Raw genomic sequence first — 288,358 nt, 5'->3', positions numbered from 1 at the left:
ATGGAATACAAAGATTTCATATGTGCCAGAGCTGTGTGGTGAAGTACTATTTGGTTTTGTTTGTCTTGCCAGTAAATTAGTAGATGGTAACATTTCAATCTACCCTTATTCTAATGAGAACTTCCTCTGGGAAGAAGACCATTGTCAATTTTTATGTTTTTATTATGAGTTCCAGGAAAGTTGAAGCATTTTTTCCTTAAGCAGGGAAATTTACCTATGTTGAACTTCATACTGTTTTAACTATTCTGCTCTTTGTAACTGAGCTTGTTATTTTACAGTGAACTTTGATTCCATGTATGCTATGCTGGATACAACAGTGTCTGAAATAGGCTTTATTTTTATCTGATTGTATGATGAGATTCAGAAACAATTAGACAAATAGAGACTCCAACATTTTATAACTTAGTAAAATCTCTGAATTTTAAAACTTGCTCTGTGATTGTATAGGAAGTCTTATTTCTCAGTCTTGCAGGATAGTGAGATTAACCATGCCTTTTAAAGTACTCAGGGTTATGTTTTCTTCTTGCAAAGTACCTTTGAAAGATGCTCTAAAAGCAGTAAAATCTCATGTGTACTATCTGGGACACCAGCCTTAGCCTGCTGTACAGGGCAAGAGCATTCTGTAGCGTGTCTCCAGTCAAAGTGTACCACACCCTGGTCATGTCACTGTTCTGGTCTTTAGTGGTTTTTTTTATTTATTTATTTTTCCATTTATTTTTGTCTGTCTGTAACATACTGTTGGTTCTAAGTGATGTCGCAACAGTCGTTTCTAAGGTCAGTAACAGGGACAGCTGACCGTCAGATCTCCACTGCCCCCTCTACAGTAGCTACTTGTTTATGGGATTTTGCTTCTCTAAGATCTCAAGATCATCCTGTTGCCTTGTTGTCTAGAATCTTTCTGTCCTGCTGCCTCATCTGTCTGTGCCCTTAACTATGCTCTTGTTGCTGTGTAGAGCACAAAGCAGCTAGACTAAGCTTCCAAAATCTTCAGCTGCCTGTCTGGCATCCTTCCCTGAGGCACGTAACTGAGTGGAGGAGATAGGGAGCAGAAACAAGAGAAATTAAATCTAATTGAAATTCTGTAAGCGATCTCATCCTCATTTGTAGGTATTCAGCTCCTCATTCATTTTAGACAACAGATATTTTTCTGAATAAGCTTTAGAAAGATGAAAGCACCTTTTAGAGAGCAGGTCATCAAAAAGGTTTTGTGCTTAAGCATTATGAGCAACCTGATTCTTCTGAATGTGAGTCATTGGGCTGTAGGGCCTTGCCAGTTGTAATTTACGTGTGAGCCAACTAAATGAAGTTCAGAAATTGTTTTCAGTGGTGGAGTAGAATTTGTGTTCTGTGGGTCAAAACAATCTACAATTGTAGAAATGTACACGTAGCTCAGAGAAGTGGAATTTTAATCTTGTTTGAATCCATTAGTGACAACTTCTGCTACATGGTCCAAAATCTCCTTCCCCTTTGCATGTTTGTCAGTGTTGTTATGAACTGTTATGTGTCAGCTGTACTGGAATAGAAATATGTGTCAGAAAACACAGCACTATCCACAACTTACTCTGAAAATCATTAGCTGAATAGAGCAGGTCTATTTTTAGGGAGCTGCAATTGCACAAATTTTCTTTTTTATCTTCTGGGAGTAGAAGTATTGCAACAGGTAGAGCTTGGAGGGCACATCTGTGGGTCTGTGTTTTGCCACCCATACAGCACTGAAACTCCTGTGTCACACAGTAGTGTTACACCCATCCTGTGGCATCATGCTGCAAATGAAATGGTGTGATGTGCACAGGGTTTTCATGGGACTACCCCATCAATATGGCTAGAAAGCCAATTAGTAATTGCTATTAAATATTAATTTTCTCTGAAACAGTTTCAGGGAATTGTTCATAATTTGTCTTTTAGATCTAGAGGAAAATCTGAAATATCCAAAGGCGAAAATGCAGAAACTTAATCTACTGATTGTGTTTCTTTCCAGAGGACAAAGTGGAAGTCATTGATAAGCGTGGAAAAGTTTTTTGTTTCGAATGGTTTATAAAGGTTGGAGAAAGGTGTTGCTTGTGTTACAGAGACCTTGTTGAGATCACATAGTTGTACACCTCTGCTTTTCAGCCTCTTCTTCACGAGTAGCCTTGAACACATGGAAATTCTGTATTGTCCTTACACTTTATTTATCAAATAATAGCTAAAATATTTAAAACTGGAGATTTCTAACTTTTGAAAAAATAGATCTAAAAGAAGAAGTAAGAAAAGCTATGAAATTCAGTGGTTCATTCTTGCAATGATGAAGTTCTATAACCTTAAGGTACCTTTTAAATTTATTCATTTGCTTCTTAAAAGAGCTTTGCATCTCCACCCTAAACCATTTACATTAAATTTCCATATTCTTCATTGCTTTAGGTGTTCAGAAGGCAGCTGATAGATATTTTTTTTCTTCTCCTTCAGAACTACTAGATATCAGTGAACAATCCACTATAGAAAGAGACCTGTAGAAGTTAAAAATAGTTTTGAAGGCCTGATAATGACTTCCATACTTTAGACCCTTTGGATTTACTTGAATGTAATCTAATATTAAAATTTATTATTATTCAAACCATTTGGACCTTTCTTTGTTGTAGCTGCAATTTTCTGATGAGTTTTTTAGCAGAGGTAAGAGTTAAGTCTTTGAAATATAACTGCTGTTGCAGGCTTCACATGGGTCCCTGCTGTGGTTGTGCATGGCTTCAGACGAAGGAAAAGGTAGAGTCAGTGGCAAGGACAGAGCTTGCCTTTTCATCAGCTGTTTTATGTGACAGCATTAGGACTTCACCTTTACTGAGCCACAATGATGAAGGGCTTAACTCTGCAAGATGCTAAGCAGCCTGACTTTGATTTAAGAATGAACCTAAATCTTTTGTTAATTCTATGTGTTTAAATATTCCCACTGAAGTCACTGGCTTGGATCAGAAATACCATGACAGTCGTGACAGTCTTAAATCTCAAGTAGATTTCTTGTTTGTATGTTTGGCACTGGGTGACTGAAAATGATGGTAAACTATGGTCAAAGAGAGTCCCCTTTGAGGAAAGATTGGAGAGCAAGGTGAGTTAAGAGTGAAGAAGAGAGGACACTGGAGTTGGAGATTTGAGTAGGGAGAACTGGTAAGAAGAACCAAAAGAGAGGCCTGCAATCAGGTGCTTCAAGAGAAGACATTTAAATGAGAGGTTAGCAGGAAGAGGAAGTTCTAGCAGGAAGAAAAGAAGAGTTTTGAAGAGATTATATGAAATGCTAAAATAGAATAGAAAGTAAAGTTTGCCAACAAGGTTTTAAAAAAAGGACACTGGTTAATAAAGAAGATATGACAAAGGTGAAAGACTGACAAAAAAGAGAATTTCCCCTTTCAGTGGAAAGGGGAAAAATATTGTTACTGAGAAAGAAAATTTTTGAAGAAGTGAGGATAATGTGGGGGAGCACAAAAGTGTTTTGTAACCAAGTGGGTGATTATTTGTGCTCCTATAATTGATATTTCTTTGGCTGATTTCTGCCTCTACACCAAATGAAGAAATGAGAATAGATAGATATTTGAGCACTAGTTTATATGAATGACTTTGATAACCTGGTCTGGAATCTGTAATTGGAGAATTCAGATTATCTTGGTTACTGTTTTACTTAGGCTGTTTCTTCCCAGGGTATCCTGACATGTCTGTGGAATGGACACAGTGTGACTGGGTCTCAGTGTAAGGCTGTCCTCTTCCTTCTCCAGAGATGCTGTCCTTGCAGGGCCAGGAGTTGGACTTCAGTGATCCTTGTGGGTCCCTACCAACTCAGGTTGTTCTATCATTCTATATTCTGTGCTCTTTCCATATGTAGAATGAACCTGGGGGAGAACCCACCTTCCTGTTTGAGAAGCAGTCTTATGCTGCAAATAAACACAGAAATAGTTGGAAGATAACAGGACTTTCTTTATAAACAGCAGTTTATCTAGTGTTTTTAAAAGTGATTCAGCATTCTGGATGTCTTAAAATATTCCTGTAAGGGAAGATTTTCCATCCTTTCACACGGATGCCCTTGCAAAAAATCAAGTTCTTTTCCCTCCCCCTTGCAAACTACAGAATAGGTTATAATAAGAAAAAAATGCTGGGGGTGAACAGTTGCCTCATCCTTTTAACCTCAGAAATTAATCAGATTAAGCTTCAATACTTAAATATTTTAGTAGTATAATACTAAGTGATGAACCTTATTTCTGTCAACTCATCAAGTCATCAGCCCTAATCTACACAGAAAAAGGAAACTGGTTGAAATGCATAAGTTAAAATGCAAAAAATCCACTCATACCTCTGTAGAGATGCATTAGTATGCTCATTCTGTAATATATAGCAAATCTGGTGCAATTTTCACATAGAAGCTCTCACATAGAAGCTGTACCTTCTTCCAGCTGGAGTGAGGTCACGTTATGTCTTGTTCAAGTGGAGAAGGAAGAAAGTATCCTCCTAAATCACTGTGCTCTACAATGGAGACTGAACAGCCATGAAGGTTTCTTATGCTTGTATCAATTGACTGTGATATTCTAAGAAAAAAAAATTCTATCCTTTCTAATTAATAAGGAATATGGTGTATATCTGGAATCTAACCAAAATGACTAACCAGTAGTTTCATTTAAGGGCAAGACTGTGAGTTACCAGGACCTTTTTTCCAAAAAGCTGGCATGTATGAATTCAGAAGCATCTTCTACCACTGTTTGCATTGCTTTATAAAACAATGATACACAGAATTAGCTGCATGGGTATCAAAATAAGCAGGGAAAGCTAAATAATTCTTACCTTTTAGGCATCTGTAATTTCATCTTAGTGTAGAGCCAGTGAGCATGACCAGGTCAGACTGAAGTTGTACAGTGCAGCTGATGAAAGTGAATTAATAAAACCAGTGCACCATGAGCCTGTGGGAATGCAAGTTTCTTCTGCTGTGATATAGGCATAAAGGAAAGACTTTTGTAAATATAATTTCAATTTTTGTTTAAGCTTTTTGTGAGGGAAACAGCATGCTGTAGTTCACATGGTATTAATTTTATGGTTTTATTTGTATAAGGAATGAAATAGTTATCCTTTAACTTAGCAATTAAGCTCAATTGTATATACCACTGTAGATGCTTGTTTGGTGTTTGAAAGCAAATAGACAATCCTTTCCTTGTGGTTTTGTTTTTTGGTTTTTTACATCATTATAATTTTCCCCTTGTACACAATTTCTTTGTGACACAGTGAGCATTTCTAAAAGCACTAATACTGTGTGAACCAAAGGAGGAAATAATCATGGGACATGTGAATCGAGATATTTTGCTTTCTGAAGACTCGTTCAACCTTTTGTCTTCGGAAATAAGCACATATTTTTATGAAGTTATAAAAGACAATAAAGAGATACTGTTCTTTTTCTGAGAGTGTGTATGTTGACTCAGGAGGAAGTCCTGGCTGAGTTATGGAACCCTGAAAATGATGACCCATTAGGAGACAGAGCTCAAATTTTATTCAATAGAGAGGTTACTGCAAGTATCAACTGTAATTGTACACAAATAGTGACTGTGTATGTGAATATTTATCATTTGCATTTTAAATTTGTCTAGCAGCATCTTGGGGGCATCTTGTTTTCTTCCATTTTAAAAATCTGAATATCACCTGTAATTAAGGAAGAAAACTGAGGCCTGGAAGCTAGGTAGGACTTCCATCTATTGATCTGTGTAAACCCGGCTTACGCTGTCAGGGGAGAAGCAGTCAACTGCTGAGCTGCTTTGTCACTGACATAAGCCGAGAGAGGATTTTTTTTTTTTTGTCTATACTGTTTATACACCAGTCTATAGACCTGCTGGCTGGTTGAATTTTAAAGAGTGCGGAGGTTTAAAGACTTGTCCCCCGAGGGATGCTCCTGCCAGTTGGGAAGCGAGCTGAGGCTGCTCTGCAGAAGTTGAGTGCACGTGTGCTGGCTGGGGAGGGACGGGCGGCGCTGGGGGAGCGCCGGCCTGGGGAACGCTGCAAAACATACCCATAATTTTCAGGTTGTTTAGTCAAAATATTGAGCTAATACCTTTGGTTTTTTTGTTTTTGTTTTCTTCTTCTTGTGTGATAATTTATTCTGAGAGAGTACAATGGGGAACATAAATGAATACATTTCCATACCCAATTCTGAGTCAGTGCTAAGCTTACCAGGCAGCAATTAAAATCCTTGGTAGTGAGGAGAAAGTAATTTCCTATAGTGTGAGAATAGGTGCAGATTTAGAAAGAGAATGACATACTATTTCTTCAGAACAGGAAAAAACAAACCTTATGAGCCTGAACAGAAAGACTATTAGGAAATGTTTAGGAAATTCCTGAGTTAAAAGTTTTGATTAGCCTGTTCTGTTTGTTTTCTTTCTTTAGAGTTTATTATTGCTACGACTGGAATCTTGTGTGCTTGTTCCTGACTGCAGAAATTCAAATGTTTACCTGCCCTGTTTGTATTTTGTTCCTTACCCTTCTGCAGTGGGCACTTACAGCAGGCAGGATGGTGCTTGAGCAGTTCCTTTTGGAGAGTATTATATGTACTGCTGTTGTTCATAATGGAGTTAATAACCTTTCCCGAACACAATTGTGGCTTTCATACCCTTTATCTTTGCTGACAAAGTAAAAGTTCTAAAGATTTCTTGAAGTCTCTTGTATGACTTAGAAATTATAAAAATGTTGACTTTTTCATTTTGTACCACATGATGATTTACTGGGGCACATCATATACCTTTGAAATGTTGTAACTAGCACATGCACGTTGTAGTCAGTCATCTTTTTCCTGAACTATTCATCCCTTACTGATAAACTTGGATGGGTTCTTTGTTTTACGCTATCCACTGAGCCAGGCAAATGTTTAAATAGTCATTGTAGTGTGTAGGAATTTTAAATACATAATTTCCCCTAATAGTAGTTCAACATGCAGTAAACAGAGTGTTCAGGCTGGAGAGTGCTAACATCTTAGATCAGCTTCTTAAATGCTCACATGCAGCTCTGGAAATTTGTAATCAATATGCATTTTTCTGTATCCAGAAATACATGTCTGTTGGTCTGCTGCAAAAAGGGAATTCTGTAGCTTTGACCAGCTGCGTTGATGTCTACTGTTCTGCCTCTTCTTAGCTGAAGCGATTCACAGGGGGTTTGTTTTCCCAGTTGGGAGCAAGGAAATAAAACCTGTTTTTCTAGGATCTTATAAAAGAATTTTGGGATATTTGCTGCTAACTGATCTGGTAATTCACTTTCAAAAAAAAAAGGGGGTAGAAAAATGTTGACTGGTTTGAGAGCATTTTTATATTTTAATTAACACATTTTATTTGCCACTAAACAGCTTCTGAAATAAAATTGTGCAAGAGAGAGTGACATCATCCTTTTAGGCTATGGTACGAATGTAGATCTGGTGGATTTTGCTCCCCCCCCCGCTCCCACTCTTATTAATAGGAAGGCTTGCTTGTGAAACCCAAAGGGTTAATCATATAAATTTCTGCTTTGGACCAGCAGACGATTTCCATCATTTTCAGCGTTTGACTATGGAACATGTATAGAGTTGTTATACCTCTCTGTAATTCATTCTGCTGCCAACTTCATTCCCTTTTCTCTGCCTGCATTTTAATTGAAACAACATTTGTATTTTTGAGCCAGGATCTGTCAGAAGTCCCTGTGGCTAGTCTGTGGTACAAGTAGCAGCAGACGTGGCTTACCCATATGGTGTGGTGCTTCTTGTAAAATCCATATGGCCTTGTTGAAGGGAATCCCAGCGGGGATGTGAAGGGTGTTAATACCCTTCAGGCCAGGCCTTTCCCTCCTGGGGCTTCTGTGGCATTGTCTTTGCAATCTGCCAAAGCACAAACTTAATTCCTTTTTAATAATCAATTATTTCAGTCCAGGAACGTGTGCTGTATTTTTGCAATCGTATATTCCTTGAATTTATTATTTGTTATGAATATTTTTGGTCATTTTTTAAAAGCAAACCTTTGAAAAGCCTTTTCAAAAACCCATAACTTTATTTCTTTTACTTACATTTTCAGGAAGTGCTGAACAGCGTTCCAAAGTTCTGCTTTCCTTTTGACGTTGAAAGGTATGTGCTACAGTTATCATTTATTTAAAAATTTTTAATAGAAAATTATATTTAACATAATTGCAAGCAAGGATTTAAAGAAAAGGAAAATGTAATGTCCTCCCTAAGCTTGCACCTGCAGATGAGAAAACATGCCCTTTGTTGTTCAAATAAGTATGAAGTCACTAGTAGGAAGCTATCACAGCAAAATGCAACCTTTACAGAATTTTGGGGATATCTCTGTCAAGGTGGAGCTACATTCTGACTCCCAGTTTTGTCCATTTTAATTGTAAACACCATCTGTGTTAGTATAAGGATATAACATAGTTTCCTTCAAGCGGCAAGCTTCATAAAAATGTTACAGTGCACCAGGATATAAAAACTCACTGAGCAGTACTGCAAACATGTTGCTTTGAGTTCAAAGAAATTGAGACTTTAATTGCATGGAAGTAGCTGAATATGCAATTGATTTTTCTCAGAGAAGAATCAAGACCATTATTTATAATTAATTAGTCCTTACCTTTCTGGTATCAGTTATAGTCTGTCTTCCATGTAATGCTGCCAGTCATTTAAATTGTTCATATTAAATGTTTTTATTATTGAAAATATTTATTCGGGCTTGTGAAAATGATTAATGGTAATTAATTTAGTAGATTGAACTCACTTGGTTTGGAAAACTCGTACTGTCCAAATTGGCAAAGATTAAATTAGAAATTTGATTTGCATGATTAATGAAAGATATATTCAGGTAGTGTGCAGGCTGAACCAGTTTCAGAACATGGGCATCAGTTGTAGATGGAGATTCAGAGACGAGAAACATTTTTCAGATGCAAGAAGATTGCTCTCTGTGGAGTAAAAGATGGTGTGTGTAGAGAGGAAAGAATGATCCTTTCAGGAAGACAAACTGGCAAAATAAAGATCTTTATAAACACAACTTCCTTGAAGTAAACTAGGTTCAGTCTTTTATAGATGAATTTAATTAAGTTGTTTGGGGTTTGAACTGGTTAAGCTCACTGTCCTTTAAGCTGTTTTAATGACTTAACTAATATGCTTGTCACTGTTGGCTTTAAAGCATTAAAGTCTTTAATGTGCTTAAGATATGTACAGAATTGTTTAAAATTGGTAATGAAGATGAATAATGGAAATAAAATTTGAGGATAACAGAAAAAGGTGAGGTTCTGTTGCTGCCATCCAGTGGCAAGAAGATAATCAGTGGCAGCAAATAATTATTTTCAAATAACCGGCTTTAACTATTCCTGTTGAACCATTCAGAAGGCACTTGGCTGCGTGTATGAGATGGATGAACTTAATCACTAAACTGTGGGAATACAGGAATTTATAGTATAGCTAAGAATGTATTGTAGCTGAGTGTTGGAAGGGGTAAAAACAAAAGGAAATGGAAAAAAAGGAAATAAAAACTTCTGGGATGCTTGTTGCCTGTCCATTTAATACCCTCTGTGCCGCCCTCCCCAGACATGCTTTTTGCCTGTTGGCCCCACGCTTGACAGTAAAGCAGTGCTCTCAAAGGTGCCAAATTTCTACAAATTTTGTGAAAACCGGCGGTTGGGCAGAAGGAGAGGTTCTTGGAAGATGAGATATACTGATGAGGAGAAGAAAGCCGACGTGTTCAGCCTGGCCCGCTGAGGGCTCAGGCGGCACCGCGGTGTCTTTAAAACAAGGTGCCGCACTCGCTGCTTCCTGTGTAGCTGGGAGCTGAGTTGTAGGGATTTGTGGGAAAACCAAAGGCAATGCGGGATCACGAGAGTATAAAAGAGCACTGAGAAGGAGGAGGGGCAGAGCTGCTGTGGAGAAAAGGACAGAAATGCTGGAAGCTCATTCAGGAAAGCAGGAACTGTTTACTGGCAAGCTGTTTGTGTGAACAGGTTACTGGCTGCTTGGTGTATTTGCCATTTGCTTCTCAGTTCAAGCATTTTCTATAATGTGGCCTTTTTTTTTTTTTTTAAGAAAACCAGTTGCATTCTGCTTTCTCAGTTTAATTTTTTTTATTTTGAATTTTGAATGATAAAGAAAAGGATTGGGAAAAACACTGCTGTAGTTCCTTTTCATATGACTTTTTCCACTGAACATTTAAGATGTGACTAGTTTTTGTCTAGTAATATATGTGTTTTTCACTTGCCTGATGAAAATACATATTTTTTTTTTTGTCTTGTGTAGAGGATCATGGTAGATAATAGACCTAATACCCCCAAGTATTTTACAGACAGGTTTCAATGACAATTTCTGTACAGAAAGCTTTGATTGAACTGAAATAGAAAATATGTTTCATTGATTGAACATATTGAACTCCAGAGAGCACAGTTTGTCAGCCTGTATTATGTGTACTATACATGTATAAACTACGTCAAGCAATATCTGAGCCTATTAAGAGCTAGAAATTACCAGTGCTAAAGTGATAACTTCCACTGATTCTGCCAATCAAGATACTTAAAACAAAAAAATGTAACTCTGTTCCATAGATTGCCTCTGGATTTCTACTATACAGCAGAGTTGTAGGGAATGGAGTATTATTTCTGTTATCTAGCTAAATAAAACTCATTAAAGTAGGCAATCAACATTCTTCAAATTATGGAAATAGGAAAGTTAAAGCACCATTAAAGCAAAGTGGTAAAATCATCATCACCTGTTTTCTTTCAGCTCACCTATATTAATTACCAGATGAACTGAAAAATGAATAAAATGAGAATGTATATTTGATTTTCTTTTATTCACTGTACTACAGTGATCATAGACAGAGATCCAGATTTAGTTCTCACTATTTGATGCTGCTTGCATCCTCTCACCAGACGTACTTTATCTTTTATGCATATGTTATAAATAAATGTACACTACTTGTTCTAATTATTAAAAATACATACTGTGAATGGTGATTAAAAATCTAGAGGTAACTCCCACTAAATTTAAACTTAAAGTCAAGCCAATAGACGCACAATGGTGTTAAAAAATCCTTTGGCAATGACTTAAACTTTGAGTTTTATGTATAATTTTTTATTGAAAGCAAGCACATATTGTCATTACTGCTGGTTATGGCTTACATTTTATTTTGAAGAGGTTAAGAAATGAATTGCATGATAGAAGTTCTTGAGCATTTGCTGCAAGAACCTATTTCTTTTTTTTGAGAATAAATTATTTTATGTTTAATAAATGATGCAGTTGTATAACATTCTAACAGTTTCCTTATATATATTTATGAATAAGTTCCCTTTGGTACACAATTCCTTTGGTTTTTTTATATGGACTATGAAGATTTAACATTTGAGGATATAGAGATTTTAATTTCCTTTTAGTGTTTGCTAAAGCAGTATTAATGCATCGGAGAAAAACACTTTGTCCTCTCTCTTGTTCTTTGAGTCCTTTATGTGAATTCTGCATGGTTTTCTTCCCTTTTATTTCTCCAATAGTCTTCTTTATTGTCACTCTCAACCCAAAATTCAGGTGTAACTTTGCAGAGTCATACAGCTTGATCTCTGCATCCATCTGTCAGTTATTTAGCTGGATGATGACTAATGAACAAGCTAACTTCTCCTCTTGTTCCTTTTAGAACCGTTTCAGATTCAGTCCAAGCAGTGCCACGTCACTGCTTGACCCCTCGTTTTTATCTGTGCTTTGAATCTCTCCCATTTCTCTCCGCCATAAGTACCTCCCCTCACTTCTTTCATTTCTCAGTCTTTTCCCTTTCAGGATGTATTTCTCCTGCTGAATGTGTAGCCCATATACCTCTTTAGATAAGACACTTTGGGAACTGCCTGTAGGATCAGCATGGAGACAGTGATATGTATTTCATTAATTCTTCCTACGATACTCACCCAATCGCAGGGAAGTGTTAGATTTTGGAGCATAAGCAGTGATGCTGCTGCTGCAGTAGAGGATTTCTCTTTAGCAGCAGAATATCACTTAAGTATGGGAATTAATGTGAATATTATTTAACTCCTAATCTCTTAGGGTCAATGAGTAATAATAGCAGGAGTGACATCACTGTCACTCTCCTGTTCTTGGCTAATGCTGTTTCTGTTATTTCTGGGGAAAGTCTGTGCAGAAACAAGACAAGTGCAAAACAATGGCTGTAGAGATCATTGGATTTGCAGATCTTGTGAAAGGCCGTTATATCTTACATGAAAATTTTGCCTTCAGAGTAAATACTTGAGAATGAAAAGTAAATGAGAAAGTATTTCAAGCTGTACAGGTGAAGGTAAATAAACTAGCATTCCTTGTACACTTCAGTCATTGCAGTCAGTTTGCAAGATGGGTTACAAACTCAAAAATGCAGCAGCCATGTACAATTGATTTCTTTGTATCTTTTTGTCTCAGTGTATTATGGTCTGTGTGTGCACACTACTGAACGTATGTGTGAGAGAGAAGTGTTGGTAAGGACAGGCTGCAGTGTGCGCTGTGGAGTTTCCATGTGTGTGCAGAAGTGGACCTGTCTGAGAGGAAACCTGGGAATGCCAAGGGAGCCGCAGTGTGCTCCCATAGACCCTTGGCCAGGTGTGATGGTCAGGGCCCCTAGACAGAAAAGGCTTCTGTTGCAACTAAAATACTCCCAGTGAGACTCTTTGCTAAGTAGTTGTGGTTTCTTTTAAAGCTTCCAGCATTTGTTGTTCTGAAAACATAACCCCATTTATAAGTATGCTTTTTATTCATGGGAAATGTCTTAGTTGTGGTTTTGTCCATTTTTTTATCTTCTGCAGTTTTCTTCCTCTTCCTTTTTTTTCCCCTGAATTGTAAGGGGTTGGGGCTTCTGGGAAGCAGAGCTCAAATGAGATAACTCAGTTGGAACACAGCGGCACTCCACACAGGGAGCCTGAGCTTTGGAGTTGTTGGAGGGGGCCTGGAAATGGAGAAAATAATCCCTGAAGCTTAGATTGGGGATAGCGATTAGTTTAAGAAGACTGCCCAACCCTGAGTTGCTGTCTGTCTCTCTAGTCTCTCCATCATCTTGTACCACTACCTTAACATCTGTTTTTCAAATTCCTGCTTGAAACGGTTTCTAATTTGTTCTTCGATTTGGGGAAAATTAGGGTGAATTTGCTTTTCAGCATTTAGCTTGGGAGTTGAAATACGTGTGAAATTTTCAGGTTTAGGTAGCAGCTGCCAAAGCTTCAATCAGAACCATGTACTTCAGTTACACTGGTCAAATACATGTACGTGACATTTTATAATTAATGATACAAGTAACTTTATGACTTATTTTTGAAAACAAAAATCTGTATTCCCATGCATAAGGTCTTTAAATTTTTTTGGAACTCTTTAAAAATTCCTAAAATTTGAAGAAAAAATAATTTCAAACATCTGCTGTATCCTAAACTAATTAATTTGGAAGAAGAACAATTTTTATTGAGAATAAGGGATACATTTAATGATTAGATATGCTGTTTTTTGTTTGAAGGAAAGTTTCAATTCCTACCTTAATCAGCTCTCTTAAGGCTCTCTTAAAATGAGGCCTGAGTGATGGCTGTAATGTAAACAAAAACCTTTAAAATGACTCTTTACCTATTCCATGGGTACCAAGGAGCCTTTTCTGCATTGTGTAGGTAAATACTTGAAAAATTTTAAAACCTAGTTTTATTTCTATAGTGAACTGTAGTAACCTTGAAAGAGCCCGTTGTAGTCTGCAGGGTTAATAAGTATTTACACACATTCTTCTAGTGATTTATTATTCCTGAACTAAGATTAAAAGTAAGCATGCAGGGCAAGAGTTGCAAGTAAGGCAAAAGCAAGGCAGAGGAATGAGTGAGGAGAAGGTCGGTGATGCTTGGGAACAGTTTGTGCCTGCTCTCCCCTTGCAAGTGAGCAATTCATGCTCTCTTCAAATCTCCAACTAGACCAGTGTTCTGCAGGAAGGTTTTGAAGCTCGGCCAGTTGATCCTGTGATCCAGTAAAAAGTCTAGATAACATTTTGTTTAGGGAATTCTGGTATGTAATAATTGCATTTTATCTGTGTTGATTTTCACGTTAAGAAAAACTTGAGAGGCATCAATGTTGTGGTTCATTAGCAGTGCCAGGAGCTGCTGCCTGCCTCTGGAGGTGAGACTTGATTTCTGAACAGCTGAATATGCCATGGTGCAACAGAGAGGCACAGTCCCCAAGTCACTTGGCCCAACATTTGTCTGCATGATGGAACATGCTATATATATGTTAAAACTGTAGTGCTAGCGCTTCTGGAATGTTTTGTGTGTCTGGTTTATGCATTGTGGTTGTCTATTGATAGACAGAAATCCCCAATCAACATTTGTTTTTCTCTATAAGGCTTGCATATAGTTAGTTTTAATTCTGCTGAAGAGGAGTAAAAAAACAGACCTCCTTGCTGCCCCCACATCTTAAGTGGAGCTCTCAAATTAGAAACCTAGAATTAATTCAGTATTTTAAACTCTGATCAGAGAATGTCATCCAGATGGATGGTCACTGGCTTCTGTTAGCTGTTCTTTTGAAGCAAATGGGATAAAATGCAAACTTTTGGGTTCTTGTGGATATTCAGTTTTAGTCTTGGAGTTTTTATCATATTAAAAATCTGGAACTTGCTGCTTACATCTCTTTCTAAACTGTGTGGGAAGCAGTTTTCAAGCCGCGCAACTTTTACACTGACTGTCAAAACATGGGGCTGCCTCTCTTAAAAAAGCAAAGATATTGATTTGGAGGTGGTGAGATGGCATTGGAATTGCTTCCCACTGAACCCATAACTTGACTGGGCTATTTTTAATAGAAAATATCAGAATTTAAATCTCATTTTTAAGGTGGCTGTGTGTAGTGACATTTTGTTACACTTTAATTGCAATACTGGTTATTTTCCCATATCATCTTCAGGTTTTGGGAAGGGAGGCTGCAAATAGCTGGAAGCAGGAGATCCTAACTGATGTCAGTTTTTGGGGCTAAGGAATTGAGTTCAAGAAGTAATGGTGTAGTCATTTGCCTGACATACATGTACACAGTACATCAAAAGCAATGCCGGCATAGATGGGCATGTATTACAGTTGCTGGTTATGAGTGATCTCTTTAGGTTAAGATGATGGTGCAGAGAGACCCCAGCCTAACCATGCCAGGTGTTCTGTGGTGTAAGGAGAAGGCAGTCAGGGCTGCTGGGAGCTTCAAGCCTAACAGTAGGATACAGCAGAACAAAAGAGAGTGGGAGCAGGAGACAGCCGAGGTCACTGCACTGCATTGCCAGTGCTACTGACTGAGCAGCTACTGCTGAGTTAATGTGTGAGCCCCCGGCCACAGCGTGCGCAGGGGCACTGAAACCACACTGCAGGTTTCATGGCAGTCTGCTCTCAGGAATAAAGAGGAAAATGCAGAGATGTGAAATAGAAAATTGCTCGGTTGGCAAGGGAGTAATAACGCCCTATTACTGATGGCTCTCCGTGGTACCAGGCGCAGTGTACAGGCAGCATGACACAGAACCTGAGCAAGGAAGGCCTGAGCGAAAGCCACTGCGCATTTACCATTTAAAGAGCCACACTAGGGTTGTTCCAGTCTGTTGAAGAGAGCTGGGGAAAGTGTTTGTTCTAATTATTTGAGTTTAATTACCTAACTGAAAAAAGTTCATTCATTGTCACAGGTTTCCAGTGGTTATATTGGACTTAATGTATCTTGTAATGTTGTATGCACAGGCTTTTGTTTCAGCCCTGTCACTGTATGTTCATGAGGGACTAAACTAAACTGAAAAGAATAGGAGACTGCAATCTGGGTAGTGGTACCACTTAACTAATCTTTAAGCTTTTTTCATACATATGTTAAGCAATATAATGTGCCTGTGTCCTGTGTAACTTCTCTTGCCCTTTGATCATCTACTTTCTTTTTCCCAAGGGGAAAATTTTCTATATTTTATTTTGGTGGAGATTTAAAAAAAACAAAGCGAGCAAACCAGCAAAAAAAACAACCAAAACCACAACAAAAAACCCCCAACCCATATTACAAGGGATAAATTAAAAAAATATTTTGTGGTCTTGGATTGATAGACTGAGGTCTGTGATGGTTTTCAGCTTCTCTGGGAATTCACTTTCAGCTTGGTCATCTATGATTGACCCACAAATGACACATGTTAATCATAGCACTTAACTAGCAGGTGCTTAGGTATTTTGCTGTAGAAGATCATGTAAGAATAGGAAAAGAACAGCAGACAATAGAATTACAGGCTGAACTCTTGCATTTTATGCTTTCAAATCTCCATGCACTCCCCATCTTAACTTTATTTTCATTTGGTTTTAATGAAATCTTTAGTAATCTCTTCTGAACAAAACCATTGTATGCCACACATCACCTCTTCTGGCTGAAAATGCCAAGCCTGCCTAGAACTAATTTTCTTTGGGAGATTTTGGTAAACTTCAGATACAGTTTGTTTTTCTTCTAAAATGCTTACATCAAATGCATTTTGCAATTTGATCACTGAAGTGATCACTGAAGTTTGGTCACACTGAGAGCGGGTCCATCCCATGGTCTCAGTGATATTCTGTCTGAAGCTGACAAACTGCACAAGAGAAAAACGTCATGCTTGAGAGCCTAAAGGAGAATTAGAAACATCATGACAGTGAAGATGCCATTTGTTAAAAGGAAATTGGGAAAAGGCTCATACTGTCAAGCAGAAAGTGGGAGATCAGGACTGGAAGTTGGAACTAAGATCTGGAGATGAGTATGTGGAGTCAGAGGTGACATGGGAGGGGTGGTAGAAACTCAGAACAAGTGCATGTTAGCCTGCACTGCTGAGAGAGTGCTGACTGCACAGAGCTTGGGGATAAGAGGAGGGAAATTTGGTGTAAATACTCTGTCTCAAGTGGGTATGTATTTTGATACAGTCTTGAAGATATTGTTACTTTATTTTTTTTTAGCTCTTGTGCTGTTAGTTCTTGATTATGTGCTAGCTTTTGCATTTCCAGAACCAAAAAAATTTGCACTGGAAGATAAACTTGGCACCAATTCTTTGCTGGACAATGTGTAGAGCAAAAAAAGAAAAGGGAGGAAAATCTGTGGAAGATGCATAGGGAGGCTACGGGCTTAACCAGTGAAGATAGTCAGAAGGGATTAAAAAAAAACAAGCTAGCTTTATAATGGCTGCTGTAAGCCAGGCCCATGTTATGACATGTAATAAATTATTTGTAGAATTTTAAAACTTTGTTTGAGTTGCCGTTCTCCACAGCTGAGGTGTGCTCAAAGTCAACAAGCTGTGGCAGGCTTGTACTAGCTCTGGCTTAAGTTTATTCCGTGCTTAAGAACAAACCTTATGAAATGCCCTGTACTTTCAGAGTAGGGGCCAGATGCAGTGGAGCATATCAGCAGGAGCACAGAGCTGGGGCAGCAACTGGGGGCATGAGTGATGGAAGGACTGGGCTCTTCTGTGCCAAAGGGAAGGAGTGGGGTGCAAGAAACAGCCTGGATGGTGGGGAGAGAAGAATAGCAAGGTTTGAGCATGGAAATACTTGACACCGATGACTTAAATGCTTGTGTTTTGTGTGATTTAGTGGTTTTATGCTCTGTGTCTGGTTTTCCAGGGTGTCCCAAAACCAAGTAGGACAGCATTTCACCTTTGTGCTCACCGACATTGAAAGTAAGCAAAGGTTTGGATTTTGCCGTCTGACGTCAGGAGGCAAGGTCTGCCTCTGTATTTTAAGGTAAGTTGGTATAAGAAAAATTAAGTCAAGGAGTCAATATAAAAAAATACAAGAACAAAATTATCTTTTTCAAATTCTCTGCTAATGTGTTTTACTTCTCTATCAGGGCATCATTTTTCTACAACAGTGATACCCTGAGTTAATCTTTTCTTCCTTCATCAAGCTAGAAATAAATTTTTTTTGCTGTACTCCTAACATTGTCAGTCTGACTTCTAATGCTGTAGTAACAATGTTTAATCAGTTACATGCACTCAAGTATGCACATTTAAATACAGTATGGGCTGCTGCAGAGCAAAGGATGTAAATTCTCAGCTGGTGTAAACCTGGGTATTTCTTTTAACATTTCCCTGTAGACATACATTAGCTAAAGATTAGTCAATGGTCTGTTACTTGGTAGAAATAACTAGGAAAATGAAAAATGGCAAGCTGTAATTTTTCTCTGAACCATAACCAAAGCATTGCCTTTATTGCTTTTATTGTGACAATTTCAAATTTACAATGCACAGCTGAATGCGTAACAGCACTGGCTTCAGACCATTGTACTTCTGGCTGGGTAGTCTGTCTTCTGTGTGTGTGTGTATGAGTGTGTGTGTGTGAGTGTGTGTGTGCTGTGTTTAGCTCAGACAGAAAGAATGCATCAGTTTCCATCTGATATGTTCTGGTATCCAGTCTGGTTTTCACTCTGAATCCAAGATCCACTAGAAGTGACCAAATGAAAGAGGACTCACTAAGCAGATTTCTTTTGGCATTTTATCTGTTTCCGCCTTGCACGTGATTGTTGATCTTAAATTAACCAAAGCAAAAAAAAATAAATTAACAAATGAATGCTGTCTTTATATATAAAGAGTGTGTGTGCATGTTCACTGTGGCTTTTGTCTATATATCAAAATAACATAAAATGATATTTGCTGTGTTTATATACGCATGATGACTATATGAGCAATTCAAACTACTTTTTCATCACAAGTATTTGCACAATAGTCATAGACTTAAACACACAAGGGCAGGTGTACATAAATGCCATGTCGAACTACCATCTCCATATGCACATCTATGTATATTGCCTCAAACAAGAGGAATATATTAAGATTACTGACTGAGGCTTTTACAAAAACATCTAGAGATAGTCCAATACAAAAAAGTTAACTAAATGAAGTCATCATAAATAACTGAAATATAAGTAAGAGTCTCTGAAAAGAAGAGCAGAAACAAGCCAGTCAAAGTGATGAGAAGGAGATACCGTAGAGATTTAGATAGGCTGGTGGTTGGTAACAGGACACAACTTTTCCCTTTTACATGTCTTTTGTCTGTGGTACCAAACCATGTATTAAGCTGTGCCAGGGCTGCTAAAGACAGAGGATTTGAACTGCTGAATGGCATTCTTAAATGAAAGCTGAAGAAAAGGCTGCTTGTCCATCAGCAATTTAAAGCGGTGTCTAAGATTAAAGTCATGTGGCTTATGGGACTTCTCTCTGTAATTCATTCTTTATCTGAAGCACTAGCTAAAGGAAATTATCTCTGAATTTGCAGCCACATGGTCCTGCTTTAAACTGGATAGTTTGAAACAGAAAATATACTTGTACATAGAAAATTCTTCTATAGGTTTTACGGGATTTTTTTTGTGTTCTCTATACACATGTATATGAATTGTGTAAACAGAATCTTCTCCCAAATCAGAATGTATTGTTCAAGTTCTCTGTGTGTTTATCAAGTGAAGTAAAAATCCTCCCATGTAGCTTTCTCGGGCATTGTCGAAAATGAACATGCAGAGCTTTCCTGCAGTTGCCAAATTCAAAGTGCCAGTAAGTGCTAAACCACAGTAAGGTGAGAAAATAAACCTTGAATTATTATCCAGAAAAGTTGTGTGATTCCTTTGCAAGTCTTATTTTAATTTTTTTTTTTAAACTGCATGACTGCTTTGTGAAGGTCTCAGTGTGGATCCTGCTGTATCACCTCCTCCCTCTCCACAAATTGTTGAACTAATGCAGCCCTGTAAGACAGCAATAGGCATATGCCACAATAGCCATATTGTAAAATACCTTGTTGTGCTCGTATCCTGTACTGGATCTTTTCTCCTAGTTTTATTTTTTCTATTTTTAGGAAATGGTCTTCTTAGTTGAGGTTTGAAGTGGCACAATAGAAACTTCAGTGTTCACTTTTGAATAATAGGAGACTCAGTTCTTCTGGCTGTTGTTTCTAAGTACCACTGCTGCTTGCAGTAGGAATAATACTTTCAGGGTTTACATGAAATTGTTTTTGTATTACTTGAATGGTTTTAGTACAAAGTACATATATTTTGTTAAAAATCCTGAAACTGTTGATGGACTCTGAGATTGACCTTAGGTATGCTGAGGAACACAAAATGCATCATTAAAATGCTTAGTCCTAGATTTCATTAATTTTATGACTATAAAATTGTCACCTACGTTTTCAAATGAAATGCTCTAATAAGGAAGACAGGTTTATGTGGTCAGGCTTTGTAGTTCTTCAGTTCAGACCACGCTTGAAGCTTTTTCACTCTTCCTTTAGGCAAATCCCTTAGAAGCAGAATGTTTCAATTTTACACATTTTGTGTCAATTTTCCAGACAGAAAAGCAGCCCCTAGACATTAGACATTTAGCTACGGAAAGGCAGTTTCCTTAGTTTTATTTGATTACTAGAAGTTAGATTCCTGCTGATAGTTCAGGACTGTTAGTGGTTACCTGACTATTTGACAGAAAACATTTCCTCTCCTTTGTTTAACCTTTGACTCATGAATGTAAAACTTTTATCAGAGCTGTAGCAGAAGCACCAGTGAGGTGGAAGTCTACTTATGGCAACAAGGGTTATGTGTGACTTTGAATAAAAGTCTGAGCTCCTGCCTTGTGGCTCATTTGGATTGAAAGAAAATGTTAAGTACGTTTTTAATTAACCATGAAATATCTTGGTCTCTTGCTTTTGTGGCAGACAGTGGCTGTACTTTTAAATAAAGACCCCTGCATTCTCAATCAGGGAATATATATCTATTAAAACAATATTGTGTATGTTTTGATGTTTCTCTTTATTATGGAAGAAATATTTAGAGAAACTTTTGTATGTTGTTGGAGGTTGCCCTATGTTTGTCTTGTATGTTTGTTTCTCAAACAGGTGTTGATTATAACATGAGGAATGCAAAGACAATGTGTACAATTAAAGAAAAATAAATAGGAAACTAGTAATGGTTTCATAGCTTAAAAAATAAAATTATTTTTATTTGAAGTTTAGGTTTCTACATACATTAAAATTGAACATTAAAGCCCTGTTTTTCCTCTGCTTTATCTATTGTGATGGGGTTTCATTGATAACCTTTTGACGTTTTCATAAAACAGCTAATTAATTATAAAATGCACTCCTCATAAATAATTTTATGAATACAAATGTGATGGTAAGGTCTTTCTAGTAATGGACTTTAATTTTGATTTTATCTGTTGTTAAGGTACATATTAGTGTGACAGTTTTGAGTTAGGAATAATATATTACAGGTCTCTGTTAAATTCAGCCACTTCAAAACTATGTTTTTCACACAATGCATTTCTGTACTGACTTGAGAAAAAGTTGTTACCCAACATAATAAATGGTGATGGACACTTGAGTGCTGGATGACTTTTCTGTACATAGACTAGTTCTTCTGTGCAAAGCAAAGATTAAATGATTTTGCAAGATTTGCTAACAGGACAAGCTAAGAAGATTCTTTTACCCGTAATGCTTCTTGTTTTTAGTTATCACACACAAAAGTGCCATAAAAGGCAACAAGGCCAAGTGCCAGCTTTCTGCACATGGGTCACAACAGCCCCAAGCAGTGCTACAGGCTGCAGGAAGAGTGTCTGGAAAGCTGCAGAAAAGGACCTGGGAGTGCTGGTGCAGCTGAACATGAGCCAGCGTGTGCCCGGGTGGTCACAAAGGCCAATGGCATCCTGACCTGGATCAGAAATAGTGTGACCAGCAGCACCAGGGCAGTGATTGTCCCTCCGTACTGGGCAGTGGTGAGGGACATCTCGAATCCTGTGTCCAGTTCTCAATTCAAGAAAGACATCGAGGTGCTGGAGCGAGTCCAGAGAAGGGCAACGGAGCTTGTGAAGGGTCTGGAGCACAAGTCATATAAGTAGTGGCTGAGGGAGCTGGGGGTGTTTAGCCTGGAGAAGAGGAGGCTCAGGGGAGACCTTGTCAACTCTCTATAACTCCCTGAGAGGGGACTGTAGCCAGGTGGGGGTCAGTCTCTTCTCCTGGGCAACCAGTGACAGGACAAGAGGAAATGACCTCAGGTTGTACCAGCAGAGGTTTAGATTGGATATCAGGGAAAAATTTCTTCAAGGAAAGGATTGCCAAGTACTGGAACAGGCTGTGCAGGGAGGTGGTGGAATCACCATTCCTGGAGGTATTTGAAAGATGTGTAGGTGTGGTGCTTAGGGACATGGTTTAGTGGTAGATTTGGCAGTGCTGAGTTAAGGGTTGGACTCAATGATCTTGAAGGTCTTTTCAAACTTACAAGATTCTCTGATTTGATGTACAGTGCTTTATCCAATATGATGTACGGGATAAAGATGTAAAACGTTGACTTTAATAGTCATGGCAATGTTTGTCTATGAATAAATCTGTTTACTAGAGTAGTCCAAATAGATTAATAGGATTATTAACAAATCTGCCTTCCAAAATGGGCCTATGATATAAGAGGACAAAAATGTTGGCTGGCAGCCTTGAGGATGCTACAAAAGGTGAAGAGCTTATACTTGGTCTTTGAATTGAGAATCTAAAAGACCACCTGAGAGTTGTCTTTATTATGAACAGACACAGATGTGTTTACTTTTGAATGCAGAGATGCATTCTTTATGAAAATGACAAATATAATAATTCTTTATTATATTGAATTAATTACAATTAGCAAATATATAAAAGAAATATATAAAGTGAACTTTTTTTGCTTTCCAATAGGTCTTTGTAATATTTTGTTTCAGTAAGAACATTATAATTAAAAATATTGACAAAAACTTTTGCAATTAAACCGTTCTATTGAAGAACTGAAGATTATGTGGAAAAGAAGCAGAGGACAGGTTCTGGTGGCCTTTGGTTTCATGCCATATAATGTAATGGAGTACTTGTTTTGATTTCCTTAAGTTTTCAGGTTTAAGAGGCACATAGAATTTATATTAACCTCATGTCTGTGATTATAAGGCTTAAAGCAATTCTTTTTCCAGCCTTTTGGCTCAAAGGAAACTGACTTTTTATAAACTATGTTGAAGTAGTGTGTTTTTACAATGTTTTTCTTTCCATTTTTGTTACATGAAGACATGGAAGTGTATCATCAGCCTGATTTTTGCTAAGGGAATAAATTCTTTGCAAGTACTCTGGTCAGCATGCCTCACTGTACTAAAGAAAAATTCTCCCATGGCTTTTTGCTAGGGTTCATTAATTTCAAATAATGAATTTGACCTTTTTATGCATAGACTTAAAAATTGTGTTTAATTTTTCTTTTCTCAGTAAGAAAGGAGTTGAGCTCATACATACAGGAAAGAAGTATGGTAATATTTTATTGAAGTAGGAGCATTTATTTTTATAGAATGCTGTTCATAAGTGTTCATTATGAAAAATAGATGATCAGATGAGATTTTGGAGTATTCGACAGCCAAATATACTGGGGTCATGTATACTGCTAACACAGAAGTGATAGCAACAGACTGGAAAGCCTTTAGGTGGTCTCACCTATTTGTGTGTCCAGTGTTATAAAAATACTTTGCAGTTTATACCTACCTTGTGCCTTGACTTGGACAAAACATTAGGACAGTGTTCTGTCCCTGCTGTAATTTGAGGCTGTAAAGCTGTTCAGTAGCTCTGACATTTGCAGGTACTCTGAACGCTGTGGTGAACAATTCTGTTTGCCCATCTAGGCTGTGTTTCAATGATGTGTAAAACCAGGTTAACATGATTTCAGAAGATAATAGAACAGGAGTCCTAGGTGAAAGAAAGCTCAAAGATCAGATGTTTTAGGTGCTATTATGATGGGTGTTTTACAAGGGCGTGTAGTGTTCATGCCTGTAAGCAGTGAGTGACCCTACACAGGTGCACTGAAATAAATTTTTATGATTATATAAGAATATATTGAATAGCAAATGCAATAAGGTCACACCTTAACCACTGTCAACAATACCAAGCATTAAAAGTGTCTGTGAGCATTAAGAGGTTGATGTAGTTTTGATTAAAAACCAGCACAGTGTATGGTAAAGTGTGATAAAGACATTAATATAGTGGCTTTAAAGGAAATCATTAAATCATTGCCACTGTGTCTCTTTGGCTTGCCAAGAATAAATTCCTGACGGGTTTTTGTGGTTTGGTGGTTTGTTGGTTTTTTTTGGTTTGGGATTGTTTGGTTGGGGTATTTTTGGTGTGTTTTGGTTTTTTTGAGAACCAACAGTCAAGCATTTATAAGGATAGCAAAAAGTAAGATTGCTAAACAATGCATAGCTGTGTTCAGATTTCTGCTGTTCTTTTTTTTTTTCCCTGAGAACTGGGATCTGTTTCTACAGCTTTGCCAGCTATGTACTGAGAACAGAGGTGTTAAAAAGAAAACATAACCCTTCACTGGACTCACTGCACAAAACCCTGGCTTCTCTACCAGCCAGGGTTTCCCCTAACAGCTTTCCTTTTCCTATCAGGGAAAACATTTAGGTTCTGCATGCTGGCTTTTTCAGTGGCAGTTAGCATGTTTCCTGAAATATATAAATTTGAAATTTTAAGGTCTGTCCACAATGTGCCCTAAAGCCTTTAAGAAATTCACGTCTGTAGATTTACACTGCACTGAGTGACAAAGTCTGTAGTATTGCATATAAATAAATAAAACATTTCAGGCTTTATTTCCTTTTCAGCTCCCCCTTCTAATCTCAAACAGAGATGTCTAACAGACATGAGAAGATGTGTAATTTGTAAATGAGGTGTAATTTATACTGGTACTATTTAGTTTATCAGACTTAATAGCTTAAATAAGGGTGATGGAAAATTCTGTAGCATGTGGTCACTGATGATGTCACTGTTAAAGGTAACTCTTCTGTAAATAGGTGACAAAAAATGGAATGTTTGAATTTCTTTCCTTGTGCTCTTCAGTTTTGTCTTATTTATCTTGCATTCTGTTTAACTCAAAGAGTATTGCACTCATAGGGGCTGCAGATTAGTGTTAAAATTCTCTTAGGTATTCATGTATCAATGTACTGCGTGTTTACAATATTGGTGAATGTTTTTATTTTTGAAAGTTAATTCTATCTATAAAAATGGCTTTATAGGGAGACCAATATTCTTACCTATAATACAACATCTGTACTACTGTGTAGCATTGCACCACTTGTCAAATATGGGGTACCTGGTCTGCCCAGGTAAAGTCGTTTTTTATTCTCCTGGGAAGCAGCAGTTCTGGCAGGACGCTGGGTATAGGAGGATGTAGAATTTCAAAATTACAAATAACTACTGATAGCTGTAACAGTTAAAGATAGCGGGAAGGAGATTGGACAATGTTTCAAATGGGTTTTTTGGTGCCTTTAAAATAGTAAGTCTGAGTATTATGAGCTAATCTGTGCCTAATGGAACTTCATAGAGGTGCCCAGCATAAAGAATCTATCTATCTATCTATCTATCTATCTATCTATTTGTCTGTCTATCAGGGACATACCATTAAATTTGTGGGGAAAGTTTTATATGCTTTTCATTTATATGTAAAAATATTATAAAAATGTGCAAGTCAGATCAATCATTATAGTATTTTATAAGCACTGGAAAAATACATTGATATTTTATTAAACCACTTTTTTCCTCCTCTTTTAGTTACTTACCATGGTTTGAGGTATACTACAAGCTCCTAAATACCCTGGCAGATTATTTGGCTAAAGAACAGGTAATTTTAGATATTCTAGTTCTTTGTGAAAATTATTTTCCTTGAAATAGTAGTCACCATTTGAAATGCTAAAAAGGGATTCTATACTTTTTAAAAGTGTAAAATTTTAGTAGGATTTAGTAGCAAGTGTATTCATCTTACCAAAATTCAAAGAATCTGAACATAGAGCTGCCACATTAGTCTTAAAAAGCTGCTGAAAATATACCTTTATAAAGTGTCAGTCTCCGCGTAGACAAGTTCTGGGTGAAGTGTGAGCAAAGTGTCACATCGCTGGAGAGCTGTGACGTATCAATTGTAAACTGTAGATCTCTGGAACTATCTGATTATCAGCTGCAAACGCTTTTTGTTCAGAACTGTATAAAATATGATGTACTGTTTCACCCTTCATATTAACTAAAAACTACCTCTCGTAATTCTGTCATCTCAGCTAGCAGGACAAAATTACTTGCAGCATTTGGTGAAGAATCATGATAGTTTAGTTTGCATATTCATGAGCAATTAGATGTATTCCAGCATTACACAGCAAAGGAACTACTGGCATCTGTCTTTATTGGGAACATTAAAGCTATACCTTTCTGCTTTAACTGTATTCATGTACTAGATTACAATTAAAAAAAAAAAGGCATCAGTATGCAGCCATGTGCTCTTGACTGGAGAAGCTGACATTTCAAAAATACATGAAGTATAGAATAGCAATAATTCTGCATTATAGTAAACGGACTATAGAGAATGATGATATTTTATGTAAAAAGGAAATGCAGTAGGAAAGTTTGGTGTTAGCTATGTGTTTCAATAAAGTGTGAAATATATATGTCTTACAAACACGGTAATGAGAACTTGGTTTGGGCCCCAATTTCTCTGTAATAGAAAAAAATTGTTATTAAGGTTCTATTTGCTGAAGGGGATGGGTGTTGTCTTGTGCTGGCATTGCAGCTATTACTTGAAGCAATTTAAGTAGTAGGGTTGTATGTTTGTTGTTTTATATGCTAAGAAAACTGCTTTGATGGGTCAGAAAGTTTTAGCAGTACTGAAGTATTTTGTTACACTGCCTGGTGCCACACCTGTTGCTGAGGAGGCTGTTGGAGGACTTTACTGCCTCCTGGCCCCAGGCACTGTTCATCTGACCAAGAGCTAGACCCAAAGTCTTGTCGATTATCTTGTTTTATATGTTCTGATGAAACATTTTCATAGTGTACAATATAGATATGTAGCTGCATATTTAGTAAAACTTTGAATAGACATATATCCTGGCTAACAGTTTTAGGAAGATGATGTCCAGGATGCATGGACCAACTAGACATTTTTTCACAGTTTTCAGTTGCAAATGATGTGATTCATTTAAGGAGTATATGGGGAAACGTAAGAGATTGGCTTAACTTGCAGATACCATCATTTTATGAGATGCAAAGCTGACCTGAATTTTATACTTAATATTTAAATACTTCACTATAAATTACAATTGGTTTTGTCCTATTTATACTCCTTGGTAACATATAGTTTGATGTGTAGTAAATAGTAATTATTTTTTATATGATAATTAACTACCTTTTAAAAATATTCCCTACAGGAAAATGACTCAAATGATTTGTTAAAATCATTGTATAGCCATCCTGTGCCAAAGGCAAATGCTTTAGTCAGTTTAAGTGTGGTAAGTATTTTTTCTTTTTTATTCCTACTCCGATTACTGATTATGAAATAGTAGGTAAAGTTGAAACAAAAAGAAGCCCCAGCGCTTTGAAAGAGTAAATTTATGTTACTTCCCATCATTAGCTGGATTGGACAACATTTTCTTTTTTTTTTCTCTGTGCAGAGTAGAGTTTGTCTCATATTGTTTTCTGAAAGTCATAGTCATAAAGAAGCAGAAATTTGAATTTTGCTCTATGGATGAGAAAGTAAACTGCAGTGGGATCTGACAATGCTAGAACTACTTCTTTGTGCTTTCAGCTGTTTCATGTAGACAATTTTGGTTTCTCCTGCTGTGCATCAGGAGACACTAACTCAGTTTTATTGCCTCTTATGTCTAAGTAGGTAGACTTGTAGGATTGGACAAAAGTCTCTGTAAGCTGGCTGCTTTCCCATCCTCCTTCCCCTTCTAGTTTTGCTTAATCATGCAAAAATGCTGTAGGAAGAACAGTAGAAGTGCACTCTGTTATAGGAAGCTTGCAGCACATCTAGGTGAAAGAATGTGCCCAGGCCTACCTTGATTTTGTGCTCTGACTTTCTGGGATGTCAGACAGGGTACTGAATCTGTGGCAAGATGATGTTATTGCAGAAGCATCAAAAAGTGAACCTGTCATTGTTACAGTTCCTAAAGTTTTAAACAGAAATAGCATATGTTTAAATACAGTTGTAGAGCTTGTGTGAAATATAAAACTCATACAGAGCCTCTGCTGTCTGCAAGGCATTGTGCATGTTCAGAGCATCTGTACGGTTACTGCACTTGTCAGTGTGTAAATAGGTGTTTCTCGATTGAACCAGCACAGTTTGCAGGATGGAGAAAGAAGGGATTTTTGTAAAGGCTTCCCTTACACACACACTGAAAGATAATCAGATTATTTATCTTGACCTTATTTGTGTCATTTCTTGTTAATTTCAAATAATTTATTTAAGAACTGAAGCCAATACTTCAGTTAAAGTAAGCACAGACTCTAGAAAAACCCTCTTATGAAGGCATAGACAAATGAAGAGTCTACCACTTCTGTTCCAGCAGTTTCTGACCCTTGCTGCTTAACATAATGCTACCTTTATTTTAATTTCTCATGTTTCAAATCCCTTGTTTTTCACTAGGCTACAGGGACCTAATATTTTCCCACCTTGAACAGTGCTAATCGACTGTATTTGGAAGTCCTTCCAGTCTTATTGTTTTTCACCAGAACAATACTGGGTTTTGAGGCTGCAGTTTGATTTTTTTCCGTTGATAAGTTTTTTGTTCTTCTGTTGTCAGTGTAATGTTTCAGTTCCTAGTACCTTTGCCAAAAATACTTCTATATATCAAATAATATTTTTCTACCATTAATTGCAGTATTAAAACCACTTATAATTTGGCAACTCCAAAATGCTTTATAGAATATCCTTCTGAAGTCCTGTGGTTCAGAGGGACATGTAGAAGTTTTAAGATTTCTTCCTTGCATTTCTTGCCAAGTGTTGCTCTCAGTGTTGCAGTTCATCTTGCATAGAACTTGCCCACCTCAAAATGAACGTGGTGGTGAATACAGCTGGCTACACTGGAATGACAAATTGCTTGCAATGAAGTTGATACTTGTTGGTTTTATTTCAATGTTGTATGGCTTTGGAATTGTTTTTGTTCTCAATTACGCCTTGTTCCCAGTAGCTTGTTACATCAAAGAGTATTGTAATCTTTCTAGCTGAACAACTATTATCTAAATTCAAGCCTCTTGACAGGGACAGTTGAGCAAATATTGTGGGTTCAGATGGGGCAGAGCAGGAAGGAATAGATTATCTGGACTCCTGGTGCTTGTTGGATCTACAGGCATCTTTGTTTTTGTAATCCTTAGTGCTGCAGGGAGCAGGGAAATGGTTATGGCCACTTTCAGTTCTAACTCTGTGTGCCTGGTCTTTTGTATTGATGTTTCTTTCTTGGTCCTCATACATTGTAAATAAGCTGGACTGGAACCTTCAGTAATGATAGACTTAAAAAGAAATCATAGTCTGGAAAATAATTGTAGAAATGACATAATGAGGTGGCTTTTCTTTGTGCCAGGATCAGTGTAGTTCAAATTTCATGGTGCAGAATTAGGAAGATCCCTCCCTCATTCACTCAGGTGTGCAGCAGGGTAGATTGCAGCAGGGTTTGGATGGCAGCCCCCAGTGATACTTAGGACTGTGTGTGTATTACTATGCATAAATTACACCCATTATCTGGATACATGGTCTTTTCTAGTAATCCTTGGCTAAGAGGACACCAAAATGCCTTGGTCCAGTTAGGGACCAAGTTCTCCTCTCACCTGTTGGTTGTCTGCAGCTGAATAACGAATAGTCTGCATTTGTTCTTATGAAATCTGAGCTTAAATTTAATTAGGTCACTTTTACCTATGGAAGGCTAGCAAAAGTGATTTTTTTGTTAGTTTGGTTTGGTTTTTTTAGTTTTGTTTTGTTTTATCAGAAAAGCTAGCTAAGTCTGAATTCAAATATGGGAGAAATAAAAAGAAGAAAACCTATTTTCAGCCAGTATTTTAAACATGGAATTTTACAAACATTAGAGCCAGCTTTGGCCTTTTTTGCCGAAAAACTAAAAAGTCAATTGTTCAATCTTTCTCTCGTCTTGCATAAGAACCAAGAGATGATTTTTACAAGTGAGCAAGTTTTGAAAAAACAGCCTTGTCTTGTATCGGTGAGTTTAAAAGGCACTGACTGTCTAAAGCCTATTGTAATTAAAGAAATAATTACTTGCTATCGAATATCTCTTGATTTCAGGCTTATTTGTACCTGTCCTTTGGGAGATTCTGCTGCTGTCTTTAGCCTAAAAGAGCAGTCTGATATTAATGTCCCTTTTCTCTTTAAATCAAACTTCAGAGCTATGTGTGCATGCATCGTAATCCTTGAATTGATGAACAAAACTTGCATTTTCTAGTGTCCTTTTTAGAAAAAACTTTATGCAGCAACTATTAATTTAGTATCTCTTCCAAGGTCATATGTCTTCCTAAGGGAGTTCACAAAGATGTGCAAGGACTCCATACACATTATTTTTGCTGCTTTATGACTCTTAATGACTGCAGTAATGGCCTTTGCTTCTCATAGTTCTGGCTTCCTTTTCTGTTTAATGAGTGAAATATTATTACTTTGTTAATTATAAATAATTACTTCTCCAAGTTATTAACTTCATTACTCAGAAATCTTGATAAATATTCTGTGACCTTATTACATATAGGAAATAATTCTCTGTTTTCACTATACTTCTAAAGAATATAGGTATTCTATCTGAATGTTTCCCTGTTCTTGACTGGAGAAAAAAATCTCAGCTTTTTTTTTCTGTTGATGCAAAACAATAAGCAGTGATATTTATTGTGCAAATGGTATGATGTTTATGGGATGCTGTTTTAAAGCCAATTTTTTTCCTTAAATTTTAACTGTTGCCAAATGACCTAATTTGTGGGAAAAATTTCTATTAAATGTATCAAGCTGGTTTAATAAGTCTCCTACACAGGCTTAATAGTATTATTAAATTTTTTTTTCTCGAATGCAAGATACATTTAGTATCTTAATATCTTTGTTTCGGTCTATCTTTTTCAAGTTTGACTTGAAAACAAGCTATGTCTTTGTGTTGTTAATTATAATTTAAAAAGTATACTGTGAAAACAAAGTCTATTAATAATGTCAAAATTCTGTTAAAAACAAATAAAAGCCCAAAAGTCAATAATTATCATCTTTACTTAGTATGCACTAAATTTTTTTTCTCCTTCAAGATTTAGAATAACATTCAAAATGCCTTAAAATTACTGAGCGAAATCCATGTCTGATAACTATTAAGAGCATTCAATTAATAAGAGTAATTTACATTACATCTGTTTTTAGTTTAATCCATTTTATATTTACATCCTAGATGGCCTCAAACTAAGATGCATAAAATTGCTAATATATTTCATAAATGGTTGCAGAATCTCAAACATTTCTGTTAGCACATTTTTGATTCAAAGATGTTTGGAAAGAGGAGAGAATGTGTATATCTAGTAATAATATTTCTGTTCTATTGTAATTAATTTTCTCATGTGAATGATTTTTCTTTTCCATTCTAAATTTACATTCTGTCCTTTAACTTTTTTTTTTTCCAATTTTTAATTCAATGCTTAAGTTAATCAATGCTACTCTCAGGATCATGACAACACTTAAAGCTGGCTTAATTTTAGTGTTATTTCAAAACTGCAGCCCAGCATTTTGTTCCCTTAGTTTGTGTGCTGTGTTGAACTAGAGCTTGTCATTTCATGTTGTGGTCTGCTTAAGTCTTTGTCTAGTAGTGGTAAGAATGTTGTTGGAAAAATGGCTATTTGCTTAAATAAAGATGGGGTTGGAAATCCTAAATGCTGGGTTTTTAAGAAGAGAATTTTTTTTCCTGTGTGCATAAATTATCAATTTTTTTTTTCCATTGATTAGCACTCGTATTTCATTACTCCTGATTTAACTGGATTGCCAACAATACCTGAAAGCGTAAGTATTCTGTTTTTATTTAACCTCATTCTGGGTTGCGCTGAACTTTTGCTTTTATCAAGAAGAGATTTTTTTTTTTCCCCCAACTGTTTTTAGAAGATGATTGATGTCTATTATTACAACCTTTAGCTAGTAGTTACTGTTGCATTCATTAACCCATTTTAAAGTATTAACAGGGCATTTTTGACCACTGCTGTATCCACCCTTTGTTCATAATTACTTGGCTTCTTTGCATTTATTGGGATTATTTATATAAAATATATTCTACTTCTGCACTTTGTGTTATTTGAATACTTGCCCTTTAAACACTGCATTGCTAAGCTGCAAATTCAGCTATCAAGATATGCAGTCATCTTTTTGTGCAGGAAGGCATTGTTTCAGGCTTTCTGAAAGCATGCTGTACCTGCTTACAACTTTGATTCTAACCAAGAACCAGGAATGGAGGTTTTTGGAAGGTTTTTTTTTTATTTTGTTTTTCTTTTCTTTTCTTTACAAAGATTTGCATTCTGTAGATGCTAAATTCTTGGTGGTGCTGGGGGTAGATTGCAAATGTGACATCTCAGAGCACATTCTCTATGACCTGTTCAACTGGATAGCATCCAATAAAAGAGCTTCGAAGCTTTCTGGTTTCCACTCTTGCCTTTAAATCTGAAATGGAAATATGGATGTATAGATGTGTATTTTTACACTTTGAAATAACGACCCTGGCTGGAGAGGAGCGGGAGGGTGCTGGCAGCAGAGAGGAGATCTGAGGGTACAGTGGTGGGAAAGTGTCTGAGGAGACGCCATGGTCCACGTTGCAGCCCAGAAAACTTGGGAAAGTTGCTGTATAGAGAGATGAAAGAGAGAACCCTTATTGTGTGGGCTCACTGGGCAGGACAGGGCTTAGTTTTTAAATGTATGTTTTCATCTGTTTCACCTTTTGTGTTGAATTCCTCTAAGAGATCTCTTGTTTTAGCTCATTATTTGGGGTTCTGATGGAACATAATTTTGGAGGTTAGAGGGTGTGTTATGGGTTCAACTTGAAGAAAATGTTCAATTTTCTTTCTGGGCCTCTGACTGATGGAGGATCTTGGAGTGGTGCCACTGTGGCACCACTGGTTCTGTGAAAGAAAGGTAAAATAATTTCAAGGTGCTTCTCTGTAATTATTTTTTACTCCATTAGTAAAAGTCTCATCCTTTCAGTATGAATCAAAATAGTATGGTACTAATGGAGAGTTAGAACGCGCAGGGAGTGAAGAGATGAGGTAATTGGAGTAAATTAGCAAGAAAATGAATTTTTATTTCTTGTTGTAAGGTTCACATATTTCAGGGACAGTAACTTTTCAGATGTTAACAAAAAAATAACTGTGACTGTCTCCCGAAGATATATTGGTCTGTACAAGATTGCAAACTGTTTTTTTACTGCAGCTTTTGCAACAGAGAATCAGCGCACCGTTATCAACTGCAGTGTGAGAGGGTGTCCAAGGTAAATTGGACTCAAATTCTCATGGTACATCTGCCTCTGACAACCACTTAAAAGTAGCACTTGAAAGACCAGAGTTTTTTTCTAAATGAAGTGTTAGTAGCCTTAAAGCACTAGTTTTTCTCTCTTCCAAAATTCTGTGCATCATGGACCGATAATAACTCAAATACTCCATGTGTTCAGATTAATAATGCATTTCTGAATTTACATGAAACTGGATTGTCCATTGGATCTTTCTTTATCTTTTCAGTATCTTTTTTTAATTTAAGATTGCAATATGTCCAAAAAGGAAGTCACCCCACTCTGAAGCTTTTACTATTTGTCTTGCCCTGGCTGTTTTTTCAGGTCTACCTGACCTTGCTGCTGTGTGCTGACCACATCCAGAATAGACTGTTAGTCTACAGTTCCACTGTTGATGTCTGTCCTTGGGCTGGGGCCTATCCTTGATAGACCTCCTACATGAATGTTCAGTAATGTTGTTGCCCCTGAGAAGAGATAAATAATTGTTCTGGTAGCAGATATGATAACGAATATGTGAAATTCAATATTTTGCATATTGAGGGGTGTATTAGTGTATTTTCATACATGTTCTCTAGTGTTTACAAAAATATGCTGCTTTCCCAGGCATTTTTGCTGGTAGCTGTTTTAGCTTTAGCTTACTCAGAGCTTGTATGTCTCTGGCACTGCGCCCTGCAGAAATCCTGTTAAGTTCAGCTGGAACAGAGAGATCCCCCTCCAACTTTTTCTCTTTTTCTCCCCCTTTTCTGTTGTCTGAACACTAAATGGGAGGTGCTGGTGACTTTGCTTTTTATTAAACCCCACAGTGAGGTTCTTATCAGGGGTGAAAAGGGTGGCTCCAGTACCTGCCACCAGTTCTGGATGTTTGATGTCCTGGCATATATAGCTCAAGCAAAAGCTTGGTGTTTTTCAACAATCTGTTTTAGGGTGCTTGAAATGGAATAAAATGTGTTGGCTTTGGGAGAGGCTGGCAAAAGTAGCAATTTTATTACTGTAGCTATGACAGAACACTTAGCACAATGGTAGAGGGTGTGTTCCTGGGTCAGAAGTAATGGTCACCTTAAAGCATATGGTGCTATTGATACAATCCCAATTTAATATTTTTTCAAAGTTGAAAAAACAAAAGGGCAAATCTAAGTCACAAGCATAACGAAGTGAACAAAATGTTAATAACTTACACCACACTTAGTTTTTCATTGGCTTTAAAACCCAATTAATTATTATTAAAGCATAAAAATTTTAATGCAAGCGGATTTGTCTTAGCTTGTTTTTTTCCCCCCACCTACTAATTGGACAGAAATTTTCACAAGTAATATATAAAATGTTCCACTTAGCTACTACTGTTGCTATATTGTAAACATTTTATTTATTTAAACAGAGAAACCTCACTGAATATTTTGTTGCTGTGGATGTGAACAACATGCTGCAACTTTATGCCAGTATGTTGCATGAGAGAAGAATCATTATTACCTCAAGCAAACTAAGCACTGTAAGTACTTCACACATCTCCTTTCAAGTAGGATATATTGAACATTTCAAAAAATGACCTGCAGACCTTTGTGGTTTTAGATATGTTCCACTTATAAGACAATATCTACATACTCTTCTAATATATGGTTTTAGTCTGGCTCTTGAAGTACAAAAGTCTGATTTATATAAGACCTACTCAGATACATTAAGTCAGGTTAATTATTTTTCTTTTTAGGAGATGAGAGTTCTTTAACTCTCCTGAGTTCATTTCTGTGCCTTCTAACCTAAAAAGAATTCTTAAGGGCTATTATAAGATCTTTATTATTCACTTGTGGCTTATTCCATTGGAGCTACTTGAAAGAAATCAAGGGTCCATAATAATAGCTGCTATCCTAACCTGGTAATAGGTAGATTCATCTTTGTTACAGTGGTTTGGGAGTGCACATTGTAATATCTCTGATTTGAAGCAGCTCTTCGGACTGTCAATAACGTACAACTCAAAATAGCAGTTTTTTAATTAAAGGTTTTAGTCTACTGCCCACATTAAATTTTTTTTCTCTTATGCCTGCTTAAACTGCTTAATAAAAGAATGTTGTGGGTTTTTTTGTAAGTATACCTAAATATTCAGATGTAATTTTGTTTTACTCTTCACAGAATCTTATAGGCTTTTAAAACACCCTATTTTACATCAGTACAGGACTGTTACTTTATAACCAATGTTAATCACAGAGTGTAATTCTTATGCAGAATCTTTAGCCTGTTAAGCACAGTTACCTTAATTTTTTTTCAACAGTACTGCCTAAAACATTTTGTTTAATATGCTTTCTGTGGTGGAAAATACACTTTATTTTTCTGAACACTGCTTTTGGTACTCCCAAATAAATGAACACGTGGTTACAAGGTTGGATACAGCACTAAAAGTTACTATTTTCAAAGACTTGCAGGTGCTAATTTCCAATACATATGTATGCATGTAAGGAGTGAGAATTTTTGGGTTCTAAATAGAGGATACAACTCCTTTAAATTTTTTTGAGTCTAAAGTAAATTGAAGATAAAGAAGATTCATAAAAGTCTGACAGGTTTTACAATCCTAGTAGGTAGTAGCAATTAATCTAAATGCAAATGTTGGATCATACAAGTAGAGGCCACGTGAACAACTGAAAACCAGAAAAATAGATAGTAAATGAATTTAGGCAATCTTCAAATTAGTAGTCTGTGATAACCACCAAAGAGTTTACTTTGTCTTAGGAAATGTCTACATTCTATTACAGGGTTTTTATCTTCTCCCTTCCTGAAATGGTTAGGGGAAGAGTTGAGCATTACAACACAGTAATAAGACTGCCTGAATAGGCAGACAGAATTTGAAGAGAAAGCCCTTTTAAAGAACCTGTCTTAGTAGAAGCTCACATGATGTAGCAAAAGTGTGGAGTCAGATTTTTTTTTTTTCCCCAGTGTGCCAGTCTGGAACGCAGCTTGCCATATTTAAGAAAGAAAAGAAGGTAGAAAAAGTAAAGAAATACACCATTGAAAAAGCTCATCTCCAATGATGCCCCAGTCAGACCTCTTTTACTGCTCCAGTAGAGAGGAGATAGGAATCATGATGGCAGCTCTGTGCCTGTGGAAGATTCATTTTGCAGGTGGGCCCGTGTCCGTCTGCTTAATACAGTTTAGAATCGTACTCTCAGCCTACACTTGGATCGATTTGAGACTTGTATTTTTTTAGGCTGAACATCTCAGCTGGTCTCTATTGCTGTGATATGACAACAGAAGATGAGGTATCAGAGTTAGTCTGCGCTGATCTGTACCACCTTATTTATATGTTCAGATTCCAGGCTCTTTGGAAGTCACTACAGAACAACAGATATAATATCCTGGTTGTGAGAAACCTTCACTTTGTGAACAATTCAGCTGTTTATTCCAAAGCTTTTAATGAATTAATAGTCATCTTGCTGGTGTCCTTACTTGAAAATAATTTATATCACTTTCCAGACATTTGTAGTGGCATTTGGATGTCCTGGAGAGTGTCCCCAAGCTGTAAATGGAAATAGATTGCAGATCAAATCCAAAAAAATTGCAGATCAAATTCAAAAAGCCACTTTCTTCTGGTTATTTTTTCAGTCTACTAGCATTACTTAAGTCATAGCTAAACAAAATTACTGCCACATCATGTTGTATCCACTTCTGATACAGGATAGGGTTAATTTTCACTTGCACTAGTGAGTTATGGTAAAACAAACAAAAAAACCCTGGCTTACCAAGAGCTTTGGTTCAGAGAACTGCTACCTGCTCATCTCTTTCATAAGCAGAACAGGACTGATGTGTGACTTGCTTCCTTACAGAGCAGTGTAGTTTAAAAGTTAGTTAAATGCTTTTCAGTTTCACCTGTAGGAATTTAATTGAGTTGCCAAGAATGATTAAATGTGGTTTGGCGTAAGTTATTTCTACTTTAAAATATGGATTACTTAATGTAATACAATAAGCAAATGGAATGAACCTTTATGAGCTTTGTGCTGTTTTACTATTCCATACAAAACACAGCAGACTGGTACTTTGTGTTGCAAAGGTCAAGTTTTAATATTCTGAAATTACAGCTTGATACTTGAAAAGATTGTTTGTTCAAGAATAGTGCTACCAAGTACAACTTTCTGTTAAGGGAGTTGTGTCTTATCTTTGGGGTTAAGTGAATATCAAGTGTTTATGTCAGTTCATGAAGACTGGGTTGTGATGTCACCTTCGAGTTATCAGCTCTGTTTCGGTTCACTATCTCAGGGCAGTGACTGATAACAAAAGGCATAATTCAAGGCCCTGCTCACTTTCTCCTTGCCCTTCTTGTGGGGGCCAGGAATGGAAAACTGCACTTACTTATGTACAGGAATTCTTTGTCTAGCATTTCTGCCCTATATACTTACATTATGCTCGAGTGAAGGCTTATGGAAAAAAAGGGGGGGAAATGATGCTATGCTTAAAAGTATTTACTTTGGAGGAAAAAAAAGGAAAGAGAAAAGACTATTGCCTATTTCAAGCGGCTGACTAGTGTTTTTTAATTAAAAAAAAAAGTACTGTCTTATCTTGAGAGTGTGTTTCAGCTTATATTTTATTTCAGCCAAGCAGGCTTTGTTTTTTGGGCATCATCAGATTTTTGCAGTTGCTGTGTATTCTTTGCATCTTCCTTTAAATTGATTTTCTGTGGTTTTATCCCCTTTAAAACTCCTTTGGTGGAGATATTTGTCTGCTAGCCCTTCCAGTTACTACCAAGATATAAGTGGAAACTTCCCACTACTCCTTTCTGTTATAGCTTCTGGGTCATTATTTGCCCTAACTGTTGATTCTTTTATTAGCTTGACTTTCCAACCACCTTAATAATGTGATTATCACCAACCTCACAGCTTGCTTCAGGCTTAGCGTTTAGAGTGAGATGGATTCAGCTAGCCTGAGGATTATGCTCTGTAAGATCTGTTTGTAGCAAAAATTACCATTTCTGTCTTTTGAACAGTAAACTATGAAAGAGAAACAAATTATATGGTTTTGGATTAAGTGAAAGGATGAATGAAACAAAGGGATTGATCTATTCACAGAGGTGGCTGTTTTATTTCACTTTAGCAGTGAAAAAGGAACTCCTTACCTAAATGTCATGCTGTATGTTCTTGCACAGAACTGTTTTCTCACACATTACTGCATCTGCATGTATTCTTATTAGTTGCATGGAGCTGTATGAGTTTCAGTATAAATAATTTTTTAATTCAGTCTTTCTATAAATTATTAAAGTGCTGGGGTTGGCTTTTTACAGGAAGGCTGAACTACAGCATTGATTTTATGCATGCTGGAGGCAGGCTCTAGATGTTTCGGCCCCCAGTGCACCTGCTGTGGTAGTCTACCAGAACATCATACCACAATCTCATGTATTCAAAGCAAAGGAATAAATCATGATTTTACAACAGTGCATCAGTTGACTTATTGCTGTTTTGTGACCGGAGGTAGGAAGGATTGCTGTTTAAAGCCATGTCATCGGTTCTCAAGTCACTCAAGCATGAAAGCTTGTCATATGCCTCTGTAATTGTACCTTACCAGTCTCTCCCTAACTAGTCAGCTGGGGCTGTGTGTTTCGTCTCAAACACCCGGCTGGCCAGTGTCTGACAGGAGCTTTCTCATCATCCTGTCAGTAATATGCTAACTAGATTGTATCTTGTGCGGCCTACACTGGCAGGTGGAAAGGATGCTACACTTTAAAGCAAATGCCTGAATGTTATCTCCACTTTGACTGGTATTTGTTTCAGGTAATACAAGCCTGACGTGTCTGAGAGCATGGTGGTTACAAGTTCTGCATTGCACTGGCTGTAGGTTTCTTTAGTGAACCCTACAAAAACAGTCGAATATGTCAATAAAAGATACAGGGTTTGTTTTGGTTTGGTTTGTTTATTTTTTTTTTTTTTTTGTGGTGAAGGAGCACTGAATGTAAATTGACCCACAAACATACATTTGTGGAATCACTTTTACTGTTGCTTACATGCAAAGAGAGCTTTCTGCAGTTGCCCTCAGTTGCCACAGTGAGTTGGACTGAGCAGTGGTTTTGTTTTCCTTGCCTCATTAGTCTTGTTCAGGTCACACTGTCCATGGTTTCTCAGGCACTGGGTGGACACAGAGGCTCCCTGGAGAATGTAATACCAGCTGCTAGAGAATGGAAAACACCTCTTACTCCAAACACATTGACTTTGTGAATCGCCTCTCTCCTTCTGCATCTCACATCACTGGGGTGTGGTGTTGGAGCACAGTGTGTGTTAGTGTACAGCCTGGAAAGACAGAAAAGCTCCTCTTTTGTGTTTCTGAAATCAAAGATAGCTATTTATGGAGTTAGTTCTCTGGTGCAAACTAAGGATCCAAGACAGTGGAACAACTGGCTTCATACAGGACTTCCATGTTGGAGAAAATAGTGGCATTGGGAGCTGTCATACAACTTAGTGATGTCCTCACATTGCCTTATGCTAGGATGATGCTCTCAGTTCTGATTAAATGGACTATAGCATCTCATTTATTTTAATTGTGCACTGTAGTGCAGTCACCCTCTAGAAAAGCATTTGTGAAGCGTATGGCAGATCCACTGTAAATAGTACTGTTCCATTGTAAATAATACTGTTCCAATAAATAAAAAAATATAGATTTAAAATTTAATTTATATCTCAAATTCATGTGACTTGGAAATGTTCGAGAACTAAATTTAGTTCTTAGAAATCAAGAAATGGATGGGAATTTATCATTAACTTGCAAGGCGGAATGGATATTCTGATGAAACTGTGCTCCCAGAAGCATAATTAGAATTAATTTTGTAATGTAACCTCAATTAGACCATTTAGTCTGGAAGTAAATGAGGAGTGGCATTTAATAATTTTGTGTAGTTCAGGTGTAAGCATGCTAAGATGAACTGTGCAGAGGTGTGTGTCGTAGATGCAGTTAAGATCCCATTGGGACACCCATAGGGAGCATATTTCCAACAATGAAGCTGCAGGATGTCAATATGGAGCAAAATGTCGTTAGGATATACATCCAGATCTGGAAAGCTTTCTGTCTTGAAGTTTAAAGTAATTTTCCCATTACCCCAGCATATCACAATAAATAACTGTTGCAAGAATTTGTGAAAAGAAGTTGAAATGTGTGGTTTAAAATTCTTTTTGCTTTAATGGGGGGGGGGAACCCAATAAAAAGTTGCAGATTGCTATTACCTGCTGTCTATGTAAAACACGAAGAACTTTACCATGGGGTTTTATAAAAAAAAAAAATCCCAAACTCCAAACAGAACCCCAAAAATCCACACTAGAAGAAAAGCACATAGACAGAAAGACAGATATACAAATGTATTTCAGAATTTAACTTTTCACTTATTAGCACTTTCAGGAAAAAGAAAAATCCAAGATTGTGTCTTTTTCCGGTTCATAGGACCTTTGGCAATTCAGTAGAAACTGAATAAAATGCTGTGTAGAGGCAGGCATGTGCTGCTGTGGGCACGTGCAATCTAAGAGAAGACTTTAAGTACTGAGTCCTTTGTGGCTGGGCTGTTTGAGAACTGAAGGGGAAAGAGTCCGTATTTTCTTGAGCAGAACTGTCTCACCCCCTTCAAGAAATACCACTGAAGTAATTTGGTGGTCATCTGAAGCAAAAAAAGTGAAGAGTTGCTGAAGGGTGTATGAGTGTAATATCAACTCTTCTTCTGGTGTTGCTGGTATGGCAAAATTTCCCCTTTTTACAGTTGCTACTTCTTTATCACTCTTTTTTTCCAAAATTCACCCATGACAAGATGAACTATAATATAGTCAGTAGTTGTCTGTACTGCTGCTTTCACAGTAAGTTGTCTGTCACCTATTCACAAGGAAGTTGTTCCATACTGCTTCCTAATTAGTGTATGGCAGAAGAACATGCAGTGGAGTTACTCTGGGGGAAGAAATGTTAATAAAAATTATTTTCCTGGGAAGTCTCGTTTCAGAGGCAAGAAATGTTTGCAGAACTCTGGTAGCTCTTCCTCAGTGGAGGTAGGTCATAAAATAAAGGACAAAGGAAAGGAGGCATGAGGAGGCGGTCAGGAAAAGGGACACAAAGATGCATGTTTATGGTGCTATGTGTTTTTGTGAGAGAGGAAGAGATAATGGAGTTAGGGAATAAATGAGTGTCAAAATGAGAATAAACAAATTACCAAGAATGTACAGAGATGAAATGAGGAAATATGAGGAAACTCCAATTATTGAACAGATGATACAAAGAAACATAGGATACATGAATATCAGAAGAGACATATTAGTGAACCTAATCTGTAATGTGTTGTGGATAAAAACTGATGATTAACTTCCAGAAGTTTTATTTTAAACCTATGAAAAACAGGTTTTCATACCGTTGTGGTATGAAAATGTTGAGTAATTGAATGGGGTTACATGGCTTTTCTGTGCACCCACACCTACTTTGTTATATGCATAACTGATTATCTGTAAAAGTGCCTGTAAGTCCCTGGTGTAGGCACAGTATGCCAGTGGTATTCCTTGTTGAATGCTCACCTGTCTACTACCACTTCAGTTTTATTTTCTGCTCAGCTTCTGTTATTGGGAAACATGTCACTCCTGGAGCCATAGGCAAGGAACAAGCTGTGTCTGCAGTCCTTTCTTTTCCCTTCCAAACTAATGCACAAGAATGATGCCATAATGCTGCTTTGTGAATCAAGAATAGCAAAAAAAGAATGAAATTGATTGTACATGAAGTGCTGTCAAATTCATGAGCAACACTCTTGTCTTCCCTTTCCTTCCCCCCGAAAGAACGATAAAAGAAAGTGAATAATACAAAAAAATCCCACAAACCCAAAAAACAGCAATTCCAGGAGAAAATAAGTTTTTATATGTGTTTTCTTTTACATCTTTAATTTTCATAATGGAAAAAGTTTAAGTTTTCATCTGTGAACTGGAAATACGTTTCCCTTCCTCTCTCTCCCTTCTGTGAGAGAGGAGAGATGGAGGTCTCATTTTGCCAACAGGAGGAAAATGCATTATGGCTCATTTAAGGCTCTCCTTTATGTTCTTCAAGATTATGGGGATGGCAGATGGAAAATGATTAGCTAGGAGCAAAATTAAAGAAATGCATAGAAGTAGCTTTGCATATCACGGCTTGGACAGTATATACTGTTCTCTTTCGTTGCTAAATTTGTTTTCCTCAGTGATTTCTCACCAATGCCAGCAGAATGGACAAAGTTTATTATTTAGTCCAACTGTTTAATCTTTAGAGCTGGGAAGAGATTTATGCTTTGTTGTAAACTGGCAAAAGCAAGGGCTCCCTTCCCACTTTTACTCCCCAGCAGTCTTCTCCCTGCTCTTCTTCCCATTCAAGAAATGGATGGGAAGGTAGGTCTCCACAAATGTTAAATATCTGTTATGGGTGTGGGGCCTGATCTCATTCCCAATCAAACAGGATTTAGATCCAGTTGCCTCTAAAAAAGTTGATTGTCTTATGAGTTATAATGAGGTAGTGGAGAGGCTTCCTTTCGCCTGTATAACTGTTCCCCTTTTAGGAAGCAGAAAGTGGTTTCTCAGTAATTCCCATGAACTGGGAGTATTAGGATAACAGGAATAAGTTGGTCCAAGCTGATGGTAAATACTGGAATTGTGGTAAAATGGTGACCCATCCTCTATGATATATTGCTATATGTATTAATAAGTAGATGAAAGAACTAAACAGAATCTTGGGCATCTTTCAACATATGTGTGGTCAAGGCAGTGGGAGGGAAGCAGTTCTTTGGCCCATTGGGACTGTGAGGGGGGAGGGAGAGAGCACACCAGTACCCATTTCTGGACATGGTGTTGACAGAGATTGACAGTGTTTGATGATTTTTCAGGAAATGGTTTTATCACAGTAGTTCTTTAGTTGCTTACAGTAGATTTTGAAAGGTTGTATGGAATCACAGGTTAATTTTACTTTAGCATTTGCTTAACTTCTGTTGCTGTTTTTGGCTTGCTGACAAGATGCTGCTAATCAGTTTCTCTTTCTAGTTTGTGCATTGCAATGTGTGCAAATCTTACTACCTATGTTCTTCCTCTCTCTTTACCTTTGGTTATAGAAAAGGCTTTGAGGAAAATAATTTATATAGATAGAAAATAACTTCCAGGTAAGTTTTGTGCAGCATGTTTTCATGTAACTTATTGAAATGATGTGAATAATAGGTATCAAATAAGCATCATCTATAAGTCTGCAGAAAATCTTCCAGCTGAAGTAGTGTGGCTCTAGACATGTCGCAGTGTTTTAACAAAAACTAAAATTAGAAAAAGAAAAAAAGAACAGAAAAAGGGACCAGTCCCTTTGAAATACAGAGTAGAAAGATTCATTGGTAGAAGTGAGCTTTGGGGTAGCAGATACACACATTAGAATTACTGCATCCATGTGAAGGATGGGGAGGAGCTGCACTCTTTATGTACCCAGGAGCAGGTAAAACTGCTTTGATCAAGTCTTGAACTAAAACTTCTCCTGACTGTTCCTGTTCAGCATTGCATAGATTTTGAACAACAGTCTTCCCAAGTGGCTGCTTATTGCCATAAGATGGAAAGTAACTCATCATTGTCTAGAATTTGTGCATTATTTGTGCATATTTACTGTCACCCAATAATGAATTTTGCTAACAAACTTTGTAATGAGGTCTCACACTATTTGGAGAGACTGTATAATCACCAGGCACACAGTTCTAGATTTTTTTCCAGAGACAAAGATAAAATTATGGTACCAGAATCACTGTAATACTCTGGAGAAGACACCAGATACTTTCCTTGCAGGATGAGTATTGATTCTGCCTGCAATGTCTTATCAGAAGAGATCAGAAACAGACTGAAACTTTCAGTTGTACTCAGTAATGTTAGTAAATTCAGTACTGATACAATGGGACAGAAAGCTTCTTTTCATGTCCAGTGCAAATGCTAGCAATTTCAAAATAGATTTCTTTATTAATTAGAGGGTTGAATGTTCAAATTTTTTGTTAAAAGTTGCTCTTAACTTAACAAATTCAAGTCAGTTGACTCATGCTGTTTATGTAGTTTAAAGCTACATTATTTAAACCAAGTTAAAAACCATAGTTAGATTTATTTTTGAAAATGAGAGTTGTTTAAACTAGGAGACATTATTTGAAATGGAGAAAAACAGTCTAAAATATCAAAATTGATGGAAGCAAAAATATTAAAAGTTCTGTTCAATGTTGGCAAGTGGGTTTCAGCTGACAAAAACTTTACTTAAAAACTGCCTGCCCATTTTATTATGAATAGAAACACAATTCTAGTAGGTCTTTTCCAGTGCAGTGAACTACAGGAGGATCAACATCATTTGTTTCCTTAAAACAGGTAATAAATTATGAGATTTGCAGAAACGAGGTTCTGCAGCACTCTTCAGCTATAGTTTAAGATTTTTTAGCAAACTGCAGAGTTGAGCAATGACATAGTTGTGTGCATACATAAACATATAGCAAATTTTGTTGGACAGAAGCTTTTACCTTTACATAAAACTTACCTGTAAAAGGAATCACAGTTCACAGTTGATGTTATCTCCAGTTGTTACTGGCAAAATAGGTGGGGTTGTATGCATTCCTGAAGGCAACTTCAAGATACTTTAGGATAATGTCTACCTCTCTATGAAAAGAGATTTTTCTGATTTGTGACGTATTTTTACCTATAATTTTTTTTTAAAAAAGGTGAAACTTAAGTCCTTTTGGAATAGATAACAAGCAATTTACAGACTCCATACAGATGCCTTTGTCCCTAAGTAGTGTAAGGATTTGTCTTCTGCAAAAGATATCCTCACTTGGTCAAGACTCTCATCAGACTCTCATTTCTTCACCTGGGAGCTTGTGCTGTGCACTCTGCCTTACCACCTCCTCCTGTGGCCTTTGGCAGGGTGTCTGCCGGGCTCTGCCTGGCTCTGATAGCAAGCACAGGTGCCATTGGACACCCCCAAATCCAGTGTTGCATTTACAGACCTCTGAGTTTTGGTTGAAGTGATCGGGCTCTACCTGGTCTCTGAATGTTCCTTAAAACATGCAGTATTATTCCAAGATTTACAGCAGCCAGCATTGTATTCAGAGGAGTGGATGTGTCAATTAAAGAAATAGGTTATTTGAATAGGCTGATGCATTTGAGAAATGCAGTCACACTCGACGCAGTAAAAAAAAAGGTAAAAAAGGGATTTTTCCAGGAAGTGTGCAAATTTTAATATGAAATCCATAATTATCTTATCAGTATTTGCTTAAAGGCAGAGTTGGCAGAATATTAAAATGTCACACAGTTTGAAGAGCATCAGAATCCCATAGCTGCTTGTATTACAGGCTGTATACAACAGGAAACTATAAAACATATTCATGGCATACTAAAATGTTTGGAAACCTACTGCAGCAGCATAGATGGAAATGTTGAAATAAGATGTTACATGACGATGTTATTAAATAGAGCAGCAGGGAACAGTACAACAAAAGCTTGAGGTGCAAGTAATCAAATCTTTACCTTTCCTGCTAGAAATAAAAAACTGTAGTAGATTGTAAAAATTGCAAATTTTAAATAGATGCTAATGTGAGAGCCACACTAAAATACAGATTATAAAACAAGTTAATAAAACTTCAAATATTTTTAAGGAATTAAGCTCTTCCTCTGTTAAGTGAGAATTAAAATATAACACTGACATATGCATAAGATAAGGAAATTTCCTCATGCAAATAATATATCCATCTTAATTCATAATTTAAGAATGCCTATTAAGAGGAGGAGGAGACAACTGTATACATTGGGGATATCCTCTATAACTGTATGCTCAGCTGTGTTTCAGTCTTTGATTGAAATACATGAAATCCTAATTTTTATATAGGTAGTTGTGGTTTTAAATTTCTATACTATGTACAATAGTATGTGAACATACTAATTAGTAATTCCATATCCGTTTTGAGTAAACGAGCAAAAAACATGATGCTGAGCTTGACTGTGCTATCAATAGTGTTAGATAAACTACAGAGAGAGAATATGGAAATAAACCTTGTAAATCCCACTGTGTTGAAGAGGGATAAGATACTAATTTATTTCTTCACCCAAATCAATCTTAGTAGCCACACAGTAATTATTAAAATAGCCATTATTAGAAATATAAAATGAGACTAATTGTGGAGGTTTAGTTTAAAGCTAAGAAAGGAGATGTTAATCTGAGACGAAGAGTTTAAATACAGAATTATGATATACTTGGCTTTCTGTAGTGTAGCTGTCAGGCTCGGGCAGTTCGCTGGTCAATAGTGACATTCTGTGTGTCAGTGAACAGAGTCTCCTGATACCTTAACCTGCAGTTCACACATTACTGAAGCTCCAACTGTCGAACATTCAAGTCCCTTGGTACTACTGCAGCTTCCAGACTCTCCTGACTGGCTCATGTTTCATTCTTTGGCAATTTGCCCTAATGATATCCCTCAGGAGCTTTCAGACCCTCTTCTTTTCCATATTTAATCGTGTTATATTAATCTGAGTGCTGAGCAAGCTATGCTGCACAAATTGTAATTGTCTCTGATTTCTGCTGCAATGGTCTTATAATTACTTTTTTCATTTTTACTGTAAAAATACATGTACAAAATTGCAGTATCATTTTTATTTACAAGTCTAAATGTCCAAGACAACCAGAGTGTGAAAGCTTTAACTGCTGATCTGTTCCACAAAGAGGTGGGGGTTTTTTTCCCCCTCTAAAATCCATAATGTTTTAGCACTTGCTGTATGGACAGGATTTACATTTTATTTTTAGCTCTTTGTTTTGTTACTGTGAAAGTACGTGTCTAATAAACAGCGCTATTATCAAGTTAAACTCAGATAGTGATTTTGTCGTGATACAAAACATTAGGACAACCTTGTCTTTTTCCATAAGCTTGGTGTCTTCTGTATGGGACATTCTCTTTTAATTTTTTTTTTTCCATGTCTTTATGAGGTTTGGAGTGTTTTATGTACTGGATATAGGCTTCCTTTTTTTTGAACAGTCATGACATTTTCTCACTCTGTTGTAACTCTGTGCCTGAGATATATATAATAAAATATTAAAGTATTAATATTCAGTTATAATAAAATAACTGAATTTCAAAGACTCCTCCCTCATAGCAAGGTGGGTTTTGGTAGATGAAATTTGAATTCTTTATGTATTGCAGATTATTTTGTTCACTTGAAGAATGAACTTGGCTGTGTTTCTAATGAATTCCATAGTTGGTTGTTGGTTTGTTTTGAGGGGAGGGTGGTGGTTGTGGTGGTTTTTTGTTTGTTTTAGAAAACCAAGGGATGTCCATTTTGAATGGGAAGCAGATTGTTGCACCTCCTTTCTTGGTCAAGGAGTCCTTCATTTTCCAGTGATGCTCATACCAGGCTTGGCATTCTCTGCTTTGGGAAGGGAGTTTTGGGAAATTGTAATAAAAAGTTGCTTTTCTGTCACAGGGAATATTAATTCCAGATTTTTTTTTAAGGTAGTTTTTTAAGTTTGGAAATCAAGATAGTGACACAAATAGCATTTAATCCTGCTTTTGAGTTTAGTGCTATTCTGTAGTTTCATGCAGGTTCAGATCAATTCCAGTTGTTAAAAATAGCAGAAATGGGGACCAAAAACTCTCCTGAGTCTTTCCCACTCATGGGAGGTGAGTGCAGCTAGGAGGCACTCCAGTCCTCTGTGTCCATGGCAGTACTCACGTTTGACCATGACTGCATCAAGTAATTCATGATTATTTCCCTTTTTTCAAGGAAATAGCTTAGGAGGGAGGACTAACTCGACTTGTTAGCCTGACTTCTTGCAGGTGTTGTACTTGTATGTATACATCAGAGTTCTTCGTAGATGCGTTTCAGCAATAAAAAATAGTATTAAAAATTAAATAATAGGTGGTTTGGGGAAGTTAAGACTCTTGCATGTGTAAAAGTTAATTTAAGATTTTGTATTTTCTTTTTATTCATGTTTTTTGTTGCCAATTCTCTGTGTGTATTTTTATTTTTAGTTAACTGCTTGTGTTCATGCGTCAGCTGCATTGTTATATCCCATGTATTGGCAACATATTTACATCCCAGTGCTTCCTCCACATCTTCTGGACTACTGCTGGTAAGACAGCTAACCTGTTATCCCCATTTCTGAGATTCTGACCTGTCTTGTATAACTGATGAAAATACTAACGAATTATCTGACTGAATACACAGGACCCAGGTTATGAAAGCACTTAAGCCAATGCTTAAATGATGACTTGAACAGAGATTTTCCAGCGTGCCTTGATGTGGTGTTTGAATTGGTACCGTGAATTACAGTGCTGATTACTATTAATGCAGCATTTAGAATCACGTTTGTAAAACTGTTCCCATTTTGTTGTTAGAGAATTCATTCAATAATTAAATGTGTTAAAGTTTTCTTTATTTATTTATTTTGAGATAAATGATACTTACAGAAGCATTCAGAAAAAAACCTGATCAGCTTTTCCAGAATCAAATGTTAGTAGGCATCAGTGTTCCCTTTTGGTCTATACAGTGATTTAGTATTTGTATTTTAGACTCAGCCAGGCTCAGGATTCTAGCCACCTTCCCAAAAGAGCTTAAAACTCCTTCTGGTACTTCCAAAATTTTCAGTATAAGAATTCTGTTCTCTTGATTTCTGTTCACAAGACAGACTTTGTGGTTTTGGCAAGTTTTTAAGTTGAACAAATCACTTTTTGAGTTGCTTCTGGCCCTTCAAGAGGGTGATGTTTCCACATTTGCAGGCTAAAAGATCTACTTTCTTTTATTCACAGTAGTGGCAGAGATACCAAATGAGAGTTTCCATTAAAGAATCTGCAACAGGAACCTCTGGAGATGTTCACTTTAACTAAACCCTATGGATTTGTTACAGAAAAAATGAACCATTTGAAGCTATTTTAGAGATTGGGAATTATTATTATATATAAAAACTGAGACCAAGTCAGATGCTTACCAACATAAGTCTGTTTTCTTCACAGAAATAAATTGTACGTTTGTTGGGCTTTATGTTGTTGATTTTGGTTTGGTTTTGTCCCCCCTTGGATCTATAAATATGTTGCTGTTCCAGCTCCACCCTCTCTGTTGAACTTTTGTTTTCAAACAAATTCTCGCTATGTTTCCTTAAGTCTCTTTGATAGGTTTCCCTCAAGTTTACAATATTTTCCCACTGTATATATTTTTCTGTGGTAGTTATTTCACTTCATGTGTATATTATTTATTGTTTTAGAAATCTATTCTTCTTCCACTCCTCCCGTTACTTCCAACTATAGCTAAGCCTTTCATCTTTAATGATAGTTTTCTTTTGAAGAAACTCTGTCCTAATTGTTTTTTCTTCCTAGCTTTGATAAAATGCACCAAGATGGGGTAGAGCTTGGATGTATTTGTTTAGTTTTTGTATTATTTCAGCTTACTGACAGAAGCTTTGTAATTTTTCAGTATCATCCATAAATGCTGTTCTCAGAAGGTAGATCAACACCTTTATTCAAGCTGTACCCTGTAGAGTGCATCCTGAATACTAAAAGATTTTTTTATTTCCCCTTCTAAGCACAGATAATGTTTCCAGAAATAAAAACGTTAGATGCTGTACACAGCTCCTTGTGATGATGATAATAGTTGAGATTCTAGGTCATTGTGGCGTGACCTGAGAATTTTTTTTACTCATTAAAAAGAAGCATGGAGTTTCTTAAACTTGTAAAATTCATTTATATCCCTTTTTATTTTTCACAGTAGTACAATAGAGCAGAGGAAAAAAGTTTCCCTTTTTTAGAGTTGTTCAAATGGAAACATAAAGTTCACGAAAAGAAATGCACAATTGATGAATTTACCACAGTAACTATAACTCAGACCTTTTAACTCAGATTTTCGTGCATTTACATTTCTCTTTCTGTTCGTGTCTGGTTTGAATGGTTCTTTTGTGAGATGGGTTGGAAAAGTGTAATAAAAACACATCAGTTACTTAGCTTTCCTCATGTTCTGGTGTATTAACAGTAAATAAATGTTCTCCTCATAGGTATATAATATATCAAGATAAAAAACCTTGATGAATTCTTAAGGTCAAAGTTTATGATAGGCCAGACCTAATTTGCAGTCCAACAGGATCATGTCAATTTAAAATTAATAAAGGATTTTTGAAATTATTTTTATTTGCCATTTTTAAAGTAATTTTGATAAACAAAGTTCTTTTTGTAAAGGTGCCTTCTTTCCTTTTAGCTCAACATGCATTTTCATACCTAGTAACTACATTGTCAGTGCTTCATTTGGACATTGTTGGGGTGTCTCCCATGAACTCATTTTCTTAGTGTTTTTCTGACATGGTGTTCAAATATATGAAGTAGGTGAATATCAATTTGATAATTTTGCTCATTCCAAGGTAGTAAGGCTTTTTTTAAACACCAAAAAATACATTTAAATCTACTAATTTAAATAACTATTAAATAACTACTCTGTAACTTTTTTTGCATGTTAATCATCCAGCATATTTGGAAAAAATCCACTTTTTTTAATATGAGTTGGACTATATATTTTCAAAATTTCATAAAGATAAGGGATATAATTCTGTATTGTTTAGAATCTGATAAATTACATGAACTCCCTAGCTGGTACATTTTGTGAGCATGAAAAAAGAAGAACGTATCTGGGAGTGAAACAGCTCTATATTAAAAATTATTCAAATTTTTCCACTTGCCTTTTTAATCAAAAAATCTGTTAGGTTCCATCGTGCTGCCTGATTTACAGGCTGGATTTAGACCTAACACGTTCCTGAAGTAGCCCAAACCCACAGAGCTGAGCATCAGTATGGATTGCAACACCCTCACGGTTGGCCAGGTTAGGAGTGCCTGCAGGGTCCAGTGTGTGAACATACTATCTATTTATTTACTTCAGAATGGTTTTTTGCCTCTATATAACTTATCTCAGCCTGGAACTCCATTATGAGAACTCCAAAGTGAGAATTGGAACAACCATCCAAAAAAGGAGAGATAATACATTTCTTTTTCTAAAAGATAGCAAAATATTAGGCTGTCAAAGTAATATTCATTGTAACTGTAGAGAAAAACACAGCAGAGTTAATAAAAAAATTGATTTTTCTTATTTTTTATAAAGAATTGATTTCTAAGTTTAAGTAAAAAGAGACTGTTGCACTCAGAAGAGTGGGTGGCTGGCTTTCAAGAAAACTCTTACAAAAATTAAGTTTGAACATTGATATAGCAATTATATTTGAATAAAATTAATTTTTGTAAAGGAGAAAGCTAATTTCATCAAATTTTTGTGTAATTTCTTGGCAAGCTAAATCACTGATATTAGAATGTATGACAGTTTTGTCTGTGGATGATAAAGCATCTGTTGTACTGATGCTCTGTTAAGAATATAATGCGATTAGAAAATTCAAGTTACAATTGCAATATGTTTTTATGAGATTTGGTCTCTTCTGAATTGGGATATACGCACGCCTGTTTTCCTGAGAATGGGACAATTATTTTCCAATTAACTTGCATGTTTTGCATAACATTGTAATTATTTTAGGCAATGATACTGGTAAATTAATGACATTTTTGGTAATAACATGCATAAGCAAGAGAAAAACCATATAGCAGCTCCCAGTAGTATCATAGAAAGCGCTTTCATGTACATATTAAAGTCCTCTGCTGTTAAGACTTCAAAATCCAGTAGTAATAAAATTTATTTTTTGCTGAAAATGATCAAATTGACTTTCCATACCTGCAGTTTTTATTTCATGCATTTTCAAGATGTGCTTTGTACCTTTATTCTGTTAACTTCAAAATTGAAATGATGTAGCTGTTACTCTGTTCTATAGAAAGGAGCTACGTGCTACCCTTTTTAATGACAGATTTATTAATGGAGCAAATCATCAGCAATTTTAAGTCAGTACAGGCCTGGTGAAGCTGCTAGAGCAGTATTGGTGTACAAGAAAACAAGTGTTTACAAAATCCATACATGATGTAGCACTTGTTTGCACTGTATTTTCTCTAGTTCACATTATTTGTAACACTGAGATATTCTGATATGAGCAACCTGAGGATCTATTTTGCTCATATTCAGCAGCAGAATCCTCAGTTACATGTCAGGCATAGTCATTCTTATAATTATAGAGTGTTTTAAAGCTGTTTAAATGCTCTCTGAATATAAATATGTGTCTGCTCTGGAGTGACACTCATTTACAACTCCATGTAATTTGGATGTAGTTCACAAAGGCATAAGGATTAGCCTGGATGAAGTCATCAGGAGGTGCTAATATTTGTCAGTATTAGGCTAAGAAAAAGATGTGTAGGAGAACAGAGGTCTCTATTTTCCGTTTTGGAAGTCCCATTGCAAAGAAACCTTTAGCAGTTTCAGCAAACCTATATTTTGATAGCATAAACATGATGAAATCTTGTTTGAGCCTCAGTCAGCCAGGGTTTTTGTTTGTTGGTTTTGTTCTGGGTTTTTGTTTTTTTTTTTTTTTTGTTGCATTGATCCTCTCCGATGGGACATTGTTAATGAGAGCAATTGGCTAATCCATAGGGTGTACAGATTTTTCTAAAAAGGGCTGCAGTTGCAGACAGGTGAGAATTGCTTCTTGACTCCCAGAAGTGGGACCAAATGGATGAGACCACGTGAACTGATGCAGTGAAGCCTCTCCCCCATCCTCAGGAAGTCAATTGCCAATGAGTCAGTGCCAGTGGCTCAGATCTGGGATCAAATTAGTGCAATGAGAGAAATTACTATATGTGAGCTATTTGTGTAACTTTGTATAAGTCATCTTACAACCCATTTCTTTTTCAGAGATTCTTTTTATTTAGGTTTTTTTCTCTGTGGTCTGTTAATGATTCGTTTCCCACTTGAGTTCTTAAGTCATCCTGTTTATTGCTCGTTTGTCTGGAGTGAATATTGTTAGTAATCTCGCAGTGCCCAAAAGTATGATGATGATTGTTGGATGATTTTTTCCTTCAGCACTGGATATATTCTTGGTCAGATGTTGACAGAACATATGCACTAGAGGAAGAAGCAGAAGATTATAGGAAACAATGATAAATGAGCCTGACTAATTTAGTTTCTTGCTTGCATACTGCAGGAGGTCTTAATTCAGAGGCTTTGTATGGATATTTGTTTTGTTTGGATAATACAGTTCCTTGTCTTACACAAATTGGAAAGGAGAAGTTCATTATCTTCAGTTAAATAGGATATTAATACAGCTTCCCAACACCTGCCAGGAAGGGTTTCAGAACCACATTCAGAACCAAAACTGGTGTTAACAATGTTTGTGTTGCAGTGTGGTAGTGTTAACTGGTACCATATTCTCCAGAGTGGTGTTTTAAAACCCATGTAGTTCTGGAGACAGGCCACTTTGGGATCATCTGCTGGGTTACCTCTGCCATACAGTATGGCAGTTATTGAAACTAGGTCTGGCAAGGCAGATGGCAAGCTGTAGAGTCTCCTTGCTCATGCATCATAGTTTGGAGCAGTGTCCTTTATTTTGTGCGGAGTAAAGTAAATTTTCCTTGTCTGGTAAATGTTTCAGTAGTAACTGTGTTAATCTAATACTGGCTTAAACAGTGGATGTTTACTAGTGACTTAAATGCCAAGATTTAAAATATCTTTTTTGCTCCACAAATATTGGTACTTAAAAGTTGATCTTTTCCACTTTTTTTCTTCAGTGCTCCAATGCCTTATCTAATTGGCGTCCACTTAAGCTTAATAGAGGTAAGTTCACTGTATGCTTCAGTCTACTGGTAAGCATGAGGTGTGTGTATCATAAATGATAATTTTGATGGAAAAGCTTCAGAAAAAGTCCCTCTATTTTAGCATACAGAATTACAAAATTCAAGCTTCAGATGTTTTACTAAGTAAAATATGTCTCTCTTTGAAATCTTACTTTTGAAGTGTTTTATGGAGACGTGTAAACTCTGCATCATGATTTGTCTCTCTGTCTATTAAAGCTCAACGATAGCTGTTTTCCTGCCTTTTTAGTGGTTCAACAACAGATTTGCCCAATAATGAAAAAACTTAAAATTTATTTTGGGGTCACCATCAGTCAGATTTCAGCATTAGTGTTATTTCCCAGATAATTTATGTTCCTGACCCTCTGAACATTTGAGTCAAACCTCCATCCCATAACATTCATAACTATTAATTTAGAAATGAGTATTTTTGCCAAAAAACAAGTGGTAGCCATTTCAGATTTGAACGTAGAGCTCGCCTGACTGGTAAGTAATAGCTGGATGATAAATACTTTTGGCTTTTTCCATAATCATTTGATGACACCATTAAACCTGCATGCGTCATCTGAATATCGTGCAGAGTAGATAATTGATTGGGGAACATTATTTGATTTACACTTCTGCTAAAGCAGTTTCTAAGCATCAATTCACATTTACTAATCTGATGAGGTGGGTTCTCCCCAGGTCTGAACCACCAGCACTTTTGTGTTCCCAAAAAAGGGCCTTCTATCATCTACACTTCTTAACTCCAGTCACAGCCTTCCATACTCTCACATCAGATTCATATGACCTGCATGCATTGATTGTAATATCTTGACTAGGATGTTTTTTTCTTATTCAATCAGAAAATAAAGGAACACAAAGACTAGCTCTGAAAAAGAAGTCACTCAATTCCTTCTGGAATTATTTCCTGGACTGCATTATTATGTATTATTGTAGGACCATATAGAGAAAAGAGTTCTATCCCTTTTTCCTGAAGGGAACAAATTGTTTAGTTCTTAGGTGGTAGCCAAGTACGCTGATGAAAGAGGGTTTCATTCATTTGTCTATAACTAGTAGACATCACATGCCCGAGACTTAGATAAATCTGCAAAAAATTACTTTGGTTTTTTCTAGTTTTCATCTGATTATACAATTAACATCCTATCTGATTTTCACAAAGATGAGAGAATGAAATGTTATCATAAGATATGTATAGTTCCAATATACTTAACTGTGTTCTGTGTAAATCTTGGTTTTCAAGAATTCATTTCTTGAATATGTTTGTATTTCAGAGATTATTAATGTAACCTTAGTGTTTGAAGAATAGGAAATGTTTTTAAAAACTACTCTGAATGCTGCATCTAATTCACAAATCCTACTTCCAAAGTTCCAGCTGTTGTTTTTGCTATTATTGCCCTTTGTAAAATCATCATTTGTAATCTAGCACATTGTAATAAAATGTATTTCAGGAGGATGCCACAGTAAATTGCTTTTCCACTATTTTTTTCTTCTTAACAGAGAGTAAAAAGTAGATCACTGGAGGATGTGGTTTTGCTAAATGTTGACACAAACACTCTAGAAACCCCTTTTAATGACCTGAACAACCTACCTGGTGAAGTGGTGAGTCTTAGATATTTCATTCTTTCTTTCTTATATGGGTGCTTGAATTACTAGTAGTTATTTTTGCCTCATTTTGCTAACTGCTATAAAAAGAATAAGGGGGTGAAAAGCACCAAGCGTAGACCCCTACATTTGAGATTTTTACCTTTTTGACAGTTGCAGAGATGTTGAATGGAACATCATATTCCTTATTGTAGAAGTAGGATCATAATTATAAAGCCGGCTGCATTCATTAGGCATGGCTGCTTTAAACGCAAGAGCCTCTTCATCTCATCTTAATCATTATATTACAAAGTAGGCATTTCTGTCTGCCTAGTGGCATGTCTTGCAAAAGAACGAGAGAGTTTTTGAAGGCAAAAAGAAGAAGGGGGCCAATTATCGGCTTCTGCTTCTCTGCCACCTGCCAGCGCTTTCCTTTTAATTAATGATCTGATGGCACTGGTCAATATAATAAGAAATGCTTGTACAGTTGGGGTCAGAAAATTCAGGCTTTGATCTTCTTCAACTTTCTGAAACATTTATTTGTTTTCTCTAAATTATTTCAGTTTTATTTTAATCTCTTCTATCCTGCTGAGGGCTGCGTGAATGAAAACCTATACTGTTTGTCATTTGCTTTGGCAGAGCAAAGACTGCTTACTTAGAATTCTATTTGTAAATTAAACTGCAAACCCAGTTTGTCATAAAAGACATCTGATCCTTTTGAAATGACGAAAGCTGTCTTTTGTCTGTAAAGGATGATAAATTAAGTGCCAGTTCTTTCTGGACTTTGATCTTGCAGAGGGTGCCCCCCCTGCTTTTTTTTTTTTTTTATTGCCTATAGGGGAACATACTCTGTATATCACTTTAAATAGCCACAAAATTCACTTATCTTGCTTTTCCCAGCAGAGCTCTAAAAGAATATAATTGTGAAACCACCGTTTTCATTATTTAGTCATAGATGCTCCAGCTATCACAAATAGTTGCCAAGATAAAGAATTTTATATCAAAATGTGAAATCAGAGAGTTAAATTTTCTGAAATTTTAAATCATAAACCCCCCCCCATGTTCTAATCAGAATAAGGTGCTATAGTGACACACTGTGTCTTTTGTTATTGTTGGTAATTTATATATATTTGCTACAGTAGAAATCAAACTCTTGATGATTATATTCATGACAGTTCCCTTTGATTTTAATGATGTTAAAATCTAGACTTTTTACAGATCATCGCAACAGTCTTTCTTTGGACTCAGTAAGAGACTATAAAAACTGTTGTGATTTACATTAGTGTATGGAAAAGTATATAAGTGCACACACCCATATACAATAATTTCGACTCTATCGTTCAAGAGTATTACAAGTTAAGAAAAAAATGAGTCATTTTCTGGTGTGTCAGTAATTGTAACTGACCTTGCATTCAGTGAATAAGGTTGAGGCTATAATGCCATAAAGGTCCATACCTCTTCCCAAATAATAGCTCGATATGGAATTGAGAATTTGGCATCATATTCCATGAAATACTGGAGTTGTAGCTGGAGGTCCTTCAAAAAGTCAAAATGTATATTTGTGCAATGAGAGGCACTGCTCATGTATTTTACAGGTGCATATCAAAATGATCTCTAAATAAGTAGACCAGCATGAAGACAATAGGGATACAGGTGTTCATACTTTTAGAAGTATATTCTCTCCCAGAATATATGCATATTATTATTATAAATATTAATGTAGATTATACAAGTCTACAGACTATAGAGTAAACTTAAAATACTTTGTTCCATATCTAATATAAAACAGAACAACTATGTTCTTTGAAAAATATACTTGCAGAATTTGAGGATTTTATATTGAAGCTTTTAATTTGGATAATCCCATCTCTTACTCCACTTCAGTCTGTAAAGCACTTTAATTAAAACAATTTAATGGAATCCATATACAATTATAGTTGGAAAACCTGGAAACAAAAAGCATAGACAAAAGGCACAAGTCTGTGTTTGACTCTTAGGATTACAAAATGCTTGTCTTTGTTTTGCATTCATGAGGGGCAGTGCAGCTGCTAACATCTTGAGTAAAAAGTGTAAGACACAGGAGTGTAGAGTCAAATTGGTAATTAGACTTAAAACATTAAAGCTAATGTCAAAGATATATATGTGAAGCATTTTAACTTATATAGACAAACCTCATAAGCGTACATACAAAAGTAGTGAAACTTTTGATGAAAAAAATATAATGAATACCTCTGAAGAACATTAAATAGAACGAAGAACTGAAAATGTATTAGAAACTGTAGTCTTACTATCCCTTTCAAAAATTGATTCCAGGTTGCTTAACAGCCTAACAAAAGAAATGCAGTATTTTCAGAGTTTTCTAGAACTGTTTCTTGTGTTCAAATGAAACAGGGTAATTATTTTCTGATCAATAAGCCTGATGATGTCCTCACAGCATAGCTATTTAATAGTTTAGCCACCTATAAGTAATATGTCTACTAAAATGCTCTGGTTGTGAATTTTTTCATGATAAATTTAAGATTGAAAGAAACATTATTATGTGGCATTGTCTAATAAACTATATAATAAATTAACTGAGATTTAAAGGCATTTTTAAATCATTCACTTAAGCATTTAAATTATAGTTACAGGCTAGATGACTTTCTATGCATGTGAACTCTATTATTCTGTCAGACTGACCAGTGGTCTTGACTGTGCAAAGGTCAGTGGTCACAGTTGTCCTGAATTACCAGTCCTTTTTTCATGAGGACCCTCTGCTGCGTTGCATGCTGTAATCTTCTTAATGGCTTCATTCCAATATTCACACATAATATTTTAGATTTATTGACTGTTAGAAATACTACCATGCCAGTAGCAGTTCCGCTACTCCTAAGGTATTTAAAATTGGAAGAATAAATCAGGGCAAGACTTTCAGGAATCCTTTGTTTTCCTAGAGGGGGGAAAACCCCTCTTTTTCCTCTCGTCTGACAAGAACGCTTGTTTTTAAATTTCATCATTTCACTGTGAATTTGTCTATTATTTTTTAATTTAAAAAAAATGAAAATAAGTAGCTACTTCTGCGGGAGTAGATTTCCTAATACAAGAATGCTGAGATCACCACTTCAGTAATTTGTTGGCAAAAGAACATTTGTTGCCATAGACTGAAATTTATAAACTTTGGGCTTGATCCTGCAATACCTGCTTGCAGTTAACTCTGACAAAAAGACTATTCCTTTGCTCAAATTCGAACACTTTCCAAAACAGCTTGGAGGATTGACAGCATTAGTTTTAGCAGCCAAGTCTTACTGTCTTAGAATCATAGACTGAGAAGAACTTTTTTAAATATCATCTTCAGAAAACAATTGACTTTATAGGTTTTTAGCTTCTTCTGTGGTGGTTAAATGTTGTCAACTGTAAAAGCTACAGAGCTGTTGAAAGATGTACAGTCTTTGTAGTGCGTGGTGCCTACACACTGAGATGCAATACAGAATCTAAACTAGGGTTTAGAGTTTTAAGTTTGAGATTCCTAAAGTCAGAGGATTTTAACACCATAAATTGGGCATATGAACATTACTGTTCTAAGAGTAGCATTTGAGAAATAGACTGTATTTCATGTAGCAAACTGGTTACTTTATAAAGCAATTACTGGGAGTGCAAATTATTTCTGAAAATATGATGATTAATGGAATTATAAAGAAATTGAGGTCACTGTATAATAGTGCAACTAAAAAGATTTTTGGAAAAATGTAAATAGCATAATTTATGGTGTTACTTCCATCAGAAAATAGCCAAAAATATTACTAATATATTTTAGAATCTCAGAGCAGTCAACAGTGTTTGCAGTGTTATGAGGCAACTGTTTATTGTGAACAAATTCTTAGAGCTGCAGTTCTGTTCAGCCTTGATATAGCCTTAGAAGCTAGAATGTGAGATTGAAAAGTACAACTAGTATTGAAAACATTTGCATTTAAGTGGTTGTTTTCATCTAAATGAATGTGTGATTAAATGCTGGAGGGCTCTCTGAGATGCCTAAATCCTGTGTGTGTAGATAGTATCAAGTGTGTAGAAGCCCTTTCATTAGCAATACTGATTTAGATAATATCAGATTCTAGTTTGTTTTAAGATTTCTGTTTTGTTCTTCTTCTCTGCCATCTTCTCTCACTTTCTTGCTGTTGAGAGTGGGCTGACTTTTATAGTAGTGTCATCTCATGGGGAACATCAAAAAATAGTTTAAAACATAACAACTGTTGCTGACACCAGAGAAGTACCTGGATGTGGTTTTTTTTCAGAGACCTGGTGGTCTTTGGGAACCCCAGTGCATGGTTCTGTATTTCTCAGACAACTAACATTTTTAATACTTCTGTATGTGCTTAAATTTACATGTGTGCTTAAGTTTTTGCAGGAACAAAGATTTTGATTAATAGTTATGTGATATTATTAACTTTTTAATTTTATGTAATTCTTCTACTCATGTGGTTATTGAAGAGGTATTAGTTGTGGTTTCTTTCTTTCTGAGATAGTTCTATTTTAGGAATCTTAGAAAGGACATATGGTGACCATTTAAATAAATGATGCTTTTTGTTTTAATGACCAACACAAGATGTTTCTACATTTTAGATACACTTAATTACATATCAATCTCATTACTTTCTATATCTCTGAAAAGCTATTCTGTTGATTTAAACCTTCCTGAAACTCAGATTGCTCTTCATTGGCAGTCACCTTCTGATGAGAAGCTGTTGCTAGGAGAAGATAAAAACAGTTTGCTTCTATTGTAAATTTATAATACCTTTTCTGAAGCGGATCTCTAGTGTCTTCCAGAAATAAATTTTAACAGCATTCTAACCCCTGTGGTTTGTTTGTTTGCAGTTCCTTTATTTTTAAACTTTGTAAAAGGCTATTTCTGCTTAAGACATGCAAAGAATGGGAGAAAAAAGTTTGGCATTCTTAATCATAGATAGATAAATGGATTAAAATATATATGAGGAAAACATTTTGATACAGATGCTGCTTGCTGTTTTTTTGGCTTGGTGCCAGAATTTTGTAATTTTTTTTTAAATTTTAAGTGCTATTAATGATGTCACCGAAAGGGGTCTCACAGTTCTTTGGTTTGAGGTGCATGGATCTAAGCAATCACAATCCTGCTGTGCACCAAGTCCTCCAAGTAGTTCAGAGCACCCAGTCTCTTATCTATACCGACTCTATTTACTGTAATAACTACTTTAGCATTCTATCTTTGATTAAATGGAACTGGGAGAATTTGACATTAACCTGCCCAAATGCACAGCTTGGCTGATGGGTGGGATGAGCACTGAGGAAGCACTGACTCTCTGCTTGCATATTGCTGACCTCAGCCTGAAGGAAACCAAGGCAGGTCCCAGGGGCACTTCAAGCGTGCTGCAGCCAGGGTTCCAGTCAGAGCAACTGGGAAATCAGGGTTGTGGCTCACATTATCTCTGCAGGCTTTTTCTTAAGAGCACTGTGCTCCTGGTTTTTCTGCAGAGTGATCTGATGGAACTCTTCTTGCCTTTAAGCATTGCCTCCTGAGAGAAGCAGGAATTGGAGGAGCTTTCTTTGAACTCCAGCATAGCCTTTCTGGGGCTTGAACTCCCTCCAGAACAGCAGCACAAAAATGTGCATCTGCCTGGAGAACCCACCTCCAAGCTGCCAGCCTATTGGGATGTTCTTAATATTGCTAAATAATACCATACCAGTACGGCAGAGAAGAGGGAGATTTGTTGCTTTCTGTTGTTCTTTTTAACGTGTTTTTGCCTAAAGCATCCTATTAATCGAACTGAAGGTAGGGTGCATAGGGCTTGCCAGAACTGAGAAAATTAGACAATACCATTTTCCTTCACATTCTCCACTTTCTCATGTAATGCCTCTACTCTTCATCATCTTTACCTGCTTTCTTCTTTTACCCTCTCTTATCATCTGCCATAATTTCCCTAAACTCACAAGGTATGATTTAAAAGAATGTAGATTTAAAAGAATGTAGAGAATTTTCTACCTTTTCCCTCCTTTATATTTAGAAGATGCATTGCTTGTCATAAAAGAGACAAAATTTTAACGTTGACAGTTCTTTTTTTGACCTCTTGTTACTGCTTTTATTTTAGTCAAACTAAGCTAACATCAATGGGCAGATTTTCCTTTACCCAGGATATATGCATGTATTTTCCCCAGAGCGAAAAAAACCTTATTTTTAATAACTGTAGAATAATCATACAGTACAGAACCAAAAAGAAAATACCCACAAAACCAAGACATGCATTTATTTCTTCAACCTTGAACTTCTTAACTGTTTTTGTACTCAGACTTGTACTTTTTTTTTTTTTCCTTTTGAGGTGTAAGGAAAAAACGTAAATGAGCCTTGGTGTATGCTTTCCATGGGCTAAACGAATCGGGCTCTAAACTTTTATATAGATCTGTGGAGCTTGGATATAAATTGAAAAGATCACAGCTATGGGGAAAAGACCTATACTGTAAAGGCCTTTCTGCATAGATTATGAACATCGTAACTCAATAATTTTTTTTTCAAAACTATAGTTATAATTGGACCCAATGGGGGACTCTCTCTTTGATCAGATCACAGTAACTGTGACTTTACGCTGGAAAATGTCACTACTGTGAAGGTTTATCACCTGTAGAGCTGGTCTTTTCTCTGATGCCATGTTCAGTTCTCATTAGCATTATTCAAAGTTTAGTTGTTAATTAGGTTGACACTTCAATTACAATCATCATCTACAAGAGCAGTCAGGACTGCTTGCATAAAGAAACAAAAAGATACTCATTCTTTCGTATATTTCCAAAAGAATGAAAGCTGTTTTGGTGATAAGTTTGTACTTATAATGTTCTGTTTAAAGAGTAACTCTGAATGTTACTTTGTTTAGGGACTTATATAATGCTCTGTTGGGTATATTGTAATACAAACTTAACAGAAAGATGTATTCTACATAATTGGAGTTGACTTATATCTCCAGGTGTCCCTCATGATGGAAATTAGGAGAGTATAGACTACATGTGGGTGTAATTCCACATATCTTTCAGGAATACTGCAACAATTCCAGAATTATGTGATTTTCCTCCAAAGTGTGTCCAAGTAAGGATGATCTAAATTAAAATGTCCCTTCTTTTCTCTAATTCTGTATAATCAGTGGTTGTCATTTGCCAATTAAAAAAAGACAGACCTCCTTAAAAAAAAAGTGAACCACTATAATAAGAATGTTCGGGGTTTTTTTCCTTTTAAAGTAAATGCCCCTTGTAATTATTGTTCTTATTTTTTTTCCTTTTCACATGTTTTATATTTGAGGACAATTCTAAAGGCATTGTAGCACTGAATTTACACAAAATTTTCTCAACTGTTTGAAGGGGTAGCAGGTACTCCCATAGTGCATGAGAAATGATGTAAGATAGTAATTTGACTTAAGAGATATTCCCTGAAACTGAGTAATAAGTGAACATTAAGGGTCCTTAAAAATAAACCTTCATAGCATAAATAAAACGTATCCAGCTGTCTTCATTCAAACAAGTAAGTACATGTTATGATGAAAAAAAATCTGCAGAAAAGTGGCTCACATGAATTTTACTGTAAAATAATTAAGCTTATTTATGTCAAGAGGCCTTGGAAAAAAAAAAAGAGAGCATAAACCAATTTACATTAACACTCTACCATCATCCCCTGCTTTCATTTCAATTAGCAGACCAGCAGGTGCTCTTTGCAGTTAAAAAGATAAGCTATCAAGGAGGAGGATGAATTTTTGGCTGACCTGTAGACACCATGGTTTGCCTGCTGATTGGGTTCATACCTCGCTGTACCAATTTCTGAGGTGTTAATTTAACTGTTCCACTCTGTCGTGCAGGTCTCGGCCTTGAAAAATAAACTGAAAAAGCAGTCCACAGCTACGGGCGACGGAGTAGCCAAGGCCTTTCTTCGGGCACAGGCAGCACTGTTTGGATCCTACAGAGATGCACTAAGATACAGACCAGTAAGATGGCTTCATTATTACTTTTTCCCCTTAATTTGTAAGAGCATGGTGTCATTCTTTGCAAGGAAAATATGAAATGTTTTATCCCAGTCTGAAACAGCCTGTTTTAAATCTTACTCTATGCTAAGGATACGTTGACACTACCATCTCCTGACAGTGAGTTGTACTGAAGAATAAATATTCATTCAAAGTCAGCTATTCTCTAATTTGTATCAGTTTTATAACTTATTTAGTATAAAATGAGATTGTATTCATGAAACTGCTTACACACAGCTCACCTGATTTAATGTGGTGAAGAACTGAAGAGGCTGTGCCTTTCAAACTCCACCATTTTTCACTGTACCAGTCCAGAGACTTTGCTGTGTTTGAGGCCAGAATCTTATTTCCTAGTAAACACCAGATACGAGTCAAACATGCATCTCTCATATTATAGATTTGTCTTGATTACTCTTAGAATTTAGGAGAAATGAAAACTCATTTCATCCCCTCAGAACTTTTTTCTGATATTTTGCTGGTACTCAGTCAATTAATGTGTTATGGACTTTCATCATTTCTGGTTTATGAGGGTGGCACATATTGAGCCTTTTGGAGATAAAATAATTTACCAGAAAAAAACTTAGAGATTCATTTTGTCTATCACTCCAGGCTATTTTCCTATGATACTTGCAAACTGCTGGTAGTAGTTCCATTTGATAAAATGCACTGAGATGACATTGGCTAAATTGGATTCCATGGATACAATGTTTGTTTGTCTGATGAATTCAGGTAAATATGGAGATTTGATAGAAGAAAATCATCCTCACTTGAGGAGTCAAGTTTGTAAAGCTGGTGGATGTTTGTTTGGTGGTAAGGAACACGATGCATTCTGTTGTTGGGTAAGGAACTATGTGGTTTTCCTTGATGGAAAAGGTCTCCAGATGAGCCTTTTACTGGGGGGAACATTAAAATACAGCATGGCACAGTCTTCCTTCTACCCAATTGGTTCTCTTACAGGTGGTCTTTTTTGCATTTTGCACACGAGGTGTCTGTGCCACTGATGGATGGCCTTTGTCACTGAGATGGAAAGTAACCCGTTCAGAAATGAAGTCGTGTTCAAGGGTTTAGTTCAGGTGTTTGTGTTTGGCAGTTTTCATATGATATGGAAAGCCAGTCTGCATAGCATATTGAAATGGCTGCACCTGTTTTAAAAAATTGCTGGATTTCAACACTTTCCCTACTTGTTTCAGTAGAATAAATAATTTCAGCAAATCAGATAGTGTGGCATTATGCAGCCTTGCTTTAGGAGGGGTTCTCTGATTTGTTCTCTAGTCTAAAGGTGAGGACACTAGTCTGTGTTGGCTCATGGCAACCTGCAGTAAGAGCTGTTAAGTCAAAAAATGTCTTAATCTACATTCGATACATGTGAACAGAATGTCAGTCTGGTTGATGTCCTTAGCTGTGTTCTGACCAGGAATAAGCTTCAGTCAGTCCTTTGTTTTGGTAACTGTTGAACTGAATGTGCAAGTTCTTTAGCATCCCAGTTTGTATCTCTATTGAAATGAGCTCTCCTTTAACTGATTTCCATTTTATTTCATTTTTGCAGTTGGCATATCTGAGATATCTACATTTGTACTGCATTGGAAGTACTGCACTATGCATCATTTGACTGGCAGACATTTGTCAAAGTGACCTTTGAAGTCTTTCTTTCTGCATTGTTTTCTTTTGCAGATTTATCTTTTCTTGGCTCCACTGATTGCGTGTCAGAGAAGATATTTATGAAACCATTGTGACCTGATTATTTTTTTTTTAAAGACACGTTATTTCAGAGTATCTTAGCAGGCAGAAGTGTGCTGGCAAATACTAGCTTATCCTGGATTGATATCAACTTGTCCAAAGACAAAGCATATTTAAAAATAAATAAGAAAAGTGTAATGTTTATTTTGTGCCGTGTTCACATTATCTTAACTAATTTAGGATTTGACAGAATTTTTATTCTGAAAGAAAATTTGAATTAGCTCTGGATTAGTAGAAACTAAGAGGAGTTTTCTCATGATTGTTCAGCTCATTCCACATTTGCCTTTTGCATTGTGGATTGGGAAGCTCAAAAAATCAGATCACATCTGACTTTATTAGGACTATTTCAAGAGTCTCAAAACTTGAGAACTGTTTTGGCAAAGAAAATACTTCTCTTTGTTTTGGAGTCTGTGGTGCTAGGTGTAATAAGGTAATCTAAACCACAGCTATGGACTTCACTTTCTTTCAAAAGCTCAAGTAGTATTCTTGGAGAAAATTTGCAAGGGCAATACTTAAATGAAAATATTTTCTGTATAGATTTGAAATCCTTTTGCTATAAATAAGCTTGTTGTATTTTCAAAATCAAGAACTGAGAGGTTTTGGGGGGTAGCATTTTGAGGATTGCAAACATCCTGATGAAGAATAAAATAATGTATTTGGATAGTTATCGATTGCTGGAAAGGTGAAAAATATGTTCAAGTGGACTGTTTTCCTTGCAACTGTGTCCTGTATGATTTTTAACTTGAAACACGAAACAACTGTCATTAATATTCACTTTGAGTAAAGAACAGCTTTAATAGTGTCTGTACTCATCCAACACTTCTCTTCACTCCCAACGCTGTTCATCACACTGAACACTCATTCTGTGCAACTGTTTGTTTTCAGCACAGGACAGATTCTCCTCGGTGTAGCAATATGTCTTGAACAAACGTCTAGCAATTATTGAAAAAAATGATTGGTGAAAGGGAAAATGGGAATCTTCAGAGGTCTTGGAAGGAGTTCATGGGACTCTAAAAGACCATATGGAAAATCTGACTACTCTAATACAGACAGAAAATATGACATGTAATAGATAAAGGTGATAATATTTTTTGTGTGTATTAAATGATAATAAAAAACTTAATCCAGTAAAAGTTTCCAAGAAAAGTAGAAATTGTTGTTTTTTTCTGATTTAATTATGATACTAAATTAATCTATCAAACTGATATAACTGCCAAGAGTGTTTTTTTTAATATGTACACTTTACATTAGCAAATATTGCATAATAGGAGTGGATCTGCAGGGCAAACCAGCCCAGCTGGTGGGCTATAGTGCGCACAGTGTGCATTTCTGGCTCTGTTGTGTTTCTCATTTTAGTCTGGTGTTGAATGCTGAATACCTGTGACTAGCTAGAGCTCTGCTTTAGTTTAATCCAGAAGGAATCCACTTCATGCATGGTAGGTGGGGATGATTGAAAAAATTGCTTCAGTGTCATTATGATCAAAAAGTAATCCAGAAAAAAGTATTATCAGCAGAATGGTGAATTATAATGGTTTTGTTTTATATGGTCTCATTCGTGTAGAGAACTGCAATCATTTTGGAGACCTTGGGTGAAATGCTCTGACAGGGGAATGCACATGACCTGTTTGGGGGGGATTTCCAGCAGTGGCAATGAGGCCATTGGAATTGTTTTGCCATAAGGAGCCCTGGAATACAGAAAGGCAAGCGGTCAGTGTGTTGTTGTTCTCACTCAGCCAGCAGCTGCAGTGGGAGCCACTGTGCAACATCAGTGATCACAAACAGTTTTGATCACTAGAGTCTAACCCTGCTGAGGCATTGCAGTAGCAGTGTTGTGGGATAAATGCTTTTTACATCATGTAAATTCATATACAAATCCAAATTATGTTTGCTTTGGGTGCTTACAACCTGGTCTTGAACCTTTTGTTGCTCCTAATTTCTTTAGGTAGTTCAGCATTTGGGGATTTATCATGGATAATATCGCATATTTCATGTTTCAGAATTGCATGCACAGGTAGGACATAGATACAAATATGGCAATTTGTGCAATTTGTGTAATGTTGTCGTCAGAATATGTGCGACATTGGGGGTTTCCTACCTATTTTACTTTACACGTTCTTCCTTGCATGTACATGGGCAAACCTTGCTGATGAAAGCAAAGACTAGTAAATTTTTTTTCATTAGTCATATGCAGTATTGTCAGTTAATAAAACAATATATGATGTAAAGAATTCTTAAAAAGGCAATATTCAAAATCTGTATCTAGAGAGGGAGAGGCAGACAATAGAATGAAGAAGTAGTTAAAAAATAGTGCACCTAAAAGTGTTCACCATGATAGAAATTAATTTTAACGTCATCAGAAAAAATAAGCATAGCAGAAAAGTTGTATGATTCTAAGCAGCAAACATCTGGAGGAAATTCAGGTGTGGTATTTCATTTTTTATTAAAAAAATGGCAAGAAGAATACACTTCAAATGTACTTCAAATAAACAAAGCCTATTACTTTATGACACTTCTATTAAAAAATGAAAAATAAGGAACAGTAACTTATTTTCTGCCTTTGAAAAGTTGGCTTTTTTCAAGAATTATCTAACAAAAGATGAAGTCATTGAAAAAGATCACCTCTTTTGGGGAAAAAGTCCTCAAAGCTCTAGATGTTAAAACAAAAGAAATAAACCCAGAGTAGCTTTGTGTTAAGTTATGATGGTTGTAACATCACTCATCAGAAATTAAGAAATGAAGAGCAAAGGCTAATGGCTTGCTCTGAAATACTCAGCAGTAGGAGTTCATGGTCTCATCATCACACCAGGGGGCCAGGATAACTTCCATGTTGAAGATAGCACAACCTGTCAGACCTCACTTTAATTGAATGCTAACTGGAGTGCTTTGGGCCAATATTGACACTGTTTTAAGTAGTGACATCAGCTGTCCAACAGATGCCAAGTATTGCATTCAATATGCAATAAATCAAAATAATACAATAAAATGTTATATTGGAAATAAAAATATTTTGAGATTCAGAATGCACCTGAATTACTTGAGAATGCATAAATAATGATTGATTGTAATTGAGTTTCAAAATGAAACCTTTTGAGGACAGGTGTCTCTTGAAATGAGCATTGACTTGTTTATCTTTCTCCCAAGAGTGAAGTATAGAAAGTACAGCAGAGTACAGAAACAAGAGTAATGAAATGCCAGAACATAGTTTGTGTATAAATCCAGGACCACTCAGTGGAATAAAAAACAGAGTTATGACTATTGTGACTTCCATAAGACTTCTATTTTACATGGTGAAAACCTTATTGTTTTATTTGTCTTAAGGACAGTGGTCCTTTCTTGAATATAGGCATTGTATTAATAGAAGTTGTTGTAGGAGATAATTGTGACTATAAGAAATATCAGCATATTTGAATTTTTTTTTTTTTTAGCAGATTACAAAAAATTTACAAATTTGGGAGAAATTGGTTTGTAAATGGTAACTTCCTGAGTAGAATCATCATGCTCATTTATCCCTTGGCCTTTTATCTCTGAATGTCATGACAGCAGATGAAATTTCAACTTTGTACTTCCTTGATTTTAAAAAGAGAAATTTTAATATCTAAACCAAAATGGTACTTAAAATTATGGTGTTTTTAAAAAATAAATTATAAAAAACCCAATGAAGCTATGGCCATACCTACCTGCCCTATATTCCTCATGTAATAAGTGAGAGCTGCCATATGAAATTATATGAATTGTTGCAATAGAACTAATAGTTGACATGAGTCATCTCTTGCTAGAGTGATGCAATGTTTTCTGAAATAAAAAATTAAAATATTTGTACTTCTTGTTCAAGTTAAATATCACTAGATTTAGAAAGCACAAACATACTTTCTAATCCAGGTTATTTTTCCTTTTAAAATGATCACACTGGTTTAGCTCAGTTTTCATGTTCCATTGAGGTCTGTATAAATAGCGTACTTAAAATGTGAATGTAGCTTAGAGCAAGAAATTCCTGCTGTGTGTGGCAAGCTATGAAAGGGAAAGAAAATTCTATAGCAACTGTTGTTAAAAGGACAGATATCATGTTTGGGCATAGATTGTTTGGTCTGAGTATTAGCTGTCTACTTTTCAGTACAGAGTCCCCACTGGGTTTTGATCGAACTTGTTTTGAAAGTACATTGTAGATCAATACGACAGGGGCCAGTTGATGGTCTGGTAGTTAAATAACAGTGAAGCATTCATCCAAACCTCAGTTTCTAAAGGTAGTCAGCTGTATTTACAGAAACAAGAATGTTACAAGCTTTACATATGAAAGCATCTAGGGCTATTTTTGTTTATATTGATCGAGTAATTTACTAGTTAAATACCACTTCAAGAGGCTTTGTGTTTACAGTAATAATCTTGAAGATTTGTAAAAGTTTTATTCAGAAAACGTTTTTGTTGATCAGAGCCTTGAACAAATAAATAACTCAGAGTTAATTGTGTTATTTAATTCAGTTTCATTAAAGTTAGCACAGATAGCCCAAGAAAACTTCTGTGTGGAATTGCTACAGGTTTCAACAGATCTTCTCATTTTCATATGCTGAATAAGTAGGAGCTTTAAACCTACTCAAATTTTTAAAGCAATCTCACAGTCAGCAGGTTCAAATAGCAAGGGTGGTTTTTGAATGTGAACTCTTTAGAGAACAACATACATTTTCAGGAAAGAAATAGCTTTGGTTATTCTGTCTCTGAAGTGTACTGATAAGGGAACAGATGCACCAATGCATGAGCGCTTACCAGGTATCCGAAGCATCCAGTGATTAAAGGAAAGTATTTGGGAAAATATTACACCCATGCACTAGAAATGTGTGTTGAACTACCATATCCTGGTGTTCTCTTAGATGACTTGGGCAGGAGAAATGCCATCAGGAAACTATCTGACTTCTCCCTCTTCCCTGCCTGGTGTGAAAGGGAGAGCAAGCACGCCTGTTTTCTCTCCTGCTGGGAGACAACCTCTCCTTTTTACTTTCATCTTTCCCAGACAATCGGGGAAGTGGCAGTGGGAAGCAGGAGCTTAGTTTTTATTTTCCTAAATAATATATTATGAAAATATTTTTGCTCTTTAGTCCTGAATTTAATGTTTCCTACTACGTCATGAGCCATCATCTGGTCAGAGCTGCACTCCCACAGCCTCTTTATTTCCAGAAATCGCTTCTTTGTGCAACAACACTATATATATATATGTATATATATATAATATATGTATATATAAGGAGTTGTTTTAATTTGCTGCCTTGAAATATTTTGGAAGAGCGACGGAATGGAGGGGGGAGTCTGCCCTCAGGAGCACTGTGTCTTATACCACCATGTCTCACTGGAGACTATTCCATTTGTTTTGATGCACTTTGATTTACTAAGTAGCTTGGAGTCATCTTCTTAAGACAAGAGTCTTTAGGAACTCAAGAATAGCTAATGCAAAGTGGGTCAGGAAGGCAGTGCTATTTAAAGTACCACGAACATTTCCAGCTATTTGGCAGATCCAGCATGTCTTGCATGTGTACAGTGTTCACCAGTTATCTCAGGATTAGTAAGGGGAGTAGCTTGGGTGCTTCTCCTGGAGATTTGACTGACACAGTGCTGCATATTATACTGGGGTGGGTTTGTATCAGAGCACTCCAGCTACCCTGTGACAGGGGAAGGGTTGTGCTGGGTAAATGTAAGGCTTCTAGCTCTTCCAGGGAGAGATCTTTTCTAAAGTCAGAGGTTCCATAAAGAAGTAAGGATGTAAAACTTAAAAACAAGTTAAACATGAACTTAAGTACTTTGCTGAGTAGGACTGGACCTCTTAAAAGAGAGACTCAAAAAGAGGGAAGTTTTTGATAGTATAAGAAGAGGATTTAAAAATGACATCACAGCATTTCTTTAGGTCACACTTGAACCATTTAGAAACCAAGTGTAAGGTGTAAAGAACAGTTGAAAATGATTTAGAGCTCCTCCACCAAACTCACCCAGGTCACATGAAGAAAACGCTTTGTGACATTGTGGAAGCACCAGAATGGTGGGGAAATGTGTGGAGTGACATGTACCATCAGAGTGAAACCGGGTTAGGAGCACAAAGCCTGTGGTGATCATGGGCATGAATAAATTTGTCTTTAAAGTGGCTTGCCAGTTAGAGCTGTTGTAAAGATCAGTATAGTGGCTGTCTTTGATCTTTCTTTTTTTGAATGGCTGAGGTATCTCTTATTCTGCTGTGGAACTGCACTGTAGGTGTATCTTTTGGGCAGTAAAATTTTCTGTGGTAGATTTAGGTGTTGCATTCTTTTGAGTTCCAAGTTTTGTCTTTGAGGTCCTTGGTAGTTGTTTTTAACCTGGTAATTTTGTTTTTGTAAATCTGGGTGAGAGGCTTTTTGGTGAAACCCATAACAAAATGAAGGGAATGCTCCTCAGGAATGTCCAGTGGTCTGTGCATAGTGAAGATAGCAGATTTTAAATGAAATTAGGGAATAACATAAGAGTGAATTTGATTGTTTATAAATACTCTCATTAACATCTCTTATTTTTAAATGAGTGTTGTTTTCAGTAACCATTTTTTTCCAAAAAGCACTGACTTTTCAATGAATACTTGTTTGTCTTCTTTCATCATCCAAGTGGTTTGGTGCAGGATTTTTAGTGACTATAGGCTGTGCACTTTTCCCATGTGGGAAAATACATTTTATTGTATTAAGTGTTAATGTTCAAACTTTTTTTATAACAATGTTTCAGACAGTTTGTAGCTTCTGTTTTAGGCTTTTTTTGTTGTCCTCTAGGTCTGTTTAATTGCATGCACATTATCAAGACTTCTTGAAAGGGAATATTTGTGTGTGTCTATTAAGAAATGGATACATTTGTGGTGGAGAATTTTATATAAATCAACATATATGTATACTCTACTTACCATCTAACTTTTTGTGTTTCAATTTTTTAGGGAGAACCTATAACTTTCTGTGAGAATAGTTTTGTGAAGCATCGTTCCAGTACAACTAAGCAGTTCTTGGAAACTGCTGTTAATCTTCAACTGTTTAAACAGGTATGAGAGGGTAAATGACCCATGTTTAATAATTTTCTCTTAAAACATATCTGTATTTAAATACATTTTCCTTTCTGTCAGGTTATGAAGCTCTGGGGTGAGATATAAGTACAGGTACTTTGTGTACAGTCATCACACTTTTGTTGTATTTTTAAATCTTCACTTATAGCTGGAAAGAGCAGTGATGAAGCTGAACAAAAAAATAACTTCAGGGTGCAGAGCCAGTGCAGCATCTCTTCAGAGCCAGTCAGAAACCCATCTAAACAGGAAAAACCATGGATCTCCCAGCTTGATGGTTGAACTTCATTTTCAGCTCTCTTGGCTCACAACCAAAGAGCTTAAACAACATAGTGCTTACTTAAATTGGACTTCAGTGCCGTTTTATTTAAAAACTGGATTCATACTGCAGTTGCAGTTTTCTTTGTTAGGCTCTTTGAAGTATGCACACAGAGAATGTTACAAGCCTTAGCCATAGGGGTGGCCTGAACATATTCTAGCTGATCTATTACTGCAGATTTTGGATTAATAGGGAACAAGTTGTTGAATGTCTGGCACAGCATAGTTATAGTTTGATTACAGACTTTGAAATAATTTCTGTTCTTTGATTTTATTCTGTAACCCCTTTTTTCTCCCTTTTCATCAGATGACTCCATTGCATCAAAAGGGCGTTAAACTTATTACTAGATTTTTAGGAAAATCAAGGAAAATCTGAATGAAATCAGAAGATTCATAAAAGTATATATTTGCCTGCAAGTGATACACAGGAGTTCATGTTTAAATAATCTGGGGGACGTTTTTGAAGATATACTACCATGATAGATAAGGGAAATTCATTATATATAGAATCTTCTAATTTTCAAAAGATCATTTGGTGTTAATCAGAGGCTCATGTCTAAAGTAAAGATCTGTGCAAGGATGATGCTTTGTAGAAGTCCTGTGAAAATATGATCATAGAATGGGGCTGATTCAGTTTTACTGTGGTGTATGTTATACAATACAAAATGTAAATAAAAATTTAAAATAAGAAATAAGAAATCTGAAACCTTTGAAGTATGATTGATTGGGCTGAAATGGAAAGAAGTCACAGATTGAAGTGTCATTTACATTTTGTGTATCTTGGGGAGATAAGGTAGTATGAAACTTTCTTAATAGAAAGGTGCTTACAAACAGTGTTTCTAAACTGTTGTCATACTACTGGTACCAAAGCAAGATCTCCAGATGTAAGAAATAGGTTTTATTCCACTGAAATGAATGGGCTTGTCAGTGTGGCCCTGTACTTACCTATTACATTTTAAAGTGTTCAATTAAACATAATAAGTTTACAGTTTGTTTATAGCTTGTTTTAATTTTATTTCCACTAAAGGAAATAATATACTTTAGAGGATTAGGAAATAGTAACAATTTTGATGATGTGTGTGGTTTAATAGTGGTAGTAGTAGTAGAAGGTTTTTTTCATTCCTCTAGTTCTTATTGCAAAGGTTACTCCTACTTTTTCAGCTAATCCTCAGCCCAACTGCATCTTCTCCAGTTTTTCCCACTGACAAATGAGCTGTTTTCAAAGTTGTTTGTGTTCAGAGAGACCAGACTGTATTTTATTCGGTTATGGAAGGTCTTTTAAGCAGAAAATAGTTCTTAGAGGCAGCCTTAAACCTAGACCAAGGAGAAAGTTGGTAGTTTAAATATACCCTTTTTGCCATAACTGACAAGTGAGCTCTGTTTGTGCCACTTTAGAAAATCCTTCCTCTGTCCTTTTTTCTTTGTAGATTTTTAATCTTCTCTCTCCTGCATTAAAACATGTTAATTCCTGTAATTTAACCACTCTGTCAAGTTTGAAAGTTGTAATTTTCACCAAAGTACCAGGAAATCTCTGTCAGAATAAATTGTGGGATTAATTCATTGTGTTACTCCCATTCAGATTATTTTCATCTTCAACATCATCTGTTTTTACTTTGTATCGCATTTTGATGTGTTTTCTGTGTAGTGATACCCCCAAATGTATTAGGACATGCCAATCTTTTGTACCAAAATCATTACCTGACCTGTAAATGGGATCAGACCCAGTGCTTACCTTTACCATGGCCACAGCTCATCTTGACACTTCTTCTGTCATTACAAGCTCTTATCTCTTTCTTGGGCCAGTCCTCATCCAACCTAAAGTTCAGGTGTACTGTTCAGGTACTCTGCTTTTATTTCCTCTAACTAGTATTTTGAAATGCAAGAGTCTTTTCTGTAGTATAGATAAATTGCATTTCCTTTATCTAGGAAATTAATTTTCCAAGAGCCTGTGAGAATCAGTGTTTTGATAACTCATATATTTTTCATTTACTCATTTAGCATTTTTCTCCCCCAAAATCTGTTTGTAAGCCTCATTAAATTGTTAGGGGCAAACTGACAGACCAGCACTTATAAAAATTTTTGGTTTTTAAGTAATGGTACTGTTATTCTACACTTCAACTGTGCTTCCTTTACCTTGATAGATTCATAAAATGAGATTAACTTCCAGATGTATGTGCTGGTTTTCTTAGCATAATGTAGCAGATTTGAAACTAGGGGGTTTTTGACTTGAGTTTTATTCCTTGGATATTATAATGTTCATCTCTGTATCTTATTTTCATTACTCAAATTCAGCATCTTAGTCTTTACTAAGAATTGAGACAGTATATTTTTGGCAGGGACAATGTCTATATTATCTTTTAACCTCCAGCCATTCTCTCAGACTTATAAATTAAAGAGTTAACTTTTACATCATGTTGATGACTTCACATGTTTTGGAAGTTGAGAGGGGCTGTTTATATATCTCTGAAAGAGAGTAAACCAAACTGTTTATGGAAAACATACGATTTAAAGGAATTTGTAGAAGTAATTAATGATAAATATGCTGAAATGGATCACAGCTATTAGGGGGTTGTGAGGTTCAATTTGCTGCAATTTGCTGGCTTTAGTTTTGTAAAGCTGCCTTTTGCCCTGAATAGATTTAATGTTAAAACCCTGGTTATCATTATTCTTAAACTATTAGGATATTTAGTTATATATTTTTCTTAAAAAGAAAATAACTATTATTTATGTATTAAATATTCTTATTTCCTGATTAAATATGCTGCATATGACAATTTTTCCTGAAATACCAGGCCTGGATTTTTCAAGAGAGTATGGGTTTGAAAAATGGAAGGAGAAAGATATAAATTTTATGTGTAATTCCACATGCTATTCTTTTCATGTAGCAGTTTAAGGGCAACCATTAACAGTAAATTACTCAAAAGTAATAACTACTACTACCACTACTAATACTTATCATTTCCTTTAAATAATGTCTCCAATATCTTTTTACTAACAGTTCTCTTTGTCAGTATTTACATTAAATACTCAAATTCAGTCAGTGTTTCAGTCTTCTGTTGATAGGATTTTACCAAATGATGAGTATGTCCATAAATCATACACTAGTTTATAGTATGGAATGAATTCATAACTTTCCCCAAAGAGATAATGTGGTACAGTTCAAAGGCTGAGATGGTGAGGGGGTGTCATTGTTGGGGTTTTTTTTTCCACAGCAGTAGCTAAAGGTGCTCTTATCTCTTTTTCTTACTGTGAAATAATCCAGTGATCCCACAGTGGTCTGACCATGAACCAGCCTATTTGGAAAAAAGCCAACTTGGAGTAAAATGAAAAAATAAGAAGGAATTTAGACAAGGAAGAGAGAGAAATTATCTTTGTGTTTGCCTTATTCTTGCTGCTGGAATTTTTGTACTCTGAGAAATTAGTTTTTTCATGTCTCTAGTCCATTCATTGACAAGCGTCAGATTGGCACTGACACTGTTTGGATAATCTGTGGTAAAAACTGATAGAGCCAAATAATTAATGCTGGTTGGTTCCTATGTACTGTTTAGTACCAGCACATAACTCATAATTCTTGCTAGAAGATGAACTGTGTATAATTGGATAAATGCTTTCTCACTTTATCTGTCAGACTTGATTTAGCCTTTTCAAAACAAAAAGGGAGGGGTTGCTTCTTGAAAGAATTTTAAACCTATAACAATGTGCTTGTTGTACTTCCTTGAAGCCTGATAATTCTTGAAAAGAATGTATTCATCCCTTCTGAGAGGTTTAATCATTAATTATCTAATTTTGACTTTTTCTGATGCATTTGGATCATTTCAGTCTTTGTATCTAACTTGTCTGTAGATGCAAATCCACGTGGTCATGCAGCTGTAACCTCTGCATAAGGACAAGTGTTGCAATATGCATCTGTAGATGAACTTAAATAAGGGTTAGTGCTTAAAAAGACCCAAAAGGACAAAGAAGTGTATTAGAACTTAAAAATACAGTGGTGTCAATGCTATACTGTGCTCAGTCAGGTGCAGAGGGTCTTAGGGGTCTGCCTTGGCATTAGGCCTTGCTTTGTTTTGGCACTTTGTGTTGCGTTCCTGTAGAGTTAAGTGAAATTCTCTTCAAGTCAGCTCGAACTCTGCCCATCAAATCCATCCTGCTTCTGCCACCATCTCTGGAGCCAAGCCACAGCTTTGCTCTGCTGTTCACTGGATGGTCCTGCTACAATTTCCCCTCACTTACTGTCTCTATAGGGCCATTTTTCATGTAGAACACATGTGCTTGCAATAGACCTCAAGTTGGACATCATCATCTGTTTTTTCTTTGAACTGAGTGTCGTGAAATATTTCCAGTTTTTCTAAAGGGACTTTTTGTGTACAGCAAGTTCTGCTTCATATCTACTGATGTCTACCCAAAAAGGGATGCCACAGGGAGGTTTGTTTGTGTTTTTCTTACAAATTCACAACAGAACATCAGGGATTGTCTCAGTGACCTTTATATGGGTATGATTACGAATCCAAAGTAAGGAAATAATTAATTTATTTTCATGCCATAGGAAAATACAGAAAATCTAGATAATTTACTTGATCTATATAAAGTACTTTATATACCTCCTGCTCGTAATTACAGCTGCTCTTGCAAAGTCCATCTAACAGCCTTATTATCCTTAAGCCATATATTTTCTTTAACATACATGTTCCATTATAATGAACACATTTAAAACTATAACACTGTAAAGCAGTAGAAGAGAAAACAAAGTGTGACCCTTTTTTTTTTTCCACCTCCAGTTTATTGATGGTCGACTATCAAAATTAAATGCAGGAAGAGGATTCTCTGATGTTTTTGAAGAAGAAATCACAGCAGGAGGCTTTTGTGGAGGTACAGAATTAATTTGTGTGTACTCATTGACACTTCTTCTTTGGGAACCGTTCAACGTGATGTCCTCATGATGTCCTGTAAATTTTAGAAGTCATTAATCTTGTTACAGCTTCATTGTTTCCATTCGTTCTTGGAAAGGTTTTAGGTGTTAACAAATCACTGCTGGGACACATACTATTATGTGTCTGATTCTGTCAGTATATTAAATGAAGATATGTTTGTTTAATCCAGTAAAATAATTCTTACATTTCAGCAGAGGATGGGATATCACTCCTGTGTTCACGTTTATGTAATATGATATATTCCGTGTAAACTATTTTTAACATATTTGATATTCGTGATGCTTAACTTCTAGATAGTTATGTTTTCCATGAGCACTTCTCTTTTTTTCATACCTACTTATTTCTGCAGTGTAGAAATCAGACTGATTTCCTAAATGTTAAGAGAAATTTGCTTTCTCCAGCAAATGTGCTCCTCTAAAAAAGGGAAAGTTTTTATAACTTTTATATATGATATGAGAAGGGACATGGAAGTTTGCCTTCTCCATAAACAACAATATTATTCCTCATGTTGTTTGCCTCAGTTGTGTTCACTGGCAATTGTTACAGTGCTTTTCACATTAGGTAACCCATAAGGAAGAGTGCATGCTGAATCCAGTCCTGATTATTACAGGATTATTGAAAGGTTTCCTGTTAAACATTTAGTACAAGTCTATTGTTATTTGAGGTATTGTCATGTTTTAACCCCAGCTGGCGAATAAGCACCACACAGCTGTTCACTCTACCCCAGCCAAAACCAGCACAGGTATAATAGATGGTATCGAAATATTGGATCAAAATATTCACGACCAGCACAAATACTGTTTTATGGTCAATCTTGAAAGTAGTGTAGAAGCTTCCTCAGTAGATGGAATTTATGTGATATGAGCAAATCCACAGAGTTGCATATGGCAGCTTCCTTTGCAAGACTACTTTTGAATGGGCACCCACAGAGAAACTATCAAGTGGTGCAGAGCCATCTGTACCTCCTGCAAAACACCTTTTTTGTACTCAAAGTACATAATTGCTTTTGTTCAAGATTTCCACTGCCTTCTGCCCTCTGTGTCTTGTGCCAGGATCTAGCACATAATTTGTGAGACTTCTTCTTGATTAAAGTGTGGTTAGTTATACAGAGATTTACTTATTTCCTGCCTTTTTAGGGTAACTTATGCTGCTCTGTAAACAGATTTGAGGCATTGAGCATCCATTATTCAGATAGGTGATGTCAGTACTCAGAGCTCGTTCGCTGGCTGCGGTTAGGGGTCAGGAGGCTGCAATAAAACTGCAATAGAAGTTAGATAAAGCTTGTTTCTTGGCTGGGCTCTGGCAGCCTGTGAACCATGTCTCACCTGGCTCTGCTCAGGAGGGACTGCTCAGCTCTGCTATCAGTTCTCGGGTAGATTGCACTCCGTGTGTACTTTTCACATCAGGCAAGCTGAATATTGCCAGGCTGTGGACAAATTGCTTAGGGCACATATTCAGTATTTACATAACTGCTGTCTCATTATTGTTATGAAGTGCGGGGCTAACAATATGTGTGCAATGGAAGATGACATTTTGTGACGCTAATGGGGTAGAACTATGATCTCTTTGCAGAGTTAGCTCCCATCAACTTGATCAGGAAGCCCAAGGTTTTAAAAAAGCAGGTGAAACCCGGATTTCAGAAAAGTCACAGAAAGTTAGTGTGAGCTACAAGCTGTTAAAGGACAGGTGAACAGTCTTAGCTGTAGAAAGTATAATTTAAAAACTACTGAATCAAATTGAAAGTGATTCTTTAAGTAATCTCTTTTTAAATTGGCATTTTTCCCCATATGCAAGTGTAACTAAACCAGAAAAGAAAATTAAACTGGAAATTGAAGATTAAGGCTTAAATTTCATTTTTTAATTTTTTTTTCAATAAAAGTGGTCAAAACTTATTTCTGTATATCTACATCTGAAAATAAATTTGTCAGCCATCTTCATTACAGTTTGCACTTTGTATTTAAAATTTTATTTTCTCTTACATGTATTATTCAGTGGAAGTATTAGTTCTCAAGAGTTTTATGTAACTTTCAATACAAGAATAAAGTGATGGATTGGCTTAGCACTTGGATTTCTGGTAGAATACATTAATTAAAGTAATTTGTAATCACATGAATTTTACTCCAGTCTTTTTCTTTTCCATTGGTCTAATATCAGTGGTGGTAGAATAAGGAAAACTGAAAAAGTGAAAACATTTGAAATTACAGCTAAGGTGTGGAAAGAGTCACTGTTAAAGACACCAGAACCCAGATGATATATGAATATTGTTGATAAGAATTGAAGTTATGAAATGTCACGTTAAAGAAAGTACTTATGGTTCCTGCAGTTTCTTTAACATACTAGCAATTGTTGAATTTCACCCTGTAACATGTTATTTGCATGCTTCCTTCTGTGACAGGTCTAGGGAGCCAGATCAAATAAGTGAAAAATTAGTTATTTTTGCTTATTTTGACGTTCTTAGAGAGAGTCTGAGAGTCTGGCTTTCTCAACATTGCTTGTAAAAAGTTCAGTGGAATGTGTGAAAGTGCCTGATAGGAGTATAAACAGCTCGTTTTTTCACCTCATTGAGAAACTTTGGAATACCTTTTACAATGATCCAGATAGTTCTCAGACCTGTTCTAGGAGACTGTATTGGCTTTCAATGCAATAATTCTACCCAGATCTTGGTTACTTGATTATTGCAAAGGTTAAGAAGTTTTGAAAACTCCTGTTAAAACTCTGCAACTTCAAGGATGTATTGGTATGGTCCTTTCAAAATGGTCAAACTCTGAAACTTCAGCATTCCTATCAAAGTGAATGTCTTGTATGGGGTCCATAGCAGCACACAGTACTGGAGTATTCAAGTGACTGATGTACTCTAAAACTTTCTCAGGGATCATGGACCTAATCTTTGGCATTCAGCTGAAGCACTTTTAGGAAATAGTATTCATTTCTTCATCAAGTAGAATTTAATGTTGTCCTTCATGGCCAGTTTAGTGGCACAGTAGTCTACGGTGGTCCTACAGAAGCCAGTAGCTCTCACTTGCCTTTAGAGTTTTTTCTTTGTGAAAGAAAGTAGATATAGTTAAGTATTTAAAAGGATGTTTCCTGCACAGGAATACACAGTTGTGCCATAACCCTTAGACTTTTCTCTAGTTCTTTTTCCTTGGGACTGTACCTTCTGCATCCATGTCACTGTGGGGCCTGAAAATTTGCCCAGAGGGATCTTTATGGTTGAATGCAATTAATGATATTGTATTCTTTCCTGTGAGTTAGTGTTTTTCTTTGTAGACTTTCTAGCAGTATGATGCCTTATCATAGTTTTAATTTCTCTTTCTACCTCAGTTGGAATTAAAAACGTTGTGTGTTGAAAAGATAAGCTTTTACGAAGGAAATAGAAAACATGAAATAAGAGATTCCTAGGTTTCTTTTTTAGTGTACGTGTATTCTTATCTTTACATTCCTTGTCTGTCTTGAAAGAATTAAATTAATAAATCACCCTCTAAGGTCATTTCTTTATGCATATAGTGAAGAGGGTTGAAACATTTTAGATGTTGAATGTATGTTTTATTGTGTTATATTTTACATTTCTATTTCAGGAAATTCAAGATCTTACCAACAGTGGATGCATACAGTGAAGGTATAAACTTGGTTAAGTAATTATGCTGGCTACCTTGTCCTTTAAGCCTTTATCCTTTTTCTTACATCTATGTAATGGTAAAAGTTTGTTCATTTGTGAGGAAAATGTGTGTTCTGTAATAAATAACATGTCTATGGTATATGCAATAATTTTGTGAGTTTTCTTCTTGAAGATTTAAAAAACCACAAAAGTCCCATACAAAAAACAAATGGCAAAATGCATGAGGTTTTTCTCTCTGTATAGTTAAAGATTTCACTGCTTTCTGTATCATGTTACATTCCATAACTGTGAATTAGGTGTGACAGTACAATTTGATATGAAGTTTATCACTTCGAGTAAATAGCAATTCTGTTAATTTGGATTCGTGCAGTTTGGCTAGCAAAAGACCCTGGGTATAACCTTGTTATTCTGCAGGATTAGTAAAATATATTATTTTAGATTAAGAGAATTCTTGTGTGATTAAATGAGATAGTTCTTTCCGTGGGGTCAAAGTATTTTTTAGTCGCATAATAAATATGATAGGAACACATGAAAAATAGCCTTAACTTCTGAATTGATTTTGAAATGGTAACAGTGAATGAAGAACAAGAATACATCATTCTGTTAGAATGCATTGATAAATGTGTCAGCCGTGGTAATGACGTACTGTAACCCTTGTGTGGCTGCAGACAGCAGGTTGGAGAGGAAACACAGCTGTGGTTGCTCTTACCCATTTAAAAGGAAGATTGTTATTTCTTCACAGCACGCTGTTTATTTTTCCTTGCTGTTGTCTTAAGGTTTGACTTGTGTTAAAATGTTGCTAAAATACATTTTTTGTGCATTTCAGAAAGGCGGTGCACTGATCAACACAGCGATGACCAAAGCCACTCCGGCTGTGAAAACAGCATATAAATTTGTGAGATCATCTATTTCAAATAAATAATACATAAAAATACTGCAACTTCCTACAACCTCTTGTTCTTCCTGAATGCTTAAAAACCTAAGCATTTTTTAAATGTATTGCAGAAAAGCACTTCAGCCTTTAGAAAGTGTCTAGCTTTGCTTGTTTTCTCATCTAGCGCTAGGATTTAGAGTTGATTCAGTGTCTTCCAGGTAGCTTGTACATAAAAATAGAGTTTTTCAAAGCATTAGTGCACTGGTTTTGTTTCAGTTTTAATACACACTAGAAGCTTATTTGAATATCATTTAGCTATTTGATACACAGCTGCAATTTTGCTTTGGCACTAAGTGCTGCACTGTTGAAAAGATGTGGTAAAGCATCAGTAATGTGTGCAGCAAATCATCTGCTCTTTTAAAGATGGTATTGGAATACTCATGTTTAACTGGATTTAGTGCTTATACTTTTGATGTTAAAAGATCTTGTTTTCGAAGACTGCTGAACCAGTAAAACATGTGAGACTATACGGTATTGTGCAGTCTGGTGAAACAGCAATAGTATAAAATGAAGTGGGAAGTATTTTAGGGTTGCTTTTTTAATATATGGGAAGAGAGTTTTGGCTTCCTTTTTGCTTTTCTAATTGTTTCACTAGTTGGATGCATAATAAGTAGTCCTGAAATAAATCAGAAAACCAGTCTAAGCTGGTGTATTTTCAGTAAAGTTTTCAAACAGAATTTTTAATTTTACATCACTTGACAAACACAGCAGTCATGGAGAGATACAGGTAAATAAATTAAATATACTTCATATTCATGGACTCATTTATAATTTAAAAAGTGGTTCATTAACAGGTTATCTGCAAATTATTCATCTTAATTTGCACTATCTTAGACGGTGGTTACATGATCTTCTCCCAGCCTTCAATTTTGATAATTATGTCCTTGATAGTAAAGGTTCTTCAAAGTGAACTTCAGGAAACACTAGTAAATTTTTGAGGATCCATGTGTGTATGGTATTCATATTTATACCCCATTTGATTTCTTATGTTGTTGCCCTTTATGGAGCCTGCTACTAGAGAAATGAAATATGGATTTCTTAATTGTTAGATAACCGGTTGGTAGTTTTGAGTAATGTGCTTGGTACCATCCCTCAGAGTTAGAACAAAGCACTCCAAAATTCATCTAAATGCTGTGAGCATGATCTGGAAAGTTTAAAGTGGCTTTCAGGTTAGCATTTGCTACATGGCACCCCATTGGACTGTTAATGAGCTTATGGATGTATGATTTAAGGATCAAAAAGACTCTCTGACCTCTTGATTCAAGAAAATTATTTTGTTTTTCTGAATTGCCACGTACAGAAAACCATTGAAAAAATAGGTAGTTTCCAGATATTTATGGCCTTAAATATATTTTTTAAAGTCCTGCTTTCAAGACAACCTTGAAAACTTCTGTAGTTTTTACCTTTTCTTCTATTAGGGTTAGAGTTTTTGATGTTGTGCCCCCCCCTTTTTTTTTCCTACTCCTCCCTTTTCTCTCTCAAATGTTTTTTAGCATAAGAAAATGGTATTCTGTATTGAAGAATATTCTTGGCTGTTTTCTATGCAACTGTGATCCTTGTCTGCCTCTTTTAATGCATACAGAATTCTCCCCTAAATAGCAGCACTATGCTGTTCAGCAACACTGGGCAAAATCTCCATCTGCATATGAAATCACTTCATTTCTCTTAAGATTGATGTTGCCCTGCAAGTTGCCAGACTGGAACACTGTAGCAGTCATCTTAAAATCTTAGCATTTTTTCAACGTGCTTTACTGCTAAAATGCCCTTTCAAATTTAAAGGAGAATTTCAAATAAAGAAGTGATGTATATGACCATACTTAGCCTGTCCCTAGTAATAATGGAAGATTTTTGAGTATGTATGTTTTCACAGCATTGGCATGCATGTACTGAAAAAAATCCTTAAATATACAGACAAAGCATGCATATAAAAAAATATAGTGACAGTGCATGTTTGAAATTTGTCACAAAGGTTATTGCTTTATATCACCAGGTGTTTAAAAAAAAAGGTAAAATAGGTATGGCATCATAAAGCATGTTCTGTGACTACAGCCAGTGTCTTGCAGAGCTACTCAAGTCCTTTTCTTTCTCTAGGCAAAAAACCAGGCAAGGCAAGGAATAAAAGAAGTGAAGAGTAAGTTAAAACACAAGGTATGTGGTGCACTTTTTACTTTCTTACATTGCTTCCTGTATCAGTTTGAAGCTTATATGTTACAAATCACATGAGATTTGTGTTTTTAATGACTTTTGAAATATGCTTAGCCCTTTGTTCAACAATACATTTTTCATAACGAGCCCTCTGGCAACTATCTGTCATTCTATGCATCCACTGAATAATCTCTTTATTGTTTGCATATTTTATCATAGAACAACAGAGGTCTTCAAAGATACATTAAGAGGATGTATGTTTTCATAAAGTTGATTGCTTTGATATCACAATCCCAGCCTTTGCTTCAAACTGAGAATTTGAGATGGGAAAGTCTTGCAGTACAATGTATTTCAGAAAGTGTAGTTGTCCAGTTTTAGTTTTGCAAGATTTTTGAACAATAGCAGTGTTTAGAGACAAATGAATAGTTTCATTAGAAAAGATGTTTTAGGCATTTTATAGCTGCTTTTCCCATTCAAAATTTTGTTTCCACTTAAGATTTTTCTGTATGGAGAAGGAACCATTTTTTGGACAACTTTTATGCTATTTTAAGAAAAATTTCAAAAATATTTGAACAATTCATCTTTTAAATGACAATGTGTGTAATCCAGTGTCTTGAAAAGCTAAATTTGATTTTCTTACTACAGATGGTATTTTCATGACAGTAATAGATTGTGGCAAGATCATTTTGAATGCATTCTGCATGCATAATTTGGAGGGTATGTTTGCAGATAGTGATTATAAATAAAGGAATTTAAATCTGTTTTGTTGCATAGGAGAGTGAGGAAGAGTATGGAACTTGCAGTGCTGGTGCAGTACAGAATGTTCCTATCTACACATCACATTATGAGAAAAGAACAAGCTCAGAAAAACGAAGACTGGCACAGGTAAGACACCTGAAACTTCTGTTCATATTCACATGCATATGGGGAATTTCTTTTGCCACTTATAGTAGTGTTTTGCTGAATTTTTTTTAAGATTATTTTACTGTCTCTGATGAGATAGTGTGATTAAAAGGCTGTGTTTGTGGAAATACTGCTATGCTACTTGTATGAAAAAAATGCTATTTCTCTTTCATCCCTGTTGAGAGGGGAAAGAACATACTTATAAGTATGGATTTGGGATTTAGTTTTTAAATACTGTTTTTGATAGAGGCTTCTCACAAAAAAATCATTCTGGTCTATTCACAGACCTCTATTAAGCTATCTTTTTTAGTTTCTTATGGTGAGACACAATAATTTTGTGTTTCTAATAAATTGTTTTGGCAGCCATATGGCCTTTAACCTTGCTCAGATCATTATTATTTATTATTTTAATAATAAGTCAGCTAGTTAATACAGTGCCAATGTCTTGGCTTTTGTTCTCTAATCCTTTCTATTCTAGATTTGAAGTAACAGGTGTAGTGTCTCAACTTTGGCAAGTGTTTTAATGTTTTTGGATTCAGTTTGACAGTTTTATTTCAAAGATATCAACAAAATAGGTTTTGTAACACTTTTTTCTACAAATTATTACCCGCGTACATACATATTTTTAATATACAGGTGTTTATTTTTACATTACATTGTTATTGCATGTTTTTAATATGTTATATATGGATTTTTAATGCCTGTATCTTCCTCATATGAAAATTAAGTCTAGAAATTCAGTCCGGGTGATCTAACAACATTAATTTTTTTGCTCTAGGTATTGCAGCAATAAAAATCTGGATTGTCTGTTTAATGAATTTGATTTTGAATTAATTTTTATCAGTAATAAAGTTTGTGAAATTTAACATAGAACTTATGCAGATTATTGCTAAATGATGGTGAAATTGTACATTAGTATTAAGTAATTTTTAGTAGGGTTATAAATAAAGCAAAGACTTTCTGCTTCATTGATGTGGTAGTGCTGCCTAGTGTTATGTACAGGAGTCTAGGGATACAAAGGGATATAATTTACCTTGGTACAATTAAACATTTCTTTTGAAGGCACGTGTTCAGACAGAACAATTTAACTTCTGTATATTTTTGTGTTCATACAGCTATATAGTGCTAAATCCTATAATCTTTGCTGTTTCTACAAGTTGTCTTTTAGCCTTGAAAATAAGGCAGGAGTGAATATCTGTCCGTAGCTGTTTGCACATGTACACACACATGTTAACGTGTGTGCATACACACATACAAATCCATGTACTTAAATAGGGTTTATTCATTAGCAAAGCTTGTAATAACAGCCCTGTGGTTTTGCCCTGCTGCAAATGAAGGTCCCTTGTTTTCTCCCCAGCCCCAAATGTCACGTGAACCCAGTGGGCAGGAAGGAGCACATGGGGATTGCTCTCCAAGAACTCCTTCAATCCTCACTCATGCCATTCCCTCTTTTTCCTGCCCCCCCAAAAGCAAACAAACAAAAAGGTTTTTAAAAAATAAGTCTACTGTTGCTACTCTTCTTTTTATTTTTATTCTTTGTGTTTGAATAAGATTACATAAATACAAGTTCTTTATTAATAAGTGGTGATTTTAAACTTTGCGTCCAAAAATATATATTTGTATTCACAATGCGTGTGTATGAGAGAGTGTTTGATCTAGTACTGAAACTACTGTTTAAAAGAAGTGAATTTCAGTGCCATTGTTGTCAGATTTAATCCTTTTTCTCTTTATCCTGCAATAACTCTTTATCCTGCAAATGAACCTCTCCACCCAGATTTCTAAAATGATGTCCACGAGTGTCTATATCAGTATAAGGATAGTGCTAAAATAGGGTTCATGCAATTTGATACATATTTAAAGTAAGGATCAGATATTGATTAAGTTGTTATGTCAGTGTACTGGAATATCACCCCAAAACCTAAATAAACAATGAACAAAAGAGAGAGATTGCTTTTAATAGTCACCTTGCTTCCAAACAAGAGGCATCTCTGCACTTTATTACTATTTCTTCCATACTGAAACATTTAGAAAATTGTAAATATAAAGAATTTGGTGTTACATTTTATGTCATATTAGATGCATGCATTGAGCTTTTTGTTCTCCACTTCTTGGAAACAGTTAAATTTAAATACTAACTAATAGTACCTGAGATGCTGTAAAACATATTTATTTTGAAAAGTTGTGTATGATATGAAAGTTTACTCCACTGAGAAAGATTATTTTAAAAATAACAGGATTTTGGGGTCTGAGAGGATGTTTCCTTTACAATAAAAAGTGAATCTTCTTTTACCCCAACAAATAGTAGTTTGTATATGGGTCTGCTAATTAGTACGGTTATTTCCTGTTTTGTTGATGAGGCTTTAATAAATGTCAAGGGTACAGCCATGAAGATCTCCCAATTAGGCTTTGCGTTTGTAAAACCCAACCCCTTTGCTTTTGTGTGAAGATGACAGTTCCAACTGCAGCCTCAGCCTAACAGGGCTCAAGGGAAAGGATACTTCTCTGGTTTTATTGAAAACAAGGCCAGTTTGGCCCAGGGAGAATACCAGCACTGGTCACAGTGCAGAGCCATTTTTAACAATGAATATTTACTAAGCTTTATCACTGCTGTCATAGTGGCCTTATTGTATTTTTTTTTAACAGATAAGCAATAGACTTAAAAAAAAATTAGCAGTAAATAAAAAAAAAAGTATAGCGTATAAAGTAGCTGTCAAAACCTAATCAGAGGATAAATAATTAAATGTGCTATTGCAAACCGTAGTGATCAGCTTGCCCTCCTATAATTTCCATTTTGCGAGTCTTTCCTAAAAAAAAAAAGGAGCTGAGGGGAGTGCACTCCTACGTGCCCGTGTGCATGCGCGTGTGCGCACACAATTAATCTGTGCCTCAGATGAATCCTTCTATCTCTGTAATATTCATTTGAGCTTCCCCTTGCTTAGGTTCGCTCTTCTAGGCTTTTTATATGTGTGCGAGCTTAACTATATTGCAAGTCAACATTAACAGATGGATTGCCCTAAGCAAGGGAAAACCACAACAACAAAAATCTAGTGAAAGTGGAGGATTGAAGCTTTTTATTGTTAAGCCTTATTAAAACCTTGGCATGTGCACTGCTGTTAACTGTTTCATGCCTAGAGCTAATAATATGTCTCTGGTATTTTTTATCTCTTGCATTAATAAGGGATGTAGAAGGTATAAGAAATCACCAGCTAAAATTTTTGAAACAGAAATTAATGCAAGCATGAGACCGCTTCAACACTGCAGTATCTTCCCAATGATGTTGCTGAATTACTTTAACTATTGATGAGAAGGGCACAGGAGGGCATGTATTAGACTGTAGTGCATTCAGTTTTTGCATAATCTGTTTTAGTTCTGTTTCATTATATACTCCCAGGTAATGCAGGTTTCTGTGTACGCAGGGGCCTAAATGCAGTAGGAGCTCTGTAAAATTGTTCCAAATTAATATGTAATTAAAAAGAAAATGTGTTTATTATGATCCTGGTTAGAATGCCAGGAAGACCAGTTTGATTTCATGAATATGATCTTTGTAATTTTGCTGTTATGTTAGGTGTTAGGGTAGCTTATTGAAAGTGGAGCATTTCAGGATATCAATAGTCCTAATGTATTTTGTGGCTAATAAAACACTCTTGAAGATTTGCAGAATACCGAATAAGAGCTACCAGTTCACTTTGCAATTAGTAAGTTAGCAATGCCCCCTTGTCTCTAAGGAAATGTATGTAATAGTATGTGCCTAAAGGTACTACAGGTATCTTGCATCTGTAATGGAAATCGGCATTTGGATTCTAAGTGTGGATTTACCAGGAATCCCTGTGTGTCAGCAATACTTTAAATGTTCCTATATTGAAGATACCAAGTGAACTATTCGTCATGACTTTGCAGGATCCAAATACAGTGACTAAGAAGGTATTAAAAACACTTTTGCATAAGGTAATAAAAGCCAACTTAGACTAAACTTTTTTCTTGGTATGCTCACATAGAAGAGAACTACCAGTTTTTAGTCTTTTTTTTTTTTTAAAGCATATTGCAAATGGAGCTTTTTCACTTTTATTGAAGTATATCCTAGTAAGTATACAATGTAGAATTCAGCTTGCAGTAGGTATACTTGGCATCTGTTCAACAAAGATAGCAAGTGTCAAGCAGGAAGATGTGTTCAGAATAACCTTACCTTCAGGAGTGCCCCATTTATCAATATCCCTACAATGGCCAGTAAAATAAATGACATAATCATTAGCTACAAAGGGCTTCTAGTAACTGATTACCCTCCTAACCTGAAAAAGACTGTGAGAGTTGGCTGTTCTGAATACTTTTTTTTTTTTTACCAGTAATGTAAGAGAGGAGATGACATACTTGTGATAATGCAGTGCTGAATATACTGAGTATTCTGTATAAGGTGACTTCCTTTTGGAAAAAAAAATCCACAAACAGCCCCAAAATGATTTCAGAAGCATAAAAGCTCTGATTAAGGGCATTTGCCTGTATTTGTATTCAGATAATGTGCTTGAGATCACATCTATGCCTACCATCCACAGATAACACTGATTATGTTACTGGAGGTCTCTTCTGCTCTAATTGTCTAAAATATTATAAATTGACAGATGTCATAAAGTAAGAGCTTTTTTAAAATGTAAATCACATTTTGTAAATAAAAAGTGAAATACAGCGTTGAAGTAAGCTTCGGTTGATCAGTAAATTCTGATTCTTAGCTAATATGTAATTTGAAAATATTGTAGATATCATTAACTTCCTTTAATTTGGAGAAAAATCTTTTGTCTTGGTGTGTCAAGTAAGATCTCTTTATTCTGCAAAACAGTCAGATTTCCTTTTAATTAAAAATGAAAAAGCTATGCAGCCAAAATTCAAATTGTAGATTACGAGAGTGCCCTCTCGTGGCGCCGGTACCTTTTTGAAGAGTTGGAGGCACATGTTTCCTCTGCCTCGTGCAAGCCTTGCTTGTTACAATAGAAAACCTCTCAGAAATTAACCGGTACTTCCATTATTTTTGTTAAGTGAAATAGTACCTGGATTTTGTGCAAAGTAAGCATTTAGATGCTTTCATGTATTGTGCATAATATTATTTTCCAGAATAGGGAGTAATAAGCTACCAAGGAGAGGCAGAATTACAACATTGCTCACTGCTCCCCCCTGCCCTCTCTGCTAAACAGAGACGGTGACATTCTGCAGCAGAGTTCTGCTCTTCCTTCTGCACCCATAAACAAGTGTAAACCTTGTGGCTACTTGTCTCCCAGTTTTGCAGTAAAACATCATTTGAGAAACCTCTGCACAGATTACCATGCTTTCAGTTAAAAAAAAAATAAAAATTAAAGAAATGGGAAGTTAGGATAATGGCCAGGAAATCACTCTGGAATTTTTTGTTACCCTTTGAGCATTTTGTGGAATGCTTGGTTTTTCAAGGCAAAGTCATCACCATATCTACCTCTGATCTTAGTGAAAGAAAAATTTATTCAAGCAAGAACTTCGCAGGTGCTGTTCCTGACTATTATTGTCCCCTGCTTAAGTTTTTTAACAAATAGAAAGACAGCCTTTCTGAGGGTCTTTTCTTCTACAAACAAACACACCATACTGGTATGTTTCCAGTGTTTGCTTTTTCTGAAGTATATGAAAGAAAAATGCTGTCTCACCTTTGAAACTGGATTAACCTTTCTCTCCTTAGTAGTTAATTGAAATAACCGGATTAAATTTTTCATCAGGAGAATTTATTGACGTCTTCATGTAACGGTGGTGTCTTCTGCTTTCATTTACTGTGTGTCTTCTGTCTTCCACGGGTCACATTTTGGCTCCCCCAAAGCAGGGAACCAGAAGAGCTGTCAGACAATGTTTGAGGTCTGCATCCCAACTTCCATGTTTCTTTTGCCTTCTGGCCTGAAGCACCACTTTACATCTAAAACTTCAGCTCTAGTACTGTATGTTCCCTAACCTTTTCTTTCTCTCTATAATCCTGTACCTTAGAATTAAAAAAAAAAAAAAAGGGATAAAGAAGTTCAATTAAAGAAAAAAGTTTGGCTGGGGGCAAAAGGAGAGAGAATTAAAAGATACAGGAAAAGCCTTTGCTACAGGGATCTCAGCATCTCTGGATGTGAGAGCTCAGATTCGACCTGTCTAATTTTAGACACTTCTGAAATGCTGAAGTTATTAGCTGCAGTGCTGCCCTAGGCTCTTTATGTAGTAAGTGGAGAGAGAGGGACATGACCAAAGGGCAACTCAACCCGCCTAGAATCTAGACTGCATCCTGATGACGCCTCTATCCTGCTGTTAATTTTCTAATTTTGGCCCTAAAATATCTAAAATTAGTGAGTAGCATCCAAATTCAAGTGCCAGCCATATTCACAGCACCTTGCAGAGAAAGACCTTCTTTATTGAGCAGAAGACTGGTGTCAAACAGAAGGAGGGACTTCTCTTTTTTAATTCTTCTGGTTGGGAGCCTTAAACAGTCTAGAGACGTACTTGGGGTCAATATTTCTGTTTCTAAGGCGCAGTCTTTTTTTCCCTGCTAATGTGATTAGTTTGTCTGTTTCAGGCTTCATACAGAGCTTCCCTCAAATAGGTTCTTCCACTGTCCATAGGTCTGATGGACAGAGTTCAGTGTTTCTGAAGTCTGGAGGTATAGAACGTTTGTCTTTATGATCACATCCACATTGTACATTTCAACTATAGTATTTTTGTAAGTTTTCCTCTGAGAAAGTCACACACGATCAGCAAACAGTGCTCCCAGCAGTGATTTTACCATGCGATAGTTCTGCTGATGTCAGGGTATGATGCCTATTTTAACCAAAAGATCTATTTAAGTTCCAGCCAGGCAAACTGGCTTTACGGCTCTTATGATTCATTAAAGTCACACATGGTGTACCTGAGTTAATTCCAAGTCTCTCGACTTTCCTGTTACCTCAAACCCGTGTTCCCTTTCCTGCCTTTGTGCATATAAACATTTATGTGACTTTGTGCATATGGACACCTGATTAGTTTTTCCTTTTCTGACACATGTTCTTCCTTATCTCCTTACTCCTGTCCTCAGTGCTCCATTCTGTCATTTTCCTTCCATCACTGAGTGTACCTGGGACATTAATAACCATCAGAAGGGAAAATATGTGATATTTTTCTCAGTTTTTGTAACTGGAAATTCCGCCTGGTTAATCTGATTCTTAGAATCATCCCCCCAAAAAAATGAGCTGCTGGCTTTAGTTGTTGCAAATGGCACTGCAAATCCCCACGTCCTATTTTAAAAGACTAACACTTGTGCTTGTTGCCAATTAAAATGGAGCCAGGCTGCCTTCGGATGGTGCACTCTTTGCAGCTAGAATGATGTGTGGCATGGTGCCACAGTGCATCATCAGCTGAAAACAGGCACTTTAGCTAAGAATAGCCTCTGTGCCATTGAGAAAAACGAGCGGGATGTGGCTGCTTGGAGGTGATGCCTGAATGTGGGCAGTGGGGAGCCTCGGGCTGATTTAGGGAGCTCAAGCTTCCTGAGGGAAAAATGGCCTGCGATTCTTCAGGGAAAGTGGAAGTTTACTTGTTTCTTTGGAGAAAAACAGACTATTTTTGAAAAATGTTTGCAGAAGCATGACTAATTATTAAAAATTAAAAGCAGCATTATGAAATTCTCCAGTGATACCCGTGTTCAGGTGTCCTTGTATAAAATGTATGGAGCTTAGAGTTTGTTCATTTTTTCAATTCAGAACATAAATAATTAGTGTTCTATCCATGACTAAGTATCTCAACAAATTTATCACCCTTACTTATAATAAATCCCACCTCAGCACAGATACTAATGTTTCTTTACCTTTGCCATAGTCAGTGGAGGTCTCTGTGGTGTTACAGCATACTTGTAATTTCAAAGTACTGTGCCTGTACACATATTTCTGGTTGTCTGTATCTCTAAACAGATTTTGGGGGATTTCCTGCTCTTGCAGACTCCTTATTGTCACAGAAAAGGATTTTTATCTGTCATTGGGAAGCTACTTATTTTGTTTATCTCTGTTTCCCTATCATTTTAACAGAATCTCAGAATTGATGATATTTTCATGGCATACAGCTGTGGATGTTTCCAACTGCTTTATGTTCTTTCAAATGCATCATCTATATCTGCATCTGTTAAAGCAGAGGTGGTTTCTTTCCTAGGAAGGATGAAGCTTTTTTTTATATATAACATTAATAGTTTTTAAATTTTACTGAGTCCTGTGCTATAATAATAATGCATATGTGTATATATATATATAAAAAAATATGGTCTCTTAGATAATATATATCAGAGCATTATTGTTTAGAAATTGTACTTCTTTTTTATCTCTCCTTTCCTTTTCCTTTCATTAGTCTCAGCTCTTGTGGAGTGTAATGTGAAGTACCTTCCTGTGATTCATCACTTTAAGTCACAGTGTTTAACCGGAAAGGAAGGCGACAGGTTGTGCTTAACTAGAAAGTTTGATTGAGAGATCTTTTGCTTCCCTACTGGATGGAGCCCTAATTATATCTGTGATTTGGTTGTAGAGGAGGATGGGTAAAATAAAATACTGAATCATAAATAACAGCGGACTTGTATTTATTTTGCTTTCTCATACTGAATTAATAATCTCTAAATTTGTAAGAAAAAGGAAACAGTACTTCATAGATTTAAAACATTGTATGTATTTTAATTTTCTTGAAACTTTATATGTGTTGATGCATTGAGTAGCCAGTAAATGTGAAATTGTATGTGTGCTGCCATTTATCAAAAGATTGTTTTTCACTTTGAGGACAATTAACAGCAGCAACCTTGTTAAACTTCCTGCCTTAGTATCAATCAATAAGCACTCATTCCCAAAAGCTGGACTTCTGAAAGGTCTAGCATTATATAAAAAGCTGACATTTCAAAGACTGACTTTCATGCCCAATCAAGAATGTAACCATCTTACATTTAAATCCTCTTGCATTCATGTATTTTGGCATTTTTATGCCAAAGCAGTACATTTTGTGAGGCTACCAGCAAGCAGAAGAGAACAGTTTAAGGACTTATTCTCACTTTATTTGGTTCTACCTGTATTTATACCATCAGCTGCTTCCTTTCCTTATTTCAGTGATCAGCAATTGCTGAGCTCTGTGAAGGTTGCAGACTGCTTGCACAAGGAGATTTCAAAGTGGGGCAGAAACCAAAGAGGATGTGTAGGGTGTATACAGAAAGGTTATATAACCTCACACCGTCTGGAGTTGTTCCTTTGCTGCACTTTAAAGGCTTGATGGTTCAGCGGTGGCTTGTGGAGAGTGTGAGCTTGTTGTCTTTAAGTGTGTTGAACTGTCTTACATTCTGAACAAGATGAGAGATGGAATCTTGTGGTGCAGTGTACCTGAAGATGAGAAAACTTAAAACCAGCAAAAGTTGAATCCCTGTCCATATTTTGGTATAAAGTAAATACATTAAATAATAGATTTATTATCTGAGCAGAACAAGTTGGAAGAAGCAAAACAATTGAGTAGTTGAAAGAAGTTTTTTCCTTTATTTTATAGAAGAAAACATGACAGCAGTCTATTAAGACTTTATAAAGTTCTGGTGCAGCAAGAAAGGAGTGTTGCCGTATCATTTCTTGTGGTAATAAATTTAAATGGTCTGGTTGTGATTAGAATGCTAATCAGGAAGGAAGCAGAAGTCTGTCCTTTTTTCATAAAGAGGTATAAAAAAGGTTACACACTTCAAAATGTAGAAAAGACAGAAATTAAAAGCTTAAATAACTGCAAACAGCAGGGTACGTCAGTAATGGAAGGACTTCTTAAATGACTCTGACAGCTTTTGCAGGTGCACGTACTCTGTCACTTTGCCTAGTGGAACATTGAAAAAGTTTTATGGCTTTCCTTTTGGAATTTATTAAGGGTTTCTTTCTTTCTTTTTCTTTCTTTGCAAAGTAGTCTGGACATACCCCTCCCTTGCAGTCGTTTTTATTACAGCTCCTAGAGGAAAGTCACCTATTCAAAAACATATGTTGCTTGTTGTCTCCGTGGCTAGCTCACAGAGTTGTAAATGCTGGAGAAGGTTGTTATTTACAGCCAAATATTTTCCTTTCCTTCCCCCCATTTTTTTTCTTTGTATGTAAATCCCATTTAATTTAATTTAGTTTTTGAAAGTCTCCCTGTATAATTTTATAATATAGCCCTGAACATTTAAATTGGTAACAAAAATATTTTTTCAAATACAGATTCTGACCATCAGGAACTAGAAGTTCTTGGTTTTGGGGGAGATTTTAGGTTTATCAACATGCTCTGTTACATTCCTTTATATGATATTCTTGCTTTCATTAACACTCTTGCATAATACTGTCTGTAGGTGCTCTGAGGGGCCACTGCTATGCCTGTGATGTTTGCTGAATCTAATGAATTTTATTCAGTTCCTGTTTCTCAAAGACACAACTTTTTTTCCTTTTTTCTTTTTTTTTCCCCCCTTTTTTCTTTTTTTCTTGAAGCTTGATATCTGTGCTCTTTGAAATATTATTTATTATTTCAACAAATCAGCAAGTGTCATATTGTAGGATTTTATTCCATTGACAGAGTTAATTCATGTACAGATGAAGTGTCGGTTTTCGTTTTGTTTTCTGAAACTTCTCAACGTTTTTATAGAACCTTCTTCCCTGCAAAATCTCTCATTTATGTTAGTAGAAGTAAATGTGATGGCATCATCTAATTTTGCTGCAGATTGGAGGGTTTTGCCCTCCAAGAGCTAGTTCCAGGTTGGAGTTTTAATTACAGTGAACGTCATGTCAGAATTTTCTTGGGAAAGTGGTTAATTTCCAGTGTTATAGAAACAAAGTATTTTAATTGTCCCAGTGAAGATAAATACTTAAAGCAGCAACTTATAAACTGAAAACAGTGAATGTAGTTGTGACAGTGATCAGTAAAATAACTAATTAGGAGTATCAGTTAAGACAGAGTGGTTAACCTCTCTTTAGTTACAAGCTGGAAAATGATAGATTGCAACAGTGATGGGAATGACAAAAAGAATTCACAAAACTGTGAAAGAGTTCGAAACAGTTTTTCTCTGCCTTCCATCCTATACCTTTTGCTCAGTATGAATCTTAGGGTTTTTTCATGGGCTTTAATATGCTAATAATTCTCTCATTTTCTATCAACTATTAGTTGGTTTAACACACTAAGAACCATATGTTTCCTCTTTGAGAGTGAAGACCTATGGAAAGTGTTATCAAAACTTGCTGCTTTAATTAAATCCTCTCTTGTTGAACAGGAACAAATGTCTCAGTCTATAAAGAGTGAACACTGAGACATTCCTAAAAATAATGGGGGGGGGGAAGTTACAGAGAGCATCCTGGTCTATGTAGAACACTGACAACATCTGTAATAGGTAAGGTCCTGAAATCCTCGCAGTACAAGGTTTTCAAGCTCCTTGTAGTCTGAAATTAAGGCCGTATTTCTTCCCCATCAGGGGCTTGTTGCACATTTAGGCATTTGGTGAACTGCGTGATGAGATGTGGGCAGTAGCGCTTCTTGTTACTCGCTTGATTTTCCTCAAAGTCAGCTAGCACTGTTTTCCCTTTGCACAAATTCTATCCATATGTCTTTAAATTATGATGGTTGTCCAAGGTTCAGAATCTCTTCAGTGGATTGATTGCCTATATAGTTAATCTTTGCAGGTTTTTGATACTTAACAGGTAGAACAGATGTATAGCCCTTAAGACAGTCATTTGCGAAGCCCAAGTGACTAAAATTCCTGATTTAAATGTTCTGGTCAAGAGAGAGAATTTTTCCCAATTATCGTAGAATTCTTTAGCCTGGTTTTATTTGCTAAATAATAATGGGATATAACAGGCTAGTGAGTAGTCCATAGGGTAGTGTGTGAATTTGCAACACACTAGCTAGTCCACACAAAGTCTCCATGGGAAGCTCTGAGTGTACACTGAGTTAGCTGTACTCTACAGTAAATTATCCTGCACAAAGGCATGTTTAGTGCAAAGTTTTTGAGCTGGCATATTACTTACTCTGCAGTCCTGTATAACACCTTAACATAAACCTACCTATGTAAAGAGACTCCTGACTTCTCTTGTATTTGCTTCTTCAAAAGTCCATTTTTCTTTGTGCTCAGTAGATCACATCAACCAAAGCTTGGCAAATGTTTCTATCAGAAAGTACTAAACCACAGTGCTTTTTGTGATATACTTTCAAGAAAGGGTAGCTAGTAGACTTGAGTGATGCTTTTCCTCCAGTAGCCAGTTTTCTCCTAATCAATGCTTTGCATAAATAATAAGACATGCCAGGCTTTGCATAAATAATGAGGCCCTCCATAGACCACGAAGAAAAATAGTTCTCTTTAATTGCTGATGCTTGAGGACTTCACATCCTCTTTAACAACCTTTACAAGACTTGATCGATATGTGGTTTTACTCATCAAGTGCTCAGGGAGTCTTAATAGTAAAGTGGCAGCTAGTCTCCAAATAAGTCGTGCTGAAATAGAAAAAAACAAACAAAATTATAATGCTAATTTTTTGTCCTCCAGACTCGTTTCAACCAGCATCTCAGTAACCAGGATTTTGCCTTGGATGAAGATGATGATGATGAAATGGAGAGAACGAGCAAGTAAGAAGCCTGTTTAGATGTGTATGTATGTATAGGAGAGAGTGTAACTAGTGTTATTCAGCAAAGTCAAGTTCAAGTGATACATTTTGCTCCTATCGAGGCTGCTAGTTTTATTCTTGATCTAGATGATGTCAAGTAGTTTAGGATTTAAATCTGCTTTAAAAACAAGGACAGGTTATTAATGTATTTTCATTATTTCTAGTGTCTAGAAGAGCTTGTTGTAATCTACAGTCTTCACAGACTCCAGATAAAAGGACTACATACACAAAAAACTAGTGAAATAATATTCCTAAACATGGTGGGCAGTAACCTCAGCTAATCTGTTCTTTAAGGCTTGTGTTGTGGTTATGACAATGAGAACTTTTTTGAAGGGTCTGAAAGAGAAATAATGCCTTGTGAGTTTTATATCAAGCTCTTCCTATATGAGAACTAGAAAAAAATCATAAGATGAAACTTAGGCTGCATTGAGGCATTTTCTGAGTTCATGAGTTGATTTTGGATAATGAACCAGATAGGTTTTGATATAAACCAGAAAGGATGCTGAAAGCAAAATCAAGCAGCTTGAGCTGTGATGTACTAGGGAAGAGGGAACTACTGAAGTGTTAAAAGGATATAATCAAAACAGGAAGCCATGGGAAATACCCGTTGTAGCAGTATTCTGGATAGACAGAGATAGGAAAAGACTGTGGTAGAATGGGGGTCTGAGGTAAGGGTATTGCAATGAGCAAGAGAGAATTTAAGAGACAAAAGCACCAGTTCTCAGTGCAGATAAGCAGTACTCCAGTAAGTCTGGTCATGTGATGGAAGAAGGGTTTCAGTATGAGAGTCTTTCCACTAGAACAAAGTGTGTGGTTAGGCCAGGAGACAGCTAATGGTGAGTGCATCTCCACTGATACCATGAAGCTATGTTTAGCAAAATCCTTGAGTAGGAAGAAATTCCAGCTTATTGTTCCCTTTCAAAAGTCTTGAAATGCATTCTCCTTTCAGATGTGGCCATAATAAAATTACTTTTAGGTTCCTGTCTGATGAAAAAGTTTTTGTTTTCAGATTATCATCAGAAGACAGCGAAGAAGCTTCTGCTTACTTTTATGATAGTGATGGTTCTGGTGAAACAGGAATAATTCCTCAGCATCAAGGAGAAATGGACTTGCTTGGGGAGATCCTGGACACACTGAGCACACACAGTTCAGATCAAGGAAAACTCTCAGGAGCAAAGAGCCTGGATTTCTTTAGGTCAATGGATGACATTGATTACAAGACTGCGGTTAGTCTTCTGCTTTCATTTGAAAAATAACCCAAGTCCATTTATAGTGGAATGTTGCATTTGTGGAATCAACAACATGCAGATCAGACACAGCAGCATAGTCCTTAGAACTGCTAGTGTGTCTTCTTAGGGCTACGTAACAGTACTCTCGTGGTGGTCACTGCATGATGGTTTTTCACCAGCCAAGTAATTGGTTACACCTTTGTCCAGTTTACTAGGTCATCTTGGAATGATTTACATATGTAACCGTGAATTGTATAATAATTTACTTAATCAAATAGTTTAGTATTACATTTACCTGTTGAACCTGATATGGCTGGAGAAGGATTTAGTCTTCTTTTTATGCAGTTTAGAAGGTATTTCCATTTTCACTTCACAGCCTTTAACTAGGTGTAGTGATATGGTGATGTTTCCATCTTAAGTCATGGGATCCATCTGGCAATTGCACCCAAAACACTGCTAAAATAGCACTGCAGAGCTTTCTAAGAGGGCTCCTTGTTGCTTTTTTAGGTAGGGTTGTGTAGGTCCTTTAGTGTAAACAAACTGCTTGCCTACAATTTTAAAACCCTCACCAAGTCACTGCTGTGATATTAGCCAAAACAATATTAGTGTTTTTGAATTCCAGTGCATATCAACTGTCCAACATTTACTTTTGCTGAAAGGGATCCTGTAGTAGAGGATTTGTTACTGGAGCAGCAAATACTGATGCAAATACTTATAAAGCTTGTAAAATTTTATATTATGAGTGTCACACGGGTTAGATTAATAAAATGCCCATTTTTGTTTGGCCAAAAACTTTAATATTGAAAGTTGGTATAATTAATTACTGAAGCAAAGAGGAAATGCCATCTGGTTTTAGTTTTAGTCCCCCACCTTCTAATATTATGGGTACAAACCAGAAAAGTGTTCACTGTCAAAACTTCTTGTGCAAGACTGAATAGACAGGGAGACAGAAATCCTTCCTCTGTACCAAAGGTGATCATTAGGATAAGAGACAATGTTCTGGTGAGGAAGTGTAAAAACATTTGTTCTCACATGATGTCTGGGATTGTTGTTTTGTAACACTGAACCTCAAAGGGGATCCATGGTTTAGGAACACATAATATCCCTTACAGTACTTTTGTTTCAGAAATGCCAGTGTAGAGACATTTCTTGTCTCTACATTAACTAAAAAAATGTTTTTTCTTTCAGAACAAGTCAAATGCACCTAGTGAGAGCAACCTTACCCTGCTCTGCAGCAGTGCTAATGATCAAGCAGAGTGGAACCTCGGCCAGGATGACAGTGTCCTCCATGGGAAGCAGCTCCCTCCATCACCAAGGAAGCAAGTTTCTTCTGGTGGCCAGAGAGAATCTCTCACAAGGCTGGAAGAAGAAAAGAGTGACAAAACCCTTATTACTGACAGGATGGACACCACTAGTATGACATCCCCATCTCCAGTACGACCAAGTGCTCAGTTTACTTCCCTAGAAAGTTTCAAAGCAGGCTATTCTTCCTGTAAGTATGCAAAGCAGAACGAAACACTAAGCAATACCTCAGAAGATCAGCTCCCAGGAAGTCTTGCTCAACATCCATCCGTTCTGGTCCCTTGGGAGAAAGATGGGAAGGAAGATGAAAGTCCGGAAGAGGGTGGTCTTCTTCAAGAAGTGGTGTCATTATGTAAACTGAGTTCTGCTTTTCACTATGGTTTAAATATTTCAAAGGATAGCTTGTCCAGCAGTAGCAGTGGAAATAAAACGTAAGAAAACTATGAGAAGAGAAACTTGACTCCCATTAGAAGTTAAAGGGAGACTACTCAGGACTCCATATAACTCCATGTAACATGATAACCAAAAGATGAAAAAGGAATAAGAGATCTAAGTTATGAAAATAATTCTCTTCAGTTGAGTATGCATTTTCTGCCATTGGGACATCTGCTTCTACGTTTACTCAGTTCATTTGTTGGCTGTAGTTAGGTCCAAAAAATGAAACTAAATATATGAATGCACTCTTAAATCAGGTACTAGTTAGTCTCTGTGTTAAAAATACAGCAAGTGTATGGTGCTTCCTAGCATTTGCTTCCTCTAAGCAGCAGTAAAAGTGTCGCCTAACAGGTAACCAGGTTTTGAAGGTACTCTGTTAATCCCAGTAAGCGTGAAATGAACCAAGCCATCTGATTTGTCTGAAATGTACAAATGTTAATATTTGTAATGAATAATAATTGCCTTAATCTTTTGAGAAGAGGTTTAACTATCTTAGAAGATGAATGCAAATCTACAAAACAGCAATAATGATTTTCCATGGCAGGAATTTGCTTCAGCAAAGGTGGGGGGGGAAGGAGACTTTTTTTAGAATAAGGAATTTCTTGTGAATATAACTTGGAACTTACTCCAAACTAAAACTGTGGCTCTGTCTTCCAGACTTCAAAAAGGTAGCGCATGGTTTTCTCTCTTCTATAAAGTACATGAAGCGCTGGATTATAATGTGACATTTATCAACTTCTGTTTACAACTAAGACACTTTAAAGACATATTATCTGGTTTCCCTAGGTAGACTATTTCACCTAAAAATTTCAGAAAGGAAAGTGTAAGTGGAACTGATAGATTTCTATTATATTTTATTTTCTGCAGTTTAATAGTTGGAAAACTGATTTGTGCCTAATTTGTAACACTTGAAAACTAAAATTACAGATTCAATTTGATTCTGCATATATCCAACTCTCATTTTAGCCAAGTTGAACAACCAAAAATCTCTTTCTAAATTAAGTGAAGGAGAATAAATGGACTTGATGTATATTGTATTTAGAACAAGAATTTTTGCTTCTTCTGGCAGTGTTCCTGGGGAATATTTGGATATTAAAAGTGAAAATTTTTGATTCTGTACGGAGCAGCTCTTTTATGTTTTTTTTTTAGTTTTATTCCTCTTTTCTTTTTCCACCTCACCATACATACCTTGGCCTCCACGCTGGCTCAGGATAGAGAAACCGTTAGATCAGTTTCAACAGATTGGAATTGTCAGCCTTGAAGGATATTTGTGGTGCAATTGGTAGAAGTAGCATGTGAGTATAAAATGAACTCTGCCGCGGTCCGAAGAGGGGATGGGACACGAGGAAGGGTGCAAGTAGAATGCCGTCTTCACGTGTGCCCCCTGTCTTTTTTCAGCTCGGGCGGGGAAAGGGCCAGAACATAGGGCGGAGCATGAGACAGACAAGCAGGGGAACAAACCAAGATAGGGACATGGACAAAAGGGGGAGGAGTGGAGGAAGCAGGGAGCAGGCAAACTCATGGCAAGCCTGGGCATGACCAGGTTGTGCACTGTGTAGTGTGAATACAATGAAACCACATAATAACAGTAAAGTCCATATGATAACTGTAAGGTCCATATAATAAAGTCCTGCCAATTGCTGTATGCTTTTCTCCACGCCTGGAACTGCTCCCATCCTGAATCTTGCTCCTTCACAGAACTCTACCTGAGAAGAATGTTCTCCTGCTCTTCTAAGTTACGTTAGAAACCTTTTTTCTTTTGTTCCATCTTTGGCACAAGCGACTTGTCTTAATCTCAGCATAGGCTTGAGCGAGTGCATTCATGGGGTCAGTGTTTGGATCAGATTGTGCTTTAGTACCTTAATAGCAATTTGTAGCAAAGTTTAATATCAGTTGCCTCATTGAGATTTATTAATTAATTTTCCTTCAAGCTAGCACAAATGGAAGGGGTTTTTTGGCTGCTTTGTTACAAGGTAGCTGACCTAAGGGAATTGCTGCATATCATTACAGAGTTTGAAACTCCACCAAAGATGCAGTAGAGTGAGACCTGGGAGTTGTTAGTGCATAAGTTTCAGCTTGTTCCAGAAAGAGAAGGTCTGGGCCAGTACTTACACTGAGGATGAGCCTCCAGAATTAATTTTTTTAATCAGTGCAACAAAGCTAAAAGGTTGTAAAAGTGCAAATCTTACAGAAATACCTGTTTCTGATTAGAACATGAACATTCCAGAGAGCATCTGCAATCTGCATTGCTGGAGAATCTCAGGATTCCAGAGTTGTATATTCAGAGGTCTGTACTCCAGAGTATTTCTTTATACTTTGGTTTCCTCTTATGTATCAACAAAGTATGTTATTTGGCAAAATGTTTCGCACTATTAAAAATTGAAAGTATCATAAAAAATAATTAAAATCTTTAAGCTTTCCAGGTGGGTCAGACCAGGTGTCTCCAGTGCTGTTCAGATGACAAAGCTGCAGAGCATCCTTGTTTAGAGCTGTTATTAACGACTTGGTAGAGGGCATTCTTCTCCTTTACTGGTACTAAATGTTGTCCAAACATAGTGCTGCAGTTGTGTCTAAGAGGAGACAGGCAACACAAAGGTTTTTGTTCTTGTAACACTTCTCACTCATTCTTATTCATGTCCTTGGTGTTTTGTAGATGAGAATTTCAAGATTTACCTTTTCTTCTCCTTTGCATCTGATACGATGTTTCTGTCCATGGTTGCATCTAAGTTGTTTTATTTTCTTCATTTATTAAAGATAGTAAACAGTATTAATCTCTTTAGGATGAAAATAGAGAAAAAAATCAGAAATTATGGCCATCATTACTTTCAAAACCATCAAAAACCTAAGTCCAGGAATGCTGCCAGAAAGTGGTTTTAAAAAATGGCACTCTGGTAGAGGCATAAATTTTACTGGCTTTCCATAGGGTTAGGCACTGAACAAATAATCACGTAGGTTGTCCCATTCTCGGCTGCCAATACTCTTACAGTTGTTATAAAGATCATAAAATTGAAAGTTTGGTAGTGGAATCTTTTGAAATTGGGGTGTTGTAGCAGTAATTCACTGTTACATTGAGTGAAAATGTAGGCTGAAAAGAAGTAAACAGATAAAAGATGGAAGGTAAAATTCAACTTAGAATTATTTTTACTTCAGTCAAAATGGTTCTGTGCTTATGCTACATTGTTTCCTTACTATTTACAAAACCCATAGTATGTTTACAATTGTTAAATAGTAAGTCTTTTTTGGTTTTGAACCTTGTATGGGTTCAGAAATAACTTAGTTTTATATGTGTGTTGATTTTAACTGTAGGTACATTTTTTACTTTGTAATATACAGAATCTTTTCCACTTACTATCAGTGATCTTTTAAAAAGGCTAATATTTGTGCCTTATTTAAATAGAATTACCAGTTACCAAATACATAAGAGTCCAAACTGATATTTCTGGTTCAACATTCTTGTTCTCTGTCCTTGTGATAATATAAAATTGTTTATTGGCTACATATACTGTATTTTTATTACCACATTGGGTTCTATATTAAGATAAATTGTCCAGGTCCAGTACTTTTGGCAAGTTTTATACTTGTATGCTTTTTATTTGTGGAAATCCTTCTAGTGTCTTTGAAAATCATCAACATTCATCACCAGCTGCTGGTGAGAACTGAATTCTGCTCGGTCAGAGCTCCTGTGGTCTTCTTCAGAGGCATCTCTTTTCTTCAGGATCTCAAAAATCTTCCCATTTCTCCTGTTTCAGGGAGATACCAGGTCATTTGATAAGCTGTTACACATAGGAACAAATTTCTGATGTAGAAAGTCAAACTAGGACTTGAAATGAATCTTTTTGAGTTTGTTTTGCATAGACGTCTGCCTAAAATGAGCCGTATCACTCATCTGGTTTGGGAGGAAGAAGTAAGGGCAGTAGAAGGAGAAAGGGATTCCTGGGTTGTTCCAGTGTGGTGTGGTGAAGCAAAACCTTGGGAGTCCACAGGAGGGATAGTAACTTTGAAGAAATCCAGATTTCAGTTCTAGCTCAGTTAGTGTGATTCCAGCCCAGACATATAGGCAAAAGTAATATTGCCTATAGAATTAATCCCCTGTGGGATTTGCAGGACGGATAACGTGTTGTCACAGTCAGAGCCTTCCCATTCATGCGAATAGAGATGTAACGTGGAACACAGTGCGGATATTCAGGGAAGGACAGCACTGTGGATGCAGAGGTGATCCCTACCCACCCTCTATGCATGCAGAGGGCAGTCTGTGTAGAATAGGCAGTGGTTTGCTCTTCCATCTCACATATTTGAGCATCATGTAGTTCTGAAAAATAGACTTGTTCTGAAGAAAAAATGTAGTCGTAGGAGTTGTCATAGAACTTGTTGACTGAAGCCTTCACTGTCATTTAGCATTTCAGTGGTGCTGCTGCTGTTGGGGTGGGATCATCAGGAACTCTCGGCACTGGCTGAAGTCCCCTCTCAGGCATTGTAACACAGACTTCAGGCAGAGTTTTAGACAAATGCTGAGTGCTTCTGAAAATCCCACCCAATCTATTAGAAGAGTGTTTTAGACCTCACAAATCTGTTTTAGATGTCTTTTGAGGTTTTAGGATGAGCTAGTTTACAACCTTGTGTTCTTGTAACCAATGTAAAGTCTAGGCAGAAGAACAGTTAAGCCAGGTTTTTAAAAAAGCTTCTGTTTATCCACCTACATTCAATCATATTCAGTCCTACAGAACAATCTTTTGTTGGTGCAGCTTTCTAATGGAATTGCTAGGAGCATCTAAACTTTTCTCTATGCATGTAAAATAATTAAAGAAATATTTCATGCAATAATCCAAGTGCCAGCATGAGGCCCTTTTGCAAATACCCCCCTGTGTAATACTGGCTGTACCCTGTCCTGCAGAAAGGAGCCCCTAACCATGGACTTCCCTGACTCTGCAGGGAGAAGTCAAGGGTGGTCTTTATTTCTCCCTTGGCACCACCTTCACACCAGGTGCTGTGAGACTCCAGCCAGTGTGTTCCCAACAGCCTGAAATTTTGAGCTAAACAAGTGTGGCTAAAAAAAATAATGCCTGAGGCAACCAGCTTCCTTATTGCAAAGCTCAGGGTGGTGAGGGCTGTCTGTTCCCACGGTATTGCAGTAAATCTTTGGAGAATGAATGTAGAAATAAATGCACCAGCAAAACCAGTATGAATGGTGATTTGACTTGTCTTCAGTAACTTCTTTGCTGCTATTAGGTGTGTATGTTGTAGCCAATTGCTGTTTACTTGTTAGCAGAGCCTGAGCTGACTAGAACATGTCCTCATCTTCACCCCAAGAGCGTGGACCACAGCTGGCCTAGAATCCATTTTCTTCGGGGTGTTGAAAATAAAGGAATGGAAAGGGATGATATGGTTTGTTTGTGCAAAACCTTCCTTGATTTGCTTTGTAATACCTGTTTCACAGTTTTAGTGAGTGGCCAGTTGAAAGTACTTGACAGGTCTTTCTGAAAGCTTCTAAGTAGAGTTGCCTGATGAGTCCAAAGCCACCTCAGTCTAGAGGGCCATCCACCATCCATGAGGTTGGCAGGGCTGTTGCCATTTTCTGCTGGGTTGGAGTATGAAGCAGGTAACACAGTTGGAAGTTACTCCAAGGTTTACTGTAGTAAAGGGTACTCAAATAAAATTGTACTATTACTTAGGTCAGTACTAACAACACTTGTATTTAGAATCCAGTAACAGTATTAGCATTTGAAAAATAAGTTGAGTTCAAGTATGTTGACATTTATTATGATTCTGCGTGAATTAACTTTCTGTTTCTGTTAAAAATAAGGGAGCTACTTCGTTGTGCGGGTGGGGAATGTGTTGACTTTCAAATCTTCAGTGAATTTTGTGCAATATTTCTCCTTGTTTCAAAGTGATTTAATAGTGCACATCTGCTTTTAAGCAGATCCTTGAAATGGTATTTTTCAGAAATGTGTAAAATTACATGTAGCTTTGAAAAATGGTTGTATGATAAGAACATGAAGAATTATATTCTAATAAGGCAAATGTATATTTCCAATGACTGGGAGTGATTATGGATGTCACATTCTGTAGAAATAATAAGACCTAAGCCAATGATCGCATACCATCAGTTCCAGGCAATTCTTAAAACTATAACCTGGTTAAATTGAAGTGGGGTTAAATATCAGAATTTATGATGTTTAGTTTATCATTTGATCACTTGTTTATCACGGATAAAAAGTTTAGGAGTTAAGCGTTGCTTTCCAGGACCAGCAGTGAGGTGAGACTTCATGCTGATGACCACAAGAATTTGGTTTGTGACATCCCTAATTATCATAAGTCATTACTTAAAATATTTACTAATGTCGCCAGTATCCTTTTAATTTTTTGTAAATTAATTTCTTTGTATATTGATGTACATTTTCTTTTAGCCTTTGGTTTTCCCTTAAGAACTTCTTTAAATTAATATACTTGAATGAGGCAATAAAGCACTGTGGAAGAGCTTAGTCTTGGTACAGCTTGCACACAAGCACATCACGTCTGTTACTTCATGATTTTTGAGGAGGAAGAGCAATTTAAAATGCTTACATGTTTGGCAAACTGACAGTTTGTGTTAGTTACTTCTAAATCTGTGTCAATTATGATGAGAAATGCCTCAACATGGAACAAAGCAACATTATATATCCTGGTAAGGTTTTCTTTTTCAGAACATTTATTTGGTGACCTTTGAAAACCGTTCCTGACAATGCCCCTGTTGTGAGTCTTTAATACTTGTAGGAGAGGCATAAAGTACAGGACACATTGAAATTTTATTGATAATTTTAACCAACATTGTCCTAACAGTTTTAAAAATTTTGTTAGTTACTGACCTTTTTTTACAAAATTAGAGCCAAATCTAAGAATTTACTCCATGCTTTTGCACCTTCTGGACTACTGTTCAAAGTCATCTTGAGAACTGTATTTCAGACCTTGACTACTGTTAGTAGTGCACTGTCTAGATGTAGTAAATGAGCTGTGATGTGTGGTGTGGTTTGTTTTTTCTTTTTCCTTCCAAAGTTTTGTGATGTCAGTAGAAGTTTTTGGTGAACTCCACATTACCATAAAGTGCCCAACACTGTACTATAAAATAAAATTTAACAATATCAAAATTCCTTGGGTGATGCAGGTTCTTGTTTGATGTGTTTTCATGCTTATCAGACATAAAGGTTAAAATGATACTGTATTATATTGGAAGTTTTTGTCTGTTGAATGATCATTTCAGTTTCTCAAATGTAGAGAAAGCAGAATGTGTTTTCTCAAATGCAATTGATTAATTAATTAGTGCAAAAGTTAAATGTTGATGTCCGCTGAAATTCCAGTGGTATTTAACATCTTTTAAAAACCTTAGCTAATTATTCCTTTTTGTTAAACAACTTTTCTTGGTCTCTAGATCTTTAAGTTATTGCCAAAAATGTAGGTATATTATTTTATTTAATAGATTAATAAATTGACATACTAAGGAGAAATTACATGCAGACCTGCTTTTATCCCCCTCCTTCCTCCTGGCGGGGAGAGGCTGATGGAGAAAGCACCTCTTGGCTTTGTGGAGAACAGGAATACAATGGGGATAGATTTTATTTGTAACTTAGGTGGGCTAAATAACATGTAAGTGGTGGGTTGACCCTGGCTGGTCTCTGCTGCTCCTTCCACCTCAGTGGGAGGACTCCTCACACTCTTCCCCTGCTCCAGCATGGGGTTCTCTGTGGGCTGCAGGTGGATCTCTGTTTCCCCGTGGACCCCCGTGGGCTGTAGGGGCACGGCTGCCTCACCATGGTCTGCACCACGAGCTGCAGAGGAATCTGTGCCCTGGTGCCTGGAGCACCTCCTGCCCCTCCTTCCTTCACCCTTGGTGTCTGCAGGGATGTTCCTCACATAGTCTCACTCCTCTCCCTTGGCTGCAGTTGCACAGGGATTTTTCCCCTCTAAACTAGGTTATCCCAGAGGTGCTGCGGCTGTCGCTGCTGGGCTTGGCCTTGGCCAGCGGCGGATCTGTCTTGGAGCTGAATGGCCTTGGCTCCGTCACATATGGGGGAAGCTTCTGGCAGGTTCTCACAGGAACCACCCCTGTGGCCCCTCTGGGACCAAAACCTTGCCCCGAAAATGCACTGCAGCACAACACAATAACACATCATGAATATGTTATCAGATGTGGCTTAGCTTTTTAATGTGGTTACTTCGCTGATTTATTTTATATGAGTGTATGACTGTAATCCAGCTAGAATTTTCCCTTAAATGTCTATGCAGTATAATCTGATCTGTTATTCACTCTTGTAAATTAAAACCTTTTTGATATCTTATGCAGTCAAACCATAGAGACTGTGGTTTCAATATTTTTATATTCAGTCCACAACTGATGAAAAAATTACAAATTATCTTGATACAAAACAGTGTGGGTGTAATTTTAACACTTGCCATTAGACTTGTGCTAGCTTATTGCAGCCAGTAGAGTGATACCAGCTGAAATGATCTTGCAGTCATTTCTTTGTTTTTCCAGTAGATATGTCCACATTTATTCAACTATTAAAATGATAGCTGTGGAAGTGAACTTTTTTGTCATAGGTCCAGATTGAGTCAGTTATAAAAGCAATTTTTCGGAAGGAGCGACAAAGTATGAAGATGAAGTCTTTCAGGTAAAGTTTACCTACTTTCCTTAGCTTTTTATCTCAGGGCACTGAGAGTGGTTGCAGCTTGCCTTCTGTGGATGTTTCAGTTCAGTAAGTTCTTTGAAATCTGGAATGAGAAAGGATTGAAGAAGAGGAGGTAATAAAAGAAGATAGGCTAGGTTAAGTTGGCAAATTTTACACAGGTGATGCAGCAGCACTCTGTTCCTGCCAATGCAACAATACCAAGTGTTTGTGAAAAACTATTTCAGGGGAGTTTGGTGTACCAGCCACGTGGTAGCGCCCTGTGTATGAAAACTGGCTCATGTATTAAGAGTTCCATTGTTTCCCTCATTTGGGGGAAAAATGCAGCCCAAAGCAGTGTCTTATTAGGGACTTGTTTGGGAGGAGAAATGCTCCTATTCATTAGTAACTTCTTTGTTGGTTGTGCTTCAAAAGTGAGATGAGAGTTGCTTTTGCAATACACTTTCACACAGTGCAGCTGCAGCCAAACCTGAATGATGGACAAAACATTTAATTTTCTTTCCAGAACTCATTGTGTGTTAACCTCATGTTCACAAAACGAAAAGTAACTTTATCAAATTCATGGGTTTAGATTTTTATTTGATGTGACAAGCAATAACAACAACAACAACAAAAACCTGAGCAATGCCTGGAGTGTTGTTGTGTGTTTGCTGGTATTCAGATAAAGCAGAGTAGAGTCAGTCTGCAGATTTTCATCAGTCAGAAAAAAATGCTAACAGCTTCTTGCACTTCAAAAGCCCAGAGGCTGTCAATCCTGTTAGAAATTCTGTGTGAAACATAAACAAGTACTAGTTCTAAAAGCAAAGTTTGGGAAGCACATTTCGAATATACTGTGGGCTGCATATCATTTCCTTCCTTTGGCTACCTGTTTCACACTCCTCCTGAAAGTCAAAGGGCTGGGCTCCTGATGGCGTGCTGCTCTACTAATTTTTTATTTTTGGGTCCACTGAAACTTTGGGGAACAAAACAGCAACAAAACCCAACATATAATACTGAAAAAGAAAGGTGGCCTACAAAGAATCTATTAAACTTGGTTTCAAGCCTTTTCCTTTTAGGTCTGTTACCTGGTTTTAATTGTTAAGTCCTGCAAAATACTCAGTTTCATGAATGAGACACAGTAAAGATGTACTCTGCCATGTAGAGTTTACACAATGCTTATTTGCCTACACAAGTTTGTTTTTCAAGTATATATAATTCTATGAATAACTCTATTAATATACTTTCAAGGTGGGTATTTTTTATCCTAGTGCAAAATTAGTTCATTTGGTTTATCTTAAGATAGTTCCTAAATGATGAGGAGGAGTGTTTCTGTTGTGTTCAAGATGGGCAGAGGGTGCTTCTCGCAACCTGGACTGTTGAAAGGCCAAATATTAAAAACCATCTTGTGACTTTCAGGTTTTATCCTTGACATGCTCATCTGAAGCATGTCAACTTCTGGAGCCCAGGTTTTTTTAGAGTGGTTTAGCATTGGTGACTTAAACTGTGGTAGATGAATTCTGAGGCTCTCCCTTCAAATGTGCTTTAGAAGTCATAGATACAGCAGAAAGTTGGGGCTCCCTGCTCCCCCCATCCTGCCTGCAGACCTCTGCTCAGTTCCACGCTAGCGTTGGCTCCACTTTGTGTAAGACCCCACTTCATAGTATCAGCTGTTTTCTGTTCGCTGTTCCTTTTAAGAAAATAACCTGTTAATATAATACCACCTGTTTAGCAATGAGGAAGATTATGTACTAAAATGTTCAGCTGAATAATACATACAAACATCTGACATTTGGCCTGCTCTGAGAATAGGCGACATGCTTATTTAACGATTTGGAAAATGTTAAAATGGTGAGGTAGAAATTAAAATGTCATTTTAAAATATTTGTATTTAACTTATGTGATTCAGTCCTATTCTACATTTCCCCTTGGCATATTCGTACTGGGGGTCATGGTAGCAGTCTGACACTGCGGATACTTTGAACGATATACTGAACATTGTTGGCATTTCAGCCTAATTAATTGCATCCTATTTTGTGATTTGTCTTTGGTCCTTTGGGTTGCTGGCCTAGGATTTTTTTTTAACTTTTTTTTTTTATACTCGTCATTGTCTCATTTTAAATGTCAACAGACCAGTACTTGTGTAATTGTTTTTTTCCCCTTCTTTTCTCCCCAGTGTCAGAAAAATTGAGAAGTGATTTCTGTGTCTCAGGCATGCTACACAAAAGAAGTATATCCCAGGACTGAGTGACAAACAGGCTAATCCAGTCTGTGCAGATCTTGAGTGCAGGCACATGTTTTTCTGGCCAGCGGTCACTGTTAGCCATGGTTTTGAACTACAATAATCTTCTCTAGGGCTGGTTTAATCACTTGTGCCAACACTGGGCCACCCCAAAAGGCAGATCTGCATCTTCTCCGTTGAACTCATTTCTCATGCAAAAACCTGCTGGAACCGCCTTCTCCCCGGAGTCAGGTTTAACACAGTTGTCTATGATCCTGCCACAGATCCCTCTAAAAGCAAATGCTTGGCACTGGGCTTGTTCAACTGGACATTGCAGTTTTATACACTTCAGAATGAAAGTGTCACCCTGCTGATTTGCTTTAAATAACCCACACTTGACATATTGGCATGCCCAAGGGAATATTTAAATCTCTGGAAGAGCTGCAGCCACTGACACATGAGGAGGCATTGCCAGAGACAGAGGGAGAAGAGCTTGGTCTTCTGGTTTGCTTTTTTTTCCTGCTTTGTCACTGGGATCGAGGTTTCTCCTTTTGTGGATGTTTCTTGATCACTGCAGCCAAAGTGTGAAACAGTGGTGCTGCAGGCAGCTGGAGAGGAAAGCCTTGTGCTTTTTCCTCTGAAATAACGCCTGGGCTTCTGGCTGGTCCTGAAGTGGCTGCAGTACAAGCAGGATGCCCCATCACTCTGGATGCCCACAGCTTGTTATGTGGGTATCCTCTCCCTGCTTGAGGAGACTGAGGAGGTAACTGGAAGCAGCTAAAACTGCATTTACTTCTTTAAACTGTTTTGCCCTCGTAGGAAAAATATGTGAAAACATTCCAACTCATCTTCCCTTCAGACTTACACTTTTCTAGCCTGCCTAAAGATTGTGAAATCACTTCAGGGTAACAACACCTGAAATCCTGTTAGCTTTGTGCTAGCTGCATGGAAGACATTTAGTTGTTTATTTTGTGGGACAGAAAGCAGCCATGTAACCCGAGGCTGCCCCGCACTGTGACTGCTTGGGCGTTGCGAACATGCTGCGGTGCAGGTGGCTGCTCCTGCAGGTGACAAGGGCTGGCGGCCCGAGCGGTCACATCGAGTTAGGGTTGCTGGGCAGAGCCTGCTCTGCTGCTGTCTTCTCCTCCTGAATTTCTGCTGCCAAGCAGGTTTAGCACAGGTGCCAAGTGAAACTAAGTGGGTTTAAATTGGAAACATACATTTTTGTCAGCACTGGTTATTACAATACATGCCAGTGGAAATTGCACTTTTGCTGGAACTACAGGTGAAATCTGAAAGGTCACGCACAATATTGAGCTGAGGAAAATGGCATGCTTCAAACAGTGCCATGAAGCGCATGGAACCAGATGAAGGCCAGTGTAGTTTTACTGTGATCAAAAAAGATGATTTAAAGCCATGGTTTGGACATGTCTGCCTTGCTGGTGTTTGACGATGTTAGGTGAATTGCTGGTGAATGTAATTGCTTTGTCAAATGATTTTGAGGAAAGAAAAATAATGGCCCGATAAAAACAGCAATTAAAAGCAACTTTTGTGAAATAAAGTCAGAATACAATAAAGTTGCTCTGATTGGCTGCAGTATAAAATCTCCAATACATTTTTGTCTAATAAGTATCATTTGAAAGAACATAAACCCAGAAAAATCACCACTGAACTGAGAACTCCGCCTGGCCTTCAGGACTCCACCTGTGCCTTGATTCATAATTTATGCTCTGGTTTTTCACTGTGCAAGAGGTCTTCACACCTCATGACATGCATTATAGATGGAGGAGTTTAGGTTAAAACATGCTTTTACTGTGAGGCACGAGGTATCACCCGCTCTCCGCATTAGATTCATATGTGCAGTTTAAACAAGACCTCACTCTGCTCCCAATAAATGCACACCAGATGTATCTTTTATAAATGTTAGGTTTTGCTGCATCTTGACACATGCCAGTAGTTTGAAGCCTGTGCATGCTTCAGTGGGGCATGAAAGCCCCATCCATTCATTCAACTGTGACATTTTGCAATAGGCAAAATTCTAGTGTTGTCAGCTACTTTATTGAGTTGCAATGCCTAATCTGATGCTCTTTTTTTGAATTATTTTCAGAAGTGTCAGTTTTCTTTAGCTGAGAGGTGATTGAATAGCACTGGAAAAGGAACTTGGCCGAAGTCCTCTGATCCGTGATTCCTGATGTTATGTGACATTACACATGTAAGGTTTGTCCTTCAGTGAGATTTGGGGCTTATGTTAAATAAAACATAGTAGAGAAATTTTGGCCTGGGAAAAAGACTTTGCTGTCTCTTATCTGGACACAAGCTTTCTGCTGCAGGACTGCATGTATTATGGCCATTTTAAAAAGTTGTATTTACTGTGTTCTTTATTTAATACTGTAATTTGGGTGATGTTTATTATTAATTAGCACCTGTTTGAACAATAGTCACTAACCAGACTTAGAGATGTAGACAATGGCAATAAATTTTGGCTTAGCTTGACCTGAAAGCTTGATAGGCCAGATGCTTTCTCGCTTCCTCCAGGGCCAGGAGGCATGAGTTTTGGAGGCTTGAGAAGGGGAGTGTCTTCCCTGGAAGTGTCCTGGGCTGTGGTCACAGCAACCAGGCTGCAGAGGAGCTTGCAATGCAACTGCAACCACCAGGATAACTGAACTGGTCTGAGGGGACCCTTCCAGTGGCAACTACCTGATGCCTTTGGGGCAGTAGGACTCGTGGTGTCTGAGGTTGTTGATCTTTATTGAAAAGTAACAGAGAGACTTTTGAAGTGAGCAGAAAACCCCTTATAAAAATGGGACGTATTAAGTGGAGAAAATTGTTTCAGCTCTGCCATTTTTCTGCCAGCACTTGTCCACAGTGTTGGAAAGACAGCGGTAATTTCAAAAACAGAGCATCTGCTTCTCAGCTTGTATAAATTAGTTCCATGAAGCTCTATTGATTTGTGCCACCTTGGTAGTTGGTCAGTGTGGATGTAGACAGCAGATGGTGCACATTGCAGTGCTGAGGCTGGCAGCCCTGACCACAGCACAAAGAATGTTCATCTCATTTCCAAGCACAGAAAATGTTTCTTGATCACTTGATTCCAAGTGCAAATTTGACTTTTTAAACTGTAAATGCTGTTCTGGCATGGGGATAGTTTCCTTTGTAATTGCATAATGAAATAATCCCACAAAGCAAAAAAAACACAGGCTGCATGTGGCTCGATATAATCTTTATTTGTTGGTCATTTTGATCCTGTACACAGCAAAATAGTAACACGAATACAGCATCTAAATTATAAAAACACTATATACATATAGAGAAGGAACAATTAACTTTACATAAAATGGTGAAGGCACATAATGCAAGGTAATGCTCACTGTTTCACAGGCTGATTGTCACCTTTTTCCAAGGGAAAAGGGAATGGACCATGAAAGGGAGGTAAGTTTCATCCTTCCCCTGCTTCTGAGTATCTTGAGGGGTTTGGTGCAGAGCAGATTGTGTGCTCTAACATAGCACCCTGTCTTTCTTTGTAAGGCTATTGAAGAGAAAGTTTTAATGTGTAAAGTTTGGGAGTATATTGAGCATTTTTTTCTTTAAGGGATAAGTTGCAAGTGATCGTGAATAATTTATTGTACTTGAAGCTTTTGAGTCAAGTGGATTAAACAAATGTAATTTTGAAATATTTTAAGTATTTTATAGAGAGATACCTCTACATTATTGGAGATTATCAGTGCTTTTTGGGGAACCAGAAGCCAATTTCAGTATTTTTTTCCTTATAGCAGCACAAATGCTCTCCACAACTCCTAGATGTTATATTGGTCCTCCCGGAACGTCTGTGCTTCTATACACATTTTATTATACCCCTGGGCTGAGAAGCAGAAAATAGTTTGACATCTGCTATATTGGTTTTAATCTGTGGGTTAAATTTCATCAAAGATGGTATAAGACATTCTCTGCAATGTATTCTCACCTGTTTTAGCTGTTGTTCCCTGGCTGAGATACGGCCCGGAAGGGTCAGTCTTCCTAACCATGCATTTCATGGTTGCTATAGCATGTTCATGTGGCGACAACTTTGGGACTTTTGTGCTTCTCCAGGCTGCCATTGAGCATTTCCAGCTGCAGCATCTACCTCCCTGCTGCCTTTGGATGTTGCTTCATTAATTCAGCTTTTCAGAAAGTGTATTTGGAACTGACATTTGTTGCCTTCTGGGCCTTTTCCTGTTTGTTTCATATAAGATCATAAATAGAGTTTTGAATATTTCACATTTTAATCCCTATTTGAAGTAAAACGTGCTCCCTTTAGGTTATCTTACACAGATCTGCTTCGGTAGGCAATTCTCATTCCTAACTCACCGTCATCCTCCCTCCCTTTCCTGTGGTCTCACTGATGTGAAGGTCCAGCTTCACCTTTGCTGCAATCCAGCGTTTGCCTCCACCTCCCTCAAGTGCCATTCACTTTCATTTCCTTTTCTTCTCTCATTTTTCTGTGAATTTCCACCACTCTTATTTTTATCGCTTCCTCTCCGCTGAGGCTGACAGCAATCACAACTTACTCTAATCTTAGTTTAAAGGTTTTCCCCCGCCTTCTGTCTCCTTGACTTACCTTCTACAAACCACGCTCGTATTTCACTGTGAGATTTTTCCCTTTTTTGTGCTTTTATGGGTGTCTTTTTAATTCTCTAGGATCACATTCCTCCAAAACTCTCTTTGGTCTGTATAAAAAGTCTTCAGGCTTTCATCTTCTCTGCCATTTCCTTGCTCTGTACATGCTCCTGGGTTTCTTGCTCAGCCCTACAGATTCTATCTGCGGCAACACTTCCTGGTGTATTTTACTACCTCTGTGCAAAGTGTTTTTCTACTGTCTCCAAAACTTCATCTAGAAAGTCAAACCATCGAGAAGAGCAGATTTACTCTCCATCTACTCCCTTATTCTTGCTCTATCTTTCCCTGTGAACAATAATGCTTTCCTTCAAGTTCCATTCAGACTGCCTCCATCTTCAGCTACCTTCTCTCTTTTGTCCTTTTCCTTTGAATCACATAATAATTTAACCTGGAAGGGACCTGCTGATGTCATCCAGTTCAAAGAAGGGCAAACTTCAAAGTCAGATCTTTATTATAACCATTTTACTGCTATTTCTGACGTTACTTAATTTCTGGTTTTCTTTCTTCATCTCTGCTATTCCCTGAGATCTCTATCAATTCTTTTTCTCCTTTGAGCTTATTGACCAAAATACCAAGAACATAAAGCAGGTGTGTGGAAGCATCTTCTTTGTATCCAATTTACTAGTTCAATGCTGCTTCTGCTGCTTGTGCCTAATTCTAGATTTGCCCTGGTGTTCAGAGCTTGCTGTCCCCAGGCACTCCCCATCTCCTCTTTACTCACTCACTGCTTGCCCTCAGGTTGTCACAGCTTCCCGTGTCTCTTCCCACTTGGCCACTTTCTAGGCAGAGTTGGCCTTGCCTTTGGGTCTCTCACAGCTTTTTTGTGTGAGGCAAAAGCCATGTGTTTGAGTCCACAGTAATCACTCCTGCTTCGCTTGTGGTCTCTCATCCTTACACATTGTTTTCTACTTCAAACTGTACACTCTTTGAGTTAATTTAATCTTTTTTCCCCAATGTTTGTGAACCTTTCTAGAAATGATCACACCTAACTATGTTATTCTTTATTATGCCTCAGCAGTGTCTCATAGGGCAAAAGCTGGGTTAAATCAAAAGTTTCAATTAAAACCTACTGTGTCCCTAACGACATGAAGCTATGTTTTGAAAAAGATCTACCCTGAATTTCTGCTATCTCTTATCATAATTTTAGTAACTTATTTTTCCATCCTTAGTTGTCATTTGAACTCTCTGAATTTAGACTGCAGCTGTACAACAACGATTGCATTTAATATAATAAGCTTCAGTAGTAAAGCTGTAAATTGGGCTACAATAAAATCTGTTGTGCATTTGCGCTGTGACTACATTTTGTCCTTTTAACTTGGCTTGAATCCAACCATCTACTTACATTTTCTGTAGGCCCTTGTTTTGAAAGATATTGGTGAGGACTGCAAAAAATCCTGAGTGTGCTTACTATCGTAGTTACTGCTATTCATCTAATACAAAAATAAATTTGAGTGGCATTGATCTTCAGTAATCCCTTAAGGGGCTCATTCAAAATGAATTATGAATTGATCATTAATTAAAAAGATGAGTTAAATTCTTGGATACTGAATGTGCATACTCTATTATGCAACTCCTGGAATAATCATCTGGGGTTTGGTGTGTCTGTCTGGGATGTTTCACAACTGCAGGAACATGTAAGCTGAAGTGTAGGGGGAAGGAAATGCCATCATGGACCTTCTGCTCTGTCACCTCTTTATTGTGGGTTCAGTTTGTGTGGGAACAATGTTTATACATTAATTTCTTGACTACATCTGAAAATAACCTGCACGAGTTATGGCTAAAATTTGTCCCTACATTCCAAAAAACCCCTTTAACTTGGGTGTGGTTTTGGCACATATTTTTGGTACAATTGTTAAGGCTGGAAAACGCTTCTAAGACCATTGAGTCCAACCATTAACCTACATTTTCAAATGTCTATTTCATTACATTATATGTCAACGTAATTTATATTACATCTATGTAAATGTCTATCCCATTACAAGCTTACAAGCTTCTCCATTACATTTTATGCGTTTGTTTCTTTTTTGACAAAGAAACCCTTGTGCTGCTGAGGTTTATGAGGTAGTTAAATGGGATTATCTCTTTTAAAAGAGGAAAATTGAGACATAAAAATTTATTTTCCCATGATCATATGAAAAGTCTGAGCGTCAGGAGAAGCACCAACTTTGTTGTAATTATTTTCAAGCCAGTGCTTTACCTGTAGGCTACTTCTGTCTCTTTCCTGCTATTCTCCATGAGCTTTGGGGAATGTTTCTGAGCATGCTTTTTGGCAGCCAGTGTATGTTTGCAATGTGAGAAGCGATAATTTTCTAAAAGGGACCATCAGGTAATATTGTAATGGGAAAAAGGCAGTAGTGTGGATGCACACAATTTGTTTAGGATGTTTAGACTCCATGTCTCCTAAGAAGTTGGGTTGTGCCCACTGGATTTTTTAGGATACAGTCATTTATACTCAGAGAAATATGTGCTTTTGTGGAAACTGAAATTCGTTTCACCTTCATTTCGGTAGAAGGTGGAGGGATGGCAGATAAAGTGAAAGAACTGGAGGAAAGAAAATTAAATTTGAAGCATTTATTTTGGAGAGTTTTCGCACAGCTTCATTTTAATCCCTGATTAACAGATGAAAGTAGATATGCTGAGACACGGCTATAGTACTAAACCCTTTGATAACAGAATTACAATGTCTTTATTGTACAGGCTTGGTTGATTTGTCTGCATCAGCTTCTGCAGCAGTGATTCCTAGGCAGTCAGAGAAGAGCACAAATGAGGAGCTGTTATCCGTGTCGTGTCCAAGACAGGCACTTACATGTATCCCACGAGCCATTACTGTCTGTAATGCCTACTGCTGATTATCAAGGCTGGAGTTGCTAGTGCAAATAAAAATTGTCCTCGGACGGGTTGGTCCAAAGCAATGATAAATGTCATTGGTCACTTAAACGCTAAAAGAATTTTCGTGTTATTGAACTTAAAAGGAAAATACTGAAAGCCCAAAGTCATCGTAATATTTATACCGAGCATTCCTGATATCAGAATGAAAATTAATATATCTAACATATGTACACTGTCCCCTTTCAGCCATCTTCCAGGGTGAAGGAGTGCTTTTGCTGTCTTCTAAATCAGTCTTTCCATTGGCGGTGGCTGCACCATGTTCCACATCTCCACCCGGGATCCCTCCTTTTCCTGCCGACTGGGGCTGTAGGTCCCTTGAGTCGCCCGTTTATTGGCAGCGATGACTGAAACCACAACTGCCAAGAAGAGGATCAATAACAAGGCCAGCGTTACTGAGCCAATGGAGGTGAATATGTTCGAGATCAAGTCAGTTGTCAACTGGAAGGATTGAAATAATTGCAATATAATTTCCGTCAAGAGAATACTGAGACACACTTGAGCTACCATGGAAGAAAAAGAAAAAACACTCTATGGACAGGGCTCTGCACAGACAAGCTACTGCTGGACCAGTAGAGAAGTACATTAGCCCCTCCAGATTTTGTTCTTTGGACTCTAGAAAGTTACACACGTGGTGCTGGATGTTTAGTATTCAAGGCAGAGCTGGATGAATTTCATGCAATGACCCATTTCTTTTGACAGCTTCCTTACCTTGAAAATAACTTGTAAGTTAATATGTCTGCAGACTATAGTAGTAATTCAGCAATTATTTGTTTATTCACTTAAATAATAATACATTATTCCTGGTTTGGTTGTGAACATGTTCTTGCTGGTCTTTGCTACTGCAAGTTAAACATGAGCTAATTTGACTGGATATATATTCAGCCACATTTCTATTTCTCACGCTGGAGGAGTCAATTTTATGTGAAAAAAACCCAAACATATATATATACACTTATATGTATAGATTATATATACTTATATTTATATATATAGATTACATATAGAAAATTTGCTTACTTAAATATTTTTGTAAAATGTACTATTTCTACAGGCATTCCTGCCAGTAAACTTTTCTATAGGGTTGTTTGCATGATATATGTATAAAGGCTGCATGGGAGCACAGTAAAATCTATTGCATGAGAAATTAATCAGTACATTTACACAAATATGTTATAAAATATTCATCCAGCTCTTCTTCCACATACAGGCTTCATAGCTTCATCTACAGAAACACAAGCAGCACAATACAGGATGAATGTAAGGATGCTCTGATTTTTTTAATTTTTTTTGAGTTTTCATGTGGCAGTGGGAAAGGTAATAATGTCAGAAGGCAGAGTGCACATAAACAAATTTATCAATTGAAAAGCTTTAGACCAGAGAAACTTTATAGTTGGTACATGAACGGTTTATGCACATCTATGTATATGCTTTCATGTGTAAAAAATGCTTATGGTGAGGTGAGCCAAAAAAGTGATGTGGTTAGTGTGGAAAAGTGGTCACTATGGACAGAATGACCCCAGCAGGAATTGAACTTCTGGGCAGATTCTGCCATCCGTCATCTTTTGATTTGTATTGTGAGTGACAGCTGAACTGCCCGAGATGAATGTGTGCTTCAGGCTGAACTTTCAAATCCTAAAATATTTAGAAATGGAAAACAGCAGGTCAAAGCCCATTTCCCAGTTAGATGCTCCATATTACAGGGTATTTTAGTGACCTGCTTACTCGTCACTTTTAAGGAAGGGCAGTTACAGTCCAGAGAACAATGACAATCCTGCATTCAGCGATGGGTGCACTGGAAAGTGGGTACTGCTGGTGTGTGTACTTGGACTCCTGCCTTTGCAGGAGATCAACAATGCCAGAGGGAAAACGTTAAAACAATCCTTCATCTTTTTAACTCTCTCCAGCTCCACACTGATGTAAAAGGTCCCACTATAATAGTAAAAGCAAGTTTGACTCAGGGATTCTCTCTAGGGGATATATATGATCAACTAGGATGTTTTCCTCTGTCCTTGATGGCTAAATATATGGTCCCTATTATTTTAAAAACATTTTTCCCTATAGAAATAATCTAATGCAGGTGACAGACCACATGAATCCAACTGTAAAACAAGGTGGCATAAGACATGTTGGTCTATTAAATAGTATTGGATTGGGAAGGTCATTTTGCCTTTGGATGGTGTTACAGATGTATTTGAGATCATAGTACTCTGTTAAACTATGACCCTTGTTCCTCTTCTCTCAGAAATGCTGCAAATTTTTAATGCAATTTTTTGATCTCAGAAGCTGTCTTATATTTTCATTGTCTGGTCTGGGAAACTGAGGACTGAGATAGATGAACTTAAGTCTATCCTAGGGTTGAACAGAATATTTGTGAAAGAAATTCAGTACCATAGGCAACTGGATGGTATTGCCTTGTCTCTGGTATGTGAAATATCTGAACTTATTCTCCTGCTTTCTAGTCTATGCTCTTTCCATTCCTGTTGTCAGCATGTCTGTATCTATGGAGGTATTTTCATTTAAGATATCCTTCAAAATAATTTGATTTCTAAAAGAAAAATTTTATGCAAAGAATGGGGGAGGAAAAAAAGCCTGTAACTTGTTAAAATGCAGTCACATATCTAAACCTCATTCTCAATTTAAAATAATCATAACAGGGCTTTTTTTCATTTTGCAAGAGTTATTTATAACAGAAACCTTACCCATCCTGAACCACTATGTAAAAGAAGTTACTCCACTGATTGATATCTAGACAGCTGGGGTTTTTACCATGAGCAAGGACATAAGCTAACTTTATTTCTGTGTTTATGTTGCTCGTAATTTTTAAATATGAAAAAAAGGGCCCTTTCTTCATCTTTTTAGGTAGATTCTATTGATCAAAACCCCTCCACCATTCAAGTGCTGTCCCCTGGTTTATCAGCCCACAGCTCACTGCTGAAGTTTACAATATAGGTGGCCCCCTTAGCAGTTGCACTGAACTGCTAACAAGAGTTGCCAGAAGGCTCTGCAGTCTGGTCTCATCAAAATCAACTGTTTCTTTAGTAATTAATGGCTGAACAGTTAAATTAATTTGGAAAATCAGCTGGCTGATCTAGAAAAAAAATCTGAAAAGTTCTGTCCCCTGTCATCTCAGAGTCTGTTCGTTGCATATTTGATGATGATGATAGACTAGATTGTAACAGGTGATTCCAAAAAGAAAAGAATTGAGCAGCATTTTTAGGAACATAGTGCTGCTGAGACAGTGGAAAAAGGGGTTTCTGTCACTGCCCCTACCGTGTACTTTGCGTAATGGTAGGGAGCAGGCTTTAAAAATGCAGTTTGAAATTAAAGGTCCCATATCACTCTTTCAGGCTTTTCTGGTAAGTCCTTGCCTGTTGCTTCCCCCCTCGATGGATCACACAGGCTGCTGTTCCCTTCCTGACATTAACTAGTTAAGATCTGGTTATTGAACTGACTGGTTGGTACATGGCAAGATACAATTTTTTGGTGTCTTTATCACAAAGCTGTGGCAGAGACCCACACAAGAGATGTTCTGTGGCCTAGAGATACAAAAGCAGAAGAGGAAAGCCTAGGAAAGGAAAGAACAGAGCAAGACAAACTATTTTGTGTCAGCACAAAAAAAAACCCCAAAAAACCCCCCAAAAGCCACAAGACTGCTGGAAGCTTGTGAAGAGAAACAAGTTACTGGATTTTTTTGCTGAAAACCTTTTCTGTCAAGGAAGCCTATGAGACCCTCAAACACTGTGATAGCCTTTCAGAAAGAATTCTTGCTAATAAATACCACATGGTGATCACAGCTATTTCTGAATGTAACTTCAGCACTGCTTATGAATAATTAAATATATGTAGGGTAAATGAAGGAGGGTTAATTAACTGACTGGGCAATACCTTAGAGATTGTCATTACACTTTGAGCAGGAAGCTGGACTGTGAGAACTCCTGAGGGCTCTTCCAACCTGAATTATCTTATGAGCCTGTTTAAAAGGTAATTGGTGACAGAGCAGTTGTGAAAGTTCCCCTGCCCCTAATATAGAGGAGCTGTCAGTAAAAGCCGTATCCTTAGTGGTAATGGATGCTGATGGCAAGATGATGTCATGTCCCATGGTAATACCAACAAAATGAAGTCTGCTGACACTAGAAGAGCTATCTGCTTCTCACTAAGTTATTTTATGTAGCATGTTCTATTTATATGTCTTTGAATGTCAGCTGGAGCAAGATAAATGTATTTTGGCAAAATTAAAAAAAAAAGAAAGAAAAAATATTACCGAATTTAGTTTTCACGTAGTGAACAGTTTCATCTGCAAAGACAGGAAGAAATGCAGGAAAAAAAAAATCTGTCTTTTTTTGAAGTCAAGTCTTTTGGCTTTTCACTGGCAGTTTCATTTCAAAGTTGATAAATTTTTTTAAATTATTAAATTATTAAATTTAAATTATTTTAAATATTTAGATTAGAGAAAATAAATCATTGGATAGAGTGAAACTCCATTGTAGGACTGAGTTTTGCTTTTCATTTGGTTATTGAAATAGATTTATTGTTCCACTTTGGTTCCTTGATCTGCTTTGTAGATGAACAGTTTGGATAAGGAAGGCCCAGTTCACAAGTCAAAGCTCAGAGGCATTTATCAATCCAGTATATGTATGCTTATCTTTAAACAAGCTGTCCCCGAAATGGTTATTTTATAAGAGAGAACATTAGGGATTTGCTATATATGAACGTTTCCATGTGTGCCAAGTGTCAAAGGCAAGTGGAATTGCACAGAGAGGAAGCCAGCCAAACACACCGGGCCTCTTCCCCCAGTGAGTTTTACCTCAGCATGACTTTGCTGATCTAATCCTGCTTTGTGTCATTACAGGGATGAGAAGCAAGGCCAGGGACACCAAGGCTGAGCCAGATCAGGGAGAGAGAAGAGCAAACTGCGGTGCTGGTGGAGAAATCCCTGCAGGTGTGAGAGAAGCAGGGTGTTCTTCCTCGGGACGCTGCTGCGTGGGCACGAGCTGTGCGTGGGGAAGTGTGGTTTGGATGTGTCTTTGGGATGTGAAAGGCGCGACATGCTCTGAAAGCAGCAGCATTCCTCTGTTGCTGGGCATTAAGAATTAGCCAGCTTTCATTTCAGCACTCGCATAGAACTGTGCTTCATTCTGGATTCCTTGCCAGACAGAGACATCAACACAAGATTTAAAATACACGGATTGTCAAACCCTGGAGAATTCCCTTCTCCACCACGTGCGGGGCTTTCTGGGAATTCTGCAGCTGCTCTTGAGCACCGGAGCTTTCGCTGGCAAAGTCTCAGGATCCTGAGTCCTGACACCACTCACAAGGTTATCACTTCATTCCCGATAAGAACATCTGATCCATGCCATCCAGATTTACTGCCCCCAAATCAAAACCATTTGCTATAGCAATGAGGGCTGATTGGCTTGAGTAGTCCTAATCCATGTCAGAATTTCTTTGAAAGGTTTGGGGGCATATAGGGATAATAGTGAGCAGCCAAAGAAAAGCCATTTACTTGATTAAAAAGCCCATAGATGTGCTGAGTTTATTTCATAGAGGATTTACTGCCATTCTTATCAGAATTTTTTTCTGTTGAAGGCTGAATTCATATATGAATTTGGGTAGTTCAAGAAGAAATCTAGTCAGTCATATACAAATCTGTTATTATGAGATGCACTGATAACCCCTGTGAAACAACAGTTTATTTTCAACAGCAGTAAAGTGGCCATAAATCTATAGATTGACTTTGTTCTAATAAAAATTGGGTGGCACATGAACCCCCATTTTCTGTGATTTTCTTTTTTCATCTTTGCAAGTCATCAACTGTTCCTCTCCCTCACATCATTTATAAGAGGTAGCTGCTCTGCTTGTCCTAAACACCAGCCACTAGGTCGCAAGAGCTGTGTTGACCTGTATGTTGGGCTGTTGAGTTGAACTTATAATACATTTTGGACTAATTTAAGGAGAACAGATTCATGTCCAGCTGATCTAAACACTGCACAGGCCACTGGAAATGGCAAACTGTTTTAAAGATTTTATACGCGTCACCTATTTCCTTTAACTGCTTTATCCTTTAATGGTTTACCCTGTTTTCCTACTTCATGCTGTCACCCATGTGGGCACTGATCTTTGGGTGTGTCTATACACAGTTATTTTTCAGGTACTTGAATAATTTACTGCTTTCTACTTTAGTACCTGTGGCAACAAAGGAAGCAGCACTTAGTGCACCTTAACTGATTTCCTACTGTTTATCACCAGCAAGACCACCACTGCTTTTCCCTTCTACACACCTCACAACTCTCCAGTTCATCTTGTGGGCTTCAAAAGTGGCAGTTGCATTGCACAGACATTCTTCTTGTCCCCATGTGTGAAGAAAGTAATTTCTGAAAGGTGCAGTATTTGCTGTATTGTAAACCTGGTGCTTAACAAGTTTCAGGATTATCTGGTAAGAAAAGTGAATTCTCAGAAATTGATAAGCAGAAAGCAGGAGGAAAAAACAGACCTAGAAAGACTTCAGGTCCAGTTCAGGATGGCCTACAGTTGCCACATATTGGCTGTGGTGCCTTCTGTATGCAAAGTAACACCCCAAGGCAAGCATGACTGCTTTTTTCCTCCTCATCTTAGGAACTTCTCCCTGACACCATGTTGACTAAGAGGAGGCTATCCTGTTGTCCCCCACCTACCTCTGCAGTCCTCTGAAAAATCTCTCTATATGACATAAAGAGTTGTAGATCATCTTGAAACTCCATCATTGCCATTGCTGTTTTTACCATCAACCTCTGAGTTGTTTTCCTGATATCTGCAGGAAAATACAATCCCATTGGTGGAGGGCCTGAATGAGACCCCAAGTCCTGTACATACTCCTGTGGATACTGCTGAAGAAAAAACTTCTGATGTGTGCAGAATATCCACAGTATAATACATATAGGCAGTTCACCTTGAAGAAGAAAGATTGTAAGTAATTTATTTTTTTTTATTTTTCCATTATCTGTTGGATTATTGTCTGAATATTTTCTTAAAATGTCTCTGAAGAAATTACATTCGCAATGACCTCTATATAGTATATATATTTTTTATAAAATGTAGTTTGAATAGTTTGTCTTAGTTGACACATGGCAGTTTTAATTGATTTCTTCCTGGAAAATGTCAACTTTTAGTTTTCTGACAGTTCTTGAAATCAAAGCAAAAGTGGAGAGAGAATTCATGTTAGCTGCTATAATGATAAATTGATCATCTGACTTGACCAGTTATACATCAGAAAAATGCAATCTTTGCTATCAAGGAAGAATTACATCTCTGGTATTCTGTGAGAAAATGAAGAAGTTGGAGATGATTGAAGTATAGGATTTAGCTGGGCTTGCAAGGAACGTACCTCATTAAGAAATTCTGACAGCCTCCCTCCTGGCACATGAAGCTGCACTGTTGTGACACTACGGAAGTTAACGAGGAAGTTTGTTCTAATTATAGTGGAGCAAGAAATTGGAGGTTGGAGACGGAGCTCTCTGAAGTGTTGCAACTAAATTGTAAAGCGGACTTTGGTTAAACATGGGTTTTGTTCACATTAGTCTTGATCTTCCAGTCAGATTGGCATACCCAGACCTCCTCCTCCCCACATTAGATTCCAGGACCATTACTAGATCACTTTAAACAGTGCTGTGTTTAAATCAAAACAATTGGCTCCTTCCTCAATGCAGTAATGTTCAGCTTATGTGGCCTTCTATTGACAATATTAGCCTTTCGGCCAAGTAGCTTTTCCAACTCGGAAGCTAACTTTTAGAAATTAACCTTTAAAGAACAGGCTACATACAGTAACTGTAATTTTTTTTAACTACTTGTGGTATTGATGTCTGACTTTTATTAACTGTTCAATGAAAGTGGTCCAGCTATGAAAAAGTGGTGTTTAATATGTCTGGATGGTCTGTCTTAGGCAGATGGAATAATATTTCTGGTTTTGGCCACTGTACTGTACATGAGCCATGGACCCAAAAGAGACAGAAGTACATAAGTAGGCCCTTAAAATCTCCATCAGATATTTTGCTGGACTAGTATCTCACAGGACAAAGTATTAAATGCCTTTTATCTTAGACAGCAGTGTTGGTTACACAGAGAGAAGCGACCTGGGTGGCAGTTTGGGAGGCCAGCTCTCATTAACCTGTGGGCTTTGAGAAGGCTCCTTGATAGCGCTTCTGCAGCAATTGCCAGTGCTATTTTTGTAAGGGTTCTCCAGCTCTTTTTAAGATCATCTTGGGGGTGCAGCACAGATTAAATGTGCAGCTCCAATGTGTTGTTATGAGATGCCTTTTAAAATTCTATCGACAGCCTCTGGTGTAGGAACTTCACCATCTGCTGCAATCTGAAAGGATAAGAGAGAGAATCTATAGCTGGTGCAAATCCAGGCAAACCATGCTGAGGAGGAGTTTGTCCCATAGTTGCTATATCACTGACTAGACAAATGTTTTAGTAAAGGTGTCAGTCTCTGGGGTGCAACATCCCTTTCCAGTTTGGGAAATGCTTTGGGGCATCATATAGAATTATTTTTGTACATGTCTGACAGCGCAGTGCATCAGGTGGTGTTTCTGCACAGGGAATAACTGCTTTACAGCTTTGAGGCAGCAGATTCTATATGAGTAAATCTTGGTGGTGGATTAAATCCTTCTCAGGCAAGTGTCTTGCGGGAAGGAATGGATGATATTTAAACTCAAGACTATCGCTGAAAACAGTAACATTCTGTCATTGCCCTGCTTGTAGCTGGGTTGAGTTTACTGTATCCCTGTAGTCGCCACTGCAGAAATGACTCCTGAACACGGATTTGGGAGAACACACAGTAGTGGCCTTTTGAGGAAGTCTGATCCTGTTTCATGGAAGCGTGAAGTGGGTGTAAGGGGGTCAGTAGATTAAATCCTAAAGCAGAAGAAGACTATAAAAAGATGCTACAGCCCTCAAGATGAGGGCAGGACAGTTCCTGAGGAAAAGAGGTGAAGAGCAGTTTAGTAGTCAGGGTAGTTAAAATAATGAGATAGAAGAATGGATTTCAAAACTGCTTTCTTCATTGATTCCGTAGGTGCTGATCAGACCAGCATGTGGAGGATGATGTCTTGATACTCCAGATGGAGCTGATGGGAATGACAGCATTTGGATAAGAGGGGCAGGAAATAACAATGTAGGGTATCAACAGCTAAGTCAAGGGGGCAACTAAACCATTCCTACTGCAAACTTCTGCTTTCCTGAATTTTGCATGTATATTTTCTCTCTCACTCTACATTCCATTTTTTTCTGTATAAGGGAGGAAAACTATAGAAATGTTGCTGAGGAATTTGCAATGTGGAAGCCCAAAGTCCATCTGTGTGGACTGTTGTTTCTCCTTACTAATGTATCCATGTGCATTTTTTTCACCATGATTCTCCTGTGTTCTGAATTAGTAATCTCAGTTAACTTTAACTGAGTTGCACAACCTGAATTGTGCACAACCTGGAGCTGCTCAAAACTCCACTTTTCAGCACACAGCAGTTGGGATTAAAGATCTCTTTCTTAATTAGTGATGTTAGAGGTAGATTTTTTAAATTTTATTTCTGTAATCAGATCTTTGAGAACAGCACCACATACAAGTACAGCCACCTTCTGTGGGCTGTGGTTCCTGACTGTGACAATGTGTAGAAGGGTCTGGTCCTCTTGCCCCCAAGTCCTGGTTCTCTTGCATAGGTGCAACCTGTGCTGAAACTCAGACCTGTCTCCTTCCACTTTCTGTGGGAATAAGAAACTGCTCTGTTTGTCCAGTGATGTGTACTAGGTGGGTCAGCAGTGTATGATATAGCAGAGATCATTTTGATTTCTGTCTGATTTTGTAAGTGCCAGGCACTTTCCATCCCTACTTCTCTGCTAATAAGCGAGACCTACAATCTCAAAACTGTTCCATGAAATTCTTCTCTGTATTTGGTGCTAAGCTCCTGCAAAACAGCCATGTGTTGCTACCTAGCATTAATATTATGCTGTCAAGTGGTGATGAAGTAAGTAGCTATTTGACTGTTTCACACTGTCAGACAACAAGGTATCAAGTCAGCATCTAGCCTTTGCTGGGTGCAGCACTTCGATTGCAGCCATCTCGTGCTTCCAACTGTAAATATTAATGGTATAAGATAGACCTTTATTGGCTACATAATACTTGCCTTAGCACACTATGTGACACTGTCACGTTACTTAGCTAATTATATTCCTCGATAAAAACTTTGAGTGTGGTTTTATCCTACTGGCTTTTTTTTTCTACCAGAAAGTGGATTAGAGACGACATCACTATGTTTTAGCTTCAGGAAAGACTTTGCTGGAGATGCATACAGGAAAAGTGTAAATGAAGAAAATTATAAACTTCCATGTTAGTAAGTATTCATAGAAACCTTGTTTAAACTTGATTTAGACTTCTCATTTGTTGGTGGATTATTTTTTCTTATGGCTTTTTTTTATTAATTTTCTTTGGTTAGTGTACTTCCATCTTGTTGATAGAATCATATGAGTTTGTGTCTCTCTACCTGTGAACCTTACCACTGTCCTCAGGGACTCCTGGGTCAAGTACTGCATAACTAATATAGTATCTAGTTATTGTGTTAATAGCACTGACATTCAACAGGTTTGCATCTGACTGTGAACTGGATGAAGCCAACTGTAATAATTACTTTTTGGATATCTGCTGAAGATGCAAGTGTTTTAGAAAGTCTCTTTCTATGGTATGGCTAGCATAGTACATGAGGAAAAGGTCTCTAAAATGCAGTAGAGATTTCTCTCAACTTTCTACTCCATGCTTTTACCTTACTGCCACCTAAAGATAACTAACAGAAAATACATTGTACTTCAGATTAGAAAGTTTTACTCTAATATGCTGGGAAGAAATGGCAGCCTTGTCAATGTCTTTCTTTTAAGAAGAATGCCTACACTTTCAGAAGATTTTCTTGAAGATCATACTGGGGATAGGAAGAAAAATCTGCTGACTCAGCTCACTGAATTTACCTCTTGTCCTCTAATACAAGGCATATTGACCATGAAGCCAAATCACCCTGTTTCTAACTAGAGGATTAATTTTGATCTCCTCAACACAGGCTGAAAGTAGCATTTTCTGCAGTGCATAGAGTCAGGTCAAAATCCATCCTGCAGGTGTAAGGTATTTCTGATGCAAGCCCCCTTTGAGTCCACCTATCTCAGACACTGGAGTTCTGCACTGTTGAACAGGCAGCCTAAGCTGTTCTTCCTTCTCAGCTCCATCCTTGGTGCCTTACTTCTTAAATAGCAGTTTTCAGTTTGGAGAGCCCCTTTAAAGCAGGCCTTCTGTCAGAGAGGGAAACTGAAGCATCAAATAGAGACACAATTAGCTAATGATTAGTCACGCAACCCATGGTAGAAATGGTAATTGAATTTAATCTGTTCATCCTGCCCAAACACTGCCTGCACGATACCCATGGTCTGTCACACCAGGGCAGTGCAGCCCCACCAAGGCTCTAGCATTCCCTTTGCAATGAGAACTAGCAAGGTCTGGCTTAGGGTGTACCTCCAGTCTCTGCCTAGCTGGTGTTTGTACGCTTGAGGCATGAAGCCCTGAGCAAGAAAACTCGAGCCTGACAGGTAGTCTTTCATGGAGCTATTGCAATCAGACATTTTTACTGTATGACATTTCTTTTTTGAAGTGTGGCATTCTCTGTTGTTTAAACCACAGGAATATTGCACTTGCACTGGTAATGAATCACTCCTATGTACCTGCTACAGGCTTATAGTCTAAACTTAGTCTAAACTCACATTTCCACATAAACTGACCTGTTGTTATTTATTGCCTGAGCACCAGGACAGATGCTTTTTCCCAGGCTGGCTGGTCAGTCACTCCTCTTGGGCAAATGCCCTTGAGTGCACTCCTTACTCCTATGTGCCTGAGGGCTCAGCTCCATGCCCTGTGGGACTAGTACAGATTAAAGACTGCTGAAGGGTCTTGCTTTGATTCTGCATATTCTCAGATATTGAAAGGATCTGGCTCCATCAGTCTCGTTACCTGTAACTGCCTCAAGTCAACAGTGACCAACAGTTTGTTAAAGTATCTGGCTGTGCTTGTGTTGCACTGTTTGGAGATAGTTCATCCTCTGTCAAAATTCCACTGGGAAGTCTCACAGACCTGACACTTTGCTTGTTGGCTATCTTTACTTTTTATACCACAAATAAACCATTTAATTCAACTAATAACTTAATCAGGGATTTCCAAGATGCTTCTTTATGGCTCCGAGTAATTCTTCTGATTGATACTTACGTGCTTCCTTAAAATATTCCCAACCTCATATGTATTTCAATATCAGTAAGGTAACCATGAAATAAAGCACGTTATATATCATTCTGGCAGAAGTGTCAAACATTAGTGTTTTCTCCTGGAAGAATACCCCTGCTTCCTCCATCTTCAGTAGTTTTGGGAGAGGGTAGAAAAGCAGTGACCATGAGCTAGGAATTTTCAACTCAAAAGTTTCTTGAGATGAAATAAGTTGTTTCAGAGTTCTGAGTCCAGGCCAGTTGCACTCTGACCAGCCTGAGTGCTTCTCCAAGGTAGTACTGAATGGAAATATAGCTTCCATGCCTACTTCATCTAGAGAACATCACTGTTTTGGAGACTGTTGTTTACCAGCAGGTTATACCAATAATGCTTTAGTATTTTAGAGTGTTATGACTAAAATATCATTGAGTAGATTGTGGTCTCTCTGTCCAGTTCCTAGTGAAGAACAAGATAATAACAATTCTGTACCTTACAGATGTGCCATAAGCATTCACTTAAAATAACGAAGTTATTCTTACTGTGTTAAGATACAGCCCAAGTGTTCAGTACTGCCCCCATCTGTTTGATTTTTACAAATCCATTTTACTTATAATTTTCCTATTTGTGTCATTTCATTTCCCTGAGTATCACTTTATGCTTCCAGGATCTCCTTCAGAATCACCTTTTTTGATGGTTTTCAATAATGATAGGTAACACTGACTGCACTGAGGGTTTTTTGGGGCTCATCTCTGGCTTCCCCGAGATCCTCAGCACCAGTGAGGTTCCCTGACAATATCTCTTACTGGAAGGATGGGGAAAATTTTGGATGGGGATGATAACTTCCAAACCTGTAGAAAGTGACAGAAGACACCACTTTTTACCAGTGGGTTTAGGTCTACTAGAAAGGATGTGTTACATTTTCATACGTATAGAAACCAAACATTTTCTTTTGGCATGAATGACTTTTGTGTTTGATTAAAGGAAACAATAAAATAAGGAAGGACCAAATGGACTTTTCCATGGGACACAGCACAGTCTCTTGTCTGGCTCTGGTGTGCAACATGCTGATCAGTTCACAAAATGGTAAGCTTTGGGAAAAAAAAAGGTAACAGTTACATCACTGTATAAACTCTGTGGAGGAGTTGGATGCCTACGCTGGCATTTCACTGAGAGGTTAGGGTTAGCCAAGGTAAGAGGACTAAATGTTAGGCTTTGTGAATACAAACTGAAAGAAACCACGCAAAAGATGTGATGTTGCCAGGCCCTTCCAGGGCCTGGTCTCTGGTTCCTCATTGATTTTAGCTAGGAGCAGGTTTGGGATTTTTTCTGGGTTTGGGGGGTTGTTTTTGGTTTGTTTTTTGGTTTAGGTTTTTTTGTGTTCCAGGATTAGCTGGTCCTAGGTGTCAGCCAGGCTAACTGTGTTCAGACCATGCATGCCTTTCCTGGATAACTGGCAAAAAGTCAACAGGGGAGAAAAAGTCGTGTTACAGGATGATGAGGGAAGCAACTGCACCTTTAATTTCACTTGGAAATGATTACTGCTTGGAGAAGAGGGAACAGAGGGTCCTGTCCCTTGGGGGATAAGAAGAGCACAGCGTGAGTGTTACCAGTGCTGCACCAGACAGAAAGGGAAATATTCCCATTTATTTCTGTAATGGATAAATTAGACCCCAAACTATTAATGTGCTTAAGAATCAACAGAATCCCTACCCTAGCATTTCACAGGGACCACAAACAACCAAAGCTGCCTGCAGTGGTGCAGAATCTGTTCACTCTAAAAAATTGCAAAGATTTGTAAAGCTGCTGATTTTCTTGACCTTAAATTACAGCATTATCACATTTTTTACTTCAGTGCTCTTATTCTTCTTGAAAAATGAATAGTCTGTTCTACCAAATATTGTTTGAATAAATTTGAGGACTGTTGTATTTGCTGCACAGTTAGATTGGTAAAAAGCTCAGATATTTGTATAACAAGCTCTGCCTTTCATTTAAATGGCTCTCTGTATCAAAACACATAAACGTTCTTGATCTTTTGAAATCAGCATGTTTTTCAGATCCTCTGGAACAGGAATTATTTTATTTCTTTTTAGTGGAAAAAATAGTCTATAAACCTAGCGAAGTGTTTAATTTTTTTCAGACATTATTAGGAATGGAGTCTCATTTCAAGAACTGAAAAACAGTCTGCAGAAGAATATACTTTACAAGCAGAGTTTATCAAGAGATACTTAGGCAGATTAACATGCCAGCTTGTTTTATCTGGAAGCATCATAATTCATGGACATTTGATAGTAATCTTAAGCACATGATTAGTTTCCAAGGCATCAACACTATCCTGTAAGAAATATTTGTAGGAGTTCAAATCAAGGACTGTGGTTCCCATTCAGACACCTGAATAATGGGTAGATTTTCAGAAGTGCTTAATCTGTCATACCTGGGAAATCTCCATAATTACCTTTTATCTGGTCCTAATCCAATGATAAATTCCCTGTAAAACTTCACACCCATGTTTCAGTTCTGTCGATTTTAGAGAAGAGAGCAAACATTGAATCCCAAGATACTGCTGCTACCACACACTCACTGTGAGATAAGTTACCTTTTCCATGTCATACTCCTTAGCTTCTGCCCAGTTTCCTTTTCATGAGTACTCAAGTGAAAGCCCAGACTATATTTTTCAGCTTGAAAGGGAGGTTGAATTTTCTTTTCTTTAGAAATGTTTGGTCAATTTAGCTATTTGGAATTTATGGAATCAAAACAGATTTATGGTCTCGTTTCACTCAGTATCTATATTTTTTATATATCCATTTTTTTTTAAATCCATGTTTTTTTAAAAAACAAGTTTTAAAAATTACTGCTGAACATAGTTTTGTTTCCATTTTCAGTGGAAAACAGACACTAAAAAACAAACAAAAGATTTTTTCAATGCTTGCAGCAAAATAGTTTTCTTATCAATTGTATTTTAAGAGGCAAAGTAAATGGAAACATGTAAGATTTCAGCATTAGATCACAGCAATACCGGAATTACCAAAATGTTCACTCATGTTTAGATAGTCCTTAAGAAGAGATCAGTTACTGTTTATCTACAGAGATAATCTACAGAGACAAAAATATTTGTTCCTGCTTTAAAAAAAAAAAAGGAAAAAAGAGAAAAGTTGAGTATATTTTTTATATTTATAACTTAATTGTTCTAAAGCAATTTTCAGAATATCTTCCCTCAGTGCTGCATTATTTCAAGAGAGGGAAAAAAAGATAAAAGAGAAGAGGACATTGTCTCATCAGTCATATGAGGAAAAAAAAGGACATAAAATTTAGTATCTGAACAACGCTTGCAGTGCATGAATGTGTTATAAAGTGAGCAATGACTGAAGTAAATGCCCATGTGATGTGAATGTGAGTCTACAGGGAAAACATCAGAAGGTGAGAAAAGGGAAGACAATGCCATTACAACAGAAAGGATGGTGTACAGACAAAATGTGTTAGTCTGAATACTAAACATGTTATGTGAGTCCTGTACTTGAGCTGATTCCTCTACTGCAGAGTGTTATGCTGTCATATGTCATCTGGGCTCCCTTTTCTGCTTATATTTACCATGCACATTAAATATTCAACTGCTTCTCACTGATGCATGCAGTAATCCTGGCCTTGTGAAGAGCTTTCTTGTCTTTCCCAGCTAAGACACATCAGATAACCTTATTGTCTTTGCATCCTAATGCTTTTGTACCTTATGTTGTGACACACATTAAATGTGTTCCTTGCAATATCCTTTTAGAAGTTTTAGTTAAATCCTGTGTTTTGAATAGAGACTAATAGAAAATAGCAGAGGGTATTGAGGCGTTGTTCTGCTCTGAAAAACAACTGTAAAAATGGCATTGTGACATTTCCAATGAGTTCCAGAGCAGAGCTGCTCGTTTTACAAATCTAAAGATGTTTCTTCTTACACCACATTTGACCTGGCACAGGAATAAAGCTGAGCTTTCCCTGGCTCCTACTGTCAGTGGTAACAATTCTACCACGATGGGTGATCTACAACCACACGAGTGACATAGAACCAAATAAACTCCAGCTTTTTCCCAGCTCAGTTATGCTGATCCTGCTAGGCTAATAAAAATAACAAAAATTTACTTCAGATGATGGAATAACATTATTTCAATAGCCTATCATCACACTGTATTAAATTTACCTGTGCTGTACAGTTCTTTTCTCCAAATAGTTGCCATGATGAGGGTTTTCTCAAAGTAAGGTGTTACAGAGGATAAATCAGAAGTACCAGGAAATACCTTTTATGCTTCCAGCAGCAACCTCACAGGATGGAAGTTACAGGGCCCAGACCAGGTTTTTCCTTTCCCCAGTCTGCTCCTTGTCTAGGTCTTTGGAGTGTCGGGAAAGCTGATAGCAGAGCTATCAGAGATATCTTCTGCCCATTGATAGTTCTGCTATCCCAAGGCTTGCTTGGGGAGGAATGGCAGCAGGAATGTGTCATGGGCTGGCTATGCTGACCATGGGTGCTGGAAGCTGAGGGCATCAGTTTTGAACTGGAGTTCAGTCCTCTCTAAGCACTGCTGGCTTCAGTCTGATGTTAGAGCACACTCATGAGTGGTTTCAAATACCCCTGATTTCATGAGGTTGTATTCACAAGGCAAGCACCTCAACCACAGTGGAAATAGCTAAGCGGGACAGGGAATTTCAGAAAAATGGATTAATGCTGAAAATATTATACTGTACATGCTGGTCTTTTTCAACAGGCTGCTAGAGCTCTGGAGAAGACAAAAGACAGAAGATACAAACGTGCTCACTTACTAAGACATCAGTCTGATGCTCCCCAACAGCTTGACCTGATCTTGCTGCCTGGAGTCCTGGGTTGTTCGACCGCCCTATATGAGGAGAACCTGGAGCTGACCTCCATGCTCACCTTCTGTGGGTTGTGACAGATGCAATAAGCTTGTCAGTGAGCTGGGGCACCCACAGCTCCTCAGCTGGTGCTGTGGAGGTGCAGTAGGTGAGTGGCTTTTCTGAAAATCAGGGTGGCAGTACAGCTTTACTTCTTCATTTTCTCACATTTCCTAGGCTGGCAGCTGAATATTACTGTCTTAGTGTTGTCAAAATTGAGCATTCAAGCTTAAACTAAGAATAAAAAATATCATATTGCCTTAAGATATATTTTAATATGAATTTTTTTTTAATCTTGTGTCGTATTTTTTGTCCATATATAGCTCTTAAAGTCTTCTTTAAGACTGGAAGGTCTAGCAACTTCTTTGCTTACATGGAGGCTGAAATGTGTATGTGAGCAAAAATCTGGGGCAGAATTGTTCAATTTGAAGGTGTTTCCAATATTGCTACCCTATTTTTCTGTTATTTCTACCCTAATTTCACAACAAACTCTGAAGTGTGAAAGTGTCTTAGCCATCTGCAGTAGGAAAGAGCATAAATTCAGGACAAGAACAAATCTATACTGAGGACAAAGAGAACAGAGTGCTTTCAAATTTTTGCAATCTCAAGACAGAAGCTGATGGGAATACTGGCTCAGAACTGGTGCAGTGTGGAAACTAACTTGCATGACTGTATTTGTCATTAGATTGCTCTATAGGTCTTGAAAATAATGTACTGTTTATATTTCTGTGTATGAGGTACGAGATATATATGTATACGTATGTATACAAGATATATACAAGAGCAAGACATACAGGTAAAGCCATGGTGAGATTGGGCGAAAACAGTGTAGTTGTTACATTCCTGATGTCCACATCTTTTAGTCAAATGATAATTATCCATTAATAGCCTCATAAGTATGAATATGTAAATAGCTATTGAATGCATTATTCATGAATCACCAGGCATTAATTATTGTAATTAAGTATCATTTGCTACGCTCATATTACTAACCCTTCCAGTTAATGAATACATTAGCTAATCACTGTAGAGCAGATTCAATCAAAATTCCGTGTGTCTGTGCTATGGAAGCCTGAGAGAGTTTTATTGAATTTAGATTCAATATTGAACATACCTTACATGCTTATCAGTGTATTTTTAATGACATTAAATGTGAATCGTAACCTTCAGTGCATGATGCTTGTCCTTGTGCCCAGGAGGATGGATTGGTACCAGCTGGAAGTGTATGTGAAAGCAGCAGTGGTGCAGCTCTGTGAACTAAAGAGAACTTCAATTCTGGGACATGAAATCCACCACCCCTTTCAAGTATCACATATATTCACGTGTACAACAGGAGAGGGTGTGCTTTGTGAGGAAGTGCTATCCCAAAGGTGCTGCTGATGACCATGTTCAAGAAACAATTTCAAAGTATGGAGGGAGCTGTTCACCAAGTCTGTGCTTTTTGCCAGCACCAGCAGAACACAGCGCTGCAGGGTGTGCTCCTGAGTCTAATGGGGCCTTGGGGCACGCTTCAAACACAAGGTAAAACGAACAACCAAACCCTGTTTTTTGTTTTTACTCCCTGGAAATCTATTTAAAGTAATAGTAGTCTCAGTAACATAGAAAAAAGATTTGTTGAAGGGGTTTTTTCATTGCCTTTTAAGGTTATAGTTCTTAGGACCAGGCTTTGTGGTTCTTGAAGTAGAAATTTTGAATAATTTATTGCAAATGAAAGTTCCCTTCTTTTTAGGAGAATCACTAACTCAAGATTAAAATATGTAAATTCAAGTGCTGAAGGTTAAAAGATACAAGTAAAGTGCCCTCTTGGCTGAACTTCTGGCTGTCAGACCAGGAAAAATATTTGCAACAAAAGAATGAAACTTTATTTCATCACTGCTAGTTTGAAGCAGATTTCTTCCTATTTTTAGGTTCATATGCACTGAGTAAATGATTGGATCTGGTTTCTTCAGTAATCTGGGAGTAAGGGAATATAAAAAAAGCATACATCATCAAGAGTATTTTCAAATGCACAAACACATGGGCTCTTTATAGTTAAAGTTGTGATAAGATACTGCTGGCAGAGTTCAGGTTGTACCTGCAGAGGAGGGTCAGTCAGAGCCTGTTTTTGTAAGGAAGGGCCAGAAGTAGAAATGGTCAATAAAGCAAATCTACCATTCCCTGTATATACGTCCTCAGTGGAATACCTCTCGTGTATTTGCCAAACACAGTAAAAGATATGCTTTCATTTGTCCCACAGCTGATGCAAATCCCTTTGCTCTCCCTTCCATCACTGCTGTCTTTCCTTTCTTTTTAGAAATCTTAATTCTGCCTCAAGCCCAAACACTGTTACTTATCATTACCCAGCTTTCTGAATGACAGTCACTGGCATCTGAAAAACAGTTTGAATTGTAGTATCATAAAGGGATCCATTACACATAATACCAGTACTGAGCATCACAAACCATACCCCTTGTGTCCCTCATCTAATTCTGAGTATATTAAGATGATGGTTTCCCAAGCTCTTTTTAATGCCCAAAGTGGTAGGAGTGTGTTTTTAATTTTTTCCTTTTTTTTTTTTTTATGAATAGTGAGATTTCCACAAAAGCATGAACTCAACATGGAGTTCATGTTCTAAATAAAAAAAAAATCAACCATCAAAAGATCTGCAGTACAATTGCAACATTGGAGATGTATGAAGATTTCGCTGTTATAACTTAATTTTAAATATGAATAATGGCCTTTTAAACCCCTTGAATTCTAAAAAATCTTAGCAAATGGATGTGTTTACAAAAAGATTAGTGCTTAGAGTTAATATTTCTCCAGCTATTTTTTAATGTTTGCTTCTAGACCTGTTTCCCTTTAGTTGTCTGACACCTGTCAGAACACCTTTTTGAACACCTGTTCAAAAAAATATAGAAGAAAGTTATTTAAATCAATCTGGAATTTGTTTGTTTATTTTTTAACTTTTAAAACTAAAAACATCAAGTCTGTTCTCCACTGGGTGTGTTGGAAGAGCTCTGAGTGTGACAGGTCCAGCCTATGGGCCACGATGGCTCGGTGAGAAGGGATGACCCAGCAAAAATTGGGCAACAAAGACCTTGTGATGCCCATCAGTTTTCTCAGTAGTGACTGTGCCTAAGGAGGAGCCAAGCAATAAGAGTCGCTTTAAGCCACGTGGATAAAATCTGCTCCTCTCTGAATTGTTGCTGTGGGGGCTTGTTAATTTAGTTGTGCTCTGTACGGTACCAAGAGCTACCTGGCAGAGGTAATTGCCCTGAGGGGTAACACAGCACTGCAGCTGGGGTAGTTCAAGTGGCTGGAGAGCTTTTCTTGGGAAGCACCTGCCTGGCCTGGCAGTGCCAGCACTCCTGGAGAATGCACCGGGATGAGTTAGCCTCGGGTTTTGTGTGGTGTTCCTCTGAAGTGCAAGTGTTCAGAAAACATGGCACACTGAAAGCAAATGAACAGAGACAACAGCAGAAAATGAGGAGCAGACGTAAAGAGACAAAGGCAGAAGGTTTATTTTGTGTATAAAGGTAGGAAAGTTATGTACACGTGCACGATGTAGTTGAGGATACAGAAGTACAAAGAGAAAAGGAGCAACATTTCTGAGGTCAGGGGATGTTTCATGATGACAAGGCATTAGAGGAAGGAAAGAATTCATTTACAGGTGAGCGTATTCAGTAAAAGAGTGAAGTCTGCTAATATAATCTAGATTAATAACTTGCATATTGCTGTAAATTCATATAAAACTTGTACTTTATATTGTATGTACACTCATATCAAGTTTCTAGTATTGAAAGAGTTTTGGAATCTCTATGCAAATGTGTTCTTTGTTTTTCACATTATGTTATATAGCTATATAGCTTTAGTGGGACAGATGCACTGTTGTTACATGTATTATTTCTACCTTTCTTCACCATTAGTACTAGGAAGAAATTTCTGCTTAACGTAGTGTGTCCTGTAGTGTATATTCTATAAAGTACATAACAGTTCAATTTAATTATGTGGAAGCTGAATTAAGCCCAGTGAGAAAAAAAACCAAAACAACAAAACAAACTTTATTGTGATTTTCTTAATTTTAATTATTAAAAAAAAAACTTTGGTTTGGTGTAGTGGCAGCAGTCTCTTTCATTTGGATTTTTAAAATTTCTTCTTTCTTTGCCTCTAGTTAGCGTTCTGAAATATGATAACTTTCATTTCAAGTTATTTGTGTTTAAATTTTTCATTTTTTATTTCAATAATACTGCACTGAGTAATGTTTTTAGCTATGATTAAATGAAAGCTACAGCTTGGAATAAAGTTCCCAGCATAATATGTTACTGTTTTAAATTTTTCCATATGAAAGAAAATGGACAGAACTCTAAATAAGGTGAATGTTCTCATTTTGTTTTGTCATTGATATTTTGAACCCAAAGGCAAACATTTCACACATAAATATTGATTTCATTAAAAAAAAAATTAAAAAAAAAAGATGAAAGCAACCCAAAACATAAGTTTGACCTAATTGTTTTATCTGGAGTAAAAAGCAATTTTCCAAAAATATATTTTCATTGGGAAAAAAAAATATCCAAAATGTAGTTTGGTTTGTTTTTTTTTCTCTTTGCCAGTGTTCTACAATTCCCAGTATTACATGTGATTCCCAGTAAGTAAGATAACTAAGCCCTACATCTGATAGAATATACATTTTTGTTTCTGACCCTGCTACATTAATTTCATCTTTGGTGCTGGAACATGCATTCCCATGTAGTGTTTATTGACTGCTTTCAAAGAGAAAAGGATTTTTTTGCTAGATTATTATTTTTATATATATATTAGGTTTTTTTAATTAAGAAATTAACAAGAAAATTGCCCCATTCACTTTTCGGGTATGATAAAGACAGTAAAGAAATTATCCTTGAATACAATTATTATAAGTAAATATATTGTGCTTAATTTTTATACTAAGGCAGATGCTTGAAACAGAAATATGTGACATAGCACAGGGATGAATCACATTTTTTCCCACAAATGCATAGAAAAGTTTGTTCAGTTTTTTTCCTCCCCCTGAAAATAGGAGTAGGCTTTTTAATAGCACAGACGTTGCTGCAATTGTGCAATGAATGGTATTCAGAGAAATAACAGAATTTGGGACATTTATGAAAGTGGAAAAAAAACCTCAGAAGTCAGATCCACTTGCAGGGGCTTCTGCTATATCCTTCACATCTCACTTATATACTATCTTAATAATAAACCACCACCTTATACATGCTTATTCTTTTGAATCCTCATTCAAGGACACTATTCAAATGAGTAAGAGTACAGAATTTATGCAAATATGATAATGAGTGCCCAAAGGGGTGGTTTCATCATTCATTAATAGGAGATTTTTACCTTAAAGAATTGTTAGAAAACCAAAACTAAAAAAAAAATTTACTTTTTACTACTGTTTTGTATTTAAAAATGTATTTGAGTTGTGTCTGCACTCTCAAAGGCAGCTACACAGATATTTTGCTATCTTTTGCTAAACTTCCTGTGTTTATAATTTTCAGGTCCCTTATTTTCATTCTTTTAAGAATCCACGGACAACCGATCAACTGAATTACCTTGCTTGCTTCCTAAGAAGGAAAAGTCCCATAATTTTTGTCTGATGACACTCATCTATTATCAATAACACAGATTTACCTAAAGTTGTAGAAATCTTTAAATAAACAACAAATCAATGATTTTCACATCCGAGGTACTTACTGGGCCTTTCTTGAAAAGGGAACGATGGTAAAGACTGAGATGGTTGTATTTTATCTCAGAATAATATATTGGAGGTGTACAGGCTACTGGAGCAGAGGATCAGGATTAGTGATATCAGTGCAGGATTGCCACTAATTCAAATAGAAGTGGGAGCCTCCTCAGCAGGTTGTCAGTTGCTAATCCAAACCATTATCTAATTATCCAAAAATATCCTACACAATTTCACAGGCGCGAGACCTAACTGTCCAAGAAACAGCAATGAACGTGGTGTGTGACATAAAGATAGTGACCATCTGTAAGATTTGATGTAAAATTAACCTTATTGAAGGCAGTGGATCTTTGTCACTCTATTGTTGCAATAGAGTTTGAATGCCACCATCAGTAAATCTGACAGTTCTTGTTAACGTGAATTGCCTGTTGGTGTGTCCCGGTGTCACCCTGTGGCAGTGCCTATGCAGTGAAATGCTCCAGTGAAGGTGGGATGAAACACTTTTTAACATTTACTAGCATTTATTCTAAAACTAAGTGATTAATAGAAAACCATTCAAAGAAATATAAAACAAGTTTCAAAACTCTGATATTTGTATTGCTTTGCTAAGTTATTTGGTCAAGGCATCTTCTCCTGCAGTAAAAGACAAAACTTTAAAGACTGCTTAGTAGTCTTCCTGGTCACCCCACTCGACTGCTGGTTCATCATCCATTCGTAGAATAAGATAGGAGAGAAGCTGAAAGAGATTCTGCCACAACAATAAAGAGACAAAAAAGGAGAGGTCGCTTACATCTATCTCACAGCGTTCCCCAGCATAGTTCACGTCGCAGAGGCAGTGGAACTTGTTGAGTAGGTTCTGGCAGAGGCCCCCGTTCAGACATGGGTCAGAGCTGCACTCATCTATGTCCTTTTCACACCTAGAGGAAAGACTGCAAATTCTAAGCCTCCGAAATTACGAATCAAATGCGTCAGACAGACATATTTTTAATTCAAAAACTTTTGGGGGAAGGGAGAGGAAGATGCTCTGGGGCATATTTCCACATGTGTTTATGATTTTATTAACTACCTGATTAGCCACACTCAAATCCTGAACTTCCTGTATTATTTTCAAACACAGATAGTTAAGCAGGCAATTTCATATCTGTAAAGCATTTCATGGTTAATGGTGCTTAGCAAGGTGTAATGAAAGCTTGTGTATGATTTTAGAGCTAACTCTGGCACAAGTCCTGCTGACAGCTTGCTTATCCTTTTCATTGTTCCAGGAAGCCGAGGGCACATTTTCCTTCTCAGTAATCTGGATATAAGTCAAACAAATGTGTGTTTTTCCCAGCTGAGTGCTCCTGGAAATATTCACCTGCCTGTTTTTTTTTTTTCCCTTTTATTTTTTTCCCCTCAATTTGGAATATCAGCAGATTCCAGCACAACCTTCTACCCGGTCTCTCTGAGATGGGCCCCAAAAATGGTAAGAATGGTGTAGAGCAGGCTTTTAAAAGCCTTAATATGTATCATCAAATGTTTTTCAGTTAATTCTGATGATAAAGGAGATTTGAGTTCTCATAATTTCTCAAGGTGACCAATGGAAGGATAATAAGGAATGTGTAAAATTGTCTGAAAGCTACTAATGATTTGGTGATTTTGTCCTCTGACAATGCTCCCTTATAATTCCCTGCTCCCTTCCATCAAATAATGCTAACAGTTAATCCTAATTTTTCCAGATAAAAATGCAGGTTTATTCTTAAAGAAGAATGTGAGAAACTTCCTCTCAGTTATAAGGAATTGCTTTGTTCAATCATATTCTTAACCGTGCAGTAGAAGTTTAGTGTTACATCAGAGAAGGGCAGTTTTTTATTAAACACTTTTACTTTATTAATCTCAAAAAATTTTTCAATGGCTTCTTTAAATGGTAAATTATATTCATGTATTTCAAACAGCTAAAGTATTTATCCAATGTATAAAAATTGTATAGCTATGAACTTACTTATGCAAATTAAAAAAAAACCCAACAACCCCTCAAATCTTCCAGGGAACCAGGCACCTGAATCCAACTAATATTCAGGAACATTTAAAGGCCTGACTCCCTTTAGGTAATTTTGAATGTCCCAGACTGAATTAAATGAAAAATTTGTTTTCAAGAGACAGCTCTGTCTCCTTTTATGAAAAGTAATATTTTCATATTTCCCTTTCTACCTGCTATTAAGTTTATTGGGCTTTTGTGTGTGTGTGTGTGTGATCCCAAGTCAATTGATTGGCATAGAAAGATACTGTTTTCTCTATACAGTGCATCAGTGGCTTTTTAGGGGATGAAATATTGTCTTAAAGGAAAATACCTGCTTTATCAATCTAATACATAAATCTACAGAGACATTTGGTTTTAATTTTGTTATTAACTGATACATTTGAATTTGTTCTGGAAAAAAAAAAGAAGGGGTGAAATTTTCTCATTTGATATACTAAGGCCTCCAACTACAGAAGTACCACCGGTTTATGGTTTGGCAGCCTGAAGGAAAATAGGACAAACAGTCAACTTTAGACATTGGAGAAGAATGTCTGGCTGTGATAGTCAGTTAGCGTGTGCCTCGCTTGGTGCATGGCCGTGTTCAATACGAGAATCACGGGAACCATAAAATAGAGATTATTGCCAGCCAGTGGGATGGATGTAAGGAACACTCATTCCCAAAGCTGTAGTTAGCAAATTGCCTGGCAGGGGAAGGAAGAAGGAAAAAAATAATTTCCTTCTACCTTAAACTCCCAAGAAATATACACAGTGAAGAAGTATCTATGAATATGCTTTTACTTCTTAAAATTTCATTTTATTTTATTTTTTTCACCTCTGCTGAATGTTGTGAGGTGGCACAAAGACAACCCTGCTGTTACCAGTGCAGCGCAGATGTGTCTGCCGACAACACTGTGCGTTGAGTGGGTGGGAATTTTCATTTCACCTGTCTTTTATACCTTAATGTACTCTTTTCACAAAATCAGTGGGCTCATAGGTTTTTGAAAGAACAAAAACCTTTTGTTGAAAACTTCTCTGTGTTATAGCTTGCTCCAGTTGCACTCTTGGATATTATACTTGGATGTAATTCTAGTTTCACTAGGAGTACATACGGTATTTCCTTTCTCACTTTCCAAAAGATGCCCTTACCTGTTCAGACCACAACAATGCCTTCCTACATTTTTACAGCCCCTAATGCCCCGAGTCTGTCAGCCCTCCCTCCAGAGCAGGTAATTAAATTGCAAAACATGCTACAAGATGATACAAATTTCACTGTGAGGAAGGTCCCTCTGTTTCAGGCTAAACAATAACATGTAAAAAGTGTTTCTTAACCTCTTCTAAAAATAATAATTCTGTTTTCACACTTCAGCATTCAGTAAGAAAGTAGTGAGCTGCAATACCACCAGGTGTGTCACCTCATCCCATAGATTGTATATTCGCAACACATACATGTGAAAATCAAACAGCTTTGCATATTCAGGTGTCAGTGTATGTAGCTAATTTACACAGATGAGCAGGGTATGTGTGTTTATGTGTCCCCACCTATAGAAAGATAACATTCTAGAGTGCCATACAAAAATTTGGCACAGATTAAAAAAAAGGCACAGAGAAGCAAGCATTAAATGCTGTTTAAGAACTAATACCTTGCTCTGGAGTTACTGGTGCTACATTGGACTGAGTCTTGCTGTATTCATTTGTGATTTTTGTCTAAGTAAAACTGCTTTACTTCGGATCCTCAAAGTCACTCAAGCAAGGAACTGCTACACTTAAACATCTGCCTTGTCTGTATTTCTGCAGGAGGGCAAAACCCCTATGGCTGTTACCCTCAGGACTCTTTTAGAACAGCTTGTGGAAGAATTGCTCCACAAAGATCTGCAGGACAAAGCATCTCACCGTTCTCCAACAAATCCCGGCAGGCACGCACAGGTCAGCTCACCACCCAGGTCAGTGCAGTTGCCGTAGTTGAAACATGTGAGGTTTCTCTCTTCGTTCCCACAAACTGTATATGGTAATCTTCTATATCTAGGTAAAGAAGAAGGCAACAGCAGTTATTTGCACTTTCCTTGTTTCTGGATGTCTCGTGCTCTCTCAGCTGAAGCAGGGGAGCAATGCTCTTACGGACTGGGATATTGTCTGAAAGATTGACAGCAGCAACTGAGATTTGAGACTCACAGAACATGTATTGCTGAACTTTTTTAATTTGATGAATTTAGTATCATTCTAGTTACATTACTAATGTGGCTCTATGAGATACCTGGACAGGATTTTGCCTTCTCTGAGAGCAATGGGACATGCTTAGAAGGGAGAAGTTTATGGTGTGCAGAGAAGGGCAGCAAAAGGCAAGAGAGGCCAGGTAAGAGTCTGCAGCCTTTCCAGAGAAGAATCTGAGATGAATAAGAAACAGTCATGAGAGGAGTGTCGGAAGTGATGGAAAAAGGGACTGCGTGGTGTTTGTAGCCACCAGGAAAACTGGGCTGAGAGCAAGCTGAGAGGAGAAGACCCACTTAGCAAAGATGCTGTGCATGAGGAAAAATCTTCTTTGCCAGCCTTCCTATTGTTATTTTCTCTTACCCACCAACTCCGAATTTCTTTATTTATAGTTCTAGAGCTCTATTTCTCTAATAAAAATATAGTTTTAGAGATTTAAAAACCTTAAAATATTTTTCTAAAAATACATGTATTTTCAAGCTCTGGATGACTTGTAATCCTGTCATCAGAGAGCTTGTAGGACCAATGCTGGCAGCAGAACAACAGAGCTATGCCTTGTTCCCTCTGCCCTTGCCTCATCAGTCTCTGCCTGAGCTGCCAGCACTTCAACCTCAGTCCACATCTAATTGATCCATACAGCTTTCTGTATTGCAGAGTCCTTATACACTGACTCTGCAGCCATAACTAATATATAGTTACATGCCTAACACCTGTGTTTAAAACTGAGATATCAGTGATGTAATAACCCTTCAGAAGAGACTTGACAAAATTGTATGGATCAGCTTTGTTTATAGTACCTGCAAAATCTTCCAGTGAAGTTAGCAGCACACAGGCAGGAGTATCCATTAATCCCATCAACGCAGGTGGCCCCGTTTGCACACTGGTGGCCAAGACAGTTGTCTATGTCCTCTTCACAGCTTTCCCCTGTGTAACCAGGTTCACAACTGCACTCGTAAGAGGTGACCCCATCGGTGCAGTTTCCATGAATGCAGGGGTTTGAGGAGCATTCATCAATGTTGACCTCGCAATGGCTGCCAGTGTATCCATCAGGACATGTGCAACGGTAGGAAGTGTACAAGTCCTCACATGTCCCCTCGTGCATACAGGGATCTGAGCTGCAGACATCTACCTGCAAACAGCCAGTACGAGCAGCGTTTGCAGATATTTTGAGAAATTGCTCCTCTTGAGGTTTTTTAGTAGGGATGTCAGCATTTTCAAAGTATGAGAGATAAATGCCACTGATGTCTATGGTGCTCATACATCCTCGCAGGCCATCCAGACTGTCAAAAGCCTTGTCAGCCACATAGATGTCTGTCTCTTCTCTTAAAAAGTTGAGGGTTCCTGCAGCAGCTGTGCTAGTTGCAGTGTCTTTTTTGTTATCTATATCCATGTGCCATCTAGAGGACTGGGACAGGGGCTCTACCATGGAAACCACCACTTGATGCCATTTCCCATCACTCACAGGCACTGCACTAGCAAGGGTCAGCCTATAAAAGCTGTTGCCGCTTTGTAATTGAAAAAGTAACTTGGAGTTGTGAATACTGATGATAACATACTCCGGCTCCTTCTCCGCATACAGCAGGATCACGTCAGTGTCCCTAGTTCGAAAGCCAAACACGATATTGGTGAGGTCTCTGCTGATTTTTCCGTTGCTTCTGTAAAATATCGCACTGCTCCGGCCACTAAACACTGCATTAGCAAGACCTGTGCAAAGATAATAATTGAGAAACCAGGCCAACTTTAAACCAATACCTGTGGAACAATATCTCTCCATGGTCCCTGTCATGTAAGTCCTTTTGGGTTTGCTGAAAAACAATCAAATTCCACCAGTGATTCAGTTATCCCTGTCTGCCTCTTATGACTATGGAAATTACAGGGCAGTGCCAGTATCAGCTATACTGACATCAAAAGTGTGCTGTTTTGCATCATCTCAAGTCAACACTCTAATATACAATTCTACATTAGTGTCATCTCTGTATTTCAAAAGAAGACATACATTTGTCATTTTATATTTCTTCCCTAAGTACAGGCATCTAGTTATTCCTCATGACAGATCTGGACCGGGTGAACATTTCTTCTCTATTCTTTTTTTTCCTAGGTGTTTCTTAAGATTTTTTAGAAAGGATTTGTTTGGATCCCAATTTACTCTCACTGATGCAAAAGGATGAATTTAATTGAAGTTAGTTGACAAATAGCCCCCTTGAAATCCATGTAAGAGGAGCCATGCCTGTCACATTTAAGGCCAGCTTCTCCTGCTGTGTAGGCTCTGCCACAGCCCTGCTGACAGCAGTGAGCCTGTGCTGGTGGGACTGGGAGGGCAGCAGCACTCAACTTGCACTGCTGTGAGTGAAAATTGATGGGCTACGTTGTGGCAGTTTTATGGACATCTTCACAAAGGTATTTGACATCATTCATTAGCATGGTTTCTACTAAAATGCACTAACTCACTGGGCTGTAAATTTACACGTTCTGAGATTTATGAGGATTATAGACAGGGAGGACAGACAGGAAGGAATGTCTTCTGTCTGTATTTCAGAAAAAATTAGCTTTGAAAGATCCTAGAACTGAGATAAGGTGGGTTTCTGAACTATCTGTGTAAGTGTTGAGGAAAAGAACCCCAGGGAGTCCCAGTGTGAAGTTATTGACTGTATATCCTGATACTAAGGCAGCAGAGGTGTAACTAAATTTCCTGGTGCATCAAATGTAGTGTCTTTCTCATAAAAAAAGTTTTCTCAGAGGAAATCGTACTAAAAATCAGCCAGAGTTTTTCCAAGTTATTTCTGATTTTTTAAAAAATCTCTTACAAAGCAGCTGAGTTTTTTAAGCTCATAAAGCTAAATTACCACTGTAGAACTCTTACAAAGTCCTGAGCACAGCAAGCTGCCTTGATGTGCTTTTACTCTCAGCCGTGCCACTGGGCATACAGTTTTGCTGTTACTTAATGTTCCCCACATCAGCTTCTTGTAATGTTTTGTTCTCTTTTATGGAGCATATGCCTTCCAAAAGGGCTTGCTAATCGTAAATATCTAGGTGGAACTGTGGCCACAGCCCCTGAAAAACAGCTTTTTTGCTGCCTTGGCTTAAAATTGTATCCAGAGCAGTGGACACCAGGCTGGCACAGAACTCACTGGCCAGGAAAGCTTTTATTACCATCTGTTGAACAAGAAGTTTATCCTGTAGCTAAGAATACAATTAGTTTAAAATGCAGCTCTACACTGCAGGAACGTTAGAATATCTATTACGGAAACTCCCTACTGTTGCCTCATAAACCAGCACAGAAATCTTAAAGTGATGACCTTGAGATATTGAAAGTGTAAATGACCTTGAGTATAGCAGAAGGAAACAGTTCAGATACTTTTCCCTTTGCTGCCTCAATGTTCATGTTCTACCACAATATGCAATAGTAAATTTTATGAGAGAACATATATTGATGTTACCATTAAAGCCATCTATGAGAGAAGGTGCAATTATTCTAATTTCAGTTATAAAATTGAACAAGTCCTGCAATGCTGATTCTAACAATCTTCATAAAAATAGCATCATATTAATCTGTCTATGATAGTCTTTTGTTGACCAACCTTCTCATTCCTAAAACTAAGCCATTCTAACAGCTTCAGTCAGATTGCAAAAAGAAAAAATATTTCTTCAAGATCCTTACTTGCTTTTTTTAATTCCACTCCAGAGTGGGAAGGAGAAGGAAAGAGATATGCAGGGTGGCTAATGATCTAAAGACAGCTAATGCTCATCAGTGTCCAAATAGGCTGTTTGGTGTGCAGGTGCCTCTTATGAACACACTAGTTGAGTAATTGTTCTGCTGGTGTTGAGGTGACTTTCTTCAAAGCTATTGAAGATTTAAGAAAATCAAATGATGTAATGTATGTTATGTATCTTGTCTTTTCAGGAAGATGGAGAACATCCTAAGGTTAATCCAGCACTGGATACCCTCTTATCTCTTTGCAGTGGTAGTATGAGGGGTACACTCACACTGGCAATGTACTATTGTACAACAAGTTGTGCTGAATAAGTAAACATCAAAGGTCCTGTAAACATTAGTGTCTGAGTCAGGGTGTCGGTCTGACAATTTCTGGGCTTGGTAGGGCAGACTCTTCCCATTAACCTTACTTAAAATTGACATAGTTATTATTTTAATACAGAAATAACATTTGAATGAACTTCAGAGGCAGTGAATATTTAGTTTCAAGGCAATGCTGATGAAAATTTTGCTGATCTCCAAATATGATTGGAATAACTGAAATGTACCTACATTCAAATCCTTGGTGCACCAGCTGGCATTGTGCTTCATGAGGACAGGGCCCAAGCTCACACCACTTAACTTCCTCGCATGCCTTCCCCACTGTGTTGGGGGGGCATGTGCAAGTGAAGTCATCCCAGATTGAATAGCACACACCACCGTTGTGGCAAGGGTTGGACTATGGGGAAAGAGAAGAGATAACCTAAGTATGAATAAAGTTTGGTGGCCTCCCAACTCTAGGGATGGGGGATTGTTTGGCAAAAAGGAGTTTTCTGTTTATTTCAGATGGAAACTGATAAAGACGAGTACTATGACAGCACAGTGTGTTTAATAATTGGTGAAAAACAGTATTTCAACCTTAAAATAGTTTAATTCTCCCCTATGCATATACATTTTCCTGATGATATTGATCATATGTAGCATCACTCAACAAAATCTGCTCCTTTTAGCATTTTCACTTGTTTTCCTAGGATGTCATTATAATCAAATAATGTGTGGAAACATAAAAAAAAATAAAATAAATTTCCCATTATAAATATGTGAAAATGCTCTGAAAAATGTCGTTCTTACCTTGCAGAGGTTGTCACCAGTGCAGCCTTGGGTGACATTAATAAGGGTTCGGTTGATAAGAGAATTCGGTGGATTGGTGATGGGAAAGAATTCCAGCGGCTGGTTATTCACTCTTACATCTTGGATACAGCCTTTGAAATACCTGCCATTTCTATCAGTTTCTTTGTTGTCTGGTAGGCCTCCAATGTAAAGAATATCCTTACTTTGGATGGTTAGTAGTGGAGTAGATATAAAGCCTATGTAGTGAGAGGACTGGAACAATTCCATCTTATTTGGTTCTATTTTTAATGTTATTAAGTAAAAGTTTCCATCGTTCACAAAGTGTTTTCCTAATAACTTAATGGAATTTAGAGCTGACATTGTGAGTTTCCCACCTTCCAAATAGACTTGTATGTAGAGGTAAGTACTGTTTCTCAAAGCCAGTAACAAGCCAGAAGACTTGCGTGTTCGGACAAACATTGATATGATGAAGTTCTCATTCTGAGTGGCATCAATGGAAAAAGCAGCATAGCTTGAGGAGTCCTCAGATCCAAACCGGCCTGGAATGTACTCTTGAGGTTGGAGATATGGGAGGGGGAAAAAAAAAAGGAAGAAAAATAAAATAGTTAGGGCTAAGCAACAAGGGGGCCAATGCAACAATCAAATGACTACTTATAGTAATGTTTATGTATGGTAGTAAGATGTGCTTGTATTTATGGATGAACAGAGATTTGATCCAGCTGTAAATAGCTTCTATTTGAAAATTCGTGTTGGCCTCCATGGCCATAGCATTAAGCCCCTGTACAGGACCAGATGTTATATTACTGGGCATATTTTTCCCCTTTATCATGTGCTGTGTAATGCTGTGTTTTCAAGTGGTTAAACAAGGACAGATTTCTATAGTTTCTGGATTGGTCCTCAGAAAGATCATTTTGGAAAGAACCTAGCTGCTTTGATCCTCTGATGACCATGGAAGTTACCGTAATTCTGGAATTTTGTGATATTTTTTGCACAGATTCCAACTGCAGAAAGCTGATCGTCAAACCCTTCTTGCATAAATAGGGCACCTACGTGGTGCTGCACGGGCTCCCCAGTTCTCTGCCAGACTTTTTGTTCCTGGGGCTCAAGATATGCTCATATACATCAACTTTTATCCAGTTATGAATCCTGCTAAGTCCTGTGATTGCCCATCGTGCTGTGGTGTCATGGTGGAAAAATGATCCTACATCAAGTGAACTTTCTTTATTTTATGCTTATCAATTAAAATGATTAAACCAAAACCATCTGTCTCTCTCCCTTACTCCTTATTTTCAGTAATGATTTTCAGACTTGTAAGGATACAAAATACGTAGCCAAAACTGTATTTTATTCTGATGAATCATCTCCTTAAAAAACAACAAAGTGTTTCTATTTTTGCACTGTAAGTTTTGTGATCTTGTCCTCAATATTATAGACTTCCTGCCTAAGCAATTTCAAGAGCTATTTTTAATATATCAAATTCATAGAAAGAATAAACCAAGCTTTTGTTTTTAAATGCTCACATAGCTAAAGATTCAGTCCTCTGTTGTGCAGTAAAACTCCTAGAGTGAGATCTCATAGGCAAACTTTCTGCCTGCAGCACTACTTTTTATTATGACTACATTAAAAACCCAATGAAAATAGGGACGGACTGTGAAGCCCCAACAGACCCTTAATGACCACACTGCACTACCATGTGGTATGATCATATTATTTAGCAACAGGAATAAATCCTAACTTGTTTCTAAACAGACAATTTCATAATTAAATTTGAACTAGTTTATTTCTGTTAATAACATTTCCTATGTATCTACATCTACTTATTAAACTCTTCTATGTAGAAATAAATACGTGTTGAAATTGGTGTTTTGAGGCATTAAGTCAGTTTAAGTTATATGTTCTCTGTAAGGGGGTACCAGAGACTGAAACACTTTTTCATGAGGGTAAAAAGAAAATTTCTGCTGGAATGAGGATTCCACAACTGCAATATTAGAAAGAACCATTAATCTTTGAAAAGGTATTTCGTGTTTACAATGGCTTTGTTACATTTCTCTCTATTTATAAATATACACATATATCATCAATCTGATCTGTTTGATGGGATGAATCACCTTGGTCAATATTAACCTCTTGGGTCACAACATCTGGATGCTGATCAAAATGAGTCAACATCTGTTTGTTATTTTGTATATGTAGAGAAAATATTGCCTCTTGTCAATTAAATACTTGGCAGCAACTTTTCTTCAGAATGACACCAACATTTCTTATGTTATCCTTTACCACAAGTCTCTCCCACTCTGCCTTTTAAGAAACCTGCCACAGTCTTTTAAATATGGCATATATCTAGAACCTATGTATCAAAATGGCACAGTGCCATGATTAGCAAGGAATATTGTGGTCAGCAGGAAAAAAAAAAAGGCATTGCTTTCTAACCATTCTCAACAGTTCTAATGCCAGTATAAGCCACTCCTGGCCCTGACTGGTTTTAATTTTGCTTCATATAAGGAGGCAAACATATTCACCAGATGTTGTCCTATACTGCAAAGTTGCCTTCCAAATCTTTGGATAAATTACAGCTAGACTTCAAAGAAGTCTGTTACAATTACCTCTCAGACTTTGTCATTTTGCAATAAAGCCAAAAAGAAAAACTATTGAAAGGTATTGATAAGTATTAGGTATAGCATACAAAATGAAATTGTATTTAAACATTTTGAAATGTATTTGGAGCCACAGCTTTCTGCAGCAATGCATTCAATAAGCCCCTGAGGCCAGTTGTTGAGCTGATGTAAATCAATGTAGCTTCCCTGGCGGCACTGCAGCCATGCCAGTTTACACCAGTTTAGGATCTGTCCGTTCCAATCTGACCATGGCACTGCTGTTGTGCTTAATTTTTTCCAGCCCACTTGGCAAACATATCTACATAAATATACGTATGTATGTATACGTGTATGTACGTATGTATTTCCTGCTCCCTAAACATTGCCCTGTTGACCATGTGTGGATGGTTAGTAAGGGGACAGCAGCAAGGGCGCTGCATGGAAGAGTCCTGTACAGTTTTCCTAAACAAAACCGCTTGTTTGAAATTCCTAAAACTTTATCTGAGGAAGAATTGCGGAGTTCACCCCAGAATGTTCCTGAGAGTTGCTGTGTTTACAGCTCCAGAGGGCTTCACCCACCAGATGCAGTATAGCTGAGAGTTGGGCAGGGACCTCCTGTTGTCCTTCCACTTTGCCTCAGCCTGCACTTGGAAAGATCATCTGTAGCAGGGAAGGTGCTACAGGCATCTACAGCTTTCGTATTCCTACCCATCACTGCCACAGAGGCTGTTTGCTGAGGTGTGCTCTTCTGTTCCCTCACACAGGGACATGTTTCCCTCTGGTCCCCGTTCAGCTCCCTGGGAATTGCTGCCTGCGCTAGCGATTGTCCAGCACTGTCTTAGGACAACTGAGAGATGAATGGCCCCTGTCTCCAGCCACTGAAGCTCTGCCTGCTGCTTGGGCTAATCAGATTAAGCTAATAGTATAATCTCATTAATTTTTTAAAATTGGAATCTCTCTTTTTTTAACTTGCAGTACTTTTGCTTGCCTGTCGTTGCCTTAAATGAGTCTCTTTATAAAAGCCTAGAGAGCTTGAGGATAAAATTTTCAAAGAATGCTTTGAAAATAAGTCTTAAACTCCAATTGACTTGGTTGCTTTCTAAATTTTACTCAGCATGGATAACCTCCAGTGAACTACAGTTTTTCGGAGTTTATGGAGTGCTAAGACCACTAGAAAGATTTTAAAACAAGATGAGTGGAATCCACCACTTTAGCCTGACTTTTTTCGTCAGGCTGAAAACCAACCTTCCCAAGAAAATAACTAGAGAATAGCAAAGGTGTGCTACTGCTAACCTCTTGCACTTTCTTACCAGTTGACAGTAAGCTCCGGAGATCCTAAGGGTCATACCATTTCATCACCAGGTAAACAGTTTCAGCACTCACTTAAAACACAAATACCAGCAGCACTCCCTTACCTGTTGCACAGTCTGGCCCTGTGTACGGCCGGTAGCAGTCGCAGTGGTAGCTCAGCCACAGGTTGGTGCAGCGTCCCCTGTTCTGACAAGGGTGGGTGTCACACCAGTCCTTTTTAGCACATCCTATCCTGACATTTAAAGATGACTCAGATGATACATTCTCTGGAGTAATAACATTCAAGTCTATTTCAATATCCTGAAGACAGCCTACAAATGAAGGTGCAGAATGTATGTTATAGGTGTTAGGCAGAGAGTTGCTGCTAACGTTCCCCACTGGTAAGCCGCCCAGAAACGTGCTCTGAAATGCAAGCATCACAGGATTGCTATCTATCTTAGCAGATGTTTTATTGAGACAGGATTCTACACAAGAGCTGTCAAGCAAATTTAGAATAACAGCTCTTGCCAAGGTTACCTCCACTGAATGCCATTCTCCATCACTGACATTATGTGGAATATGCAAAAGGGCCTGTGGCTGATTATTGACTTGCACGGACAAGTGTAAGTAGCCATTCAGTAACTCCAGCTTCGCAAATGTACTTTTCTCCCCTCGGTAAAACAGAAAAGCTGTGGGTTGCACAGTTTGAAACCTCAGGTTTATATTATAGAAAAAATCCTTTTTATGGGTCAGGGGATTCTTCAACAAAAGGAAACTGTTTCCTTGAAAAGAAAACGTGGTTATGGTTTCACAGTGTATTCCAGTATACCCAGGTGAGCATATGCAGCTGAATCCGTGTTGGCCATTTTTTAAATGTGGGATGCAGATTCCGTTGTTTTGGCATTGATGGTCAGTACAACCATGAAGAACTTCTGTACAGTTCCAGCCACCATAAAAAATCCCTTCTTTGTCTGCAGGTGGGCAATGGCAAGTGTAATTCCCAGGAAAATTCTCACAGATTCCACCATTTTGGCAAGGGTTCATGTAACATTCATTGATGTCTTCATCACAGTGAGTACCTGAAGAATAAACAAAGAATGAGGCATTCTGGTTTGAATAACTGAAGCCCAAAATAACTCTTTTAATAACATGTGTTTTATTAAATTATCTTTTATTAGACGGGAATGCCTTGATAAAATAGATGATTGTCTGACAAGTATAACATCTGTTAAATATAAAATTACATTCATTTGTCATGGTTTCCTTGTGCAGAGTATTATATAAACACCTTATTGATAATCACACTTTGGAGAAAAGAACCAAACAAATGGACAGTTTTGATATGGATAATGTGATGAAATTAAGATAGACATCATCAGATGCGATCAAGAAATTGTTTCCCACATTTCCTGAGGTAGAAATTTAGAATGCTTTGTGAGGAACTGAATTGTTTATCACATACAAAAAACCAAGAATTGTTGCTTAATTCCTATCCATTATATAGTATGCTGATGAGCTGGAGTATGATCTGCTGGTCTTTCCCTCTTTTTCATGTTTGTTCAAACAGTATAGGAATTACAGACTAGTATTCCTGGTCCCATATGAAACAACTTGGAGCAACAGTCTTCAAGCGAGAGTCACAGGACTTACAAGTGATATATGATATGGTGGGTCAGACTGAAAAGTGGGTGAACATGCTGTAAATGTATGTACAGCCAGCTGGCTGTCTGAAGAACAAAATTCCCAGTGTGAGCAGGGAGATGCACAGTGTGTTAATAAGAAATCCAAAGAGCTTAAACCTACTGATGGCCTGGGTAAGATGTACCCCACCCACATTGAGTGGGCAGGAGCCACATTTCAGGGTTAGGTGAGTACTGCAGTTGCTAACAAATGACCCACAGATCTCAGATCTTCCAAATATAAGACAGCAGTAACTTCTGCTCTGTCAGCCATGCTCTTGGTTGAGGAGAGTTCACTTGGGATGTGAGGGTCTGAGAAAAGCTGTTAGAGGAGTTGGAACCTGTATGTCCAAGCAGAATATTCCCGGTATCATGTATCTGCGGTGGAGCTTTTTAACCTCTCCTTTATACATAATATAAAGTAAGAAAAGATGAAAGGAATATTTTTTTCAAGTGTCTAAGAGTTTGATCGGTGATGGGAGCACTTCTGTAGAAGATTGGCAATACAGACTCATATTTCTTCTTCCATATAATGTTTGGCTTCTGGTATATCTGGTGAAAGGAGAGCTCCTCATCTCAACTACTCTGTAATTTGATAGATGTGACCTAAGTAGGTCTGCTGGATCACATTTCACAAAGAAAAACAAATCTGTTCCTCTTGTAAAACTAATCTGTTTACCCCTCTGCACTGTTGTTCATCAGTAAGTGGTAATTACAGTAACTTCTCCCTTGAGCAATCAAGTGACTGATATGTATGCAATGGATCAGGGAAAATCTGTTCCTTATCTCTCTTTGAAGCAGTCAAAATATCCAAATACTTTTTTGATAACTCATGCTAAGGGCAGCTCTTAGTATTTCCACTTCCCTTCATAGTTATTTTAGAGAAAAAAAGAAATACTTTGCAGTTAGTTTTAAAACTAGTATCATCAGCACAAAGTAAATAGATAAAATTTCATCCATCCCAACAGCAAAACTGGGGCCCATAAAGCAGATAATGAGATATGCTGAGACTCAGAGTTGCAGCTAGGTGTACCAGGCACCACACCTAGCTTTATGTACAAATTCACATCAAGCTTTATCCTTACAGCAAAATACAGCCATTTTTCATGGAAAATTACAGAGCAGCACTCAGCCACAACGAATTGCTTCAAATAGCAGTAGATAAGTGTAGTTATTTGGGCTAATTCCTTGCCTGTCCACTTTACTCAATCACAATTGTAACTGGACCCATCTTGGAGAGTGGTACGTTACAGGAGAGCCAGAAGGGAACTGAGAATTGGGTGAGATTTGTTTAAAAGATTAGCCAGAGTGAAGTGGTCATAGCATGTACATAAAAGCATGATCAGCTCACTTACCAGGCTTCAATTAGAAGACTTTCCACTTGAAGCTTCATGTTATCAAACACAGCTAGTGCTGTCTCCCTGGTCTGGCAGTGAGGTTTTACAGCAGCAGCCTCTCTCTGTTTTCCAGCCAGGCTCATCTTTATTCCAATGTGAGATGTCTATGTATACCTTAATGTGTAGTGGCATCTGGCAGAAATATGACTATTGGCTCTGACTTCCTCAAAGTGAAGTGCACTTCCCAAACCGTTTTGACTGGGGGCCAGAACAATGTCTGCTTTGTCCAGTTTGTGGCAATTTCAATGTTAGCGACTTGTCCTGCTTTTGCTATTCTACTATATGAAAAGTGAAGTTACTGTGAGCTGTTTCCCATTTTGGTCAATGTTTTAGTACATCTCCTGCCTGATATTGCTCCCTTCTCTGCTTTGACATTGAGGACAATGTGTCCTCAGGTCTTTTATACGACTCAGTCTTAATATGATGGCTGTAAAAATGCAGGTTTCTTTGGGCTTTTGTGTCAGAGATAAAAAGTAGTCCAGCCTACGAGCAGTTGGATCAGGGTTGTACTTAGCCTTGTCATAGAGCTTCGGAGTGGACAGACTGTGCTTAAGGATTTATAGACTAAGATGCCCTATTAAACATTTCATAAAAAAATCAGCATAGTGAATGGCTAGGTCCTTAGCTGTTGCATTTTCAGTAATGTTTGATGACTCTCTGTGTATTAGTTTATTATCCCATGGCACCTGCCAGATATCCCCTTTGCTTTGTAACTTGTGATCTGAGTCACACTTTGGAATAGTTACTTGCCTCTGGAAAGGATTATACAGATGCATAAACTGAATCCAACTTTACAATAATGTTTTAGTGTCTGTGTTTTTCTCTACCTCATCAGATTAGATATAAAATGAATTAATTTATTTCATGAGAATGCTAAATTCTTTTGGAAATAATATATATTTCTATTTTTAAATTTAGATAACAAATTTGACCAAAAAAAAAATCAATGTCCAATAAAGAAATAAAATGGGCTTTATGAGGAGGTACACTTATTATTATTATTAGTGTATTCCTTGCCTATACAAAGTCAATATTATGAATGAATAATTAAATGCAGTGACTCTCACGGAACCACTTAAATGCATGTAATTTCAGAAGCCTTTCAGTGCTTATTTTTTAAATAATGATACTAAAAATATGTTGCAAAGTAATTTTTTATCAGGTTGTGTATATATATACACAAATGTATACACTTTATATATATTAGGCTTACTATTTCATAGTAAGATTAGCACAAACACAAATATAGGTCACACCAAAAGACAAATAATACATGATTTTTTTTCATATCAAAAATAAATAAATCAGCTGTTCTTGCAAGCAGTGTTGATATTGCTTGTCATCTGGCAATTGCTGTATGAGCAAAGACCACTGTCACTCAAGAGAAAAGCACTCTAGATAAAAGGATTAGTCAATATTTATAGAACTGTATAAGCAGTTCAAATAGCTCAGGTTGGAGAAGTTAGCATGTAAAAAAAAGTGTTCTCAAAAGATGTAAGACATACCAAAAGTAAATGTAAGTGTTTCTTTTCAGTGGTTACATGCATTAGCTCAGCTAAGCATATTTGTGTTTTTAAAGCAAAAAGTAAAGTAGAATCATTCAGTGTTTTCTCTTCTAAATATATTACACACTGACCTAAAACTTCAGATAATGTGAATATTTTTGTCATATTTTTATGGATGGTTTCTTTTCCAGCCTGTGAAGTTTTATTCAAAACAGAGATGAAACAGTTGCTTTGACTCAGTTTTATGATATTACTCATCTGTCTCCTTTTTTCATTTACACATTATTACTATATGGTGCCTATTTTCTACCTGTTAACCTCTTAATTAAACTCTCTGTTTCAAATTTAGCAGCAAAGGTTTCCTGCAGAAGCAAGATGACAAAAGCAATTATTCAAGAATAATTCTGCCAAACACCACTAATTTTCATTTTGATTAAACAATTATAAAAGTATTATCCAAATTACACTTTTGATACACACCTTTGGTTAGAAATCTTTTGCCTTTCCAGCTCCCTGACACTAAATAAATATCAAGCAAGTACAGGCATAAAACCTGGATAGATGCTACACATTCAATACAGTCTAAGTGCACTTACAATTTAACAAAAAATTCACAGAAAGTAAATATTTACCTGTAAACATTGTCATTAAAATGATGTAAACTTGTATCCTAGTGGCACCCATCTTTTTCCGCAGGAAAATTTCCAGAAGAAAAAGATTGTTTAGCACTTAAGGAGTCCACAGTCTAAGTTTCTGTAAAATTCACAACAGTTCTTAGTATAAAGGCTTCCTTTCCAGGATTAGCTTGCTCCACTTCTGTACCTGCTGATGTGGTCTGATGGTGTATTTTGCCCAAGCCAGATCAACAAGGCTTAAAGTAAGTCTCATTAAACTGCTTACACAATAGATATGTATCCTATTTAGATTCTTTTTCAGTATGTTCTCCAAGTGTGCTCACACTAAACTTTGTGTTTCCTAGAAAGGCATATTTTTAGGATACATTTGAAAGAAATTTGTCACATTTTGTTGTTCTACAACGTGTTGTTTATTAAGACCTTTTTTCTTTCAAGGGGTTTGTTAATCCAGATCAACTCTGGTCACTGTCATTCAGAGAAACTGTACATCTCAATAAGCAGATTGAAAAGATCTAAAATTTGATCCTGTTTCTTTATTTTATAAAATATTTTTGTTCCATTTGCTCTCTTTACCTGTCAGAAGTCTATGTCTCTAGATTTTTTTAGTGTGCTAAAGACAGGAAAAAAATAATTTACCAAAGCATTTTTTTTCCTTCAGATCTTGAGCAAGACATTTTAATTTGGACCAAATTTAGAGGAAAATAAAGTTCAGGAGACTTAACTACTTATTTCTGTGAAAAAATTTAGCAGCAGACATTATTTTTGGCACATATATTTATCAAGTTCTTCTTTTCCCTTATCTCGTTTATTCATTAATTAGGAAATTCCTCACCTTGTGTCAAATTTGTTCTTAGGTTGACCAAAAGACTCATACATAGAATACAATTTTGGATTCCTTAAATCTACAGTTCACAATTGCTTTAACGGAGATGCTCAGAAAACTGCTGCTTCTTCCAGCCCGTGACACAGGCATTTTTCCTATAATACTTTCAAATACCATGGGATAAGGATGTCATCCAGACTCTTTGAAAGGTAAGTAAGGAAGCTTTAAACAAAGTTCATACTGATAAATTAGTGTGTATGCACTTGATTAGTAGTGCTTATCAGATGTGTTGTGCTACAGCTTGACATTTAATATGCATTTTATTTTGAATATAAGAAGAAAAATTTGGAGGCTCTCAGTAATTGTCAGTCCTTTTGCAATATGACCTTGATAATATGACTGAGGTAAGATTATGAACATACAAACAGTCAACAGGTGGGGATAGACATATGTTATTACAGCTTGGTGACAACGTGGGGCTGATGGCACTCTGAGACAGAGGAACTTCATAGCAGGGAATTTAGCAAATGCCTGAAGCCGTGTCAGAACCACTGTGGGTATTTTGAACAAACCTGTCAGGAACAGCCACTCTAATTACAGTAAGGGTTTGATATAGTCTCTAATGACATTTTCATATACAAACCAAGGAGAAAAATCTACATGAAACCACCATAAAGTGGGTAAAAAACGTGTGTAATCCTGACCAGAAAGTAATTGTCAGAGGTTCCCTGTCAAACTGGAAGGCTCTATTGATTATGGTTTGGGATTGTCCAGGGTTTGCTCTGGTTGGTGTTTTCATAAAAGATCTGGATGTTGGCTTAGAAAGCTTGCTTATTAAGTTATCTGATAAAACAGGGTTAAGAGAAACTTTTGATTGTGTCAAGGACAAAATTACCTTTATAGCTGAACATAAGAAATTGGAGAAATGGTCTGAAAAATATTGTATTCAATTTTGAAAGGGCTCACTCAGTTTCTATAGTCTCAGGCCGGAATAACCAGCAATCAGTCATGCTATGGCAGGAACACCGAGTTCATTTTTAGTTCTGCACTGCAAGGAAGATTTGGATCAATTGGGAAGAGTTCAGGAATTATCACAGGTCTTGAAAATATGGCTTCTGAGGAGAGGTTAAAAAAGTAGGGCTGTTCAGTTGAAGCACAAGCAGAGGAAATGGGACACGGTAACAGTTTTTCAGTGTAAAAAAGAGAGCACACTGTTCCCTGAGACCACAGTAAACAAATGAAAAAGTCACAGGTTTGGCCCTGCACAAAGAACATCCAGGTCACACTTCAGGATTTCTAATGATAATAAGACAAAAAAACCTTCACATAAGATGCCTGCTGGGAGCCATAAGGTCTATTTTGGATCCTTAAAAATTGGTTAGAGGAAAAAGTGCAGTGAGACATGAACCAGCAGATCCTATCTTAGACACATAGTCCAAATAATACCTGCATGTCAGTCCCTTCCAATTCTATTTTTTCCATGTTTCTATGCCTTCCTTGAATAAAACGACTCCCAGCAACTAAGCTATATATATGTCAAACTCTACTTGCACGTATAGGATAGGCATCTATGCACATAAAGGTATCAAATGCAAGCAGGAGAAAACCTTGGAGAAACTCAGATTGTAGCACGCCCTTCAGAATATACTTTATGGAAGTCAAAGAGTTTGCAATAATGCTCTCTCACCTATATTTTACAGTTTTGGAAATGTCTGTTACAAAATCCTACCCCAGGCGCAAACAACTCTTTTCAAGGGTCTCATTAATCCCAAGGCCAGGGGAAAGATCTGGCAGAGCACATATTCTTCAGGGCCCCAGGTCTTAGCAGACAATCACAAAAATTCTAACTTTGCCACATCTGTGCAGATAATTGCAAAGAGATAATTACTCTTTGCTGAAAGGAGGAAGTGCACGTTCAGGAGTGAGTAAGCGCAAGGAAATAAATTGACCATCTCTGTGTCATCATAATTAAAACCCATCCTTCTGGGCATAAATCAGTCACCATGGAGGTCAGGAAGGAGGCTTTACTCTTATGTATATCAGTGTAGAGCAAGTGAGGGGTATTTAAATGGATTTTTTTTTTCCTATTTTTATTCAGTAAAGAACTGGCTTACATTCAATACTGAACTTAATGTGACCAGTGATCTGATCTTGTATGGCAATTTCTGTTGCTGTCTTAGCAGAAAAGGCCTGTGTAAAATGAAGGACATAATATAGGGCAGAGCTGGAGCACATGGAAAATGGGATACTTTTAAAAAGTGGGATAATAAGCATTTGTTAACATAGGGCTAATTGGCACATGATATGTTTCACACAGAACTCTAATTCTGTGAAGCTGTAAGACCTTGTTAGTTATTCCTATTGCAGACAAATTCACTATTCTACTATTTTTCCTCTTGCTATTTCAAATGTATGTATAAAGTTAATACTGGCTAGGAAAAAAAATTAAAATAGAAATAAAGTTGAGTGGCTTGGCTTAATCATTAAATATGTCATTCTAGTTGAGGTATATAGAATTCATAACGTGCTACATTCAGAATGGCATGCTGTAATTCAATCTTTTTAAATGTTGCTGGCCTGAAGCTTCATAGACTAGGTTGAATTTTCAGTAAAAATGGATTTTTTTAAAGTAGTAAAAAACCCCAGTCCCTTAATCTCTTCAATCATTAAAGGTTTTCTGAGAGCAAAAGTACTTGGAAATGTTTTTCCACTTGTTTCACATGTTTTGTCACACCTAAAATAGTTTTCATTTGAGGGGGAAAAAAAAAAGATGAAAATCATGTACATGCTGTAGGTGATTAGTTGTTTAGTGAGATCTGGTGTGTTTATTTTATTTTATAAATATTGGAAACAGCCTGCTGAGTTCAGCTTGGCTTCAGCTCCTGAGTGGACAAGCCAGCCCCTTCCAGAGCCTGCTCTGTGAGTGCACCGTAGGCAAAGCCGCAGGAGAGGTCAGGCACACACAGCCTGGCAATGGCGAGGGGCCGTGTCCTAGAAGGGCAGCACAGCAAAACTGCTGCTTGTAGCCTACACCTTCATCCTATATTTCAATTTACACTGCCAGCCATGTGGATCCAATTGTAGGATTAGGGTCTGAATCTGGAGTAAAGGAAAACCTCGTTGAAGAAATATGTCCCTGCATGGCGCTCATTTTCCTTTCATTTCCCTACTCCTGGAGTTGGCTTTATATACGGGTAAAGAGGCAGCTGCTGTTGCATTTGACTGATGGAGGTAGGGAAGAAAATAAAATGGTGGCAGCCCAGTTTTCCCAGGCAGTATCCTTCTTGAGTGGGTTTTCTGGTGGCACAAACATGTTGTAGCTCTGGCCATGTTGTTGATATGAGACAGGAAGGGTAGATGAGAAGAGGGAGAGCACATTTACAGGGTGTGACAGGTTAAAGTCGAAAAGCATGATCTATGAAGGATACTATTAAGAAAAGAGTAGGTAAGATTTTGGAGACTAAAGAGATGAAAAAGTAGAGGAAGATGTGAATAGAGAAAAGGAAATAAAAGTATAGAAATCAATGGTACCCCCAAAGATACTTGTGTTGGCATTTCAGACAGCATTCTTGTTAGACACATGGGCATTTATGGGTAGTAAGAGGAGAGAGAGTGTATGGTTATGGCCATTAATCTATATAGGACATGTGAGGGATGCTAAGAAAGACTGCACCTCATAGATAAGGTCTACATAGAGATCTGAGAGAAAGTAGACCATGGCAGCAATTCCAAAGACAAAAGATTGGATAAAAATTAGAAAAAAAGCAGTCATAGTTTTGGAGGATTTTTTTGGTAACTAAATAGTCATATGCACTGGAGCAGAGAAGTCAATTCATAAAACAGAGAATTAAGAGAGAATCATAGAAAAACTTAGATTTAAAAAGACCTTCAAAGGTTATCATCTGGTCCAGTGCTCCACTCAAAGGGTCAGGACATCATCCAGAGAAGAAATTGTAATAGCAGGTTTAAGAAAATTTGTTATTTTGTACCTGATTATGGACCAGATATTTAAAAGTCAAAGAAAGATATTTGGTGTTCTGTTTTCCGGGGGGGGGGGAGGGGCATGTGTGCGCTCTGTAAGTTGTAAAAATAGTATATATAATTCAGGAATTTTTCATGTTTTACCTTTTAGAAAACTGTGGCAAGACTGTCAAATTCAAAGCATTAATGATCTGATTTGCATTTTTTGTAGATTTATGAGCTTGTACATACAGATGATGTGTGTGCATTTGAACTGAAGTATATCCAGAGGGATCTTAAAACAACTAATACCTTTGAGTTGTTTAATTAGATCATACAAGGTCATGTTTCATTGACTTGAAAATCTGTTTGGAGCATATGATTCACTTTGGAATTAGAAAACAAATTAATTTTCCACTCTACAAACACTTAAGGGCTTTAAAAGAGTGGCTGTTGTTGATGAACACTTCCACTGAGAAATGTACGCTGTGTCTAGTCTCCCCTAAAAGGGACTTTCTGCCCTGTCTCTCGTTGGCTGTTTTCTATTTGTTTTAACTGAGTTAGGCAAGCACAGCCACTGTGCTGTCTAGTGTGAAACAGCTTCTGCCCTGGAAATGGTGCTTTGAAAAATTTCAGTCATTTGCAAGATTTTCTCATTTTACTATAAGTAATGTGAATCTCCACAACATGCAAAAGTGACTGTATTTACATAACTTCATTGTCAGTCCTTATTGAAACAAACTGAAAAAGCCAGTAGGCCAGAAAATCATAGTTTTAATAGACCCTATAGAGCTTAATTGAAAATGGAGACCTGACAATAGAAAAATATAAAACATGAATGTGTGAATGCACATAACATGTTTATGCTCTGTGTATTTTGAGCTCTGCATAGCATAACTGTATAAAAAGCATGGATATGATCTGTATCTATGCTATGTATAATTACATTTCTCCATTCCTACAGTATATATTTCTACATAATTTATTATCACTTCAAATATAGGAAAAAACAAGCCTTTTACCATGAACTATCCACTCTTTTTTTTCCCTTCTTTTTAAGGCAATTACTCTACATGGTGTGTGTTTTCTTCTCTGTGTAAATAGCTGTGACTTGTAGAGCAGATGTAGATGCAGAAGACCCTGGACTTTGGACTGGGATCTTTTATTCCAGTTCCATATGAATGGTAATGGCAGGAGATCATACCTGTTTTCACTTCAGCAGCAGGGTTCATTTCCCTCATTCCCTTCAGTGTTAGTCCTTTTGTAGTGTGAAAACTCATCTCAGTGATGGCTTTGTTTATTCAAGGTTTCATATGCCCAACTCATCTTGAAGCTGGGAAGCTTGAGACACAAACTAGCTTCATTTTTACTGGGTCACCTAACAGTCCCAGTGGAAATGGCACAGCATGGACTTCAGCTAAGGCTGTGTGTGCTTTACATGGTCTGCTGCCTGTCTTTTAGGGGATTTCCTAGATGATAGTATAGGAATGTGATTTAGCTAGATTAAATCTAGTTTTTCTATATCTTTATATGTTACAGTTAACTTCTGTACCTGTGCAGACATATTCACAGTACAGCATTTAAATAGTTTTCTTTATTTGGTATGATAGGTAGTGATTTACCATAATGTTTTGGCCTCACAAACAGGCCTAATAACAGATTCTGAACCCTCTTTGTTAAGAAAAAATAGTGCCCACAGGACAAAGACTACAGCCATAATTGTATTGATCATTATGATTCTCTGTATTAGTGTCATGTTGTTAGCACAGCCAGACTCGAAGAGTTACAGCGGTGGGAGAGCAATCTGAGTCAGATCTACCAAATCTACTTCTAGCAGTTAATTATCAGCATAAATTAGCTGTTCATACTAGGGTTTTTTCTTCTCTCCAAGACTGCTCACTGAAAGTGCAAAGTTCATTGTCAGCCAGGGAAGGAGCGTGCCTTCCTTAATCTGGTTCTCCTTACCCAGTCAGCAGAAGTCCTTTTTCTAAGTTAATTCAAATATTTTTGAAGGGATCAGCACCCGGGTCATCAGTAAAAGGCTAGCTTAACTTCTTTGAAATTCTCCTTGTACCTGAAAAAATTAGTCTAAGTACTAAACAGAAGCAGGTTGTGCCTCAGAGTCACCTCAGAGTTTATTTCAAACAGTGCAAATGAGCAGATGTAAAAATACTAGACTTTATCAATTTTTCCTCTTATTAGCAAAGAATGAATAATTAAGAGCTAGATGCTACAGGGAACAATTAATGTAAGAGCTTTTATGGAGTATATCATATAAAATTAGTTTTGGTTCTCACTTTATCAGCTTATTTTTATTACTCAAAACCCAAACATACTCTTTATGTCCTTGAGAAGACCTTAGACCTGGGACTCATCAATGGTAATTATTGCCATCAGACTGTAAAACTCCTGAATCCAATCCAACAAAAGCGTTAAAGTGATTTTTTTAAATTTATTATCAATTAAAATGGGAATTGTATATATGTGTATACAAAATTAGAAAGAGTTCCTTACGCACCAGAGAGTTTGCACTGCCATTCAGAGGGACCTCAGCAGGCTGGAGAAACAGGCAATCTTCAGGAACCTCATGAAATTCTGCAAAGGGATTCACCAAGTCCTGCACTTGGGCACAATTAAGTCCATCCACCAGTACATGGTGGGGTCCAGCTGGCTGGAAAGCAGCTTTGCCATGCTCTGAACAGGCTGGGTATGAGGCAGCAATGTGCCCTGGCAGCAAGGAGGGCCAGCAGCCTCCTGGCCTGTGTTAGGAATCATGTTGCCAGCAGGTTGAGAGAGGTGACTCCTCACCTCTGCTCAGCACCAGTGAGACCACACCAAGTCTGTGTCTGGGCCACCCAGGTACAAGAAAGAAGCAGACATACTGGAGCAGGTCCAGAAAAAGGCTGTGAAAGTGATTTAAGAGATTGGAAAATCTGTCATGGGGAATTTGGGTTGTTCAGAAGTTGAAATGAAAGCCAATTTTAAAGGCAGGAGATAGCCTTCAAGAAAAAGAGATATATGAACTTCTTCCCAATTCACCTGTTCCTTCCCCTTGAAGAACTGTGTATTGCCTGACCTTGCAAATGTGATTGCTCTCATGGATGGAATTTTTAAGACATGATCGTATATGTGTGAGAGTCTCAGTTGTATAGATGTCCTGCATTTAAATTTAAAATGCTGAATGTTGTTAAATAATTCTTTATAACAGCTACAGATGGGAAATATGACACATAATTGTACTGTAGAAGTTAAGAATATTTGGGTTCTTTACTCCATCCCCCCCTGTATATAGGCTTGGCAGCATTAATTCAGGGAGGTTTAGAAGATTATGTGTATATGACAGCCCTGAGGATTTCCATCATTGTGATTTTCCTTCCAACTCTTTTTTTGAAGAGCATAATGACCTATGACAACTAAGCTTTATTCTCTGTGGAGTCTGACATTGCTTCTGTTTAATGGATCAGACAGTTTGTGATACATCAGTACTAGACACTTTCTTCCCCATGTCAACCTAGGGTACCTCTCCAATATTTCCCATCTGTGCTGACCTGTGTGATCAAGAGGTCATGTCCTGAAGTCAAACCCAGAATCGAAACACTCACTTCTACCACGGGCCAGACTATTAATATAACCCATTTAATTTACATCAAGTTGGAACTTGACATTCAATTTCTCTGTCCAGAAGCAATTATTTTTAAAGGAACATGCCAACAATATTGCTTGGCTTAGAATAGTAAAAGTTCAAAAGGGTAAAAAACATTTCACACCATAAATAAAGAATTGATTATACTTGAAAACTAAGTTTGTAATTACTACTGACATTTCTGAGCCTAGATGAGGTGCCTTTTATGCTTTAAAACCTGATGTCACTTATGCCACCAGCATTATGGGAACCTTATGTAAGGGTCTGAAATAGTCCTGTGCTGGTATTTCAGGTACAAAGAGGAAAATAGGAATATTTTGCATGATGCTTGGGTCAAATACTTACTTTTTGTCAAGAGACAGTGCAAAATTCATTGTGGGTGCCTCCTTTCACCCCAGTGTCAGCAGGACACTGACATAATAAGTAAATGTCTTAATTTGTTATTCTTCTTGTGTGAAAACTAAGCTTCCAAGGTGCTAACAAATCTTAACGAGGAATAGCCTGTCTGGGTCATCAAATTACTCTTTTTTACTTAAAAGAGTGCCATTTTTTTCCATAGCTTTTATGACCCTGGGTGGACTTTGCATGACTGGCTGCAGACCAATATCCCTGAATTCCATGTGGAAGATCCTGCTAATCAAATTGTGTGGTGCAAAAGCTAAAAATTGACTCTAAGAATTTGGATTAGCAAACAGTGTTCATCACAAAGTCTTTGAGGAATAGCATCTTCCAGATCAGGCTCTAATGACAGTGTTGAAATATCAGCTAAAGCTAGAATTTGCTAATGTCTAGCAGATGCTAGACATGGACAGTATTTCGTGCTTCCTCTACTGGCTCACAGGAACAGAGGGGATACAGGGAACTTGGTTCTCAGAACTCTCAGAGCTGTGCTGGTACCAAAACGCTGATAATAGTTAAAAAAAATTGCATATTTTCACATATTAGGGCAGTTTATACTTTTTTAGGAGACTAATGCAAATTGCATTTCACCGAGTAAAGCACTTTACCTAGAGTAAACAGCAATGCCATCCCACTGCTGTGGGTTGTTTGGGGATGTATATATGTGAGAAATGGTATTTCAAAGGCACGTAAAAATCTGCAAGTGTGAAAACAGAGCAGCTAAGCTACATAAAAACTGTAACCCCTACAACAATGAAGTGATGAATGGCATTATGCCCTTTATATTTGATGCTGTAGCAATTTAACAGCAGCCTGCATTCTTTGAGTAAGTTTTCTCTTACATCTTAACTTTTTATTTCAATGTAGGTCAATATTGCTTTCATAATAAATATATACAGGTTTGGCATGCAAACATCGTGCATTTCCCACTGTTACAAGCCATGCAATTGAAATAATTATTTAGTAATGAAGACCAACATAAACTCTCCTTATTAACCAGCATACTCATGGCGTGCTGCAAAGTTTGCAGCAAGGAATGAAGACAAATATTTTATTCCTACCACAAAGCAATCCAGCCAGAAAACTATGCCCTTCAAAATAGAAAAGATGCAAGTTGTGGACCTTTTTAACTAAGGATCACAGAAAGGCTTTCTATAAGCAGAGCAAAAAAGTACTCTGAAGTAGTATTACGTAATTAGTAGCATATATGTATTTATATGTGTATTAACACATATATGTGTGTAAACACACATTTATACATACATGCATGTGGTTCAGAACTACTAGCCCATGTACTATTTCTGACTGAACTCCTCCAGCTTCTCCAATGTCACTCCTGAATTCCTCCATTATGGGAAGGAGAGAGAAGTAATGCCTCTTAAATGTTTGGTTGTATAATTTACTGTATTTCCAATAAACTGGATTTTAATGGGGTTCACAATGGTAACATTATTAAGGCTGGTTTTGAAATCATCTATTGAGCAAAACACTAAACTATTAAATTGGGTCATTTTGTTTATCACTTGACATTTGACCTTAAATATTCCATAAATTAGAATGTATTGAGAAAGTAAAATACGTTAGTCCCATAGCACAGGTCCTCTGTTAGTGTCTACTTGTTAAGCACTTTCTCCAGAGTAGTGAAAGCTGTATGATGTGTAGATTTAAAGAAAGTTCCTTTCTGTTTGGGGAAAAGTTGTGCATCTACTGCAATTTGACTGTAATTCAACCAGAACAATGTAGGTTTACACAAACCAATGCTAAAAAGCATATGCTGTAAAGTAGCTCCTGAGATGGACAATCAAATTCTTTAGAAGACAAGCAAAGTTCTGCTGTCAGTTTTAGTATGTGCAATACCTTTGATTTCACCAGGGTTTGTGACCACACTTTAAAGGCTACTTTCATTAGTGGTTGTCTTTGCCATCAGATGTTGAGCATTGTGTTGGTCTGGGGCAAAACAAGCAAGAAATGAAAAGACCGTAGAGATTCTTCAACAGGGAAAGATTGAACCAAGCAAATTCATAAGCTCAGTCAAGAGGAGAGTATAAATATCTGAGGTATGCCAGTTAAAAAGGCTAGGAAAAGTTTATTCACAGATTAAAGAAAGAAATCAAAAAGGTAAGTAGGCAGTGCCTGAAGAAGGCACCAGAAAGAAAATTCTTACTGGATAGACTAGATTTAACAAGTAGTCAATCATATGATGGAATGACCCACCAGGAATGAGTGAAAGGAAAATAATAGGTACTTGAAAAGCATTATCCTACTGCCAAACAACTGACAACTGCCTTTTTTCTTTGTTTATTTTTAAAAGCATTTTCTGCCAGGTACTGGTCATACAGATTTGTTAAATCTAAGGACATTGTCTGTCTGTGTGTTGCAAGATCTGCGAGCTTATGGATTAAAAGCCATTCATACCCTCCTCCTTCCCTTCAGGGAAAAAAGCTTTTCATGCTAAAAAGTGTTTATGTGCAACACTGTTTAACACAGAGAGATGTGCCAGATTCAAAATATCCACTGCTTGCAGGCTCTGTCAATCACATTGGACTACATTATACAACTTAACATATCCGTGCAACTACAGAAAATAGATCATAGTAATAATGGGTCAGCTGTCAAATTTTAAAGAATAAAACTCTGTACATATTCTGAAAATAATATTGGTAGATGCTTCCTAATGTTTTAATTTCATATATTTCTAACTCAAAAAAACACCCCAAAACATCTGATATTCATGCATTCTTTTGATGCTGAATAATGCACAAGTGAGGGCTGCAATCTCTTTGCATTTCCAGTTGCAACTTGCAACAAGAAGAGGAGAGAGATTTCTCAAGTAATACATATTTATCATTAAACAATATACATAGGTATATCAGGGCTCTAAGTATCATTCTCAGTGTTGCAAATCAGGTTTGGGGGCTAATTCTGTAAAGAGTTATCATAAAAAGCTCGAGAGCTCATTTCCTAATGGTCATGGTTCAGCTTTTACAAAATTTTAACATAGGTTGTCATTACTAGTAAAAATATTCTCCTGTCAAAAGGTTCCCTTGTACAATATGAATAATAGCAACAAGCTGAAATTTTCAACAAAGCTGAATTTTATTTCATTAAAAGGAGTCTTCTGCGTAGTTAGTGCCCATGCCAGGTGCATATTTTGTTTCTAGAATCTGAAACTATTTCAGTCTCTACTTGGAGCACATTAAATAGGGTAACTGGATCTGATAATGATGTACAAATACGTCCTCCATAGGCTGTGAGACTCCACTGTTCATTGAAGTTCCTTATGATCATATTGGACCTTATTCTATATTTTCTGAATCGGGGATAATGCTTACACAAATATTCAGATTTTAGTGAGGCGAAACCCAAGCTGCAGAATATTGTAAATACAAAAATCTCATTAAGTGGTATCAATATCACTTAAAGACACATGCTACTCTTTCCTCAAGTGCCTCCCACTAAGTCAGAATTCTTTAACCAGTGATAAACACTAGGTAACCATACAACTACAGTCAGTGCATTTAAGCAATCACTCTCACAGTCCACTGCCATGTAGGGGGCAAGGTAAGTCATAAGAAGATTAATTTTTGCAAAAAAACCCCCAGCTATTAGGCTTTCATAAAGCGTCTCAAGATATGGACTGTTAAGGAAAGAGCTGTCATGAAAAACACAAGTTAGTCTTAGTTGCTGTGGTGATTTATATAGTGGAAGAATGTAAAAATTACACTTTCTTTCACTAAATGGTATTTCTTACAATTGTTCAAGAGAACCACTACCTGCAGTAGAAATGAAGTTGGAATGCTCCAATGGTTCTCCAATGGTAAGCAATAAAAGAATGGCAAATTCATAAGTTCTTCAAGCTATAGCCTAATTTCAGCGCTGCCCACAATGTTCTGAGTTACGCTGCCTTTGTAGGGCCATTACCATACAGAGTGCATGAATTGTGAACCCAACCTCAGCCTTCCTTCTGGGGACTGTCCAGAGAAAGACTAATCAGACTAACCTTGATCTGGGAGTTAGGCATGTGAGAAATTTTTCGTGCTTATTACAAAGAAAGCAGTTTGATCTCCAGTAAAGGAACAAACAAGAAACTAGTGAGAACGTTGTATTCTTGGGGTCTGAAAGCATTTACCTCTCCCTGGAGCAGACCACAGACCAGGGCTAAAGGATACTTTGTCTTTCAAAGAGAATATTCTGACCATTTCCAGAAATTAAGAAAAAGGGGGAGAAGGAAGAACTCTGTGACAGAAGTAGAGGAGGGGTAAAATGAGAAAGAACCAATTCTGACTGTGTGAACTTCTCCTTACCAGGATGCTACTGATAGAAGAAATGTTAAATGGTATTAGTGGATAGAATCATTAAAAGCTTGTCCAAATGTTCTTTCAAGATCAGAGGCTTTAGAAGAGATGGAAAAAGTACTTTAAAGTGCTAATTGTCTGTTTTGTGTAGGGTTTTTACAGGCAGTAAGTGCCTGCCAGGCCCTGAGGGCATCCTGTGTTGGTACAGCCTTTGACTAGGCTGGCCGTGTAATGCTGGAGCTTCCAGACTGACTGGGAGCAGTGAGAGAAGGTGGTCCTCCTCCTTCCCCTTGTGCTTTTGAACACAGGAGTACATAGAGATCACAGAGGCTGGGACAGAGACAGGGCAGCACTGTAGAAATCTCTCTAGGAAAGCAATAACTTCTTTCCCATGCTCAGAAAATTGCTGCACTTTTTCATATTTTGCTGCATAACTGCCCGATACCACCGAGTTGATTTTGCAAGGGAACATTTCACAGCGGTCTAACAGTGAAAAAGGGATCCTGTACTGACTGTGAATCGAATTTAGGCAGCAAAGATGTATGTTTGCATTCCAAATATAGCCTCTGTGAGGTTCCAGAGGGGTAAGAAGCCCAGAGGAAGAGATCTCTAGACCTAACACTGTTTTTCAGCAATTTCATGTGTGTAGTGTTAGGAATTTCTCCTTAAACCAGCTAACTTTGAATGGGTACTTGATGATAACATTTTCCTTCTTGAAACTTTGGTTATATGGGAATAATAATTAGCTAACAGTACTTCTAGACCTGTTAATTTTGAATTTGAGTGCCTGTCTCGCTTTCAGGAGAAGCCTGAGTCCCACTGAAAAGAGGAGCTGTGCTCTTTAAAGCTTCTTAACTTGAAAATTGTATTTTCTCTCTGTGTCTTCTCCTTTTTTTATCCTCATTCTTTCCTTGAACAGCCTTGTCTTATTCTAAAGTCTCAGAATGAAGAGAAAATAAACTTTTAAACTGTGATGACAGGTCATGAAATAAAATGAATTAACCTGGTTAATGGAGGAATGATTGACTACTGTGGTGTGAGCAGCTGACGGACAGACAAGGAGATAAAGGAAAAAATAAAATTTGGAGTTTGGAGATGAGATCTTTGCTATTCAGCTCCTTGACTTCATTTTTGTAAGTAAGTCACATTGCTTTATATATCTAAGGACAGCAGCTGTGTGATCATTGCAAGGAAGGAGATTAAAAAGAAAGAAAATATAGAATTATTTTTATAATTATAAAAATATATGTATGTATTTTAGGCTTCCCAAGTTAGTGCTAATATGCCCACTATCCTACTCATTACTCATAAATAATATTTATGTCTGTACCATGCTGCGACAGGCCAGGGGAGAGGAGGATGGCTGGCTGAGACAGTCTGCCCTGCCGTCTGCTGGGTGGTCTGCCCATAGCAGCACCTAAAGACATGCAGGGAAATGGAAGCCTGATGTTCTGTGTGCTTCTATGTTTCTGTCACCCTGGCTTCAGTGCAAAATGAGAGTCCAAATGGTTCCATTTTTAGGTACTGGTCCCGTGATGCTCACAGTTCAGTGTCTGGATGGAGATTTTCTTTACTTAGTTGAGTGCTGAGTACTCTCCCATACTGGCCATTTATCTGCCTCATCTTCTGGCTCTGGAAGACAGTTTCTTTCCCCCATGCATATGCCAGGAATTCAATACCCATACGACACCAGTCTGATCATATCATTTTCTCTTGCATTAGTCCAACAGACTGGGAAAAGGGCCAAGGAAATTTAAAAGAGAAAACCAGAAAACAAGACAAGTAAACGAAAAGGCCAAAACCCATTTAGGAATTCATGATGCCAAAGCAAGCAGCAGTGCTAGTGGCACAGCTGGCACACAGCAGATAACGAGACACCAGCAGTGGTAAGGCACTGAGGAGCCAGCACTCGTCTGCATGGCAGCAGGCACCCTGCGACAGTCAGGTCAGTGGGCTCTGCTCCTCTTACCCTTATTCTGCTGATGCAAAACGGATAAGCTTCACCCCTGCCAGCAGCACTGTCCTACCCACCCGGGGACCGGGCACAGGGAGCGGGACCTGCCTGCCTGGCACAATCACTGCTCCTTGGGCTCGGTTCCACACTGAATTGTGTCACTGGGTAGACCTTGCAAGTTCAGAAGCTCTTTAATTTTGACATGGTGTTAAGTTTATTACAACCTGGTGAAATGATTCACTACCAAATCCATAGCTCTGCCTTCCTCCTTTCTCATATATTTTCATGAGCAAAGTGAAAAGTTTAACCTCTCAAATAACAGTCTTTTTAACAAATGTGCAGTGCTAGAGCAATACAATATATCCACAGTATGAAAGGACACAGTTCTAGGGTAACTATTGCCTTCAGCTAGCAGTAACAAATCACAAGACTTTAAATGAAAGCCCAATTTATTAAAAGTACTGTTGTGCTAGGGGCCAGCAGACCAAGGCAATATGAAAAAATCTAGGGCTTGCTACTGCAGAAGTACTTCGACCTCTTGAAATCTGAGTATCCCCAAACCCTTTGATTTAAAAGGGAGCTGCAGAAGTTTAACCCTTCATAGAACTTGTGCAGAAATTTTCTATTTCAGATCTGAATAAGGCATATAACTAATGTCCTCAAAGAGTTTCTAGCCAGGATGAAGTTTCCAGACTGGGATTTTTATTTTTTATTTTGTAAGAATGAAATTGTGCAAATAATTTTATTTGCAGATTTGTTCATTTCAAGACTTTCAGCAGGACTACAGACTATTTTTGAGTCACCTGAACAATCACTATCTGTAAAAAGATGCTGCCAGCTTGGTGGGGAAATATATCATCCTGACATAGGCATGTGTTTAGGCTCCATTATCTCCTGCCCTTAGGTCTAAAACTATAGTCCAAAAGGCAGATATTCTCAGTTTCAAGTTCCATTACACTAATTTGTTTGCAATCTTATCCAGTAAGTTCAAAGACGCTGGTTTGTGCTTGTTACATATTGGCAAATATCCTCAGTTTAATTACACCTTTCCATTGATTTCAATGGCTTTTAGATCAGGCCTTCACAATGCAGGGTAAGTAGATTATTATTTCTGCATATTACCCCCATCAGTGAAGTATGATCATGATGTTGTGTGAATGCTTTACTGAGGAAAGAGTCATAATAAAATGAATGTGATTTATTAAAGTCTCTGTCCTATTGCAATAGGAATCTCAGAGGTTGTATCTAAAGCACGTGCAACTACTCAGGTGTTAAGGCTGGAAAAACTCCTGCCCTACAGCCGCAGAAATGCAGGATTTTTGGTGTTAATGAAGTACACTGATACCCAGATGAAAAGATTTGACCTATTTTCCAGGCAACTGCTAGTTCATCTACATTAGATAAGAACTCATATACTGAGTGGTCCTGATCAGGGACTGACCTGCTACCTTGAATCATACTACTGCTATCAACTGCAATCTTAAATCTTCCTTAATTTTCATTAACACTTGTGGTTTATTTACTATTTGGTTATAATTGGAGAAATTACTTTTCCTGGTCAGAGGCAAACATTTCCAAGTTATCTGGGGGAAAGAGAAGGACCAGAGAGAGATGTGCATTGTTACTGCTACCACAGTGCCCTGTTAAAGATTATGGTCTTCCTGCCTCCAGCTGTCTGGGCACACTGCTTGGTAAGAATAACTATTTTGGGTTTTCTTTCTAATGAAAGTTATATATCTAGCATCCAACAGGTATGTGATTAACTAGACTTACTTAAGGTTTTTTAAAATGTAATTTAATTTGTATGTGAAGTCAGCAGAAATTTCAGGGTCTCCAATACTCTCAGTCATACTTTGAAGGGTCTTGCACTGTGATTGAGGAGCTTATGGATTGAAAAAATTGATTCAAGATTAATAGATTTAAGTACGTTCTTACACTCTTTTTCTCCAGACCAGTTAGAGCCTACCTATATTCACTGGGGAGTAAGAGAACTCCATGTGAATGACACCAGTAGAATCACGACCCAAATCAGGCAAACAAACAAACCAGGTGAGGGCAATTGATAATGAAATAGGAGGATAAAGGATGATGATTAAACAAGGAAATACCTTTCAGGTTGTCTCACAGAGCTTAGAAGTTTTTAAATTAGGACAAGACAGGAGGAAATGAAACTGGAAAGCTGGACATCACTGGAAGGAGGCCAAGAGAAAGAAGTGGCATGTGAAGAGGTAAGGGTGCTTAGGACAGCCTGGAAAACCTTAGTAGAAGCCTCATGTTATGCTCTCTTAGGCAGAACAAAAGCACAACAGCAACACTTAGTGACAGGATAGGGAAGGACAGTTAAGGGGAAGGGCTGGAACAAAAGCAAACAAGTCTCAATGCCACTTTGAAGGAAAATAAAGAGGTAACTCAAAGTGAAAGCTCTGGTCTCCATGTACTTGCTATGTTGGAGGCAGCAGTCATGCAACTCTCAGGAAAGTTTATAAGCTGCTCAGGAGGTGAATAGAACGAGAAATTGACAGCTGGTTAAATGGATCTAGCTGTCAATTATTTTTTTCCTTCAGGAGAAACAAGCGGATGGAGTTGACAATAAAATGCTGCAGCCCTAGAAGTGTACAGTTCAAACCCAACGGGTTTGTGGCTGTGCTGAACAGCACAGGCTGTGGCGAAAGCAAGTTTGAACGCATCTCTTTCAGGATTATGGTCATTTGTAAATTCGACTGTTCATTTGTTTGTTTGATTGTTTGTTTTTTCCTTAAGTACACAGCTGCGCGCGCAAGTGGAGGTTAAACTTGACTTGGGCGGCAGAACGCCCCGACGGCCCGCGCTGCCGGCAGAGGGACCCTGCGCCCCGCGGGACCCGCATCGCGCCGACGGCACCGGCCCGGGGGCACCTTACCGGCGAAGCCCGGCGGACAGCGGCAGATGTAGCCCTCGGCCTGGTCGTAGCGGAAGGCTGGCGGCAGCCCCGGGACGCGCCCGTAGAGCCCGGCCCAGGAGCGCTCCACGCAGTGGCCGCCGGAGAGGCAGGGGTTGCTGCGGCACTCGGCGATGTCCTCCTCGCAGCGCGACCCCGCGTACCCTGCGGAGAGCACCGCGACAGGGCGGTCAGTGGCGTGACACGGTGAGGTTCCGACCCGCCTGCCGTGAGCAGGGACACTTTCCGCTAGACCAGGCTGCTCAGAGCTCCATCCAGCCTGGCCTTAAACACTTCCAGGGACGGGGCATCCACAGGTTCTCTGGGCAACCTGTGCCAGTGCCTCACCACCCTCACAGTAAAGAATTTCTTCCTAATATCTAATCTAAACCTACTCTCTTTCAATTTGAGGCCATTTCCCCTTGTCACTACATGCTCTTACAAATAGTCCCTCTTAATCTTTCTTGTTAGGCTCTCTTCAGGTAGTGGAAGGCTAGATGATCTTTAAGGTCCCTTCCAACCCAAACCATTCTATGATTCTGTGTGCTATTCATCCTTTTCAGACCCCAAAATATACACCAAATCTACACTGTGAATAGTAGCTAAAACGTGGTTTCAGGCTTTGTCATGTGCTAAAAGTTTTCCTCAGTTCCTTGAAGGTGTGAACGTTCCCTCAAGCTCCCTGCCAGGGCTTGGCAGCAGGACATTGCTGTGGCTATTTTGCATTGGGGAGCCGAGCTGTGCTAGGCAGAATTTGTTTGGGTCTTTTTTTGGCAATATGGTGAAGATCTGTGTGAGTAACAAGGCACTGCATTGTGGTGTACGCACACTCTCAGGTTGTGGAAAGGCAGAGGAGGGTAGGAAGTATGAATCATTTAGTGTTTGTAGAGTGTTTCATCTGCAGTTTGAAGTGCTACAAGGCTCCCCAAATTTTGGAAAATGTCAATGGTTCTGCCTAATTTTTCCTTTTCTATTGCACCAAGAACCGCGTAGTCCAACAACACTGAGGCATTTACTTCCCACAGTGCTGTCTGTGTTCCTGCATCCTCAGTAAGGTCACGGGCATTAAGCTCCTACAGCGACTTCTTGTAGTTAGTCCATGTGCTGAAAGAGTTGTGTAGTCTCTCCAGAGAGCAGGGTCTGTATCCCCACTGTGGGTGTGGGGGCCAGTTTGCAAACAGCTGGATACACAAGCCCTCCGGTAGAGAACACAGCCTTGTGGGTCTCACCCCTCACTACCAGACAGAAGGGCTTGCACTGGTGCCGTGAAGGAGACCAGTTTACCAGCATACATCTAGTTTAATTTAATACATCTAGTTTAATTTTTGTTCATACACAGACAGTGTTTTGCATTCGCAAATGAGATTTTAGACTGGTTTAAAGGTTGTCTGAATGAAGACTAAAGAAAGGGTCAGCTGCAGCTGTGATGTATGTATCACACAGGTTGAAGGATTAAGTAGCTGGGAGGTGGATCCCAGCTTTGACTGATGTCCTGTCTTGACTCCACAATACCAGTGCTTTTGGTTTTGCCCAGATCTGCTGTGAGAACTTGGAGCTTACCTGGCCAACAGTGGCATGTGTAATTGTCAGCATTGTCCTCACAAGTGGCGTTGTTGTAGCAAGGTTGTGACCAACATAAGGGAACGAGGGTCTCGCAGTGCAGCCCCATAAATCCAGTACTGGTACAGTTGCAGCTGTACCTGCAACACAGAATGCAATGTTCCCTCAAACTGGAATTCAAGAGATCTGGGCTTTGTTCCCAAACCTGCACAGGCTTCTTGTGCAGCCTTTGCTAGCAGCTTACAGGGTTGAGTCCAGGCTCGAGACCACCATCTTGTGTTTTAGGAGAAACCACAGAAATTGGGAACCAACAATGAGCTTTTTCCTGAAGTATGTGATTTTGTCTGGGGACAAAGAACTGCTTGTGAATTCAAATTGGTTTTGACAGATCATTTCTTCCAAGAAATATGGATCTTTCTTTTTTTCTTCCTTTTAAAAAATTTTTTGGGGAAAAAAGTTTGTATCTTTTAGAAGTTATAACATTAACATTATTCACAAAATTAAAAGGGAGGAGGTAGTAAGTGTGTTAGCATCCCTTGCTCTTGGACTGGTACAAATTGAATTGGCAGAAAAAAAAGGGAATTTCTGTTCCTTAACTAAGTAATATTTTTCCTTTCATGAAAAACGGCCTTTTATTTTTAGGTTAGAAAAAATGTCAATTGCTTGCTTAGTTTCAATAATAACAGTAATAGGAGTTCTCTTTTCATAGCAATGTTACTACAACAAAAGTAAACAAACTAGTATATATAGAAATTAACAACATGCAGGTAATCAGTAATGTCTGGGGGGTTTTGTTTGTGGGTTTTTTTTACGTGAGCTGAGTATTATAGAATGTATCATTCTGTCCTTTGATGATCAAGTGTAAAGTCAACATGTACATGTCATACGAGAAGACAGGCTTTTGCAAGGTACATGTTAACTGTGCATGCTTGCATGATCTTGGTCTAAAAATAACTACCAGAAACAAAAAATTATTCTTGTATTTTCTTTTACACGATACACCATTATTACACAATTGAAATCATGGGGAATCTTGCTGAATGAGAATTTCTCTGCTAAATATCTAAGTCTTAGTCTTGGAGTAAATATATGGAGAGAAAGTGAAATTGTTGAACATAAGGTAACATCAGAGATCAACTGGCTCCTGCAGCCTAATGGACCGAAAAGTGTAAACTTTTTATTACACCATTTAGGGTGTACATAAGCAGAAACTTCTGGCAGGCCAGTTTATTACTCGTGTATGGATTATTCTTAAATCAAAATCAGAGATTACTTAGACCAGGTGGCACTTGAATTTAGGATATAAAAAGTAATGAGGAAGATGTGAATCAGAAAAAGAATTTTCATTCTGAAGGATGTTCTCAAACTAGAAGTCACTCTCTTCTGCTGTGTTTTTCGCATACTTCTTCCATGTACCTTCAGTTTGGTGCTGCTCAGATTTGTGGTGAAAGGTTTTTTTCTGCCTGTGCTCATGCTACGTTTTCACTTTGGTTCAGTCATGGAGCAGTGAAGTATAAATCCACAACTCACTTCATAATGTGCAGTTGAGTTTAAATAAGAAATGTGCACTTACATGAAAGTGCTTTTTTAAGAGATGAGTTCTACTTTGTTGCATTCATGAAACCTCACTGGAAGATCAGTCTGAAATTTGGGAGAGAATCTGGTTTGGTGTTTATATGTACATCTTTTTGTACTAAATCCATTGCCTTGCACATTTCTGTGAGAGCTGGTGGCAGACACAGAAGCCTCAGCTGTACTACAGATTAGTCAGAAAAGGAAAACTACTATTTAAAGACTAAAATTCTTCATTTACCCCAAAAACACAAAAAAGGAAGAAAATTGCTGAACACCTGTCTGTTGTGAACTGCTTTGTTGTCCATCCCTTTTCATCACAGAACAAATATGGCAAGAGCTCCAATCATTCTCCAGATACCCTGTAGTATTACAAGCCAATTAAAATTGCTTTTACATGTGCCTCGGCTTTAAAAGGAGAAAAATGAACAGGATCAGATCTGGCCCGAGCGAGCATCCCAGTTGCTCACCTCGTGTGTGTATCCTCAAAAGGCTTACAGGTTACACAGTGGGTCTGCTGTGAGCTACTCAGCTACAAGGTGACCTCCCTCTCCCTGCTGTCATGCTTTAGCTACACTGGGAAATAATAAATTGCTTTGTCCTGCTCAGAGCCATTCAGCACTGCTGAAAAGGAGCTCCACAAGGTTGGTGCCATGTCACCACACTGTACAAAAGCTCATTCCCAGAATTCCCCCTTTATGTGAGGCAAACATGCCTTCTGCTGGTGTGACTTTTGGACTGATTTTGGGGGCACTAAAATCTTCAAAACTGCTTTATAAAAACTGGAAAATACACAATAAAGGACAAATCTTATTCTGGCAAGAGGAGCACCTGCATGAATACACTCGGGAACTTTCAGACTGAGCTTATATACATATGCGTTTTCAGTGTGGACATGTCATGCTGAGTCAGCAAAGCCAGTATTGGTGAGTGAATGCCAGAGCTCTGGCTGCCTGGGCTGCAGTGGGACCTCTGCAGAGGGCTAGTAACAGTAGGTGGAGAAGCTCACTTTTCTATTTTCTGTTGCCTTGCATTCTCTTTTTTTTTTTTTATTTCTTTGCCCATACACTGCAGGCTATTTTCAACAATAGCTGTTGTCCTACATGCCTGTAAAGTTCCTGACATATTTTCTAATGATATCTATCACTATGGTTACTATTATTACAGTTTTTCTCTGCCTCTCTTTTCTAATGCTTCTGTCTGTTTTGTGTGGGCAGCTGCTGTTGGCAAATTCAGTTTTATACAACCTCACATCTTTCTTGAAAACTAAAGTCTGATAAGCGTTAGAAACAGAATTCATCCCTAAATGACAATCCTCAGGGGCAGACCTCTAAATGATAATCCTCAGGAGCAAGCAAACAGCACGTTGTGAATTTTTAAAGTACAAATATAAAAAATGTACTTTTTGGTCAGTCTTTGCCATAAATATTTTGTTGCCCTATTGGCTCTGACAGCAGACTCGCATTCTTTAATCCTTTTCAAATTTAAAGTGAAATTAGCGCAGGATCAAGGAGCGAAATCCGCAATTTGAGGCGAAACAAGCGCCCTGGCAGTGCAGGCTCCCCCAGCATTCCCACCCACAAGTGCAGGAGCTGACAGCACCTCACGTCGGTGTTACCCAGGGGTTGCAGACGTACCCGTTGGCACCATCCGTGCACTGTCCCCCGTGGAGGCAGGGCCAGCTGGCGCACTCGTCGATGTTGGTTTCGCAGAGCTCTCCCAGGAACCCCGGGGGGCAGGAGCAGGAGAAGCTCCCCAGGGAATCGTGGCAGGTCGCATCGTTCAGGCATGGCTGTGACGAGCACTCATCTATTTCCAGCTCACAATTTGTACCTTCAAAAGCAAAGAAAATAAGCAAACCCCAGAGCTGGGAGAGAGTTTTGGAGATCTCAGCAAGGACTGCTTGAAGAACAGTAGTCACATAATTTTTTTCTTTTTTTTTTTTAAGAAATTACCTATTTTTAAAAGGGGTTTCCTCCTCAATGCGCTTTGAAAGACTGTTTTTTTCAAGGCTAAGGAGAATATACAAAAGAACAAGCCAGCTGCTATCACAAAAATCAGTAGAAAACCCACTTTTTACGGTAGCTTGAACAAGGAAACAGGACGAGTTAATTTTCAGTTTATTCAAACCACTACTGTCGCTATTTACACAATACAGAAGTGACTAGTAATTTATTGATCTCATAAGAGTCCATTTAAAGCTGTACAGTTAATTGAATTCATTGGGAAGTGGCTTGTTTAGCTGTGGTTTATTGCTTTTTCCCTTTTTTTAAGATTTAGCAATGTGTAAATAAATGGGTCTATGGTGCAATGTTTGCAACAGGTCAGAATCTTGGAGCTGCTCTTCAGAGGTAATTGATGTAACTAAGTCAGTTCTAATATGAGTTTATCTCTATTTTTGATATTTGACGGGTTAAATATATACTCCCTTTTCTTACCTCTAGTGCAGTTCAAGAGACAATAGGAAAATTTCATGACTACTGCCATGCAGCTGCTGCTTTGACTATTTCAGAGGTCTGTCTGCTTATGCACTTATTTAGTGTTTTGAGCAATAGAGTAATATTTGTAAATATCTGCTAAGTCAATTTGTTTTAGCAGGTACAATATCAACCACAAAACAGATGCAAGGTGACAAATTATAACGAAGAAATTGCTTTGAAGTGGACTTGCATATCTTTTATTTGGCTTACAAAGTAGCATAGTATTGTAAATTGTAAAAATAGTTTGCAGGGGAATTTCCTACTTGAAAGAAAAACTGCAGCCCTGAGAATGGGTCCCTTTTTTTATTTATTTTTTTTTGTAAGGGTGAAGTTTTCAGTACAAGATGATGGGGTAGACTTTCAAAAGTCCCAGACATTTGATGATGGGTATTACCCTAGCAATTTATTTAGGAGCTCACTTCTAATTCTTTCTTTATGCTGTTTTCGCCAGCTCTCTGCTGGTATGAAATTTGTACATTGTTACTCAGAGCATCTTTCTTATAACACTGAGGTTGATAATATTGAGCACTATTACTTCATTACTAATTTATTTTGATGTTTTTGAATTCAGAATATTTGTTTAAAGGGAAAAAATATCTGTACAATGGATATTGCCTGGAAATATCTTAAAATGCCAAAGCAAAATTTGCTGATGTTGACTAACAGTTATTTTTCATTGCATTTAAACATTAATGTGCAAGTTCAGCTTTTCAGTAGTTAAGAAATATCACTGCTGTAATTTTAGAGAATATATTTTTCCAGTTCCTTGAGACCACATAGGGAACACTGGAAGGAGGGAAGTTGCCAGTCCTGTGCCCCCAGTTTAAGGTTCACTGATCGTCCAACCACTACTTTCAGCGGGAGCCTGCCGCGAGACCACAGCACAGGAACGCTCTCTTACGGCTTTATGGTAATGTACATTACATCCAGATATAGCAAGCAGTCCCTCTGTGGTCATTGCCCTGTGAATTCACTGCAATTATAAACAATGTGTTTGCAGAAGTGTGTCTAGTGACCGTAAATCTGCCAGAGCTTGTTAACAGCTTACTGCGAACACTAAAAATCATGTGACAAAACAAGCACTGTTCGACTGATCCTCAGCTCAGCCAAATTTAAAACTACAGGCCTGAGAACAGCCTGACAATTAACATGAGAACATAGCGTTGCTGTTTTGGTTCACGTCTTTAATCTATCAAGCCCAGTAACCTGCCTTCGGCAATGTTGCCTCAGAAGAAAACTTCTCTGTGTATAATGTGTCCAGCCAATGTGATGTGCCATGCAAATGGGGGGGATTCCTTCCCAGCCTCTGCTGAATTGGCTGTCAGGCTTTCTTATATGTGTAGAAGAGAGATGAAAAGATTAGATCTGCATTTTCACCTCAGTCTAACGTTCTGTCATAAATATGCTGTAAGCCAAATATCATATGCCAGAGAGGAAGGAGTGCGCCAGCGAGCCCTGCCACAGCTATTGCACAGGGCTGCACCATCATGAGCTAAGGCACCCCATCCTAGGGCAGGTAAAGCCTCTCAGCGGGTACTGAATCACACAAGCAGTTTGAATTAAAAAACTGTGAAGGTTCTTAGAAGTCATATTCATAAGTTTTTCAGTTTCTTTGAAGAACTAAGATGATTTCTTACACTGCTTGCTTTTCCAATGAGTCCTACTGTGTGTTTCTTTGTACAGCCCCAGTCAATAAAAAGTAAAAGCAGGTGGGGATAAAGGACACACAGCCAATGTTTTCAAACTTTGATACCTATAGATACAGTGTAAAAACACCTTCTGGTCAAAGATAGGAGGGACTTGCAGGCTCAGTGTAGTTCCAGGAGGACCTGCGCATTCTTAATATGGCTGGAAATTGGTAAGCAGGTCACCCTTTCTGCTCTCCAGAACTGTAGTGCTGTGCTCATGCACAGCAGATGCAGAGGGCTGTCCCAAAATTCCTCAGTCTGTATAAAGTTATCTTGCATGTCATCAACCGGATGGAGAGTGTAACATAACTATTTTTGAAGGGACAGGAAGAGAGTTACATAAAAAATTGGACAGGGGGAAGAAATTAGTTTCTTGGAGCAAGGCTTGTCCTTGCTTGCATGCAGGTCTGTGCTAAGGACCCACACCTGTGAGCATGCACAGGTGTAAATTGTTACAGGTTTTACGCGGCACTATGCAGACAAAATTGGAGGAGAAGAGCAAGGCTAAATCCAGTGAAAGATTTTGGTCCTGTGGCGTTATGAGCTGCAACAAGCATACCCTGGATGTGTGTGCCCACTGCTAATCTTTAGTTTGAAACCCTTGGACATGTGGCAAATACCACTGGACTCCTCTCATGTCACAACCTTACGCTTGAGAATCTCAGCAGAGCTGATAACCTGGGCTGAATCCCCTGCTCAGGCTGGCTGGGACACAAGGTGCGGAGTGCTGGTTTGAAACTGAAAAGCTGAAGAAGGAAACAGGCTTTTCACTTTGCTGGCAATGGCTGTTGGATAGACCATATTGTTTGCTATTGATACCCACAACAATATGGACATGAGCTTGTTGGGAACTGAGACCTGTACTTGAGGTACTTCATCCAGTGGTAGAGGCTGCTGTACCTCTGCTTGCCTTTAAATGCCTAAGACTTATTTATGATGCATCTATTCTTAATATTTGCATGGCATATACATTATTGATGAGAATACTGAATGAGAACTTAGAGACCTATTAGGAATAATTTCTTCATATTCCACAGACTTCATCCCAGAGGCGGTCACATCATAGTAAAAGATATTGCCAAAAGAACAAATCTAGCTCACCGCACATATTTTGTCTGCCACTGAAATACTTTCTCCTGCTGCTATCTGAGGCTGAGACTGGGTTGTGAAGCAGCCATGCACTCCTGTTAGTTCACACTGAAATGTTCACTGGCAGTGGAGGATTGGCTTCAGGAAGGTAATTAATGTACCTAGCTGTGGGTAATAACAGGCTCTTACACCATGCTCTGTTGGGGTGAATTAAAAGCAAGTGCAATTAGTGCAATGGGGGAAAAAATGCAACTGATTAAGGTAGCCAGCAAAACTTCAACAAACCAATTGAGCTTCATTATTTAACAGCTGCGTGGCACATGTCTTGTAAATAATTTCACACGTGCAGAACATTATCATAGAAACTGCAGATTTCATGCTAAATTTTCCAATCTTTGGCTCTTGGTGCATTCTAACCTCTTCCATTTGTGTAAGAATTATGTGTGACATTTCTCAGCTACTTTAAGAAGTGCTGCAGCATACCAATCATACAAAACAGCAGTCACAGGCCGTGAAACTAGTAGCAATTGCAGCCAGTAACTCATGGATTTGGTTAACATTGATGCTATAGAATAACTGTATGTTCTCTACCTGCAAATCAAGAGATATAACCTTTTTTACATCTTAGGGAAATGAGATGAGGCTGGATGACTTCCCACAGTAATTCATGGTGTCAGGCCAGGATAATAATGGTTGGCAAGATCCCCTGACAGAGTAAATGAGGGGTTTTATTACCAGTGGGGACGCGTTGGGGCTTTCATCCAGTAATCCCTCTGGCTTGTGCATTTAGCACAACTCACAGCAAGGTGCAAAAAAACAACAAAAAAGAATGCTTCTGATAAACCATTTTGTTAAGTACCTTTTAAAGTGGATATTTTACTGCTGGAGGAATGGTTTGCTCTCCTCTATAGAATTACCATGATTGTGTCTTTGCTACTGGAAATGTTGAAGCTGTATGTCAAAAGACTGCAGCCTCTTCTGCTGTGCATTTTGGACCTCTTCTCCTTCCTTGGTTCTCTACTCGTTTCTTAACTCTGCTTGTGCAGAGTGTGGAGTGTTTGGTGACATTGCTTGATTTTTGGTGAGAGTGGTGAGCATCAGCCAGGGAAACAGCAGAATTTCATGATGAAAGTGGAGCGACTCCAGCAGAGTGACTTTCCTCCAGCAGTTTGTGTTGACCTAAATTTTCATTTATTTTTGTTTGGGTTTTACTATTTCATTGTGTTTTCTCTTTCTTTGTCTCTAAGGTGTATATTTTGCCTCTTTCAGACCGAGTTTCTGGACTATGGATCCAGGCCTGGACCCCACTAACAGCGCCAGTTAAACAAATACAGTTTCCTGAATACAACAGGAGGTCTGGGCCGAGTCTGATCATTGCAGAGTAACCATGCTGGTTGTTAATAGGTTTTTCCTTCCTTATGCTCTTCGGCTTTCCCCCAGTTGTGTAGTTTTCTCCTCAGCTGGCCTGGGCTCCGACACCCGCTGGCAGCAGCGGGGTGGCAGGAAGGTAACAAGCTTCCTTCAAATAACATTCTCCATGCTCATAAGGGATATTAACTGAGGGTTGGCTTCCAACGAGTGCTGTGTCAGACACAGGAAGGCTGCTTTTTACCTCTGACTTCCCCTCCTGCACAGGGATTTGGGGATGGAGCTGTAAACCACATCTCTTATTTCTTATTCATTTGAATCACTTGAAGCCATAGATGTTTTTTCGTCCTCTTTTTGCTGTATGACTTTTTTTTTCTTTGCTTACCTGACTGGCAATCTATCACTAAAATGCCTCCCCTTTTCTCCTTTTAATGATTCAGTGTGCTACCTCTCACAGTCCTACCCCTGAATACAGCTTTGAAATCTGAAGGGAGCCGTCTTCTGACAAGAATTATATGCTTTCCAGTAGAGGAAGTAGGGATGAAAAATCACACCAGTACCTTAAAAATGGAGCTACATAAAATAGGATGATCAAAAAAATGGGCAGTTTGGGAACATAACACTTTCTTTTCTATGTAACTTACATAATATTCTAGTTGCAAATGAGTCCTTTGTTTCTGAGAAGGGCAGAGGAGAGGAAGTAAATGTGAAACATTTAGGTTTAAGAGTACAGTTTTTCTTATTAGATCTAATTTTTAACCCTGTCAAATATAGCTTTTGATCCCCAGACAAAAACTACATATAGCATTCTGAAGACCTGCATTTTGAGAATGTTTCTTTTAAAAGGAAAGTTCGTCTACCCCTGTGACATAGCTTGATGTTCACAAAACTGCTGTGTAGATGTTGGTAAATAATGAGATTTCTTTAATCCTTCCTTTTCTGATATCAGTAGTTCACAGCAATATAGTAATCCATAAGGTACTAACAGCCATTGGTGCTGAGGCTGCAGGCAAGGTGGTAATGCAGTTATGGCTAAATAAATGTGTGGTTGAGGGAGTTGAACTTGGAACACAAATTATAATGGTTCTATACAGTGCAAAGGTAAAGTTGTTTTAATAGTGCTTACCTGTGAACCCAAGCAGACAGATGCAGTCATAGTGTCCTATCTGGTTAAGACATGTTGCCCCATTCAGGCAGGGATCTGAGACACATTCGTTCACTTCCAGGTCACAGTGCTTGCCTTGGTAGCCTGGGACACAGTAGCAGGAATATTCATCGACCCCGTCCCTGCACACTGCTCCGTTGTGGCATGGTTCGGAAATGCATTCATCCAAATCCATCTCGCAGAGTGTTCCTGTGTATCCTGCACTACACAGGCAGGTGGGCCCAGTCAGGCTGTTTTGGCAGGTGCCTCCATGCTCACAAGGATTTGTGTCACATGCGCTGTCAGGGGTTTCACAGGGGCACTCGCAGGTAAAGCTGAGGTTTCCAGCAGAGCCTAAACAGGTCGTGTTTTGGAGACAGGGGTTTGAGAAGCAAGGACTGGAGGTTTTATTACAGAGTTCCTCCACACTGTCCACTGATGCTTCTGCACAATGGCAAGGGTCGTCTTTACGACCAGTAATGCACGTAGAGTTCTTTTGGCAAGAGTCTGACAGGCACCTGGAATCATTCCTCATGCAAAGTGACTCTAGAAAGGAAAAGCAAAAAAGCAATGGGAGTAACCAAGAGTAAAGGAAGTGTAGTTCTTAACACAACTGTGCTTCAAAACCAGCATCTCCAATTGTTGGCTGTTGAGATGCATTAGTGGACTAATAAATGTAAAATGAAAACAATTATGAAAATTGAGTAGATTGTAATTTCCTGTTCTCGCCTCTTCCAACAGCCATGGTCTGGAGTGTCAGGATTTCTTAGCACTATGAATATAGTTGCAACAATATTGGTAGCTGTCAACCGATATCCAACAATATGGAATGCATTTATATTTAAGACTTTTTTTTTTTTTTTTACTAGAGAAAGGAGTTGAACCCCTTTTTTCAGTTCCATACCACTTTGAATACTTTTGTGGTTGAAGTTTTTTTGTATTAGATTTCACAAAGCTAAATTATTCAGCTGCAGTTACAGCTCAAGTAAGCAATTCAAGCCATCATGCACTTTGATTCTGATTTCCTGATTCTAAATAGTAATTTGACAGATGTGCAGCATTTCCACCACAAAGAATCTCCCAAACACCTGAGATGCAAAATAGCCCTCTGAGAGCCTTCCAACCTCTGAGGCTGGAAGGACTCGATTAACATGGTGTAAACATGTTCCTTACCCTCTGGGAATTGAGCTCCTGGCAGTAATTAAAAGCCACTTGGATTTTAGCATTGCTGCTGTAAAGGCTGTCAATAGCAAAAGCTACTTCTCACTTCTCAGTCAAGGAGGGGTGAGTTGTTACCAGCATTGTTCAGAACCCACCACTGACATACGCTGAAGGAGCTGTATCTTGGCCAAGACTCCATGAAATAAAGCTGAACCTTCCTTTCTGAGAGAAGATAGCAATTCAGAAGGGAAAGACTTGTGAGCTGGAGAATGAAAGTTGCATTAAACAATCTATATGACAGTCCTGTAAACATCCTTTTTTCTTTGTTCAGTTTATGCTTTTATTCCAGAGTCTTGTTTGGATATATGAAGGGTATGTGTATTCTACAGCAGTGACTTGAAAACAAATGGCAAAGCAGTGTATATTTATGCAAACAAGGTGTTGTGGATGAGCTGAACTTAGAGAAATTCGGACCCACCTATCATCAGTCTTTCAATTCTTCTCAGTTCTTGAACTGAGATTCAGGAGAGTGGACACAAAAGAGATGGAGATGGGCCACTGAAAGAGAAGTGGTGAGTAGAGATGCTTATCAATAACTGGAGCTAGACCAGTGCTGATAAAGCCCTGGGACAGATCCCTAGCTGGAAAAGTGATAGACATGGGTTGGTCACCTGAGGATAGCAAAAAAACAAACACTGAGGACTGTCAGAGAATACAAACTGGCTGGGGAGGGTGTGTTTTTATAATGTGTATTTTAATATTATATATACATATAAATATAATTTAATCTGTTTTTTTCTAGGAGGTGGGAGTGGAGAAAGAAAGTGTCAGAAGGCTTTACTAGCTGAGGAAAGACTGCTTATGTAGATAAGACACCAAGGTAATAAATGGAAAGGTTTGAAAAGTTATCTGTGCATCACTGTTGTACTTTCTGACTTGAGATGTACACAGGAGCAACAGTGCCTCTGAGAATTAAAAGCAGCAGTCTGAATGAACTTGATGTTCATGAATAGGTACATTTACAACAACTAACTGATACTTATTTGAACAAGCAGAATAAGGATTATGTAGTAACATTGATAGTAACAATGACACCATGATTTAAAACAAGCAGTGGTTTTAAGGATTACATAGGAACAGTTTCTTGATTGTTTCTTTTGAGATGTTGCATCTATAGGTAAAATGTGAGAAAAATTTTTGTTTGAGATATTTTGAGCTGTTGTCAAGCTCATATATACCAGAGATGCAGAGGAGAAATTTCTAGAAAAATTATGGTCTTTGCTTGGTAAAGATTGTCTTTATTCAGTGCAGGCTATAATAGATCTGATTAAGAAAGGATGCTAAACATTGATTTGCAGGAGGAGAACTGGAGCATTACCTTATGTTCTTCAAAGGAAAACAGGACAGAAATAGTACTTCTGATTTAGCCTGCTCTTAAAATGACCATCCCCAAGCCTGTTAACAATCAGTTTTGCACTGGGAGCAGGTATTTCATCCTAATGAGGTGTCAGTTGTATTTCCTCCAGGTCTGACTGAATGCAAAATTCAAGACATTCGTTATGATGTACTGACCTGCACCACAATCAGCAGTAACATTGTCTCCTCTCCTCCTCAGCACGCCCTCATGCATGTTCTGATGTCCTGGTTTGCATAATTTTGTATATTACCCATGCATATAGTTTATTTTCTTTAGCCTGGATAATACAGAGCTTACTGTAATCTATTAATTACAGTTAAAAGGAGCAAAACTGTGGTCCTTAGGAAGTTCTGCACCTCGCATTTTCCTTGGGATTTCACAACTTTAGAGAGCTTTCCTTTCAGTCTGTGTAGCTACTTAAAATTCATTAAAATATATGTTTGAGGAAACATTGCAAATTTGAAGAAATTAACTATGATTAAGTTATAATGTTGTTTATTACTGTACTGCGTAAGTTACAAGAGGTGAGGTCAATCATTCGAGTGCTTCTTACGTAGGACCACTGTGACATGAGAAGCAATTTAGTTAATTATTACTGCTTTTCCGGAGATAATTTGCATGCAACAGCTCAGTTTGTTATAATGACTGTGTGTGAGAGAGCATGAAGCATTTGCCAGTTTGCAGTTTTGATAGCAACATGCTAGCTGTGAGCACTGGTTAAAAAGCTTCATAGCTCTGTGAGGCAGTAATAGTGGATGGAAAATGAGAGAAGAGGACAGACAGCCCTAAAAGCACTGTCTATTTGTAGTGAAGGCAACCAATTTGTCTCTGAGGTGATACCACTATGGGAAAAAACATGAAACAGAAAACCTTTCCTGTTTTTTTTTTAAAAAACAGTATCTTAATTTCAACTCCTTTGGCTTTTATAAAACAAATTTCTTATGCAGAAATTGCCAACAGACAATTCAATAAAGTATCTCTAGAGGATACTTTTATCTGATTTGTACTACAAGTTTACAGTGAAGCAATAATAATTTTGGAGTTCTGTCTTCATTTTAAAGCACTGTGCATGGTTTTTATTGTTTGTATAGCTTTTGAGGAACACAGGAGTTATGAAGGTCTTAGCAGAGATGTAACCACTGTTGAGTTTTAGCTTATTTGTGGTTTAAAGGTTGGGACTAAGAGTTTTTGTTAGGGGTGCTGTTTTGTCTCAGCAGCAAAATTGCATCACGAAAAGGTGATCATCAAAAGGTATGCAGTTATCATACCTCAGTTATGAGGTATGGAGTTCACCAGGACATTTCCATGACATTTTTTAAAAAAAAATCGTATTACTGAATGATGTGAGTGCTTCAGATAATCGTTGGATCCTGGACTGCTAGTTAAAACCCCAGTTTCCACCTCTTACACTACCTTCCTTCCTGCCCTAGTTTCTCTGCTGCTCTGGAGTCATATGGAAGGGCGGATTTGGGAACCTATTGAGCTACTGAGGGCTGTGTGGAAATGAGAGAGGAAGAAGAGTGCAGAAGGTGGAAGCTCCCACATGCTCTGTGATGCATTGTGATGATGCAAAGTCTGGCTTAGTTTAAGTGGAGGCCTAAAGAATATTCTCTACTCCATTTGCAGAAAGAGCTCCAAAGGGTCAGAAATGTTTCAGTGTTTTGGGGAGCTTGATTTTTGGCAAGGTTGCAGCAGGATAACCAGGAAAGGCCTCATGCTCCCCCTCTGATATGTAGAGGAGTTGTTTTTGTTCTTAAGCAATTAAGGTCACTTCAGTAGTGACTTGTTCTGACAGTCTTAAAACTTGTATGTAACATTAGAATAATGGAAACAAAATGCTGATCACTTTGAATTTACACTGACTGACACTTGAGGTAATTATCAGTCTCTTTATAAACATTGGTACATTAATCTAATTATGAGAGGATTTAGTGTCAAGCATTTTGCCCCATGGTTAAATCCTTGTGATGCAGATGAGATGGTTGGCAGTGAAATTCTTTGCAGTAAAGCTTGCCATCTACTGGCACATCACCTGTACTACCAGAAACAGGGCACTACCTGCAGCTTTACAAGAGCTGGCACAAACGACTAAATATAACAAATGCCAAGAAAAAGACAGCATTTTTTTTTCCCCTCTTGGAGAAGATTATTTAAATTCATTGAAGTGATCTTGCTAGTGTATTAATAATTGAGCTTATATAGCTAATCAGCACTAAAAATGCAGGATTTTGACCGACAAAGACTTCTGAATGATCAGAAACCATTGTAGTAATACAAAACAACTTTTTTGATATTAGAAATTCATGAAAATGAGGATAGAAGGGAAAAATTAAATTAGTGGGAAAGTTAACATAAATGGGGCAGGGGTTTTGAAATGGCAAAAGCATTTTGGCACAGATCACCTGATGCCTGACAAGGAAACTATTCTTCCTCAGTAAAGCAGGTAATTTTGAAGAGCTTGTCTATATATCTTTGCTGAAAACTTCGAGGGTTTCTTTTCCAGATCCTGTTTGAATCAGAGACTTACAGAATTCATGTCTACTTTTCAGAATATTCTTCTAAATTAATTAGATCAAATCTAAAGTGAATTGATAATCCCCAATTCTGAGAATCAGATTAGCAATCACAGCCACTCAAAGCCTCCAAACAAAACCTATCAAACTGTGTTGGGCTCTTTGTGTCACAAATGTCTTTCAGCAAAGACTTATTCTTTCAGGACACGACTCTTCCTACGAGTTGGTGAAATATCATAATCAGCATCAGCATTTAAAATCAAGTTTCAATCACTGCTAATCACGTTGTTATGAACCAGAGTTCGCTTGGCTGTGGTCATGCCTGCACTTTGCTAATCATCTCATCGTGCCTGGAGGCTGCTTGTAATTTGCAATGCTGTTCTTTAAATGTGCCTTCTGCCCCTGAAGGAGGACTCTAAGCTTCACAGAAGCTTTCAACACTAACAGCTTCAGAATCTTTTACATATGCTGCCGAGAATTTCTGACCTTCTTAGCAGAGCCAGTCTATTTTCTAGAAGAGAAAAAATCTGTGGTAGAGAACTCCTTGATAACCCACATAGTCATCCTCATTGATGATTTTACTGTGCTTTGAGGACTTTATTTTTTCTTTAACAAAGAGTTATTACTTTGCACATTTGAATTAAAACTAGGAAGCTATACCTGCTAGTACAGATAAAGCAGTTCAGAATAAAATCTGACTTTTTACTAACTCATACATTTTGGAAAGAAATGGATAGCAAAAAACCCTGGTCTATGAGTTGAGAAATTAAATTTTAAAAATACTCCTAAGGGAAAAAAAATATTAAACTGCAATAGCAAGATGTGTTCTTTAAAAAAACTCAAAAACAAACAAAAAAACCCCACACAGAAAAACACCCCAGAAAATGTATGTTATGTGTAGGGTTGGGGTTTTGTGTGTTTGTTTTTTAGGAGTTTTTTTTGTTTTAATTTTCTAGAATGGCTTATATAATTGACATCTTGGTCGTGCTCAGTCACTAGAAAGATTAAATTTCATTGTGATAAATGAAGCAACCGTTGCTTCTCTTAGTGCTATTACTTCAATCTGTATTCTGTTGAATCAAAACCAGCATACAGCATTTGTTCACAGCTGAAGGCTTACATTGTGATCAAATAAGCTCACTAAAAAAGTCATGGGATAACATGACAGTAGCAAGGGTTTAGATAGCCCAGCGTCTGGAGTTAGAAACAAGAACCTTCAGTGCTTGTGTTCATTACTTGTTTGAAACTTGCCCTTGGGATTTTAAAACAAGTGTGCGAATCTGAGTCACTGAAATATCAAGCTCTGTGACTTTACTGAGATCTTGAAATAATTATCATTTAACTGGAAATATTAAAATATTGCCCAAGGCATTTAGTGCTGCGTTGAAGAGCACATGGCTTTGGTGTAACTGAGCATCTCTCCATTTATCTGCGCTGCACCATGACACAAAAAATACAGTTAATCATTATGACAATAACTTCCCTGCAAAGGCAGCCTTAGAAAGTTGTGGGTGTGCAGATATATACTCAATCTCCATGTATCTTGAAGAACTACGGAAGAGATGAGCACAGATGCATAATCAACAGTGACGGAGATTGGGATCAGACACCTTCACCATGGACTGAAAGGCAGAGATGCCACTCATGGATCAGCATTTGGCAGATGGGGAAGGAAAGGACAGGCAATCGTGCTGTTCTGGAAAAAACCAAGCCAGGTAAGGGGCTATCTTAGCCTTGAAAATAGCTTTTCCATGGAGATTCTCTATGAATAGATCACTTCAGTTTTTGCACACAGTTTTGATCTCCAGACTAAAGTCTTAAACTTTCTAAATATTGCACTAACACTATTTTATCCCTTCCCATCTCCCATTACATTTGTATTACCATCTTAATTATTTAATGTAATGAGTAGCTTGTAGTTCCTGTGGTGCCATTTCTCCTCTGCAAGCTTCACCTGTGAGGAGAGCACCAGCCACAGGACCTGACCTGCTCTGTCCACAGCTGGAATTATTATTAGTCAATCTGCTCAATGGAAAAGCATACCTTGGGAAGGGATGAACAAACTTTTGCCAAACAAGCAAGCACTTGTTGTTGTGTCTACAAATACTGTGGTCATAAAGAGTTAATCCTGAATCTTTAACTTCAATTGTGTGTCCAAAACATCCCAGCATGTTGTTATAGAAACCACTTTCAGGCTTTAAATCTTGAATCATGTTTATTACCATAGTAACCACCATTGCACAGAGGCAGGAAAAAAAAAGGGCAGTTACACAAATACTCCATTTCTATCAAAAAACCCAAATTTTTTTGTAAGTACATTTGTATCAGCAAAACCAAGGAAAGTAAATTAACAACTTAATTTCTGAAGCAAAAGTATGGGGTATTAGTGTAAAAGTAACAACTGAATAGCATTAAAATTTTAAACTGTTCTTTAGGCAACACTTCAGTATTAAAGCTATTTTTGTTTGAAATTACAAGAATTGGTTATTAAATCAGTGTCTCCATTTCACGATTGCCCAAACTTTTCCACAAGCTCACAGTGATTTGGTGCTACTCCCCCAGAATGAAGGCTGCTACTGCTGGCTGTCATTGTCCTTCACTCTCTTTTAACCTTTGTGCCGTCCCAGACTTCTTACCCCACAAGCACTGCAGCAGCAGCAGCAGTGTCAGTCCTTACAGTGTCAGTCTTTACAGCTGCACCTACTGACTGCACTGAGCACCACAGCAATGGGACTGGCTGTCCCAAATAAACAAAACAAACATCTCAAAAATGAGGTAAATGGGTTCTTTACTTCTAAAAGTAAATATCTTTTGGTTCTCAATTTATTTTGCATCATATCCTAGTGTCTGTGGTGGGAATAGGAGGAGAATCAGGCCAAGGAGTTCAACAGAGCTTCCATAGATTTAATTTGGAGGATTTTTGGTTGGACATCAAGGTGCAGTGCTACTAGCAATGGAAATAGACCGGTTTCTAATGTGAGTGAAAGAGTTTTTGCACTGCTTTTTACCTTTATGTTTAGCACTACAGCACTCCAGTCTAAGTCAGCAGTGCATAGGGATCACTGTGCTTTTACTGTGCACAGATATTTTTGTTTGTATAAGATGCAGGACAGTGGCTGATCAGGCAGCTGATATCCATCACAGTAAATGATGTGGACACTGATGTAGAAACTGAACTGATTTCTGCTGCAGTTGGGGAGATACTGCCTGTATTCACTAAGGAGGAAGGCTAATACAACACCTTGGAAGTAGATGCATGGTCTCCTTCTCTGCATCAGTGAGGGGTTTTCAGGAACATTGGCAATGTAACAGAGCATAAAACTGTCAGTTTGTGAGTTTGGGTGAAATCCAGTTGCTTCTGGTTCTGTGTGAATTCCAAATAGTGGAAAATAGGGAGCAAAGGATCTGTTTTCTCTTGGAGTGGCCAAATCTCACCTTGAGAGACTCAAGTTCTCCAGCTTCTCCGGAGTCTGAAAAGAGTTTTTGGCACTTTGTCTTTGTGTAAGACAGAGGCTTCCAACTCCTACTGAGCTCCTGGCTCCTGCTGAATTCAGCCTCAGCAAGGAGCTGAGAGTTTGGCTGAGTTGGGAGATGTTGCCTCTCATGCAGACCAGCTACTGCTGACTTGCAGCACTGAGATTTCATTTAGGTCAGAACATGCAGGCAGCTGTGCTACCACTGTGCTCAGCTACTAACATAGGAGAGAAAAACCAGTCAGAAATGCTGCCAAATGCTGCTAAAAATCCCTGGAGTAGAGGGGCTAAAAACTGAGTAGAAAATTGACTTCATGTCCAAATTCTCTGTCCATGCGTTGTTTGCCTTTGAAAGCTATTAGAAGGCATCCTTTTCAGTCTCCTTTATCTGTGGTTCTCCTCTCCACTTCATTACTTCTTTCCTTTTCTTAATATAAAACCAGCATAAAGCAGTGATTCTGATAAACAGTAGCACATAAAGGTGCTGTGATTTTAAAGCATAGCCTTAAGTGTCTGTAACACTGACCCAGGTGTGATTTCTTTCTGTGAGTCAAAATTGGATAAGCCTAAAGCCCTAATTATTAGAAATGCATTATACCAACCTGTAACATGGGGCAACTGTTTTAAAGTCTCTGGGTGCAAAGTTATGTGCTGATGTATGCAGGTGTTGAGATTGCCTTCAATAGCTTCTCAGTAACACAGCTTAGAACTAAATGTTGCTGAAGCCATCAAAAAGCAGCAGAACATCAAGATCAGCTCCAGTTTTAGATTAGGACCATGCTGATATGCATAGCCAGAGTGCATGCTGTCCCTCCAGGCTTGCTGAGTGCATAGTCCTTTCCTTACACAATTTCATTTCATACCATGTAACAGTACTCTCATATCAAAACCATGATGCTGCTGCTTCTGTCTCCTCAGAGTTAAAAAAAGTAATCAACCCTGTAGCAGATCAGCCTTATGTTGCTGGAAGTGCAGTGCACTGTGATTTAAATGCCACAGGACCCAGAAGAAAACTTCAGTGTAGCTACAAGGTGCAGTAAATACAGAGGAAGCAAGGCCATGCTTTTCCAGCATGACCTTTGTAGAAGAGTTCACATTCCAGCCCTTTCTGTTATGAACTAAATTATTTTCAATAGAAATCACCTACAATTAGCTCTGCATGAACTAATTACCAATTGGGATTTAAAACTGCTTGGGAAAAGTCGCAGCTCCTGTGTTTTGGGACAGGCTGGAGTCTAGCAGGGAACTGGCACAACCCAAGTTTCTGTCTGCTGTCCTGCTGAGCTTCTGTGCTGAGGACAGCTCCAAACAGGGCCAGGATCATAACACTGAGATTGGGAAAGAGCAGTGATGTCATCACGGTCTGCACAGGTTGCCCTCCCTGACTTCGTAGAGATAAAAATCAATCACAGACCTAAGAGAAGGAGACTATAATGAGAACTTTTGCAGAGGGCCAGTCTTTGAACACTAGTTTCACTGAACCGTGAACAGTGAACATAGTCATGGCTCTGACACAAAGCCTGTGGTAGCTTTCCTGACCTGCAAACTGTATTGTAGCATCCTAAAAAAATCTACCAACTTGTAACAGAGGAAGAATGAATTTATTTCATGCTTTTACAACATTTTATTTTCAGAGTAAGCTCAGAAGCACACAAGAGGAGTGACTGACCCAAAGAAAGAGTAAGAGTAAGTATTGAAAAACTACTGTCTAATTAGGGATGCCCTTCTTTTAAATCTTTTGAAGATTTTTCATTGTAGAAGTAAAACAAAACCAGAATATTCACCAGCATCAGGGTATGCCCAGGACCCTTTTTTGGGGAACATGCTAAGAAATAAGCCTGCCATATTAGAGGAATATCACTAAAAGTCAAATTGTTAAAGCTTAATGTGATGGCATGTTTTACAACAAAAACACTAGGGCATTAAATATCTGCTATAAGTAAAGAGGTATCCAGCAAGCCTTCATCAAAGTTAGATCAATATGACTTTTGCCAGTAAAATGATACAAAATTTAAAACCATGAATAAATAAAAACTAACCAGTAGCAATCAGTATAGAAATGCCATTTCTTGATTTTTTTTTTTAATTTTATTTCCACATTAATAGTTGCCTTTATTTCCTCTGTTTATTTAATGTATGTAAGAGGTAGATCTGACTCCTTGTCTCTCCTTCTCTTCCTAGCTCTCACTTCCCTGCTTTAGCTTTTTTTCCCTGCCTTCTCCTTTTCTTCCTCTGAGGCCTGATCCATAGCAGACTTGGATTTACAGGGCAGCGATGGGAAGTTACAGTAACTTTTTGTGGCTGGTAAGTGAGCCTGCAGTAATTGTAGCCCCAGGACACAATGTCACTCATGCCACCAGCTCCACAGAGTAACACAGATGCCTCCGGAGCTGTGCTGAAGTGCTCACACTCCAGAGAATGATCCAGGGGACAATAATGAGGTTCTGGCCTGCTATTCTCTTGGATAAAAGATTTAGCCACCCCTGTTGCAGTGACAGTGGAGTTTCGTGTCACACAAATCTGCTCTTAAGGCACAGGGAGAGCTCGGGATGGCAGTGGTGTAGTGGCTTGACATTAGGATGCTTACTCTATCTGAAAAAAACTTTGGCTCCATACAATGATGAAAAAACAGAAGGAATACCCTTTTCTGGGGGAAAGGGACCTTCCTCACAACACCAGTCCAGACTTATCAGTACAGAGTACATTACAAGGCAGCATCCTGCCCTGCTGCTAAATAAATAAATGAGATCTGTGTGACAGTGAAGGTCTGACCAGGAAAAAAACTTATGAAAGATTTTATGGCAGTAATGAATACATGATAAATATCTAGTGACTATCTTGCTGGGAGCAGTTTTTGCAGAGAGCTCTACGATGGGGCTTGTTTTATGATCCCAAAGGGCATCATACAACATAGTGTGCTGAGAGACTGCAGAACAGATTGAGAAGCAGTTCTTAGTACTTAATACCTAGAGATCCTCAAAAGCCATTTTCTCTTAGGATTACATTTCCTTTGATCATTGGGATTATTAATTATAGATACCTTGAACAGAACAAGGCACCATTACTGTACTCCTCAAACAGTGTCTCATTTAAAAGGAACAAAATATCATACTTAATTAGAGGTTCAGCTGTGGTGCCTTTTCAATACACCTTGGTATTGATTGGACCATGGTAGCCTACTGTAGCAAATAGTATTCCATTAACAATAAAAGATGCTGTAGACATAACAGTGCAGGAAGGAAGCATCAAAATATTTGTCATTCAGCTTGCCAGAGCAGTTGGAGTATCACCATCCAATATAGCATTTAGAATAAATGCTATAGTCTATAGTTTAAAAGTGGTTGCACTTATGTGGAGACCTCTCCTTTGTGCCATTTTTCCTAATAGTATCCAGCCCATGCTTCATCAAGTGAATTCAAGCAGAAGCTTTTAAAGCTTAATTTTCTCTGTGGATACATGGAAGCATATTGTTTTTCTAAAGAGTTTTGTGAACAGCACTTCAGTATGTCCATACTATCCCCAACAGTTAAAAAGTTGCTCAGAAGTTTAATTCAACCACAGAAACCATTACCAAACTTACCCTACCTGTACTGGGCTTTTTACCTGTTACCACAACACCTGGCATTTGTTAGACCGATTGCTAGAGAGCAATGCTTTCTTTGCAGGCTCCTCTCTTCTAAGTTGTGAGCCAACAAAACAAAATTTTATTTTATTATTAGCAAAGGGATCTAAAGGTCCAGTAACCTGATTTCTTTTTTCTTTGTCTACCTTTCTTTCCTGGTTCCCCCCAAAAGGGATCCCAGTTTGAATGGCATCCTTAGGAGAAAGTGTAGCTGGAGAGTTCCAGCAGTCAGCATTTCACAGTAATTCAGCACACTCTGCTCACTGGGAGATGGGCTGAAGTAGCTGTTGTGGTGTACCTGAACTCACAGCAGTAAGAGGGATTTTCATTTAGGAACATCTGAATTTCAGGTAGAGAATCTGTAACTGTCAGCTGTCTTCTTTGAGATGGCTTTTGCCAGCCTTGGCTGAAGGCTTTTATAAAGTAGTTTTTATTAAAAGCTCACTAGGAATATGGTTTTGAAAAAGCAAGATCTTGTTTTCACTAGTCTGTAATTCTTCACAGTTCCTCAGCAATTTTCATAACACTTTTCCTTTTTGTTCTCCACATTGTCATGGCTGTTTGCTGCAGTGATTGAGTTTTCATAACTGTCAGAACAATGTCAAGACAATGTGAAGACAGTGTCAAGGCAAATATAGAAGGGTGACACTGTGAAGGAGGGAAAGAGAAAAGAGCTGTCAGTACTCAGAGTGCTCTGTAGAGAAAATATTTCAATGATAAAACCATTGTCACTATGCACTGAGCAAGAGAGAGAGAATAAAGTGTAGGTAATTAAGTTACTCCACGATGAACATGTCTGGATGATAACTTGGAGTTAAAGAAAAACTTAAAAGAGCAATTTGCAAGGATGTATTTCGTTCCTAACTCTTGTCTCATATCTTCTCCTAGATGATGCTCCTGTCCTTAATACCACATTAACAGGTCACCATTCTGATTTAAGCTTCTGGCATATTAAGTTGTAACAAGCACACTTTTTGAGAAATTCAAAGAATAGGGATTAAAAAAAAAAATTATCTCTGTCTAAACAGCATACCTTAGTATGGAAAGGTATTGCACTGCCCACCTACAGGAAGGTGAAGCATTTTCCTACTTCCCAATTCCAAGACACTTTATTAGGTGTCATGAGATAAGACCTCTGCTTGTGGCCCACTGGTGGTGGGATTGGTCTAAAGCGTGATCTAATGTTGTTCAGAGTTCAGCACTGCAAGGTGCTGAGTGTCCTGCTGCCAGGTCCTGGGAAAGGTGACAATTTCTCACTGGTGAATGAAGGACAGATGCACAGCTTGTATGGGGGTAAATTCTGGCACCAAAGCCCTGTGGGCTTTCTCTGCATCATCTCTACTGAAGACTTATGCAGGGTGAGGTGCTACTCACCATTAGAATAATTTTTAGGTTTTAAAAAGAAGCACTAGTCTTGCAGCAAATCTATGAATTTGGTCTTTGTGTATACGCTGTGCTTTCCTCCTCAGCCTTAGAGGTGGGGATAATGAAGGGGTTTCTTACTATTTCTGTCCTATTTCTGAACATCAGGATAATCAGATGTAAGACAGTCTAGATGGCAATTAGTCAATATAATTGCAGTTCTGGAAATAAATACCCTGTTTTCAATGATTTTTAAATGACTTTATGAATCCCACTGAAGAGGTTTAAGGAAAATGAACTCCTAAATAATTTCTGAGGATTAACATACCATAAAATTCTAAAAATATTTCAGAAGTAGTATTTTCAGATATAAGAATTAAGTGTTGAAATTGAAAACTCTAAGTATTTTCTATATATTGCATTTACATATTTATTATTTATTTTAAGGAAGTAGGTTGAATAGTTAACAGATTTTCTTACTTGTTGCATATGAAATAACTGAACATAAAAATGTTTGCTATTCTATCATTATCCTATTCCTGTATTATACCTATTTGCAATTCATGACAGCATTAAATATAGAAGCATCTAACCTGGGTGACTCTTCTAGATGAACCACAAATTTTATCCATATCTGGAGCACAGTGCTCGAAGGAAGCTGTTTAAACTGATTGTAGTCTAAGTTATGTATTGCTGAAGGTATTTTTAACCCTTACCCAGACTATTTTAACCTGAAAATAGTCTGCCATTTTGAATTGAGCATCAGCTGGAGAAGAGTGTGTTTCTTGCCCAGGGCTCAGATGCCTCTTCCCATTACTGTTCACACCTCAGCCATCATGTGCCTCTAGTAATGTTTGAATTCACTAATCCTTACAAAGAAAAGTCTATAGGATGGCAAGTCAGTGACTTGATCCCTTAAAAAAAGGCAGCTAAGAGTTAGGAAATAAAAGAAGTGATATACAAAGGGAAATCCTTACAGTTAGCAATGGAAATCACACATACAAAAAGTGCCTACATTTGTTGTAAGAATGAAGAAACACTTAGTAATGTTATCTTCAAAAAAGAAATGTTTGCTGTGTTACAGATCTCTCAGGTTCAACAAAACTCTGAAAAAATGTATGTGTATCCTCCCCCTAATACATATATATATTTGTGTATGTGTATAACATATGAAGTGAGAAACACAAGATCTAAATTTAGTAATTTGAAGAGGGAGATCGCTTGGATTGTGTTCACACCTCTCATTGCAAGCAAGGTATTCACCTTGCCCTTCTCAGCACAGCGTTCTCACCTATAAAACTGAAATGCTGCCTACTTGCAGACTCTGAGGCCCAATCTGCTTATGCGTTGTAAAACATGCAATATACCTCACAAGGAAAAAACTGAAATTATTTTCATGGGAAAAATTTTCTCTGCACATTTTCAAGGAAGGGGAAGAATCTAAAAGAAGCTTATTCCTCCATACTTGCATGACTGCTGGCTTTGGGCACGATCACACCTTTAATAAGTCAGTAAATGTCTTTGAGAGAGTCTAAGCTGATGTCTAAATTCAAACTCATTGTACAAGTGTTAGTGCTAGGAGGACAAATGAGTTTTACAAGGTGAAATGCTGAACTGACCTTGAACATGAAAGCAGAGCCCCTAGTATTAGTGCAGAAAAATGTTAGATTCTGAGACTTCACTTGAGAAGCAGAACTAATTAGAGAAGATTAACAGAAATGAAGCATGTGATAACTGGAATAGGGCATGACTGAGGTATGAAAGGCTGAATCACTGGACCTCTCATCGAGGTCAAGATCTTAAAAACACTACACCTTTTTTAAAGAAAAGTGACAAGTTTTACAGGTGTCCCTGTGGTAGCTGAACATTCATTATAACATTCAAGCTCTGTTCTGCACGTAGGAGTTTCCCCTGTGTTAAGACTGTTTTCATCCTTGATATTAGGATACATTTCTGAGCATGGGGTCTTATTCAGGGCCATGTTCACATTCCTACTACTCTTCAGGGGGTCCTACAGTCATGCTCACCAAGTCTGTACTAGAGTGGTAACAGTGGCGACTTTTTTTCAATGAATCTACTAATTGATTTTTTGTCTTTATTTTTTTCAAATGGAGTCTGAAATATACATTGCAGTCTCTTTCCTCATACTTTCCAATTCTCAATTTTTCCTATCACTAACCAGCTGCCACTAACTCTAATGACCTCTTATTACTGAATGGTAATAAATGGTCCAGAATTGTTGGAACAGCACTTCTGATACACGCCCAGAAATGACTGCTTTACCAGCATTATAGTAATGGGCTCAGCTAAAAGTGAAAATTCTTCACATGGAATAGACAGGGCTGGAAAGGACTTCTAGTGATCATCTAATCCAGTCCACTGCATCAACCAGTGCAGAAAGCTCAGCACCTATTTTCTGTGATATGTCTACTTCTCGGAACTTTCTGTAAAGATTTAATACAAATTTCTTATTTTTGGAAAGCCAGGTTTACTGTAAGCATGTGTAACCACATAACTGTGGTTAATGGAAGAGCTGGTCCTCATAAGTGATTGCAGAAAAGAGGCAGTCATCCATGAAGACACAGAATTCTTCAGGCTGATTCAGAACTGTGGCATAAAAGATGTGCAGGTTTAAAAGACAGGAACATCAGTCTCTTAGCTGTCTGGGTATTGTAGTTATGGTAATAAAAGTAAGGGAAGGGTTCCTCTGTCTGTAGAAAAGTTGACACAGAATGTCTGAAACTGAAGCACAATTATATAGTGTTGGCAGGTCGTTGTGTGAGTTTCCTCCAGAACATGTTTCTGTGTTAGCCCAAAGAAGAAATGATGCAATTCAGGATGCAAATACGTTTCTGGTGCTGTTTATCTGATACACAAAAATCCCTGTAAAGTATAACAGTTTCCATTTTCTTTTAGTAGTAATGGTGAATGCAGTTCCCTCAAAGTTCAGCTTAAGAGCTGGGATATAACAAGCAAAGTCATTGTTGCCAGCCAATCCAAGTCTTAATGTAAGATTAAAGAACATAGTGCTACTTCTGATGCATCTCAAATATCTCAAAAGGAGTAGTTCTCCACCTCCTTGAAAAGAAACCACTAGATTACAACCACTGACTTCCTGGTTTCATAAGCAAAGTCATACTGGTCCTTGCTGGGCAAAGCACAGTAACATCTTCACTGAAATGAGTGGACTTAGAACTGAAACCAAAATAAACAAAACTGAAAAGGTTCCTACAACATGTGCATATCTTATTGCAACTAAACCATTACCAGCTCAGAGATGTTAGCTGGGGATAAGCAGGACCACTGCTTATTTTCCTAGGTCACTGGGCAGTGAGAATGCTTACAGAGATCTGTGGAAACAGAAGATGCCTGGACAAATCTATGAACTGGTGGGCAATTCCCCAAACAAAATGAAAGATCTGAAGAGAATTTATGGCTTTAAGGTTGTAGTAGAAGTAGATCTGGTTTTGTTCTGCTGTGTGCAGAGAACTGCATTTTCTTCCTTTCTTACTCCTTTCCATCACTTGTCAGATCATTTGGTTAGTCTGTTTGCTGGAAAGATTTTTATCCACATCCTTCCAAGGTGTTCAGTGCCAATCCTTCCTTCTCCTGTTCAATTCCATTAAAGTTTTGCTCCAAACACCTTTCAGTCTTGTCACTTCACTACTATGGAAAATGGTGGAAGTTCTGAGTTGCTTACGTGTTTTTCTGGAAATCCAATGTTCTATGGAAAGCTTTTTGAATGTGAAAATTGCAATTGATTTTAGTCCCTTTACTCTTCTTGCACTTTTCCATGAGCTCCAAAATGGGTAGATGTTAGACTAAATTGAATCAGACATTTAAGATGTACTCAAGAGAAAACAGAAGAGATAGTTCTTGTTCCATCAAGCAGAGGGCGTTTTTACATGGACTGAGGCTTGCAAAATGTTCAGTACCATTAGTAGTGAATAAAGAATTACAAATGTCAGCTGTGTTCAACGTGAGAAAAGGGATGGGTTTAGCTAGAAAGTCTGAATTGGCGAGTCCTACAAAATGTTGGCCAGATATTTTCTTTTTGCAGTTGCATTGCAGAGGCACCTATTTGCATTCTGCTGTCATGATATATATTGCTCCAAATACATATACAGAATGTGGTCAAAGAGGCTTGGATTATCACTTCCACAAACACATTTTTCATATTTTCCTACATTTTAAGGTAGGAATAAGTGGAGCTTGGCATTCAGAATTCTTTTAACTTCTGCTTTTAAGATTGAACAGGGAAAAGAAGAGCCTACAAGGACCTTACAGATTTTCATGCCATTGAGTAGTTCTGATGTAATCTCTGACATATCAGTGTCATTCTCTGGCTTCTTCTCTCACTGTCATTGTTAGCTTATCTTACTAGACTGGTCCCTTCTCTCTCTGCATCTTATTTATGAGGCTATCAAAGGAAGGTAAGGGGCTGCTGGAGAAGAGCAGGTACAGTTAGGATTTCTTTACACTGTGTCAAGTCGTAGTGGTTTTGCCCTTCTTACAGCCCTTGAAGTCAGCAGACCTCATACCATGTGGCTATATCTTGCCCATTCCTATTCGATTGCATCTCATATGGCCCACAATTAACATTTCAGAATTCTGTATGCAATTCTCAGCTCCAGTCTACCCTTCCACCCCCCTAAAATGGGATCACCATCAGATTGTTGTGGTATATTTTGCATTGCCTGTTTGCATTTAAGAGAGACACCCTAGAAAGATGCCTGTTTAAATAACAAGGTAAAGGTAGATGGGTGCAGACAGAACTCCTCTTAGCATGCTTTGAGCCAGCTCTGATCCAGGTGCCATTTAGCTGTATTAGTAGAGCACAATGCCTGATCTAAGGGGCTCTGCTCTTGGCATGAGCCTGGATTCAGCGTGGGGCTACACAGCTACACCCTTCCTGCGACAGAGGTGGCTGATGTCCAAGCAGCAGTTGTATACATGTCCAAGGCGACATGTATTAGTTCAGACACACTCTCAGAGGCTCTCTTTCCAGCTGTTAGGAGGTTGGTGAGTTATACTGCAGACTCTTCACTGATCTCTTCTTTCAGCTGTGTGGACAATTCATAGTGTTCAGATCCATGGATGGTTTGCCATACTGGGAGTAGTATCACAGCTGCTTTTTAAGTACCTACAAATTGCCACAAAGCTTAGCTAAACATGTCTGAACCTGCTGCTCTACACAGATGTCTTTTCAAGGCTAGATTATTACACTGGGAGTTTTGGATTCCCTGCTGTGAGTAATCTGTCAGTGCAGGTTACTTAAATTGCAGTTGCTTGGATCCTTGCAGACTGATGACTGTCTATCATAAAGTCCTGGCTTTGGCTTCCTGTCAAATTATGTTGCTTTCAAAGTCCTCTAGCTCACATTCAAAGAAAGAAAGAAATGTATCACAGCCAAATTCAGAGCTAGGGCCCTCCTTGTGGAAGAAAGAGCTAATGAAGTCCTCTGTATTATCCCTGTTGGAAACCCCAACAAGGGAGAACAGGAACTGTCAAAGGAAGAGTGTGACCAATGTATGCTGCCTCTCATGCTTCCTCTGTAGTGTCTCCGGCAGTCTGAATGTGAATTAGAGCATTTCTGGGCTTTACTTTAGAGGGCAGTCAGACTTTAGTAGTCCCAAAGTACAGGAACATAGTTGCATCTCTCAGAAACCATCAGCAAAGGAAATTTCAGGCCATTGTGTCCATGGCTTAGGTAGGGGTAAAAAGGCTTGTTTACCCACGACCTTGATCTCAATCACTGTGATTGAGGGCACTTTGAAGGAATGCATCCTGTCTGCAAACCCCCTGACTAATGCAGTTAAAGATGCTTTGTCTGTCTCATTATTCAAGGAAAGGTTTAAGGCAACAGGATGCCAGTATGCTCAGCCTTGAGCAGGCAAGCAAGAGCAATAAAAAGAACCAAGGAGTTTCTCCCCCTGCCCCTTGAGCATCCACCCAGGCCACAATTATTCAGGCACAGCACATCCCAGCACAGAAGGATGCACCAGGCAAGTGCCCCGATCCTTAGCTGCTGGAGCAGGGGCACTGCATGTAATGGGTTAGCAGCCCATGCCCCTTTTCTACCCACAGAAATATTTAGCCCTTGAAAAATTCTGATCTCTGTCCCCGCTGATAAGATTCCAGGCAGGCAGAAGCTGCCCTAACCCTGAAGTTGCAGCAGCCTTGGTTTGTTGATGCCTGGAGAGGGACACTTTGCTGGGCCTGGAGGAGCCCTGCAGAGCTCCAGTGGCAGCTGCGTGGTGCGTGTCACCGCACGGCAGCCTGCCCGCCGACAGGCCTTGTCAGCTGCAGTCTTTGTCAAAGCATGGAAGCAGTTTCCTGCTGACCCATTTTATGGGTGAGTAAAATATAATCAATACCAAGTAAACATAAGAATCTCATTGGGAAAAGGTTTCATCTGGGTTAGGGTTTTTATTTGCTGTTTGCTGGCGTGAGAGGGCTTTCATATGATATGACACTGGGAATGACTGAGGAAACAAATGTACAGTGAGAATGATGAAACATGTCAGTCTCTAAAACCAGCAAATTAATCAGTAATACCAACCTAGAAAATAATATGTAACATTTATCTCCTTGCTGCCTACTATCTGTGACTCTAGCTGACTCAATTAGGTTTAAGGTTTCCCTTAGAAAATGTGAATATCAGGATCTTTTTTTCTTTTTGGGCCACCACAAAGAGTAAGGGGAATACTCAAGGTTGCCTAGAGATTGAGGCATTGTCTAAAAGATTTTCTTAATGCTGAGATGTGAATTATAGAAAAACCCCCAATAGTAGAAATAGAAGTATCCCTGAGAGGTCTTTGGCTGCAAACCCCTGCAGGCAGGATCAAAGACACTTAGGTTGCAATTTCTCTAACTTATTTATTAGAGAGAATGCACCGTATATCAGGATTTAAGGAACATGGACTAAGATACATCCTTTTATTGCTTGGTATCTGGCTAGATATATATATGTATATTTTTTAACCTTGATGTTTTATAAACAAGTGAAAATGAAAAATAATTATATGGAAATAAAACTTTAAACTTCTTTTAGATGAAGCAGAAGGAAGACTTCCAGCACAATGTTAATTTGTTGCACTATATCCAGAAATGCCAGTCAAAACAGTTTCCTAGGAATCTACTGCTATTAGTTTTGGTGCAGTAATGGGTGCCTTCAATACCCAAAGTGCTTATTTAAAGTCTACAATTAAGAGTAGGTACCTGATGTCTCAAAGAATGAGAGTAAACTATATTCTCATTGAAATTAAGGCAAGAATTTTGTGGCTAATGCAACATACAGGGCTGAGTTCAGGGCTGCCTTTGTTTTGAACAGCAGATAATCCCCAGTTGTGGTGCAGAAGGGAAGGAAACCATCTGCTCTCCCAGCCCAAGAGCTGTGCCTGAGGTGCCCTGGAGCCTCAGTGCCACCATGGCCCTTTGGGCAAGGAGGGACCTGTGCTTCTCTGGGGCTCTGTCACCTGAGGTCTTCACAGATCACCCCCAAGGTGGTGCTGACTGCCCTTCAGTGTAACACCCGCTGTGAAACAGCAGTCTAGACAATCTCTGGCAGATATGTACCTAACCCATTCATTAAAACGTTCTGATATAGAGTCTTAATTATCCTTCAGTAGGGAAGGTTCACTCAAATTTTTCCTGATGCCTGTGGAATCTATTATTTTACATATACTGCCCATCCAGAGGTCACAGGGAGCCACTGATCTCATTGCCATCCTTGATTGCCATTTTCTTTTGTGTAGGTAAGACTGTAATCCTGTCTTCCCTCAGGCTTCTTTTCCTGTGACCCTTTCTCATAGGGCACATCTTTCTAAATGTCTTCCTATTTTTGCTGTCCCTTTCCAGCTTTTCCCTAATTGCCTCTCTCTTGCTCACAGCAGCACTCAAAACTGGATATAGCCAGCACTGAATAGTAGGTTGATTACTCTCCCGTGTCTTATGTGGCATTTTACTGTCAACACAAAACAGCAAAATATTTGCCTTTCCCTATAGCTCTCCAGTAGGGAAGTACCCAATTTGGTCATAAAAATCTGAGCATTCTCTAAATAGCACTGGGGTTTTTTTCTGAGTTTTCTCTTGCAGAAAGAAAAAGGTTTAGAGATTAGCACAGAGAAAGGACTCCCTAGGTTCTTTGGGTTTATCAAAAGTGACACAGAGAAAAAAGCTGTGGATAGATAGATAGATATAGATGTAAACTTTGTGTGGAGACAGTTTTGAAAGGTTTATGTATATAATAAAACATTAGGTTCATATCCTCTGCTTGTATGACATGCTTTAACATTCCAGCATTGGTTTCTCCAGTGTACTATCATGGATACTGCATAATATATCAGTGTTTCAAGATCTGTGTGAGGTCTGTGCTGCTGGTTGAGCATGAATGATAAAACACCCTTTTGCACAACCTCCTTTCTTTCCCATCAGACTCTTTCCTAATAGGTCATTAGTCACAAACAACACCTGTTTGCAGAGACTGATCAGTGTCCTTGTTACAAAATTCCCTTTCTGTGAATACATCATTCAGTGGTTTATCCTGTATTGTCAAAACCAATGTAATTTGAGGGCTAAATTTCCAAAGATGCTGATTTCTTGCATTGCAATTTCTGAATCACTAAACAGCATGTGGGGAAATGTTTAACCTCCAGAGGTTCTCAATGTTGACAGTTCCCACTGTACAGAGTACACAGCAGAGAGGTGGTCTGTAACCTGGTATTCTTGCTCTGCTACTGGAATGGCAGGTGTAGCACCCTAAGGATGCCTTGTAAGAATTTGAATTGAAAGGCTCAAATAGAGGTGTGATTGGGATGTCCTTAATGTCACTTTCACACAAATGGATCCATCTTGCAGAAGTTACTTCCTTTTTTAAAAGTTACAGGGTTACTGTTTTTGATTCTTAAGATTTCATTTCATGCCAGAGATGGAGATGTTATCCGTAATATAATGTATAAAAAAAAAGAAAGGAAAAAAAAACCCCCAACCTAGCACCCTTACAATCGAGTATAGAAGCTGTTGCTTTTTAACTCACTGAAGATGATGGCAAACATCTGATAGATATTTCATTTTTGCTGTGCTACAGATGCAATATATGACAGCAGGAGAGAGGGAGAGCTGCAGGGCTCCTGGTGCCTGAGCTCAGACGTTGTGGAGTGCAGCTCTGACAGGCTCCACAACGGGCTAATGAGGAGCTGCTGAAGTACCGGATGGGCTATGAATTCATCAAACATGCATCCCAACAATACTTTGCTGGAAAGCTGCTTGCATCATCTGAGGGATGAGCAGTATGAGCAAAACCGCAAATCTCTTTATAAGCAGAGCTTTATTCCTGACACAGTAATTAAGGAGTAATTAGAAGTTTCGTGAGTAATGGGAACAGTTGCGGGAAATTAAGAGCTCTTGTCTATGGGGAAAAGTTGCATAGTGCCAGCATCTCAGAGGGGTGGAAAAAGGCTGCAAGCAAAGCTCAGATATGTTGCCCACACTAACAGCAATCACAAATGAAATTCCATTCTTAATTTATGAACATTTGGGGGAACTAGTATGAAGTAAATAATAATTTTTTTCAGCTCTGCTGAAAGGTCATGAAGTCACTAAAATGGAGAAAAATAGAATCACAGAATGGTTTGGGTTGGAAGGGACCTTAAAAATCATCTAATTCCACCCCCCCTGCTGTGGGCAGAGACACCTTATGCTTGAACATTTCCAGGGGTGGCAAATCCACAACTTACCAGGGCAATTGTTTTGACCTTAAAATATTATTTTACTGAATTTTTGCTAAAAGAAAGACAAATCTGCAATAGTGATAGATAATCCATTGAAAAACTTGTTAAAAAAAAAGAAAATTATCAGGAGTTGAATGTTGAATTAAAAGATTGTGAACTTGACATCAGACAATCACTTCCCAAATTGATGTGTAAATATTTATCATAATTTCTCTTCCTCTATTTCTCTGCCCACAGTTTCATGATTGCAATTCCTATTAGACAATAGTATGGCAGCAATTAGTTATCAATGTTGTTCTGGATTTGGGACATGCTTCCTGTCAACTCTTGTATGTTATGATTCATGGTCCTTCCTCATACAGAGCTGACCATCTCTGGATGCTCCCAGATTAATTTTCTGTGAGTAGTTAATTTGCTATGATTTGTAGAAACAAATTAGGTGTACAAAACACTGTATAAACCTAACTTGTATTGAATGCTTGCATACAATGCTCATGGCTTCTAAATACTATTTATTTTCCAAGTTGTTTAGAATAAATTGTTATAAGGGAAGTGCTGCCTTTAACAGGACCTAATATTAGAATCCTTTGGGGGAAGACAAGTCCAGTAAATTGATTTTTAAAATATAATGACTGATACAACTTTTATAAATATCAGCAATCACCTCTGTTCCATTTTATCCTCAGCTTTTCTCTCTTGGTCTTTCTCAGCATTAATTTTTCAGTAAGGAAGTAATTGTAGTCAATTTTTCTGCTTCTATTTCTGTCTTATCTGTTCACTGCTATGTTTTTATTAACACAAACTGTTGACAGTTTCAAATGGTGTACAAACTTTCTCGAGAGAAAATAGCTATCAAGATCATTAAATACACAGCACTGATAGATACAGATATGAGCCTGATTCTGGCTCCTGATGTAGCTGCTCCAACCTGATACATCAATTTGTATCACAACATTTTGCAACAGCCACAAAACTACCTGAGAAAGAGAAACCCCCAAGACTCAAAAGCCTCTTGTTTGAGGCTGGCCATATGGCCATAACCCAGAGAAAACTCATGCCACATTTAAGATGTCATCCCAGTTAACTGGGCTAAGGAAAAGGCATAAAATGACATACAATTTCTTTTCTTCTCTTTGGCATTCTGCATTAAGCAGAGCTCATCTGAGGTGAAAACCAAAAGTTGCATTCATCTTCTTTCTTTAAAGTGATTCTTGGGGGCTTTTTTCTTGTTTACATTCTAGCAATGCTTTCTATGTGCCTGATGTTTTTAATGTTACCTTTTAACATTTTTAAGTGCTTAACTTTTCATTCCCTTTCCCAAAGCTTTTACATTTTTTTCTAATTTGCCTGCCTCATGTATAAATGAAATTTTCACTACTAACATAATTTCTATTACTTTCTTTTACTTAGATAACAGACACTGTCTTGGAGACTTTGTGGTTGTTCATCTCACAATATACAGACTTTAAAAATTGCTTTTTGAAAGTGGAAGATCTTGTTTCTCTTGGTTTTTTTTTCCTCTCAGGACATGTCCTGCTGTGAGTTAATTTAGAAAGAGCACTTTGGCTTCCCTGATTCACCTTAGCACATCCCCAAAAAAGAAAATTACTAGAATATAACAATCTTTCTATGATATTATATATTTTTCCTATATCTTCAAGTGTGGGATTTTTTTTTTTTTAGTGCTGGTTGATTCAACTGCATCTGTTTGCTTTTTAGTCTTTAATTTATGTTGGGCTGTAAACTGTCCAAGTAACAATTTGAGTGATGCAGCAACAGAAGGTGACCCAGATTACACAACACTGCACGCTAATGCCAAGTCTTCTTGTTCAATGGCAGCTGCTCAAAGCTTTGTGTTATTGCTATTCACATTCAACAGACACAAATCAAACAGCCTCCTCAGGCCCCCAGCCTGCCTATCTTCATTTTAAACATGTTCAAGAGCTCCTGCTTTTCGTACACATATATCAGCCTCACCAGCTGAGGCCATCTAGCCTCCTTGGCTTGTATTTACTCTCAACCATCTGACACAATTATCAAGGAAACCCATTGTGACTTCCACTGTTTCGCACACTTCTGTTTACGTGGAAGTTTGCCGAGAACATTTTCTCTATAAAAATAGTTGGGCTTTCACACTCCCTCATAATGGAGATATTTAGAACACCATATATATCACAGTTGTTTAATGACTGCTTTCTCTAGAGGCTGTAATTAAAAAAGCATATATAATAAAGGAATAATACTAAAATACATAACATAAACAGCTTTAGAAAAGGATAAATTAGCCTGGATTTTAATCAGAAATGTTTAGATTTATTGCATGAGCAGTATCAAAAAGCAGACTTTAAAGTATAGGTACAGTTTTAGCAGAACAATTTATTGCTGTACATTCAATATGTGAAGCAACAAAATGCTTTCATTCCTGATTAAGAAAAAAAATAGTTTAAGCATTGGGAAAACTACAAAACAATGAGTTCATACAACTTAGTTTCACGGACCAAATCTTTTTGGCATCTCCATCAAATTTTTAAAGCCTTCTGACAACACAAGCTTCCTGCTAGAAGTGCATGTCTAACCATCTACCCAGAGGACATGTCAGAACAATAAGAAAAAGTGCAAATCTTACTTTTTAAATGGATGAGCAGCAAAAAACTGAGGTAGAAGATGAGTAGAGAGTTAATTCTTGAATGAGCCATATTCATCTTGATAGGACATTATCCGCTGAGTTGCCTGTTGTCCAAAGGGCTGGTGCTGATCCTCACTGCTTTCTCCTCATCTCTGAAACTAAGGGCATACTCAAGGCACCCAGCCCCCTACAAGCCATCTTTGCCTGTGCCCCTCAACAGCCTGCGGACTGCAAACCTGCAGACTTTGATTCAAAAGGCAGTTGTGCTTGTTAAGGTTTTACTTCGGCCGGTCCGAGTGATTTTTCAAACCTGGTGCAGATTTGTGTGCGAGCTGGACTGGAGTCTCTTCCCGGCTGCCTGCTGCGGAACTGTGTGGGGAATGGTGCACTCTGCCTGGCTGCCACCGCACCGCAGATACGGCACTGTGCGCTCTTAGCAGCTCAACAGATATCACTCATTACCTGCTAGTAAACCCCCATTACACGACACTCCTTCTAATTCATAGTGCAAACACTTGATGCTTTCTTGCACAGTCAGCTAACAAATACTCTCTGCTTTCTGATTTTTTTCTGTATCTCACATCATTAGCACATGAAATGAAAAGATGAAACATCCCCATTCACAACCTTTTTAGTAGTTAGCTGTTAGCCTGTTCTCTTCCACAGTATTTTCTGGTTTTGTTGTTGTTGTTTACACTGGATTCACTAAAAAGCACAATAATTGGGAGCTGGCACAGGACCTCTGAGTGTCATCAGGTTGTATTTTAATCTTGAACTGCTCATGGAGGAACCAGTCACTTACAGAACCAGGAGGTGATATAGTAGGATTGATAAGAGAAGGGGATGAGAGCAGGGGATGGATGTTTGTTTTTAGCCAGAACTGGCCTTAAACAACTCTGACTGGTGCAAATGTCACCAGTCTGCCTATACTTGGGGGAGCCTTCCCCAGCTGCCACGGCAGCACAGTGAGGTGCCTTCTTGTCTTTTTTCTGCCCGAAATTGTCTCTGTGTCCAATGCCTCATCCATTGATCACAATTTTGTTCACAGGTATGAAAGCCTCAGCCTGGTCTAGCAGAAGTGAAAGTGAGGGAGGACAGAAACAGCCCCAGCAGCCGTAGTCAGTCGATGATCCAGTACAAATGCCGGCCTTCTGGGACCTCACAAACCCAGTTTGTTCACCATGGGTAAGCTGCACCACAGCAGTGATTGCTGTAGCACCATTCCAGCTCTGAGGCCAAGACAGAGATGATCTGTCCGTTTGGCGGTGAATCTACTCTGTCTACCACCTTCACCTCTATCAGTCTTCCTGGCTCTTGGCATTTGCCCTCGTTGGCTCAGTGAAGAAACCAGGCATTCTCAAGCCCAGGAACAGCCTGAAAAATCTGCTTGGCCATTGCTATGTTATGCTACTGTAAAACAGATAACACTCAATACATTGATACTGTCTTTCGTCCTTTCCACTTCAGCGAAATCTTTACCTCCAGTTCAGGAAGCCTTTGATAATGAGTTTAACTTTACACGTACACTTAACTGAACTGAGCAGACTGAAAGTCAAGCATATGCTGAGGGCCTCAGGTGTGCAGGGAGCAGACTGATGATACCAACATGAATTCATGAAAGCTGTTTATAATTGGTAGGTACTTTTACATCCACTCATTCAGCTCAGTGAACTGAATAATTTTAAAATTTCCCCTGCTGCAAGGCTCTTCCTTCTTTTCCATCTCATTTCTGTGCAGCTGCACTCATCCACTGCTGGCCTTGTGGCACATCTTTCCAGACCCTCTTCCCCTTCTCCTGCCTCCAGCAGCTCTACCACTTCTGCTTCCCAGGAAGCCTCCACACTCCCACTCCCCTGAGCCTCCTTGCTGCACCCACCAGCGCTGGTCTCTCTGATGGCAGGCTGAATTTCCTGGCCAAATTTCATAGGCTAGGAACATTATGATGAACAGTGTTCCTAGTGGAAATTACTTAGATAACTATAAAGTTAAATATAATTAAATGGTGAATTGTAGTTTTCAGCTCTTTCACTTTTTGTAATCCCCTTTGTTTTCTATTTACATTTATAGTTGTTTGGATATTTCCCTCTCCTTGTCATCTGTCTATTTAGTTTCTGTTTGAAATTATCTAGTAAAATACATAAGCATTCCAATGTAAGCATGAAAATACTACTCTGTCATCTGGGAATTCTTCTGTTGGGCTAAATTATGCAGTTGAGTCAGTGCTGATTGCCTGCTTTAAGCACATTAGTATTTAAATTTGTCACTATGTAACTTACTTAGAACAACATTTTCTGATATAATTTTGAATAATTTTAAAATTATTTTTATTGAAATAGTCTCCATTAACAGGAATTTGTTATGTCATCTTATTGTAGTTATAACTGCTGATTAAATTAATTTCACCTTTACTAGAGAAACATTAGTGTACCAATCTAAAAGTTTAAGGAAGAAGGCATACATCCAACAGTTGGTAGAATATATTTGGTCTGAAGACCTACAGATTCATATATCAGTCAATTTAGAAAAACAAATCCTTTGAATATTCAGAAAGACAGACACAAAATTTAAGCAAATATGAAGCTTTCAATTCTGAGGAATATATGGTAAGTACTGCAATGAAACAGTTGCATCTATTAAATCTGGATATTTTTCTGTAAATTACACAAGTATATGTAAAATCAGTACTCTAAGCAAACTTAGCAGTTCTGAGACATGAAGATATGCCACTGGTCTGAGAACTTGCCTGTCATGTGTTAACACATGTGTTGACATTGGAATTAAATAACCTGCCGTGTAACTCTGTGGTAATTACAAAACATACAGCAAGTGTATGAACACATCATAGGTCTTTTGAAAGTTATTACATTGTAATTGCTTTCAGGATAACCAAAAGAGCTGCTTTTTCAACCTCTTTGAAACTTAACTCTGCATTTCTCAATGCCTTTTTTCAACTGTTTCTTCTTCTTCATGAGCCATTCATATCCCAGAATTTAATGGGGAATAAACTAGATCATCTTATCACTGCCCTAATTCCTTGAAGTTGCCTACAGGATAAGGTTTGAATTTCTGCATTAATATCATTTGTACACAGTGAAACATAACATCTAAATCCAATTTCCATGCTTTCTCAGTACAGCTTAGCTTTGAAGAGATTCTGAAGTCATAAAAGTCAAAGGCTGCGCCATTTTCTCAGGGAAAAATGGTTTGTGCTGCCATTTGCTTTCACTTAAGTGGTGCTTTTTGGTTCTGTTTGCTTCTGTGCAATAATTACAGAGCGGTGTAGTATCAGACTAGTCAGTGTCATCTCTTCTGAAATATTTTACTCAACTCTGTCCTACAAGTTTCATTATCTAACATCTTTTGTTTCCTGACATAAGCACCGTTTTCAATTTTCAGATGACAGCAGTACTAATTAGTCGTGTATCTTCTGCCTCTCACTGCTAAGCATGTTGTTGTCTGACTGTTCAATGTTCTTCCAATTTAAAGTGCAATTTTTATTGACACCATCCTGTGCCTTCTAGGTCAAATATATTTACAGGTGATTTTCTTCAGTAATTGCTACTTCTTTTCCAGTCTGTAAAATGTTCCGTTAGTCTTAATCTAAACTACAAAATGAACAGAAATTAGAATAGTTAGATAATTCATATAAAGTATAAAATTCCCTTCCCCAGTGGAAGATGTGAGTTTACAAAATGCCTGATGCTGACTAACCTGAAGCTTTTATTGAATCTTTTTGTTCACTGGAAGCAAGGCACTGGTAAATACTCAGGAACAGATGGATGATTTCATAGAAGAGTAGAAGAGGGACTGAGGTAAAGATAACTGCCTAGGGAGGTTTGGGATATGCAAAACTCAACTGGACCAGGGTCCTTTGTGACCTGCTCAAACTAGACCTGCTTTGAGCAGGTGGTCCCTTCCCACCATATGATCCTGTGATCCTCTGAACATAGCATTAGATTTCCTGCACAAGCTCTAGCCTATGTTAGCTTGGTCCCCAGTTTTGAATACCTAATGCAGAAAGCCTTTTTACAAAATGGTCCTTGTTTTTATCAAGGGTCTTTGATTTTCTTACTGGCATTCAATGGTGCTTCTTGTGTACATCTTCTCTTAAGTTCTTGCTGAATTTCATCACAGATGAAATTGGGATTCTGAATTTCACTGGGGATCTCCACTGGGAGAGCTTCATTCATGGAAAAATATAGACCATTAGGGCATGAATTCACTCTGGTCTGACATCATGGTTCAGGCATTAAAATACTTTCTGAAGTATTTAGTTAAAACTCAAGATGATGGGTTCTAGAACAATGGACCCGACCAGATCATCCAGATCATCTCCCTGTTTATGGTACTTGTACCCTTTTCATGAAATAGATAACTTTTTTTATCTTTAGCTTGTAGCACTTTAGGTGATTATAAATGGACAAACCAAGATAACAGGTAAACCATTGTGATTAAGGGATGGCTATAAGGTCTTGTGGACAGAGAGTTGTGCTGTAACAGGAAGTTATCTCATTATCAAAACTGCTATAGATCTATTTGCATCTTAACTAGGCCTCTTACAACAAGGACAACTCTGTGCATTGATTTCCCACAACAAGTTCACTGTCCACAGGAGCACTGCACAAGAGACAGTTAGAAATTCCCTTGGCCCATACTTTTCCATAGATAAATATTTTGTGACTATGTTTAACTTCTTATATTAGTCTACAAATATTACTTCTTTTGAGCCTCTATTTCCTTTTTATTAGGGTGTGCAAATATTTGGGGTTTTCCCTTTGAGCTCTTGCTTTGCTCTTTTTATTTCCTGAGTAGCACCTCACAACAGAATATTATCTTCCAGAAGACCCAGCAGAGCACAAGCTTCCAGTTCTGTCCATTTTCAGGTTATAAATTTTTTAATAAAACTGAAGGGCTTTATCTGAAAATGTAAAATTATTTTGCAGGATCTACCAAGTATATTGCTTCCTTAAATGTAATAATTTTTTTTAAATTATGGCTACTTTTTTGCTTTTCCGTGTAGCCACTTTCCTACTAAATAATGAGAGGTTTCTACCTGCTAACCTAAAATATAAATTTAGGAAAAGATTACAGGAATGTGAAGTTAACTCACTCTATATATAATTTTGGATATGATAGAAATGATGGGAGCAATAACCCAGCCTTGACTGCCAAGTGTATTTTCAACCATACCACTTTATGCAGTGTTTGCTTGAAGTACTTCATACTTGCTCCTGGTCAGGAACTAGTTAAGGTGTATGCTGTTCAAATTATTGCATTTCTGGCGAGGGGTTTAAGTTGTTTTGTTGTGTTTTCATATGAAGTCTCTCCTGAGTATTTTACACTTAGGAAGACAAAACAAAGTGGCTGTGTAAGGTATGACAGGATTCCCCCGGGACCTGCAGAACTCAACAGCATGTGATTCACTTATTTTAATCTTCGATTAATTTTTGTGAAATAACATTTTTGTTGCATTTTGTGTGGCTGGGAAGCGGGGATCAGGAAGCAGGGAAGCAGGAAGCATCACCGGGGAAGCAATTCCACTGTCAGATGAATGCTAGGTCAGGCCCTGTCAATGCAGATGAAAATTGGCAATTAGTATTCTGTACCTTGCTGCTAATGAACCGGATAATCAGGAAGTTTCTGTCTGTACCAATAAGCTTCCTGTGAGTGTCAAGGTTATAGGACTGCTTGAGAAAATGAGGCAAATAGTGTCTTTACAAAAGCACTGATATATTAAGATCTAAATGGGTTGTACATTTATTTTTCCCTCTATGCTTTTCACTTCAGAAGAGTAGACGTTAACATTCTTACAGATCCTCTTCTAATTCTGTTTTTTAATTTCCTTTGGAGTGAGATACCACAAACTAGAAAGACCTAAACATGAATTAAATTGAAAAACCCATCTATTGCAGAGGAGATAGTTTTATAGTCAAGCAACTATCAATACTAGGTGGAAGAAATTCAGACCCAACAATTCCAGCAGGCAACAGTGTAGAGGAGGAGAAAGAGCAAGAGTCAGAAAGGCAGGATTAGTAACCAAATATGCTTGATTTTAACACACACTTTATATGTAAACGTTTTACTTCTGGTAAATACTGTAATTGTCCTAGGGACAGGGCAGGATGCTAATTACAGTCCCATGGAGAGGCTGGGAAGGAGGAGATGCTTCTGAAACTGTTGCTTGAATTTTGGTCTTCGCAAATAGAGAAACCTGACAACCCACTTGGTTTCACAGGACAAGCATTGGGCTGAGGGCCAGGAAACCATTTATTTCCCTGGTTTTGCTTTGCTGTGCTTGCAGTGACAAATTATTTTGAGGCAGTGAAATTTGCAATGGAAATGCAAACCACAGTAATCCTCAAAAAGTAATATTTGTAACAGGCAAATACAGAAGCTTCTTAATTTTTCATGATCACTAATATCCCTCTTTTTTTTTTTCTTTTCTGTGTTCAGTCATTGTGTACTGACTGTTTGTGACAAGGTTTTGAAAAGCATCTGATGATTTGGAGCTCTTTGATTTGCAGGTTTTCAGTTGAAGGATGTGATTTCCAGAAAGTGCAAAGCAAAATTTCCTTGTAGGTATCTCTGAAGTGTCTCAGTGTGGGTCCTGGCAAGCACTAAATTCCTCTTGGGAATCTTGGCCTCTGCATTAAAGTATTAGATAATATTATGGGAACAATAAGTAACTGTAAGTGCCCCAAAGGGATTTCAAGTTTCTGCTAAGTATTGGTTAAGACAGCATTCATCTTAATGCCAATGCATTTCTCAAAGGCTGCAGTTTTGTTGCAAACTAAATACTGAAAGTTTGTCAGTTTGAATTATATTGTTCACGAGGTAAAATGAAATATTCTGGCTTCCACACTTGTGTTGATTCAGATTATCTCACACCTATTTTAATCAGGGGTGGTGATACTGACCTCAGTGATGATGATGTATGTGATGTCACCATGTTCCCCTGCCAGTGAAAGGAAAACACCCCCTGGATGGAGGTGGCACAATTTGATCTCTAAGCATCATGTTGGACGCAAGGGGGGAAAGAGCAAATGTTACTACTGTAACTGACTTAGATTCTGTCAGGATCCAGAGAGCCCCTTAAATCACCAGGTGGTTTGTTGCTGAACTGCGTCTTAATTTTTGTGTGTGGGCAGGCTGAGATCTTTGCATATGCTGAATTTCACACAGTGCTTTCCATTTTCCTGGGTATCAAGACTTCTTCACTTTTTTTTTTTTTTAAGTAATATATGGCATTTTTGTAGTAACTTCTTCCAGTACAGTGAAAGCCTGGGTGATTATGATTTTTGTGCACAGGCAGCTGCTGAGAGGTCTTGTCTTAGCACCCAGATTTGACTTTAGCACCAACATTCACCAAACATAGTTTTGTGGGACCAAGACTTCTAAATCTGAGACTCTGTGTTTCTGGAATACAGGAATTTCTAAGCTAGTACTTCTAATGTAATTACAATTATCAGAGAAATACCATTTTGCTGTCAGAAACTGCAACTTCAGTACCTTGGCTATAAGCAAGTTGTTTAAAAAAGGTGTGTTCACAGTAGGAAACAAGGAGTTCTCACAGCAGCACGTCCTGTACGTGTTGCAGCAGCTCCTCATCCTGGCAGGGTAAGGTTTCCTCTTAGCTTTCAACTGCACTCAGAATTGAGGATGTTAAGCACTGGTGTGACAGAGGAAGGAGAAACTCCACACCCCACAGGACTTTTGAAAAACTTTTAGTCCTCAGCTAAACCTATAGGGATAACTCACATGCCTGAAGAATAGCAAATGCTGAGCTCTCTCAAAACTGTAGCCCTGTAAGTTGCTAAATGAACTGTAGTATAAACACAGAGTTAACTCTTTTTACAGCTATCTCTTTTTAAATAAATAAGATAAATTGGAGTGAATTAAATAGTCTCTGGCAGCATCTGACTACTGAAGAATGGATAAACATGAGCCATGTTAACCTTGACCCCCTCTACTCCTGCAGCAGCAAAGTCAGGCTTCAGTATCAATTTGATGAAGTAGATTAATATAACATGTCCTTGTAAAATACTGTATTTAAATAAGATAGGAACCAATAACCTACACGAATTATGCCAAATTTCATTATGACATGGCAATCACAATCAGCTAATTGTTCAAGAAGTGAAATTAACTTTCCAAAGGCTGGGAATGCAGCCTCTACATTATAAGCTATGGAAATAACTAGTCTAGCAGACTGCACTATTTCTGGCCACTCAGTGTGACTTCCTAACAGTCTGGCATTTCTTTAGGACCACATCCCTCTACGTGTCAGAAGCCACACTGATTCTGAAAATAGATGTTATACTTGTAATTCAAGACAGGAAGAAAAAATTGGCCAAACAATACAAATGCAAATTTGATATGTACTCTATGCATGATATGAGACAAATTTATCCATTCACATTTATCATTAGAAAAAGTGAATACAATTTTTTTTTATTGTATGCCACTGTAAATGTGAGAGATATTTTCCAAAAACTGGGCAGAAATTCAAAGTTAGATGGTGGTCTCCCTTAACCACCTAGTCTTTGAAGTGGAGCTGGTCACAAATTTTTGGAGCCTTTCAGAAGAAAGAGGATAGGGGTTTGTAATTTATTTTGTGTGTGTGTGTATGTTTTGTTGTGGGGGGGGTTAACCATCTTTTATTTGAAAATTGCTGATAAAAAAATTCTGGCAATTTTAAAAGGTATAACCTTCTTACTACTTTTTTTCCTTTGTACAGATAAAATAATTTTAAAGTGTTTTCAAAAGTTTGAAACATAAATTAAGATTCCTCCAACCAAACCTTTCAGCTAATCCAAGTCACATCTGATATCACACATTTTTAAGGTAATAAACAAATATTAAAGATTCCAACCTGTGGTTTAGTTCAGGAAAAGGAAAATGTTTTCAGAGGAGAGGAAAGCATTCTCACTCCCAGATTTACTTTGAAGTCTCTTCTCCTATCTTGATTCAAATCAAATGCACTAGTGTAAGCAGAATTTAAAAAACACTCAAAAGAGGAAAAGCAATAGCAAATCTTTAGCACATAAAGGCACCCAAGTTTCTGTCAGCCCTTTCACCACTGAACCCAACAGGTCTCAAAGCACCCAGGTTGTTGTGGCTGAGGTTGGCAAAGCTGCTCCACTGTTAGCAAACAGATGGGTGGCATAAAATTCAACTATAGAAAAGGATATGAGCAATCATATCCCCTCCAGAAGGAAAGCAACTAGCCTTTTGAAGGGTTGCAGTGCTCTATCAATTTAGCTTAATAAAGGAAAATTAAGAACTGGTTCTCCCCCTCAGCTGTTTTTATTGGAAACGCATGTTTCTTTCTACATGAAATAACATTAATTTTGGAATAACAACCAGCTACACCAAAAGAGATGTACAACCAACCGCAGTGTTATGAAATTCACTGAAATGGGTTTAGCTCCAGTGACACCCCAGGCAGCAAGTTGGTTTGGTTCATTTTTTCATTTGGGAAGGTCATTGTTGCAAGGTGATTGTCATAGGATTATTTCACGGTGTTATACTTACTTTGGAATGACTGTTCTTTAAAAATAACTTTTCTGTAGTGATTTCTCATACAAGCTTCTTGTGCAGTCTGGCTGTTTATGTGTATTGGATTGCTAACAAAGCAGAATTAATTCTGCATGCCCTTTTTTTTTTTTTTTAGTTAAAACATTTTTCTTTGTGCTGTGTGCTTGCACAGTGCACATTCCAACTACTGCTTTTTTGACTGGAAGCAAATTTGTCTTGCTCCAGGTTTTTAATAGTGGCCTCAAAGCCTAATTAATTTACTTGCAGTCTGCCTCTTGATATCAGAATCTAATTATATTTTCTTAGGAAAATGTTGTAATTAAATAATTCAAATGTAAATAAGAAAACAGATATTGAATGTCACCTAAATAAAAGAGGGTCCTGAAATTCTCACTTACACTATAATGATGCTTCAGAAACAGACATAATGCTTTCATTATGTAATGATTGTTTCTTACAGTGAGCAGAGTTACACAAGACATAAGCTTTGTAACTGCAGCCTTTCATCCTGACTGTGAGTAAACAGGCAATGCATCATAGGATATGTAAATTTAGCTCAGACAAATAAACAATGACAGTTAAAATACTCCTCTAACCCTAAAACATCCTTAAATTTCTGCAGTTGTGTGTCTTTGGTGGAAAATGTATTGTAGATTATACATACCTTTAACTTTATAATTCAAAACTAATAGCATCTACAAATTACACGGATAGTGATTCAGAAGAATGCAGAATAGCATCTTAATCTCCTCCTACACCTCGAAGCACTGTGCCTCTCTAGCAGAGAGATGGATTTTGATTGCCTGACAACTGTAACCATGTCCAGGTTCATCACAAAGGGAAGGAGAAGAGCTCTGGGAAGCCTTGATAAACACTGAGCTGATAAGCCTATTGGGGTGTTTCTAGCTGTCCTTAAAATTACATAGCAGATATTATCCAAAGACACAAAAGCTTAAAAGCTGCTGGTAATTTATCAGCTTTACGTGCTAACCTTCCAAGAAATTACCATTGTCAGCCTTCTAATTTTTTATCCCATTCAGAAACTTCTATGCATTATACCCTATTTCTGAAAAGTCTTCAATAGTAAATTTTTTTTGTCTTAAATACAAATCACTGAGCACATTGTACACACATGTTTCTACATGCATATAGTTGTAGCTTAACCTGTGCACCAAATTCTGCTTTCTACTGGGCAATGGAAGTGTTCTGCAAGTGCTTGACTGTATAGCTCAAATGCAGTGGCATCCGCCACGTCCAGCACAAACAGATATAAGTTGGCTCTGGTAGCATGAACAGAGATGCTGCAAGCACAGCAGAGGTCTTTTCTGACTTGGAAAAGGAATTGCAGATCAACAGGATGGACAGGTACGTGACAGAGCTGCATTGTGGGAAGACACAGGAGGTGGCTTTCCCTAGGAACACTGTTCTGTTTCATATGTGTTTCAAGAAGGTGTTTATGTCCAGGCATAAATAGTCTGGTTTGCATTGTGCTGTACTGTAAATGAGCTGGGCTGAATAACAGATACAAGGCATTTAGCTCATCTGGAATTTGGTGTTAACATAGCTGCACTGCTTATAATATTAAAGAAGCATTTAAACTTGGTAGTTAAAATGAACTAGTTACTTCAGGACCTCTTCCTTGTGTCATTGCAAGCAATGCTTTCCTTAAGACCTTGGTGGGCCACAACTAAGTGCTAACCTGAACAAGAATGGACTTTGACATCTTAGTGCCTCATTTCTTCAGCTCCAAACAATCCATACAGTGAATTAGGCAACCCCTCAGTACATCAGCCTAATACTATGTCAAACATGCTCTTAAGTTTCCAAGTAATATGAGCTGAAAACTTTCTATATCCTTGCAAGAGTACTAGATAAAAAACCTGGGATCTTAAGTATAAATCATTACACAGCCATCACCTGAGGCCTTCTATGGCAGAACTCCTAACTTCACATTATCTATAAACTTGAAGAGATAGAAGGATCTTCAGGTTCATACTATGACAGAGAATATATATCAAAAGATTATTATTTTTTATGTAAAATGTAACTACTTTTCTTAGGGATTAAAAATAGATTAATGTTTGTGGAAAGGATGGAGAGAGAGAGAGAGACAGACTAGAATGGCTCCTACTTGTATTCTATGGCCCAACAGACAGCACCAGGTCTTACTGTAATAAAGCCCCAATTACCTAACTCTAGGGGAGGATAGCTGGCATTTCCCTCTGCCCGATGATTTAATTGGGCCTGTCAGCCAGGGATAATTGGTTTCTGGTTGACTGAAAAAAGTGACAGTGACATCAGCTCTCTGCTACCCTCCATTACTGGAATTCTTGTTGTCTCGTAGCAGGGCCTCAGCACACAGGGTGCTCCAGCAGCTTTACAGGTCTCTCGTCATGCAGTGTAATGGAAATGCAGCAATGTAAGACAGAGAAACCCCTTCAAGCTGTTTACCCTATACATTTCCATAGTACCTTTTTGGGAACCAGTATTATATATGTACAGAAAAGTCTGGTTTTGCTCGTTTTACTGAAAATTTGGTAATATTGTTGCTGTCATGGTGGTTTCAAGGCTATAAACAAGGTAGGATTTATTGGGAGAGATGATAGGGAGTACCGTTTCCTAACCAGCTGATAAGACTGGAAAAATTAAGATGATTTTGGACACACGAAGCCTTCTCAAGGTCATGTGCCCAAAGCCGGGGCACTGTTTTTATTTCCAGTAGTGACATACACCATTTGAACTAATAAAAGATATTACATTTCTCCCTAATTCTTGCCTTGCTTAAAGGAAAACACCTCTTGATGCTACTGGTGTATTATTGCAAAAGGTTTAATGTGCTCTGTTGAAAGGATCACTCAAAACAACAACAAAAAAATATGTTAAGTCCTTGTTTATTCTTTACACAGCTTCAGGCAGGGAGTACAGTTTTAATTTACAGTAATTTTGTTACACTGCTTAAGACTTACATCAGTAGAGGGCAGATAGATATTTCCTCCAATGTTATTCTCTTTTGTTCAGCTTTCCTCTCCCTCCTTTCCCCTGGATTGCCAAACACGGGTGGATTGTGTGGAGCAGGCACGGATGGCAGGAAAGTACATGGGCAATTTCTCTCTACCCAAGGATTTCCCCAGTGGATATATTTTTCAAAGTGTGAAAGCAAGGCAGTGCACCTATGAATCTACTTGTAGAGCTAGCCTAGTACTGAGTTCACACTTAACAGGCTTAGCACATCTGCAGTATTGTGACAGCACTGAGTGTCTTGTTCCTAGCCCCTGCTAATTTCACCTCAGGGCTGCACTGGATTAGCATTCCAGGAGTAAATTTGCTCTGTGGAGTCTGTGACCATACAGCTCTCTGCAACTTCCACGCTGCATTAATCCCCCAGAAAGACATGGGAATGGCCAAGATCATTGTTATTCAACCCATGTCTGCCTACAGAACACTCCAGAGAACAAAACCCAAGCAGAGGCACAGTGTCCACCCTTCCTTGCACTAAACTTCCCAGATGGAGTGAGGCAGGCTGATACAGTCAGAGTGGATCTGACCTCCTTCTCTCCACATTTCACTTGCTGCACTTTAGAGAGAGAAACAAGGGGAGAAGCCTGATCAACATGACTCACATGTCAAACATCCATAATAGTACAACCAGCCTCCAGCTGATTAGTGCCCTAGAGAGTCCTGAATTGAGAGACCTGGGTGGTCTTTTCATGGCCTATGTGAAAGAATTTCTTGGCAATGGTTCCAGCAATGGACTTTATTCAGCACTGTTGGCTAGAAAACTTGTTGGAGTCTCTAGACAATCTTATAACCCTTTCACTTCACAGCCTAATTTGAAACATTTGTGTGTATGTGGTGATTGGCAGTAAAATACAGAAAAATCTCAGACTGGAGGAAGTATAGGCTTTGTGGGTTCCTCCCTACGTCCCACCCATCACTGACACATTTGGGAAGGAAGAATGACAGAATGGGTCATGTTTCCGCAGTGTGAACCCATGGCAAATTAGCTACAAAATTCCTAGAGAGACATTTACCTTAGCAAAAATGTCGTGGCCAAAGTAAAGGTGGCTGGAAGAGGATGTGATTGTTTGTGCTACTAGATTTACAACTGGATACTTACAGTGATCATCTGTTAAAGGATATATTGGGAATAAACTGAAATTACTCAGTCAGGTCTTAAAACTTGCATGGTATTTTTATGTAATTTTATTTCTGTTTGGTTGGCAGCTAAGTGTTTAACTTCAGAGTTGATTTTCTATCTGTCTTTTGATTAAAATATCTGTCATTTCTAGTTTCATTATATCTCAGAATTGAAGATTTTGAGGTGTAGAACAAGTATTTCGAGATGAAACTGTCTCCTCCAACACCAAACCCTCTTGCACAAAGCTACTTCTTAATTTCCAACAATTCAAGACTATTTATTTGAAAAATATGTTGTTTTCTTGGACAAATCTAAGCAGCTGCATTTGCAAATTCTGTACAGTCTCATAGAAGTGAGCAAGTGCTTATTCTTTGATGCTGTCTCTAGTTAACATAAAAGTCAGCTTTTTAATTTATGTGGGATATTCTATTAACTGGCAAGAAAATTTAGTAATAAGCATAGGAACAAAAAGGATTAATATAGTTGCATTTTGCCTGTACTACTTTAAGTGTAAAAGACTTAATGCTGAAAGAATCATAATGATCTGAGGGTTCAAGGACATTTTTTCCAGAGTGTAATTATTGCAGCAATGCCAGGCATGGTAATGGATCACTTAGCACTGTACAACTTTTCTTTGAACGAAGTCCTTCATGTATCATAAAACAGCAAAAGAAAAAAAGTGTTACCTAGGCTTGTGCTAAGTCAAAATGCCTGCTGAACTTGTACAATTTGGCAAGTAGGCATAGATGCTTTGTAGACTGCCAAGAAACCACACTGGACTCAACACAGAGTAAATAATATCAGCAACAAATAAAGGAAAAAAAGCAGGTTGTTATCTAAAGAAAAAAAAAACCAAACCAAAACCAAGCAAAACCTCTTCCCCATGCCCCCCAACAACACAGAAGAAACTAAGCAAGTCTCAGGGCTGTTCCATGGAACACTTTCCTAGCTTAGTTACTCTTGCTGGCAAAATAGTTCTCATCAAGGCTGCATTTTCCTTATGCACTTCATTCATGAAAACTGATGAAGCACATAGTTTTATACATTCCAAATGATGCTATTTGCTATGGAAACTGTAAGACCCAGGAAGCCAATACCCACTAATGATGTCTTTATGAGCCTGCTATTCAGATTAAAGTGAAATGTAAAGCTCAGCTTAAAATTTACAGTGCCTTGCTCTCAGAACTTGCTCTTTCCATGCAAAATCAAAATGGAGAAACTTATCAAATAGAGAAACATTGTTAGGTTTATGTACAGTTTAACTAGGACTCTACAGAAATTAAAGTTGGGCAAGCACAAGCATATATTTGTCTTCAGTGCAAGAAAACCATAGCAATATTGATTGTTCTATTTATATTGATGCCCTTGTTTCACTTAAGAATAATAACGAAATGAAAGAACTGATGCTACTTAAAATATTATTTGAAATAGTTTAATATTAAAATATATTGTATTTGTAATATAGTATTACAAATTAAAAACCCCTGAAGTGAAATAATTGTAGACTTCATTGAAAATGCAGTGTTGCAAGTGCAGGCATTACAGCAACACTCAGGACATAACAAATGCTTTGAGAATTTTCAGTATTTTTATGGAAAAATGCAACACCTGCAAGTCACGCTGTGTTTGTTATGCTGGGTGACAACCACTATCAATTTACAGGTCATAAATACAGAGTACATGCAGTGGAATAAAGTTTAATCCTTCTTTAAAGCTGTCAGGAAAATAAACCCATTTTCGGTGTCACATTGTCACTAGCAATTGGTTATCTCAGGAAGGATGGAGATAGAACAGAAGGCTGAGTGCCTTCCACATGCTGATGAACTGCACCCTGAGTAGATCTCCCCAACCCAGGGGCACTTCTGGGGCTGCTCTTTTTGCCACCGGGAAGCACAAAACCAGGGAATTCACAAGAACTTCTGTGAAGTGCTTTAAAACTCTCAAGTAGAAGACAAACTCAAAGCAGTAATATTGAATATTTTCTTGGTCATGGAAAGTGAAGATCAGAATTTTTGGATTGTCCCACTGATCCAGTGTGCTGCTAAGTTTTCTATGTGTATTAAGTTGTTATGTTTGTGGTGCTAAACAGTTTGAATACATGATCTGAGTGCATTATTTGAAAAATCTGCAAACACTACATTTATTTCTCTTACACTGCTCTGGATTCTGGTTGTTAGCAAGGGGTGTAAAAGCACAGCTACCGTGCAGACATAAATGGCTTGTGAGTACTCAGGTTTGTAATGATACGTTTTGGTTTTGCACCCAGGGGAAGTCCTTTTCTCTTCGCATTTTCATAACTTAGAATCCTAGTTCTGTGCTCAAAAATTACATGAAACGTGCACTAAAACAAGTGATACAAAGTATTTCTTTCTAAGCTTGAATTACAGTAGACAATTGACTTGCGTGTTAAATTTACGAGCTATGGGAAGCACGACAACTGGGAACTTGGCAAGTCCTTGTGCTTCAAAAACACTCAAGTAGAAAGCAAATTCAAAGCAGTGCTGTGGAGCAGTACTCGGCCACCCTGGGTCACCAGCGCTGGCCGGCTGTTTGAGCGAACGCTGCTGGCTTTTACACGCTATTTTTACCCGCCGGGCCGCACCCCGGCGCGGGGTCCTGTGCTCTATGCCCTGCGCCTGCTGCCCGTCCCGCCGCCCGGCCCTGGCGCTGAAGAGGCCGCGGCCCCACCCGCGCAGCCGCGCTGCGGTTCCCGCTCCGGGGCTCGGAAGCGCCGCCGTGACCCGCTGACGCGGGCGGCGGGGCCCGGAAGCGGCAGGCGCGGTGCGGGTCCAGGGGCAGCGGCGTTGGGCGGCCGAGCGGCCCCGGGGGAGCCCGGCGCCCGCAGGTGCGTGAGGAGAGGCCGCGGGGCAGCGCCGGGGGGGATGGGACGGGGGGGCGGGCGCGGCCATTTTCAGCGCCGCGGGCGCGGCGCGCCCTCTGCGCCCCCGCGGTCGGTGCTGCCCGTCCCCTCGGGCCGGCCCTGCCCTGGGCGCGGGGACAAAGGCGGCGGCCCCAGGCCGGGAGCGCGGCCGCGGGGGACACTCGGTGGGGACAGAGGGCCCCGCCGCCCCGCAGGCACCGGGCGGGTCGGGGCCGGCCCGAGGAGCAGCTGGGGCGGCTTTGCCCTGTCGTGGTTAAGCGGAAAGCGAGTGCGCCTCGGTGTAATAATAACAACAGTGCACGCCCGCCCCGGAGCGTTGCAGGGGCTAAATGCGTCTGGGAGCTGAGCGAAGCCAGCCCCAGCCGCCGCCTTAGAGCTAATAATAGGCAGTGTCGGCTCGCTGGCTGCGAGTGGGTTATGCCGTGGTCTGGGACGCAAAGAGAATAGATCTTAGTGATTTAACATAAGCCTAAGTTATGCAGGATAGATAAAACTAAGACTGAAATACAGAAAGCATTAACAACAAAGTAACGCTTAAGTGCTAATTTTTATCATTTTTTTTTACAGAGTATGAAATTACTGTTACATGTTTTCTTAAGGTGCAGAGCAGAACCAAGTCTTCACAGGAATTCTTTGGTGATCACCTATGAAGCTCCTGATCTTGAAGCTGCACTTTTGCAATGAAGAAAAGGAGACGGCTCGCTGCAAGTCTAAACGAAAAAGTTCATCTTGGCCATGAGAAAGATACTTCAGAGCAGATTCTTGTAGTGGACTGTGCACAAGAAATTGTCTCGAAGTCTGCAGAAATAGCTCCTGCAGAACAGATTGAATCTTCCCAAGAACTTTCACCGTCACCAGAGCAAAGGAAGCTCCTGAGTTCGTTGCAGTATAACAAAAATCTACTGAAATACTTAAATGATGATAGACAGAAACATCCATCATTTTGTGATTTACTCATAATTGTAGAAGGAAAAGAATTTAGCGCTCACAAAGTTGTTGTGGCTGTTGGGAGTAGTTATTTTCATGCTTGTTTGAGCAAAAATCCAAGCACTGATGTCGTCACATTAGATCATGTAACTCATTCTGTGTTTCAGCATTTGCTTGAGTTTCTCTACACCTCTGAGTTTTTTGTGTATAAAAATGAAATTCCATTAGTGCTGGAAGCAGCAAAATTTTTAGATATCATAGACGCAGTGAAGTTACTAAATAACGAAAGTGTTTCCAATGTACAGACTGATGTGGTAACTGATGTACCTACACCAGCAGAAACACTCAGTGAACTGACAGGTAAACTATTAAATAGCCATCAGTGCACTTTTTGTGGTCGAAGTTTCTGTTATAAGAAGTCCTTAGAAAATCATTTGGCTAAAGCCCACCGATCCCTTTCACTGGAAAGAAAACATGGGTTAAGAATGGTTGAGAAGGCCAGCTTTTCCAATAGACGCTCTACGAGAAGCCGTAAATGTCCAACTAAATTTGATATCAGTGACAATGAAAGTGCTGATGCCTCTGACAGCAATTTGGAAAAAGTCAGTTCTGACAAGGAGACATCTGAGAGAAGTGAATTTGAAGACAGTGAAAGTGAGTGCAATGTGGATGAAGAGGGACAGGAAGAGGAAATGTCAGGTGAAGATTCGGAATTTGAAGAACAAAGTGAAAAGGAACAGAATGATACTGAAGAGGGTTCTGAGGCAGTTGATTCAGTGGGGAATATTCCTGAAGGCTTAGCTCCAGTCATCATTCAAAGCAGTAGCAAAAAACTACTGCAGTGTCCCAAGTGTGACAAAAAATTTGATCGAATAGGTAAGAGTAAGTTGGGATGATCTTGTTCCTGTTTACCATATGGTGGTGCTGTTTGTGTGGGAAATAAACCAAGCTTTTTCTTGGTCCTAGAGAGTGAAGATCAGAATTTCTGAATTGTCCCACTCATCCAGTGTGCTGCTAAGTTTTCTGTGTGTATTAAGTTGTTATGTTTGTGGTGCTAAACAGTTTGAATAAATGATCTGAGTGCATTATTTGAAAAATCTGCAAACACTACATGTATTTCTCTTTCACTGCTCTGGATTCTGGTTGTTAGCAAGGGGTGTAAAAGCACAGCTACTGTGCAGAAATAAATGGCTTGTGAGTGTTTAGGTTTGTAATGGCATGTTTTGGTTTTGCACCCAGGGGAAGTCCTTTTCTCTTTGCACTTTCATAGCTCAGAATCCTAGTTCTGTGTTCAAAAATTACATGAGAACATGAATTAAAATGAGTGATATCAAGTATTTCTTTCTAAGCTTGAATTACAGTAGACAATCGACTTGTATGTTAAATTTATGAGCTACATAAGCTCATAAATTTATAGTAATATGTTTAAGAATACATGGAAGTTTTGCAGAGATTAAAATAAAATCTAGTACAAAGCAGAGAGCCTGCTTGACTTGAGGTAGGTAGATCTGCAGTGTAGGACAGAATTCTGTCCTCAGGAAAAAACCAGCAAACAGAAGAGGGAATACAAACGGTGTGAAAGAAATGAGAGAGTAGTATTTTTTTTTTATGGTAGTATGTTGGGTCCCAAATGCAGGTGATGTGCAAGGGTATGTATCATTCATTCAGTGTTTTGCTATTTTAAAGTACCTTAAAAATACCAGCTTGTTACAAGGCTGTTCCCCATTCTGCAAAGGTACTTCACCATCAGTGTAATGGAAGAATGGTAGTGTAACTTCCAGTGCTTCAGAACAAACTGTGCTGTGGGGTTGAACAAGAGTGACTCGTAACCCTCACGCAGATTTAACACTAAGGTGGAAGTGTATGGAAGAACCTTGGATCAAATACAGTTTTCCTACTGGTGAAAACCAGCCTGTGGAGGATAGAGCTTGACAGCATTTGAGAGAGATTATTGAAGAAACCCCAAACATGTGTATGGTAGGTGATACCTGTTACAGTTCATGGTAACAATTTTTTTTTGTTGTTGTACAGGCAAATACGAGAGCCATACACGTGTGCACACAGGGGAGAAGCCTTTTGAATGTGATATATGTCACCAGCGCTACTCAACGAAGTCCAACCTGACAGTGCACAGGAAGAAACACTCCAGTGATACCGACTTTCACAAGAAGGAACACAAATGTCCCTACTGCAATAAGCTGCATGCAAGCAAAAAGACTTTAGCAAAGCACATGAGGAGGCAAGTATGAGCAGATGTGTCTGACATTTCATTTTAGAAGTGGAGATAAATGTATGTACGCACACAGCATATTCTGCATTGTTTTTATAAGCATTTTTTTCAAATATGTGTCTTTTCGGAGAGCATGGGGATTAACAGTATCACCTAACCTGCCCTAAGTTTTTGTGAGAGTTCTGCTATAGATTTTTTATTATAAATTTTAGAATCTTTCAGATTAGTTAGCACAGTCAGAACACATCAGTCTTAATAATTGTCTGTACTGCTTTTAATTTGGAGGCAGAATAAAATATCTTCTTTGGTTTTATATGTGAATGCTTTACTGTTGATTGATAGTAGGGGGCTAAACCATTTCCATGCAGATACTTTTAGGTGAATAATTTGTTTATGATAGGCCTAATTTTAAGGTATTATTTACATACTGGTTTTTTTCTTCTGTCTTTATAAATATACATAAGGCATTATAATTGAAACTGTCCTGTCAAGAGTCATTTGAGATTCTACAGGAGTCCATAGTAAACACTGCTTTCCAGTTAATTGTGCACTAGAATTGTTTCAATGTCAGTATTCTGTTCTGCAGGTGTGGTAATAAACTGTCATGATATATGAAGTTTAGAAATAGATATTTAGTATTTGTGTGATCTTCATCTTGGAAAGCTACCTTCAGCTTCTGTCTTATTCCTAGGTTTCATCCAGAGAATGTACAAGAATTTCTTTCTATCAAGAAGACAAAGAGTGAAGGTTGGAAATGTGATGTAAGTAATCTTCAGTACTTTTGTTGGTTTCATATAGAGTCTGTGTTTTGTGAACGTAAGTGAAAATGTGATATGTGTTTCTGTGAAATCTCAGAAGGCTTTGCAAGTGATGGTATAAATTTCTTCTATGTGCTGATTTAAGGACTGGGCTTTATCTGCATATACAGCCTCTGGTCAGGTAGATAAATTTGAATTCTAAAGTAGTTAGAGGCAGTATTTTTTATTACTGCTGTTCAGATATATCAGTTTGCAAATGATTAGACTTGAGTGTTATGAATACTTTTAAAACAGACTATTTTCTCTCCTGTTAATTATGTGCATCAAGCACTGACTATAAAGGATACTGTTCTAGGAAGTCTCTCTCAGTAGTGTGGAAAATACAAAACACTTTCTCATTTAGCTACATATGCATGTCAACAGAGTTGTAAATTTGTACTAAATTTATGTCTATTTGTAAAATCATAGAATACTGCCCTTGATTTTCCCCTGGAGAGGTTTATATGTGTGAAACTACATCTAGTCTAAAAAGGAGTTTGTAGAATTTCCATTCTCTGTCTGTATGCTGCCAAGGGATGTTTTCAAGTTTTCAAATGTGGGGTTTTGTTGTTTGGGGTTTTTTTTAAGGGAATTGATTTACTTTTTGTTTCTCAGGGCAACTGTTTTGTTTATGCAAGCTGCTGTATGCTGCTGTATGTCTGTAATATTAGGTGCCCTAACTTAATTACTAACCTTGCTTTGTTTGGGAACTTTCACTTACAAATATATAGTAGGAGGTTGGGAGATACCAACTGTAGGAATTTGTAGCGTTCAGTCTCTTGATGGTGGGACTGTGGTTGGATGTATTGCATGGTTGACCAACTTTCAGATGAAGCTGTATTGTGCAAACATGTTACAGATTGTGTTTGTTACTAGATGAGAAACATTGTAATAGTGGGAATCAATCATGTGACATTTTTGATGTTCCTTCTGGGAAAGAATGCTTCCCAGATGAGTGATTTGATAAACTCCACTTCATGGTTTGTGGGTTTATTTTTTTTCCTGACGATTGTAAGTAGAAATTAAAAAAGTGAGCTGCTGCTCTCGTAGAGCTCATGTGCTTTGAAAATGCACTTGAATTAAAAGCAGGGTTAGAATTTTAGCTTTGATAGCGGTTGGAGATTGAACAGAACCCTTGGGAGCGGTGCTGTGAGTTTGTTTTCAGGTTGTGTGGTATGTTCTGAGAGCTGAGGTGCCACAGATGTGAGCTGCAGGATTCATTCAGGTTGTTGGTTTATGCTGTAGTCTGTGTGTGAACACCAGGATTTGGTGACCATACTTTAATCCTTGAGGAATATGAGTGAATTAACAGAAACAATAGAGTATTAATAGTAAAGAGAAGTAAGAAGGCTATTATACTTTCTCCAGGTATGGGATTTTCTTACAGCTATACTTTACATTAATGAGTTTTAAACAAATAAAGCTGTTGCTTTTGATTTCCTTATTCAGGTGTCCTCTGAGGAAGTGATTGCAGGATTTAATGGATGGGACTTGGGTAGTACTAAATTCAGCTCTTGTAAACAATGTCAAGAGTTTCACAGTGAAGTTAGTAAGCACTGTGTTGATTTATGTTGAAGCATAGGACCCTAATGATGAATTGTAATACCTGGTTTAAATGCCTAAATTTGAGCTGTAGCTTCAAATCTGTAATTGTACTGCATAGTTACTTCAATCACTGCTAATAATTCTTGTACATTTGGGTTTTGGTTAATCTGAAAACAGTACTGAGAAGCTCACATAATTTTAGCCCTGTGGAGGTTCTGTAGTTCTAAAATATAATTTGAGTTATACTTCTTTGTTGATATTGGCATTTTCTCTTTAATACCTGCTATCAGAGAATTTACCAGAGGAAATAAAGAAGCAGGTATGATTCTGGTTCTACAGTAGCTTATACTACAACAATTTTTACCACAGTCCAACTGAGCCATTTCAGCATCCGAAACCAAGTCACAGCTATTTGCCTTTTTTTTCATTGGGTTATTTTCTGCTAAGTTACTGTATTGAAACACCCTAGGAAAAGTCTGTTAAGTGCTGGAGTCAGTAGAAAGAAGGAGAGGGGAGGAACATGTAACTGCATGCAGGAGTTGGCAGTAGTTTGATTTAGGCTGCCATAGATCTGCATCCTAATTTATATAGTACAGTCCACTATGGGTTATGTAGAACACGGATTGCTTCGGATGTTGACTGCAAGGCTTTACAAGTAAGATTTTGAAGAATACATATTTAATCTTTCATTGGTGCAGAGAGCAGATGAAATCAACTGCTAAGAGCTTATGAATGGTAAAAAAATCTGGTTATAATTGATGTATCTTTGACAAAGTGTATTATCATTTTAGATTTGTAAGAAATCTTTCACTCGAAGACCTCATTTAGAAGAGCATATGATCCTTCACTCTCAGGATAAACCCTTCAAGTGTACCTATTGTGAAGAGCATTTTAAATCCCGGTTTGCAAGACTGAAACATCAAGAAAAATTCCATCTCGGTACAGAAACCTCCTTCTGACATGTAAACAATAGATTTAAAGTAAAACCTTCCCCCACTATTGTATGTTCTGATCAGTCTGGTTTCTATCCCACCTCCTTTTACAGTTCTCTCTTCCAATTTTGTGACAGAGTTGTTTGGGGGTTTTTTGGTTGGTTGGGTTTTACTTTTCTGTTCAGTGGTCATTCTGAGTCATTCTGTTGTACCTAAAAAAGTCAAAATTTTGAGGAGGAAGAAGACTTAAGGTTACTTAGGTTTTAAAACTGTTTTGTTCTTAGCTATGGAGTCAGTTTCTTTCTGAAGTTTTCAAAAGACCTTTTCCTTTCCTTCTGAAGTATCTGAAGACTTTTTTATTACTAAGAATTATTTCTGCTGGGTAGGAACTAGATTGCTGATAATAATGGGAATTTGTTTTTTCAAGCAGTCTAAGTGGGCTTAATTACTTTTGACTATTAATTCTAAATTTTTGCTTTACAGTAATGAAATCTGTCAAAATACCAGGTATTAGAAATAACTTATCTGAGCAGAAAGTGCACGAAGTCTAATTAAAGTACGCTGAGTGTACTAAACATTAATAATTTGTTAGACAAAATTTTTGTTTGTAAAGTTTTCAGGGTTTTCACAAGTAACCAGATTGTGCATCTTATTTAGTTTAGCTGGCAGTTAATGCTGCTATATGTGTCTGTCTACTTCTAGGGCCTTTTCCCTGTGACATTTGTGGCCGACAGTTTAATGATACAGGAAATCTGAAACGCCATATAGAATGTACCCATGGGGGAAAGAGGAAATGGACATGTTTCATCTGTGGAAAATCTGTCAGGGAACGGTAAGGAGTTGAGTGACTACTTGAACTTCAGCGGAACGGAGAAATATTTAACATACTTTGATTTTGAATATGTTTTAGCTTTGAGTTTTTGACATAAATGAGACCATTTCAGAGGGATAGTGTATTAAAAGGTGGTGTCAGAGCCAAAGGTAGCATGTGATTTTCTGATCACCTCTAAAATTAAGGGTGACGACTGTAGGTGATTAGTTATGAGCTGCAATTATATTAAAATCTTACCTCTCGTTCACTTCACTTAAAATTCCTGTGTTGTACAAAAACATCTTGCATTTTTTTGGGAAAGATGTGGGAGGGACATTGCCTAAAATTAAATTTGACTGCCTGAATGTTACTGTTAAACAGAACAACTTTGAAAGAACATCTGAGAATTCACAGTGGAGAGAAGCCTCATCTTTGCAGTATTTGTGGGCAGAGTTTTCGTCATGGAAGCTCTTACAGGTACAGATTTTTATTAAACAAGCTGCGAAGCTGTTTTGCTTATTTGCTGATATATATGCATTCATGTTATCAATAAAATTTTTTGTACTGTCTGTGTTTTGGTGCATTCAAACTCTGAGGGCATTAGTAAACATTGAAATATTGAAATATTGAAAATATATTAATAATCTGTAAGAAGTAATTTAATTTTTAATAAATTACTGGCTTAAACACAGACAGACTCCTACAAATCTTGTGTCAAACTTGAGTTTCTTGCACAGCTTAAACTTTTGCATCTTTGTTATTCAAAGAGAAAGTAAGCAGAGGACTAAAATATCCTGCTAAATTAATGACACATCTGAGAGTTCAGCTCTGTTCTCTCTTGCTTTTTAAGAGCAGTTTAAGTGTATCTCATCTGAAAGTTATTTCCTGATACTTATGTGAAGCTTTTACTGGTATTTTGCACTGCATTAGCAGTACAGATTATGTTAACAGAATTACATTTTTTGGTTATGTTTATGACTATAAATATGCAGACTTCATCTAAGAGTCCACCATGACGACAAGAGATATGAATGTGAAGAATGTGGGAAAACATTTATTCGACATGACCATCTGACAAAACACAAAAAAATTCATTCAGGTAGGTATTTTCTTTGAAAATTGTCTTCAAAATTACTATTTTGAAATAAAACCAAATAAAAATTAATTATGGATTTTGTTTTCAGTACTCACGTTGGTTTAGGCCTTATGAAAGTTCCTCTCACTATTTTTAAGGATGACTAAGTAGGGTTAATCTTACATGTTTTCCAGGTTTAAAAGCCAAGTATTTCCTCCATGTTAACATAGAAAGCTGAGGGACAGTCAAAAACATGTAACAGTGAATTGCTTTAAAAATAATAAATAAAAAAGCAATAGTGAAAAAGGAGGATTTTTTGATGAGTTCAGATTTCTTTTTTTTAATAGCAATTGCGTGAAACATTATTACCACCCCATAGAAGAAGCTGTCACAGTCTCTGTCAAAGTTTGTACGCTGATCACTTTAATGTAAGAACATCAAAGAGGTGTTTCTAAGTCTCTGTTATGGGACAGAGGAAAGGAAGGAAGACTGAGGAAATCAGCCCTGAGAACAGCCAGATGGGGATGATCAGGAGAAAGAAAAAAAAAATCTGTTACATTAAGAGCAGAAAAGTTATCAAATGTATAGGAAGAGCAAAGATTCACCAGTGACTTTTTCAGAACAGGATCCAGAGGGAATATGGCCTTCTAGGAGGCAAAATACTATGAGGCAGCATGAAAATATGAAAGTGATCAGAGTCTAAACTTCCCAAGCCTTTTTTTTGAAGGACAGCTTCTTTTTTGGTATTTGAAATCGTGTCTGCTATCAAATAAAGAAATCTTTGAAAACTCCAAGTACCAAAAAAAAAAAAATCCTCTTTTCTGCTCTATTTGCTTTTCCCCCTCTAGAAAGTTACATTCTTTGACTGTCCACACTCCTCCTACTTACATGAGAAGAAATATTCTGCCACTTTGTAGAAGATCTCAAGATGACTCAAAAGAATCAGGATACTTTTAAACAGCAGCATAAAAGGAAAAGGTAACTATGTAAATCAGGATAATTAAAAAGATAAATACTGTGGTGTAATTTTAAGTTCCAAAAATTAGTAGCTGAAAATCACTGGTATGTTTCAATAAGCTTCTCTTTTAAAACAGCTGAATTATTGAAGTTATCACATTTTGGGTCATAACAAAGGGAGTGCATTCCTAGTCATTCACTTGTACCTCTCATGTAGTGGCTGCTTGGGGAAGCGTCTCTTGACTTGAACATGAATTTCTTTTTAGGAATGACAAATGGTCATATATGATATGTATTAGTCATATATAACAAGTGGTAAAAATCCTTACCCTGGTAGAACCAACATACTTCCTGAATTTTGTTTTATGATGACAGAGAATCCTTCTCCAGGTAAGCTGTGGAAGAGCTTGATTGGTTGAACTCTGGGAACATAAATCTTTTGTATATTTTATAATTATAGCTCTTAGACATTCAATAAATTCCAAAAGATTAAACCAAAATTTATTGAATTTTGCCCTTGTAGGTGAAAAAGCACATCAGTGTGAGGAATGTGGAAAATGTTTTGGCCGTAGAGATCACCTTACCGTTCATTATAAAAGTGTTCATCTAGGAGAAAAAGTTTGGCAGAAGTAAGTGTGGGTTTTTTACAGCTGCATAAATACTTCTCTACTGTAAGTGATTTTGTTGGGAGGTTTGAGCAGAATTCTAGTAGTCTGTGTGTTTGTCATGCCTGTTACCTTAGTCGTGGTAGAGATATCATTATTACAGTTCCAAGTCAATATTGGAAAATTACCTTCACAATTTAAGCAAGATATTTTCTTTGTAGCATAATTAACTAAATAAAAGTATTAAAAAGGATCAAGTTTTAATCTGTCAATTATCTGTCTCAGTGTTGTTCTAAATTTATGATTTACTGTAATATTGTCACTGCAGCCTAGTTAAAACTGAATTATTAGTCATCATGTAAGCACTGTGAGAATTATACCACACTTACGGTATTTTAGAAGCTGGCAGCAGATTAGTGGCTCTGAAAGTAGGTAAAAATTTTGAAACCTGAGTTGTGACTATAAATTGAAAATGCAATAGAGTTTTAAAGTTCTTGAGCTCTCAATATAAGCCTTTCAGAGATTTGAAATAAACAGACCTAGTTGGTTTTCAAATTATGTGTTTTAACTGTTAGTATTCATTAGTGTTGTGGAGAAGCCATTGTAGATGTGTCTGTGTTAAAAGTATAACATATTGTCTGCTTCTTCTCTTCTTGTTTTTCCTCAGTAGGCAGTAGCCTACCTAGAAATTCTGCCATTCCTTAGAACCTTATTTATGGCCTAATCCTACCAAAGTGAAAGCTTCTTGTGGATGTTGAGCAAAAATGGAACTTAAGGGTATTTTGGGAGTCAGAAAAAAAGTTCTAGTGGCTTTTGCCCTTTGAATACTGAAGTGCCATCCCACAGAGAATAAGATTGAGTATTAAAAAATATCTAATTGACCTTATTGGTATGTAGATGCCAAGAAATAGAAACATAAGTGAGGAAATTTTGAAACTTTGATATTTAGCTATTTTGGAGTTAAAGATTTCAGAAAGGACTGTGCACAAGCTTTACTGTTATTTGGTTACAAAAAAAAGCATCTAACATGAAATGTCTTTTCTTCTTTAAAGATATAAAGCAACATTTCACCAGTGTGAAGTCTGTAAGAAAGTTTTTAAAGGGAAATCAAGTTTGGAAATGCATTTTAGGACACATTCAGGTAAAAATAAAACAAACTTCAACTAAACCACAAAACATGTAGGAATGTATTTTTATACATCAGTGTTGATTCAGTTATTTAGTTCATTGTGGTTGTTGAGCATTCAGGGCAAGAGTAGGAGGAAGCAGCAAGACTTTATTCATTCTTATATATTGGTCATTCCTGATTTCTACTCTCTGAAAGTATTAGCTGAAATACTGATAATCCTCACCACAGGTTTGTAGTACACTCTCTGCACCTTCTCCTTTATTTTACTGGTGTGTGTTTTTGCACAATTTACCCACATCTTCTAAATGTTTCTGTGGTCCAGAGATTACCACGTTTCAAGTGGTAGTCTAAACAAGGATTTGAAATCTCTTTGGAAAGGGTTATGTCCTTTTTGTTTGACTTTGTTTTTCCTGCCTTGTGTTTAGGAAAGTCATTGTCCTTTTGAAATATATAGAAATACAAACTGAGATCATTTCATACCAGTATCATAACAGTTTAAAGACTGTTCTTTTTTCTTTATTTATATTCTAACATAAATCCAAAGTATTGAGAGAACTGTATGTTAGGAGAAGAGTATGTCAGTATAACTTGTAAACAAACTTCGGATGGCTCCCCTGATTCCAAAACTGATGCTAAACATACACTCTTTGTTTTCAGTAAAATTGTTTTATACTAGGTCTCTATGCCATAATCCATGTAGGTATTTGCATATTTATGTGTGATTTGGTGTTACTCAGAATAACTCATTTTTACTTCTCTGTCTTTTCAGGTGAGAAACCCTACAAATGTCAAATCTGTAATCAGTCTTTTAGAATTAAGAAGACATTAACAAAACACATGGTTATTCATTCAGATGCTCGACCTTTTAATTGCCAACACTGCAATGCAACATTTAAACGAAAAGACAAGCTGAAATATCATATTGATCATGTTCATGGATCAAAGGCTGCAGAAGAGGCATTGGCGTCTTCTCCAGAGGAAAAGCTGGTCTCCTTACCAGTGCAGTACACCTCTGATGACAAAGTGTACCAAACTGAGGCTAAACAATTTGTGGAACAGTCCAAAGCATATCAATCTGAAGCCAAAACTTTGCTGCAGAATGTATCCACGGAAGTGTGTGTGCCTGTGACTCTGGTACCAGTTCCGATGTCTGACCCACAAGCAGAGCTGGTGCAGCATCCTGCTCAGTCACACAGCATCCTGCCTCCACAGCCTGAGCAGGCAGAGTATCAACGAGCCACAGATCTGGCATTTCTAGAGAAATACACTCTTACTCCACAACCTGCAAATATTGTTCATCCTGTAAGGCCTGAGCAAATGTTGGATCCCAGAGACCAGTCATATCTTGGAACTTTACTGGGGCTAGATACAACTCCTACTGTACAGAATATTTCAAACAATGAGCATTCGTGATCAGACTGAAACATTCCACCTAATTTACTAGGTCATTGGCCACCAGAAGGCTGATATGGCAACGAAGATTTATATTTTATATTTTATTTGGACTCATAAGTCTTCTGCATAGTTTTGGAAAAACAATTTGTTTACATAATATTTGAACATTTAGGCACATTTTAATGCATACTGAAAGAGTGTTTCTTGTGATTTTAAGAGTTTTTAAGAATCTTATAGATGGTCTTTTAAAAATAATGCTCTTAAATATCTTTTAAGGATAGTGGCTGAAAAATGTCATTACATATCTGGCTATTAATTTAAAAAAATTGCCTTTCTGCATCTCACTTTAAGTTAATATTTTAAGTGTAAGAGAAAGCATTCTGAAAGAATAAGGACTATATCAAATTCATTAAAATTTGTAAGGGCAGACAGGGCTATAAAACAGAAACTTTGAATTATGTTTCACACAGAAATTAATATATAATTTTACTTGAACCCTCAGGCATTTTTGGAGGGTTTTAAAGTCACCTGGACTCTGAAGCCTAGCCAGTGAACACAGGCACTAGGTTCTTCTGAAAAGGGATTCTGTGATATTTTATGAAGACACTAAACAGGGTGTTTGATGGCCCCCTGAGTATAGTTAGGCTGCCTAAATTAGTTCTTCCTTGATCTCTAATATTGAATAATATGGGAAGATCTAGATAATGGTATTGTCTAATTTTCTACACTTAGTTCTATATAATTTTATATGCATTTTTTCTTCTTTTTCAATTTTGTTTGTCTTCTAAAGTGTACCCCACACTCTGACTTTGAAAGAAAAGGAAGTATTTGTAAGGTCATTTTAATCTATGAACAGTCATGAAGGGTTGACATGGTTCATCCTTGTTAGATCATTAGTCATACCAGAGTCCCACATTAACATGCCCATTTTCAGGTTATCTGATAGAGGAGAAATTTAAAGACTGTTCCAAAACAGTACTCAATTTCTATTTAAGAAAGAACAATTAATCAGTAATTATAAATATCTTGTGAGTTGCTAATTAAATTGGTTTATTTCTCACTTTCTTGTACTGTGTTTATAAAACCAAAGTCAAACTCTTGAGAGTATTTTATATCTAATTATTTTTAGCTTTTTGTTTACTAAACATAAGGGTTTTTTTCCAAAAGAACCGTTTTGAACTACAAGTTTGGTGTTAGCATGAAATCTAGTATAATTTAAACTCATCGAGCTTTCTATTTTAAGCCTTCTTTAAAAATAATTGTTCTGTGGTTTTTTTTGGTGAATATGATGCCAAAGAAAGTATCTGAAGTAATTTCATAATTACTCACAAGAATTACATAGGATTCTCATTAAGATGAGAATTAAGATTCAAATTTCCCCCCAGCTTTCCCTAGTCATAAATTATTATCTCAAATAACCTTTAAAATGGGAAACTGGACTTATATGTATAATTTTAACTGTTAAATTTATTCAATGACCTGAACATAAGTGAGCTGTGGTGAAGAGCTCTCTTGTTATCACAGTTCTACAAATTCTCAAGTGGTGTGGATCATTTTAAATCATATTCAGATACTTTGGTGTTAAATTCTGTTAATCCTCATCTACTTCAGTATGGAGCAGTTTGCAGGAGAGGGGCCAGAACTGCCTGAATGTTCATATTTTGAAGCTTGTACCCTAATGGATTCTTAACCTAAACACACCAAAGATTTCTGTTAGCTGTTAAATAGTGGCAAAGTTATAGAATTGTAAGTGTTATCAATATTTAAATAGGACTTAGCCAAAGAAGCACAATAGAAGTCCTAAACTTTAAAAGTTTAGTTTCTAAAACAGGACTACATATGTTTAACTGTTCTGTCTTTGTATCTCTAATGCAAAATTTAGAGCTGTGCTCTGGGAATGTTCAGACTGACATGCTGTAAATATATCTGGTAAGAAGCTGACGACTAGCAAATACACAGCAATAACAAGGCCATTGAATGCCACCTTCTGAAAGGACGCTATCAAGTACTACCCTTCCTGCTTTCTAACTCCACCTTCATCTTCTTTCAAAATAAAACTGTTTCTGTCGTCTTCACACTCCATGGCTTGAAAATGGCTGTTTTATGTGAAGTTTTCAAGTCGACATGTGTGTATCGTATTCATATTATAGCATGTGCACATGGAACATGATTTCTAATGCATCTGTAATTGTACTGTTAAAAATAACCCAACATCAATGCTGTCAGTGCAGTGCTCAGACTAAAAAGTCTAACTCTTTGTTATTTCTTGTCTTTTCTGTCCTACAGTAGAAAAAAATATTGTAGGATTTTGATAAAACAGTGGCTTAAGAATAGTCAGTAACTGATTGTTTCTTTTAAAGTCCAGTCTGTTTGGAAGGCACTCCAGGAAAATCTGAAAATGGAAATTGGGTCGTGTTTACTTGATAATGTCCTTTTAAAAATTCTTTCATATTTGTGCCTTTTATATATATTCTGAATAATGGCTTTTTCTCTAGTTCAGTTGTTTATTCAGAAAACATTAAGGTCAATAACTTCCAAAGGGCTTCATGTTTTTGGGTGCCCAACAAGAACCGGACTATAAAAGGACTCGTTTTTCAGAAAAACGAGCGCTCTCTTTGTTTGGGTGACCAGAATTACTAGTCATTCCTGGAAAAAATGACCTACTAGTTCTTTGGTGTTCTTTTGTTTGCAGATAACCCTAGTAGTTAGTGTTTTTACCTGCTGGTCAGGCTGGATCATTGCCAGTTGACAGTGAAAGAAAATAGGAAAGCTTATGTGTTAGATACATAGTTTTTATTTTTATTTAATATCATGAGCTATAATTCATATGGCTTTACATCTATTTAAAATTCATATATGAGCAAAGTAAATTTTCATGGACTGGTACTTCATTTGGTAGGTGGAAGTATCTTGTTTCAGCTTGATGGAGGATAGTTATTAAGAGGACTGAGTTGAAGGGCAGAGATCTGCACCTTGCAGCTGCATGGGTCGAAACTCCTTAGTGTCTGACACCTCCATTTTAATATGTATATGTACTCACAGGAGAGAGCATGTCCTGTTGATCTGGAAGATGCATTTACAACAAAGGCTATGTTTTATCTGGCAGTCATTGGCTCAGTTGAGCATTTATTGCCAAAGAAGGAAGAAGGAGGTGTCTCTTAAAAATATTTCTAAAGGATGATTAGTGGCACATTGCAAAAAGTTGGTCTTTACCACATGCTGATCTTTGGAAAGAAGAGCGAGTCCATGTTGGTACTCCAAACTGTGTGTGGTTCTGAGAACTTGTTGCACTCATTCTGTTTAAACATTGAATTCTGTATTTTTTGCTATACAAATTTCTGGGTTACTGCCTTTAATTCTTTTAGTGGATTTTATGTTCAGTTTATTTATTTGAGCACTGACACTTTTCTTACAAAGGTATGTCTCTCATGGGTTCTTTTCATGCTGAACATCAGTCATTGTAATGGTGATGATATATCTTCTGTAAGGCTGTGGTTTCCTTAAAACTATAGTGCTACTTTAGTCTGGACTATAATTTGGGTAGTTGTTTTTAAAGATGGGTTGTGCCAGACCATAATGACAAAAGATTTATTTAGTATCATCAAAGAGCTGAGCTCCTTTCCCTAGTAATGAATGTCAAAGAGTATCCAGAACTGAAGAATGCTTCCAAGGAGTTGCCTCACAATGTGCTTGATTAAACATGAAATGTGTTATGGACTGCTAAGGAACAAATGAAATAAATAACCCTCAAGTTTTTAAATTTAAAATAATTCCTGTGTAGGAGTTCATGAATGTAGAATTATGAATGAATTCTGAGAAGGCTGTTGTAGATGAATATTTTTTTTTCCTGAGAATATAAAAGATGTGTAATATTGAACATAACATGCCTACCTGATGCAGAGTGCATGTTCCCCATATGCCTGAAGCTAAAGGGAAATAGAGTGTATTTACCTGTAGGTCCTTGTGACTGCTGTCACGTGGGTTCTTTCTCTACAATACGGTCTCAGTGATTTGGTTGTTTCATTGTGTGCATTGAAGAATGTCACTGGCAGAATGTAATGCGGGGCAGTCATTTTGCTTAAGCCCATTTACGGTCTTTTCCATGGTTCATAAGAAATGTTTTGGTTTAAAATTATTTGATGGATTAAAGGTAAAAATGGCAAAATTTTTTTTCAACCCCCATAACCATTTTGATAATGTTTAAATGTTGGTCCTTTTATATGAAAGAATAAGGTGAAAAGAACTCAATATTTTGTCACTGGTTTATGAGATAATGTGTTTTAAATGTGATCTGTACAGGTTGGTATTTTAGATGGGAGTCTTTAAAGTTGTCTTTTTAGGGGAAATCCTTTGCTGTAAGGAAAAGCTAGGAAGTGTACTGTAAATGTAGAAGTACTCAGTCCTATGTGTGATTTTGTTTGCTATGGAAAAGTAAAGTTCTTTTGTCTTAACATTGTGTGCTTCACAGGATTTACTGCAGGGCTGCTTGTGATAAGTTTTGATTTTTGCCCCCCCTTTTTCTCTTTCTGAACAGCGTGGAAACACAGTACTCTGTATGTCTCAATTTTAAGGCTCATGAAAGAGAAACAGATGAGGCGATGTTTTGATCAAATCTGTGTGTCTCATTCTGCTTTTGATTTTAAAATATTTTGTAAATTAAATTTATTTAGGAAAAAAACCCGACAACTTGATTTTGCTTGATTTATTAGTTTTTTTGTTTTTTGTTTTAACGTGAAGAGATCTCTGGGGCGTGGAGCTTCGCCAAAGCCCGTTGTTTTGTTATTTGATCTCGCAGCCCCACCGAGCCCTCACGGGCCGTGCCCGGGCCGCTCCCGCTGCGCCCCGAGCTCGGGCGTTTAAATGAAGCGCCGGGCGCTGATTGGCGGAGAAGCCGGGGGGGCGGGGCGCGGCGGGCGCAGCGATTGGCGGAGCCGCGGGTTTGAAGGGGCGCGCGGCGGGCGCGGCGGTTGGCGCAGCGCGGCCTGTGCGGGAGCCGCTGCCCGGCCATGGCCGCGGGCTCCGTCCCGTCAGCGGCGCGCTGGGAGTGCAGCCCCGCCGCCGACCCCCGGCGGCGGCGGCGATGGGGCGCCGAGGAGGACGCAGACGAGGGCCCAGCCGTGCTGGTCCTGAGCCACTTCTCCCGGCCGCCCTTCCTCAGCTTCGGCCGCCTGCGGGTGGGCTCTTCCCGCACACTCCTGCTTGGAGTCGACAACCCCAACGAGGAACACACCGACGTGGTGGTCGAGCGCTTCCCGGCCGCGGCCAAGGGCTTCAGCATTGAGCACCGCCGCTTCGCTGTGCAGGTGCGGCGGGGAGCGGGGCCGGGGCCGGGTGTCTGAGCGGGGACACGCGGGGGGACCCTGAGCCGTGCCCGGCGGGGGCGGGGGGCGAGGGAGGGCCGGGGCAGGCACCGGTTGCGGCGTGGTCCTGCCCCCGGGGGGATCCACGCGTCTCCTGGGTTTTTGGACAGCCGGTACCCGAAAGCTGCGCCCCCGCTGTAGATGGCGGTGTGGGTGGTGGCTGTGGGTGCCGCGATCGTGTCCCGCGGTTCGCCCCAAAGGGGTCCGAGCCTGTCAAGGCTGCGAAGGCGTCGCATCCCGACTCAGTAGAGGGGTGTGTGCGGCAAGGTGCAAAGAACAAAGTGAAATTAATTGTTCGCCGGGAATCTGGTTTTAAAGACAGAGACGGAAGAATAAGAGGTGCTTAAACAGTGACCTGTCAAAAAGTTGGAGGATATATGTTTAGGAAAAAGGCTGAGAGAGCTTTTGAAGAGGATGCTAATATACTGTTCTTCACGTTAATTAAATTATATAATAGAGAGCAAAGCAGGCTTAAGCTAGTAATAAATATTTACGATTCTCAAGGAAATATGAAGTGTGGTTAGTCCTATCAGTGCCAGTTTTTAAAAGGACAGTTTAGACAAACATATACTTATGGTCACCTAGGCTGTCCAGAGTCTGTGAGAGAGGAAGAAACGCTTTGGAGAGCTCTTGCAATAATGGATTTATAAAACCAGACTGGAGTCTTGGTATGAAGTATTTGAATAACAGGTTCCTGTAGTAATTAATGAATAGTAAACTCCTTGATCATTTGCAATGTCTTTATTTATTTATTTTTATTCAAAGAGCTTGTATGTCAAATCTCATCTTTGCACGTTGTTTGACTGAAAAATTTGACACTTGTATTTAGGGCCAGCTAAGGTCCTAAAAATTAACCTCTGATTATTAGTTCCACTATAATTCTCTCAGAATTACTCTAGAGGACTTAATTGTTTAATATATGCAAAAAATTATGTAATTTCTTCTACTTACCTTTACTCAAATCTTGTCCTTTCTATGTGTTATATTTATACATATTCTTGCTTTTTCTCCACTGTAGTTTCATTAAGAGGCATATGTCCTTTTAGTTATATGACATTTTTGACAGTGATTGCTTAAATTTACATGTCAGAGGGGGAAAACTGATATTTAAACGTTTAACAGTTGTGTATCATTTCACGTTGTCGAAATATATGTTACTTCTATATACTGCTCCTCGTTTGATTACTTGATCTTTAATGTTATGTAAGTATACCTAAATGCTAGGTGTTGAACATTTCTTTTTCTCTAATAGTCAGGACAAAGAATCTTTGTTTCTGTGACATGGATGCCATTAGAAGAAGGAAAAGTCAGAGAGCTGGTAACTTTTGTTGTTAATGGCATTGTAAAACACCAAGCTGTGCTCCTTGGTGCTGCTGAGCAGCCCCCGAAGAAAAAGGTGAGTTTATGGTGTCTTAATTCTGTTACTTTGGCATAGCTGACACAGATATTGTTTTTATTACTAGAAAATTCAGTGAAGGAGAATTAAAAATTGATAAATAATGCTGTCTGTGGAAAGGCCCATGTTGTCAGTTTTTTCCCGCTGGATTGGAAAGTAGGTGCTGATGCATTACAGCTTAGAGAATAAAACTAAAACATGACCAAATAAACTGCTTTCAAGCCTGGAAATAACATACTGTGAATTTTGTATTAGGTGTTCTTTTTATAGTATTTTTAAACTTTGAATAAATATGCTAGTAACATTCACTTTTACACATGGAAGTATTTAGGAAGTCAGCACACTAACTTTTATTTATGGTTCTTTTTCAGAGGAGTCTTTGGGATAAATTAAAAAAGAAAAACTCTTCAGAAACCTCTGCTGCAATAAAAGTTAAAAAGAGTACTTCAGAAATAAAAAATGTTGATAAAACATTTCAAGTTTCTCAGAAGGTGGATAGACTTAGACGTCCACTTCAGGCATGTGAAAATCAGAACACGGTGCAAAATAATATGTCCCCAGGAAATGACACTCTTCTTGGCTCAGAAAATCAATTACCTCCATCTCCTATTGCGCCAGTGCCAGAGGAACATCGTAGTACTGTTAGCACACCCCTTGCAATGAGAAGATCTACTACATTTGCAGATATTGCTGCCTCTGTAAATGAGGCATTATTGCCTCAGATAGACAGCCATAATGTCAAGAGATGTGTTAATGAGCACAATGAGTTACAATCTGAAAGTGTCTACAGTTCTGCTGGATTAGCACAACTACCAATTTCAGACTGCGCAGAAGTTCTTAATTGTACACTCTCACCAGATTGCACTCCAGAGCACTCAGCATCTGCACCTGCTTTAAGTACAAGGAGAATTTTAAGTCCAGATGCTTTTGTAAATGGGAATTATCAAGTGGATATAGACACAATGGAGCAGCCTTTTACAATTCTGTCACCTGAGCAATTTGTGAAAGACAGTTTGTCAGATAAGCAATCAAAGACTCCTAAACCTGAGGCAGCGTTAATATCATCTACCACAGAGACTTACGTGATAAAGAGATTTCTACCCTCAAAATGGAGAAAGGATGGAGATGTAGAGACAGAAACTCATGTTTGCATAGAACACAACTTACATGAAGTCTTTGAGATGCATAATGTAACATTACTTCATGATGATAAACCCAAAGAAAATCACTGCAGTTCTCGTTCTGCAGGGGAACCTCAGACTGATAATTCTTCTCGGAGAGAACAAACAAAAAAACGTCCAATTCTTTCTGCCACTGTTATAAAAAGTAAGCCTGCTGCTACTGAAGAAACAAGAGCGGAAACCTGCCAGCCAAAATCTAAAAAATGCCTTAATAAAGCAATAATAGAATGTGCTAATGTGGGGAGTGTACGTACAGAAGCAGAAATATCTGAACACCTGCCAGTTGCAGGTCCCATTTCAGCTGAAAATAAGTGTCACAACGACAAAGTAAATTCATCTCCTACTGGATCAACTTCTTTGTGTCGTAAGAGGAAAAGTGAAACCTATGTAGAAAATAGTAGAGTCACAGCTCCAGTGTATGTGGAAGAAGTGGAAAGAAAAAGAGCTCTTACATCTAGCACGGGCAATCAGACACGTACGACTGTGAGACCATCAACCTTCAAACCCACAAACCGAGAGAAAATAGGACAGAGAAAGAAAGCGAGTGAGCACCATTTCTTTCATTTACCATTTTCTGAAAGATGCCTTTGATTATGAAATGTGTATAGCAAACTGAACTGTCTGGCAACAGTCAGAAATATTTTATATCTCTGAAATGTGGGTCTTTGCAATTTGTTAGACATCTGCACTTCAAAAATCTGAAAACTAGGTTAGAGTTTTGGCTATGTCATTGGCTTCAAATTTACTTTATTCAGCAGAGTCCTTGTTATGTAATTTTAATTTACTAGAAACTTACTGCACAATATTTGTCTTATGTACACTTACCATTGTGAATACTTGACTCCATTATTGTTGTCCCATGTTTTCAAATATAGAATTGTTAAGGTTAGAAAAGACCTTTAAGATTATCAAGTCCAACCATCATCTTGGCACCACCATGTTCACCACTAAACCATAACCCCAGGTGCCACATTCACATGCCTTTTGAACACTTCCAGGGATGGTGACTGCACCACTTCCCTGGGCAGCCTGTCCCAATGCCTGACCAACCTTTCAGTGAAGTAGTTCCCATGTCTTGTTCACTCTGCCTGCTTTTTACTGTCTGTAATTAGCTTGTTGTCAGCCTTGTGTAGATTTTTCTAGATGTGGTAATGGAATTCAAGCAGTACATTTCCTGAGTAAATGGAAGAAAATACAAGAGCACTTATTTTCTCGTAACCGTTTTTCCCTTTTAATTGTAGCCAAACTGGTTTGTCTAACTTTCCATCAGTAACAGGAGGTTATTGGTATTTTGAGTGGGTTCGTGGGGAATTACTCTAGTTCTGTGCTTTAGGAGTGACATGAACTTTAATACTGTAACTTTCACTGACATACTGGCTGTTGATATTTGTGTGTTAATGCTTGTAGGTTATTCACTTCAGAAAGCATCTAAAACTACCAAGAGAATTAGTAAACCTGTCCCTGGATTGGCCCAGTCTCACCTGACATTTGTGAAACCAGAGAAAACAGGTAGGCAGACTCCTGGTATTTAGTAAAATAGTATACACTGAACTGAATGTCACAGCTGTGGTACTGCTAATGTCTGGTAAGACCTAACTGGTTAGAGTTCTGATGAAATGGAAGATTGTACCTAAAATGAATCAATATTTAGTAGAATAATATATGTAACCTTTTGTGATCTGTTTTGACTACTCAAAATTGGTTGCAACACACAACAAGCAGAAGGTAAATGTTACTTTCTTCCAGTTTTTCCTGTAAATCTAAAAGCTACATTGCAGCTTACTGATGGTTATCAATTAAATGCCTGTTCCATACCTGACAACGTTTTAAAACAACAGCAGGAAAAAATTTCTTACCAGCAAGATAATAATTTTTCGAAGTGAAGAATACTAAGTTGATCTGATGAGGAAAATGCATCTATACAATGGTTATTCCTGGTTGTAAGCCAGCTCAACTTGGATTTGCCCCATTGCAAATGACCTGGGATCTAGATATCTTGTCTTAGTTCTAGTGCTTTAATAACTCGATCCATGTTTTGTGGCTGCAATTTATTTAATAGTGGCTGTTCTGTAGTCACTGAAGATTCCAAGAATCTGCTTTTTTCTGCTATAGTGCTACATGGAATGTCAAACACTAATCCTTTCCACAATGAAATGTATATTGGTTATCAAATATTTCAAGAACTGCAAAGACTTACAGTTTGTTTGTTTTTTTTTTTTAAAGTCATCCCTAGGCACCCAATGCCTTTTGCAGCTAAAAACATGTTTTATGATGAACGTTGGAAGGAGAAGCAGCAACGAGGTTTCACTTGGTGGTTAAATTTTGTACTTACCCCAGATGACTTCAGTGTAAAAACAAATACCTCAAAAGGTAAGAGTACAAGAGTTTTCATTTTTTCTTTTAATATTCTTAAACATTATATGACATACTTTATTAATATTGATGAATAGTAGTAGTACACACTTCAACTAAACCTTTTCAGAGTCATATTTTTCCCCTTTCTATAACTGTGGATGGCACACTTGCTTACAGCAAGCACAGCACAGCACACACCTGCATGGGGAGTGTGCTCCACAACGAGAATGCACTGGAATATGTGGCTGCAGCACTCCTCAGTAGATGTTGGGTGAGGAATCCCCACCTGCTGGCAAACATTATAGCTGACACTTTACTAAAATAATGGTAATCTACTTTTTCCTGTATCTTTAGCTTTAGTTGAAGAAAATTAAGAGTGTACCATTGATCTTAAAACTGAATTTCTAGCACTGCTCACTTATGAATTAAGCAGTTATATTAAATCCCTGACTAGTATACTTGTACTTGGCAGTATATGTTTAGTGCAACAGCTGACAAGCTTCCTGAGGGATAAATCATTAGTCAGAAAGAAAATAACAAAATGTCTGCTTAGAAGTGGGCAAAAGCTACCTTTGAGACGTAAATACATACTTTTTGTGTGTGTTTAAACAGTAAATGCAGCTGCTCTTATCTTGGGAGAAGAGAACCATCATAAAATGAGCCTTCCTAAAGCACCAACAAAGGATGAAGCATCTCTAAAGGCCTATACGGCTCATCGTAAGCTGAATAAGCTGCGCCGTGAAGCCTGTCGTTTGTTCACCTCTGAAACAATGGTCAGAGCTATTAAGAAACTGGAAGTTGAGATTGAAACTAGACGCTTGCTAGTTCGTAGAGACAGACACCTCTGGAAAGATATAGGTAGGAGTACTAAAACTCAGCATTCTCTCTTTTCTTGTAAGTGGAAAAAGGATTATTTGCACATTAATTTGATCTAAATTAAAATTGGTTAATAGAAATTTTTGCATTAATATGAAATGTTTGCTGGATCTAATATTACAAGATGCTCTCTTGCAGGAGAGAGGCAGAAAGTACTCAACTGGCTTTTGTCTTACAACCCTTTATGGCTGCGTATAGGTCTGGAGGTCAGTACACTGTGTATGGTCTATAATCTAAGTTTAAAGGACATCTAGCAATTGGGGTTGGTTTGGGTTTCTTTGTATATTCTCTCTTACTAATTCAGGTAGGTTCAATTCAGTTATAGCTTATTTACATATCTTTTAAAGTGTTACAAGATACTTGCTTTGAAAAAGTTTACATTATTAAGAAGGAAAATGTTTAATCAAGGAAAGTAGAAGTTAATTCCCTAACGAATAACACAAAAGCATTTCCCTATCAGTTTCAGTCTAGTAAGCTGAAGAAGAATGGAGTTGTCTTAAAGAAGTTCCTGATTGATTCCTAAGATGTAGATGATTATGCATACTCTGAAATAAGATTTGATCTTCTGAAATGTCCTTTGGCTTATCCTTCAATGACTCATTTGAAAACTGTTGGATTTTTAGAGACTAATTACCATTTACTACTTCTGAATTTCAATAATGTATATTATTAAAAAAAATTCCATAGTGTTTAACATAATTTTAACTATTTCTGCTTTTTTTTTCCCTCCTTTCTTATTAGACTGTTTATGGAGAACTGATACCATTGGAGAGTAATAGTGATGTTTTGGGTTTAGCAATATTTATCCTTAAACGCCTGCTTTGGAACCCTGACATTGCAGCTGAATACAGACATCCCACTGTGCCTCACCTTTACCGAGAAGGTAATTACTGCTTCCAAAATAATTCATTTTTAGCATTTAATTTTTAAACCATCACTTAATGGGTTCTGTCTTTTTAGGTCATGAGGAAGCTTTGTCAAAATTCACACTGAAAAAATTGCTGTTGTTAATTTGCTTTCTGGATTGTGCCAAACAGTCCAGGTTGATTGAACATGACCCTTGCCTCTTTTGTAAGGATGCAGAGTTCAAGGTAAGAGAGCTGTGATTTGGTATCTCCCTCCAATATTGTATTAAGACTCCATGTAGAATGCATTTTTTTTTTTAATCTGACTATGTACTTAAACAAGTCCTTTTGCATGAACATTCTCAACATACTGTCTCATGGTCATGTAATGGAATTCCCAAGAAAATTCTGAGGTATTGGTTTTGTAGGAAGGACTTCATTGTCCTGCGTTATTCGACTTCCCTCTCTGAGATTGAGCTTCTGCATTATTTTTAAATATTACTCTAGGATGCTGCAGCTGACCTTAAGCTGCAGGTCAGTTTGATGGACTCTTCTCTTTGTTTTTTCTGTTATTTTGCTGTGATAAGAAAGACTATGGAACATCTGTCATACAAAGGCTTTGTTTAACAAATACGTTACATTCATACTGTGTAGACAGACAGATGGAGAAAAAGGTATTCCTGAATTTGGTGATGCTTTCAGTGATGTGGCAGCCAGGTATGATGACAATTAAAGCTGTGTGATCTGGCCCAAAATAGATTTTTTTTAAAAAATATAATTTTAAGTATTAGACAAGGAAACATGAAATGCAGTTTGGGAGAAATGTATTCTGCTTGACAAATATCGCAGTGTTAAGATTATCTTACTTTTCTTTTTTTTTTTTCTTAATTTTAGGCTAGCAAAGACCTTTTGCTTGCATTTTCCCGGGACTTCCTGAGTGGTGAAGGTGACCTTTCCCGCCATCTCGGCTTCCTTGGACTACCTGTCTGCCACATTCAAACTCCACTAGATGAATTTGATTTTGCTGTAACAAATCTGGCTGTGGACTTACAGTGTGGCATTCGTCTCGTGTGCGTTGATACAGAATTATTTTGAAATACTTATTTTATTTTATGTAATACCTAATGTGAGCTCAGCAAAGGCATTAAACTGTGAAATTACCTTTGTTAGGAGAACAGTGGAGCTTCTGACCAAAAACTGGAATCTTTCAAAACAACTAAGAGTTCCTGCAGTAAGTCGTCTACAGAAGATTCACAATGTTGATATTGTTCTCAATGTCCTTAAAGAGCGAGGAATACACTTGAAAGATGAAAGTGGTAAGGCCTAGAAATCAGGGTTATTCTAAGTGCATCAGCTAACTAGTGCACATTCCAATCCCTTTGTTCATTTGACAGGTACTTCAATTGACTCCAGGGATATTGTGGATAGACACAGAGAACGAACATTAGCACTCCTGTGGAAAATTGTCTTTGCCTTCCAGGTACTATTCAATTACTTATTTTGTTTGTTTGATGCCAGTTACAAACAAGCAATAATGAAAACAACCAGTCTTTCAGGAATATTTACTGTCTGCAGAAACCTCTACTAATCAAATTTTAGACTGAAATTATTTGCTTTATATGTTCAAAGTTCCATGCAAGCTTTGGCTGAACTGCTAAGTGTTCCCTAACAGTACAGCTTGGATAACATTTTAGCTGTGCTTTTTCTTGTATACATTCATACAATTTTTGGAAAAAAATTAACTTCTGAGTTTATGCTGTATACTAGCAAAATTGATACTTAAAAGTAAAATAATGTTAATCTCAAGCTACTGGTAAACTCCTACTAACTGAAAAGGACATTTTGAGCTTATAGAGTAAGCTCTGAAGCTATAGCTCTTCTACTTTTTTTTTCCGTTCATCAAATTGACTGCTTCAGATAAAACATTCTTGAAATAAGAGCGAAGATTTCTTAGGCATTATTGCAATGGCATTTCAAAGCCATTGAAAAAAAATAATAGAGGAAGCAAAATTAGTTTTCCTAAACTGTTTTAAGAGTTAATGTGTGTTGGATGGTATTTTAAAAATAAGTATGCAGCTGACAAATCCAGCTGGAAGGAACATAACATATGGAAGGTAAAATAAGATAGAAGTTGAGGTGGAAATTCACCACTAAGTAGTCAGAAATATAAGTGCAATTAACTATATGTAAAGCAAGAATATGAAAGAGTATAGACACAGAACTATCAGTAAGCCAGACAACATCATAAAAATCAGATGTAATTATTTTCTTTCTTAACTACTTTTACACTATTGAGTAGTTACCTTCCTTGAGTTAGGAAGGTAACTACTTCTGATGCATGACTCATAGTTGAATTGCTTTTGATTGAAGAAATAATTTCAGTGAGCAGTGGCTTTATCCAAGCCCTGTGGATAAGTTACTTGTTCTCCAAATCTTCTCACACCCTTACAACACCAGCTGAAGTCCTCTCAGAATCCCTTAAATGAGGAGGAGTGGTGTGTGGGCTCAGTAGAATTGCAGATGAGACTCTGAAATTGTTGTTTCCTCTGAGACTCTGGTGAAATTACACAGGCTGTTTCAGGGAAAATTTCCTTGTTTCTCCCAGCTATTAACTAATGAAGTAACTGTTCTCCCACAGAACAGTGGGAGGCTAGATTCTAGGGATTTTTTTTGCTGCCATCTATGCTGGAAAGTCCAGATTATTCTCTGCTGATTCAGTGTAGTAGGTACTGCTAAGTAGTGAGTGTGGTTTCTCTTTACAATCCCCCCGGCTGAAGCCTCTGCATCCAGTAGCTGCAATGCCTGACATGTCAGATTGCTGACATGTAATTTTTTTTTCTTCCTATTAGGTGGATGTTTTTCTGAATGTGGAACAGTTAAAAGAAGAAATTGAGTTTTTGAATAACTCACACAAGAGAAAAGCACAATTAAGTGCTCTCAAGACTTTTCCAAACTCTGTTAGAGTACAAGAAGACAATGATAACTCCTCACCTCAGAGTTACAGTGAAAATGTGAGGCTCCTGATGGCATGGGTTAATGCTGTTTGTGGATTTTACAATATCAAGGTAAGTAGTTTTGTGTATACTTCAACAAGTACATCCTGTGCTGTCATAATTCTTCACAGAACAGAGTTCTTCAAACTATCAAATGCGTAGTAGCAGCCAATAATAATTAGTTTTAAATATCATTCTGGACTTTGTTTAATCCAATTTGAAATAACCATCATTCTGTGAGTTTAGCTGCAGCTCTCTTTTTAAACAGATTTGAGCAAAAGGATTTCCCCTTCCAGTTAGTCTTATGCATAAAATTGCCTTTTAAAACGAAAGGTTTTTTGCTGGAATGAGAGTTGTTTGTGTATTTTTAATAAGTATTCATTGTACAAGTATTTGTTCATAGAATGTTCACTGTTTATAGGAACTATGAGAATTAAACTGATGTTTAGGGATAAGGTCAATTCCTCTCCTCAGAGATGCTTGTTTAGAAAAGGACATGTTTGCTTCCTCCAAGAAGGGAAGCACTGGTCAGACATGTGTCTCTGGTGGGAATACAGTCACAGCTGCTAGTTTTTCTAAAGGGTAAAATAGAGCACTTAGGACTGATGCAAGTTTAGAACTTATTTCTGCATTAAAAACCTAGTGTAAAGGTATCTAAAGAAGTTTATTTAGAATGCTTCTGTAGAAAGATTGGTTTCTCTTTGGTTTCTTAAATGTTTCCTTTGTAGATTTACTATATAATGATTCACATCTATTTTGTTTCTGGTTTCTCACAGCTGTATGTTAGGGTACAGCAAATGTTCAAAGGAAGCACTAGTTCCAAATTTTTTTTTGTTCAAAGATAATTTGCACTTGGTCACATTCAAAGGTACGAAGAACAAACTCTGTTTCCAGTTACTGGTAACAAAAACTGAAGGAATTTGTATCTTGCTATATTTTGTTTTAACAGGTAGAAAATTTCACAGTGTGTTTCTCAGATGGTAGAGTATTATGTCATTTGATTCATCATTATCATCCGTGTTACGTGCCTTTGGAAGCTGTGTGCCAAAGAACAACTCAAACAGTAGAATGCTCAAGAACTGTTAGAGTGGAACTAAACTCTTCCTCCTCATCAGAGTCAGATACTTCTCTAAATGTTGTGGAAGAAATGTTTGATCGAAGTGAGTTATTTGATGCACAGAAATTCATGTTAAATCTGTTTGGTTTATGCACAGTTTTTATTTGACTAATGTTTTCTCTTTACAAAGCTGTAACTCCCTCAGTCCTATGCAAGGAACTCTTGGACAACGAAAAGAAAAACTTCCAACTGATCAATGCTGCAGTTTCTGACCTAGGCGGAATACCAACAATGATTCATCACTCAGACATGTCAAATACAATTCCTGATGAGAAGGTAAAATGCCTTTAGAGTTGATGTAAACATGTTCTGCCCTCCTGTGAACGTGTTCTGCTCTTCTGTATAGCCCTAACTTGCTGTGTTCTGTGTCTGTATAGGTTGTTATTACCTACCTGTCATTCCTGTGTTCGCGGCTTCTTGATCTGCGGCACGAAACTCGAGCTGCGCGAATAATTCAGTCTGCTTGGAGGAATTACAGGCTGAAAAGGGAACTGAAACTTTATCAGGTATTCTTTGCTTGTGCAATATTCATCCCTTCTACTTTGAGAAATAATAAATAAAGGATATAAATTCACTGGGATATACAGGTTTATTGGAATAATATTGGCATTTAGATGAATGAGTACTATTTTTATCATCAAAACACGCGGCCTTCTTGGTGGTGTAATTACTAAAACAGAAAAAGGAGTAGTTAATTTTTAATTCCTATTCATGTCTACAAGATGAGAAGAGTAATTAAACTTCTGCATGGATTTACTATATTTGTTTAGGAGCTAAACTTCACCAGTGTTTTGAATTGAATTTCATGAGTTCTGGTACTTTGTTTCTTGCTTTTATGATAGTTATATCAGAACTTTTGAGGCTTTTAAGAGTATGACACCATTAAGATGATAAATGCCTCCTCTGTGTCTTACTGAGATACATATTATTTGGTGTTGGAACAGTGTTGAAGTGAAATATTCTAAGAATCTCTGGTGTAGCAGGGGACAGAGGTTGTATTTATGTAGGCTTTTTCATCTCCAGATATTTTTGTTTGTTTTTTTTACTTTTTAAAATCTACACAACTTTAATAATGATGACAAAACATTCCCTTTGCAACTCTTTTGAAATAACTTATAGTAAAGATGCTGGTAGGGGGAGAAGGAATCAAAACCAAAACCACTTAAGCATTGTCGGCATTATTTTTTAAAAATAATCTTACAGTGTACTCACACATGCTTTGCACTGTGGTAGGATAGGCTAGTAGTGGAATGATCTAAATATCAATGTGTTACATTTGTTAGTTGCTTCTTTTACTTTGATGTGCACCAGTTTGTTACTACAATCTCTGGGTTACAACAAAAACGCTGTTTAGTTTGTGCAAACAAAACTCTGGGGTAGATGGACAGTAGCCAGTCTGACTGTCTTTATACTCTTTTATATTATTTAAATATAGCTAGAGAGCACTCCGGTGTGTTCCGTTACTGAAGGTATCTTAAACTGTTATGAATGAGAACTAAAACTGAGGCTTAAAAATGGGTTGCATAGGAATGCTTAAAAATTGTTTTTTAAAGAAGAACGATGAAGGCAGGAGGATGCAAATTTAAGTGATACCAGCCTTTTACAAAGTATCCAAATAAAATGTTCTCTCTCAGAAAAATTCTTCTACTATAGTGAAGAAAAGCTGTGTATCAACAAGCCTAATTTTTAAGAGATTGCTCTAGATAGTTAATCACATCAAAAATTTGAGTGAAAATTCCAATCCTAACTGTTCAGTGGAAATGGTTCTTTGTAGGAAAGAGACAGAGCTGCTCGAATAATTCAGAAATCTGCAAAAATCTTCTTGTCTCGTCGACACATCCTGAAGAGAGTGAATGCAGCCATTTCCATCCAGAAGCACTGGAGAGGATACTTGGCCAGGATGACTTTTTTCAATCTGAAAAAGGCAAAACTGGAGGAAGCCAGAAGTAAATCTGCCACAGTCATTCAGGTAATACAATTTAAAGTTAGATTACACAGCTACACAGCAAGGAAACCTCTTTGAAACATCTAAGAAAGAGTCTTGCTGAGGACTATTTGTTCAGCTTGCAGGAACTGATGCCTTCATGAGGTGTAATACTTTTTTTTACTTTTTTTTTTTTCCCCCTCTACTTTTGAGATGTTTTAATAACTTTCTCTCTTCAGGGAGAGATAGTAATGTGTAATTAAATTAAAAATTGCTCCTTCTTAGTGAATATTCTGGAACACCATAAACATTAAAACACTGGGCCTTAAACTAGTCAGTGTCAAGGGACTAATCAGATTGTGTTGGCTTTCCTCTTTGCAGCTGTTGAACATTACCTAAACAGGGTTTTACAAAAAATTAAAAATTGTTCTCCTAGTGTTGTGTTACCTACAGTGGGCACATTCAGACTGGCACACATTAGTTACCAATGGCAGTTGGACAGCTAATTCAGTTTCTCAAGATACTTTTGTCACTATTACCCAAAGCTAAACATTACACTCTTAAGACTTTTTAGAATGGTTGTTGAAAGAAACACTGATTTATCAAATAGTTTAAAAGGGAATCTGGTGTTGGCAGGGCAAATTTAGTCTTTTTCGAGAATTTAAGATGCTTAAAAAAAAGCAATGATTCAAGCATTTGGCTTTTGCACTTTTTTGATGTGGTGTGGAGTTTTTTTAAATCATTATTATTGGGAGTTTTGTTTGTTTTTTTTGTTTTGTGGTTTTTGGTTTTGGATCTTCGCTTTTGTTTGGGGTGGTTTTGTTTGGTTGGATTTTGTTTGTTTTGTTTTTAATGTAGATTTCTGGGTTTACCTTTCTAGGGATTAAGTAGGAATAAAGAAATCTTAAAAAGTAAGAAGATTATTGTCCTCAAATTTGAGATACTATAAAGAAAATACAAAATTTTCTCTTTTTTTTTTCCTGCAGGCTTATTGGAGGAGATACTCTGCAAGGAAAAGATATTTACAGCTAAGATACTATGTTATTTTTGTACAAGCAAGGATAAGGATGGTGAAGTCTGTTGCTGCATATAAACAAATTGTTTGGGCTACTGTTACAATTCAGAGTCATCTGCGTGCATCTAAGTTGGCAAAAAAAGATCAACAGAGATACAAAATCTTAAAGTCTTCAGCACTTACTATTCAGTCTGCATTCAGAAGATGGAGAAAACACAAAATTCAACAGAAAATTAAAGCAACTTTAGTACTTCAGGCTTATTTCCGAAAATGGCAATCTTCAAAACTGGCTAAGAGAAGGAGGGCTGCCCTTGTCATACAGTCCTGGTACAGGATGCACAGAGACCTGAAACAATATCTATGTATTAGGCAAAATGTTATCAAGATTCAGGCTTGGTACAGGTGTCAGCTGGCCAGACGTGTTTACCAGGAACACAGGGCAAAGATAGTGATAATTCAGCAGTATTACAGAGCTTATAAACTAGGGAAAACTGAGAGAGAGCACTATTTACAAAAGCGTGCAGCAGTGATAGTTCTCCAAGCTGCTTTTAGAGGCACGAAGGTACGTAAACTGTACAGGCAAACACAAGCAGTTTGTGTTGTTCAATCACTATGGAGAACGAAACAAGAGAAACAAAGATTTCTGCGATTAAAAAAATCTGTTACTACATTGCAGTCACACGTGAGGAAATACCAGCAAGTAAAAAGATACAAAGAGATTAAAAATGCCGCTTCTGTAATTCAAACTCGGTATAGGGCACATGTTGCCTGTAAAAAAGCAGCTGCTTCTTTCCAGAGGATGCGCCTGGCTGCCATTGTTCTCCAGTCTGCCTACAGAGGGATGGAAGCTCGGAAAGAGGCTCGCATGTTGAGAGCTGTGATCAAAATTCAGGCACGTTACCGTGCTTATGTCATCCAGAAGAGATTTAAAAACTTGAAAGGCGCGACAGTAAAGATTCAAGCTTTTGTAAAGATGTGGCAAGCACGTAAACATTATTGCGCTTTAAGGGAGGCAGCACTTTATGTCCAGCGAAGGTATCGATCTCGTAGATATGCTCTTCAACTTAAAGAAGATTTTAGGAAATTGAAGGGATCTTGCATAAGAATTCAGGCTGTAGTCCGAGGCTATCTTGTCAGGAAACAAATACAAAGGTGGAGGGAGACTGTAGTATTTCTTCAGGCTTGCTACAGAATGAGAAGGGACAGGCAACAGTACTTAAGCATCTATAGGGTTGCCATTGTCATTCAACAACATTATCGTGCATACAAAAAACAACGGTGTCAGAGGCAGGAATTCTTGCAAATTAAAAAAGCAACTGTGTGCTTACAGGCAGCCTACCGGGGTTATAAAACACGCAAAAAGCTTAAACTTGAATATAGAGCTGCTATTAAAATTCAGACTGCTTTTAGAGCTCATGCTGCACGAATGAAACACAAAGCAGTGGTTCAAGCCTCCGTTGTGATTCAGAGGTGGTACAGAAATTGTAGATCTGGTAACAGGCAAAGACGGAACTTCTTAATGACAAGAGCAGCAGTGCTTTCTTTACAAGCAGCTTTTCGTGGCTGGAAGGTTCGAAAGCAGATTCGAAGACAACATGTTGCTGCAACTGTGATACAGTCTGCCTTCAGAAAATTCATGGCTCTGAAAAAGTTCAGGCTTGTGAGCCTTGCTGTGCTAACTATTCAGAGACGTTACAGGGCCAGTGTTATGGGCCAGAAACAACGGCAAGAATATGTTCAGCTGCGTAACTCTGTAGTGCGTCTTCAGGCAATATGGAGGGGGAAAGCTGTGAGAAAAACAATTCAGAAGAAGCACAATCTTGCAACAGTTATTCAGACCTATTACAGAATGCACGTAAATCAACTAAAATACAAGAAACTAAGACAAGCCACTCTAGTGATTCAGAAATACTTCAGAGCTTACTGTATGAAAAAAAACCAACGTGCAATTTATCTAAAAACAAAGGCAGCTGTGTTAGTCTTGCAGTCTGCTTACCGTGGAATGACTGTGAGAAAACAACTGAAAAAACTAAACAAAGCTGCTACAACTATACAAGCTGCCTTCAAATCTTACCTGGCCAAGAAGGAATATGAAAGACTTAGATCTGCAGTTGTAGCTATGCAAAGGCGTTATCGTGTGGTTATTCATGCTAAATGTCAAAGGCAGAGATATTTGTCTTTAAAAAGAGCCACAGTCAAAATGCAGGCGATTTACAGAGGTGTAAGAGTCAGGCGACAAGTTCACTGTATGCATCAAGCGGCTGTTTGCATCCAAGCCACGTTTAAGATGCATCAGATGAACATAAAATACTGGTCAATGAGAATGGCAGCAATTAGAATTCAAAGACAATATAGGGCATTTTGTTTAGGCAAAGTACAGCGCAAAAAGTACTTGGAACTAAAGAAGTCTGTCATAATCCTTCAGGCTGCTTGCAGAGGCAGGAAAGTCCGACAAGACTTAAAAACTATGCATCAGTCAGCAGCAGTAATACAGTCTTATTATCGAATGCACAGACAACAGAGGGATTTCAGAAAATTGTTGCTGGCAACTAAGCAGATTCAGCAGTGGTTCCGTGCTTGTAAGGAGAGAAATGCGCAAGTTCACAAGTATATGATAATGAAAAATGGGGTACTACGCATCCAGGCTGCGTTCCGTGGTATGAAAACAAGAAGACTTATCAGAACTATGAGTGAATCAGCTGTGATTATTCAAAGAAGATTTAGAACTTTTCTTGAAAGGAAACATTTTCTTTCCATTAAGGCAGCTGCTGTTGTAATTCAGAGAAAATACAGAGCAACAAAACTGGCAAAAATTCAACGTCAAAAATATCTCTCTTTCCTTCATGCTGCTGTTATCATACAGTCTGCTTACAGAGGATTTATGGTAAGGAAAAAAATGCAGCAAAAGCATCAAGCTGCTACAGTTATTCAAGCAATGTTAAGAATGCATAAAATTTACACTTCTTACCAAGAAGTCAAACGTGCTTCACTAATCATACAGCAGCGTTATCGAGCTTACAGGGAAGGGAAGCATGTGAGAGAAAGATATTTAAAACAGTACAATTCTGTTTTAGTACTTCAAGCTGCCTATAGAGGAATGAAAACACGATGCTTCTTGAGGAAAAGACATGAGGCAGCACTTACAATACAGAGAAACTACCGAATGTATAGGCAGTACCGTCATTACAGAAAACTTAAGTGGGCAGCCCAGCTAATACAGAAGAGATACAGAGCCAATAAGCTAAGGAAAGTTGCAGTACAGCATTACTCTTCATTAAAGAAAGCAGCAACTTGTATCCAGAAGGCCTTTCGAGACATGCGAGCAAGAAAACAACAGCGAGAAATGCACCGTGCTGCTACTGTTGTTCAGAAAAATTTTAAAGCTTTTAGAGAACATCAGAGATACCTCTCTCTTAAAGCAGCTACACTTGTCTTTCAGAGAAGATACAGAGCTTTGCTTCTGTCAAGACAGCATACTTTGGAATATCGTTCTCTTCGCAGAGCAACTATTTGTATACAGGCTGTGTACAGAGGTATCAGGGTGCGGAACAACATCAAACACATGCATTCAGCTGCCAGTGCAATACAGTCAGCCTATAGAATGCACAGGGATAGAAAGTCCTATCAAAATATGAGAACTGCAGCTATTGTTATACAGAGCTACTATCGATCCTACGTGAAAGGAAAGAGCCAACGGAAGGAATATCTGACAATGAAGAATTCTGTTCTTGTTATTCAAGCATCATACAGAGGCATGCAGGCACGGCAGAAACTGAAAGTCATGCATGTTTCAGCCACTATAATACAGTCTAGTTATCGCATGTACATACAGCATAGGCATTACAAACAGTTGTGCCGGGCTGTCAGAGTCGTACAGCAGAGGTTCAGAGCCAAAATGGCAAAAGAAGCTGACATGAAAAACTACGCAAACATGAAAAAGGCTGCCATCTGCCTTCAAGCTGCTTTTCGCGCTAAAAAAGCCAGGCAGTTGTATAAAGCCAATGTTGCTGCACGGTGCATTCAGTCATTCTTACGAATGTGCAGAGAGAGGAGACGTTTTCTTGAAAAGAAATCAGCAGTAATAACGATCCAGTCAATGTTCCGACGCCAAAGAACAAGGACTCGCTATAAATTGATCCAGAGTTCAGCAATTGCTATTCAGAGGTGGTACAGATCGTGTCATGGGGTTCGTTTACAGAGAGCAGAGTATTTGGCTCAAAGACAAGCAATAGTCATTATTCAGTCTGCCTTCCGTGGTTTGAAAGCAAGAAAAACAGCAAGGCAACTACGAGCTGCAAGAAAGGTTCAGTCTTTTCTTCGGATGGCTGTGCAACGTAGAAAATATGTTCAACTTAGAACAGCAGCTATTACGTTACAAGCCTATTACTTAATGCGTAAAACTCAATCACAGTACACAAGCTACAAAAAAGCAGCAGTTGTCTTACAGCGGTGCTACCGATCCCACTTGACTGTAAAACACCAAAGAATGGCTTACTTACAAACCCGGAGGAACATTATCCTTGTGCAGGCTAGAGTCAGAGGATTGATTGAAAAGAAGAGGTTTCACAGAGTTAAAGAAAGCACAATAAAAATTCAGGTACTTTTGAATGAATAGTCATGGGGTTTGGGTGTGGTTTTCCTAATTTGTGGGTGCTTTTAACATGTACTGCTCTTGCAAACCACAGTTTAAAGCTCAAGAAGAATCAATTTCTGAAGTGTACTATGTGGCAGATGTATCAAGCTTACTCCCACAGTGCACAGAGATAAGGTTCTTTAGGTCAGAACTGACTTTCCCCTGTATATTGATAGCTTAAGGAATGTTTTATTTGATTGGAATATGAATGAAAGCTGTCTTGATGTATTGAAATGAGAGGGTACTGGTAGTGAGTATAAAGTGAAGTAAATGACAAAAATTTACTTTAGACTTTCTTTAAGACTTAGACTGCTTTAAGACTTCATGTCTTCCCTTTAGGAAGACATGAATCAATCATATTAGTCCTTCTAGGTGTATTAAATGTCCCTAGACTAATTTAAGTGCCTAGGTAACATTCTGAAAAGGAATTTAAGGACAGAAATTCCCTCAAATCAGGGAGGAAAGGGAAATGATGGTGATGATAACAATAATAAGGGGCTCTGAACAACTTGATCTAATGGCATCCTTGCCCATGGTATGTGGGTTGGAACTAGATGATCTTTAAAGTTCCCTTCCAACCCAAATAATTTTCTGACAATTTCTTAGGTTGCTATTATTATCTTGTTGGAAAGCACATACTGTGTGTAACAGATAAGAAAACAGGTGTGCTTTCCTTATCTCCATGTTTTGGGGGAAATTGGCAGCCTCTTGGTTATTTTTCTGAATGTTTAAGTTATGTATCCTGAACATTGTAAATATGATTACTTTGCTTAAAAAGTAAAAAAAAAAAAAAAGTGAAATCAGAAATGTATTATATTGTTGTTTTTCTAACAAGTCATTGAGTACAGCTATACTTAAAAATATGGAAACGCTCCCAGTCAATACATGCAAGTGGTTAAATATTCCAAGAATTATGTCTTTTTCTTTTAAGGCATTTTTCCGTGGATTTCTTGAGAGAAAGAAATACCTTCGGTGCAAGTTTTCTGCTCTATTAATACAGCAGCACTACAGAGCCCATCGTATGCGACATATTGAACAACAAAGATACCATCAAATGAAAAGAGCTGCCATTAGAATTCAGGTAATCATAAAAGCAGGTTTTGGGTGGGTTTGGTTTGGTTCGGTTTTTTTTTCTTTTTTAAATCTCTCATATTTGTTTCTACACAATATAATTATTTTTGCAGACATTAAAGAGAGTTGCATTAGTGGATTTTCCCTGAATGTGTTTCACTTGCTTTTGAAGACATCTTCTAGTTGTGAGAAATTAGATATTTATAATACTGTAGAAATGAGAATCCTAAAAGCTGTTCACGTTACCGTGACTTTTTTCCTTTTAATTTTGTTTGTTCCCTTAAACAAATAAAACCCTCAAGTTCTGAATATTTTTTTTCTTTTTATATGTTTAATAGGCAGCATATAGAGGATATAGAGCCAGGCAGTGGGTTAACAAAATGAGAGCAGCACGAGTAATCCAAGCCTGGTTTCGAGGTCACAAAGCACGAAAGGAATATGCAGCTGTGGTAAAAGCTGCACTTGTTATTCAGAGTCACTTCAGGACGAAGCAGCTGCGGACCTGGTAACACTGAATTTGATATAAATTTCTTTGCTTTTCAAAGCTTTTATTATATAATTATTTAGTGCTGCTTTGCACTCTGGCAAATGCCTATAGATTCTCAGGCTCTGACCCCACACCATGCTTATAACATGTACCTCTTGGTGCAGGTGGAGTTATTCTCTTGTGTGAGATTTTCATTATGTTTAATTATTTTTCTGGAATGGAAGCTCCTTCACAAACTTAAATTTTGTTTATTGTGGATCTAGAAAAGAGTAGGCCTTGATTTTTTTTTTTCTCTCTTTTTCTCAAGAAGGATGTTCTGAATGTTGTTAAAATTCCAGCATAAAACTAATAGGTTGAAAAGCTATTTCATTATACTCCATAATTGAATAGTTCAATTAGTTTACGTTTATTTTGCTGTGAGATGCTTTTATGATAAATGCTCTCCTAGATCAGCCTAATAGCTCATCTCATTCTGAACCGTGTCCCATGCCGTAACAACAGAGGATGCTGTCCAGGGCTAGGTTAACTTGACCCCTTTCTGCTTTCCCAGATCCTCCCTCAGCATCCCTGCTTGTTAAACATCCTTGCCTATTATCCTTTTATGGACCTGTACTTTACTGTGGTAAAGTACAGTACTTTACTTACTTTCCATTTTACCACAGTAAAGGTATCTTCTATTCAAAATCAGTCTTCCTGCCAATATTGCTAGGCATCCCCTTTTTTTTGATGTTCCCAGATTTGGTTGATAATGGCTCTGCTTTCACAATATCTATCTTAATAATTTTGTAAGCCATCACTGTTTTCTTATTTAAAACTGCATTTTTATGTTAGGTTTTTGGAGATGAAGTTCTGTGCACTTACCATCCAAAGAAGATGGAGAGCGACCCTCATGGCACGAGTGATTCGGCATCAGTTTCTGGCAACTAAGAAAGCTGCAGTTAAGATTCAGCTGGCATATAGACAGTACAGGGCTAGAAAACTTCTAAGAAAGGTATGTTTTCACTTGCACTCTATGTCATGGTTGCTTTAAAAGTTTTCCATATATTTGAGTGATTTTTGTCAATGATGTGCAGAATCATAGAAAAGGTGGGACCAGAACAAAGATTAATCAAATCAAAACTGTTCAATCTTCAAAATATTAAATATCCTTTTTGCATTAAGTAACAGGGTTGATTCCTGGTTTCAAACAGTACCAGTTGTTGAATTACCCCTTACTATACTGATACCAAAATAAAATGCCATATTTTTTGCTGGCTTTATTACTTACAAAGGATTAAGTTCAATTGCTCATATTTGACACCATTTAGGTAAAGACCTTCCAAATTGTGAAAGTGTATTTTAATATGAACCAGTACTTTATGTGTTTGCTGGTATTTCTTATTCCATTTTTGTTCTTATGATGGGAAAAAAAGAAACAGAGCTAAAAATAAATATATATATAGATCATGACACAAATGAACAAAAGTTTAATTATCAACTCGTTCTTTAAAATCTCTTTCAGAAGCTTCAGGCTGCATGTTTGATCCAAAAAGCATATAGAGGTTTCAAGGCAAGAAGGAAATTTGTTCAACAAAAAGCTGCTGCTGTAATTATCCAAAAACATCTGCGGGCTTGGCAGGAAGGCCGGCTTCAATTTATGAAATACAATAAGACTAGAAGAGCTGTCATTAAACTGCAAGCACTTATACGGGGTTATTTAGTCAGAAAAAAGGTTGGTATAGTTCAAATTAAAACTCTGCTTTTGATGTAAAATACCTCTAGAGCAGCATTAATTCTGACTGGCAAGAAGAGGAAAACCTGATTTCTTATTGTTGAAATCAAGTTCTTATTGGCTGCTTTGAGTATTGGGTGTGTCAAAATAGATCAAAACACAGTTTGATCCTTTTCTCACAATCCTTTAGAACTAAAGTAGATTTTCATTGTTGGGTGTTTTTTAGCTTCTGAGGTCTTTTGTGGCTTACCTGTAACTGATACTTCTGCACATACAGGCTTACAACAAAATTGTTCTCTGCTATGTATTAATGTTATTGCTTGCAATCACTTCTGTGTTATCCTGTAGATTAGAGATCTAATACTGAAGAAAGCTAACTTGCTTTAGTTCTGAGGTAATGACCTCCAAGGGGATTTTCCAGCACCTAATTGTATATTGCTGTGTACTTTGTTCTTTGTATAGGCAATCAGCAACCTCATAGTATAAAAATTAATAATATTCCTTGTATTTTTTTCCTTCTACAGATTTCAGAACAGAAACAAAAAATGAGACTACTTCATTTTACAGCAGCTGCATATCATCATCTCTCTGCAATTAAAATTCAAAGGGTATATAGGATTCATCTCACCTTAAAACTTGCACAAAACCAGATCTCGTCTGTTCTTATAATACAGGTTAGTCTAAGGCCAAATGCTTTTCTGTAATGTAGTCTAATTTCTGTTCTGTGAGCTAAGCTGTAACACTAAGACACTCTAGTTCCTTCGCACATGAAAATAAAGCTAAGTTATGGAGTTACTAAATAATTATTATTAAATAATGATGCATATACCAAGCTAACCATATTAGGGTGGTTCTCAGCAAGTTCTGCAGCACTTTAAAGCTGAGGATGGATTGGAAAGTTTGTTTCCTTCAGACCTTCAAACTTGCTAAAGGAATCTGAGTGCTGTCTTAGCCTATTTCTTTACATCCTACTGGAAGTAGGAAAGATCAGACACAACAGCCTGTAAGGTTTGGGAAATGTAGAGCATCTCTTTACATGAACAATCCCCTGGGATACAGTGATTTATTTGGTTGTATGTTTCTAATCTTCTAGGGCTACCAAAGCCTGTTGCAGTGTTTTAATATAACCATGTTTTACTTATCTAAAAACAAGATCAAAAATCAGGTCTGTATTGTAGCACTACCTAATTGTAAAAATTATCTTCATGTCTCCAAACTGACCATTAGCATAGGTCCACTACTGGAAGGTTAGCATTGGTTAAATGGACAGGCTGAAATGGGAACCCTAAAATAGCTGCTCTCTAGTCTAGGATCTTATGGCAAACTTTGCCCCACTACTTCTCCATATATACAAATCTGTTATCTCTCTCCATAAGTTAGATTTTCCCTTTAGGGCAAGAGAAAATGGGTGGAAGAGGGTTTTTTTGCTCTGATTTGGCACAGGGTACCCTGTCTCCCTTGTTTATATAGGGAGCTGGGAAATGAGTAAAGTGGAGTGGTGTTTTTAAAAGGTAGCCAAGAGAAAGAAAGCTTCTAGGTCTTAGTAATGCTGGACACAAGCATAAATTGGGAGGGGAGTGGCTGGAGAGCAGCTCTTCAGAGAGGGGTCCAGGTGGCTGGTTGACAGCTGCTCAGTGTGGGCGTGCCCTGGCAGCCTAGAGGACAAACCCCATCGCAGGGTGCATCAGGCACAGCATGACAGCCCTCAGAGGAGTTGATTGCCCTGCTATGTGCAGTGATGGTGTGGCCTCACCTGGGGTACCGTGTGCAGTTCTGCAGTAAAGAAGGATGTGAAGGTACTCAAATGTATCCAGAGGAGGGCAATGAAGCTGGGGAAAGGGCTGAAAGACATGTCCTCTGAGGAGCAGCTCAAAACTTTGGGTTTATCTAGTTTGGAGAAAAGAAGGCTGACCTCATTGCTCTCTACAGCTTCCTGAGGAGGGGAAGTGGAAAGGTGAGGTGCTGATCTCTCTTCCCTGTAATCCAGTGATAGGACACATGGAAATAGTTCAAAGCTTCACCAGAAGAGGTTTAGATGGCACATTAGGAAGCATTTCTTTACTGAGAGGGTGATCAAACACCAGAACAGTCTTCCTAGAAAGGTGGCTGATGCCCCAAGCGTGTCAATGTTTTAAGAGGCATTTGGACGATGCCCTTAATAACGTACTTTATCTTTTGGTCAGCCCTGCAGTAGTCAGGCAGTTGGACTAGATGATGATTGTAGGTCCCTTCCAACTGAAAACAATTCCAGCTATCCACATCTCTACCCTTCCTTCTCTACCTTTCTCTCCTCAGAATTCTTCCCTAAGAGCTCCTAATTAAGATTTCATTCTGAAGTCTTGCATTTCAGCTACCCCAAGGCCAATCAGAATCATAGAGGTTATATGTGTGCTAGGGATTATAGTGCCTGCATCTGTCAAAGTTCATGTTAAAACACTTCCTCTGTTTTTATCCATGCGCATTTAGGATGGGAAAAGGGAATTTAGGGGAAAAGTAACAAATAAAAAAAAAGGTACTTTAATTTTACACAGAGATGGTTCCGAGCAAAAATGCAACGGAAGAGATTTCTAAGAGATTATCAAAGAATCATTCTATTACAATGTGCCATTCGAGGCTGGCTGAACCACAGACATGATGCAGCAACCATAATCCAGCGAAATGTGCAAAAATTCCTTGCTTGCAGACGTAGGAGAAAATTTGCAGTTGGAATAATTAAATTTCAGGTAAATACCTCTTGTAAGAGTACTTTTGTACTTCTTATTTTTATTTTCTGATTTTTCTCTCATGGGTTTTTGGGGAGAGGAAAAATGTTTACTTTGGTTGATGAATTTATCAGTTAAATTGCAAGCCAAGTTAGCTTTTGTTTAGACATGAAAGCTAAAGGCAAACAGTTTAAGTAATATTAAGCAGATACTGGTTGCAGTGACTTTGGTGGGAATGTGTGTGGAGTGTATATAAAGGGGATTTTTTTGCCTTTTGTCTTAAAAGTCCAGTAATTCAACGATTAAACACTGAGTGGTAATTGCGTAAATTTTAATGCCCAAGATCATTCAAATACTTTATCAGACTTGTGTAAAACTGATTTGAAGTGGTAATGGAAATTCTCTGGTATTGTGTCTTGCTTATAACTTTTTTTGGGGGGGGAAATTCCTTTTTTGTAGGCATTGTGGAGAGGATATTCTTGGAGAAAGACTAATGATACAGCAAAAACTAAAGCTTTAAGACGCAGTTTAGAAAAGGCTAATGAAAAGAGCAGAGAAGAAAACAAATTGTGTAACAGAACTGCAACTGCAATTGAATACCTTCTAAAATACAAACATCTCTCTTACATTCTTGCAGCATTAAAGCATCTTGGTCAGTATTTTTTCTTATTATAACTGATAGATTTCCAGGATGATAGGCACTAGAACTTTTCAGCTGAGAAGACTTCATAATGATATTTAGGCTTTCTGCATGATTCTAAAATGTGAACATGTTCAAGACTATAATGGGGGCTTTTTCCAGACTGAAATTAGATTATTTATTTCAGAACAATATTTAAATGGCTATGTAGAAAAGGAAATCCTGTATGATTGCTCTAATTTCCTGTCAGTCCTAGTAATGCTATACCTGACATAAGTTTATTATTATGTTTACTATCAGTGTATGTTTTCTGTGGATCATTTTGTCTGCATAGTTTTTAGTCTGGAATATCAAAACTTTTGATTTAGAAATACTTGTTTAAATCAATAAGTGCAGTTTTTACTTCTTTGCACTTCTACTTAAAAATAGATGCAATTGGTTTGCAATTAAATTGCTTGAACTTCAGAGTTTTCTTTACTTTTTTTTTTCCCTTTAATTGTCATAGAGGTGGCTACCAGGTTGTCCTCACTGTGTTGTGAAAATATGGCCCAGAGCAGAGCAATCTTCAGTATTTTTGTTCTGATTCGAAGTTGCAACCGGAGTGTTCCATGCATGGATGTGATCAGATATTCAGTCCAGGTTCTACTTAATGTTTCAAAGGTAACTTTAATATTTTCTTTTGTAGGATTATAAGCAGTAGGCTTATTTATTGTAGTACTTGGGAAAGGTACCTTCTTATAACCTGTTACAATTGTGTAACATACAGAAGTAATTTTTATTGTTTGGATGCCAGATTAACTACAAATTTATTCTAGGGGAGAATATGGACTTTGCTTTTTTCTTTAACCTCTAACTATTAACTTCTAAGAAGATGTTTTAGAGGTCTGTCTATATAAGTTTTCTTGTCTCTTTCTTATATAACAGTATGAAAGAACTACTCAAGCAGTTTATGATGCAGAAAATTCTATAGATACTTTACTAGACCTCCTGCAAATGTACAGAGGGAAAGCTGGGGACAAAGTTTCAGAGAAAGGAGGAAGCATTTTCACAAAGACCTGTTGTTTGTTGGCCATCCTTTCAAAGGACTCAAAAAGAGCTTTGGTAAGACTTAAATGCTTTGAGTTTAATGGTTTGATTTAACATGCTTTTCCTACATATTTTTGGTGGTATTTGTAATTTTTTTTCTTTCCCTCTCTGCCATACCTATTAGGGCTATTATAACTAAACTCTGGTTTAAAAAAAAAAAAGGCTTTTCCAAGATGGTGAAAACACTCATATTTTCTTGATTTGTGAAGCTGCTTTTGAACTTGTAGTAGTAACTGTGTGCTATTTACTCTCTTCTCAGGAAATCCGAGGCATGCCAAGAACTGTTCCTTGCATTCAAAGCCTATATAAACTTACAGCTCGGAAACACAGAATGGATGCAGAGAGAACACTTGTGAAGCAGAAAACAAACACTGTCTTAGGCGGAAGTTGTTCTGTTCCAGTAACTCCTTTAAGAATAAAAACAGTTTCAAAGTAAGTGCTTAAAAATTTAGTCTTCTGTTTCTGCCGTGGCAATGTGATATTTTATTGACAAGCCACTAATGTTTTCACAGAATTAAACCAGACTGGGTCTTGAGGAAAGATAACATGCGAGAAATCGTGGATCCTCTGCAAGCAATTCTGATGGTGATGGACACACTTGGTATTGCCTGCTACTGAAATGTAAATGATGTATAGGAAAATGTATTTGTACAGTATGTATGTGTTAGTAGTTGGCTAAATGATTTTAAAAGAAAGCAAATAAATGTCAAGCTGTCCTTGGAAATGTATTTTTAAATTGCAGTTAATATTTTGGTAATTCTTTGTATTGTATACAGTTTTGAAACCCTGTTTGGTACTACCAAAAGCCATTGTACAATAAAATCATTTAATTGGATTTTACTGGAAGTTTCACTAGTGTGGTAATACATTGTTACACAACTGTGGATATTACAAATAGTATGGGATTCTTCACTCTGAATAAATATTGTAGAATTCTATTAAAAACAGTTTTTTGTGTGGGACAGTAATGTCTTGTCTGATCTAGAGATGTATGGGTAAGAAGGGAGGCACAGGCACAGAATTTCAAAACTGGCTGTTTTGGGTGAGCTTGAGTCTACTTTCTAGTAAGGTCTGGAGGGATCATGTATCACAGCAGGAAAAAAATGATAATTCCTCTTTTTTTTTAAACATTGCAAGACTGTGATGGAACAACAAGATGTTTTAAGGGTGAATTTAGAAATTCTGACCTGATATTTTAAGGGAGGTGATTTGTGAGTTCGTTCTTCCTATCAAGTGCACAATACATACAGGTGTGCATCTCATCTGGCTGAAGAGATGGTGTTCATCACAGCATCCTTGTTAATTCTGTTCTCTTCTGTCTTGGAATTGTATTTTCTTAGAGACAGGCTAAGAAAATGCAAACTGTAAAATTATACACTCTTACTCCCAAATTTAAGCATCGTATCTCCAATGATGCCATTAATCAGTCACGTGATAATGCATTGTAAATGAGGTTAATTTTTTTTTTATTTTGTTTAAAAAAATACTTGAAAAAGGCTAGCTGTGTACAACAAAGCTCAACAGACAGATAATGATAGTGGCTATGTTCTTAATGTAAGAGACTCTAGAATTAATAGTATCTATAGAATGCAATTGACTGGTTTATCGGGGGGGTAGGCTGGAGGATGGAAGAATTGTCTAGTTCCTCTTATTTCAGCCAAGGTAAATAATCTGATAACAGAATGCCCTTTAAACTTGGAACTCAGGAGGTTGTGAGGGGAACAGTGTTCAATAAGTTTAAATTGTTCCATAAGCTTGTTGCCCAATTTCACTGTATAATGATAAATTCTGCCCTCTTTACTGATGGTAAACTATGTCAAATGGAAGTAAAATCCTGCAAGTCTAGTGTTATTGTGTTTGGAGAACTAAAAGAAATAAAAATTGTTTTTTTCAATGAATTAACTTGTTGCAAAATACCATAGACACGAAGGTATTTGCTGAATACCTTTGAAAATTCAGTTAATTATTTACAAAAGTAATACTTAGGGAGTTTTCACCGGTGGTAGAAACTGTTGATAGAGACAGTAAAGAAGATGAGATTTAAAAGCTGTTTTTTCATCCTAGTTACGATGTGTTCAAGCAAACTCTTTGCAGAAGGTAAATACACTGAATTCTATTGTTATTAAAATACATTGAATCTAGAATATGCAGTCTAGGTAACTTAAGTGCAGTATCCTTCATCTCTTTGATGAGTAAACACTGCTTTTTAAAGCACTGTTGTGATATGGCTGATGATCACAATTCAGCTGTTGCTGATTCCTACCTAAGCTTCAAAGCTGTAATATTGAAAGATTCAGACTTTAGTTTAGAAGAGGTTTCTTTTGAAATGTCTTTGAGCTGTTCTGAGGCACTTACATAAATTGAATTCTGTACTATTGAAACGTTTTGTATATCAAAGTGTCTGGGTGATTGAAGTGTTCTCCCTTTGCCACGAAGCAAAACAGTGGAAGTTAAATGAAACATGCAGAAGTTGATTTGGGGTGGTTCTACGTTTCCTATGCCTATTTTCAGCATTAAGATTCCTGGGTTTATATAGTTTACGTGCCACTCGAACTGCAACATATTTGTTGCAACTACCTCTCTTCACCAGACTTTTGTGCTTATGCAAAGCAGTTGAAATTACACTGATGCCCTTTAGAAAGACAAAAGGTATGTAGGTAGCAACCACGTCCGTCTTAATAATTACATGCAGATCTTAATTACCCTCAGGTTAGGTTTTTGTTTTGTTTTGTTTTGTTTTTTTATTTAGATGTGATGCTGTGGCTGTGTGAGGAAAGTAATTATTAAAAAAAATTATCTGGGCACTTTTTCTATTTATTAAAACCACTAAATTTGCAGAAAATTCTAATAAACGTAGTAAATCCTAGTGGCATTGAGTGAGGGAGCAATAGTTTTTTATTTTGGTTCTGTGTCAGGTGAATGCAGGAGTGGGAACTTGTGGGAAAATTCTACTCAATTACAATGAGATTTATAGGTGGCAAATCAGTTTTTAAAACTGAATTCTTTAGATTAGATTGCCTTGGAGAGAATTTTTGAGACCCAGAGGATAAAATTTTAAGAAATCCATTAAGTTTTGCTTTTTTCTTTTTTGTTTGTTAGTTTGTTTTCTTGGTGGTGGGAGGTTTTATTTGTTTGTTTTAGGTTTTGTTGTTGTTTGTTTGCTTTGGTTTCATTATTTTGGTTTTCTTAAGTATTTTAATGTCATATTCAGCACTATTCTTTTTAAAAGTTTTCTTCTGTTACTGGTTTGGGGGTTTTTTATTGCCATTCTGCTTGTTCTTTGCTTACTCTCCACTTCTTTATTTTCTTTTGACTGTTCTTAAATTCCCTTTCTTAAGCATGTTTAACTCCTGTATTTTCTCCTGGCAGTTTCTCCTACTTTTCTGATAACGTTTGCAGAATTGAGGAGCCAGGGCACAGCTAATCTCAACCCTGCTCTCACTGAATTTTACAGTAGGCATTGGTATGTTTGTGCAGCAAAGGATACTCATGCTTCTGGATGAAATAAAGAGTAAAATAAATGTGTCCTGCATCAGTTTTGCCCAGTTCACATTAGGAAATTTCAATCTAGAGCTGATATTCCTGTGAACCTAAAGAACAAAAGCTGATAAAACTGTAATATATCTTAATTTCATCAAGTCTTAAAAGGCTCCTCATTCTTGTAAGTATTCAGAATTTCATTCTCCTTGTTTGAAAGCCCGAATCAGTCAAACTGATGTGAATGTTTTTCCATTAATTTATTTAATATCTGGGCCGCGATATTTAGTGAGAAATATATTTATCTTTTTGCAGGTAAACCTTGTGACTTGCCACATATAGAAAATGGGAAGATTGCCCAGTACTATTACAGTTTCAAAAGTTATTATTTCCCTATGCGCAAAGACAAAAAGCTTTCCTATTCCTGTATGGTGGGTTATACAACTGAAACCGGGACTCAAGATGGGAAAATAACTTGTACAGCCAAAGGATGGTCTCCAGTGCCACGATGCTACAGTGAGTTAGCTTCATTCACCTCCTTGTGCTTCTAGCAGGAAAATTTTCTTGCTGGTTTTCCTGGAAAATACAGGAACAGAAGCCACATAGCAGAAGGGATAATTTGTAAAAGCTAGGACAAGGTGAAATCAAACCTTTATATATACAAACTACATAAGTTCATATATATTTTAAGGGCTTTTGACCATTTATGTTCTATAAGAACACCAAGAATGTTGCCCAGTTTCCTTAGTTTTGGAAAACTAATAAATAGTTTTCCCTTAGATGTATATCATTTCAAGGCTTTTCTACCTCTAGATTCCTTGATCGTATTCCATGTTGTTACCATTGGTTTGATGTATTGTTTGATGATTAAAGCAGAGTTTCTTCAATAGATCAAGAGAACAGCTTGGTATAGCTGGAAAGCCCTCCTTTTCATTACCAGAGAAGAAAGATGTTCCATTCTTTCTTTCTAACCAAGCTGTTGTCTTTCATTCAGGAAAATGCAGCAAGCCTCTTTTGGAAAATGGCTTTTTTTATGGCACAGAAATGTACTTCAAAATCCATGAGAAATTGCAATACAAATGTAATCCAGGCTATCATACTCCAAGTGGTGGTACTGAAGATACAGTACAGTGTCAGCCAGAAGGATGGTCCTTCCAGCCAAGCTGTACTGAAAAATTCGGTAGGATTCTGCATTTTTTCTCCTTTATAATCAGTTGTAGATGTATATGGTTCCACTGTCCTTGCTGTAGCTATAGGCTCAAAGTGCCTATGTCAGGTTGTCATTTGAGTACTCCTAAAGCAAGTTCTCAGCGGTACCTCTTGGAAAGAAGTTGTCAGATTTCATATGCTGCTAGTTTTGTGGATTTGTTTAGATACAATTATATGTGGATGGAATCAGTATAGATGAAATCACATTGTTTCAAATAAATCCATTGCCCTACAAACTTTCTTTCCGAATGATGACTGGAAAACTTGTGTAAACAACTGCATTTGTAGTTATTGTTTGCCAAGATTTTGCACAGGATATGACCCCTTTTAAAGCGTATCTCAGAAAAATTTTAGTTTAATTACTTGAAACGAAGAGAGCAAGTAATATTATGCATATGCTTTATTTATTTAAGAGTCATGTCAAGTGCCAAATTTACGTCACGGCCGCTACTTCACAGCCCAGAAGGAGCTTCGAGTGAACGAAACGCTGTTGTACCGGTGCGATGAGGGCTATCGTACGGCGGGAGGGAGCGCTACAGAGGCAGCAGTGTGTCTGACATATGGGTGGGCCCTTACTCCAAACTGCACCAGTATGTCATGGCCTGCAAAATAATTTGGTTTGGAATGTGATTTATTCTACAAGTTAACAAAAGCCTGCAAAGAGACTTTTGTTTTATCAACTGTTGGAGGTGGAAAGCCTTCCTCAGCTGTTTTTCACTGCTGTGTTTTCTTCGTAGGAATAACTTGCTCCTCTTTGAGTGCGGTAGCTCATGGAGGTTTCTATCCTGTGAAGAAAATCTATGAAGAGGGAGATGTAGTTCACTTCTTCTGTGACAAACATTATTCTGTCACAGAATTTGACTTAATTCAATGTTATTATTTCGGGTGGCATCCAGACCCTCCTGTGTGTGAAGGTACCTTATTTTTATAGTTTTACTATGGAAAACTAAAACCTTCTTTCATGAGATGCTTTATGAATCCAAAATAAAAATACAGGGTTTGTACCAGTTCCTAGCCTAAATAAAAACCAAGTGCTGGCCAAAGGGCAGGGAGCCAGGGTAGCAGGAAGGGAGGCAATGATAACTGGAATTACTTTTCAGTGGGCTCTAACAACCCAGCCTCTCACTGTTGTTTCTCTATGTTATATCCTGGAGAAGAAGGAATCAACAATTACAGGGAATTTATTAGCCCTGAAGCTCAGTTAGCTGTGTTCAGATTACATGAAGGTTTAACCAAGCATGCTTAATTCTGCCTTGTGGGATGGAAACATGCCTCTAAAGAGGCATTAAAAATAAAATTTATAACAAGTTTCTCCTTAGCTTGTGGTACTTTTCAGAGTTGTACAGCCTCACCAAACTTTACATGTTTTCAATAGAATTGACTAAAAGGTCATTTGTTCTGAAGACAGAAACACACCTCTAGCAATTGCTATCACTTCTGCAGTCATTGGAAGATAATGGAGTTTCAGAAAAGAAACTTTCAAATGAATAAAAGATCTAGTGAACCAGAGGAGATACAGAGCAGAAAGCAGTAGAAATCAACAGAGTAGCTTAGACCCCAGCCCTGTATTTATTCTGGTAACAGAGCAGAAACTTTTCATGAGCGAGTGCAGAGAAGGTGGGGATGCTCAGGAGGATGAAAACAAGGCCTAAATCTAGTTTTGAGGATACAGTAATTGCAAACTTAATTTGGGGATGGGAAATGGGCTATGATTATTGCTGCTTCTGTAGCATGACAATTAATACATAACCTGCTTTAAATATTATATGAATGGAGAGTAAGGGAAATCTCTATTTCCTGAAGTCCTTTAAAGAATGTTTTATTAAGTCTATGCAGAGAAATTACAAATTTCTTTATAGCAGTACAATAGCATAGTACCTCTATTTTATATTTGTTGAGTGTAGAATCACTTTTTTGGTCTGGTCTCCCATTTTATTAAGATAATGGGAGTAGGAAATTACTCTGGATCAGCCAAAAATGCCATTTGAGTGATAGGCTTGCGTGTTGTATAGTAAACTTGATTGTGTATATGGTTTTGGTGAGAAAAGAATATGCATTTTTTATTTTCAGATGTAAAAAATAAATGTCCTCCACCCCCACTTCCTCCTCATGGCCATATCACCACAGTTAGGGGAACATATCATAATGGAGACAAAGTTCGTATACAGTGCCAACGGACCTTTGAAATAAGAGGATCTGAGGAAATCCAGTGTGAAGAAGGAAAATGGACACCACCCCCTATTTGTATTGGTTAGTACTTTTGTGAAAGACTGACAACTGAACAGAAATGATTCTTCAAACAGTGCTTTAATTTTCTGGAGAGCCCTGGTTTCCATATCTGCAAAACTGTTTGTTTTCCTCTGTTAAAAGGCTCGAGAGGCAAAGTGCTGCGTATTTTGCAGTCAATCTGTGGTTCCCGGGTTACAGAGAAAGGATGAGCTAGGTGAATTCATCTGACATCTGTGACAACTTCCCTGGAAGATTTGGATTATTACATTTTACAAGGCATCAGTGTCTCTCTGTTTTTGTACTTGAAAATGAGTTGTTTCTGAGAAAACTGGTTCTATGCTTCTGCTCTGGTTACAGGAACTGTAGATAAACAGGAGTCTGAGGCCCCACCATTACTGAAGTCAGATGCAGCAATAAGGGCAAACAAAACATATGGCAATGAAGAAATGAGTAGGTGAACATTGCTTTTCTATTCAAAAAGGACTCTCCATGCTATTATAGGCATTTTATGACTACTGTCACTACTCTTTTGCTATAAGACAATTCTTTGCTCTTGAAAATGCTTGCATGTGCTACAAATGTCAGTGTAGCAGTCTCAGCAAATTAAACTGTTGCTTGTTTGTAATGATTATAAACTACAATAAGCCTCTTCTGTATTTGTAATTTTATTTCATACATTAGCATTTGCTTTCAATAATTTTTTACCCATTAATATTATTTGAACATGCAAATTTGATGTTCCTTTGATTAACAGTTCCAGTGAGGTTTCTTTTGTTCATTTTGAACCACACATGGGTGAAACATTTCAAGTAACAAATAGATGGATTCATCACAGAAAAAGAACTAATCTGTATTGAGTGTTAATCAGAAAGAGTAAACAGCAGACATAAATGAAACATGTAGAGGGAAATAAAATGCATGTCTGTAATTCAGTAACACAAATTTAGACTTTCTGAAAATGAAATTTGGAAGAGAAATTATATTGGTTTACATTTTACTTGTGTTCAGTTTTTTGGCTCAGTCTAGTATTGGTCTAATACTTTTACCAGTTTTAACACTGTTCTAATCTAACCAAGATCTAATTGCTTATCTCCCTACCTCATCTCAGAAATGCAGCAAGACTGTACCTCTCCACCTGTGATTAAAAATGGTGCTGTTCTTGGTCCATTATTGGCAAGTTACAAAAATGGTTCCTCAGTAGAATATGGTTGTCAGCGTTACCACTTTTTGGATGGACCTAGGACTGTTTACTGTGATCAAGGAAACTGGACAGAACAACCAAATTGCTTAGGTAAGTCTTGTAAGAAAAAGCAAGTTTTGTCACATGTAATGTAGAAATGGAAAACTGGAAAGAACCTCTAAATAATCTTTTCTTTACTGCCTTTTTTTTTTATTTGGGTTAATAAAGATTCCAGAAATAGAGGGATGAACCAAACCAAACATACCAATGTGTCTCATGCTAGGTGTCCTCTGTCCTGTTCTTAAAACCCCCTCATTAAAATAGATTCCCCTGTTTTCCTGAGTGAGGTTTTCTAGAACACAACTATCCCTGTTACCTAGGAGGATTCTCCAATTCCTTTCTTCCATATTCTCCATTCAGTTAATTTCTTTCTGTCTTTCAGTGCTGTTCAAAACAATGTCTAGAACTCCCACTAGAAATCTATCAATTGTAGCAGGAATACTGCTTCTGGTGATATACTACAGCTGTTTGTTTATCTTTCCTTCCCTCCTGTAATGAAATAATTGTTTTACTAACATGCTTTGTTAAATTGGCTCCCTTTTAAATTTGTAATCTACTGTGAAAATGAAAATGAAACAACCAGTTCAGTTTTAATTACTTATTTCTAAATGAATAAAATTTACCTTGTCTGGATTGAAAGGCCCAGGTAAGCATTTTTAATCTGAATACTCAAATTTAACAAATCCTGTGAAATAATGAAATCCTGTGAGCCTTATTTTTCACCTAAGCATCCAAATAACCACATCAACCCTTCCATGTTTTCTGAGATTTCTTTTCAGTCCTCAGCAGACCAGAAAGAGCACATGCTGTAGTTGGGTTCAGGAAAATATCCATCCCAGTTTATTTTTACGCTGCAGTCACCAGACTGCCTAATACCTGAGTTCTCCTTGCCTTTTCCTCAGCAAAGCATTAGTAAGGGCCTCTATCAGCCAGTGATTCTCATGGAACTTGTAGAAATGTATAAGTGACCCTCTGTCAGGCTTTATTGAAGTGGTTTCTGAAGTGAACAAGGTTAACCATCTAAGGGGAAGCTGATGTGATCCTGATGTGATCCTGGCACTAAGTTTTAAGAAACCTGTCAGAAAGTATCCAAAGCAATATTGACCTTGAATAACCTGAAAAAGCCCAAAGAAGAACACAAAATTTCCAAAATATTTTCGGAAGATCTCTAAATTCTTTTCATAGAGACAAAACAAATTAAAAAGCCAATAAAAGGGAATTGTCAAATCACTTCTTTAGGGTAGCAGTGTAAACTTACTGTGTTTCAGGTACTACTATCCTGAAAGGGCTTACCAAACCTGTCAGCCAAATGTGACAGGTTAATTTTGATGGACGGCTATTTTCATAGAAAAAGTCCTTTCAAGTTACAGTAAAGAAGCTCTTTTCTTTTTCAGTGGTAAACCTATGCTGCCATATCTTTACAAATGCATGTCAAATCCAAATTTTGTCATAAGCATGTGTTTTCTGTGATTTACTGTTCCCAGTTTAGACTTCCTTTTGCATGTTTTTTTTTTTTTTGCTACTTCAGTCCATTTCTTTAGATTTGTATTTTTTATGCATCAGTAGTTCTTTTCTTTTTCTTGCAAGATTTAGAAACATTTTAGAACTATTGACTTGGATTTCTTTCTTTGCTCCTACAAAATGGAGCTAAGAAATCACTTAAGGTTGTTTTTTTATTAAAATACACCTTTATTTCCTAGAACCATGCACTCTTAATGTAACTGATATGGACAGCAACAACATAGGGTTGAAATGGAGACAGGAAGAGTTAATTTTCCTGCATGGAGATCTCATAGAGTTTGAATGTAAACAGGGATATAATTTTCTCCACTCTACCATTCCGTCTCCTGGGAGGACACAGTGTGACCATGGCAGACTGAAATATCCAAAATGTATTATGCAAGGTAAAACAATAATTTTTTATTGCCTTCCTTTTTAATGAATCAATCTTAGCTCTGTTTAGAAACAATTTGCTTTGGCAGTGCAGGCCTACACTCTGTTGTAAATAATATATGTTTAGGCTTCAACAACACAGATATGCACAGATATCTTGCACAAGACAACTCTGTTGTTTAATACATCCAAGCATGGGAAAATGATACACATTCCTGTGATGGGCAAGGCTGTGGAAATAAGGGAGGACCTCTTCTCCAAGCCCAGAGGACTGAAAGCTCTGTAGAAAGACAGCTATAAAAAGAAATTCTTTGTGTGCCCCCAATTTCTGGTAAAGCTGCTGCTTTGTTAGTTTCTTATGATGAATGTTTCTCAATTGTTTTTCACGTTATTCCAGCTCCTACAGAAAAATGTGACTCTCCACCATCTATTGCAAATGGAGCTCTTACTCTCCCTCCACTGACCCAGTATGACAGTGGTTCTTCAGTTCAGTATAGTTGCTCTGACTATCATTTTTTGGAAGGATCAGAGACAATCTACTGTTCCGAAGGGCAGTGGACTTTGCCACCAGTTTGTATAGGTAGGTGTGAGAAGGTAAATCAGCTCCTATTTCTCTATATAATTTCCATGGATGGGGAACTACCTCTCTGGGAAAGCTGATCTGGTGTTTTACAACCCTCATTGTAAAAATGTCTTCCTTATGTCTAGGCTGAATTTAGTTTAAAACCATTACCTTCTGTCTTATTGCTACAGCCCCTACTAAAAAGTCTGTCTTTATCTCTCTTCCTTTAGGGCCATGTACTTTGTCAAAAAATGAAATGGAGAAAAATAATGTGCTGCTGCAAGGCTTCTATGCAAATCAGGTTTACTTTTACCACGGGGATTATGTTGGATTTTACTGTAAACAGAACCATTTTGGAGCAGAATCCGGTACAACTTTATTTCAAGTACAGTGTAAGAGAGGACAGCTGACATATCCGAGGTGTGTTGAAAGAGGAAAATAAGTCTGGACTCCAGGAAAGCCTATAGGAAAGGTAGGTACATGTTCTTTTTCTACTGTTAACCGCTGAATTAAGATGGCCTATATTTTCAAGATCACTATGGTCAGCTTTGAGAAATGAGTGTTCAGTGGCATTGCTGAGTCTGAGCTAAAGGGGGAGGGAAGTGAAAGTGCTTTGTGGTGTGAGGATTAGCAGTGCAGCAGAAGGATGCAAGATTGGCATACACGTGGAAAAGTTAGGATGAAGGACTTGTTTACAAGGCCTACAGTGCTCAACTTGGGGTTGCATCACAATCTGCAGGACTTGAGCCACGACAAGAAGACACTGAGCAAAGTAGTGCCCTTTGTGAGGATACTGATAGCATGAGTGATTTTGTGACTACAGAGTATGCCTAAATGGAGATTTAATTTCATGCCCTTCGAATGGATGTTTAGCTGTACTTTGACAGTGAGAAAGGAGAGGCTTGTTACTTTTTACATCTCAACAGCACCCCATGTCTCCTTTCACAGGTAAGGAGCCGCTAAAGGACAAGGCTTGAGGAACAATATAAACCAGAAAGTGTGAAAAAAAATTTTTAAGGGATCTATAAAACCATTTAAAACATAATAATATGCAAATTTTACTGAGTGGTTAAAATATTAAGAATGATAATTAAGAATATTAAAATATCCAATCCAACTACTTTGTATGATTTCCTATGACACTTGTATATGGGTATCCTTAAGGCTCTGCCTGTGAATATGTGTGACTGAAGCTATGAAGAAAATTCGGGAATGTGGACAATGTTTGCCTTGCACCCATTTTAGTTGGTTTTAATAAAAAAGCCACTATATTTCTTCTGTATTTTATGTCTAAACTCCATCTGTCTGTGAAATCAGTGCATGTATGGTGTTCTGTATGGGTTTCCAAGGTTTTACAAGTGTTACATGAATAAATAAAACAAAAAAAGAAATTAAAGCATTTGAGAAATAGATAAATTCTGCTTATTTAATGAAAACCCTCTATAGATTGTAATTTCTGTTTTCCAGTTAAGTTCTCATTTCTGTGGTACATAACTAAGGAATCTGACTTTGGTCTTGGTATAAATCCATGGATCAGGGCAATTCCTGTAACAGTCCAAGTTTTGAGTGTTGGATGTGCTGCTTCAGACTGGCCTGTTTTAACCAAGGTAAGCTTGTGTCCCAGGGAAGTTTCAACAACTTACATTGGCTTTAAAATATTTCATGTAATGAAGTTGGTGGGCCTGATGCCCAGACTCCTTTCCTTTGAGAAGCTCTGGATGAAGCATAAGAATATTTGCTAAATGTAAAAATACCCTTCTCTTTAAAGAGCAAACTGGGGAAAAGGGAGGGAGAGGGATTCAAAGTCAGTTGCTGGAACATCTTTTCGAAGCAGAATTCGTTTACCCCCACCTGCCACTTCCTCTGAATAGGCTGGATGTGTGTCTGTTAGCAGAGGGCAGGATGAGGCAGACTGCAGGCATGAAGACAGCATCTTGTTACTGAAGTTTGAGAATGCTTCAAGTACTTGAGCTTCATGCAGGGCTGACGTCACTAAATCACCCCTTTTAGCGACACACCACATTTTTTGTATTTATTGTTTTAATGTTAATATAGCAGTACAATATCTTCTTGTGACCCTTGATGTCCCTGCAAGTGTCACTAGGTCAGCTTCAACTTTCCTAACGTTATCCATACATGCCAAGTCAATGCCATGGACAGCTCAGCTTACAGCCTGGTTTTGCCTCAAGCTCCTGTACATCGATTTCTTTTCTGCTTCAGAGATCTATGTGAAGTCCCGGATTCATCAAGCCAGTCCTGGCAGATGTGTTTTTCTTCCTGAAGACCAAACTGGAATATTCTTGTGCTTGTAAGATTCTGTCCTTCAAGACTGTAAGCTTCTCTGGATTTCTCTATGACTCCCAAGCAATCCCACCTACTAGTCTCCTAAAACAGTCAAAATCATGCTTTCCTAGGGTGCCTGATTTGTACTGCACTTGCTTTCCTCTCTCCCCTCTAAATCATGAACTCCATTAGTCCACAGTTACCCCAGCAAGGCTGCTGCTGCTTTCCACAAGTACTTTGTCCTTGTTTGTGAACAGCAGATGGAGCTGTGGGCTCCACTT

The 288,358-nt window shown here is 37.8% G+C and overlaps 5 protein-coding genes across 12 annotated transcripts in view; 4 read left to right on the top strand and 1 right to left on the bottom strand.

Annotated features, from left to right (window-relative positions):
• DENND1B (DENN domain containing 1B) overlaps nucleotides 1-100,938 on the top strand; it is a gene marked incomplete at its 5' end in the record, with an annotated part of 148,918 nt that extends 47,980 nt beyond the window's left edge. The window contains 20 exons of the mRNA XM_027671862.1: nucleotides 8,028-8,077; nucleotides 17,554-17,673; nucleotides 25,495-25,564; nucleotides 27,132-27,212; nucleotides 29,856-29,915; nucleotides 31,673-31,726; nucleotides 34,588-34,698; nucleotides 48,169-48,269; nucleotides 53,824-53,869; nucleotides 55,387-55,488; nucleotides 63,309-63,434; nucleotides 72,133-72,234; nucleotides 77,346-77,436; nucleotides 81,074-81,114; nucleotides 81,941-82,009; nucleotides 84,140-84,196; nucleotides 84,968-85,078; nucleotides 97,599-97,678; nucleotides 98,726-98,942; nucleotides 100,134-100,938. Of these exons, the coding sequence (XP_027527663.1) occupies nucleotides 8,028-8,077; nucleotides 17,554-17,673; nucleotides 25,495-25,564; nucleotides 27,132-27,212; nucleotides 29,856-29,915; nucleotides 31,673-31,726; nucleotides 34,588-34,698; nucleotides 48,169-48,269; nucleotides 53,824-53,869; nucleotides 55,387-55,488; nucleotides 63,309-63,434; nucleotides 72,133-72,234; nucleotides 77,346-77,436; nucleotides 81,074-81,114; nucleotides 81,941-82,009; nucleotides 84,140-84,196; nucleotides 84,968-85,078; nucleotides 97,599-97,678; nucleotides 98,726-98,942; nucleotides 100,134-100,682 (2,238 nt within the window). The remainder of the gene's footprint in view (nucleotides 1-8,027; nucleotides 8,078-17,553; nucleotides 17,674-25,494; nucleotides 25,565-27,131; nucleotides 27,213-29,855; nucleotides 29,916-31,672; nucleotides 31,727-34,587; nucleotides 34,699-48,168; nucleotides 48,270-53,823; nucleotides 53,870-55,386; nucleotides 55,489-63,308; nucleotides 63,435-72,132; nucleotides 72,235-77,345; nucleotides 77,437-81,073; nucleotides 81,115-81,940; nucleotides 82,010-84,139; nucleotides 84,197-84,967; nucleotides 85,079-97,598; nucleotides 97,679-98,725; nucleotides 98,943-100,133) is intronic.
• Nucleotides 100,939-118,101: 17,163 nt separating this feature from the next.
• CRB1 (crumbs cell polarity complex component 1) lies at nucleotides 118,102-215,312 on the bottom strand. Of its 2 annotated transcripts, none has more exons than XM_027671941.1 (12): nucleotides 214,834-215,312; nucleotides 188,911-189,474; nucleotides 182,797-182,992; nucleotides 179,588-179,727; nucleotides 178,010-178,192; nucleotides 154,946-155,899; nucleotides 150,937-151,487; nucleotides 150,379-150,544; nucleotides 146,912-147,818; nucleotides 145,800-145,928; nucleotides 142,704-142,830; nucleotides 118,102-119,516 (listed from the first exon to the last, which is right to left on the bottom strand). In XM_027671941.1, exons 1-12 carry the CDS (start codon nucleotides 214,907-214,909, stop codon nucleotides 119,301-119,303), a joined length of 4,209 nt encoding a protein of 1,402 aa, XP_027527742.1. In that variant the 5' UTR covers nucleotides 214,910-215,312; the 3' UTR covers nucleotides 118,102-119,300. The 2 variants fall into 2 exon arrangements, with proteins under 2 accessions (XP_027527742.1, XP_027527743.1); XM_027671942.1 differs by having other exon boundaries at nucleotides 118,102-119,434.
• A 3,181-nt stretch (nucleotides 215,313-218,493) lies between these two features.
• ZBTB41 (zinc finger and BTB domain containing 41) lies at nucleotides 218,494-248,478 on the top strand. Of its 5 annotated transcripts, XM_027671946.1 has the most exons (12): nucleotides 218,494-226,789; nucleotides 228,660-228,860; nucleotides 231,989-233,192; nucleotides 234,348-234,555; nucleotides 235,238-235,307; nucleotides 237,680-237,827; nucleotides 238,523-238,652; nucleotides 239,013-239,108; nucleotides 239,624-239,730; nucleotides 241,187-241,292; nucleotides 242,321-242,409; nucleotides 243,167-248,478. In XM_027671946.1, exons 3-12 carry the CDS (start codon nucleotides 232,070-232,072, stop codon nucleotides 243,808-243,810), a joined length of 2,721 nt encoding a protein of 906 aa, XP_027527747.1. In that variant the 5' UTR covers nucleotides 218,494-226,789; nucleotides 228,660-228,860; nucleotides 231,989-232,069; the 3' UTR covers nucleotides 243,811-248,478. The 5 variants fall into 5 exon arrangements, with proteins under 5 accessions (XP_027527747.1, XP_027527745.1, XP_027527746.1 ...); XM_027671944.1 differs by having other exon boundaries at nucleotides 218,494-228,860; XM_027671945.1 differs by having other exon boundaries at nucleotides 218,494-228,860; nucleotides 231,957-233,192.
• Nucleotides 248,479-248,781: 303 nt separating this feature from the next.
• Nucleotides 248,782-276,024, top strand: ASPM (abnormal spindle microtubule assembly). 2 transcript variants are annotated; one of them, XM_027671885.1, is made up of 29 exons: nucleotides 248,782-249,095; nucleotides 250,405-250,548; nucleotides 250,920-252,273; nucleotides 253,137-253,238; nucleotides 253,953-254,099; nucleotides 254,697-254,942; nucleotides 255,099-255,166; nucleotides 255,702-255,843; nucleotides 255,921-256,051; nucleotides 256,700-256,875; nucleotides 256,976-257,121; nucleotides 257,200-257,285; nucleotides 258,655-258,870; nucleotides 259,748-259,958; nucleotides 260,046-260,191; nucleotides 260,293-260,421; nucleotides 261,690-261,884; nucleotides 262,826-267,451; nucleotides 268,419-268,568; nucleotides 268,897-269,063; nucleotides 269,877-270,036; nucleotides 270,547-270,756; nucleotides 271,281-271,430; nucleotides 273,288-273,479; nucleotides 273,918-274,110; nucleotides 274,604-274,758; nucleotides 275,023-275,199; nucleotides 275,444-275,616; nucleotides 275,697-276,024. In XM_027671885.1, exons 1-29 carry the CDS (start codon nucleotides 248,799-248,801, stop codon nucleotides 275,800-275,802), a joined length of 10,395 nt encoding a protein of 3,464 aa, XP_027527686.1. In that variant the 5' UTR covers nucleotides 248,782-248,798; the 3' UTR covers nucleotides 275,803-276,024. The 2 variants fall into 2 exon arrangements, 1 of the variants encoding a protein (XP_027527686.1); XR_003532324.1 differs by lacking the exons at nucleotides 273,918-274,110; nucleotides 274,604-274,758; nucleotides 275,023-275,199; nucleotides 275,444-275,616; nucleotides 275,697-276,024 and having other exon boundaries at nucleotides 270,547-270,755; nucleotides 271,279-271,430; nucleotides 273,288-273,398.
• A 1,128-nt stretch (nucleotides 276,025-277,152) lies between these two features.
• On the top strand, nucleotides 277,153-287,803 carry F13B (coagulation factor XIII B chain). Of its 2 annotated transcripts, none has more exons than XM_027671888.1 (12): nucleotides 277,153-277,281; nucleotides 278,977-279,177; nucleotides 279,656-279,841; nucleotides 280,284-280,460; nucleotides 280,608-280,784; nucleotides 281,941-282,120; nucleotides 282,457-282,549; nucleotides 283,208-283,390; nucleotides 285,040-285,243; nucleotides 285,630-285,812; nucleotides 286,025-286,266; nucleotides 287,262-287,803. In XM_027671888.1, the coding sequence occupies exons 1-11, from the start codon at nucleotides 277,218-277,220 to the stop codon at nucleotides 286,234-286,236; spliced, it is 1,860 nt and encodes a 619-aa protein (XP_027527689.1). In that variant the 5' UTR covers nucleotides 277,153-277,217; the 3' UTR covers nucleotides 286,237-286,266; nucleotides 287,262-287,803. The 2 variants fall into 2 exon arrangements, with proteins under 2 accessions (XP_027527689.1, XP_027527688.1); XM_027671887.1 differs by lacking the exon at nucleotides 287,262-287,803 and adding an exon at nucleotides 286,743-287,197 and having other exon boundaries at nucleotides 277,154-277,281.
• The last annotated feature ends 555 nt before the right edge of the window (nucleotides 287,804-288,358 follow it).

Source organism: Neopelma chrysocephalum, unplaced genomic scaffold (assembly GCF_003984885.1).
Source record: "Neopelma chrysocephalum unplaced genomic scaffold, ASM398488v2 Primary Assembly neopelma1_97222, whole genome shotgun sequence".
Classification (NCBI taxonomy): domain Eukaryota; kingdom Metazoa; phylum Chordata; class Aves; order Passeriformes; family Pipridae; genus Neopelma; species Neopelma chrysocephalum.
The sequence above is the reverse complement of the archived record's forward strand: the minus strand, read 5'-3'. Positions and strand labels throughout refer to the sequence as shown.

Coding starts and splice junctions, on each gene's coding strand:
- CRB1 (XM_027671941.1), bottom strand. CDS start 214,909: ATGAATATGGCTCATTCAAGAATTAACTCTCTACTCATCTTCTACCTC. Junction 189,475..214,833: donor GCTGCTCATCCATTTAAAAA/GTAAGATTTGCA, acceptor TTTCCTTTCTAG/AGTCACTTTGCATGAGGAAT. Junction 178,193..179,587: donor CACATGCCACTGTTGGCCAG/GTAAGCTCCAAG, acceptor TGCTCTCCGCAG/GGTACGCGGGGTCGCGCTGC.
- F13B (XM_027671888.1), top strand. CDS start 277,218: ATGAGATTTAAAAGCTGTTTTTTCATCCTAGTTACGATGTGTTCAAGC. Junction 280,461..280,607: donor CCTTACTCCAAACTGCACCA/GTATGTCATGGC, acceptor TTTTCTTCGTAG/GAATAACTTGCTCCTCTTTG. Junction 283,391..285,039: donor AGAACAACCAAATTGCTTAG/GTAAGTCTTGTA, acceptor TTTATTTCCTAG/AACCATGCACTCTTAATGTA.
- ZBTB41 (XM_027671946.1), top strand. CDS start 232,070: ATGAAGAAAAGGAGACGGCTCGCTGCAAGTCTAAACGAAAAAGTTCAT. Junction 234,556..235,237: donor TTAGCAAAGCACATGAGGAG/GCAAGTATGAGC, acceptor TCTTATTCCTAG/GTTTCATCCAGAGAATGTAC. Junction 242,410..243,166: donor GCATTTTAGGACACATTCAG/GTAAAAATAAAA, acceptor CTGTCTTTTCAG/GTGAGAAACCCTACAAATGT.
- ASPM (XM_027671885.1), top strand. CDS start 248,799: ATGGCCGCGGGCTCCGTCCCGTCAGCGGCGCGCTGGGAGTGCAGCCCC. Junction 253,239..253,952: donor TGTGAAACCAGAGAAAACAG/GTAGGCAGACTC, acceptor TTTTTTTTAAAG/TCATCCCTAGGCACCCAATG. Junction 270,757..271,280: donor GTTATTTAGTCAGAAAAAAG/GTTGGTATAGTT, acceptor TTCCTTCTACAG/ATTTCAGAACAGAAACAAAA.